General features: G+C 36.0%; 28 protein-coding genes, 2 long non-coding RNA genes, 2 other non-coding genes and 15 pseudogenes across 46 annotated transcripts; 22 read left to right on the forward strand and 25 right to left on the reverse strand.

Moving 5' to 3' along the window:
- Nucleotides 1-12: 12 nt before the first annotated feature.
- LOC120205873 lies at nucleotides 13-627 on the reverse strand. The gene has a single exon (XM_039205651.1). It carries the CDS (start codon nucleotides 625-627, stop codon nucleotides 13-15), a length of 615 nt encoding a protein of 204 aa, XP_039061582.1.
- Nucleotides 628-1,603: 976 nt separating this feature from the next.
- Nucleotides 1,604-2,345, forward strand: LOC120206036 (phosphoprotein ECPP44-like). The gene is made up of 2 exons (XM_039205781.1): nucleotides 1,604-1,874; nucleotides 1,963-2,345. The coding sequence occupies exons 1-2, from the start codon at nucleotides 1,704-1,706 to the stop codon at nucleotides 2,299-2,301; spliced, it is 510 nt and encodes a 169-aa protein (XP_039061712.1). The 5' UTR covers nucleotides 1,604-1,703; the 3' UTR covers nucleotides 2,302-2,345.
- A 622-nt stretch (nucleotides 2,346-2,967) lies between these two features.
- Nucleotides 2,968-4,600, reverse strand: LOC120206038 (annotated as a pseudogene).
- Nucleotides 4,601-9,013: 4,413 nt separating this feature from the next.
- Nucleotides 9,014-11,097, forward strand: LOC120205819 (D-aminoacyl-tRNA deacylase). The gene is made up of 8 exons (XM_039205614.1): nucleotides 9,014-9,179; nucleotides 9,253-9,344; nucleotides 9,449-9,515; nucleotides 9,897-9,927; nucleotides 10,007-10,147; nucleotides 10,488-10,513; nucleotides 10,621-10,679; nucleotides 10,793-11,097. Exons 1-8 carry the CDS (start codon nucleotides 9,030-9,032, stop codon nucleotides 10,821-10,823), a joined length of 597 nt encoding a protein of 198 aa, XP_039061545.1. The 5' UTR covers nucleotides 9,014-9,029; the 3' UTR covers nucleotides 10,824-11,097.
- A 511-nt stretch (nucleotides 11,098-11,608) lies between these two features.
- On the forward strand, nucleotides 11,609-12,450 carry LOC120205874 (rac-like GTP-binding protein RAC13). The gene is made up of 5 exons (XM_039205652.1): nucleotides 11,609-11,785; nucleotides 11,878-11,965; nucleotides 12,026-12,135; nucleotides 12,221-12,284; nucleotides 12,371-12,450. Exons 1-5 carry the CDS (start codon nucleotides 11,687-11,689, stop codon nucleotides 12,448-12,450), a joined length of 441 nt encoding a protein of 146 aa, XP_039061583.1. The 5' UTR covers nucleotides 11,609-11,686.
- Nucleotides 12,451-12,933: 483 nt separating this feature from the next.
- On the reverse strand, nucleotides 12,934-13,248 carry LOC120205820. The gene is made up of 2 exons (XR_005524061.1): nucleotides 13,151-13,248; nucleotides 12,934-13,064 (listed from the first exon to the last, which is right to left on the reverse strand). It is a non-coding gene; the product is annotated as an uncharacterized LOC120205820 (long non-coding RNA).
- A 1,817-nt stretch (nucleotides 13,249-15,065) lies between these two features.
- Nucleotides 15,066-17,098, reverse strand: LOC120205822 (syntaxin-61-like). 2 transcript variants are annotated; one of them, XM_039205616.1, is made up of 8 exons: nucleotides 17,005-17,098; nucleotides 16,795-16,876; nucleotides 16,595-16,708; nucleotides 16,321-16,434; nucleotides 15,942-16,123; nucleotides 15,761-15,851; nucleotides 15,569-15,634; nucleotides 15,066-15,431 (listed from the first exon to the last, which is right to left on the reverse strand). In XM_039205616.1, exons 2-8 carry the CDS (start codon nucleotides 16,846-16,848, stop codon nucleotides 15,321-15,323), a joined length of 732 nt encoding a protein of 243 aa, XP_039061547.1. In that variant the 5' UTR covers nucleotides 16,849-16,876; nucleotides 17,005-17,098; the 3' UTR covers nucleotides 15,066-15,320. The 2 variants fall into 2 exon arrangements, with proteins under 2 accessions (XP_039061547.1, XP_039061546.1); XM_039205615.1 differs by lacking the exon at nucleotides 17,005-17,098 and adding an exon at nucleotides 16,958-16,991.
- A 12,532-nt stretch (nucleotides 17,099-29,630) lies between these two features.
- On the forward strand, nucleotides 29,631-30,159 carry LOC120206043 (annotated as a pseudogene).
- A 4,754-nt stretch (nucleotides 30,160-34,913) lies between these two features.
- Nucleotides 34,914-37,896, reverse strand: LOC120206039 (annotated as a pseudogene).
- A 4,740-nt stretch (nucleotides 37,897-42,636) lies between these two features.
- On the forward strand, nucleotides 42,637-48,521 carry LOC120205876 (annotated as a pseudogene).
- Nucleotides 48,522-52,635: 4,114 nt separating this feature from the next.
- LOC120206044 (ethylene-responsive transcription factor 12-like) lies at nucleotides 52,636-53,103 on the reverse strand. Its single transcript, XM_039205788.1, has one exon. The coding sequence runs from the start codon at nucleotides 53,038-53,040 to the stop codon at nucleotides 52,660-52,662; it is 381 nt and encodes a 126-aa protein (XP_039061719.1). The 5' UTR covers nucleotides 53,041-53,103; the 3' UTR covers nucleotides 52,636-52,659.
- A 2,659-nt stretch (nucleotides 53,104-55,762) lies between these two features.
- Nucleotides 55,763-57,421, reverse strand: LOC120206041 (squamosa promoter-binding protein 1-like). Its single transcript, XM_039205786.1, has 2 exons — nucleotides 56,955-57,421; nucleotides 55,763-56,037 (listed from the first exon to the last, which is right to left on the reverse strand). The coding sequence occupies exons 1-2, from the start codon at nucleotides 57,353-57,355 to the stop codon at nucleotides 55,917-55,919; spliced, it is 522 nt and encodes a 173-aa protein (XP_039061717.1). The 5' UTR covers nucleotides 57,356-57,421; the 3' UTR covers nucleotides 55,763-55,916.
- Nucleotides 57,422-58,867: 1,446 nt separating this feature from the next.
- LOC120206045 lies at nucleotides 58,868-59,788 on the reverse strand (annotated as a pseudogene).
- A 3,164-nt stretch (nucleotides 59,789-62,952) lies between these two features.
- LOC120205877 lies at nucleotides 62,953-64,474 on the reverse strand (annotated as a pseudogene).
- A 288-nt stretch (nucleotides 64,475-64,762) lies between these two features.
- LOC120205878 lies at nucleotides 64,763-67,605 on the reverse strand (annotated as a pseudogene).
- Nucleotides 67,606-70,057: 2,452 nt separating this feature from the next.
- Nucleotides 70,058-86,188, reverse strand: LOC120206040. Of its 2 annotated transcripts, none has more exons than XM_039205784.1 (3): nucleotides 86,184-86,188; nucleotides 70,786-71,310; nucleotides 70,058-70,677 (listed from the first exon to the last, which is right to left on the reverse strand). In XM_039205784.1, exons 2-3 carry the CDS (start codon nucleotides 71,297-71,299, stop codon nucleotides 70,256-70,258), a joined length of 936 nt encoding a protein of 311 aa, XP_039061715.1. In that variant the 5' UTR covers nucleotides 71,300-71,310; nucleotides 86,184-86,188; the 3' UTR covers nucleotides 70,058-70,255. The 2 variants fall into 2 exon arrangements, with proteins under 2 accessions (XP_039061715.1, XP_039061716.1); XM_039205785.1 differs by lacking the exon at nucleotides 86,184-86,188 and adding an exon at nucleotides 83,609-83,632.
- TRNAY-GUA lies at nucleotides 78,041-78,129 on the reverse strand. The gene is given in 2 exon segments: nucleotides 78,041-78,076; nucleotides 78,093-78,129. It is a non-coding gene; the product is annotated as a tRNA-Tyr (tRNA).
- LOC120206042 lies at nucleotides 79,688-80,463 on the forward strand. Its single transcript, XM_039205787.1, has one exon. It carries the CDS (start codon nucleotides 79,848-79,850, stop codon nucleotides 80,301-80,303), a length of 456 nt encoding a protein of 151 aa, XP_039061718.1. The 5' UTR covers nucleotides 79,688-79,847; the 3' UTR covers nucleotides 80,304-80,463.
- LOC120205879 (heat stress transcription factor B-3-like) lies at nucleotides 80,362-91,242 on the forward strand. The gene is made up of 4 exons (XM_039205654.1): nucleotides 80,362-80,386; nucleotides 80,640-80,723; nucleotides 90,447-90,484; nucleotides 90,670-91,242. Exons 1-4 carry the CDS (start codon nucleotides 80,362-80,364, stop codon nucleotides 91,048-91,050), a joined length of 528 nt encoding a protein of 175 aa, XP_039061585.1. The 3' UTR covers nucleotides 91,051-91,242.
- Nucleotides 91,243-91,831: 589 nt separating this feature from the next.
- Nucleotides 91,832-94,153, forward strand: LOC120206046 (pentatricopeptide repeat-containing protein At4g21705, mitochondrial-like). Its single transcript, XM_039205789.1, has 2 exons — nucleotides 91,832-92,121; nucleotides 92,839-94,153. The coding sequence occupies exons 1-2, from the start codon at nucleotides 91,870-91,872 to the stop codon at nucleotides 94,075-94,077; spliced, it is 1,491 nt and encodes a 496-aa protein (XP_039061720.1). The 5' UTR covers nucleotides 91,832-91,869; the 3' UTR covers nucleotides 94,078-94,153.
- A 599-nt stretch (nucleotides 94,154-94,752) lies between these two features.
- Nucleotides 94,753-97,649, reverse strand: LOC120206048 (monothiol glutaredoxin-S17-like). The gene is made up of 3 exons (XM_039205790.1): nucleotides 97,378-97,649; nucleotides 97,164-97,238; nucleotides 94,753-96,065 (listed from the first exon to the last, which is right to left on the reverse strand). Exons 1-3 carry the CDS (start codon nucleotides 97,561-97,563, stop codon nucleotides 94,857-94,859), a joined length of 1,470 nt encoding a protein of 489 aa, XP_039061721.1. The 5' UTR covers nucleotides 97,564-97,649; the 3' UTR covers nucleotides 94,753-94,856.
- A 2,516-nt stretch (nucleotides 97,650-100,165) lies between these two features.
- LOC120206054 (stem-specific protein TSJT1-like) lies at nucleotides 100,166-130,256 on the forward strand. 7 transcript variants are annotated; one of them, XM_039205796.1, is made up of 6 exons: nucleotides 100,166-100,174; nucleotides 114,007-114,016; nucleotides 126,040-126,254; nucleotides 126,352-126,592; nucleotides 126,689-126,809; nucleotides 129,894-130,256. In XM_039205796.1, exons 3-6 carry the CDS (start codon nucleotides 126,043-126,045, stop codon nucleotides 130,085-130,087), a joined length of 768 nt encoding a protein of 255 aa, XP_039061727.1. In that variant the 5' UTR covers nucleotides 100,166-100,174; nucleotides 114,007-114,016; nucleotides 126,040-126,042; the 3' UTR covers nucleotides 130,088-130,256. The 7 variants fall into 7 exon arrangements, with proteins under 7 accessions (XP_039061727.1, XP_039061728.1, XP_039061726.1 ...); XM_039205797.1 differs by lacking the exons at nucleotides 100,166-100,174; nucleotides 114,007-114,016 and adding exons at nucleotides 119,043-119,053; nucleotides 122,628-122,633; XM_039205795.1 differs by lacking the exons at nucleotides 100,166-100,174; nucleotides 114,007-114,016 and having other exon boundaries at nucleotides 125,954-126,254.
- LOC120206051 (allantoinase) lies at nucleotides 100,654-105,388 on the reverse strand. The gene is made up of 15 exons (XM_039205793.1): nucleotides 105,247-105,388; nucleotides 104,776-104,869; nucleotides 104,512-104,626; nucleotides 103,904-103,977; nucleotides 103,497-103,573; nucleotides 103,382-103,418; nucleotides 103,224-103,309; nucleotides 102,813-102,872; nucleotides 102,429-102,577; nucleotides 102,150-102,276; nucleotides 101,868-102,023; nucleotides 101,681-101,791; nucleotides 101,240-101,350; nucleotides 101,036-101,134; nucleotides 100,654-100,932 (listed from the first exon to the last, which is right to left on the reverse strand). Exons 1-15 carry the CDS (start codon nucleotides 105,331-105,333, stop codon nucleotides 100,804-100,806), a joined length of 1,512 nt encoding a protein of 503 aa, XP_039061724.1. The 5' UTR covers nucleotides 105,334-105,388; the 3' UTR covers nucleotides 100,654-100,803.
- LOC120206058 lies at nucleotides 107,023-109,414 on the forward strand. The gene is made up of 4 exons (XM_039205810.1): nucleotides 107,023-107,171; nucleotides 107,572-107,625; nucleotides 108,325-108,428; nucleotides 109,337-109,414. Exons 1-4 carry the CDS (start codon nucleotides 107,096-107,098, stop codon nucleotides 109,397-109,399), a joined length of 297 nt encoding a protein of 98 aa, XP_039061741.1. The 5' UTR covers nucleotides 107,023-107,095; the 3' UTR covers nucleotides 109,400-109,414.
- On the forward strand, nucleotides 110,636-115,239 carry LOC120206052 (general transcription and DNA repair factor IIH subunit TFB2-like). Its single transcript, XM_039205794.1, has 15 exons — nucleotides 110,636-110,937; nucleotides 111,016-111,180; nucleotides 111,366-111,434; nucleotides 111,697-111,790; nucleotides 111,948-112,048; nucleotides 112,157-112,202; nucleotides 112,295-112,354; nucleotides 112,844-112,912; nucleotides 113,201-113,284; nucleotides 113,380-113,463; nucleotides 113,563-113,648; nucleotides 114,251-114,341; nucleotides 114,485-114,565; nucleotides 114,691-114,765; nucleotides 114,867-115,239. Exons 1-15 carry the CDS (start codon nucleotides 110,825-110,827, stop codon nucleotides 115,002-115,004), a joined length of 1,356 nt encoding a protein of 451 aa, XP_039061725.1. The 5' UTR covers nucleotides 110,636-110,824; the 3' UTR covers nucleotides 115,005-115,239.
- On the reverse strand, nucleotides 115,454-115,526 carry TRNAV-UAC. The gene has a single exon. It is a non-coding gene; the product is annotated as a tRNA-Val (tRNA).
- On the forward strand, nucleotides 116,080-117,415 carry LOC120206055 (tetraspanin-19-like). 2 transcript variants are annotated; one of them, XM_039205803.1, is made up of 6 exons: nucleotides 116,080-116,407; nucleotides 116,506-116,605; nucleotides 116,721-116,801; nucleotides 116,859-116,981; nucleotides 117,051-117,227; nucleotides 117,319-117,415. In XM_039205803.1, exons 1-6 carry the CDS (start codon nucleotides 116,241-116,243, stop codon nucleotides 117,325-117,327), a joined length of 657 nt encoding a protein of 218 aa, XP_039061734.1. In that variant the 5' UTR covers nucleotides 116,080-116,240; the 3' UTR covers nucleotides 117,328-117,415. The 2 variants fall into 2 exon arrangements, with proteins under 2 accessions (XP_039061734.1, XP_039061735.1); XM_039205804.1 differs by having other exon boundaries at nucleotides 116,877-116,981.
- Nucleotides 117,666-119,400, reverse strand: LOC120206050 (cytochrome P450 93A3-like). Its single transcript, XM_039205791.1, has 2 exons — nucleotides 118,454-119,400; nucleotides 117,666-118,371 (listed from the first exon to the last, which is right to left on the reverse strand). Exons 1-2 carry the CDS (start codon nucleotides 119,354-119,356, stop codon nucleotides 117,709-117,711), a joined length of 1,566 nt encoding a protein of 521 aa, XP_039061722.1. The 5' UTR covers nucleotides 119,357-119,400; the 3' UTR covers nucleotides 117,666-117,708.
- On the reverse strand, nucleotides 120,523-122,633 carry LOC120206056 (E3 ubiquitin-protein ligase AIRP2-like). Its single transcript, XM_039205805.1, has 5 exons — nucleotides 122,628-122,633; nucleotides 121,977-122,127; nucleotides 121,828-121,894; nucleotides 121,507-121,741; nucleotides 120,523-121,030 (listed from the first exon to the last, which is right to left on the reverse strand). Exons 2-5 carry the CDS (start codon nucleotides 122,082-122,084, stop codon nucleotides 120,820-120,822), a joined length of 621 nt encoding a protein of 206 aa, XP_039061736.1. The 5' UTR covers nucleotides 122,085-122,127; nucleotides 122,628-122,633; the 3' UTR covers nucleotides 120,523-120,819.
- Nucleotides 130,257-130,786: 530 nt separating the features above from the next.
- LOC120206059 lies at nucleotides 130,787-135,391 on the reverse strand (annotated as a pseudogene).
- Nucleotides 134,344-152,780, reverse strand: LOC120206057. Of its 3 annotated transcripts, none has more exons than XM_039205807.1 (4): nucleotides 152,479-152,681; nucleotides 152,073-152,272; nucleotides 151,519-151,782; nucleotides 134,344-134,354 (listed from the first exon to the last, which is right to left on the reverse strand). In XM_039205807.1, exons 1-3 carry the CDS (start codon nucleotides 152,566-152,568, stop codon nucleotides 151,530-151,532), a joined length of 543 nt encoding a protein of 180 aa, XP_039061738.1. In that variant the 5' UTR covers nucleotides 152,569-152,681; the 3' UTR covers nucleotides 134,344-134,354; nucleotides 151,519-151,529. The 3 variants fall into 3 exon arrangements, with proteins under 3 accessions (XP_039061738.1, XP_039061739.1, XP_039061737.1); XM_039205808.1 differs by lacking the exon at nucleotides 134,344-134,354 and adding an exon at nucleotides 152,697-152,780 and having other exon boundaries at nucleotides 151,408-151,782; nucleotides 152,479-152,570; XM_039205806.1 differs by lacking the exon at nucleotides 134,344-134,354 and having other exon boundaries at nucleotides 151,410-151,782.
- On the reverse strand, nucleotides 136,659-139,399 carry LOC120206053 (annotated as a pseudogene).
- On the reverse strand, nucleotides 140,149-147,292 carry LOC120206049 (annotated as a pseudogene).
- On the forward strand, nucleotides 147,732-149,293 carry LOC120205880 (annotated as a pseudogene).
- On the reverse strand, nucleotides 150,340-162,342 carry LOC120205881 (annotated as a pseudogene).
- Nucleotides 162,343-162,384: 42 nt separating this feature from the next.
- On the forward strand, nucleotides 162,385-162,936 carry LOC120205882 (TIR-only protein-like). The gene is made up of 2 exons (XM_039205655.1): nucleotides 162,385-162,674; nucleotides 162,801-162,936. Exons 1-2 carry the CDS (start codon nucleotides 162,385-162,387, stop codon nucleotides 162,934-162,936), a joined length of 426 nt encoding a protein of 141 aa, XP_039061586.1.
- Nucleotides 162,937-163,617: 681 nt separating this feature from the next.
- On the forward strand, nucleotides 163,618-168,585 carry LOC120206060 (protein GID8 homolog). 2 transcript variants are annotated; one of them, XM_039205811.1, is made up of 7 exons: nucleotides 163,618-163,628; nucleotides 166,597-166,704; nucleotides 166,868-167,027; nucleotides 167,123-167,229; nucleotides 167,611-167,742; nucleotides 167,831-167,987; nucleotides 168,447-168,585. In XM_039205811.1, the coding sequence occupies exons 2-7, from the start codon at nucleotides 166,651-166,653 to the stop codon at nucleotides 168,566-168,568; spliced, it is 732 nt and encodes a 243-aa protein (XP_039061742.1). In that variant the 5' UTR covers nucleotides 163,618-163,628; nucleotides 166,597-166,650; the 3' UTR covers nucleotides 168,569-168,585. The 2 variants fall into 2 exon arrangements, with proteins under 2 accessions (XP_039061742.1, XP_039061743.1); XM_039205812.1 differs by lacking the exon at nucleotides 163,618-163,628 and adding an exon at nucleotides 166,342-166,472.
- A 479-nt stretch (nucleotides 168,586-169,064) lies between these two features.
- Nucleotides 169,065-170,319, forward strand: LOC120205883 (F-box/kelch-repeat protein At1g67480-like). Its single transcript, XM_039205656.1, has one exon. The coding sequence runs from the start codon at nucleotides 169,228-169,230 to the stop codon at nucleotides 170,317-170,319; it is 1,092 nt and encodes a 363-aa protein (XP_039061587.1). The 5' UTR covers nucleotides 169,065-169,227.
- Nucleotides 170,320-173,975: 3,656 nt separating this feature from the next.
- LOC120205823 lies at nucleotides 173,976-176,421 on the forward strand. The gene is made up of 2 exons (XM_039205617.1): nucleotides 173,976-174,292; nucleotides 175,969-176,421. The coding sequence occupies exons 1-2, from the start codon at nucleotides 174,023-174,025 to the stop codon at nucleotides 176,146-176,148; spliced, it is 450 nt and encodes a 149-aa protein (XP_039061548.1). The 5' UTR covers nucleotides 173,976-174,022; the 3' UTR covers nucleotides 176,149-176,421.
- A 1,437-nt stretch (nucleotides 176,422-177,858) lies between these two features.
- On the forward strand, nucleotides 177,859-186,424 carry LOC120206061 (katanin p80 WD40 repeat-containing subunit B1 homolog KTN80.1-like). Of its 3 annotated transcripts, XM_039205814.1 has the most exons (19): nucleotides 177,859-178,168; nucleotides 178,575-178,705; nucleotides 178,889-179,006; nucleotides 179,261-179,487; nucleotides 179,582-179,684; nucleotides 181,370-181,440; nucleotides 181,915-181,989; nucleotides 182,069-182,212; nucleotides 182,353-182,515; nucleotides 182,734-183,261; nucleotides 183,382-183,438; nucleotides 183,519-183,655; nucleotides 183,814-184,268; nucleotides 184,299-184,551; nucleotides 184,866-184,940; nucleotides 185,060-185,172; nucleotides 185,392-185,508; nucleotides 185,614-185,682; nucleotides 185,837-186,424. In XM_039205814.1, the coding sequence occupies exons 1-19, from the start codon at nucleotides 178,144-178,146 to the stop codon at nucleotides 185,892-185,894; spliced, it is 2,919 nt and encodes a 972-aa protein (XP_039061745.1). In that variant the 5' UTR covers nucleotides 177,859-178,143; the 3' UTR covers nucleotides 185,895-186,424. The 3 variants fall into 3 exon arrangements, with proteins under 3 accessions (XP_039061745.1, XP_039061744.1, XP_039061746.1); XM_039205813.1 differs by having other exon boundaries at nucleotides 183,814-184,551; XM_039205815.1 differs by lacking the exon at nucleotides 177,859-178,168 and having other exon boundaries at nucleotides 178,682-178,705; nucleotides 179,256-179,487; nucleotides 183,814-184,551.
- Nucleotides 186,425-189,926: 3,502 nt separating this feature from the next.
- On the reverse strand, nucleotides 189,927-196,356 carry LOC120206062 (annotated as a pseudogene).
- LOC120206066 lies at nucleotides 190,201-194,390 on the forward strand (annotated as a pseudogene).
- Nucleotides 196,357-196,759: 403 nt separating the features above from the next.
- On the reverse strand, nucleotides 196,760-197,945 carry LOC120205884 (endonuclease 1-like). Its single transcript, XM_039205657.1, has 3 exons — nucleotides 197,845-197,945; nucleotides 197,577-197,650; nucleotides 196,760-197,065 (listed from the first exon to the last, which is right to left on the reverse strand). The coding sequence occupies exons 1-3, from the start codon at nucleotides 197,943-197,945 to the stop codon at nucleotides 196,944-196,946; spliced, it is 297 nt and encodes a 98-aa protein (XP_039061588.1). The 3' UTR covers nucleotides 196,760-196,943.
- Nucleotides 197,946-198,203: 258 nt separating this feature from the next.
- On the reverse strand, nucleotides 198,204-198,776 carry LOC120206067. Its single transcript, XR_005524079.1, has 3 exons — nucleotides 198,531-198,776; nucleotides 198,307-198,446; nucleotides 198,204-198,222 (listed from the first exon to the last, which is right to left on the reverse strand). It is a non-coding gene; the product is annotated as an uncharacterized LOC120206067 (long non-coding RNA).
- Nucleotides 198,777-200,925: 2,149 nt separating this feature from the next.
- LOC120206064 lies at nucleotides 200,926-202,403 on the forward strand (annotated as a pseudogene).
- A 432-nt stretch (nucleotides 202,404-202,835) lies between these two features.
- LOC120205885 lies at nucleotides 202,836-206,190 on the forward strand. The gene is made up of 9 exons (XM_039205658.1): nucleotides 202,836-203,020; nucleotides 203,806-203,864; nucleotides 203,966-204,056; nucleotides 204,148-204,202; nucleotides 204,288-204,378; nucleotides 204,492-204,884; nucleotides 205,116-205,407; nucleotides 205,498-205,556; nucleotides 205,931-206,190. Exons 1-9 carry the CDS (start codon nucleotides 202,970-202,972, stop codon nucleotides 206,100-206,102), a joined length of 1,263 nt encoding a protein of 420 aa, XP_039061589.1. The 5' UTR covers nucleotides 202,836-202,969; the 3' UTR covers nucleotides 206,103-206,190.
- Nucleotides 206,191-212,562: 6,372 nt separating this feature from the next.
- LOC120206065 lies at nucleotides 212,563-214,132 on the forward strand. The gene is made up of 2 exons (XM_039205816.1): nucleotides 212,563-213,175; nucleotides 213,675-214,132. Exons 1-2 carry the CDS (start codon nucleotides 212,572-212,574, stop codon nucleotides 214,079-214,081), a joined length of 1,011 nt encoding a protein of 336 aa, XP_039061747.1. The 5' UTR covers nucleotides 212,563-212,571; the 3' UTR covers nucleotides 214,082-214,132.
- Nucleotides 214,133-218,452: the final 4,320 nt, after the last annotated feature.

Below are 218,452 nucleotides of genomic sequence, written 5' to 3' on the forward strand. Positions count from 1 at the left end.
AACAATATAACACTAAGACAAATCCCAATCTAGACATAGCCTCCTATTTACATCATCAATTAAGTTCATACTGCATCTATACAATTTAATTCTTATAGAATCTCTAATTTTATGAACAATTGCATCAACCGAACGATTAACACCTCTAAACAACCTATGATTACGTTCCTCCCAAAGAAAATAGACAAAACCAGTCCAAGCAAGCTTTAGGATACAAACAAGAAGGGATTTACCCCTCAAATTCAAGGCCAGCCAGTGCAAAGAATCATCCCAGCAAAGAATCGGCTGGTTATGAAGACCACAAGTCTGCAAGATTACATCCCAAACTTCTCGGGCGAAAGAACATTCTAAAAACAAGTGATTTCGAGATTCCAGCTCAACTCCACACAAACCACAGATATGATCAACCTGAATTCCAAATCTGGCTAACCTATCCTTTGTAGGAAACCTATCCAGAATCACCATCCAAGCCACAATGGAAAATTTTGGGACATGAGCAGGAAACCAAATCAATTTGTGCCATTCAACCTTGTCCCTCCTCTCACGGATATGGTCCCATATCCATGCACCTCTAATCTGAGACAAAACAACAGCAGAATCAAAAAGTCCCCAAGCCTCCTCCCTCATTTTCACCAGCTTTCTTAGGATCTAGCTAAAATGAGGCTTACAATCAACTATCCAAAAATCCATAGCCTTGAAACAATAAGATTTGAGCCAAGCAATCCACAAAGAGACCTCATAAGCTAGAATTTTCCTGATGAGCATGAAGCAGCATGCCCTACTCCAGTCAGAAAGTTTCCTCAAGCCCAGACCACCCTCTGATCTTAAAGAACAAACCTGACTCCAACTCACTCTAGCCCCTCTAGCTGAAATATCACAACCTTTCCAAAAAAAACCTCATGCATAATTTTTCCAAAAATCTCTTATAATTGTTCCCGCAAGCGTATTATTCATATTTTGTTATGAATTAATAATTTTTAATTTAAAATTGTATAGATTACCTTTTTTTTTGTCGTATATTTAATTTTAGTGAGTGAATTTTTCGTTATTTTTTCATATGTAATGCTTCGAATTCGATACTTATTTTAATAATATTAAACTACTTAACGCTTGAACTAACTCCATTGATTCTATAGATTATTTTATTGTATTGATATATATATATACTGAATCGATTAAACTCGATTAGGTTACATAGTTTCACTGTCACTGATATTTATTTGTAATATTAATTTATTAAACCCGAGAAATAGCGTCGGCCAACACAGAGTTGTACTTGAAAACACGAGTTGCATGGTGAGAGGGGAATCAAATGTACATCAAATGCCGGTAATTAATAATAAAATCCTAAGTTGAAATGTTTTATTACTGATTAAGCATTTCAATTCAAGTAAAGGCTAATTAGTATAGCATATTAGGATTTGGAACACTATCTTTTCTTTAAAAAAACCAAAACCAAAAATAACCGACCACATCGGAGACCGGGGCGGCATCTTTTGATTAGTGTGGACCGACCACCTCGGTTATCTTCCTCCGAGAGCCGACAGTTTTAGTGTAAGCCACGATAATTTGAATTGGTTTTCATTTCCTTCCCCTATAAATACCACATCATCTTTGTCGAGGTAAAGCAATATCCAACAGCTAAAGTGTTCATTTCGAGCTCGTATATTACTCGTATTATTCTGCCAACTAATTCCAACGATATGGGAAATCATCATGGTGAGGGAGATCACAACAAGGAAGAAAAGGAAACAAAAGATGGTGGTATGTTCGATTTCATGAAACAGAAAGATGAACAAGACGATGGAAAGAAAGAAGAGAAGCCAAGTCTTATGGGAAAAGTACTCCATCGTTCAAACAGCAACTCTAGCTCAGTAAGCTTCTCTAATTAAGCACAGAAAACCATACATTAATGGCATTTTTGCTAAGGATCCTAATTTCATTAACTCTTCTCTGTTGCAGTCTAGTGATGAAGAAGAGATAGGTGAAGATGGTGTGAAGAGAAAGAAGAAGAAAGGGTTGAAGGAGAAAATCAAAGAAAAGATTGCTGGCCACAAAGATGCAACGGAGCATAAAGATGCATCGGTATCAACCGAGAACCCAAAGGAAAAGAAAGGGTTTTTGGAGAAGATAAAAGAGAAACTCCCTGTCCCTGGTCAGAATAAGAAAGCCGAAGAAGACGGTGCCCATTCTTCTGAAGGTGAGCCGAAGGAGATAGGGATCTTGGAGAAAATCAAGGAGAAGATTCCAGGGTGCCATGGAAACAAGACTGAAGAAGATCATAAGGCTACCAAAAATTGAAGTTAAAAACTTCACAAATAAACTTGCATGAGTGCTACCTGCAATTGTTTCTTTCCTGTGTTTTGGGAGTGTTTATTTACGTGTTTTCTCGTGTTTGTATGGTATGTCATGCATGTTTTCTGTCATGTTTTTCAGCCATGGTTGATGCTTAATGTTTCTGGTGTTGTAATCTTTTGAATGAAATAATTCCTTCTCGCTTCTGAAAAAAAAATTCATAATGTCAAAATTAACCTAATGTTTATTTAAATAATTATTTTAATTTTTATTTTCTTGAAGAATTTTTAACTCTAATGTTTTAATTTTTTCATCAATACGACCCATATTGAATGAAATTAATTGACTAACAATTTCTATTCATATTAGCAACGTGATATTTTTGCATGTGCTTAATTTCTAATATAATATATGTCATGTTATCATTTTTAAGTGATGTTGCACATACCAGGCCATCATTTTGAGTGATAACACATGTGACACATCAACAATTTAATATATATGAAAATATTAGATCGATAACAAGCTTTAAGAGTTAGTCAATAATATTAAAGATCAAAAGTGTTCCAAATAAAACAATAAGAAATAAAATATCATTCGAACAAATATTGAGGGTTAATTTTGAGTTTTTGACCCTACCACAGTTCATAAATTTGTCCAATCTTTGCAAGATTAAGACCATCCCAAGACATTGGTGAGGACATAAAGTAGCAGCAAAGACATGGGGTACAACATATACACCAAAATACATGTCCAGAACTGGAATTTGGTTCTGAAAGTGGCCAAAACTCCCATCGTTGTGCAAACAAGTAAAACCACCACAACTTCTGCCGACACACCCCATGAAATACCTCGTACATATATAGGCACCAAGAAGGTCCCCAAACCCATCACATTGTTCATGAACACCTCACCATACACCTCTGAAAACGTTAGAGAGGCGGCCTGATCGGTCTTTTGTCTAGCCGAAGACACGGCCCTGAATCCTTGTCTGAAATGCAACGCCAAGGGCACCACAACGTACGAAACCAAGAACAACGGGACGTTGGCCGACGTCGAGAATTCGACGAGTGCCGCAACCAGAGGCTTCGAGAGCATGATCGTAGCGGTAGTCCCCAAAGTGACGAGAAAAGCAGCTTTGATGTAATTCCACCATGGTTGATTATCCTTGCCCCTGGCTCGAGTGCGAAACAGTTTTTACATCGTTATTTGCCTTGTTAAGCCAATTTGAGATTCGTCTAACGAATTCAGTTTCCTTTATATTAGAATCACCAGAGGTATCAAACTCTTACATGATTTTACAAGTTCCTCTCTATATATTTACGCATCAAATATTCAAGTCTCCTATTCTGAATCCAGGGCTCAAAGACCTGCAATCATTTTTCCAAACTCTCATCTCATCTGCATTTCTACATCAATTATAAAAATCCACACGTACCTGATAAGTGCAGTAACCGGCTAGCAAAACAAATGAAGTGAGAAGAGAAATCAGGACAATGGCACGCCTTGCAGTGGCACCAGAACTTAGAATTTTCGCCAGCTGAAGAATCAGAAATGGAATCATGGATAGAAGCATGATCATTGCACTGTACTTAGTTTCAGGATCGGTTCTCACTCCATAGCCTGCTCAGATATGAAAAAAAAAAATAACCCATCAAAGTTCTTTGATTATAGAGTATATTCAAGAAAGGAGGAACCAGTTAAACTAAAGGGCTTGTTGTTTGAAAGATCATAGCTGCCAAAAGCAATGACAGAGGCCCAGATTAATGTAAGCATCATAATGGTTGATCCTGCGAGTATTGCCATGGAGATTGTTTCCTTTGTTTGAGCAGTTTCTTCACTTGCTGAAACTCCATTAACTAGAACCAAGATAACTTGTGGGAAGATGCCGAGAACGTTGAACAAACTGGCACCAAAAATACCAGTTCCGAACATTTGAAAGAAGATATTAGAGCCGCTGGAAATGAAATGTTTCGAGGGGGATAATAGATACTCATAAACCACCAAAAGGAACAGCTGGCCCCATGGCTTTGTTGTGCAAGGTAAGAAGCCATAAGTCGGCTCACAGGTCACCGTCGTCGTCCTATGAAGATGAAGTTCGAAAACCGAAGATTCCGTTGTTCGATCCATGCCATCGGAGACAAGACCGGCTTTCTTTTTAACGGAACCACTACTTCCATTACTGATGGTTAAGGTGAGTAAAAGAATAGCTACTGTGAACTGAAACTTTTTCATGGAGAAGCTCTATTCTGTATCTGGAGCAAAGAAGAACAGGTAAAATGAATGGGATGATTATGGAGATCAAGTCAAATTAAGGAGGTGGACGCCGAGATTTTAAAGCACACAGCTAATCCAACCACTCCACTTAAGTCCGTTTATAAAAATGCAAATGCTACCTTACAAAGAATTCAATGCCACCACATCATTATTTCAGCCATTTTGCAATAATTTGACGGATAACCATATAGGTATATAATTTTAAAATACTTTAGTAAGGATCATTATCAAGTTTATCGTCGGAAGAATGAATGAATCAAGTGAATTTAAAATATCATTATACATCTTGACTGGAATTTGAGTCTTATTTATTTAAAATTCAAGTTAGCTTATAAATAAAATAAAATAAATTGAAAAATTTTAACTACAAATTTCTTTATAGTATACCTCAATTTCTAGCAAAATGGTTGAGAAAATGTTGTGGGGGAAAAATTCCCAGAATAATCCAACTCGGAGATTATTTCTCCATCTAGGGTAAATTCTATAGTAACAGTAAAAAATACCACGTGTTCCACGAGTCTTCAGAAGCCCTAAGGAGTGCACGACATCTTCAAGCCTAACTTGAAGACTCCAGGATTGCATGGCATCTTTAAGCTTGGGGAAGTCTCCAAGATTACACAGAGTCTTCAGGCCTACGGGGGAAGGCTCCAGAACTGCATGACGTCTTCTCATCACCCTCTGCATGTCCTTGCATGACATTGATTTTAAAGCCAACGTCCGGTCAAAATATTTCCTTCCCCATACAACTAATTCCCATGCTAAAATTTTGAACGAATTTTTTTGTACGGTAAGTATTATTCGAAAAACTTATATATAATTTCTCTGTTCTCGTATTATTTAATTAAAAATATTATTTTTAATATGTTGGGTTCTTTTGCAGGTAAAAGAGTGAGTAAGAAGTTTCTAAAGATTTTTTTTAAATCAAGTTGTCGGAATAAACTCTCAAGTAAGAGTGAAAATATTTTATTTAAAGTATTTTATAATTTATTGTTATGTAAATATCAGTTTCATAATATTATTAGTTACATTTTACCTTATGAATAATTATTCTTAGTTATAAAAAGTATTTTTAATAAATTTAATCACAAGTTAGCTCATGTGATGATGAACATATTTAAAAATGACAAAAAAATTGAAATTGAATAATAAGTTTAATAGTATTTATTATAATTAATAATATTTTTAGTAATTATTTTATTTTTTTTTAATCATAGCTTTAATTTACTATATATAACATTCTTAGTTACATTTTACCTTTCGAATCATTATTATAATTTTAATAGTATTGATTTAGTATTTGTAGTAGAAATGTTAAAATAATTAGATCATTATTAATAGTTATAAAAAATATTATTAAAAAATTTAATCATAAGTCAGCTTACGTGATGATGAACATATTTAAAACATGACGAAAAATTCGAAATTGAATAATAACTTTAATAGTATTTATTATAATTATTAAAATTTTATTTTTAAAAATAAATATTATTATATTTATTAAAAAAATCTTTATTTCTTTTAAATTACAAAAAACCCAAATCTTAATATCGAAGCTTACGCACGGCGACGATCGATGAGAACGGTGACCCACCGGTTTGGTTTTGATTGGACGGCGACGAGGAAGCTAAATATGGTGGCGGTGAATCGTCCAAAATCCGAGGCGTCGGGGTGGGTTTTCGGCGAAAATTCAAGAGCTCGATTTCGGCGAACAACGACAGTTATCCACGAATAGATTTTGGGGATTTGATCATGGCGTGAGGCGCTTCGATTGGGATGGGCGGTGACACGCACGGATGAGCAACGGTGACTTTTGATGTGGGTTTAGGAGTTGAAATGAAAGTTTTTAAAGTTTTGGGATTATTTCAAAATTAATGTGTTTTTTAAAAATGTATAATTTTTAATTTTTAAATTTTTTGGAAGAAATTTCAATCCAGTTGCAACAAAGCGAGATTGCATCTGGTTTCACCCGTTTACTATGGGATCACTAAAAACAAAACAAAAAATAGTCTTATCCCTAAAAGGTACTCTATAATCTGTATTATACCAAATTGGTCCTCCTATAAAATAATATTTCTACATGGCAAAATATAGTAAAAGTGCACAGTTTTTACCGATTGGTCAAATTTCAAGATTTTATTTACTTTTATAGAAATATGAATTGTGCTAAAAAAAAGTTTTAAAAACTCCACGAATAAGAGTACGTATAAATTGCTTAATTATTGATATTTTTTTTTGTGATGCAACAATAACGTTTACCATTTACCAACGCCGATCGCCGCTGTCGTTCGTCCGTGCGTGTCTCCGTCCAGTCCAATCGAAGCGTCTCGCCGCCATGATCAAACCCTAAAACAATTTGTGGATAATCGTCACTGTTCGCCAGATTCAAGTCCTTGAAATTTTGCCGAACACCTACCCCGATGCCTCGGATTTTGGACGATTTTGGCCGTCTCTGACTTTCGTTCGCCTCACCGCAACCATAGTTAGCTTCCTTGTCACCATCATCTCAACCCCAAAAACAATTCATGGATAGATATCGTCGTTCGTCAGAATCGAGCCCTTGAAGTTTCGTCGAAAACTGTTGAATTATGTTTCGATATAACAAATTTAAAAGCAAAATGTTTTTGGACTTGAATTGAATTTATTCAAAGTTTTCAAAGTTTACAAAAATAATTCAAAGTCCATTTTGGAATTGAATACAAAAATGTTTTTATGAATATTATTGTATTGTATAAATAGTACCGATACTGTATGAATAGTACCGATACTGTGTGAACAGTACCACTAGGGAGTTGTAAAGGTTATCTCTTTGTCCTGTAAAAAGAAATAACAAATTAGTGAATTTGTTAGAAAATCATTGGTGAGGAGCTAAGGTAGTGGATGTAGACTTGGTTGAGAAGTCGAACCACTATAAATCGCTGTGTAATTTTCTATCTTTCAATCTCCTTACTCCCTAAACACAAAAATCAATTCAACCCCTCTTGGCGAACCCTTCCAGTTGTCAATTCGAGCTTCCGCAAAATCCCAACAAAAACCCACCCCCAACACCTCGTATTTTGGATGATTACGGCCGCCTCGGACCTCCGTTCGCCTCACCGCCACCATATTTAGCTTCTTCGTCACCGTCCGCTCAAAACCCAACCGTTGGGTCACATCGTACTCGCCATTATCGTCGTCCGCCGCCGTGGGTAAGCTTCGGTGTTAGGATTTGGGCTTTTTTGTAATTTAAAAGAAATAAGGATTTTTTTTTAAATATAATAATATTTTTTAAAACAAATTTTTAAAATTACTAGATTGTGACACGTGTCACTTAACGGAAAAAACTAACGGTACGTCACGACATAACCCATTTTAAGTAACGGAATGAAACGTTTGACACCAAACTTGAACGAAAAAAACGTTAGATACCAAATTAGAAAAACGAGAATACGTTGGGCACTTTTTGTACATTTAAGAGAAAATATAGCAGGTTATTTTAGTTCAACGGACCTTCTCGATTCCGTTATTTTATACCCCAATTTTTCATTCATCAAACGACTGTGTTTAAGTATTTGGGCCTGAAGATCCGTTGTTTAGGAGCATGTAACTATATCGAAGCCCATAGGCCAGTGGCCACAATAACATAAGAAGAAATAATTTCATTTCAAAATTAATAGGTAAACTTTAATTAAAACTAAATACGAACTCATCAAGTGTCCTAAATAGTTAAATGAAATGCTGTTCTCCTAAGATCTCTTAAGTTGAATAGTTATATCTACAGAGTGTATACACATCGTAAATTAATTAAAAAAATTTATAAACGGACACTATCTTTTAATCACTTCATATTATTACAAAAATAAATTTATGTATATTATTTTGAAAAATATATACCTTTAGCATGTTCCTATATTAGATTATAATTCATTTATTAATAATTTAAATAATGTTATAACCAATTAATCTTTTATCATTTATTATTAAATATTATGGAATAAAAATTATTTAAGATAAGGGAAAACTACTTCAGATGCAATAAACTTTGAGCGTTAACTCGTTTATATCATTAAACATTCAATTTTATTAATTTTAGCACTATGTTTACTTTTAAGTACAATTGTGTTACTCCTTTGTTAATGACTGACATGCTTACTCTCCAAAACAATGTTTTAGTTTACTTAATCATTAAAATAGTCACATCAAAATGATATCATTTTGGTGAGACAATTACGTCAACAGTGTCATGGCACGCAACTACAATTATTGTCCAATTAAATCATTAACGACATAATTGTACTTAAAAATAAATATTAATGTTAAAATTGATAAAATTAAAAGTTTAACGATAAAAATAAGTTAGCGTTTGAAATTTAATGGTATCTGAATTAATTATCGCTAAAGTTAAATTCATAATAAAAAAAGTTTATTCGGAAATTGGAATCCGAAATTTCACAGAATTAAAAGGCCACGCAACAAGAGCAATGCGTAGTCTTCCAATTTCACCCTACTCCGCCTCCATATTATGCACCAAAAGTAAGCATAAATTTCCTTCCACATTGAAGAAGCACCGAAACCCACAAATCAGAGCTATGAGAGCCGTCGTCCAAAGGGTAGCTTCCGCCAGCGTCGAGGTCAGTGTTTCTCATCGTCACCGTCTTCTTTTTCTTACCGTAAACATCATAACCTTAACCCTTTTTTTCCTAGGTCGATGGCCGCATTGTGTCGGAAATCGGACCTGGTCTCCTCGTTCTCGTCGGACTCCATGATTCAGACACCGAGTCCGATGCCGATTACATGTAACAAAGCGTTTCACTCCATGTCTCCACACTATTCTCATTTTTTTTTTAGAATTTTGTAGTTGTTGATGATGAAGAATGAAATGGATAATCTTTTGTTGCAGTTGTAGAAAGGTTTTGAACATGAGATTGTTCACTAATGAAAGCACTGGCAAAGGATGGGACCAGAATGTAAATTTCTCCCCTTTTTACTTTCCAAATTTCTGCAGTGAATTGAGAAGTCAGGGGACTATCGATTAAATGGGAAAACTGTAATCTTAGACTCTCGTAAAAAATATAATTTAATTTCAGCCCTTCTACCCCTTTGGTATAATGAAAATTTGTACTTTAGGCCAACAAAAATTAATAATTCAATTTGAACCCTTTTTGCACCTTGGTCTAATGAAAAAAAGTTGCATTTTTGGCTTGCTACCAAATCCATTTTAAGTCCTTTTAACACATTTTCTAGTTTTATCTCAACCTTGTCCCCTAACACAAAATTCTTGACATCAGCCCATAGTTTTACGCTGAAGGCTAAAGTTTGTGACTTCAATTTTTGTGGTGATTCTTCAGGTCATGCAACGTGATTATGGAGTTTTGCTAGGTAAATTTGATGCTTAATGGATATATTTTTTTCATTGTTTCTTGCTTTATGAATTCTGAAGTTGTTTGGGGCACTGCAGTGAGTCAATTTACATTGTATGGATTCTTGAAGGGTAACAAACCAGACTTCCATGTTGCAATGCCACCACAGAAAGCTAAGCCTTTCTATGAGTCTTTAATTGAGAAATTCAGAAAAGCTTATAAACCAGATGCAGTAAAAGGTTAATCCCATTTACCCTCCATTCCATCTATTCATTGGTTGATTTGTAAATGATTTTTTGTTCATTCTTTTAAGTAAATTTTATATCATTTGTGAACGCATGCATGTTTAGATTCTAACCTTAGGTCCAGTGTCAATCAAGACTTGAATATGAGCATTTCGATTCTTTCAAAGTATTCGATTAGTTGTTTTCTGAACGATCAAGTAGGTAACTTGAGATGTTGTGTCCATTCCTAGTTTTCTTAGAGTAAAAGATGGTCTCAAACATTGCATAATTCATTTGATTGATGATGACTAATGTGTTTAAAGTTGTTTTGACTCGTTTTGGTCATTTGGTGTAGATGGAATATTTGGAGCGATGATGAAGGTGAGACTTCACACTGTCCCTCTCACCAAAGTTTCAATTCTCTTGCTTTCTTAGTAGAAACGTTATTCAGGGTGTATTTTGACTCGGATCATCATACTTATTTACAGGTTAGTTTGGTCAACGATGGACCAGTAACGATGCAGTTGGATTCATCACAACTATCGAAGTGAGTATCACTAACCTCAGTGGTATCTGTGATTGAGTAATAAACACGGTTATTATCATGCCTAATGCTCACAGTTGAGTTCTACATACTAAAACAAGGTTGAACCATTTCAGGAATACAACTGGAGTGGCAGAAGAATCCTAAATTAGTGGATTGAATACACTATCTTGTTGGCAAATCTTTGTAGAATTTGTCACAATAGATTTTTTTAGATGGCTTCATGGTTGTACACAAGTTTAAGTACAAACCAAATCAAAATCGAACTAAATTCAATAGACCAAAACTGTAAGCAGAACGAGACACTGACTCGAATCAGTTTTTTTTAGGGGGGGGTTTAAGCTCCGGTGGCCTGCTCCTACCAAAGTCGCAATTGCAATGTTTGATGACAATAGAGCTAAGTGCAACCAAATAAGTTCAATGATGTCTTTGTCATTTAAATACAGTATGGCCAAGCAAATTAGTAACGTACTTGCTATGAGGTTGAAATGATCACAGCTGCTGCAAATAGTGATTCTTTTCCAAGAGAATATTTCCCTACAACATGAGATGTACAAATGCACTTGTTTAAGACAACATGCAGCAAATTAGTGTAAGTGTTAACTAAACAAGAACTCGGAGAAAGATGCTAAAATTTCTCTCTATTTGTTATTAATCACATCATGGTTTGTCGTCTGGTCAAGCAATTACCGTCAAAATAATAATCATTAATCCCATCAAATCAGATGTTCTCCCTTCCTCAACACTTAAACCAACCAACACCAGCAGCACCAATCGCACTTTAATGGTCACCTATTTCTAGCCGCGTCCTTGCACTTAAGAAAACCCACCCTGTAATCATTCCATATCGGGTCTCAAGCAGTTAAAGTTTGTTGTTTCTCGTAGCAAAGCTGTTAAAATGTCGGCCCTCGGCCATCCATTTCTTTTCATACTTCACTGTCTCCCAGTTGTTTATAACAACAGATTTTGTGGGAACCGAATCAAGGCTCATTCGAAACAACAAGAAAGAAATGAGCACGGCGAGATTCATCAAGTGTGTTACAGTCGGGGACGGAGCGGTGGGGAAGACTTGCATGCTCATTTCATACACCAGCAACACTTTTCCAACGGTACAGCGATGGGGGAGCTATGGATTATTTTGCATGGTGATTAAAAGTGATGATTAATGAACTGGGTCTTGTTTGTTTCCTTTTTGTGATAGGATTACGTTCCAACAGTGTTTGATAACTTTAGTGCCAATGTGGTGGTCGACGGTAACACAGTGAACCTTGGCCTATGGGACACTGCCGGTGAGTTTTTACAGGAGTTACCGATTGTTCAAATCAATTTTGTGACCTGTGAAATTTCAGGGCAAGAAGATTACAACAGGCTGAGGCCTCTTAGTTATAGAGGAGCTGACGTGTTTTTGCTGGCGTTTTCTCTGATAAGCAAGGCCAGTTATGAAAACATCTACAAAAAGGTTAAGTTTTGGTGCTATAATTCCCAGTTTCTTTTGTTATTTTTCATCGACATTGACATAAAATGCTTTGTTTCATGGCTTACAGTGGATCCCTAAGCTAAGACATTATGCTCCTAATGTACCATTTGTGCTCGTTGGAACCAAACTAGGTAATCTAGTCTATGGTCTATCCCCATCATCATTACACAACAACATCTTGTTGTTGTTTTTCATTTTACTCTCTAATCGAATGCAGATCTGAGAGGTGACAAGCAGTACTCGAAGCCGAAGGATCACCCAGGATCAACAGCAATATCAACTTCTCAGATAAGTTAAATAACATAAATTATCACGACACACAGAGGTTTCCGGTCGAGGCGTAAATGTTCATAGATATTGTTCCAACTAATGCTGAGAATCAACGTGAAAACTGGGTGAGCAGGGAGAGGAGCTGAAGAAGATAATAGGAGCAATTACTTACATTGAATTCATTTCCAAAACACAACAGGTAACCTCAGTGAAATTCAATGGTAATGTAGAATTGGAAGTGTTTAAAAGGCTTGATTTTGCCTTTCTTCTGTTTCTTCAGAACGTGAAGGAAGTGTTCGATGCTGCAATAAAGGTAGCTTTGAGGCCACCAAAACCAAAGAGAAAATCTTGCAGCCGAAGATCATGTACTTTCCTTTGAAAATTGATTATTATTACACTCAAAAACACTTATCAGAAAACCGAAAGAATTTTTTACAAGTTCACATTCACTTTCATTAAAAAAAACATCACATTTTAACGAAAAATAAAATAACAAAAGACCAGTCTTTGAATATAAACCAACTGTAGCTAAATTGTAGAAAGCACCCATATAATCATCTACTGGAAGAAACACTTGCTGTATATGAAGCTTTGCAATAAGGAATGTCATTTTCGAGCTTCGAGCTTCTTCTGCTCCCTCGCTGAAACAAATTCACTATAAATGTTCATCGATCTCGACAACTCAAAAAAAAGTTCGGTAATAACAGCTGCGGCTCCAGATTCTTACCAGCTTTTTCTTCCTCTCGTTTTTTAGTAGCTTCTTCTCTCTGTTGACGAATATGGGCTAGGCGTTCTGTATTACCACAGTTCCGAGTTAATCGTTCTTTCTTTTGTTCTTTTCAAGGAAAATTGGCAGTACGCTAAACCCCACATGATATAATCTCTTATTGCCGCACAAAGCAGAATCATAACATTTGCATGTAGGTTGGTATGTGGAAGCGATTTCATATGATTAAGATTTTAAAAGCTCACAGCGTGTTCATCCCCCCATAGGGAAACATATCTGCTGGGTATAATGCGCAACAACTACAGCCTCTTCAAGCATTTTAACTTTATAACCTACGGAATTCAACTCCTCTAACATCTACCTAACTAGAAAAAAAAAACATATGTGAATTAGCCCTTCAACTGGAGTTGATAGGGGCAATGTATGATTATGTTGCAGTGCTTAAGCCATTCGAGTAACTTTACACGATCAGTAAGCCGTGTGACAAGGGAGGTTAGATAAGAGGTAAAGCAATATCTAGTGGACTTACCCAAGTCTTTCCTTGCTTGTTCTGTTTTCCCCTGCTTTTCTAGCTTTCAAGCTCTTTGGCTTCACCAAATTAGGGTTGTTGACCTCGATCACACCTTGAGTTCCCTTGCGCTTTTGCTATTGGTTGGCAATAAGAAATCTTTCAGATTTCCAAATCATTCACATGCCAAAAAAAAAATTAAAAACCCCGGCATATAGAAACTTGTATATGATAAATTTAGGGTAAAGTACACCCGATATTACTTTATTGAGTCTTCATACTATTAAAAGTTATAAAATAGTTCAACAACTCTATGGAGTTGTTTTGTTGAGTCTGTCGACTATTAAAATTTACAAAACAGTTACTTGATTATTCATTATATTCCAAACTCGTCATATTCTGTTAAAGAATTAACGATCGTCTCAACTAGACATTAACATACTGACTGAGACATGATAGTCGTTTGAGATTATGAGATCAAACTTTATCATATATCAATCATCATATTAACATCCATCTCAGATTATCGTTAATTTTTTAACGAAAAATTATAATTTTAGAACATAATGAATAATTGAGTGGTTATTTTGTAACTTTTAATAATCGAAGGACTCAACAAAGCAACTTTCTATTATTAAGGGACCATTTTATAACTTTTATTAGTTGGAGGACTTAACAAAATAGTACCCTATAATCAAGAGGCCATTTGTGTACTTTACTCAAACTTATTAAAGCTTTTGGCACTTTCTGTTAATTCAGTTAAATTTCTCATGGCATGACGGTTAACAGCAATAAATTAAGTCACATAGAATAATTATTATTTATTATTTTATTTTATATTATTTGAAACTTAAACATTAATATATTTTTTAATTAATATTATAAATATACTTTTTATAGTATTTTATAATTAATATATTTATTATTACTTTTTACTCTTCTTATTTATTAATCTTTTGTTTTAATAAAATAAATTATAATAATATTAGATTATCCCAAAAAAAACTATAAAATTAATATATATTTTTAACTTATATTATAATTAATATTAAAACATACTCATATATTATCTTTGAAACTATATCATAATTAATATATTTGTTGGAAAATAAGAAATATTAATATCGAAGGTTATTGACATGAAAGACTCCATTATCGTAAACATGTGAGCATGTGAAGTCAGTTGTCGTTAATAATTTAACATCTAATGACCAAAATAAAAAACTTACTTAGCAATAGTAACTTCAATGAAAGTTTTTAAATTTCAATGATCAAAATGAAAATGACTTAAAAGCTCAATGACTAATAGTGTAGTTTAGCCAAGATCTTAAGAAGAACACAAAGGTAAACAAAAAATATATGATGCCACATGACATTAGCAAGCCTTCTATATTTAGCCATAGACAATAAGATAAGAAACAATTCTTTGTAAAGGAGCAAACAGTAACAATATATGTCTGTCTTACATGTAATCCTAACCAAGTTCCACAATTCTTCAGAAACACACAAAACACACAATTTTCTTCATTCTCGTTGTTGTTGTTGTTTTCATCACTAAAGATCAACAACACAACTCTATTCTTTACAACTCCCACGGTTTATTTCCAATATCAGACCACTTCCACATATGAACATCATAAAGACTAACCCTTCTCTCCGGTCTCAAGTGAAGAAGACCAGAATGAATAGAATAATGAACAAAACTAGCAAAAATAATATCATCATACACTGTCCCTTAGCACCGGCCTTCTTCATAACCATAGCAACCTTTTTCTGCAAAGAAAAAAAATGAAGAAATTTTCATCAAACTAAATATTCGAGACAAGCTCAAGGCAAAAGCCTGAATATGTTACTTTCAGATCATGGATAGGATTTGCTTTATATCTATGCAATCGCATTGAGGGAATCACCTGAACAAAATCTAATCGGTTTGTCGTGCTGTCCATTTCATTACCTAAATCATCTATTATCCTCTCCTGAAAACCCAAGGGATTCAAATATTAGCGTACGAACATATCGATTGTGATGGCTTTAAAAATTCGGTATATGGTCAACCATAGTGATTGAGGCAGGGGAATTACAGGGAAGATACAAGTACTCACCTGTGCAAGAAGTTCTTCATGTATAGTAAGCCCGACACCTCCTATTCTCTCGACACTAGCACTAAGCTCATCCAACTCCTCATCCTGCTGTCTACAACCATCGATTGAAAAAAAATAAGAAACTAGTAAAATCGGACAGGGAAGCATGTTGATGAAACAAGTTCAGCAAAGAAAACTCTACTTTATGAGAAGCATTTGTCTATCTGATTCCGATGCTATAAAGTCATCATTATCTTCTGCGCTATACAGGTTGGATCTATCTGCCTGATGAGAATTTGGAAGTCTCATCAATTCTCGGTGCATTGCACTTGCAGTATTACCAGTTTCCTTTCTGGCTACTACAGCTTTCTTCACATCTCCCGCCTGATCAAACAAAATACACTCTAACAAAGGATCCATAACCCATAATATTCATCGTGTGTCACAAAACCCAAAATTTTCACCGACCGAAAATCCATCAATTTATAATAACAGGAGAAAGTGGCACCGGACTACATAGCACATAAACATTACTGAAATACTCACTCTTAGATAATATTTAGAAACAATAAAGACGGTACCTGAGTTCGGGCATTGCTGGTCCATCTCCTTCGGCTTTCAAGTTCCACTTCATCAATGCCATACCATGATGGATCCCTAGCTGCCACAGAAATCGCTTTGTCCAATTCATCTACCTTCCTATCAAGAAAGTAATCATGTTAGCAATGTCAAATTGGATAAAAAAATTATTCGATTAATAGATAAACACAACGTAAAACACATCATTCCAACATAGTATTTTTCCCATACCAAAAATACATTCTAAACATAGTGAGAAAACTTAAAATCAAATACCTGCCACTCAATGCTCTCACAATTAGCAAGTAGCTCTTTTGTGAGATGTACTCGTTCTTCGTCGTCAGGACGAATCCTCTCCCATTGGTGAAAACTTGATTGCAATTTATCAATCTGAACCAAAACACCCAAAACATCAACTAATGGAAAATCCCCCAAAAGACAAAAAATGAAAAGATAAGAAAAAAGACCCAACATACAGATTCTTGAATCTCTTCTTTGACGATATAAAATGGATCTTGAGCTTTAGACATGTAGTGAGTAATGGGGATTAACTGTAACCTGAAAACATTCAACGAATAATCCTTTAGCGTTCATTCGGGTAAGAAAGCGAATTCATGAATTTTTCACATGGCATCTTACCCCTGCCACTGATCCAAGATAAACCCAGTAAGGAAAAAGGTGCTTACACTCGAACGGATTGAAGGGACGACAAAACGCGATTTAGGTCTCTGCGATAAGCCCTAAAACAGAGAAAAAGGATTCGTAATTTTGGAATCTGGGCATCTTCCGTCTATTTTCTTCATTTATGGGGCTGTGATTTTTGGGGAGAAAATGATCGTGGCCGTTCAAATAAGCCCATGTTAACCGACCAGTTCAATGAGACGTTATTTTACATAACACCCCCAACTTTTACAAGTTCCTTTCGTCAGTTTAATCATTAAATTAGATGTTAAATGTAGTTCAAGTGTGATTTATATATATTATAATAAATATATTATACAATTAATAATTTAAATTATCTAAACTCAATCCAATTTTAAAATCCAAGTAGTTCGATTAACTAATTAAACTGATCGAAGTCATGAGATCGAGTCTCATGGAGGTCATTTCATAATTTGGAGGTCTCCTACGGAAGCTGCTCTCAACCTAGTGTTGGGGGCAGTCTACTATCTTATATCCCATTACCCCATTACATATGGGAACAAGAGATAACTAGAAGTTATGTTTGATTCAATTAAGTATATTTTAACTATTCAAGTTAGTAGGTTAAATTTTTATACATTATGGATGGTTAAAATAATATATATGATGACAAAATGACCTAATTGATATTTTTGAAGACTCGATTAAAAATATTTAAAATTTTGAGAATCGATTTAAAATATAGATCATAGTTCGAGAATGTTAGTATAGTCGATTTAGAAAAATCAAATATTAGAATTTTTAGAAACTCTTTTAGAAGAAGATTTTAATGTGACATGCCAGTTTTCTTAATGATGATTAACAACAACAATGATACTAAAGAGAATGAATGGAAAGTTATATGATGGTAATGTAAAATTTTAAAAATTGGTAACAAAATTATATGTAGTTAAAGGTTCAGTGACCAATAGATATAGTTTACCCTATTTTTGTATTTTATAACCAGAACTTAAAATAAATCAAAATCCAGTTAGTCTTTCACTGTTTCTCTCCCTCTTTCTGCCACACATCACTTGCAGCAGACAGCAGTCTCGCAGCATTGCAGCAGCCAGCGGATGAAGCACTGCTTCTACTGGTGTACAGCTTTCACTCAAGAATAAGTAAAAACATCAAAAAGCAACAACCTTTCCACATATATATAATGTACTCTTACAATTGCCACTCAACTCGATTCGATTGATAGAGCATAAGTTTTTAATTTTGTGATTTTGGGATCAAGTCTTATGATAGATAATTAATAATTTTATTTATCGAAGGTCTTCTACAAAAATTACTCTCAATCTGACGTTAGGGACAACCTATTATTTACCTCTCCTCATCCTATTAAATATAAAAATAGGATGAATTAATTTTATATGTACATATCTAATTAAAAGTAATTACAAATCTAATGTTGTTCTTCAATTTTTAATTATGATTAAACCCCATCAACCCTTACACAAGAAAGGTTTCTCTTTTGGTTTCTTTTTCAGAGCTTCTCCCTTTTTATGCCAAAGTTGCACCTTAGAAAACCAGTCTCTAAACATGCAGCCATGACATATCTTCTCCTTCATAACTCACTTCCAGTGCAACACATCTAATGTTGTTCTTCAATTTTTAATTATGATTAAACCCCATTAACCATTACACAAACAAGGTTTCTCCTTTGGTTTCTTTTTCAGAACTTCTCCCTTTTTATGCCAAAGTTGCATCTTGGAAAATCAGACTCTAAATATGCAGCTATGAAATATCTTCTCCTTCATAACTCACTTCCAGTGCAAAAACTGAAGCTTTCCTTCACCTTACCGAGAAACCGGTTTTTTTTTTTACTGTTCAATGGGGTGTTTAATCGATCTGAACACGAGCGAGGAGGATGAATTGCCGTCATGCTGTTCTTTATCTCCATCTTCGGTGCTAAGCGCTTCTGGTTTTAGTTCTTCAATTTGTTTAGAGCTTTGGCATGCTTGTGCTGGTCCACTTATATCTTTGCCAAAGAGAGGAAGTTTAGTGGTGTACTTCCCTCAGGGACACTTGGAACAAGTTCCCGGTTTTTCAGGCTTAGCTTCAGTATATGATCTTCCCCCTCATGTGCTTTGTCGGGTTGTTGATGTCAAGCTCCATGTAAGCTTAGCTACATGTTTTTTAAAGGGGAGAGCTTTGAAGTTTGGATTTTTTTTATAATAATTTTGTGGTTTTGTTGGTTTTAATTATTATTTGCTTTTGGTTTTCCATCGCTATGAAAATGTTTGTTTTTGTTGGCAGGCTGAGGGTTCCACGGACGAGGTTTGTGCTCAAGTTTCACTGGTTCCTGAAAATGAGGTGAGCTTTATTCTATTGTTTACCTGATGGTTGTCTTCACCTTAGGTGCTTCATTTTCTTTAACTTGATAGGGATAGGACAATGACATCATTATGAATTAGAAATCATTGTGTGGTGATGAATTTAATCTCTTTTCTTTAAAAAAAATTGATTCATCATTTTGTTGTTTTTTATGTACTTCTCATTTGGTTTCAAGGTGATTTTGAAATTTTGGGTCTGATTTTATGTAAGCTTTGCAATGCAGCAAATTGAGCCGATGTTGCAAAACGGGAAGATGGAGGCAGACGGTGACGAGGAGGATGCCGAAGCAGATATTAAGTCAACCACACCGCACATGTTCTGCAAGACCCTTACCGCTTCTGATACCAGTACTCATGGAGGCATCTCCATTCCTCGTTGAGCTGTTGAAGATTGCTTCACTCCCTTGGTACGCCACTTGCACTCCATTTGATTCTACATTTTTGTTGTTTATTTCTTCTGTATCTCTTTAAAGAATTCGGTATGTTTAGGTGAAGTACTCGTCTGTATAGCCTTTTGAGATTAAGTTGATTGGATCTGTAGGATTATAATAAGCAGAGGCCATCACAGGAGCTTGTTGCAAAAGATCTGCACGGCATGGAATTGAGATTTCCACACATTTTTAGGGGTATGCACTAAATTTAATGGATGATAATTCTGGATCAAAGCCTTGATTAGCTGTTCATTTCTCTTTTTCGGATTGTGCAGGGCAACCACAGAGGCATTTTCTCACTTCTGGATGGAGTGCTTTTGTAAACAAGAAGAAGCTCGTCTCTGGAGATGCTGTGCTTTTTATTAGGTTCGAAGTCGTCCCTTTCTATAAGGCCTAATTAATATCTTATTGGAATCTTGTTTAGTGTTGCTGGCAGGGGTGAGTATGGAGAATTGAGTCTGGGAATCGGAAGAGTAGCCCAAATTAAAAATGGCCTTTCCTTTCCATCTTTGTGTAGCAAGCAATTGAACCACAACACTTTTGTAGATGTGGTCCATGCTGTATCTGTAAAAAGTGTTTTCAGCATTTACTACAGGTGCGTTACTATCTACACCATTCATATATGTGACAATCAATATTCAGAGGACACAATTCGAAAGTGAGTAAAAGAATTTAAAACTATTTTATTGATGTGTAGCAGGGCTAGTTCATTGGAGTTCATATTACCAATCCGTAAATTCCGGAAGAGTCTCGATAGCTCTTTTTCTTTTGGGATGAGGTTCAAAATGCGGTTTGAAATTGAAGATGCAGCAGAACGAAGGTGCGACCTGATTGAACCTGCAACTCTTGAAATTCTATAGTTTTTAGCCTGAAGAGGGTAGACTGACACCACAGTTCTATCAGGGCCTTAATTGCTTTTTCTTTTTTTCTTTGGTAGAAACATAGGAGTCATAATGGGAATTAGCGATTTGGATCCTGTTAGATGGCCTGGTTCAAAATGGAGGTGCTTGTTGGTGTATTTGCATACTTTCTTACTTATGAGAAAATCTTTTACTGGATATATCCTCATTGTTTCCGATTTATCGGACCATTATGGGGCAACCCTTCTGACCAGTTTCTTTCATTCACAATGTCAGAATTCGAACCCCAAGGATCTTATCCTGTTGGACCAACAGGTGGTATTACTAGAGCTAACCTAATTGTTCTTTCTGACTCATTTTCGTAGGTAAGGTGGGATGATATTGACGCCAACAAGCATGGCAGGGTTTCTCCCTGGGAAATAGAACCATCTGATTCTATTTGTAGTTCAAACAACTTGCAGTCACCCGATTCGAAAAGGAATAGGATTGGGTTGCCTTCAGGAGAACCAGAATTTATAGTTCCTGATAGGTTCTGCATTGCTAAATCTCTTTCCTGTGTCATGCAGCTTTATTTGATTTGGTCCTTTCTTCTAACATATGGAATTGGAGCATCCGACTTTACGGAACCTTTCCGGTTTCAGATGGTCTTGCAAGGTCAAGAAATTTTTGTAAGCTCTCCGTATGAAAAAGGCTCAAGTGCGGAAGAGACTCGAGGAAATGAAAGTCCCAGTGTCATCCCTAATGTTGGTCAATTGTTTGGGACTCGAAGTGGATGGTCGTCCTCAACGCAGGGTTATACTACTCATAGTCCTATACAACCATCTGCTGCATTTGCTCAAGTTTCCTCACTGTCTTCGGTATAAATGTTCCAACAAGCAAGCAATCCGATTCAATGGCCCTGAAAATACGTACGAAGTTACTACCAGCTTCAATTGTCGAACATGATTTCGTGGGAGGGATCATGTTACCATGGATTCGTTTTGTCATACTAATGATTCTGTCGTCGATTCACCACCTCTGGCTGCTCAACCTGCGTTCCGGACTAACCGAGAATTAGCTTCCTCGTGTGAAAGTAGCTGCAGACTTTTTGGGTTCTCCTTGACCAAGGGAAGTCTCGATGGTACCAAGGAAGACAACATGGTGCAGGCAACATCATCATCGGGCCATTGTTCTTTTTACCTCGATTCGGAGAAACGTTTCACCCGAAGCCAGCCTCCAGTGGCAATGAACACGGACGGTCTGAAGAAATTGTACTAAGTGGCAACCCTCTATGTTGTCGGACGAATGATTTTCAATATTGCATTGCAGTGTTGTCACGAAATAGGCGATTCACCTCTATGCGATTGTTTCGAGTTAATTTCGGTACTGATAGTTGTTGACATTGTTCTTACAACAAATTCTGCAGCATTGTCACGATAACTACTATATATATCGACGAAGCAGCAGCGGATGCCGCTGCTGTCGAGATGGAAGATGCCTATGGTTGCTGAAGGCTGTATGTGTTTTCTTTTTATTATTTCAAGAATCTAGTAGTTTCAAGACCTTAAACTGAAAACTTGTAATAATTTTATGAAATGCAACTGCCTTGTCATGCCTATGATAAGAAAACCTCGTATTATCAACCTTTAACCTTCATGATGGGATTCCCAACTCCTACTTTCTGCATTTTTATTCCACACTTCCTTTCTGGTTCGATTATAGATCGCTATGCATGCTACAGGGTCCGCACCGGCTCGACTCTCGACTTAGTCCGACTTTTGTGGCTTTCAAATATCAGATCTCAGACAAAGAAAGAAAAAGGAAGAACGTGAAGTCCATAAGAACGTAGGTGGAGTTTTGTGGTAAGTATGTACGCGTTTAAATTTTGATTAATTTAATTTTAAAAAATTTAATATCAAATTCCAGTTAGCATTTAGCACTTAGGATAATATTAGATTAATAGAAAATTATTACTACATTTTTATATATTTTGACGATTCAGTTATAAAATTAATTTAAAATTTCAGTCAGAGTTTTGCCTGTTATAATTAACCTTTACATTAAAGATTATAAGCTGTGAAAACCTCGTCGGTGCCGGTGCCGGCCAAACCCGTTAACCTTTACATCTAATAATTTTTTAAAAATTATTTTATTAATATCTATCACTCATAAAAAGGAACGGGGTTGAGAGGCGCCAACACTACAACGAGAACAACGTGGGAACTAAGTAGGCATGTAAACGAACCGAACGCACATGAACGGAGGTATGTTTATGTTCGTTCATTTAATAAATAAACGAACACAAACATAAACGAACAAAATTTTTTTTATTCATGTTCGTTCATTAAGGAATATAGCTTGTTCATGTTCGTTCATTTAAATAATAAACGAACACGAACGAACGAACATAAACGAAAAACACAAACAAACAAAAACTTATTCGAACACAACAAACGAATGTAAAAAAAGTAAACAACAAGAATAACAACTTAAAATTCATTAATGTAACCTGCAACTTTATAGTTAATTTGTTCGAATACGACAAAAACATACATAAATCATAAATAAGCTATATGAACATAATAAAGTCTTAAAGTTAATTTGTTCAACAAAACAATCTTCTTGAAATCCAAACAACTTCAATAATATTCGTAACATATTCAACTTGCCCTCTGTTTGAACATAAATGAATAAATGAACGAACATAAAACGAACATATAATCGAACGTTCACGAACGTAAATGAACGAACGAGCCCTTTGTTCTTGTTCATTCATTTAATTAAACGAACGTAAAATCTTGTTTATGTTCGTTCATTTAACAAATAAACAAACATAAACGAACTTCTTATCGCACGGTTCATGAACGGTTCGCTGAACGTTCAGTTCATTTATAATAGAATAGAGTATTGGTTCATTGTATTGACCTCTTTGTTAACATTCTCATATGGTATCAATCGCCATAAGATCCTGGAGCCATGTATTTCTTGCTGCGAGACTTGTAGTGTGCATATTAAGCTTGAAAGATAGCTGCTAAACTATTTGGTATGAGGTTCTTGATTGATTAACAGATTCTTTACGTGTTTCTTGTTCTTTTCTCTTCTGGATGTTATGATTCAATGTTCACTAACAATAAAATCATTGTGGTACTTGATGAAACAAATTTCTTGTTGTGGAAACAACAAGTTTTGCTCACGGTGCGTAGTCATAGGCTTGAACGCCTTCTCACCGGTGCAATGCAGTCTCCTCCAGAAATGACAGTTGATGAAGATGGCAGTTTGATTCCAAATGAAGCGTATCATGACTTTGTCGCCCAAGATAGTGCATTAGCGTCGTGGTTACTATCTACTATTAGTCCACACCTCTTGTCACAGTTTGTGGGAGCTGACACAGCCTCATCAATATGGGCTACGGTGTTGCAATATTTTGCAACAAGGTCTTCAACCTCGGTGATGAGTTTACACTGCAAACTTCAATCTCTCAAGAAGGGAGAAGATAGCATGCGAGTTTACATTGCTAAAGTCAAAGAGATTTGTGATGCTTTGGCCTCGTGTGGAAGCCCTATTCCACTTGTAGGACATATTGCCAGTATTTTGAAAGGTCTACCTCGGGAATATCAGCCCTTCATGGCTGTTATTACATCGAGTGGTGATATGCTGCCCTTAGATAAGGTTTGTACTATGTTGATAGATGCAGAAACTCAAATTGCTGGTTTTGCAGCTCAAGAAGAAGTAGTGACGGCTGCGGCTCACGTTGCTCGTGGGGCTGGCATAGGTGATTACACCAAACGGTCTTATTCGAATTATAATAGAGATCATGGATCCACTGCTCGGACAGGTGGCAGGACAGGTGGTCGAGCAGGTCAAGGGCGAGGTAGACCACGGGTCCAATGTCAACTGTGTGGTAAAATTGGGCACTTAGTTGATAGGTGTTGGCACCGTTATGATGAGTCCTTTCAAATAGTTACTAACACTCAGTCAAGGTATGATGAGGAGTCTGCTCAAGCTCACACTGCTGCATATGACAACTGTAATTGTATGTGCACCTTGAGAGGGTCTCGGTTACATGCTTCAACAAGTGCCAATACTTCTACAGCTGAGCAGGATAAGTGGATCATTGACTCTGGAGCCACCCACCATGTTACCCCAGATGCAGATGTGGTAACTCATAAGACTGGATGCAGTGGTCCAGGTAAGTTAATTGTGGGTGATGGTGTCTCGTTATCTGTTGGTTTAGTTGGCAGTACAATCATGAAATCTGCCTCTAGAATACTGCTTGTCAATGATTTACTTCATGTGCCTGGCATAACACAAAATTTGTTGTCTGTATCCAAGTTTGCTAGGGACAACAATGTAGTGTTTGAATTCGATGCACAAGGTTGTTGTGTTCGTGATGCAACTAGTGGAGAGGTGATTCTTCAAGGAAGAATGCAAGATGGACTCTATATATTTCCTAGTACTACTGTCTCAAATGCTTGTAAAAATGCGTGTGTAAATGTTGCTTCAGTTAGTAATGCTTATAACCTTTGGCATAGAAGGTTAGGACATGCAACATATGAAACAGTTGCAAGTGTATGCAAAGCTATGGATGTTCAAGTCAATAAAAATGTGAATAAAGTTTGTGAAGCATGTTGCATTGGTAAGAGCCATAAATTGCCCTTCTGTAACTCTAAAACTGTTTATTCTAAACCTTTTCAAGTAGTTTTCATAGACATTTGGGGACCAGCTCATGTAGCTTCGAATGGTTATCGCTACTACTTGTCCTTTGTTGATGCCTACTCAAGGCACACTTGGGTCTACTTTCTGAAAGATAGGTCACAAGCTCTAAACACATTCAAGGTGTTTCAGCAGATGGTAGCAACTCAGTTTGGGCTGACTGTGAAGGCTGTGCAAAGCGATTGGGGTGGAGAGTATCGCAGCCTGTCAACCATGTTCCTAAGAGAAGGGATTGAGCATCGTGTTACCTGTCCGCATACGTCTGAGCAGAACGGTGTGATCGAGAGGAAGCATCGACATATCATAGAACTCGCCTTGGTTCTGTTAGCTCAAGCTACTATGCCATTGCGTTATTGGTACTATGCAGCTACTACTGCGGTGTTCCTCATCAATCGACTCCCTACTAGAGTTTTAGAAGGGCTGTCACCCTATGAAAAGTTGTTTGAAAAGAAACCGGATTATGATTTTATGAAAGTTTTTGGGTGCAAATGCTTTCCTCATCTACGGGTGTTTCAGCAGCAGAAGCTCGAGTTCCGTTCACAGCCTTGCACGTTCCTTGGCTATAGCCCTCAACACAAAGGCTATATGTGTCTAGCAACTAGTGGACGTATATATATTTCCAGACATGTTGTCTTTGATGAGTTTACTTTTCCATTTGCAGGCATTGGAGAGTCGAGTAACATGAGTCAAGTCAACAAACGAAAATCTACTGAACTTGAAATTGTTGCTGACATGAGACAATTGAGTGGTAACACAGTTGGTTCGAGTCTAAGAACAGATTCTGCTGATAAGGATGTGGCTGGATTGTCTGAAACAGTTCCACAAGAAATGATTGGTGCAAATGAAGATGTTATGCATGGAAATTCTGGTCATGTGGATCAGGATTTATCTGATCATGGTGAGTCTTCACTCGAAATTGCTGCTCGTGAAGATGTGCATGTAGGAGGTGCCACAGCTGAAGTTATTGAGTCAGCAGATCTGAGGCAACCTGTGGCAACAGCTGATCTCGTTGACAATGCTACCTCCTCGAGTGATGGCAATGGTGTTGGTGTGGTTAACCGCTATTCGATGATGACGAGGAGTAAGTGTGGTGTATTTAAGCCTAAATTGTATGTGGCTAGTTATGCTGACATGGAACCCCTTAATGTTCATGAAGCAATTCAATCACCTCACTGGAGAACAGCAGTGCTTGCTGAGTTAGAGGCGTTAAGGAAAAATGGTACGTGGATATTAGTTAAGTTACCTGAAGAACGCTCGGTCGTAGGGTGCAAGTGGCTCTTCAAGTTGAAGAAGAATCCCGATGGCTCTATTAGCAGGTATAAAGCGCGGTTAGTAGCCAAAGGATTCTCTCAAATGCCAGGGCACGATTTTGGAGAGACGTTCAGTCCAGTCGTTAGATTTACGACGTTGAATGTGGTCCTTTCTCTGGCTGTTACCAATGGCTGGCAATTACGTCAGGTGGACGTGAACAATGCTTTCATGCATGGTGACTTGCATGAAGAAGTGTACATGCAGTAGCCACCAGGTTTCGAGCAAGTGGCTGTAGATGGTAGTCCCTTGGTGTGCAGGTTAGAAAAGGCTCTGTATGGTTTACGCCAAGCCCCTCGGAATTGGCATGACAAATTGAAAAATTGTCTTCTCAAAATTGGTTTTAAAGAGTCTTCAGCTGACACCTCGCTGTTTGTCTGCTGGAAAGAGGGTAACTGTGTTTACATACTTGTGTATGTAGATGATATTGTGTTGATTGGGAATTCAAATGAACAGATTGAAGAAGTGGTGAAAATTCTTGGGAAAGAATTTGCCTTGAAAGATCTTGGTGACTTGCTTTATTTTTGGGCATAGAAGTTAAACGTTCTGGCAGTTCGTTGATTCTCAACCAAAGGAAGTTCATTCTAGAGTTGCTAATGAAGACAAATATGAGCACTGCTAATCCTGCTTCTACACCAATGCTCGCATCTGCCAAGTTGAGTCATGATGCAGGGACATTGCTACCAGATGCATATGAATATCGAAGCATTGTAGGTGTGTTGTTGTATGCGTGTCACACTCGCCCGGACATAACCTTTAGTGTTAACAAAGCAGCACATTACATGCATGCTCCGAGACAAGAGCATCTTGCTGCTGTTAAAAGGATCTTAAGGTATTTGGTGGGAACAATTAACCATGGCTTGGTCATTGCACCAGCTGTAGCAGGTTTTAATATAGTAGCCTTTGCTGATGCTGACTGGGCTGCAAGTGCTGATGATCGCAAGTCGATCTCAGGTTACTGCGTGTATGTTGGTGACAATATCGTGATGTGGAACTCCAAGAAACAAAAATCAGTGTCCAGATCAACTATGGAAGCTGAGTATAGAAGTGTAGTAGACGTTACTGCTGAGACAACATGGGTGGATTCTCTTCTAAATGACTTAGGCGTTGCAAGGCAGAAAACTCCAATAGTTTGGTGTGATAACAGCAGTGCTGTAGCCATGACAGCAAACCCAGTTTACCATGCCAAGAGTAAGCATGTTGAACTTGATGTTCACTTTGTTCGAGAGAAAGTAGCATTGAAGCAAGTGTTGATTAACTATGTGACTAGAAGTCATCAGGTTGCTGATGGATTTACTAAGCCACTAGCTGCTGCTCGGTTTGAGGTGTTTAAAGCCAATGTGAATGTGCAGTCTTTTCTTTGGAGGGAAGAAGAAGAAGCTGGGAGAATGTTAAATGATGAAGTTGCTTAGCTGATGGGCGTTATAATTAGTTGTGTAGTTAGCAAGTTGTTAGAATGGTGGTTAGTTGTTATGTTAGTTACCAAGCAGTTACTTGGTTATAAGCTGGCTGTAAACACGTGTATAAATAGCAGTATGCTTTTAGCTCAATAATAGAATAGAGTATTGGTTCATTGTATTGACCTCTTTGTTAACATTATCATAATTTACAGGCCTAGAACTGAGAAGACAACCACAGTTTGAAAATAAATTTTCTCATAAAAAACATTTTTGATTTTATTTATTTTATTTGAAAAATCTTTTTTTTAAGAAGTTACAATGTTAAAAAAAACTCACCAATAATAGATAATATTTTTTAACGAATATCACATAACAAATCGATATTAAAATAATTATGGAATAAAATATTAAATAAACACATTTTAACAAAAAAATTATATATTTAAATAAAAATATATTGATTAAACATTTATTTTAAAATAAAGCATATTAATTATTTAAAAATATTAAAACAATTTTAATGGTTCATGACCCATGAGTCCAACCACGTGATTAACGATTTTAACGGTGTAAATCTAGAAAAATAAATTACAAGTGTATGATAATTAATATATATTATTTTTGTTTAAAAAGTGAATAAAACAAAATTCCACATCATCTGGGCCCCTGACAGTGCGTTTGAGTCCCACCAATGACCTCGTTCGATCACATTTAACACGTAACTAAAACTTGATAGGTTCGGGTTAAAGGCCACGTATCATCCCATGACAAAACTAAACTCGTACGAACAGCCGAAGATCTTTGAGTGATCTAATGCGTGACGTCATCTTACATTTTGTTAGCATGCTTGCTCACGTGTCTTTTCATACCCATTTTAAATAAATATTTGTGGAAACTACCTATTTTGTACCCCAATTTTTTCGGTACGTTTTTTATCATCCAATTAGTATTTTTAATAAAAGTATATTTATTTTGATAATTCGTTGTTAGATTTAACGGTTTTTTTAATAAAAATGATGATGTGATATAGTATTATAACAAAAGACATTTGTCCTCAAGAAACATGTTAATTTATATTTCTCTTCGTCCCATCTTAAATTTATTTTCTTAAAAGATTAAAATCGTATGAACAATCTATAGATATAAATTTAAGTACGTTTTTACATCTAATAACTTATTTTTTATGATTCGAAATAGTTAATTAAAGTTTTAGTTATATTTACGATAAAACACCTTCCTACTATGTTAAAGAGCACATGCTATCAAGTATCAACAACTAAATAGCTGCGGCTGGTGAACTTTGTAGGCTGACATTGTCGTTTTCCTTGGAAAATAATTTGGTTCACTTCCTTTTGCCTTTTTTGCTAGACACACACAATACCAACAAGATAAAGGCAACGTCACGTTCGGTGTATGGACCTGGCAATATCCAACAAATGGCAAATGAGAATCGGTCTACCAATGGTGACGTATTGGGACATCACCCACAGTCCCCGTGACGTCCGACGGTGCGTAATTGGCGTTGACGTTGAAGTCTTCCCCTTCATTCCCCCACTTATTTATATAATGTCACCATTAATCTAACTAACCCCCCTCCCCTTCATTCCATTCCCATAATATCATTACTTTTTCTTATGCAATTATATATAAATTCAATGCAAGAAGCAATCCCTTATAAGTCGTATTCGACAACCAACGCCCCCGGCAGCCTTTTGCCGCTTCAGAATTTTCTCGATGGGGGTGGGAGAGTGGTCACCAATGGTGTTGCTGAAAAATAGTATGAAGAAGCTGGTTGAGGAGAATGCGGTGGTGGTTTTCGGTAGACGTGGTTGCTGCATGTGCCATGTTGTGATGAGGTTGCTGCTAGGGCACGGGGTGAATCCGCTTGTTTTCGAGGTCGATGAAGGGAAAGAAGAGGCGGTGGCAGTCAATGAGTTGTCGAGATTCGATGGTGGTGCCGGGATTCAGTTCCCGGCTGTTTTCGTGGGAGGGAAGTTGTTTGGGGGATTAGATAGGGTAATGTCTACTCATATTTCTGGTGAATTGGTGCCTATTCTGAAAGATGCTGGTGCTTTATGGTTATGACTTTATGAATCTCTGTTTTGCCTTTGTTCTTGTTCTTCTATTTTCTTATTCGAAGAAATGAAACAGTTTTTATATTCTAGTAGTGACATGACTTTTTACATTCTAAATCAAATCGAACAATATTCGAACACAACATACACTTACATTTTGATAAGAAATTTTGTTGAAATGAACTTAAAGAATTGTCCGTCCAACTCAGGTTGGTAGAACGCAAAGATCTTAATCTTATGGTCGTGAGATCGAGTCTCACGGTAGACAATTCATAATTGCCGGAGGTCTTACACGAAAGTTACTCTCAACCTAACGTTAGGGGCAACCTACTACCCTATCTCCCCTTTATCCCATTACATATGAAAATAGGGTCAGCTAATTTAACTTAAACTGATTCCAAGATTAATGGGATTTTTTAAGCTAAATATTTGAATCATGGGCATATGGACTCCACAAGTTACACTTGGATTATGATATTTAATATCAAAAGATTACTTCGTCTCAATTATTAAGAAATTATTGTTATTCTTTAGAATCTTAGATCGAGCATTATACAGGGGCGTATGAATTTTAATATTAAATGATTGCAGTCTTGTAATCACCAATTTTTATTTTACCATTATTTTTAAACCCACCAGCAGTTGCAGCACCTCAACCCAGCTGGTTCCCCGCTCCACATATCAGCTGTCAGCACCTCAACCAAGCCATGGTCTCCATTGCTCCACATCCCAGTTCCAGCTCACCACCAAACAAAACAGCAAACATCAGCATTTTTTTTAGTTTGACATGTAAAAATGGGGTTATAAAAAGACCCCAAAACAATCTGTATTAGACCCGGATCTTTTCTATACAAAGAGAAATTTTCAAGGTGACATTTTTCTCCATTTTTTCTCCTGTTTGGCATAAAAAAAGGCAGCAAAATACATAGATATATGAATAGTATAGAGGGGAGTTTTGTTACCTGAGTCGGCTGTCTTTCGCCGGGATTCGCCGGGATAGCCTTCCAACGGTCGGCATAGGTGCTGTTTGAAGCTTGGATGGTCACCGATTTACGGTGGCCGGCGATGGAGGGTTGGTTGTTTGGCTCTCGGTTGAGCATAGTTAATAGGGGAGAGGAGGCTAAATGGCGGCTGTTTGCCTTGCCTTTGAGGCCTTGTCGGCCTCCGTTCGCCGGTCGTCGTCGGGTGTAGGGTCGTCAAACTTTCGGTCGCCGTTGGCCATGAAAGCCAGGCGCCGCCGGCATGTGAGATGAGGATGAGAGCATAGAGTGAAAGAAGAGAGGGTAGATTATTTTTGTGGCTAGGGTTATTTGAGCCAAATAGGGTGAAAAGAATATATAGCTTATGTTGGTCACTTTACTTTTTTGTTTGATTTGATATGTTATCTTTTTTTGTTCATAATTTGGTCATTGATTTTTTTTATTCGTCACTGATTGATTAATTTTTAACCATTGTTTTTTATTATTTCCAATTTAGTCACCATTATGCTTAGACCTGTAAACGAACCGAACGTACACGAATGAAAGTATGTTTATGTTCGTTCATTTAATAAATAAACGAACACGAACATAAACGAACAAATTTTTTTTTGTTCATGTTCGTTTATTAAGGAATATAACTTGTTCATGTTCGTTCATTTAATAAATAAACGAACATAAACGAACACGAACATAAACGTTGGAGACCCTACCTAGGGGTGTAAAAGAGTCGAGTCAAGCTCGAATATTGCTGAGCTCGACTCGAACTCGAAAACTTTCAAAGTCAGCTCGACTCGAAAACTCGAGCTTAAAATTATCAAGTTCGACTCGAACTCGAAATATAATATTGAAACTCGACTCGAACTCGAAAAGGCTCAAACTCAAAAAAAAAAATTAAGAGCTCGATTAAAACTCGATACTCGAGCTCGATTCAAGCTCGACATTGCCCCAAGCGCAAAGATGCTTAAACCTATTCTCCTCATCTTCTTTTATATAAGTTACCAACCCAGAGCTGCTTGTTTGCTACTGATGTAGGATTGCATAACGTTCCTCCACTTTATTTCTTCCTCTCTCCTTCAACAACAGTCGAGATTAACACAGATTGTGTTTCATGTGATTGTCGACCTTAATCCTTGGGGATCAAACAAACATGTCCTTAGCTTCGTGCTATGTAGAAGTTGAAAATTGAGACTCCCCTTTGCTCATCTGATAACCAGCTGGTGGCGCAGTCACATAGGGTTCCGGCGTAGTGGATATTGACGGTGCTCGGTATGCAGCTTATGGATCGTTCAAAAAGAACTAAACCATGTTAATATTGTTGGGTTTTCCAAATAAAATTGGGTTAATTATTAATTATAGAGTTGGTCATCAAAATATCAGATTAATTAATATTTTTAAGATACTTACAATTTGGTCACCAAAATTGATTTAAGAAGATTGATTAAATATAAATGAATAAACGAACGAACATAAACGAACGTAACCGAACGAACATAACCGAACGTTCACGAACGTAAATGAACGAACGTGACCTATGTTCATGTTCGTTCATTTAATTAAACGAACACAAAATCTTATTCATGTTCGTTCATTTAATAAATAAACGCATATAAACGAACTTTCCGCCGCACGATTCATGAACTGTTCGCTAAACGTTCAGTTCATTTTACAGGTCTAATATGCTTTTCTGATTGTTTTAAAGTAAATGCTGTTTTTATTTTTTTTTATTTCAGTCCTCTTTTATTTAATGCTGTTTAATTCCTTTTTATCTTGACCTGTTATTTTGTATTGTTATAATTCAACCCCTTTTACTTTACTTAATTACCATTTATTATTTTAATATTTTCCAAATTTGTTCTCAATTACAGAAAATTAGCTATATTTATTCTAACCTTTTATTTTCCTTTAATTTTGGCGTTTGCTTCCTTTGAATATTTTTTTTGCTCAAATTCATTACCCATTATTTTATTTCTTCCATATTTTACTTTAGTTAAAGTTTCATTATAATTTAAATTTATCTCATTTCCTTTTATTTTTAATTTTTTTCTTCCCGGTGCACTTTACCGATTTGTTTATTTTAAATTCTTAAATTTGTATTTTAATTAATTTTTTTTATTTATTATGTTGGCATCTATATTAATTTATTTATTAATTCATTTACGGTTTATCTTAAAATATTGTATGTATATTTATCAAGGTTCTTTAAATTTTAATTTAGTTTTAGGATAGATGACTTGATTTAGACTATAGGGTTTTAATTTCATATTTAGTCCTTTAATTTAGTTGAATTCTTAATTTGGTTCTCGCTTTTGGTCGATGATCCAATTTAATTATTCGAATCAACAATTGATTAGGATTAATATTAGAGCCTCCATCTTAGGCCTAATTTTACCTTTAGTCTTAAATTGGTTGAACTCTTAAATTGGTCATCGCTTTTGATCGAGATTCCAATTTAATTATTCGAATTACATAATTGATTAAAGTTAATTTAAGTTAATATTAGAGCTTATATTTTGAGGGTTTAATCCTTAAACTCTTTAAATTTCATATTGTCACTTTAAGTTAGAGATAATCCGTTAATTGTTTCAAAATAAATAGGTTCCATAATTGATTGGTTGATTGTATTTTGTTCTAAAAAAACAAGGCAATGTTCATTTATTAGGGGTTGTTAGTGTATATCCTTCTTTTTCCCGGGGTGACTGCTATTGACTCTCGAAATAAATCATCATTTTCAAAACCTCACATTAATATTTCTAAATCATTAAGGCAATGTCCATTTATTGTGATTAATAACAAAGCTTCCGCTTTTGTTTGGAGGTGATCGTTATTAGTCTTGACAAATCAACATCCTTTTTAAAATACGCATACATAGTAGATTTTAAATTAAATTAAATTTCGAACTCAAGACTTCCAATTTTAAATATAGGGTAATCAAATAGGTACAAAATTTTGGCAGTGTGGGGTGCTGATTCTTCTACACTCGTAACTAACTCCCGAACCTAATTTCTGATTTCGCATACCAAAACTTGGTATTTTTTAGGTGTTCCAATCGTACCTTAAAAATGATTGGTGGCGACTCTCATTTCTTTTCATAATTTATTTAAAAAAAAGTCGTATGGCCAAAAATCGGTTACGAAAAGTCTTTAAACAAATATTATATAATATTCGCTCCAAATAAATCAAATAAGACAAATTAAATAGATTAACCCAAATCCAAGTAAACCAAACAATTCAACCCCCAATAAGTTTGTCAAGATATGCAAATTATAATAATAATAAAAAACTAAAATTTAATCGATACATTTCGTATAAAATTGGAATTTATTAATACGTTGATAAATTTAATCTTTTTATAGCATAAAATATTTCATTAGTTTGGGGGTTATTTTGGCAAATAACCATGTTGATAATCGGCTTAATTTAACCGGCAAATATAGGTGGTTTTTAGCATGCACTGATCTTCAAGTCAACTTTCTCCCTTTTTATTTTTCCTTTTTCGGGGGCCATATTTCTTTATTATAATTAATAATTTAACTAGGGCAGCATGAAATCGATACGTTGATTGGATATTCCATAAGACGTAATCACACATCACCTAGATTTTCCTTAGATGTAATATTATGATTTATGGTGTTTCAAAGAGGATTGGATCGAGACAGGTCACATGTCACACAGTTATACACACACTATTACGAACGTGCAGCACATGCGGATGCAAATAACAGGGCTGAGGCCCTTTCTCTTCAGCTACAGGTGCACAGGCGAAACTTGATTCATTGCAGCAAGAGTTGACTTCCGTTCGTTTAAATGAAACTGCATGGATAGTAAGCTAAAAGCTGCCTCCCACGGAAAGCGATTCAGGACAGATGATGAAGCCGGGGTGGGATCTGTTCAAGATGTGGACACGAGTGACAGAATTTGAGAGCAAATAAGAAGTCCAGGAGCACAACCAGCCCGCTGAGACATCCACATTTAGAAAATGGCGGGTCAGTATTCAAAGGTGACGATGATGATGGACAACCAGAATCAACAAAATAACCAGGACGACTATACAAAGTTCACCGTGCAAAAACTCAAGCAGGAACTCACGAAACATAAATTCGGGGCCGAGCTGCTTGCGTTAAGAAATCCGAATAAGAAAGAAATCCTCGCCCTGTACGAGAAATGCGTGCTACAGAAATATTGATAGTTTGTTTTCGGTTCATATTATGACTTTGTATGTGATGGGCATGTAATCTACTTTTGGTTTGATAGGAGTTGGAGTTGATGAGCTTTTAGGTGAGGTGAAAGTTTTACTTTATAAATATGATTTAAACTGACAAGGGTTTACTTTCAGGATAATGTTTCTGTGTCATAAATAGGCATGGGTATTTGATTGTGGTGACGCAAGGTGTGACTTTTGCAGCATCTTGACGACCCTTCTCATCGACGGGCGGTTGATTGGGAGTGGACTGGTACAGAGAGGCCGATGTCGAGGACCTTGTATATTTCTTCTTTGAAGCAAGGATCGAGTTTGCAATCGAGAAACATAGTCTGCTCCTTTCTGATCAAGTAGTGCAGACCCACTTACAATGTCCTTCTCGCCGTACTCCGGATCAATCGGGAGTCTGCCTGTGACTAACTCAAGTATCACTACTCTGAAACTGTATATGTCGCTCTTCTCGTTCATTGAAGTGTATATGCATATTGCACCAAAAGTTTCCATAGATTAGTTTCTTGTGAAGATTAACATAAGATGATCAATTTCAACATTTATTCAAGGCCGAAAATCAACAAACCTGGAGCAATGTAACCACAAGATCCAGCAATGACAGACATGGACTTGTCAACCTTTCTAGCTGCATCGACCACCTTGGCAGCTCCAAAATCAGCCACTCTAGCGCCGAAATCCCCATCCAACAATGTTATTGGACTTGACATCTCTATGCACAATCGGAGGCACACAATCATGATGCAAATATGAAAGTCCCTTGGCTGCATCCAAGATAATCTTGTATCTCGTTGGCCAATCGAGCAAACCACTTTTGCAGCTATGCAACAAATCACCAAGCTACCATTCGGCATATACTCGTACACTAAAAGCTTGCAATCCCGGGTGGTACAAGAACACCACAACTTGACGATATTCTTGTGCCTAATCTTCCCCAATGTCTCAACCTCAGCTTGGAACCCATCATCCCGAACCGGAGACTCTGAGCTGACTTTTCTCGAGATCGACACCGTCATAACCCTTTTTCACACTTCGCCAAAGCTTCTTAACAGCAACGGCCTTGCTGTTACTAAGCACGACCTTGTAAACTTTCCCTGAAGCACCTTTCCCGATCACATTATCCTCATCAAGACAACCCAATATCTCATATTCACTAAAACCCAGTTTATGGAACGACATCAGAGTCCACTTTGATTTATCGATGGCCTTAGCTTTCTTTGTAGTTCCTGTACTTCAAGTAGAACCAAACCACACCAACAACAAACACCAATGCAGCTAGAAACAAAAATGGATCTAAGCAACCAAACAAAGCCTTTATGCTTATCTTCATCCCTCTTACCACATGAAACACTGAAATTCCCACACAGATCAGGGTTGCCCAAGAATCTGTTCTTGTACATGTCTTTATCGAACAAATGCGGTAACTCACCGGATAACAAGTTATTCGAGAGGTTAAGCTGATTAAGCTTCAAATTCTGCCGACCAAACGGAATTCGTCCCGTTAACCGATTATCGGACAAATTGAGATAATTAAACACTGATAAACTCCCTATTGCAACAGGAATTCCCCAAAAACTTGTTATCCGCTAAGTTCAACTCGTTTAGCTTCTTCAAAGAATCGATTCCACTCGGCAGCTCACCTTCGATCTCATTACCTTGAAGATCAAGAATCCCTAGTCCATCAAGTGTCACTATGCTTTTAGGCAAACACCCCATTGAACTTGTTGTTACTTGCAGAAAGTTTAGCTAATTTACCAACTAAAACGATTTCTTCAGGCAATGTTCCATTAAACTGGTTCCTGGATATAATCGAAAGGGACAAATTATTAGCATTTGCGATTGATTTCCCTATGTGCCCAGAGAACGAGTTATTAACAAGCTCAAGTAAATAAACACTGGGGAGGCCCCAAAATCCGGTGGGTATCTCGCCGGATAACTTGTTGTGACCAAGTCGAAGTCGGATCCGGTTCAGGCTTCGACATTGCTCTAAACTCGACGGTATTTGACCGAAAACGAGTTGTATATCATTAGCATCTCTTGTAGTCTCGCTTTCTCGCATAAACTGGGTGGGATGGGACCGGTGAATTGGTTGCTGGAGACGTCGAACCATCGGAGTCGTGAATTCTTGCTGAGATTCTGTGGTAACTCACCGGTGAGTCGGTTCTGAAAGATTCTGAGCTCGTACAGGTGGTGAGTCAGCAATACTTGACGGTAGTGTTCCTCAAATTTGTTGGAGTAGAGGTTGAGACTTTCAAGTGGTAGCCGAGTCAACTCGTCCGGAATCTTTCCAGTTAACCGGTCATGGAAAAGTCGAGGAGTCTCAGATTGGTCAAATTCGAGAACCCGCGACGCAACTCCCCGATCAACGAGTTGTTGTACAGCTCAATCTGAACCACGCTAACCACTCCGTGAGCGAACTCGGAATACCCCACCAAATGGTTAATCGCCAGGTTCAAATCATTGAGTCTCTCGAGTCGCCCCAGGGAGTCAGGAATCTCCCCGACTAAATTACACTCAGTAAGCCACAAATCTCCAAGTTCGTCAAGTTCCCAAGCTCCGGCGGGATCCGACCCGGACTAAAACGGTTGTACGACAAATTCAGCATTTTGAGAGAGTAGTAATATTACCCAAAAAAGCAGGGATTGTTCCGTCTAGGAGATTGTACACGAGAGACAAAACCTCGAGCTTCTGAAACCGACCAAACGACGTCGAAAATTCACCGGAGATATTATTACCGGTTAAATCGAGGTATTTCAAATTAGGGAGGTAAGCCAAAGTGTGGGGAAGATCACCGGTGAGGATATTTTGAGAGAGATCAAGGTGGACGAGGTTTCGACACATGGAGATGTCGGGTATGGTGGAATTGATGTTGTTGTAGTAGAAGCTAATGTAAGAAAGGTTCTGGAGGCGACAAAGGACGGAAGGGAAAGGGCCGGCGAGGTTGGCCTTGGAGAGATCGAGGGAGGTGACTGAACCAGAGGCGCCGTGGCATGAAACGCCATGCCAGTTGCATGGGGTGGGATCACGTGAGTTCCATGAGGAAAGGGCGGAGTCGGGGTCGGAAAAGGAGGATTTGAGTTGCAGAATGTAGAGATCTTCTTGGTTGAGGGCAAGGGAAAGGGAGGGAAAGTGGAGGGAAAGTGAAGAGAAGAAAGGAGAGGAAAATGAGAAGCATTTTCGTTGAGCGGTGGGACTGGGTTTATGGGGTTAAGGGAAATGGGGTGTGAATATATTTGTATTGAGTGAAGAAGATAGTGTTGTGCCGTTTAGAGAGACATGGAATTGCAGCAATGAGTGAGCATGAGAAGAAAGAGCGGAGGGTGTTATGATGTAGACAACTTCATTGTCGTCTATGGTTAAACAAATGATACCTTCAACTTGGTATTGTTGAATGAATGCTTCCCTCGTCAAGTTTCTTCACCCATTTTATTAACAAACAAGTGGCTGCATATGCCTAATAGGTAATATAACCACATCTCGCAAGAATAGCATGACGATCTCTTGATCGCCAGAAATGCCAGACAACATATATTTAAACTATAAATTTCATTTTATCTCAACAAATAATTTTAATTAAATCTTATTTCAACAAATAATTTTTAAAAAATTCTATGACAAAATCAATCCCAAAGAAGATGTACGTAATAACGAGGTTCCAAACAATTCTTTTGCTGTCATCAAGAACTGTACTGTGTGTGTTAGCTTCATTTATGAAGATGCCTTCATTTATGGTACTTTAGCTGCCATATATCTACCTTTTTTCTCAATGATGACCCAGTCTTGTCCGAGGATTAAAAATACAAAAGAAAGGTTGAATAAAATATACAACCCTAGTGGACCGTAGAGCGTAGAACTGTTGTAGCTCATGACAACCCACAACACCTTATGAAAGATAAAAGGGGACCAAGTTTTATGTAGTCCACCATTGCCCAATATTTGGGTGGGACCAAAAATCAAGCCCTTTTAAGGTTGATAAAAGATGGCATTAATATATACTAAATGATTTATTTAATTATCAAAGTTTTAGAAATTACAAAATGGTCATTAAACTTCTCAAACGGTTATAAAATAATGATAAGTTTAACCACCATTTTTGTAATAGCCAATAAGTTTTAATGACCATTTATAATAGTCTTTATGTGTATGAGATGTTCATGATTCAATGCAAATATAAAGAAATAATGGTATAATCATGAAGTTAGCATTTTAGTTTGTTTTTTCAAAGAAAAAAAGTGAGGCCATGGATGAAAAAAAAAAGGTTTAGGGTTCCAATCATTGGAGGTAAAATGGTATTGGTGGTAGAGGGGACTGTAAAAGTAAAGGAAATCACTTTCCCACCACACTTATTTACGGGTAATTTAAGTCCGTTTTAACTTAAATATTATTTGTTCAACTTAAAATAATCATATAAATCTGTAATATTTTCGATTTACAATTAAAAAATTATATTGTGGAAAATTTAGGACTTACAACCGAAAATGTTTGAATAAAAGTTGTAACATGTTTAACTTAAAAAATTGCTCCATCCAACCTAAAAAAAATCTGCTCTCAATAAGATTTTCAATTACAATCGATTTTTAAAATTTCATCTTGTTTCTGTCAATTTTTTAAATTTATAATAATAAATTGTATTTTAGAATTTCATCTTGTTTCTGAAATACACCCAATGAGTTTGTTTGCAAACAAGAGTGGCTCATTCTCATTCAATTTAGATTGTGTTATCATTTGTGCATCTTACAGACATAATTAGAAATGATTACTGATGTTACACAACACACAAACCACAATAGAATAAAGAGGTTGCCGAAAAGAAATCGTCGATTTAAAACATTTTAAAAAAGTGAGAAAGAGTTTGGATTTGAATTCCCCGATAAGGTGCGTTGTTATTGGGATGTGAAATTTGGGCATGGGACTGAACTCGATGGGTTTTCGATTTGATCGGGTTTGATTTTTTTTTTTAAAATCGAGTTCGGGTCGTTTTTTTAATGTGATGTTCGGGTTGATTTTTTTTTTAAAATGTGATGTTCGGGTCTGGTTTAGGGTGAAAATATTCGACCCGACCCGAAAAAAATATAATTTTACCTTAAATATTTAGGAATAATTACAATAAATCCCTCCATATATTATTTTTTTTTTCAATTAAGTCACTGTTTTATTAAATAAAAAATAATTTTTTTATTATTTCAGGTCGGGTCGGGTCGGATCAAGTTTTTTAAGTTATATCAGTTTGGGTCGAATGAAAACTTATTTTAGTCGAGTCGGATCAGATCTCGGAGAAGGACTCCTTGTTCTCGGATCGAATCGGGTGAACCAAAAACCCGACATGACCCATGCCCATCCCTAATCACAAGTGAATTTAGTCATTGTTGAGTTGCATCTGTAAATGCAGCAGCCTATTTATTTTATAAAGTTGGAAGCACACCCAACTTCAATGTTAATCCAAAATTAGATCAAATGAAAGTTTTGCTTATCATCCAAGTAGAGGAATCAAATTCATGAATCTATTGAGTAATCGTAGTGATAAAAATAAATATTTTTTAAGAATCTAAATTTGAGTAATTATATCTAAAAAACATAAATAAATATTATCGTTATAATCCCTCTAAACTATTAAAAAAATCAAATTTATAACAATACTCAACCAATAAACACCCCTGTTAAGGTGTTTTTTTAAGGTTTTAAGACCGGTCAAATGTATTCCGACCTAAATTCATAAAATATGGCCAAAACTTTCAAATTACCCATAACCCTATGTTATCCAACTTATATTTTATGTATAATAAATGATTTAGATTTATCCCGATTACAATGAGATATATAAAACATTTTTAATTAATTTACAGATGGGTAATAAACGACTTATATTATTTAAATGTTTATTGATATTAAATCTTGTATTTAGATTTGAATAATGTCATCTCATATTCTTTATAAATATTTATATTACTATATATTAAATATACGGTTGAATAATTTATATAGAAACTTAGGATTATTTGTCAGATGATTATAAATTAGTTAGAATGACATTAGGCCTGAAATTGCGTCCACCCCATCCCCATGATATAGAAGTATAACGTGCAAGCGATGACTATATCCATTTTTCTTAAATAGAAACAACATAACCATAAGCAATTTGAAAATTGTTATAATAGGCGATTAGCCAGTTCACATGTATTGCGTCTCGGCCAAAATGTGACGTATCACATTTTCCCTAAGCAACACTACTCTCGTTGGAAACCCGTAGAACTTGTCCCTTAAAGTCGGTTAATGAAAACAGAACACCAAATCCTTTGTTTCTTACAATTTGGTTTCATTATTGTTTATGCTGATACGTACGAGTATTTGTTGATTTGAATTCGATGAGTTTTGATCTGATCTGATTTTATAAAATTGTTTTTTTTAAAGTTGGATTTAAATTGGGTTGGATTTTTTGAATCATGAAATCGAATTGGACTTATGCTGGAAAAAAAACTTGACTCGACTAAGTCCACTAGTCGGCCCAAGATAATATTTCAATAATTAATTATCTATATATATATATATATAATATATATATATATATATGATTGATTGATTGTTGAATCAGATATGTGTGAATTTTTATCCTCGAAATCGGGTCAAATTTATGGTTAGATAAAATCTCTCCACACTCAGGTCGAGTACGAGTGGGAGAGCTATAATATTCAGTTTAAGTTCGGATGGATCAAAAACCCTAACATATGACTATTCCTAATTAGAAGTGAGCTTTCGATTTTAAAATCGAATTAGATCTAATTGAATAAATTTAAGTTAATAACAAGATACTTTTTATTTTTAATATTTAAATTCTATTTTATTTATTAATTAAATATAATATATTTCTTTGAATTAAAAACTCATAAAGATTGATAAGGTATTATATCAATTTATCAATATTAAATATTTGAGTTATAAAAATTCAACTTGATTCAAATTCGAAAAAAACTAATACTTACTTGAGTTGATTCAAAAAATCAAATTGTTCAATTAATTAATTTAAAAATTAAACTTGTATGATTTTTCAATCGAATCTAATTTTATTCATCTAACAACAAAGACATAATTAAACTTCGTTCCATACTTTAAAAGTCTAAAAGAATAGGGACTGGAACATAATTAAACCTTTTTTCTCTGTATTTTGGTTTTTTTTTCCTTTAAAGGCATCGCTTGATTCTCTTACCTCCCTTTACCCAATTACCCAATTACCCCTACTCAAAAACATGTCTACTTCAAGGCTTCAACCTCTTAGAATAATCTATATATACACTCCTCACAGAAGCCTTTGAAAATACCAGCAGTCAAGAGAATTTAGAAGCTTTCAGCTATGGAGATTAAGTTCGAAGGCGATGAATCACACGAACAAGGTGACCAGACAGCACGCCTCCTGCAAAATTTTACATTGGCAAAAGTACCAGAAGCCGAAAGAAAACTCATACAGCAAGCAATAAGCCAAAACGTTTCAAAGCACAGCACTTGGCTAACCTATTGCCCAACGGGACCGTCCTCGCTTTCCAACTCCTCTCGCCGATCTTCACCAACCAGGCGATTGCGACTACGTGGGGCGGTCAATGACGGCGGTCCTCGTGTCCTTTTGTCTGCAATGGTGTTTGCAGCTGTGGCATTGTTTGATGAGAAGGTCGTGAGTGCTTTACCCGTCACCGTCGAGTCAGGCTCGGGAGATCCTCACGGCATTGCCTGTTGGGATTGGGGTTTGGGAGTATGTTGTTTGTTGTTTTTCCGACTACTCGCCATGGAATTGGGTTCCCTTGTCCGCGAAGTAACCAGTATATATATATTACATATACATATATATTGAAATTTTTTTTCTTTATCGTATGTATAAGATACAGATACAATGCATAAGATATACGTATGTATTAGACTGGCATATGTGAAAAACACAACACAGTGTAATGCAGGCTTTTGGGAATGAAATATTGAGATTATTTCTTCTTTACCCTTGTTCGTCTACCTGACATTGGACTTCATCTGCTCTTCTATCATGGTCGAGATGCGCCTGCTTTGCAGCTGGTAATTCTCCCTTCCCTTCCCTTCCCTCTCAATGGAAAATTTTCTCTACGGAACAGTCCCTACACCTCACCCCTTCTCAATGGATGACCAGGGGATTCGGTTGAATGCCCTGAATATAAAATTACGCCCATGCACCCTGGCTTCTCTCGACATCTCCTCAGCTCCTCGGACTTGACTCGACGACGACCATATGGGGCATATAATGAAAATTCTCTCAACCAAATCAACTACAAGGATTATGCACCTCCATAACCATTAGCCAATCCGATCAGTGAAGAAGGGAACCATGAAGATGCTGGTAAATCCAGTCTTTCATGCCAAAACCAAACTATTGACCTCGACCTCCACTTAGTTCGAGATAAAATCTTAAATCACAACTTCAAGTGAACTATATCCCTGCTACGATGCAATGTCCATACATTCTCACTAAATCGTTGTATCTCAACCGATATGTTCAAATACTCTTAATCATCTGACAATAAACACCCATACATTTTTTATACTCAATGCTCAAACATAAGACTTCAAGGGTTAACAACAATCTATTAACCACTAAAATCACTCCATTCATGCTAAATTTACTTAAATTTAAATATTAATATAATAAAAAACTTAGAGACAAATTACACCCTTGAATTCAGTGGCCCAAGTAAAAGAATGAAGTATACCTTTATTGGGTCAATTGTCATTCTCCACGCGTATTCAGCCCAATGTTTGTGGTCTGCTTATTACAGTTTATCAAACGGATTGAACCCAAAGGCGTTGGTAGCTTGCGAGTTGAAAAAAATTACTCAATTTATGTAAATGTGAATCGGAAAAGTTTGCAATTGATAAATGATTCACTTAAAGGTGGATTCGATGTTCCTGTCCAACAATGGAGACAGAGTTGAGGATCGTATGATAGGTTGGAAAAGGTGTGCTATGACAAAGTTAAATGTGTCGAAACCATAACCACAAGTGAAATGAAAAATACATGCAACAACCCCTCTTGTTACTATATACGTGCTGGCTTAAACCACTCACCAGCACTCTCTTCACCATTTTCTGTTTTATAAACAATACCATCAATTTTCAAGTCATAGAAGTTTGCATTCAAATTGTGAGAATTGCTTAATTGTTGTCTCTAAGTGCATGATAATATTTCTTATATATGAAAAAACCAACATCCTATTAAAAAATATACTATTATTATTATTATTATATATATATATATATGAAAAAAACTAAATTGGAATTATATAATATCCAGACAATTATATAAATAAATATAATTTTCACCACAAGAAAAAAAGAGATTGGTGAGGATAAGGATAATTTGGAAAATCAAGGAATAGACGAGTGAGAAATGGACAGGTATGGTGATATCCTCTTCCTTCACCAGCCTTTCGCTTGGGATAAGAAACCGTCCCCCCTCACACACTCATGGCTCTCCATTCTCCAAATATCTTTGAATTATTTTAAATTTTATTTATTTTTAATTCAATTTATTATGTTATTTAATAATCTAAAAAATTTAAAATTTTCTTAATCAATCAAAATATATATTTTATAAACTTAACTATTAAATACAGATCTTCTAATATGTAAATATCTATTAATCATTAATATCACTCAATAAATTTGTTTTAATTTAATTATTTGAGTTAAAATGATAATAAACAATATAGATTCAGACATTTATAAATATTATTTTGCTTTTGCATTAGTGACGCAGATTATGTTATATTCAGGGAGCGTATATTTAAATTTGGATAACCACAAAAAAAGTCAAAAATGGAAATTATTTGTAATTCAGAAAGAAAAAAAAACAAGTGACTGTTCCATCCATTAAGAGCTCACCACAGATAAGATACACGCATTTCGTTCTCTCTCTCTCTCTCTCTAGTAATGGAATCGAAAGTGTTGTCACGATCTTCCGTTATCTCCGGCTTACCTCAGCTCAGGCCGAAGCTTTCTCGTGGTAGTGTCAGCGTGTCCTTTGCTTCGGCTAAACCGATCGGATTTGTCGGTGAAGGCGGGAACGTCATATGGGGAAGGCTAAGGCCCGCCTTGCTACTCGAGAGCTCGTTAGTTAATAAGCGAGAGGTTTTGAAGCCGGTTTAGCCGCCGCGTCGCTAAACCGATCGGATTTGTCGGTGAAGGCGGGAACGTCATATGGGGAAGGGCAGCTAACCGCCTTGCTACTCGAGAGCTCGTTAGTTAATAAGCGAGAGGTTTTGAAGCCGGTTTAGCCGCCGCGTCGTCCGGCCGAAGGAGGAAGCGATTCCGCCGGGTGAGGTCCGTTTCCTCCGTTATAACTCGGTCAACTCGTCCACGCTTCCATCACTGACTCACTGACTCGGTGTCATTGCAGGGATGCGAAGCCGGTTGGATTCTTCGAGAAGTATCCCGCTCTTGTTACCGGCTTTTCTCTTCATGTGGTGAGTTTTTAAGTACAAAAACCGTTTCAACGAGTCACTTCATTTCGGTCCAAGTTTACTTCAGTTATTTTGTTGTTGTTGAAATTACATGATCATCCATTTATTTACTTTTGATTCCAGGTACTTCTTGAATGTGATATTTAACATTCAACAAGAAGATTTACAATTACTTCCCATATCCTTAGTGAGTACTTGAGTTTTCGTTTATATTTTTTGATTCTTAATCCATGTTTATAGCATGATTTTATTGTGAAGGATTCTTTTCATGGCAACTTTGGCGCAGTTTTGTATCGGTCATTCACTTGTTCGTGGGGGTGGTCTACTGTTTGTTGAGCTGGGCTGTAGGCCTCCCTAAGCGGGCTGTAAGTGAAACCCTCAAGCCTACTATCTCAAATCTTACTATTTGCTTTTAATATATATATAAAAGTATGAATTATTTTTTCGGTATAACCACTAGTATTCAATCTATTGATCGGCTAATCCGGATTGGGTACTAATAAATGTTTTTTTTTTTGCATTTTATTCTTTACATTGGAAAATGTGTGATTAACTGTTTCATCTGAGAACTTTTATTGCCGTATAGCATGAATCTTATTAAAGTGCATATGCTGCAAGAAACCTGTGGTTATGTTGGGAAGTGTTCATGTGTAGTAATTTCTCTCGGGAAAAATTTCAGTAATTTCTAGTGTAAAACAAGATAAATCTTGTGCTTTTTTAAGAGTATGGTGTCCTAAGATTGTTACCTTCTTCCTTTTGATGGAAACGCGAGAATTTTACAACAATTTTACCCTGATTAACATTATGCAATTGTTGTTTTCTTGTGTGCAGCCTATCGATGGAAACCTACTGAAGTTGTTGATCCCTGTTGCTGTTTGTCATGCTTTGGGCCATGTAACTAGCAATGTCTCCTTTGCAGCTGTTGCTGTCTCTTTCACACACTATCAAAGGTATTAATGACATCATGAATCTATTCTCTTGTACGTGTATATATATATATATATATATATATATATATATATATATATATATATATCATAATATATATATCATATTATATGTATCGATTAAGTCTAGTATTGCTTACGAAGCTCATAAAGCTAACTTGTTTGTTTTTTCAGCTCTTGAGCCTTTCTTCAATGCTGCTGCTTCGCAGTTCATACTTGGACAATCCATACCAATCACTCTATGGCTGTCTCTTGCTCCTGTTGTTATTGGTAATTTTTCTATTCTCTGTTTGATCACCTTATTCAAAGCCGGTTCAAGGTGTATATTGTATTCTCTTAGTTACCTCTAGCTCTTATTGTGCAACACAACAAACTATAAACTCTGTATTCACCATGTTTGGGTGTCATTAATAATTTGCAAGCTGAATGCAGTGTATCCATGGCATCACTGACTGAGCTGTCATTCAACTGGACGGGTTTCATTAGTGCAATTTCTAACATCTCCTTCACTTACAGGAGTATCTATTCCAAGAAAGCCATGGTGACCTTTCTTTGAAACTCGAACTTTTCATACTTTTTTGTTTTTGCAGAACTTAGACTTCAATAATTGTTGATTTTCCATGTATATGCAGACGGATATGGACAGTACTAATGTCTATGCTATATTTCCATCATTGCTCTCTTCGTTTGTATTCCCCCAGCCCTCATTGTAAGTAAAAAGAAATGTTCCAATGGCTTGCAAATGTAGTGTTTTTCGACGGTTAAAAGCTTAAGCACACAGTCTGTTAAAACCTTTCCATGTTTCCCTATATGCCTGTTGCAGTTTGAGGGTCCTCAATTGATGAAGCATGGGTTCAATGATGCTTGCTAAAGTGGGTATGACTAAGTTCGTCTCAGATCTTTTCTGGGTGGGAATGTTCTACCATCTCTATAATCAGGTAAAATTTTATTCCATTTAAAATGTTTTAAGTTATGTATTCGGATGCGAGTGTGCATGTTAGATACGGGTGTGTATTGACACGAGTATAGTCAGAGTTCTCATGTATCTGAAGAATTCTTGGAGGTCATATTTTCCTATCCATCTGTCAAACATATGTGTACTTTAACAATCTGATGAAGTCCTCAATTTGTTTTTTTTCTTTTTTTGATCTTTCAGTTGGCTACCAACACACTGGAGCGGGTGGCACCACTTACTCATGCAGTGGGAAATGTGCTGAAACGTGTTTGTCATTGGCTTCTCAATCCTGGCCTTTGGTAAGTTCATAATTTCGTAGAGTCCGTGATTTTCTTTCTTCATTTCAGGATACAATCATATCTGGCAATCTCTACTTGGTGCAGGAAACAAGATTTCAACCCAGACAGGTATTGGAACAGCCATAGCAATTGCTGGAGTGGCAGCCTACTCCTTCATCAAGGCCAAGATAGAAGAAGAGAAACGAGTGAGTAAAATACATTTGACAAATACATGATTCATGAGCAAGTAAAAAACTGTCTTAATTTGATGTTGTTGGAGAGCCGAACATTCAAATTATGTGTCGGTTCTTCAAGGACGATTCTACGTGCTCTGATACTACGAAATGCGATTTTCTGTTTGCAGCAAATGAAAGCAGCATGAGAAGGAAAGAGAGAGGCATGGAAATGGAGGATGTCCTAATGGTGAAGTTTTCTTCCCTTTTCCTTCTACCCATCATTTTTTAATTTCAGAGACAAATCATTTGTAACTTTGGATCAGCCTGTGTTGACTGATAATGTGTACTGTTATCACATATAAGTATTCTCTCAAAATAAGCTTTTCCATCAGAAGCTTTTTCACACAGGAGTTGAACAGAATATGTGCCGAAAATAAAGTATAAATCATGTGAATAGTATTTGTATTTTCAGCATGTAGAGAAGTTTTAAAGGCTATATACTGATTTAGAAGTCTAATCCAACCAATGAATAGGTGTAACAGAAGTCAAAATCTTACAGCAGATCCACCACTAATTAATGAGCCATGAGACATCATCATAATCATGCAACAATTTAGTTGCGATTAAGATGGAAGATCAATATTATCTGTTAATAATTTTGTTTGCTAGTTCTGGATTCATGTATGTCCGTGGTTAGTGATGGCAACAGTTGCGTTGGTTGGGTTAAATTTTTAATCGAGTTGAATTAGATCCGAATTATACTCTTCATGTAACACTTTACTTTGGATTATGGAAGTTTTATCCGACCCAAAATTCGACCCATATTGAGGGTACAAATCTCCATAGTCTGATTCAAATATACAAAAAAAGTTCATATCGATAAAACAAATGTTTTAAAAATGTATATAGAGATATATAACAATTATCTATAAATATATAGAGTTTAGCTATACTATTATTTCGAGTCAGTTCAAATAAAATGTTTTCCCCAAACTCAATTTGATTCGTACCCAATTTTTAGAAAATATGATCCTATAAAGTCAAACCCTAAACCTTTTGTTGACTAATCAACTTAATTTAACATTAAGAGATAATTTACAGTTTATTGACAACGTACACTACCATATAGACATATGGATTGGAATATGAGTTTTTTAAAGAAAAGCAATAGTTTCTTTTACCACTAAGACTACTCAATGAGTTATTATCATGTATCTTAATTCACACTTATGTATATCAATTAACCCCTATTGAAATTATAAGTAATTTATAAATATTTAAAGAATATTTTAAATTTTGATGCAGCTCAAAGTATAGTATAATCAGAAATCCTTGTAGTTTAGTTGTTAATTTAAGTTTTAAATTATAATATAAATTAACATGAAATATATTTTAAATGCGTCGATAGATGCACATATATTTATTATGACTAATTTGGATCTCTAATGTTTTAAAAACCAGAAATCATCAACAAATTTAGAGAATATATTAATCAATACGTTTTAAAATTTAGAACCTATTTAAAATTTGAACTATAATTCAAGACGTATATTGTGATTAACCCTAATCGTACTGTAGAATCGGTCCATTTTTTTTAGCCAAAATTCATAGGTGGACTAGGTTGTACCCTTTGAGCCAATAGAAGGGGTCCAACAACAACATAACTCAACACCCATCGCCTACCGTTCGATTGCCGAACCACAAGAGATTCTCTTCAGCCACCCACACCAACACACCACGAACACAAAGCACATTTAACTAAAAAAAAAAAAGTTGGGATTAATTGTCAGTGCCAAAAAAAAGAAAAGAAAAGAATTTATTATGGAATTTGTAATCGGTCTCAAGAGAAAGACTATTGTTTTTGTTGTTGTTGTTATTGTTCAGTTCCTAATTTTCACTTTATCTTATTTCCTTCTGTTTTCTTAATACAATTATTAATTCTTTTAGTTTCTTTTAATTCATTGTTCTTCTTTGAAAACAATTCTCACCCTCTACTTTCTTGACTTTCACGATTTCGTGTTTTTTAGAGAGAGAAGGACAAGAGTAAGAAGAAAAAAAGAGTGAGAAAGAGGGGGAAATCAACCTTTTTTTTTGTTGACACTAAATTTGTGATCTTTGATTTCTTGGTCTTCTTCAATGGAGCCTGGTTCGGAAGGAGAAAACGATCAGGTGAAAACTCCGAACAAAACCGGTAATAGTTCCAATGAAGGTAACGCGAAGCCTAAACGACAGACGAAGACTCCGTTTCAGCTCGAACTCTCGAAAAAGCCTATGCTCGTAGTTATTCACCTCTCTCCTTGAGAATTGAGACGATCATGATTGTGAAATGGCAAGAGAAATTCCATGCCCTGTAATTTCATGGTTTTAGACTTTAGAGCCATCGGATAGAATTCTGTTCATATATATTTTTTAATCAAGTAGTTGATTGATCCTGAAATACTGTTAACCTTATGAAAGGTGATAAAGATCCTATCCTTCAACTATCATATTGTTTTTTTTTGAATGTTTAGACTTGCTTACAATGTTGACCTTGGGAGGGGTTAAAAGGATCTCAGTGATGCAATTTAATTCTAATTTTTCAAAAAATGAATGCATGGATCCAGTCTAAACCTTATTTATGCTTTTCATGCCAATATGAGGTGGATGAAAGACCAATAATGGTTTGTTGTTTCACTCAGATTGCAATGATGATGTATGATGAATGTTGGCGAGTTCGGGCAAAGCTTTTGATAAATGCACCCTAAGACAAGGCAGTGGGATAAACCTTTTATAGGGTCTTTAAATACTTTCTCTGTCCACAAATTTAACAAGTTGACGAGTAAGATTCTTATTGGTCAACAAATTGGAAGGAATTAAATCATAAACCAGTGCCTTTGAAGGTACTGCGATTGAAAAATAGGATCAGATAATGAATGATCATGTTTTGTTCTTTTTATTAATGTTTGATACAGTTAAATGTCACTAAATTCGATCACTGTCTTTGAAAAGTTGAATTTCATGCTTATTTTGACTAATTTGTGGATAAAATGGCGACTCATTTCTATTACCATGCACCTATTTGTTGTACTGTAGATGGATGATTTTTTTTTTGGATAAGTAAGATTTATTATCCAAATAGCAAGAATTAAAAAAATAATAGAATCAAAACAGTTACATACAAAAAAGAATCAATAAGAATCAATGGTCTGTAATATTCCATTGATTACAGAGGTTAATATTCACAGTAAGCAGTCGATTAAAAGTCCTACTCTTTAAGTGAAGACTAACAATCTCTTTAATTGCCTTAAGTAAGTCTTCAACAGACCTTGAACGCCCTTGGAACAAACGTTGTTCTCTCTTCCCATAACAAGTACACTAAAGTGTTCAAAGCCAGCTTCATAACCAAGGAAAGCAAGGATTTTCCTTTCCAGTAAATACAAGCCTGAGACATGAAGTCATCCCAGGTGCAGGCAGTAAAGATCAAACCTGATAAAGAAGATGGACTCCCAAAGGGAAGCTGCAATAGGACAAGAAAGGAATAGGTGGTCTCTTGATTCAGGTCTGCAGAACAAAGAACACAAATGCGATCAACCTTGTAGGACTTTGATGCATGTATTCTTCATGGACGAATGTGAAAATCCGATGTATTTACAGCATTTTGTTCTGTGAGCAACTTGAAATACACCAGTTTCCTGTTCTGATAAGTTATATTCCAGATGTTCTACCTTGAATAATTGCAGCTCTTCGTGTCATTTGTTCATGATCAAAATTACGGGTGTAAATGAATAGAGCATTGATGAATTATTTATAAATCATATAACGTTCGTTTATTAAGTCAAATAAATGAGAATGAACAAAATTTATGTTCATTTAATAAACAAATGAATACGAATAAATGTTTTAAATATCGGTGAAGATAATGACTAAACTAAACATAAAATGAATTTTAGAGTTCAACTGTGAATTTTTTATATGTTTACAAACGTTAAATGAATATGTTCGTGAACGTTAAATGAATTGAACATGAACAATTCAAAAATAAAAATACAAACACAATAAATTTAAACAAAAACAAATAAACGTTAATAATTTTAAAATAACAATGAACATAAAAATAATTTTATTTATTTAAATTTGATTCATTTACCCCTTTTAAATTAATAAATGAACATACAAATATTTTATTCGTTTAAATTAGATTCATTTACCATCTTTGGTTGAAGTAGCGTTGTCGTCCGACTCGAGCAGAGCGGGTAGTGCTCCTAGGCTATTGTCTAAGTGGGAGAAAAACAAAATCGTATAGATGCATAATTTTGCTTAACGATGAGCGTCTAGGTCACTCGGAGAATGAAGGGAGTGGGGAAAGAGAGCTGTCGGGTGAGATTGATACTAGATGGCAGAGCCTACTCATGTGGACAGCGAGCTGGCATTCGAGTGCCATAATTGGAGCAATGAAATGTGTCGAGGTGTGGTTGGGCAGTGTGAGAACATCATTTAGTCGTTGCGAGCGGTTCAATGGGGGAATTTAAACAAAGGCGTGGTTTGTGTGCTTTGTAGAAAAGCCTCAACAACACGGGCCCGTCGAAGACCGGTCATCGACAAAGTTCATTTCTTTAATAATCCCAGTGTGCAGAGAGTCACCCATGGCGGCTAAACGGTGATGTTGAGCTGAAGCTAAAGCCTGAAGGCCAACGATGGTGAGAGGCGAGGTTGAGATCCAGAGAGAGAGGCGGCGAAGATGATGATGGTGTGTTGGGGAAGTTGGTTTAGCTTTGGAACCACGAAGGGATCGGGCGGCGCCGTCGTAAGCGCGTGCAGCTTCGTCCGGTGTGTCGAATGTACCCAACCAAACCCTTGTCTTCTTCCATGGATCGCGTATTTCGGCGGCGTATCTTCCCCATGGTCTCTCCCTTACTCCCCTGTAGTGTCCTCTTGAAGACGACATGAGAGGACCAAGCGAAAAGAAAAAACGAAGCTTTTGGCTATAGAATTATTTAGACAGAGAGAAGAGAGAAGCCTGAGATATTAGTAACCCTTTCCTCTAACCCCTCAATTCTCTTTCATAATTATATGGGTGTTTAACTGTTTTCTCCATTTCCTCACTAGTCCATATAACATATATAAAATTTAATGGAAAAATACACAAATAGTCCATCTACTATAGGATGGTGTTTTGTTGAATCATATATTGTAAGTTACAAAATGATTCATTGACTATAAAGTGTTGTTTTGTTGAGTCATTCGATAATTAAAAGTTATAAAATAGTTATTCGACTACTCATATATTTCAAACTTATCATTTTTCGTTAAAAAATTGACAATCGTTTGAGCTTGACGTTAACCTGTTCACCGAAATATGATAAAATCTGATCTTAGAATTATTTGAGTTGTATTTTGTGGATCGAGTCTCTGATTACATTATGTCGTCAAGCTAGAGCTTGAAAGCAACTAGTAGACATCATTTTAACATAAAAGGATGAGTTTGGAACATATAAATAGTTGAGTGATTATTTTATAAATTTTAATAGTTCGAAAACTCAACAAAGTAATGTCTTATAATCAAAGAATCATTTTATAATTTTTAATAGTCGATAGACTCAACAAAGTAACATCCTATAATCAGGAGACCACTTACGTACTTTAGCCAGAATTGAAAATATACTAATGACTAAGATGTTTATAGGATTTTTATTAAATATTTTTAATTAGTAAATTTGTAAGAAAACATTAGACATAAACGGGTGGCCATGAGTTATAAACAGAAAAAACAAGTGTATGGACACCAGGGTTGCATTTCTCTATATATACGCAACTTGTTGTATATAGATGGTGAATAGTTGTTCGTACCGGCATCCGGTTTGGGCCATACAAGATGGAGAGGACAAAACAAGTGTATGGACACCAGGGTTGCATTTCTCTATATATACGCAACTTGTTGTATATAGATGGTGAATAGTTGTTCGTACCGGCATCCGGTTTGGGCCATACAAGGATGGAGAGGACAAAGTCTCTTATTTTCCTTATATGGTTCATGTTGTTGAATGGCAATCTCTTATTTGAGGTGGATGCTTCGAAATCCAAAGCCAAAGCCAAAGCCAATTACAAGTACAAGCTGATCCACAGGCATTCACCTGAGCTAGGACACCATCCAAAATCTACCCTTGGACGCCCAATCAATGGAAGGGAACGCATAAAACAGCTGGTGCATAGTGACTATGTCAGATATCGAACCTTTCAACGGAGGCTAAAACGGCCAGGGCGGGAGACCTACGAGCACATGAACCCAAATCACGATTTGGTGGAGCTCGCAATGCGCTCGGCGGCGGATTTAGGGGCTGGCAATATTTCATTTCCAGAATCGGAACCCCACTAAAGAAGTTTTTGATGTTGGTGGATACAGGAAGCGATCTTACATGGATCCAATGCAGAAAAAATGTAGTAATTGCACCTTAGGTAAGAAGAAGAAGAAAGTGAGGTTTTATAATCCTAATGAATCACGTACCTATAGGCCGATCCCATGTTCCTCAAGCTATTGCAGTACCGAGCTCATGCCATTTAACTCATTGATAGATTGCCCTACGCCAGATTCTGCATGCAGGTATGATACTCAGTACGTAGATGGCCAAAGGGTGTGGGGAACCTTCGGCAACGACACCATTACAATCAAGATGAGAGGCAGCCAAAAGGTAAAACTTGAGAATATGACGATCGGGTGTTCCGAGTCGTTAATCTCACAAACATTCGAACTCGACGGTTTATTAGGATTAGGTTGCATCGTTCAGTCTTTCACTGGGCAAGCAGTAAAGAAGTCTGATAAGAAATTTTGCTACTGCTTGGTGGATCATTTGAGCCCAAGTAATTTGTCCAGCTACCTTGTCTTTGGTGACGGAGAGAATCAGCTCCCAATATGCAAGAGACGGAGTTGCTTCTCGGAGCATGGTATTGGAGCACACATTATCATGTAAATGTCAGCGGCATCTCACTCGACGGCAAAATGTGGATATCCATCAGATGTGTGGCTATACGATCCTCGTGGTAGACAAGGTGGGATGATTTAGACACAGGTACATCGTTAACAGCCCTCGCCGCACCGGCATACGATAAAGTCATGGAAGGCCTCTTACCTTCTATAGGCAAATTCAAGAAATTGAGGAGAGATTGGCCAGGTCAGACGCCGGGACATTGTTTCAATTCCACGGGGTTCAAGGAGACTATGGTGCCTAGATTAGCGATCCATTTCGCCGATGGAGCTAGTTCGAGCCACGGTGAAAAGTTATGTATCGACGAACAGATTTGAAGTGCCTTGGGTTTACCAAGTTTGATACGCATGCAGTTTCCATCATCGGTAATTTTACAACAAAACCATTATTGGGAGTTCGATATGTGGAATCAAAAGTTGAGATTTGCTCCTTCTAGCTGCGCATTTGATTGACCATCACGACCGTTCCCAATATGTATTGCATATTGAATCACTCTAATCGGAATTATAACTCCAATTTATGCTTATAAATATTATTTGACGGCTTAAACTTTCTTCTGTCAAATTCCAATCAAGTTTTTATGAGAGATTTTTTTTTAAATATTCATTTTCATATATCTTTAGATCAATCATAATAATTATTATTTACTATTTTATACATTAAACGACCAAAAGAAACCCACAAGGAAGCAAGAAAAAGGTGCGTAATTAAGATCGACAGAAGAGAGAGAGCATGCTCACAAACCATATAGTTTTACATCTAAAATTTACTTCTAGATGAGCATTGGAAAAGGCATTCCTATGTATGGGTTTCATGGTAAATTCGAGGGTGGGCCATAAGTTTAATAATTTGAACCTTCTCCATGATATTCCGATGAGATTTTCCGGCGTCGTTCATTGTGCCCGGCCAAACGCCTTCGACAACTCCTTTTTGTTTTGTCGAACTCCGATATTTTATGAAACCTGCACTATCATAGTCATCGTTTTAAAGATATCATTAATTTTGGGTTAATTTTGTTGGAAAAAAATTTCTTCAATAACATTTAGATCAATTTCTAATTCAAATCTCTAGACTATCGATTTTTTTTCTAACAAATCTTAAATATGAAAAAGTCGTATAAATGATTAATCACGCCTACAAAAAAAATATAAGTGACGTCTCCCTCGTAGAAGATCTCATATTTTAGTATATCGTGTTTAAAAAAAATAAAATTCATTTTTAATATTTATTTAAATGATCATTTTGATCATATAATTGATGACGTAATATATGTCATTTCATCACTTTGGTGACATAACATATATACACATAAAAATGTCACGTCGATAATATATATTAACCGTTGATCAACTAATAATTTCCATTCGATTGAGACTATTTTAACCAAAAATTTAAATGTTTAAAAAATTTAAACATCTAAAAAATTAAAAGTTAAAATAATTATTTATACAATCAATAAAGACTAATTTTATCATTGTTCCAAAAAATTAATAATCTTCCTTGATAGACGGCACGTGATTTGCATCAATACATTCAATCCAAGTCAACTTTTTTATGGTACCCTCAAGTCAACATTTTTGAACAATGGTGTAGAGTGTGTGGTTCAATTACAAATTTAGGAGAAGAAAAATTGTTGAGAGGGATAGAGAATATGGATGGATTAGGGTACGATTGTCTTTTTAAAAAAGTTTAAAATTTTATATAAAATTTTAAACTTTTAGTGTTAATTTAATTTCGTAATTTCCTTAAATTTTTACTATAAAATTGTAAGTTTGTATATTCTGATAAAAGAATAATGTATCAATCCATATCTGTTTTGTTTCAAGTACATCTTTTTCGCATAATACTGAAAAGTTTAGGGTTTATAGAAAACTCAAACCTGCTACATTGTTGGCAAAAGCGTTGATGGATCCCAGCAATTCGAACCACGGGAGCCTTGGCATGGAACTCGCACACCTTATGTCGTCGATGGTACGGCTTCGCGTCTGTCATGTCGGCGGTGCAGTCTTGGACCTGGCAGCCGGATAGGGTTGACCCACCGGAGTATCCTCTCTTGCCTCTCTTCTTCTTTTCGTCTTCTCCTGTGGTGCTATCTTCTTCTTCATCCGCCATTAGCCTCCTCTTGCCTTCGGCTTTGGTCGTTGCCATTTCTGGGCTTTGCTTCAAAGGAGAAAGCAGAGATGGATTGTATTTATAGGAAGACACAACAATGGAGAAGAATAAGAAAAAGGACTCGCTTGAGAGATAAGGAAGGTTAAAGAGAGAAGAGGAGAAAATCATGTATGAGGACCATAAAGTTCCATTACTGTCCCTGTCACCATTAGCTCAACAGTTGGAAAAAAGGTAGAAATGCTCTATGGAATTAAGTTAGCTCACAAGTCACAAGGGCAAAAATCATAGCTGTACATATCACGGTTGAGTCGAATTCATAAAATTTAAAGTTTGAATCTTAATAATGAAAAAAATAGAAATAAAAAAGGTTAGTATTATTCAATCAAACAATCACGGTACGATTATTTGTAGTTATTAACGAGATGAAACGAGTTTTCCTTAATATTATTGATCAAACAATCATAATTATATTCAATTTAATTAATAATAAATTTATATATTAATTAAATCTTTAAAATAATATCATATTATCACTATAACACTTAGAGACAACAACTAATAGTATTAATATTATTAAAATAAAAAATAATTAATATGTACTTGGATTATTAAGAAATAATAGAGATAGTCGATCAACATATTAAATATTAGTTAAATAAAAAAATAATGGAGATATCCATGATTTACACTAACCCCTTCTTTTAATTTCCTTCAAATTTTCTAAGGCAGCTGTTTTGGGGGCCAATCAGATAGCAATAAATTCATCACGTTTAAAAAAAAACAATTAAAGAGAGAGAAAAAAGAAAGGTAATGACAGATTCGTCCATATCAAGCTTTGTTGCGCTTTGACTTGGTCTCTTTTGTATCATTGATAATAATGTAAAATTAGATGAACTTTTATACAATTTCGTATATTTTTTTATTTAGAATTATTTTAGTTATTAACAATATACATATCTCACAAATTATTGATATCATTTACCTGAAATAGGGACAGTTTGCAGGCAAACATGTAACGTAGTGTGATTGAAGGCGAAAGGGTTAAAACCCCTTTGGAAATGGTCCTTTGTTAGCTTCAAGACGAACCCCCCCCCCCCCTCAAGTATCATCATATAGAAGTTTTCTCTCTCGATCCCTTTGTTTTCTGAAATTGGTGTTTAGCCAGCCAACGGGGTTGCAGATAAGTGGGAAGGTAGCTAAAAGCCCCGGTCTGCTATTATTTCCACGGTCGAGAAAACTGACCACCTCGTCTCGTACATTATCGTGTAGATTGGTCCCCATTGCTAATTTGTACGAGGTCATGGTCAGAGCAGTGGTTCCGTCAATTCAATTGGAGGAAACCATGCGGCAGTTTGGTTCACGTTGCTGTCAGGCTTCTGTACTAAGGGACCCCTCCACCATTCATTAGAGATGGTTGGTTTGCTATTAGTGTTGTTATACCTCTTTAATATCCTTCACTTTGTACATTAAGAATAACTTGGGACCTCTTATAATAAAATACAATAATTCAACTCACACAAAGTTGAAATAAAGTAAACATAAACATCCTTTTAATTTTAGTTTTTTTTATTATTACCCCTAATAAACATGAACATCAACCATTAGACCAACATCAAATCATGATTATTGTATAGTACAAACATTTAGCCAAAAAAAAAAAAAACAAGATCAAACTCATTTCAATACTTCCTCTGATCACCTTCTCTCTCAACACGCGTCCTCAAATCCACAACATCTTCATCCATCTTCTCCTCCTCGTTCTTCCCGACCATCGTCTCCTTTATCTTTGACCCGTCCCCCTAGTCGCGTCCCTCTCTTGGGCCGTCTGCTTCGCCTTCTCGGCCACGGAACCAGCGATCTCCTCGGTCTTCTCCATCACACCCTGTGCTCCCTCCTTAGATTTCTCCTTCCATTCGTAGCTTCGCCTTCTCGGCCACGGAACCAGCGATCTCCTCTTCTCCATCACACCCTGTGCTCCCTCCTTAGATTTCTCCTTCCATTCGTACGCAGTTTGCGAAGCCTTCTCGGTGCCTTCTTTGGCCTTATCTTTCGCGCTTTGGGCAGTCTCCTTTGTATCCTTCGCATACTCTCTAGCTTTCTGTCTCGTTTTCTCGTTGGCGCTTCGGGCAGTCTCCGCCGTCCTGTCCGTCATTTCTTTCGCTTTATCCGCCGCCTTCCCGGCTGTTTCTTTGTTTTCTCCTTGGCGTCGTGTGCGTAATCTTTCGCCCTTTCCATGGCTTCATCGGTGGCGTCCTCATCGGACGAGGTATCCCCCTGTAGGCAAACTCAGCTTCGGGTTCGTATTTCATATGCATCTCTTCCCTGAAAATCAAAATGAAAACGGTATAATTTCAGTTTTACTCCCTCTTAAAATTTATTAACTCAAACCAATCCTTCACCTCAGGGCGTTTGGAGGCGGTGGTGGTGAAGCAGATTCGTGAGACTTTGGCAGAGGATCGAAGAGAAAGGGTTTTAGGGAACGATTTGGAAAGCTGGAACATGCCAGTCTTAGCAATCAACGAGGCAGCCATTGTTGATCTTTAAGTTTCTCCTTGCGAACGGTTCTTCTTTGAGTATATGCTTTTATCTCTTCCTTCTTTCTTCTTCTTCTTTTACATAAATCTTAGCCATGCAAATACCAACTATATGGAGGCGAAGCAGGAAGGTGGCAGCGTATTGAGTGACAGGTTTCAGCATCAATGCCACGTGTTGGACGCGTGTAAAGTGTAATGTTCTAGGGTTCTGGAAGGTTCAACAATCAACATGTTGCTTTTCTCTTCCCTATGTTATTTGGTAAAAAAATAAAACTCGTAAGAAAACTAGTTTGGTATTTTCTTAATAAATTTATGCCGTATTCTTTTTGCTTTAATAAACGGTAGAAATATAGGCAAAGGATTTTAGACGTTTAAGCTAAAAAAATAGGAGAGTAAGATGTTTACTTCAAAATGATTAAGTGTTGAATAATTCAAATGTTGAATGATTCAGATGTTCTGTATGAATTAATTCTGAATGTGACATGCTGTTTGATAATGACTCTAAATAATTCAGAATTTTAGAATGTACTTCTGTACTGAATCATTTAGTACTGTTTTGTTGAATCAATCAACACTGAATCATTCAGAGGTGCGAAACAAACGCGCTGAATGCTAAACGCCGTTCAGCATTCAACGCTGAATAGTTCCATTAAAAGACAAACAAACAGCCCCTAAATGAATAGCCTTTTATCGCATAAAATTATCTTCAGGTTCATTTGTTTACTTTTAAAAGTATTTATGTATTATTGTATTTATTTATTTTTAAAGTATTTGTGTTCGGTTAGTTTAGTGTTCATGAAGATATCGTTTAACCTTCGTGAACATATTTATTTATATGTTTAAACATATTTATATATATGTCACATATTTATTAATATTCGTGAATATATCATTAACGTTCACAAACTTGTTGGTTATACATTCTCTTTTTATCCTTTTATTGTTAGTTAAGAAAAATAATGAAATTACGCCACTAGTCTTTTAATCTCCTTAAATTGTATATTTTAAAATTCAAATTTTATCTTGTGTACAATTTAATCCTTACATTCACTAGTATGAAAAATACAAAAAAATAAAATAAAAGGAAACGGAGAGTGGTTAAATGAACTAATAAACAAGTCGATAAATGAGTTTTCAAATGAGTTTGTTTATGAACATAAATAAATCGAACACATCTCTATATGTGTCTATTAGTATATTAATGAATGTTGGGATTTGCAGAAGCTCGAATTGACAATCGAAAAGTGCAAGAGGGATGAATTGGCAAAAATTGTTTAGGGAGTAAGCAGAGTAGAAAGATAGAGAAATTTAGCACAAAGATTTATAGTGGTTCGACTTCTCAAATAAGTCTACCTCCACTACCTAAGCTTATACTTAGGATTTTCTAATAAATTCACTAATTTGTTCTTTCTTTTTAAAGGATCAAAAGATAATCTTTACACTCTCTAACTTTTCAAAGGCTCAGCTAGAACTAAACCCCTTTTACAAAAGGAAAAACAAGAAAATCCTTACGAGGTATGCGTTTACAAATTTAAGCTCACTAAAACACAATATTTACAAGAGAATAGAAAAATAAGAATGGAAAATTCTTCTCTTGTGTTTGATTGCTTGGATAGGTGTTCTAACACTTCTTCAATTTTTGTATAAAATAAAACTGCCTAGAACAGAGGGTATCGATACTCTTAAAGGGAGTATCGGTACTACCTTGTTTATATTTAAATCAACTAATGTATAGTCGTTGGGGCCTGATGGTATTGATACTATACTTATGGGTATCAATACTACTATGTAAAGTAATATCGATACCCCTTTGGGTACCGGTACTAGTTTGCATGTTATACATAGCACAAGCATCGTTTAGCATTTAGCACAAGCACAATAATGTAGGCTTAACTGTCCTACATTAATTGTGGCTGGCAAAGATTGATCTTCAAGTTAAGCCACCTGTGGGGTGAAGTAAACCAGAGTTTAAAAAGAATATCATTGAGAAGTAAGGCATCTTCTTAGGAATAACAAGGAGGAATATTAACAGAATCCCCAGGGCAGAACCAATACGAATAATGCAATATCGATGAAATACGCAATGATGAGCTCTATATAGATCTCGGTTCCTTCAAAATATTTGAATCTACCAGTACATGAAAATGAGGTTCTGGGTTCACCTCCCATGGTGTTCATGCTTCTGCTTCACCAAGAGCAAGAAGAGCAACAACACACAAGGTTAAGGAAGCAAATGGTGATTCCTAGGGGGAAGAAGGATGTTTTTACAATGATTTGTTCATTTCCTATTCATCCTTTTTTTGTCATTTCACTCACAAAGATGTCCGTGACAGGCACTATAGGTCCTGATTTGAACACGGGGTACCTTGAGGATGCTCGTGATATTCGAAGATGACAATTTCGATTTGTGGTAACGACACAAACCATTGCATGAATTAGTAACAAATTTCATCAACGATGTAAAGTTTAACGAAATGAAAAATATTCATTTACTTGATTGGTTCTTATTGATTATCAATAATGATCATTGGTAGCTATTGTCAGTTCAATCTACAGCTATTACAAACCAAGGTTCTGGCTCCTTTCATTTAATCTACTTTCACTCGTTCCAAAACAAAACAAAACAAAACAAATTTCATTGGTTTGTAATTTGGCTCTGGGCAGTATCTTGCTAAATTTCATTCATTCACGCACATGATTTTGGATAGGAAAAAAGGGTTTCTCTGAAATACTACAACACAGGATCACAAATTTAGAACAACTAAAAGAAAATTGTTGTTGAATATGAAGCTTAGCTTAAGCTCTGGTCTTTTGAGACAATTAACATCATCTTGATTGTATTTATCCATAAATACCAGAATCTGGAAAACGAAATCACCCATAAGCCGTAGCAACAACAATGGAAACATCAGGAAAACTGCAACAATCCAACATGACATGCAATCGAACGATTAAAGCATCCACTGAAGTCTAAATCTCCACAGACGAAATGAATTTAAAAGGATTGGAGTCTAATAAAAGGTTTGTACCATTAAGCTTGTGCCTCAATCTCTTTATCCTCAACATCATTTGTAGTGCCATTTGCTTCCCCACCTTCAGCATCCTCAGTTGGTGGATGAACCTGTCCTCTTCTGGCAATGGTCTTCCACATAATCTCGAAAGCATCAGCTGGAACCTCATAAATCCTCACTTGAGGCTTGGAAGGATCCTTACAAGCACATATTACCCTCATTTAACTTCATACACAAGCGACAATAGACTTCACAATCCCCACATATTCGCAGTATTGAGATTAATTTGAGCAGCAAAATCCCTCGGTTTGTAACCTACAAGACCCGTTAAGTGCATTCAAAGTAAAGGAAAGACTTTGGTTATTAACATCAACAACACTCTGAACCTCACACCGTGCAACTAAATGCATATCATTATCAAGCTTCCACCTTCTATACCTATAAGCAACAGAAGCCACTTCGTCGCCTTCATTGGCAAACGGATTCGGCTCATCAAAACTAACCTATTACCATCCCTAACCAAAACCTGCTGTGAAAAATTCGATTTATATAGGCAGCTTCAACGCTCAAGGAATAAGCGAGTTAAATATCTTTAGCTTCAGGTAATGGCTCCTGAGATGTCTCGTGGACAGACAACAAATCCAATTGCGACCCATCTTCTTATCGAAAAATAATTTGTTCAAACACGTGAATAACAATATCCCAGAATAAACTGACCTGGGTGCACACATTAAGGTAGCCAGAATCGTGTCCGTAGCAAAAACCGTAGCTTTACTCATTAGCAACCTTCGTATAACCGGGTCGTCAGTAGTAGGTGACTTTAAAGAAGTTTCGGTTCTTGAACCTTTCGAGTCTCCGTTCGTTCTTCGGCGGTGATTCGATCAAAGGACCGATCGTACTCCAAGCGCCGCAGATGAGTAATCTTCCGGTTCAGGGACGGAAAAGGATAATTTGGAGAACGTTGAAAAAGGGATTTGGTCCAGCATGTTCCACTCCGGTTGGATGTCCACGGAGGACTTGGAAAACCGCGGTCGTTGCTGGTTCTGATTGGACTGTTGAGATTATAAAGCCGGTCACGGCGAGCACGTTCTTTCTCGGCCTCTCTTGCGAGCCTCGACCTCTTCATCTCGTCGTTGAGGGAGTTGGGGTCTGTTTTGATTGAACCGCCACTTAGGACCAAACTTAGGCCGCGGCGGAGGCTTGGCATCTACTAAACGGAAGGAGGAATCGTCTTCGGGGTTTGCCAAAGGGAAAGCATCGACGTCGAGGGGAGAAATCGAACGGCGAGAGTCGGAAGGATTGCCGGGGCCGTGTCTAGACGAAGGGCGATTGGATGGGTTGGCGGCCGAGGAAGGGAAATTGCGGTGAAGTCAGCGATTCGGCCCAGCTTCTCCGAGCGAGAGAAGGAAGCGAAGGGAACGTGGAGAGGGAGAGTGGTATGGCTGAAACGGTGGAGTCAGTTGATTCCGGTGGACCCATCCGTCGGGGTTAAACGGAACGCCGCCGACTTCGAAAATTCCTCCATGGTTGATTGAACTCTCTAGATTTTTACTGCAGCAGTGTAAAAAACGTGTAGTCAAGTAAGGTTTTGCGGGAAGAGGAACACAGAAAACCTAGAGAATTATAGCATCTTCAATGGTTGGAAAATTTTGGACCTTCAAAGATTTTTCAGTAGCCCGGAATCACATCATGTATTACTATTGGGCTATTGAGACATTTACTATTAAAACTGGGCTTCTCATGTATTACTAAAATGGACTAATACCAATTCCACTCCTCTCTACTTTATCAAAATTTTAAAACTAGTTTATCTACTCTAATTTATCATAATTGAATCTTTATGTTTTAATAAAATTGAAAATTTAGTTTATATGTTAATAGACACGTGAGCTTGAAATTTTAACTGTTATTATTATTTTTTAAATTGTTGAATATTGATTCCTTAGTAATTAACGAAAGGTTTGAATATTGATTCCTTAGTAATTTAACGAAAAGGTTCGAGCTTTTGAATCCGATGAAGGACCCCTTTCTTATGACATTGGCAAGTCAGACTCGGTACCGAATTCAGGGTTCAGTCTTGATTAAACCCCTTTCTTTTGAATCCAATTGCTCCAACACCTTTACTATCTGCCAAAACTCGGGCCTCTTGTCTGCATGCAAAGACCAACATTGTTCCTTAAGGCTCGCCTGGGTGGGGACAGTCTCCCGGACTAATGATCTCAAATTCTGGGAAAAAAGGGTTCCGATATCAGAATTTCGGATATAAAAGCTTCTCGGCTGAGATTAACATAAGCATAGATCATACATATAGACTGGAGAAATACAATACTTCATGCATACGATGCATTTTTGGATGATAGCTTACTATTAAAGCTCAAGCGGCTGCATGTGACCGGGAAACTAGACTGCCGAGGATCGGCAAGATGACCAAGCAGTCTACCATCACCTGGATTTAGAACATGAGATTTAGAAATATACCTTGTTCGAAACTGCAAAAGCTGCTTGTATAGGATTCATATCTTCGTACGGGATTGTTCCGGTGACCATTTCCCATAAGATTAATCCAAAGCTGTAAACATCGACCTTTCGTCCATACGGTTTTCGTTTGATCAGATCAGGCCAACGATAAGTCCCCGGGTCATCCGCCAGCAGATCATAATGTGCCTCCTCACATGCTATACCGAAATCAGCAATTTTCAGGTGAAATTCCTCGTCGACAAGGATGTTTTCCGGCTTAAGATCACGATGAATGACTCCTTGAGAATGAATGTATTCCATCCCAAGAGCAAGTTCAAGAGCAATAGCAATTACTTTTTTGCAATGGAAGAGATTTGTGATCAAGCTTGTGCAAGTATGTCCTTAATGAACCCTCTGATAAATATTCGGTTACGACACAATAAACTGGAGGCTTTCTGCATGCTGCTACAAACTAGTTATCGGATCAAAACATAAAGTGAGAACCGAAATCATAACACAAATACTCATTTCAATGATCACAGACGTTTTAGAGGGTTGATTCGTTCGGTTGATACTATTGTTAGCAGAATCAAAGAGACTGTGAGAATTAAATTGTATAGATGCTACATGAATAGATTTGATGATGTAAATAGGCAATTGTGTATAGAATGGGGATTGATTTAATTGTCTAGGGGAATATGTTTTGTAGCAGCTAGCCTGCTTTCTTTTTTGGATGAATAAAATCTTTACTTATCCAAAAAAAAAAGAATATGACAATGAAATTCAATTACCTTAATAACGTTCCTATGGTAGAGCCGGGACAACAGAGTAACCTCTCTGTTGAACTGTTTCTCTAATCTAACATCCAAGTCACCGTCTTCGGCATCATCGGGTACCCTAATGATCTTAAATGCGACAGCTTCCTCTTCTATATCCACGATAAAGCCGGCTATGAGCACCGTGTGCGAAACTAAGCCCGAGAAACAGCTGGGAAAGATCAACAATGGGAAAAAGCAAGGTGAAAATGAGCTAAAATATTACTCAAATGAAGATCTACGTATGTATATGAATATTACTAATGAAGTTCATTTATGAGAGAAAACTATAATGCCCTGTGGTGGTGGTGCGTAGGTCATTTGAGCAGCCATGGGTGGATGATTCATCTCAACTCACAGATTTGGGGAGGATGGATGAGATTCATGCAGGTCAATCACTATTACTGACAATCTCCAATGTGCTTAGGAGGAAGTCTTCAGATTTTCAGGGTTTATCACTGCAAGATGTTTGATAAATCAGGTGTATTTAAATAGGAAACAAGTATTCTTTAGACTCCATGATATCTCATTCATTAATGAACTAATTACCCCTTTTTTTCACTTGCTAATGGCTAATTGAATCTTATTTTAAATTTTATTGATGAGACGATGATTCATCTCAACTCACTAGGACCCTCAAGTTAGGCACTTCTATAGCGCCGGCATCGGATCTTTTTCAAGCAGCGGTACTCGGGATACATCCGAATCTCCGCATTTAAACTCAACTTGCAAGCACTAACACAACTTGAAAGGAGGTGATTCAGATGCATTGGATCGATTCTTTCAGCACTCCAAATAGACAAGGAATGCAGATACTTACCATGAACTATAGGTGGATTCTTATCCAACACTTCCCTGTTAAAATTTTCGATCTCAAAGCGTCCATGAATCTCCAACACTCCGATGTTTTTCATGTTGATAAGATTTTGTATGTAACAATTCTCAGTGTTGAAGTTCGCAAGCGTTTGCAGGTTTCTTAAAGTACCCAATTTCAACTTCGTTTCGACTCTACGTTCTCAAGGGAGATACAAATGTACTAATAAATCCATCTTAAATAAAACATTAGGTACCTGAACTGACCAAACAACTCTTAAATCCAAGGTTTGCAGGCACCTTAAGTTGCCTAGAGACGATGGCAGCTTCGAGTTCAAGATGACAAGACCTCTTAGACTTAAGAACCTTAAAAGGATGAGATTACCCATATCACTTGGTGACTTGCATCCTCCTCCAGTGTTGATTATCCCCTCACAATTTAGAACCCTCAGCAATTTGAAATGGTTTTCAAGGTAATTCAGCATTGTCCAGCGCACGTATTTGCCAAATACCTCCTTCGGGTGGAACTCGTTAAAGAATGAAAGCGATCGAAGATTCAGACTGTTAATGTGTTGTATCTGAAAAGCTTCGTGTGTAGAAACTCTACGAGCCTTTTGAATCATCGACAATGAGCACGCATTGGATTGATCGATGATGAAGACCAAGCTTTCTTGTTTCGCCTTTGACAAGCAAATATCTCTCATTAGATCATGCAACTGAAAAGTTTTGATCTTGAAGGTTGCGACATCTCGTTCTCGTACTTGAATCATACACCTTTCTTGCGTCATCCGCCATAGGAAAGGCAGGTTTTAAGCTGTCCCAAGCTTCGGTTATCCATATATCATCAAGAATCACCAAGCATATATCTCTTCTCCTTCAACAAGTTTTGTGCATCACTAAGATGACTAATCCTTTCGTTTGAAGAAGTTAAGCCGACCAAAATGTCTTCCCATACTTTGTTTCTTTGGCATTGTTGAGAAACATAGACCCAATCCATTTGTTCAAGCCGAGCTCGAACACGGTCATGATGGTAAACAATTTTAGCCAGTGTGGTCTTTCCCAAACCACCCATCCCACAGATGGATACAAGTTTATAATTAGGGGTTTGATCATTGAGAAGAACAGAGACCAGCTTTTCAATTTTATCCTTCAATCCAATGATGTTATCCTCGATGATGTGAGGATAAGAGCGCCTTAGTTCACGCCTTGTTTGAGAACAAGTTGATGATTCTTCTCCTTCCCTTAACTCTTTCACGCCATACATCTGCAACTGTCGAGTCGAGTCAGTGATTCTGGTTTTGATTTTCTGTATCTTCCACTTGGTTTTGCAAAGTTCCCATCCCTCGTTCAGGATGGAAGCTGATCTTTTGACTGTGTTTGAAAAACCACCTTTTCTTCTCGACCCGACCTTCAGGGCGAAACCTTCGATGACATCCTCGGCATCGTAAGCAAGTTCTCTGATTTCGGATATCCAAAGGCGTATCCTTTCGCTCTCGCCCTGTCTTGAATCTGCATCTTTCAAGAAGCTTTGCATCCATTTCAGCTCCTTTTGCAAACTGTCAACTTGATCCTCCATGCCCCATAAGGATATTGCTTCTTTAGTTATCAGCCCTCCGATCGTCGTGACGGCGAAATACAGGGCGGGCCAAGCCATTTCATTCCTTCTTGTTGCGGTGTCGAATGGTTGTAACAATTTTGAAGAAACTTCAAAGAAATGCAAATAACCAACTGATGGAATGGTGATTAATCTAATCATTTGACTTGCCTTTTTTAAAATGGGTTTTGGTGCTCCATTATGTGTTTTGACTTCTCATTAATAATGCATTCCACCCAACACCTATTTTCCATTATATGCTCCATCTTTCACATAACATTAGGTACCTGAGCCCACTGCTCAACTATTACATCTAAATTCTGCAAGAACCTTAAGTTGCCTAGAACATCTACGAGTGGTCAGATACTCCAGGAGCTAAAAATTTCACCCAAGTTTGAGGAAAAGCATTGTACCGATGGACATTACTTATAACCCTATCTAACTTTCCAACCAATGGTGTCCCCTCCTTATGATTAGACCAGGTCAAAGCTAATCCAGAATAAGGATAGTTCAGCAAATCATTGTCAATGCACCTTTGAAAATCCTTCATGTCAAAAGCAACTATTTGATCACGAGGAAAGTCATACTTTTCATGAGGATTTGTTGCGTTTAGGGATGGTTAGGAGTCGGTTTAAGTTTTTTGTCCATCCAAATCCGATTTGAAAATTAAATACTTTCACTCGATCTAGGTTTAAGAGGACTACATTCGATATGAAAATGACCCAACTTTTGAGGTTAAAATATCCACAAGACCTAACCTCTCTCTCTCTCTATATATATATTCATGTTTTATTTCTTTTATTTTTTGAGATTTACATATGAATTTACAGATTACCCACCGAGAGTGACGGTGGTAGGATTCAAACTTAGCCTTACAAAATCAAATTCCTGAATTTTAACCACTTGTGTCAACATACATTGGCTAATATTCATTTTGATTAAGTAAAATAAGAATCTAATTGAAATAATAATATAGATAAGGATTTTATTATAAGTATCTCTAATTAAAAATAATAATAATATAGAGAATGTTATTATTATATGTATCCCTAAATATATAATGAATGATTATAATATTATCTTGGGTCGAGTCTTTTTTCACTTTCATTATAATCCATGCTAATTTATTCTTTCTTTTTTTTTCTTTCTAAAATCTTCATGTCTAATTATAACTCTTTCTTAATTTAATATGGTATTTAACTTTTTAACAGTGTAATTTATTTTTTTCGATGTATTTGATAGCGATAATAATCTCAATTAAATTCAAAATCAAATCGAATTAAATCTTATTTTTTGAAAAATAAAATTTCTTTATCTCTACTTTCTCATCCATAAAGATTCAAAACTCGAGAATTTATTACCACCCGACCCAATAAATATTTTTACATAGAATAATCTATGCAGTTTCAGAACCTCAACTTCCATATCTTGAACCCAAAACAAAAGTTCAAGGCATAGAAATTTTCCCAGGAGTTTCAGCAAGTCTGGGTTTTGATCTACTTGCTTCATTATTTATTGCTACTTGGTTGATCTTGAAGTTATCATTTTAAACAACGCCAAGTCAAAGAAACCTTAGTTTAATGGGATTAGCTATGATCCATTTTTATTATGTTTATTTTTTTAAGATTTAAGATTAAAGAAACCAACTGCATAACTCACCATATTCTGTCATCAAATCTGTAACTTTCTGAACCAGATTTTTTAACATCATACATTCAAGCAAAAACATGTAAGAAAAAGAACAAAAATTCCGACGAGAACCCTCATTTCTGGATCATATCTATCATTATTTATCCATATAACGCAACCTCATATGAAATTTGCGTATCAGTAGTATTCATCATCTATACAACCTCGAGTGCTGTACAACGCACGTTGGATAACTTTCCGAGCAAATCTTCAGTCAACATCGACGCTCTCGGCTTCGTCAACCGGCTGCCGGTACATCCAACCGGAAAGGACTGCGTCGACGTGTTCCTTTCGCATGATTTTAGCCACTTGGCGTGCATGTATCTCTGTTTCCTCCATGGCCCCATGTGCATTTTCTTTTCCTTCATGCATTTCTTGGCAGCCGAACACAAGATTTTGATCACATTGCTTAATCTCTCAACTTTACCGACGAAAACTTCTGGTAATCTTTGGACTGAACGATTGTAATCTTCACTTGCTCTTGCGATCTCGAACTCTGCTCTGAAATTCAACTCGATTATTACCCTTACTTCACCTTTTCTTGAATTTTCTATCACATCCACAAACTTATGCTCCCCTGCACAAATATTAAACCATAAACCCAGTTAAAACCCGAGATGAATCAGTGTAATCAATGTTCTTGTTTATATATACGCATATTGATGAGACCAGCCGTGTAGTATACCTGAAGGGATATCTGGGGAGCTTCTCCATTTAGTCCGGCAAACGGCGCTGTTGAAACCGGCGTTTTGGAGCCGACTACAAACCTCTCTCATGAGACAACTCCGGCAATTTTCCGCCGTTGATGATTTCCGGCAAGCACAAACGGTTCTTTCCGTCTGAATATCTTTCAGAGCTTCCTTTGTAGCGTTCCTAATTCTCAATTCTATAGAGCTAGTTCTAAACAAAGTTTTCTGTAAAGCCTGGTGCTGGCTCTCCCAGAAACTCTTGCTATTTTCATCGCTACCTCCGTCGTTTTCTTTCCCGTCATCGTCGTCGTCACCTTCTACATTTCCATCGTTGTTACCTCGAAATTTATCGCCGTCGCAGTTTCCCAGGATTCCCTGGTCACTGTCTTCGAGAAACTCCAACTCCATATCGGATCCAAGCGAATCGGGTTGCTCCGGGAACTTGAATTCGGGGCAACCGTACGCTAAATTCCGGTGATTCAACGGGAATCTAGTTGCAATGGCGGCCATCTTTCTGTTTTCTCTCTCTCTCTTATTATTATTATTATTTTAATTTTTGGTAAACTGAGCGAGTTTACTTGTGAACCATGAGGTTGGTTTTATAGTAAGGTCTAGGAAATAGCGGGACCCGGTTCGAACCGACGTGGGCGGACGAGCCGCCGCGCACACGAGATGTGGGAGAGAGAAGCTTGGTTCGTACGTGGCGTTAAGCAATAGGATTATCTGCGGCGACCGAGTCAAGTATTTTTGGACCAGACAGCGAGGATCCACGTCAAGCGGCTGCAATAATTTTGATCATCTGATCTATTCTAGATATACTCCCGAATATTCACGTCCCACTCTTTTCTATATTTTCTCATAATAATTACTTAACATATAAGATTGCAAGTTTAAATTGTTGATGGTGTAACCTTATAGGGTGGTGATTGTGAATCTACAATTATTATTATTTTTAATTTAATTTCAACTAAAAGAATAATCAGAAAAAGAGAGGAAGATACGAATGTTATTACGTATAAATTTACATGGTCAAAGAATTGCAATTCAACTCTAGATTAATAGTGGCGGGATTTGAGTGTTCATTATGATCAAACGTGGCAAAATCAAGGACGTTAGATGTTGAGGTTTATCCGAAAAAGAGTGGTCCCCTTTTTGCAACTCTCTTTTGTTCCTTTCACCAACAATAATTATTTTTGGAGGCCTTTATTTTTTTTAGAAAATAATCATTACATTGTAACATGCACATTTAAGTTAAAATAGATTTAGGTAAAATCATATTTAAATAAAAATAATTATAAGCAATACTTATATATATGATTTATATAAAATTAATTTATAATTAAATTAAAAATTAATTAAATCACAAAAAATAATTAAAATTTTTTCTAAAAAAATCATATTGACTCTATCTTAATTTTTTTTCTTAAAAATCTTAATACTATAAAAGCGAATTAAAATACGCAGATCTGGATTCTATACCCGTTCCCACCTCCTTCCAAACACCAATGTAGCTTCATTCCCGGTTCATAACATTTTGATATTTTGCATTAGTAAAATTCTACATCTGTCACGAATATCGTGGAGCATAATTGACGATGAATGCTATTAATTTAATTTATAAAAATTTAAAATTTAAATGACTTAATATATAATTATAAATTAGTTAAAAATTAAAAAAATAGTTAAAATAAAAATATTTATTATATTATTTTTCATTGTTTTTTTAGATCAACTATAATATTGACCACCTAACTATTTCTTTTTTTTTTTCATTTTGATCACTATTTTTGAAAATTTGTCAATCAAGTCACTAAACTATTTAAATACAATCAATCAAGCCACTTGCCGTTAACAATTAACGGAAGTGTTGCCGTGACAGTTAATAAAATTTGTATAATTACACATTTAGTCATTATTACTTACACAATCTATCAAATTGGTCTTGTTTTGAGATTAATTTAATATATTTTATCCTCCAATCATATAACTTCAAATCTTTTATATTGAAATATTAACAAATGATAGACAGAAAATTATCCTCCAATCATATAACTTCATAGTTTGAATTATAATTTGATCATTTAAAATAAATAAGGGAAATAAAAAAAAGAAAATCGGTGGATCAACAACGAAACACGTTTGAGATGATTTTGTAGTTGCTGATATCAATATGTACACAATAAATCAAGTTTCACGTGGTATACTTTTCGAGTAACAGTACTTAGGTGATCACTGTAATTATACAAATTTTATTAACCATCACGTCAGCACTTCCGTTGATTCTTAACCGGAAGTGGCTTGATTGAATGCATTTAAATAGTTTAATGACTAGATTGACAAATTTTCAAAAATGATGGTCAAAATGAAAAGGGGCAATAGTTAGGTTATCACTGATATAGTTTGCCCAAAAAGATTATGGAAAATAATATAATAAATATTTTATTTTAACTAATTTACCTTTAAATTTTTAACTAATTTATAATTATACGTTGAGTCATTTAGAATTTTAAACTTTTATAGATTAAATTAATGATGTCCATCGTTAATTGTGCTCGATCCTCGTCGTGGAAGAATCATCCTTTACATTATTATTAGTATTCATAAAAAAGAAAAAAAAAAGAAAAAAGAATTGTTGTAAAAAAAAAACGCGGCGTCCTGCCAATGGTTTGGCTAATTATTCATTGGCATCTAAGAGAGGATTCCTCTAATAATAATAATGTCTAAAATTTTCTAAACGACAAAAGAGTATAGTTGCTTTGTCATTTCGATTGCTGCAATAATTGGAATAATTATAATTAAAAATCAACAACGAGTTGCTGAATTCATAGCTAAAATATATTCAGATCTAATCAATAATTAGTATATTTAATGTTAAGGTATATTGTACTCTTCTTTCATTTATTTTTCTCCAATTATCTCAAAAATTTCAAATTTGATTCTTTTCATTTTCATTCTTGTTCTATTTACTAACTTTTTAATTGTCATGTCATCTTCTCTATTAAATATTAACGAAGAGTGACTTGATTTGCATCATTTAAATAATTAGATTATCTGATTGATACAATTGAAGTATCGATGGTCAAAACAAAATATATTTATAGTCAAGCGATCATATATATATTTAGCCTTATTTCTATCGGGAGGTGAATTTTATAATATTAAAATTTTGATTTCACCTTCTTTTATGTGACCTATGTGTTAAATAATTAAGTACTCGTCTCCTTAAAAGCAAAAGCTATAACTTTATGTATAGAAAATGGAATTATTTCGAAAAAAGCGATTGAGATGTAACATTTTTCTATTATTAGTCCACGTTGCTTTTGATAAGAAGGGCCTATTTAATTGTTTTTAATATCAACAACTTGTCCTCAAAAAAATATATATCAACAACTTGATTGTGTTAAGTCATCATTATTTGTCCGGTTGACACTTCCCTTAACCTAATCAAGTTGTTAATTATTTAATATGTTCTTTGGGGATAAACATGTTTTGTCATAGTTTAATTAATATTTTAAAATTTAAATTGAGTTAAATGAGCTTATCTTGTGTTCGGTTTAGATAATCACTAATGAATTATACAAAATAAGATTAATTAAATTTAATGGTAAGTTAGATTATAATATATACAATGATCTTGAATGGGATGATTATGTAGGATATTTGGTGGTTGGCGTGATTATCATTATCGTCATCAATTAGTCAACATCCAAGGAAAATTAAACGAGACGCCTATTCGGACCATATACATCAAAATTGTTAATAAGATTATTATTTTGTTTTTTTCATTAAAATTAATTAATCTTTTATATATAAAGCATATGATAAGTAAATAAATAATCTCCGATTACAGGGTAGTGTTTTGTGGAGTATTTTAACTATTGAAAGTTATAAAACACTCTCTTGACTATAAGGTGTTTCTTTGTTGAGTCATTTTTTGTTTATAAAACAATCACTCGGCTATTCATATGCGTCAAACTCGTCATTTTTTTGTTAAAAATAGTTATCGTCTAATTTTAACCTATTCACTTAGATATGATAAAATTTGAATCTAAAACTGTTTGAGTTGTATTTTGTGGAGAGTCTCTATTTACAATATGTCGTCGAGTCAGCGTTTAAAATATTATGTCGTCGAGTCGGTGCTCGAAAGTAACGACAATGCCGATAGACATCATTTAAATATGATTTTATCACATCCCATACAACATGTTAACATCTAACTTAGATAAATGTTAATAAAAATATGAATTTAGAACATATAAATAATCGAATATTCGACAAAGCAATGCCTCATAATCAGATGATGATTTATATACTTTACTCCGAAGCACATTATGTCACGAAGACGGTATATTCATGCTTGGGTCACCTGAAATTTTCCATGTGTTTTACACCAAAAAAAATATTTATTTTTTATATTATAGGGTGACTAATTTGATTAATTAATTACTGTAAGCCCAAGATGGTAGATAATTATATTTAGCATTAATCATATGGCATTGGTTGGTAGAGTTTTGTCGACACCTTGACAACCCCGAGCCGGCGTGGAAACTTCATGATGAGTGGTGAAACAAGCAAGAACCACATGGTTAGGTTTTGATGTTCGAGAGAATCCATGAACCTTAAAATTGTCAAATTCGACACCTTAAACATGCTTTCGTACGCTGGCAAAATGAAAATTGTAAATCCTCGGTGCACGATGGGTGTTGCATTTGGCAAATTTCTAGCAGCACAATCTTATTTATGATGAAATTCATGGTCATAAACTGGCACGATAAATTTTGTAATGATTTTACTTAATTTATTTGTAAATTTTACTTTGACAGTCCTTCAATACACTAAATTCACGTTATATATAAAACATTTTCCCACTTTTTTCGATATATCAGTCAACATTCGAATTATATGGACTCAATTTGAATTTTAACGAGTTGAAACGAATTATTTGATATTCGACTAAAAATATAATATATTAAATTTTAATTTTTAAATTAAATTATTAATAATATTAATATTTATATATATTTTTAAATACAATATAAAGTTTTTGTTCATTTAACTAATAATCGTAGTATGTCTGACGTGTGAACCCAGTGGACGAGTGGGATTGCAAAACTCGGTGGGAAAAATTGGCTGAACTGGACAAGACGATATCGAGAGCTATCTCTGTGTTCTTGTGCACGTGCCGTGTCCCTCAACAACATTATCCTTATCCATTTTGTCGTGCTTTTCCCCATTCTTTTTGAAATGGAAACAAGGTTTAAAGGTGAAGAGAGAAATTCGCAGAAGAAGAAATATTAGGCTATTATTAGCCACAAATAAAATCCCATTAAACCCATAAAATTAGGCCGTTTAACTTCTTTTGAAGGGAACCAAATCTATATCTATAATTATATTTAATATCACAAATTCGAATACCAACGTAATTAGAAATTATTAAATTATTCAGCACTTTGAATTATAACTGAAATTATTTTATGATATTTTTTTTTGTAAAATCTTTAACTAAATAATTAAAAAAAAATGAACCCGTATTTAATAAAATTTATATGAAAATAGCCATACAAAAAGATTATGTATAATAACCTATATTTATTTAAAAATATAATTAATCTCGTTATTACGTCCCACACCAAACATGCATAGTTGAACCGAATCAGCAAAATCTCTCTAATCTAATCACCAAGTCTTTGTTTCTTTCGTCCCTTTGCTCTTGCTTTTCCTTTGAAGAAATGACTGGATCCACGACTATTATGAACATCATCATCGTAACATGTTTTTGTTTATTTGTCAAGAATAACTTATTAGGGTTTTCCGTTAGCAAATTACAATATGAACCAGTGGTTAAGAAGGAATGGTGATCATTCGTTTTTAGAATTCTGTAGTTAAGCGTGCTTGGACTAGGGAAATCCAAGGATGGGTGACCCATTGGAAAGTTATTCAGAAATGAATGACTCGATTCTAACACTTATCAAAATTCAGTCTTAAATTTAACAAGAAACTCAATAATCAGAAAACTCACCTTTATTTTGTTTTACACGTACAAGGAAGAAAGAAGAATAAAAGAACTCTGGAAGCCTTTGTGTTCTCCCCTCTTCAACCCACGTGGATACATATATAACCCTTCTTTTCTTGTTTCCTTAGAAATGACATCTTTGCCCTTCTATTCCTTCTTCCTTTCAATTCCAATCCATACAATAATTTACAAATAAATCTTTATACTATTCAATCATTATATTTTAATCACCTAATTATGAGACTTTACAATTTAGTCACTAACCCGGTATTGGGATGTTACAATCACTCTACCATGGTAGAACTCAAGTTTGATAAGTTATGTGAAGCACAGTGGATTTAGGTTTTAAAAGTCCATAGTCAAAACAAATCGATTGACATTCATATGCAATCTGACTATGGGATTTTCTCGGAAAACTCAACTTCCGAGGAAGAAAAATACTAAAAGTCGGCATAATGACTGTCATCCTATAACTTCTCCATAGTCAAACAAATTGTTAGACATTCTTGATTGCTGTACTCGGTGTTTCGTTTGAGTACTGATTAAATTCGAAGTCGAGTTGAAAGTTTTTTTCCATGCATTATATATGTCAATGATTTTGCAGAATCCTTATCAGTACAAACAGCATACAATGACCAATTACATGGCTTGACATTCAAAATCCAGAAACACTCGTCCTTTAATCATCACATTGTGGGATCATAAACTTTTAACATTCATAAAAGGACAATGACATGCCTAGATTTTACAAAGATCCAGGGCATGCATCATTACTGTCCCAACAACAGATGCAAAAGGTTTCTTTCATTTTAACAATGATGCAAAAGGTTTCTCTACCTTCCAGAATGCTTTTGGTCCAAGAGAGTTACAATAGGAATGCGACTGTCGAGTGTTGTCGATTGTAGGGTGTGCTGCAAGCCAAAACATCAGATAAATTCAGGGAAACATTCAACAACGGATGCTTAGGGTCTATTGGTTACTACCTATAGGAAACATTAAGAACCAAATCCACAGAGAATCCAAACTCGATAGTATTTACCATTGTTCAACTTCACTTCCTCAAAAGCCTGATCTTAAATCATTGATACCTGCTGCGTGACTTCTTTCTGTTTTGAGGGAGTTAATGCCAATTCCTACACGGTTGTCGTTGACCTGTCGAATACATTTTTGTCGACCTATCTCTCCTCATACACGGGAAAAAAACAATTTCAGAACAAGTAAACAGCAAAATTGAAAAATCCGACCTGCCGGATTCGAACCAGCGACCTAAGGATAACTGGGCGAGACCCACTACAGTCCTCCGCTCTACCAACTGAGCTAAGGTCGGCTTGTTGATATCTTCAGAATGTATAAGTTATTACTTTTATATTTATATTATGAAAGTTGTGAATAATATATCCTGTAATTGTCGGAGATTACAGTGAGTTTGCATTGCTTTACTGGAGCAGCGAGTTATGTGTGATTCAGAGAAGAAGGGCAATGAAGAATGAACTGAGGCTCTGATATCATATCTCTGCCATTCAAAGGCTGATCATAAACAGTAACTAAAAGGATTCATAGGAGACTCTGTAGTATTCTTTTTGCATTTAGCTTAACTCTTCTACTGCACTTCTGACTTCTCCTTTCTCTTCTTACCTTTGTATATTTAGCAGCAATGGGGTAACGTGAAAGACCTTTATTTTACAGAATTTATAATACAATTCATTTAATATTTATTTTGGCTTTTAACTTTGGTGTTCGATCTAAATCTACACAGCTCAAAATAAATAACTGATATTTTCTTTTAAGAGAAAACAAGACCCACCTCATAAATATACTTAATTCACAGCACTATAAACAGTATTGAAGTTGATTAAATTGCCCATTTTTTGTTATTATTTCTCTACAATGGAAAGTCGGTCCATGAATGCCGAAGAGATAACTAATATCTTTGGATCTGCAGCTTATTCTTAATTTAATCCCTATGGAAATTAAAGTCTTCAAATTTTCTTTGGATTAAATAGTTGATTAGTACATAAAATGTCCAATTTTTCAATATTATATGAATAATTTTTTATTTTTTATATGATATTTTACTTCGTTAATAATCTTATTTATTTTTATGATGGAATCTCCTATAATCATAATATATTAATAAAGAATTAAGATATAACATAATATTTTAAAAATGTATATTTTATTTATTTATAAATTTAAAGTTTAAGATTTAAGTAGAATTATTACTAACGTACTTCACAGGCTTAGACAAAATCGAACTGTCGGCAATACTTAGAATCCCATACGTGTTTCTACGAAGTAAAAGCATATTATTCCAGTTCAAGGTGGACCCCGCGGCCCCACCAGATCCTTATCTTATGTTAAACCCAGCTCGGCAGAATCTTTCAAAAACAGTAATAGTAAATTAAGTGGTTTAATTTTGATAGTAGTCTCTCTGTTATTCTGAAAATTATATTTAACATATATACCTTGTTTTAGTTTAATTAGGTCCCTATCTTTAAGACTTTCATTAATAGATATAACAGAAAACATCATATTATTCTATCACATAACTAATATTATGTAAAGTTATAATTAATATGTTCGACCAAAATAAATTATATGTTATTTGTGTTTAAGATTATTTCGAAAAGATTCATTTTAGCAAGTTTTCAAAACAAATATCAAGATTTAAAAATATATAAAATGAGAATACTTTTAATCACTCGATAAATTAATGAATCTCTTCGTTATCAATTTTGGTATACTGATAATATTAAAAAGTAGAGATCTGTTAAATTTTAACAGATGGATTAAATCCTACATTTCACATCGTACAGGGACTAAAACCATAATTAGACCTCAAATAGAACACGATAAAACTAAAGAAAAACCTTCATCTCTCCCTCTTCCTTCCTGTCTTCTTCTTCTACGTTTAGTCTTTGCTTCCTGATATGAATTTAGAGTTAGAGTTTTATTCCCCTACAACCGTGCCTATTTTAACAAGCCCTTAACAACCGCCTGTCAGGTCGAATTTCGAGAGCGCAAAAAAACTAAAACCCCACGAAAATGTCAACAAGAACACCATCACCGCCGTCGTCGGCGTTCATGCTGATCTGTCTCCTCCACTCGGTCATCGCCTTATCAAGCGGCGCCTTCATGATGTTCCGCATGAAGGAAATCTACACCTTCACCCACGGCATCGAGACCGCCACAAAGCTCCTCGGCTCCACCCCGCACGACCAGCTTTTGATCCGGACCTCCGATTCCTTCTCGGGTCTGCTCCTGTTCGCCATCGGGTTCTTGCTGTTCATGGTCTCCTTCGTCGAAGACATGGATTTCCAATCGTTCTTCGCCAAAGGCTGCACCTTTCTGCACGTTTTCATGGCCGTGTGGCGGTTCTGGTTCGAGAGAAGAGTGGAGGATTTGGCCTGGGACTCGGTTAGGCAAACGGTTGGCGATATTTTATTGGCTCTTTCCTGGGTTTTCTTTTTGGTTTACTCTTGGGGAGAAAAATATGATTAGAATTTACATTTGGAAAGTGTACTATATTTTGTGAATTAGCAATTTGGGTCCTTTTGAAATGTATGTAAGATTATTGGTTTTGAGCCAGAATTTAAGAAAAATCCAATTTTTGTGTGAAATTTATCGGCATGTTAGACTATAAAGTTTAAAATTTTCTTTCTCGGAGAAATTTAGAGTCTTGCAGAAATTGTGCAAAAAGACAAGACCATAAAGCAGAAAGTATGGTGACCCAAGTGAAAGAACCCTAAAGTCCAGAGATACATCAGTATAGCTTACCCTTAATTTTAAAGCCATTTACTTGATATTAGTTCTTGAGACTATTTTTGAGCTGAGCAGAAACCATCTATGTCCGCGTTTACGAGGAAAGGTCGGATCTACTACGAGCAGCTCAGCCCTACCGCGATGGACTGTTCTTTTCCGACAATTTTTGTAACAACCCGGAATAAAATTTAGAGAAAAAAAAATTTAATTAAGTAATTTGGCAAAAATTTGAGGATTAAATCGAAAGTTTTCAAAATTGTAGGCCATTTTAGAAGTTAAAGGAAATTCAGGGACCAAGCCCTGCATTACTCCTTTTAGTGTCGGCAGAAAATTTCATATAAACATATGAAGGTTTTCTGTTTTCAAAACAGAAAACAATTGTGAAATTCTTCCTCACGCACACAACTTCCAAACTCGATTCCGACGCCGTCCGAATTCCGATCGTTGTTTTGAAACCACCGTTGTGTTCATCATCGAGCGAGGAGCAAAACCTTCAAATTAATTGAAGCGAAACGCGGCCAAACGTCGGGAATTTCCAGTCAAAGTAGCGACGGTTTTGTTAGCTCTATCGCCGAGAAAATCTTAAATTCACCGCTGATCGTTGCTCTGTTTACGACACCTCCCGCACCATCGTGTTCCTTGTGCCGTTCCGAGTTCACCGGTGTCAACCTTGTCCGCCGTAGACGGCGGCGCGTGGGGAGGTGGCGCAGTCAAAGATTCGGCCGATTTGAAATCGAGCTCTCCGCCGTTCAAAAATTTGAACCGATCGTTGTAAGTATCTTGAAATCGCTCAAAATAATTTTTAGAAATTTTTCCGGGATTTTTAGGGCCCCGGAGGACGCCTCACGCGCCACACGCGCCGCCGCAGGGCGAGTGGCTGCTGGAAACCGGTTTAACCGGTTTTCAACCGGTTCTGACCGGTTTCAACCGGTTCGAACCGGTTTGACCGGTCTGAACCGGTTTGACCGGTCTGACCCGACCCGACCGTTGACCCGACCCGACCCGACCGTTGACCCGACCCGACCCGACCGTTGACCGTTGACCGTTGACCGTTGACTTTCTTTGACCAAAACTTAAAATGGCTTTGACCGAGCATTAAACGACCGTTAATCTTTTCCGAGTATACCTATCCTGATAGTTTTCGACGTGCCGAATCCGTTTCCGTGGTCCGTTTTGTCAAATTCGAATCCGAAGGTCTCCAAATTTACGGTCAAAGTGGTTGACTTTGACTTTGACCAAGAATTTGAATTTTCGAAAAGTCATACTTTATGTTTTTCGACGCCCTGATTCCGATTCCGTAATCCGTTTGGCCAAATTCAGACTCGAAATACCTCAAATTGATAGTCAAACCCGAAAAATGCGTATACTTAAGAAGTTTAGCTTTGAACAATTGAATAGGATTTGAGACTGATAAATATTATTGTTTGAAGGTACAAGAGACTCTCCGGATCGTTCGACAGCTCGACCCAGCTCTTCTAGATCAGTTAAACCACGTGTGCCAGTATTCACCCGTTCGAAAATTGTAGCAGAGCGTGGTGAAACCAGCAATCAGTAGATTTGTTATTTGAATCTATTGTCGAGGTGTGTTCCCTACTTGTTATTGAACTGTTTTATTGGTTTTAATACGTGGTACACCGAATTCATTGGCTATTGTTTTATGGATGCACCAATTTAATGTGACAAGTTATGGAATATGGCTGCTATCTAATTTTTGTTTTGAAATAGTATATGATTACTATGTTTTTGGATTTATGGAGTTTATGTCACGGTGCAATTGAATTTTGGAATTGAAATACGATGGAATAGCTCTGATCAAGCTAACTGGGCCTAATGTGACTCTTGAGGGCCCCAAGATGTTTCATTAGGTCGGTTTTCCTTTGCTGTGTGCTTAGGGTAAGCTATATGGACTTATTGACTTGGGCTTAAGGATACAAGCTTCAGAGTCTATCCTTAAGTCGGCTTTCTTTTTGCTATGTGCATAAAGTAAGCTATATGGAAAATATTTTGGGAACTACTGATGGTGTACCAGAAAAGGGTTTAAACTATGATTTTCAAAAAGTTAAACTCTTTTACGAATTTGTGAGATTACTGGACTATGATTTGTACCTATTGTGATTTTATGGAAATGTTGGGACACACTGAGCCTAGCTCACCTTTTGAAAATGTTTTCCCCTTTCAGATACTGTTGGGTAGATACCTTGGTTCGAGCACTTGGAGGATCAACATATCTCTTGAAGTAAATCAGATTGTAATGTTTTTATCTGGCAAGTTTACTTTATTTTGGTGACATGGACCTTATTTTAAAATATCGGATTTTATAATGATAACACTTTTGCTACTACTGCTCGGTTTATTGTGATTTTGAATTTGAAGACATGTTTTAAATTAAATTATTATTTATTTGTACTATATTTACGAGTTGGTTTTTGATAGTATAAATTGTTTATAATTTCATGTTTATATAATGTGATTTTATATTGATGGGATAACGGTTGCGAAAAATGTCTTTAATAATTATAATGTGATCCACTAGACTTAGTCGAAACGCATAGGCCGGGTCTAGGGGGTTACATTTATTGGTATCAGAGCTTTTGGTTTTTAACCCTCGGACTGTGTATGAGTCCACATTGAAAATACGGTTTTGAAATATTTTACAAAACGAGTTACTAAGGCCATGTCACAAAGTTATTAAGATTTTAACTATATTTGAGACTCCAAGTGCTTATCTAACCCTAAGTTTTATCTTCTGTAGTAAACTTGAGATCCATCAAAATGAGTGCTAGACGTAGTCGTCGAACTAGCCGTGGATGAGGTCGAGTGGCTAGATTCGCAGATCCGATCGATGAGATACGGGTAGATCCCCCACCTCCGATAGGTGATCATGCTCCTACGACCCCAACGGATCTGCCTCCTGCCGCTGGTATTGGCATGACTACACCGATAATAGGAGCGACCGATATTGAGTTAGAGTCTACCGGAGTTGCTTTGGATGAGAATTTTGGTAGACAATTTCTGCAGTTAATACAGGGAGCAGTCAGAGCTACTGGTGTTGTATCTGAGGTTCCTATTTCGCAGACTTTGATTGCCAATGGAGTTAGAACTTTTGGGGGACAGATAGGTGGAGCTCCTACTGAAGCTGAGGATTGGCTCCAGGATACAGAGAGACGCATGGATCAGTTGGGTTTGGACTCAATTAAGAGATATCAGGGTGCTGTGGCGATGTTAGATGGCAATGCCGACACTTGGTGGGAGTCAGTGACCAATAGTGTTCCTACCGATCGTTTGACCTGGAATTTCTTTAAGGATCGCTTTCGGAGCCGTTTTCTGGGAGAGCGCTACTTAGCTCAGAGACGACAACAGTTTCAAGACCTGGTTCAGGGAGACATGACTGTTTCTGAATATGAGATCGAGTTCCTGAAATTGCTGAAGTATGGATTCAGTATGGTACCTACAGAGAGAGATCGATGTCGTAAATTTGCCCTTGGACTCAGATACGAGCTGCGTAGGCAAGTTGTAACCCATCAGGATGAGATATTTGATGTGCTGGTGGGCAGAGCCAAAGATGCGGAAGAGGTGGAGTTTTTAGCTTCTGGTAGAGAGCGTGTTGATCAAGATCGATCTAAGAAATTTTCAGGCCCGATGGAGTCATCAGCACAGTCCGGAAAGAGGACTCGTACTTCAGCCCCTCATAGAAGCAATACACGTTTCAGGCCTGCAGCATCCTCACCTTTAGCTGTCAGTCGAGGCGGTTCCTCGTCGTATTATAATGGGCCCCTTTGTGAGTATTGTGATAAACAACACTCAGGAGAGTGTCGTAAGAAGATGGGTCTTTGCTATCAGTGTGGATCTAGTGGTCATTATCGGAGGGATTGTCCTCAGTTAGTTTCGTTTGAGCAGACCACTACCCAAACTCCTGTGCGTTCGCAGACTACAGTACAGACCCCAATTAGAGATCGTAGTCAAGGAAAGACTCGAGGATCAGCATCCAGGACAGACAGTAGAGCCCGACCTCAGCAAAATAGAGGGCCAACAGCTTCTGAGGCTAGACAACCAGCTTTGGTTTATGCAACTAGACGTCGTGATGACAGAGATGAGCCTGAGGTTATTGCAGGTACATTTACTATTATTCTACCCCATACTTTGCATTATTGGACAATGGTTCCACTCACTCCTATGTATCGAGCTCAGTATCTCGAAACCTTCAGATTCCGATCGAGAACACTGAAAATACTGTTACAGTTACAAGTCCAGTAGGACAAGCGGTATTAGTGAATAAAGTATTCCGACGTTGTCCTCTCGAGGTTCAGGGAGAAATTTTTCTCGCTGATCTTATGGAGCTTCCTTTAGAGGAGTTCGATATAATTCTTGGAATGGATTGGTTGAATAAACACAAGGTAAAGCTGGATTGCGAATACAAGCGGGCTACTCTGAAGACTTCAGATGGTCGGACTGTTGTGTTAATTGGTGAACGGCGTGGTTATCTCTCCAACATAGTTTCAGTGATGGAAATTGATCGTATGATCCGGAAGGGATATGAGACCTTCATTGCTTGTATTTTGAACACCAAATGTGCATTGTCCACGATCGAGAAGATTTGTACAGTTAGCGAGTTTCCTGATGTTTTTCCGGAGGAGTTGCCTGGGTTACCTCCTGATAGAGAGGTAGAGTTCGAGATTGAGACTTATCCAGGATCTTCACCTATTTCTATGGCACCTTATCGTATGGCTCCAAAGGAACTTAAGGAGTTGAAAGTCCAATTGCAAGAATTATTCGATCGAGGATTTATCCGACATAGTACTTCACCATGGGGAGCTTCAGTTCTATTCGTGAAAAAGAAGGATGGGTCGCTAAGATTATGTATTGACTATCGGAAATTGAACAAGATGACGGTCAAGAATAAATACCCATTACCCAGGATTGATGACTTATTTGATCAATTGCGAGGAGCTACTGTATTCTCTAAGATTGATCTTCGTTCGGGGTATTATCAATTGAAAGTTAAAGGATCTGATGTTGCAAAAACGGCCATTCGCACTAGATATGGTCATTATGAATTTTTAGTGATGCCTTTTGGTTTGACGAACGCTCCTGCAGCTTTTATGGATTTGATGAATCGGGTGTTCCGACCATATTTGGATCAATTTGTGGTGGTCTTCATTGACGATATTCTGATATATTCTCGTACTGAGGCAGAGCATGACGAGCATTTGAAGATCGTTCTGCGGACTTTGAGAGAGCATCGTCTATATGCCAAACTAAGTAAGTGTGAGTTTTGGCTTCAAGAAGTGTCATTTCTGGGGCATATTATTTCTGCGCGAGGTGTTCAGGTTGATCCCAGCAAGATAGAGGCCATTATGAATTGGAAACGACCTAAGAACGTATCTGAAATCCGCAGTTTCTTGGGCTTGGCTGGTTATTATCGACGTTTTGTTGAGGGCTTCTCGATCATTGCTTCTCCTTTGACAAAGTTGTTAAGGAAGAATGTGTTGTTTGACTTGGGTGAGGCACAACAGGAGAGCTTTGAGAAATTAAAGGCGGTTTTGACTCAAGCACCTGTGTTGATTCAACCGGAGTCCGGAAAGGATTTTACAGTGTATAGTGATGCTTCACATTCAGGACTTGGTTGTGTTTTAATGCAGGAAAGTAAGGTGGTGGCTTATGCATCCCGTCAGCTGCGGCCGCATGAGAGTAACTATCCTACTCATGATTTAGAGTTGGCAGCAGTAATTTTTGCCTTGAAGATTTGGAGACACTATCTTTATGGAGAGAAGTGTTACATTTTCACAGATCATAAGAGCTTAAAGTATCTTCTGACCCAGAAGGAACTTAATTTGAGACAGCGTCGCTGGTTAGAGCTTCTAAAGGATTATGATTGCGTGATTGATTACCACCCTGGTAAAGCTAACATTGTAGCAGATGCTTTGAGTCGAAAGACGGTATCGGAGTTGAGGTCTTTAATGGCCAAGATGAATTTATATGACGATGGCACTTTGTTAGCAGAATTGCAAGTTAAGCCGACCTTGGTTGATGAGATCAAGGCTAAACAGCCCCTTGATAGCTCCTTGTTTTCCATCTTTGAGCAAGTAGAGCAGGGGACAAACTTAGATTACGCAATTGATTATGATGAAGTTTTATGTTTTAAAGGTAGATATTGTGTGCCTGATGATGCTGAATTGAGGCAGACTATCCTTATTGAGGCTCATAGTAGTCCATATGCTATGCACCCGGAGGAGATAAGATGTACCGGAATTTGAGAGAGAGGTATTATTGGACTGGTATGAAGAAAGACATATCTGACTTTGTGGCTAGGTGTTTGACTTGTCAGCAAGTTAAGGCAGAACATCAACATCCATCAGGTTTGTTACAGCCTATCAAGATTCCTGAATGGAAATGGGAGCGTATTACTATGGATTTTGTTACTGGCTTGCCTATGACTCCTTTGAAAAAAGATTCTGTTTGGGTGATTGTTGACAGACTTACAAAGTCAGCTCACTTCATTTCTGTGCGAGTAAATTATACTTTGGATAAGCTGGCAAGATTGTATATTCAGAGATTGTCAGATTGCATGGTGTTCCATTGTCTATTATTTCTGATCGAGATCCGAGATTTACTTCGAGATTTTGGAAGGCGTTACATACGGCTTTGGGAACAAGATTGGATTATAGTACATCCTTTCATCCACAAACTGATGGTCAATCTGAGAGAGTAATTCAGATTTTGGAGGATATGTTGCGGGGTTGCGTAATCGATTTCATGGTAGTTGGGAGAACTTTTTGCCGTTGGCTGAATTTGCTTACAATAACAGTTATCAGACCAGTATTCGTATGGCACCCTATGAAGCACTATATGGGCGTAAATGTCGCACTCCGATCTGTTGGACTGAGTTGCGTGATAGGAAAACGTTGGGACCTGAGTTAGTGCGAGAGACGGAGGACACAGTCAGATTAATCCGTGACCGTCTGAAAGAGGCATTTGATAGGCAGAAATCTTATGCAGATCAAAGAAGGAAGGATATACAGTTTGAAGTGGGAGATCGGGTCTTTTTGAAAGTTTCACCCTGGAAGAAAGTATTAAGATTCGGGCGTAAGGGTAAATTGAGTCCAAGATTTATTGGACCATTTCGTATCTTGAAGAGGGTAGGACCTGTTGCATATCAGCTTGAGTTGCCTTCTGAGCTAAGTCGTATTCATGATGTCTTTCATGTATCAATGTTGAGGAGATACCGTCCAGATCCAGGTCACATTATTCAGGTTGAAGAAGTAGAGCTGAGACCTGATTTGTCATATGAAGAGGAGCCCATTCAGATCTTGGAGAGAGATGAACGAGTTCTTCGGAATAGGCGAATTCCAATGGTCAAAGTTCAATGGAGTAATCGAGGCCCCTCAGAAGCTACTTGGGAGACATTGGAGTCAATGGAGGCTCAGTTTCCTCAACTATTCTCATAAGGTAAATTTCGAGGACGAAATTTCTTGTAGAGGGGGAGAATTGTAACAACCCGGAATAAAATTTAGAGAAAAAAAAAATTTAATTAAGTAATTTGGCAAAATTTTGAGGATTAAATCGAAAGTTTTCAAAATTGTAGGCCATTTTAGAAGTTAAAGGAAATTCAGGGACCAAGCCCTGCATTACTCCTTTTAGTGTCGGCAGAAAATTTCATATAAACATATGAATGGTTTTCTGTTTTCAAAACAGAAAACAATTGTGAAATTCTTCCTCACGCACACAACTTCCAAACTCGATTCCGACGCCGTCCGAATTCCGATCGTTGTTTTGAAACCACCGTTGTGTTCATCATCGAGCGAGGAGCAAAACCTTCAAATTAATTGAAGCGAAACGCGGCCAAACGTCGGGAATTTTCAGTCAAAGTAGCGACGGTTTTGTTAGCTCTATCGCCGAGAAAATCTTAAATTCACCGCTGATCGTTGCTCTGTTTACGACACCTCCGCACCATCGTGTTCCTTGTGCCGTTCCGAGTTCACCGGTGTCAACCTTGTCCGCCGTAGACGGCGGCGCGTGGGGAGTTGGTGCAGTCAAAGATTCGGCCGATTTGAAATCGAGCTCTCCGCCGTTCAAAAATTTGAACCGATCGTTGTAAGTATCTTGAAATCGCTCAAAATAATTTTTAGAAATTTTTCCGGGATTTTTAGGGCCCCGGAGGACGCCTCACGCGCCACACGCGCCGCCGCAGGGCGAGTGGCTGCTGGAAACCGGTTTAACCGGTTCGAACCGGTTTGACCGGTCTGAACCGGTTTGACCGGTCTGACCCAACCCGACCGTTGACCCGACCCGACCCGACCGTTGACCCGACCCGACCCGACCGTTGACCCGACCCGACCCGACCGTTGACCGTTGACCGTTGACCGTTGACTTTCTTTGACCAAAACTTAAAATGGCTTTGACGGAGCATTAAACGACCGTTAATCTTTTCCGAGTATACCTATCCTGATAGTTTTCGACGTGCCGAATCCGTTTCCGTGGTCCGTTTTGTCAAATTCGAATCCGAAGGTCTCCAAATTTACGGTCAAAGTGGTTGACTTTGACTTTGACCAAGAATTTGAATTTTCGAAAAGTCATACTTTATGTTTTTCGACGCCCTGATTCCGATTCCGTAATCCGTTTGGCCAAATTCAGACTCGAAATACCTCAAATTGATAGTCAAACCCGAAAAATGCGTATATACTTAAGAAGTTTAGCTTTGAACAATTGAATAGGATTTGAGACTGATAAATATTATTGTTTGAAGGTACAAGAGACTCTCCGGATCGTTCGACAGCTCGACCCAGCTCTTCTAGATCAGTTAAACCACGTGTGCCAGTATTCACCCGTTCGAAAATTGTAGCAGAGCGTGGTGAAACCAGCAATCAGTAGATTTGTTATTTGAATCTATTGTCGAGGTGTGTTCCCTACTTGTTATTGAATTGTTTTATTGGTTTTAATACGTGGTACACCGAATTCATTGGCTATTGTTTTATGGATGCACCAATTTAATGTGACAAGTTATGGAATATGGCTGCTATCTAATTTTTGTTTTGAAATAGTATATGATTACTATGTTTTTGGATTTATGGAGTTTATGTCACGGTGCAATTGAATTTTGGAATTGAAATACGATGGAATAGCTCTGATCAGCTAACTGGGCCTAATGTGACTCTTGAGGGCCCCAAGATGTTTCATTAGGTCGGCTTTCCTTTGCTGTGTGCTTAGGGTAAGCTATATGGACTTATTGACTTGGGCTTAAGGATACAAGCTTCAGAGCCTATCCTTAAGTCGGCTTTCTTTTTGCTATGTGCATAAAGTAAGCTATATGGAAAATAATTTTGGGAACTACTGATGGTGTACCAGAAAAGGGTTTAAACTATGATTTTCAAAAAGTTAAACTCTTTTACGAATTTGTGAGATTACTGGACTATGATTTGTACCTATTGTGATTTTATGGAAATGTTGGGACACACTGAGCCTAGCTCACCTTTTGAAAATGTTTTCCCCTTTCAGATACTGTTGGGTAGATACCTTGGTTCGAGCACTTGGAGGATCAACATATCTCTTGAAGTAAATCAGATTGTAATGTTTTTATCTGGCAAGTTTACTTTATTTTGGTGACATGGACCTTATTTTAAAATATCGGATTTTATAATGATAACACTTTTGCTACTACTGCTCGGTTTATTGTGATTTTGAATTTGAAGACATGTTTTAAATTAAATTATTATTTATTTGTACTATATTTACGAGTTGGTTTTTGATAGTATAAATTGTTTATAATTTCATGTTTATATAATGTGATTTTATATTGATGGGATAACGGTTGCGAAAAATGTCTTTAATAATTATAATGTGATCCACTAGACTTAGTCGAAACGCATAGGCCGGGTCTAGGGGGTTACAATTTTCTTCCTCCGTTGTATCCAGATGAACCACCTGTAAGTTCTACAATTAGGGTTTCTGATTCATGGTCTCTGCAGAAAGCAAATACAAATACAAGCGTTTACGTTAAATTTTAATATTGTTTTATATTTATTATTATTATACTTGTACTATTACAATCGCAACGGATCATGTCGAGGCTTGAGCTCAAAATTTCGTGTTTTGAACGTATAATTAACAGGGGTTTAAGAAAACATCATCAAGAAGATGGGAATTCAAGCACGAGAAGTTCCAGAGAGGTTACAAGCAAATGCTAGTGGACATAACACGAAAGAAGAGCGAGCCAAGTGTGTTCCCTGCCTTCCTGAAGACTTCTTCTTCGTCTGATGAAGATCATCATCATCACCGGATCATTAATGGCAGTCTTGATGATGAAACGAATGTTCATCATAGAACACTGATGGATGAGAACCAGAATCTAAGGAGAGAGAAGGTGGAGTTGCAGACCCAAATAGCTCGATTCAAAGCTCTGCACATTAAGCTGTTGGATTGTCTTGCTCAACACACGGGAACCGACAGTAATCAGCATGAAACCAGCACTGCTAGGGGACTATATGGTTAGCTTGATTTGTTTTCTCTTGATCTTCTTTCTTTCGTAGTCAGAGGTTGTTATCGTTTGGTGATTGTCTGATTGAGAGAATGAACAAAAATGGAAAACAAAACCACGAAAAAGGGTTTCATTGTTTGTAGCTCATCTGGTCAAATCAAATTATTATAATATTGATATTATATGAGATTTTTAAATTGATTCTAATTTTAATTAGACAGACGAAAGGTGTTAATTTCATATAAAAAAAATATCTCGAGGTTTAAAACGATAACATTATATATTATCATCACTCTACTAAATATGTTTTTTGGGAAGAGAATAGTGATCTTATGACAAGTGGTATCAAAATAACTCTTTAATTGTCTGGTTTTATACCGAACATCTCAATAGATATGATAGGTAGAGTGGACAGTTGTGACGAGATTGAGTATGAGAAAATGTCTCATCTACGAGAGATATTAATCTTATATCAGAAAGAAAAAGATAAATAATAAAGTTTAAAAATAGTGACGTTGTACACCTTATCGTATATATTTTTTATCACATAACAAAAACTTCCATATCCATCACAAATGTATATTTTTTTTTCTTCTTATAATTTATTTCTTTATCAATTGAATCCTACTATGAAATTTTGAATCAAACTAAACAAATTCTAAATTCATCTTCTGAGGCCCATTTTATATAAAAATCCAACATCTTAAACCTTTAGTGAGAAACAAGGCCCATATTCATTAACCCCCTATATCTCATAAACCCTACTCGAAGGATCTTCCAAAAGCAATATCATATTTCGTTTCGTTTCTTTGCTAATATCCCCAGAAGACAAGCATGAACTCCACAAGGCTGTTGTTAAACTCAAAATCCCAAGCTCCATGTGGATTTTTTAGCCGATTTTATTATACAAACAGGGTCAATAAAGCCACTCTGTATTCCAGAATCAGTCCTTTGGGAGGCCCCGACAAAAGCGTCGAAGCTGAGCTTGAAGATTGGCTCAAACATGGGAACAACATTCGAGTCGCCGAGCTGCAACGCATCATTCAAGATCTTCGGAAGCGAAAACGCTTCACTCAAGCTCTTCAGGTTTGGGTTTCTTTTCATGATGGTATCATATTAGGTAGTGGAACATTCGTGAAAACTGAATGATGCTGTTGACTTGAATTTTCTGCTTTAAACAGCCAAGATATATTTTGATATCATCAGCGCCAACTAGTTTCCGAGATTTGTTTTCATAATTCGAATTATTTGAAAATAAGGAAATTATTGATTTGAAATAATGTCGAAATCGGATAGCTGATGCAATGGTGATGATTGAGTAAAATGTGAGGCTTTGTTTTCTAGAGTCAACTCTCGATCTGCAAAATTTAGTATGTATTTGAATGGAATCATGAACATAGCAGATAAGAGAGAAAAAAGTCACGATTTTGAAAGATTGATTGGTTTACTCGACTGAATTAGTTTAAGTTAGTCATTTTGATCTATCCTTGTAATATTTGATTAGATTCTCAACTATTGATATAATTGTTTCGATCGTTGCTGAATGCTCCACATTGTTGCCTAAAGTGGTGGATGAATGAATGTGAACTGTTTCTAGACCTGCAAATATAAACTTGTTATTTAAGGTTGATTGTGGCTAGTCGCTTGATGCTTTTCTGGGTGGTGTTTGGTACATATTTGCATGAAACTTTCGAGTTATGGAGTTGCTATTTTAGTTTGTAATTGAATCTTCAAACTTCAAACCATTAGATTATGGCTAAATTTGTTTCTTTTCTGTTACTTTCTGATGTCCAATGGGTCCAGGTTTCCGAATGGATGAATAAAAAGGGTCTTTGTGCCTTTTCACCTACTGAACATGCCGTGCAATTGGATCTCATCGGTAAAGTTCGAGGATTCGCTACCGCAGAAAGCTATTTTAATGGATTGAAGGACCAAGATAAAACCGATAAGACGTATGGTGCTCTTCTGAACTGTTATGTGCGTCAGCGACAGACAGACAAGTCCCTCTCGCATTTGCGGAAAATGAAAGAATTGGGTTTTGCCTCGACAGCTCTTACTTACAATGATATTATGTGCCTTTACACGAATACTGGACAGCATGAGAAGGTTCCTGATGTGATGAGGGAGATGAAAGAGAAGAATGTCTCCCCCGACAACTTCAGTTACAGAATTTGCATCAATTCCGTTGGTTTGATGTCAAATCTCGAGGGAATGGAAATTTTTTTAACAGAAATGGAAAACCAACCTCACATTAAGATGGATTGGAACACTTATGCTGTTGTTGCCAATTTCTACATAAAAGCAGGCCTTACTGAAAAGGCAATCGATCAACTGAAAAAATCCGAACAGAAGCTAGATAATAAAGATGGAACCGGCTACAATCATCTAATATCACTATATGCAAGCTTGGGAGATAAAACCGAGGTCTTGAGATTATGGGGTCTAGAGAAAGCTGCTTGTAAAAGGTATTTAAACAAGGACTTCATTACTATGCTGCAATCTCTAGTGAGGCTTGATGAGTTGGAAGAAGCTGAGAAAGTACTCAAGGAGTGGGAATCATCTGGCAACTGTTATGATCTTCGAATACCGAATATTGTCATTGCTGGGTATATTAGAAGGGGTCTACACGAAAAGGCAGAAGCGATGCTTGAAAATCTGATGGAAAAGGGTAAGACCACCACCCCTAATAGTTGGGGCATCCTGGCAGCAAGTTACCTAGATAAAGGACAGGTGAAAAAAGCTTTTGAGTGCATGAAAGCTGCCCTATCTTTATTAGGGGAGGATAAGGGGTGGAAGCCGAACTTCAGGGTGGTTACAGGCATCTTGGATTGGGTAGGTGATGAAGGCAGTGTTCGTGACACGGAAGAATTCGTTGAGTTGTTGAGGAGAACGATTCCGGTCGATCGAAAAATGTATCATGCCTTGTTGAAGGCAAATATAAGACATGGTAAAAGAGTGGATAAACTTCTGGTCCGCATGAAAGCTGATAAAATAAACGAAGATGAAGAAACAAAAACGATATTAGCCATGAAGTCCAGCTAAATTTCCATAGGTTGGTTCCTCATCAGTCATTGATCTATGTATGTTTTTCCATCTGCTAGCCGTTGTAGTCATCCAGATTCGGAATTTTCTTTTCTTTTGGCAATAGTAGTAAATCATAAATCTCTTTTGGCATTGTTGTTTTGTTTATTTCTACTTTTGAGGGAATAACGCTTTTGGTCGTCAAGGATCAATTGGTAGATTTCAGCAGCTCCAGGAACAGGGTAATCTAAGTTGAGGGAGCTCCAACGTCAAAGAAGGCTTCCTCACACCGTAAGTAGAAAGCTCTCGTCACCGGTGGATTAACCATGGAAACTGAGATATTTACCAAAAGTCGAGGCAAGAATGCTCGGAAATACCATTGTCGAGCAAGAGAAACAAGCTTCATTTTTCAACTAGTGAAGAAAAGAAACAAAGAACAAATATTAACAACTTCGATTTGCAATATGCTAAACGCATGTTGCAAGTGAAATGTTAGCAATGCTTTTGTCGACATTTTTCAATAAAATAAATGAATCTTAAGAACAAAATATAACCAACTACTGATAGTTCTATCCATTTACCAATGCTCAAAGATGCTAATTGTGCATGGATACAAGGAGCTCTACTTAACCAACTCAATGCACCAGTAGAGATAGTTTGAAGGTAAATTAAAACCGACAAATTAAAAAGATTTCCAAGTACTGTAAATTGGCAAACATTCAATTTGGATGACTGAAAAGTCCGGAATTGAACTCAAGGTTTTGTCCCAAAGTCTTATTTTTAAACAAATTGAACCTGCCTTACTCGGACAGTGTCGCTTTCAGCTCACCGTTGTTCCGGAGCTCCAGTATGATATCACAACCTCCAATAAGCTCACCTTTGTAATAAAGTTGAGGAAAGGTTGGCCAGTTTGAGAAGACTTTCAATCCCTGTCTCACTTCATCGTCAGTTAAAATATCAAATGAGCTGAAACTCACACCTTCCTCGTTTAGGGCATTGACAGCTTTAGAGCTGAAACCACATCTAGGAGCATCGGGGGTACCCTTCATGAAGAGCATCACCGGTGAAGATGAAATCAGACTTCTCAGACGGTCCTCCAGCATCTCTTTCTTCTCAATGCCTTTCTCGGTTAAAATCTTTTGAAGCTCACCACTTTTCTGCATCTCTAACGCAATGTCTGATCCACCAATAAGTTCACCTTTAATATACAATTGAGGGTAACTTGACCAATTTGAAAAAACTTTTAGCCCTTGACGAACTTCATCATCTGTGAGAATGTCAAAACTCCCAAAATCGACTTTCTCTTGTTTAAGTATTTCAACTACCTTGTGGCTGAAGCCACACTCGGGCTCATCGGGCTTTCCCTTCATAAACAGCATAACTGGGTTTGAATTAATCAAGCTTTGCAGACGAGAATTTAGGTTTGCACTTAATCCAGTGGGTTCTGCGGTGCCACCAGTTCCTGCTCCACTCCCAACAATATCAACTCCATGATCTATGAAAACTTCTTTAAGTTCACCACTTTCATGCATGGATATTACTATGTCACACCCACCGAGAAGTTCTCCTTTGCAATAGAGTTGCGGAAATGTTGGCCAGTTGGAGAACTTCTTTAAACCTTCACGAACTTCGTTGTCCGATAGAATATCAAATGTTCCAAATTTGACCTTTTCACCCTTCAAAGCAACAATAACTTTTCTGCTAAAACCACACTTAGGTTCCTCAGGGGTTCCTTTCATGAATAGCATTACTGGATGAGAGTCAATCAGCTGCTGCAGTCGCTTCTGAAGTTTGTCATCAAGACCAGTTTGCACTTGATTTTCTGTCTGGGATGAACCATTTACCTTTGCTAAATCTTGGACCGTCTCAAGGACAGTGGGGCCAGCAGCCATCCCAAGACTGGCAGGAGCAGCAGCTTCTCCAGGGACAATAAACCCAACAACCTTGGCAACTTTATTGGCAAGACTGGAAGGATCTGCACCCTCCAATTTATCGAAAACCTTACCATCCTGCCAGAAACAATCAAATGGCCAACCTTACTCATCTTTCAAGAGTGTTTAAATAGAAAAATCGAATACTAACCAAACCTAGCACCCTGAAATAAAACTTCGAGCAATTTATCAAAGGGCAAGATTAAAAGAACAGGCACACAATTTGATAGGCCAGCCTTATCGGTATGAATAATCGATGCCTTTATTCAAGATGGAAAGTGCATTCCTGGGAAAGTTTAGTTAAATTCACTTCTCTATTACTGCTAAGATGAGCTTAGAATGCATGTAGCATTCCACGAAGATTATCTATCATTCAATCATTTTCCTCAAAATGTAACCTACCTTCCATGTTTCCATTTACGACAAACTACAGTCTATTATGATCATAAATTTCCTTTCCCTGATCCCTTGCGTGAATGACCTATATCTAACTAGAGAAAATCTTCCTGTGTGTGTCCAGTGAAATACTCTCAGCCTAGGATTGTCAAATGCAATCACAAGCCGCTAATGATTCCGCAAGAAAATAAGTAATCAGACTGACTTAACAACTAGCATTCGATCATATACATTCATGGATTAAATCAACTTCAGGGTGAATATATATATTGATAGATTCAATGGTCACTAGCACTAAATGAACAATAGTCTTCACACCAAATGCAAGTCTCATAACCTAGAAATCTCCGATGCAAGAAGAAACAACTAATCAAAATTGCCGACCTTGTTACCGACAAAATAAGTATCAGACAACAACATTCGGCAATTATTTTCACAAAATCTTTTGCTCTTTTCTCGACATAATGGTCTAAAACGCATTCAAGAATACAATTTTATTTTGTGCTAGCATTCGCATATATAAAACGTCAGCGACCGGAGCAGTACATACAAGCAGAGCTAAGAAATCAACCTTTAAAATTTACCCTCTACTGGAACAGCCATATAACAGAGTAATATCATTCAACTATTACAAATCAACACCACAACAAAAAATCGATAAAGGTTACTTATTTATCAGTATATACTTAGAAATAGCCAACTCTAATTCAAAATTATAAAAGATTTAATCCCATCAATAGAGTACACTGAAAAAGAAAAAACACCCATCAAAATATTTACCTTAAAGAAGACGAAGAAAGGCACAGCAGAAACCGAGTATTCCTCAGATATCTCAGGCTGTTCTTCAGCTGCTACCTGCAAAACAACAATCATCACCCATCGAGCAAAAAACATTTTTTTTCATGACAGAGAGAAGAAAAACAACGGAAAAAAAAGAAAGCATTCAATCTCAAACACGGAAATTCGAGGTTTAAAAAGGGAGTAGAAGAGGAACCCTAAGGAAGTGAGCGTTGGGGAAATCGATGGAGAGATGGGAAAAGACTTTGTCCATGTGCTTTGAAGCCTCACACCACGAAGCCCAGAAGTGAAGGATAAGCGGTGCGCCACTCTGGCGCAACCCATCGAGCTCAGCCTTTGATTTGACATCTTTTACTGAACCACCAGTACCACCTCCACCCATTGTTGTTTGGATTATTGAGTTTGTTTATTCTTCTCTGTTTCAAACAGAAATAGAGTGGAGATTTCTAGACGGCGCTTATAGAAAGCCAAAATATTCCACCTTTTTTGGTTCTTTCTTAATGCCTTTATCATAGGCCACTCGGAATAGTTCCTCAGCTCCGAGTCGAACAGTTATTTCCATTTAGGTCTTTTTCAGATCCTAGATTTCGTGCTTTGTTTCTACGCTATTAACGAAAAATAGGCCATTTAATTAAGATCAAATTATGGTTTGGTACCTATAGTTTGTTTAAATTTTGGAGTTAGTCCCTATGTAATAACTTTTATCAACAGTTACAAGCAAATTGGGGGGGGGGGGAAATATTCTTTTTCCTTTAGAATTTTGGTAGAAAAATATATTCTCTTTCTCTGTAGAACTTTAAAATTTGATTTTACAGACATTTTAGAATTAAAATAAAAAAAATAAAAATTTATACTTAAAGAAAAATAAATCTCGGGATGATTGACAGGCTGCCAATTAGGTGTCGGTTGATATTTTATGGCTTGAGCGTGGAAACCTAACTTGAGGCATGACCCTCTCTACTCAAGACGATAACTATATTAACTATTATTGCAAAAGGGGCATTAAACCTTGTTCATATAACCCCAATCAACACAGAGGCCAACATGAGAGCACATGCAAAGCTCAAAAACATGAAACACATAACAGCATTAACATACGGCCCCGAATTCAGATTATGTCCGAATTACTCAGCTTCACCATTTAAACGCATCGAAACCAAAATGACGATATTCTCCGACTGTTTCGATAAAAGCTTCTTCGTTTTTCAGTGTCCCTCGACGGCGGTGGCGGCTTCCGCCCAATTCGTAGCACTGCCTGTACGAGGAATGCTCGGGAATCTTGTAAGCAAGTCCACTTGAAACATTACCCCACAGATGTTCCCATCTTCATCTTCACGAGTTGTTGCTTTTACCTTGTGGAGTGGATGATCAACGCTTATGAGGCCGTTGCCATTTATGAAAATGCAGCCTATAATTACGGTTTTAGTGTACCATAAATCGGAAAGATAATGTCGAACAAGTAAACAATATTGCAAATAATAACACAACTTGAAGGGTATACCTTGTATATATCCATGTATGAAGGGTAGGAATGTTTGAGATTTGATATAAGACAGTTAACAATGTTATCAACATGAATATACTGATAAGTGACATCATGAAAAACAGTTGAGAGCAAATCATGTCATATTAAAATAAAAAAAATTGATATAGTAGAGGGACCAAAATCAGAATTGGTCCAATACTTTTTACCTGGAGGAAATGAGGCAGAGGATAATACCAGGGAGCCATCTCCAGCCATTCCCCATTTAAGTTCAAAGCTTCCTTCGCGGTCCTAATCAACAATGTTGTATAAAATCACGTTATAAAGTTTAGGGAAAACTATGTAAGTGAAGAAAAAGAATGCATTCAAGAACAGAGCAACATCGAGAGGATCAAATTGTTAACTTTAAAAGTATAAGGGTTTGTTAAGTATTTTAAGCTTACTCTGGCCACTAAGAGGGTTTTAGATTTAGCATAAAAAGAATGAAAGCAAATTTTCCTTCAAGGTCTTTAATGACTTGATCGGGTGGATAAGGAGCTCGGTCTCGAAGAACCTTGTAAGCATCGACGACGAGCATCGCTTCCATTGCTTGTCTTGACAAGCCATAATGTCGCCTGAGTTCGCAGATGTTCACCAGAGTCCCGGTGAAGAGGCAGAAGATGTCATCCGTGACAAACATGGACCTGCTGTTACATATTCCGACGTAATCAAATAACGAAACAAACATGAAGGGGGATCGAAATTCGAATACCTTTGGTGCCAAGGATTCCGAGATTCATGCGACAGTGTCATGAAATTCCCATTTGAAAGGTGGTAAAAGGTAGACTCCGGCCACAACAACCTGAAAGCCTCCGAGATATCTTCCCGAGTTCTCTTACGATCCAAGCCACTCGAGGGAAGTCCAAGCTCCTCCGGTGGATTTCCGATTGCTTTCTCGAAAATCGCCAACATTTTTCCCATGAATCTTACTGAATGCACACACTAAGCTTATCTCTAATCGCTGTAGCTTTTGTAACTGAAAGAAATGATGATGGTGCCATACACAAGGTTACAAAAAAAACGGATGGCGTTGGGGTCTGTGCATGTAGCACTCAGAGCCTTGCATGCAGCACAGCTCAGAGCCTTGCATGCAGCAATGGTGGCCAAAATTTCTGGTTTGTTTGCGGTTTCCAAGAGAAGAAAACAACAGAAATGATGGGGTTCTTCGGAAAAAATCAAACTGGACAGCCAGATCAATTGATAATGAAGGCAAACTAGTATTGTTAGCCGTTTCGGTTTGCTTCTCTAATCGAGTCTGTTAGCTTATTTGGAGTCTGAATCGTGTTCCTGGCCAACGAGTTAACTTTGATAAAATATGTGTTGCTGACACTTGCTGTCGTGGATTTGGTTCAGGGTTTTCTTGGTCGCCTGTGAAATTATCTTGGACTGCCTATCGTTGTTAGCGGTGGTGGATCTAGAAACTAAATAATAGGGGTTCAAAATTTTAATAGCCTATTCTAGAAAATTTTGGGTATACAAATTTACTTATTTTTTTCTATTCCCATTAACAAATTAAACTAAATTTAGTGTGCAATGGCTCCCTAGAGAGCCATGTACATCCGTTCCTGTAACCCATACGAGCCATTCTATTTTCCACCACATGAATTTTGCCAATCTTGTTGCTTTTAAGCATTGCTATTGGTCAATCAGTATGCTTGACAGGACAGACTTGATCAAATATAAATGTCTACATCCCACCTTTTGACAAAGTAGCTTCGATTTCCAATCTGCAGTATCGCTTGAGTTTTCTCGATGGGGTTGGAAGAACTTACTGTGTTTTCCCAAATGTCCCAGCTGAATACCTATGCACTTCCCTTCTTCAAAGGTGACTTTAAACCTTACAAAAGTATCAAAATTTTCATTAAACCTCTCAATTTTTTTTAAAAATATATTAATTATGCTCCAAATTATTCCGTCATGATCCGCTAGCTTTTAAATGTGTCAAAATCATACACAAAACGAAGATACATGTATTATTAAACATATTGTACAATTCATGTTTATTTTGTTTAAATGTTCTGTTTTCATCGTGTGACGAAAATTGACAAATTCATTGCTAGTAACGATGTAGAACGAGAATGATGTTCCCCTTTTGCAATTCTATGTTGCAAGGATCTTTGAACCACAGGCAGCAAGAGCATGGTTCCCTTCTTTGTACACAAGATTCCCTCTTACAAATGTAGCCAACACATTCCCAGAAAGTCTTTTGCCTATGTAGGCAGAGATACTCTGCACTCGGAAAGGGGAGAAACATATTCCGGCTTAAGAATCAAACCAAACACGAACAAGAATCATATATGGAAAGGGATAATAGAGAATGTGAGATACATACCGGATTTTTAACAAACATTCGATAATCTTCATTCAGGTCGAACTCAACTTCAGGTTCCCAGACAACAATGTCTGCATGGTTTCCGATTGTAATGGATCCCTAAACAATGTAGTTACCATTCTCTAGATCATTCACTCATGGCGCACCGGAAAAGGAAAAATCGATAGAACTGTGTATGTAAAAGCATGGTTTAAGATAATTGACCTTCGAATACAATCTGGCAAACTTCGCGGGCCTTTCGCTCCACCATGAAACTAACTGTTCCAATGTTATTCCGAATTTCTGTCCGTACGACCATGTCACAGGAAGAACAAACTGCAGATGTCTCAATTGAAAGGCTATCAATTAGCGTCCACCAACTATACTACCAAGTAAGAGTAAATAATGATCAAAGAGAGAACACAAGAAAATGATGGAACTGCATAACAATATGAAACAGACAAAAGTGGGATTCATCAGATTTCAACCTTGAAGCGAGAGAGATGATACTATTAAGTGTTATGGTAATTTACAAGTCAAATTTCTTTGAAAATTAGTGTAATATTCAGAAAGTGATGTAACCATAAGATGATATAAGAATTTTATATACAGAATAAAGAAAACAGTTACTTGAGATCGTTTTTCTTTTAATGGAAAATTACCGACCTGTATAGATGATATACCGCCCCAAGCCTTCAAAAAGTTACCATCGTTCAGGAGTTTAAGTTCTGGGATTGACGGTGAATGATCTGAACTCAGCATATCGATATGTCCTTCCTGGAAGAGAAAAGCGACGGTATTAACAAAATGAACACACGATAACTAGTTACACAAGAAAAATTGCTGGCAATACCATTAAAGCATTCCATAGTTTTTCTTTATTGGCTGCATCACGGATAGGTGGGGCACACTTGAAACGAGTATCTCCTTCAGGAATTTCTTCTGCTGAAAAAGCTAAATAATGAGGGCAAGTCTCAACAGTTATGCTGTCACCTCTCCTTTTTGCTTCCTGATCCATTCACATTGAAAGTTCAATATCAGAAATGTCCATAAGCACTAATTTATTCGCAGTGAGAAGAATAGGGCTACGATTAAACAAGGAAGTTCTATTAGAGATATTTTCCAGTATGAATACCTTTATAAGATCTAAGGAAGAACTGACATCAGACAAATGAACAACATGAAGATGAGCACCTTCTGCCAGACCTCCAATGCTTGTGTCCTTCGTAACAGTCAAAAGTTCTCTAATAGCTGCCTCCTCCCTGGATGAGAAATCAAGATTAAACTAAACAGTGTAAAGAAACAGAATTTAACGCTTAACAAATTTGTGCAAAACATGTATAGAACCATCCCTAAGTAAAAGTAGTTAAACATCCCTTACTAGCGAATAAAAAGATAGAAAATTCAAACTTACATGGAAGGCGGCCTTGTCTTAAGATAAGTTGAATATAATCGAGGATCACCACCATCATCTTCAATTTCTAAGTGGTTCTCGATAGCTGGTTGAATCTCAGAATGTACAAGTAAAGGTCTCCTGTATTTGGCCAATACGGACAGGCCAGCCTAAAGTAGCAAATTGATAAGAATTACAGTAGATAAACTAAACATTACCAATTTTTTACAAATTGATTAAAATAACTTCATCAAAAGACTACTATTTATGCATTATTAAAATAATAAAGAACATAGAAAAAGAAAAAGGAGACAGAAATGCAATTATGCAAATGTGCTCTGGTTCAAAAGGAAAGAAAACCGGCATTATTATCAGTTGAGTGCAATTCAATAATCAGAAACGAACCTTAATATGAGTAGCATCTGTCATAGGAAAGTCATTGATCCCTGAAGGGCACATAAAAGACTGCAAAGATAGAACATAAAAGTTGTAGGATAAAATTTCAATGTCAAAAATGATTAACCACACTATTACAGAATATCGCCCATTATCTTTGCAAGGGGAAAAAGGTTTCAGAAAGAAGGGAGTTAAGTTCTAATGATGTCAATAAGTTCTCAACTTAATGCACATTATGTCTAGGATCCAGAGCAACACCCATCAATTGGGAATCACTTAAGTTCATACATGACATGACATCAAGGTTATTCATACAATACTATTAACTCTAAGAAAATACAAAGACACAACCTTCAATATATTATTGGTGGAATAACTACGCAAATGATGTATAGCTAAATCATCTCATTAGATGCTTACCTTCAAACCAAGGGCACCAGCATCTAAGAGGGCTTCCAGAGTTGTTGCATTGAATGCGTTTTCAGGGACTAGACCTCCCCAAAAGCCTGGTAATGGTAGTTTTTTAGACTTAAGTCTTTGAAGTAGTGATTTATTAAGGTAGAGTTCACGGAACATACCAACATCAACATAAATACTCTTTTCTGCAGCCTCAATCTGTCAAGAAAAAAAGTTGTTCAAATAGATTATATATAGCATATCAATTAGGTTGCCACATATATGTACTATGCATACCTTGAGTTTCAATGTTTCTGCTGAAACAGTAGAAGGAAAGTTATTTAGAGGCATGTCAATCAATGTTGTAATGCCCCCTGCACATAAAGAGTTATAGAAAGTTAAGGTGCATAAAGTGTGGCAGACCAAAACAATCATGAAAGAAATATTCCAAATTCCGTTAGCACTACACCAAAGGAATAATAACACATGAATATATCTGTTGATCAAAGAGGAAAAATAGGGAAGAAAAACATATTTATCTGAACAACCAAATCCAATCATAAACACTTTAGGCTTTCGGTAGCCAAAAAAAAACTAGAGAACTGTAAAGTTTGCTCAAAGAAGGTGCATTTATAATTTGTATTTATTATCAAAGGAGACATCAGTGCAAGTTCATTATGCTTTATACATATAAAGCAAGATACCTGCAGCAGCTGCTTTAGTCCCTGAAGGAAATCCCTCCCATTCAGCCCTACCTGGATCATCTAGATGTGCATGCCTACCATGGACAAAATGTAAGCACTGTAAATTTTCCTTTTGACCACATCTACTTCCATGCTTAAGCATTTATCTATCTCAAGTATTGCTTAGAATTTACACTATGTTTGATAGCAAGAAAGGAAATTGGAGGGAAACAGAAAAGTTGAAGAAAGAAAAAAGGAACGAGAGGAAAGTAAGCTATTTTTCCTTCGTTGTGTTTGGTCTTAAAGATGAAACTAAAATGAACGAAAGGGGTTAAAGGGTAAAGTTGAAGGAAAAAAATTAAGCTGAATAGGTTTCCATTCATGGAAGGACTGAAATCAGAGCAAAAGTAAGGCTGCAAATCCGCCCATTTTCCCACAGTCTTATTTTTTCGCTCCCAGAACTCGAAGGAAATGGTAGAAAAGTTCGATTTTAGTTCCATTCCCTTTCCTTCCTCTTTCCTTTTCTACCAAGCACAGTGCTATGATATCTATTTACAGTTGAAGAAATGAACAAATTGTGAATGCATTACGTAGCATGAATGTCAAGAAAACAAGATCTAACATCTTACACGTCGATCAAGCCAGGCATGACAACCGCATTACCATAATCAAGTACTTGTTTAGATTTTCCATTCCAATCTTTGTCCTCAACTATTGATATGATATTCCCTCCCTTTACCTCCACTGTCCATTAAAGCATTCAGAAAATAAATAAAACAAAATGACTATTAAGTACCAAGTACAGCAAAATGATCTTATCAACAACACAACAAACTAGATTCCAATGTTTCCTCTCACAAATCCTCATATGCAAAACCAGTCAAATTACATACCTGCACCAGAAATAATCCCTTGTGGAGTCACAATGCGCTTGCTTGCAATCCAATAGTGACTATGAGGAAGAAGACTGCAACCACTTTGAGATGGCTGTCAAACTCAAACGTAAAATCATAATTTTAGTTTCACCAATTGATCAATTTACAATATCGAAAACAATAATCTATAACTACAGATTGCCTCAAAGAGAACCAGGTCCAGGATGAAAGTCAACTTAAGTCATTCCATAAAGCAAACCAAAGCTAAGCTAAAATTACATAATCATTTCATGATTACGATGTTTGAAATCCATCAAAATTCTCCTCTAGTTTTGAGATTCTCAAACCACAATCCTAGCAAAACCAGAAACTAAAGACAGTCAAGAGAACTGAAAATTTCCATTTCATCCGTTCAATTTCTCTTCGATGTCAATTTTTTCATATAAAAAAATACAAATATTTAAGAATTAGAGTAACATCAGAAGATACCTTGGAAGAATCCTGAATGTAGAAAAGGAAAAGAAAAGAAGCGAGCAGCGCTAACAGAGGAAAGAGATTCCATTTTAGCAAGTCCATATCTCTTCCTGCTTCCCTACTTCCACTTCTCTATCTTGCTTTTGTTAGTGAGGGGGGAGAGAGAGATCCACGCCTTGATACACGTGTAGATGAATCTGAATTAGTGGTTAAAATTTGGTTTAAATATTTTATATGTCGATTTACTCTTTAAAATTTTACAATTAAATCCTTATACTTTATGTTTTGGAAATTAAGTTATTATACTTTATGTGTCATTGTTAATATTTTTTTATTTTGCAATAGTATTATTTCCAATAGACAAAGGCTAGGGTTAGGGATAAACCTAAGATTTGGATCCGACGAGTTTGAATTTGATTCGATCTTATAAAATTGTTTTAAAAAATCAAGTTTAATTCAGGTAAGGTCGAGTTCGATTTTAAGGTAAAAAAATATTTAACCTGAAAAAATAATATAATTATTCATTATATATTAGAGATAATTGCAATAGTACATCTCTCTTTATGTTTTTTCAATTAGGTTCTTATTTTATCTAATAAAAATATCATTATATATATTTATGTTGGGTCAGATGTGAGTTTTTATCCTTAAAAAATTAAGCCAAATTTTGGGTTTGATAGAGCATCTCTAAATATGTGTTAAATCGAATAACGAGTGAAAGAATAAAATGTTTTAATCAAATCTCAATTGATTAAAAACTCAACTCAACTCATACTCAACCCTAACCAATACCTTAACTTCACAATCATCTTAATCCTACCAAAATGACATATGAACGATAGGTTTCTCCATTTCTATTGAGGTATAATGTAAAAAAAATATTATTAATATTTGATTAAATAATCACTTTTAACTCTTATTCTTTTTCTTTTTTCTTAAGTGCTTTGACCTCAACATTTCATATTAGGATAAAATGGTCACTAGTTGAATGAAAATTGTTAGTTGACTAACTATCAACTCTTGATATGTAACATATGTCACATCATTTTTACTTTAAATATTGTCATGTGTCATGCTATGTCATTCTTTTCAACATGTGACATATATCACATCATCACTTTTGACATGTGATATGTATCCCGTATTATGCTATTATTTTTTATACATGACATGTCACATCATCACTTTTTAATATATGATATATATTGCATCATCACTTTCAACGCTTTACATGTTTTATGCCATTATTTTTTTACATTTAACATATACTACGTCATTACTTTAAACATGTGACAGTCTCACATCAATAGTATACATAGATTATTAGTTATTTAATGGTTTACATCTATTCAGATGACTCAAATAATTAAAATAAATATAAATTAAAATGACTATTTTATCAAATTTTAAATGTGAGTTTTGACATTATATCTTCTATTAAAGCCTTATTACCTATTTTTTAAAAGAAGATTTGATATTTTATGTGAATTTTAAAAATAAATTAAGATATATATATGTTTAACCTATCAATTACTACTAAAAAAATATTCTAAACAAATCCTTAAAATTCCTTAAATTTCATAGGAAACAAAAACAACTAGTGGGTGTGCTAAATTTTAGCTTGTAATTTGATTTTACCCATTACCTTAAACACTTATTATTATTAAAATATTTATTTAAATATTAGATTACGTGGTGATAAGCCAGTGGCTAACAGAAAACGCATAGTTTTTGCCACGAATAAACCAACTGTCGCTAATTACCGCCTTTCTCTATAACAAAAAACAGTTATAATTTGAATCATCGGAGGCGCCGTGTTTGGATACAGAGAAAAGAAAGCAAGCAAGGTAAAACGAAAGAGAAAATGCTACCTCAACAATGGGCTTCGCAATGTGGAAATCATTGCACTAAGAAATACACCAGTCTTACCGAAATTCCTTGTAAAATTCCTCTTTTTTCATTGTCTGCTTTTAAATTATACGAGTTTTTCAATATCCGTTAAAATAGATATATTTATTTGATTATTACGTTATTTTTAATTAACTTAGCTTTTGAATTGGTTGCATTTTAGTTCTGGCATCTGCTGGTCTTTTTTAAATTAATGTATGTTTGTTCCTTAATTTCGGTTTTAATTAATGATAGTATGATATATGTGTGTATATAGTACTATGAATTGTTTACTGTAGTTGTTATGATGTATTGATTGTAATTGTAATTCATCTGTTATTAAATTATGAAGTTATGATCATAGAGCTGCAACATATTTGATTTTTAGTTTACTTAGATCGATCATGTGTTGGTTGTCCATTCACCCTACTAACTATGGTGAGTTTCTTGTAGGGAGAGTGTTCTGCAAAAAAGGATGTGACAACGATGCAGATACATGGGAAGAATGTAAGCAGTTTTGTTTCTGTTGTGCTTGAAATTTCTAAGCTGTTTCCTTGGAAAAATTTCCTGTTACATTGGATTTGGTTTTGTTTAGTCAAATAATTACCAAACATCAGTGCAATGTTACTTGCCGATGTGAGTGTCGGATACGTGTGTATATCCGACATGGCTATCATTAGTTTTTTCTGATTTTTTCATGTATATGGAGGATCCTTGGAGGTCATTTCCCCATATACATGTGTCAATTAAGTAACACACATAGTTACTTCTAGAAAGATGGAGTCCGAGCAACATAGCATCAGTGTTTTGAAGTCCCATGTTCGGATTTCCAATGCTTAATTCGTATCTGCTAAGAATTAGTCTCAGAAGGTCTCATTTAGGTGAGTTTCTGATTATAGTTTGAGCATCATTTCTTATAGGAAAGATGAGGCAAGTTAAAGACAAAGCAGGTCATTGAAGCTACAGTGACAGTACACAGCACTGTTATATAGGCTATTGAGAATGATTGTTCACTATTGATTAATGTGTCACGCATTTAGTTTTATCTGGATTATTCTGTTTAGAAAGATTTCATCAATTGGAAGAATTCTTTAAGCAACCTTTATAGACATAGAGCTTTACATTACTAAGATACAGTAGCAAAGTAATATATACATTGGCAGCTGATTATATATCTAAAAGTGCTAAACATCATGGGCTTTTCAGGTATATCAGAGTGCACTGATTTATGCTATAAGGCTCCTGTGTTAAAGGATCAGCAATGGAGTTCTTACATTGATCGTTCTCCTGGAGCTGTCAAACAATCTGAGGTATTTAATATTTTAGTCATTTTTTACCTAGCATTTTTACTCATAAACCATGAATTTTGTCTTTTACTTCTACTTTCCATGCTTAGTATGATTGAACTGCTGTTTGGTGAGCCATTAGATTGTGATGTGGTGGCTTATGTCTCCTCTTCATGAGCTGACTTGTTTTGTAGAATGAGAGCTAATCTTTTATGAACTTCTGAACGTCTGATGCTATGCAAACTTAGTCGATGCAAAGCTGGTACTAGGAAAACTATATTGCAGTTTTTAAGTTGGGCGTTTCTCCTCTTATGTTACTCGGAGCTTATTGGGTTGCAATTGATTGTTGGTATAGACAGGTTGAGGCACACAAAATTTGGTTGTAATGCGGTAATATTCTTTCTTTGATGCATTTTTTTTGCACCTAAGAGTTGATAACTATTGATACTACTTGATTATAATCAGAAAAGAGATGAAGCGGGGAATCTCTTTGGCGGGGCCAAAACTGAACTAATTTTTTTTTGGAGGGGCCAACATACAATATTATCATTATATTAATCAAAGATTTTATAATTTCTAAAGGGACTAAAGCATAAATTTTCCATTTTTGGGGGTCCAAGGCCACTGCCTCCCTCTAACGCTGTCCTGGTTTAGAATGTTTTTGGAAGGGCAATGAATTCAAACAGAATGTGGGATATATACTTGAATTCAGTGTGCAAAATAGGAAATTCCGTTACAATGACAACTTTTTCCAATATACCCTAAACTAAGTGGTTAAAGTGTTTCAGTTTCTGTTCAATGCCAAGGGTGTATGCAATTGCATAACCAATAGGAATTCGTATCACATGGCAATTGTATACTCGGAAATAATGAAAGAAGCACTATTTTCGGACAACCATGACTGATAATTTCATTTTTCTTCCTATATGCAGGAATGCTACACTGCTTGTCTAGCTGGCTGTGGTTACAAGGTTGGTTTATTCTATCGTATTTGAAAGATTAGTCATTCACTTTCTTTGTCGCCTTGGATTTGCGATGATGTTTTTATACATATACTGCAGCTCGAGCTGTGTAAAGATGACGACGATGAAGAAACACCAACTGGTCCTTCAGAGGAGAAGCTGCTAAATCCTCCTGCCAGTAAGCCTGGTGTAGCTACCAAAAAGCAATCAAGCTCAATGGCATAACAACAGGTGTGAAAACATAAATTATGAATATAAGTTATACCTCAATAAATTGTTAGCTGAATAGTCTGCAAGGAGATTCATCATGTTGCAGGCATGCAATTATTGGCTGACATTGTCTTGGGGCTGTTTTGGCGAATAAGCATAGTTTCTTTTTTTCCTCCCTTGTGGCCTTAGTTAACCTTCAAACCAACATGTCTAGTTTTCTGGTTCTCCACTGAGATATCAACGAGACATGCCCTTCCGATCTTGTTTATGATAGATTGTTGAGATTCGATAATTTTCGGAATTTTGTTATCTGAAAATGAAACTTTGCTGTATAGTTTTGATTGCATTTGATTGTGGCTCATCCTTAGTAATGAAGTTCTGGACACAATAACAAACTGCAGGGGATAAGTCCCTGTGATACAATGGTGCGACCGAGTAGATATTCTCGTGAAATCCGTAAATTGTTCCATGAAAGGTTTAGATATTTAAAAAAAAAACTTTTTATTGTATAACTATTAGTATCCGACCTATTGACAGCAATTTAAGCAAACACGAGCGAGTTAAACCACAAGTCGAACAAAGAGCATGAATAACACTATTATTCTTAACAGTGTAAGGTTAACATATCTTCCATGTTCGTCCAGTTGACATGTTTTGTTTAATAATTTTTAAAATCATAATATATTTTATTTTATAAGTTTATTTAAATGTTTCAAATAATTAACTAGCTATTTAATTTCATAATGATATTAAATAATAATAATTTTGACTTATTTTGTAACATGTATGAATCTAATCTCACATATAAAATTATTTAAAATAATATAAAAAATATATTAATACGTACGTTATTATATTAACATAAGTCTTTGATACGTATTATTTTTTTTATAAAAATTATATAGTTTTGATGGTAATTTATGTGTAATTTAGCCTTAGGCTAGCCATTCTATTAAATACTATTATCACACACGGCTGACCTATTATCGATGACTAAAGATGAAGAAAGTGAAAATAAGCTAGGCGGTTCAGTAGGCCCATTACTTGCAACGACGTCGTATAGAGCTTTTTCTCATAGCTTGCTCGCGCGCCGCTACTACAGAGGGAACAAGAAAAACTAATAATTTTCATTTTATGAATGCTGGATTCGAATTCGAGTTCTCGGGTCATTTCAATCCAGTTTCCATTGTACGTCAGTAGGCAAAAACAAAAACCCTAGAAATCGAAAGAAGAAGAAAGGGAAAGAAAATGCCTCAGGTGAAGATAATCGCGAAGAATTTCATGGACATGGTGGCTTCGTTGCCCGCCATTAAGCTGGACATGCTCTATCGTAATCAATTCATTTGCGAAGCCATTCTCAGGTCTCTCCCCTTTTAATAATAAACATTGGAGAGGCTAATCAATTTCTGAATCGATCGAGTCGTTTGTTTATCGTGTAGGTCGCTGCCGCCTCTGGCGAAGAAATACGTACTACAGATGTTGTACATCGATGATCCAATAACATCCAAGTCGTTGCAGGAGTGGGTGATTGCTGATGGATCCTCTAAGCACAAGGTTTCCATCGATCGGTTGATTCAGTTAAGAGTATTTGAAGTAATTGATCGGTAAGCGACTGCAGTTGCTTTTGGCTTCATTTACTTACTTTTTTGTGGATCTTCTCTTTAAATAAAGGGGCTAGCAGCTTAAGCTTAGTCTGGAAAAAAACTTGTTTCTTTTTTCTTATTACTGTGCATAATAGGAAATTGGTCGTATGTGCTGATTGGATTAACCAATCTTTATCTTTTGGTAGGAAGAAGGAAACAACTTACAAGTTAAATCCCACATTTCAGACTAGTCTCCGGAAGCATTTGATATATGGGTAAGTTTTCCTTGTTTTGTTAGTTTATACTATACTTATTTTCTTTTGCACTTGTCAAAATGTAACAGGCTAAACTTTGGCCTCTGTTATGTATTATGAATTTACAATTACATACTTGCAAAACTTTCAAATTTTCCTGTTTAAAATTTATTCATCTTATCTGGTATTTCTTCATTTAAAGTCAATTCTATTGCTCACTTAATTGCTAGATTCCTTGTGTTGTGTTGTTGTAGTAGTTATATAAAGGATTATAATTTTGCAGTGGGATTTTGCCGAGAGAACCAATGCCTCCAAATGTTATTGCAAGACTTCCAACCTCGGAGGAACTAGATGCCTATGCCCTTGAGCAATGGGAGGTGTGACTTTCACGTTTTTTTTCATTGTTTTACTGGCATAATTTATGTTCTTAATGGTGGTGTATGTGATGTGGAATTATACAATTACATTTGCTATTTGCTCAACCGTTTTAGTTATATTGTTTAAGCTGCTTCTTACTTTAGCTTCGTTAAGCAGTGTTTCTTGCTGCAACTTATAAGTTCAGGACAAGCTGAAAAATCATCAAGCTTCAGCTCTTCCATGATGAGAATTTTTCAGCGTGGCTTTTTACGTCAAAGGTGTTAAATCCTACCATTCACTTTAGCTTCATTTAGTTTACCTTATAGATATTTAGGGTTCTATATCTCATGTTTGGTGTCATGATTTCTATATTTCTGCTTCCGCAGAGAGAAAGAAGCACCAAGATTAACTGAGAGTGGTTTCCAGTTCTTGGTGTGCATCATTTAACTCATGGTCCCTTTGCCTCATTTTTGGTTGCCTCTTGCCTGTCACCTAAAATTAATTCTCATATGTGAAATTTACAGCTGATGGATACAAGTGCGCAGCTTTGGTATGTTATCAGAGAATATATCTCCAATTCAGAGGTACATTTCATGAGATATTTTGGTGTTTCGCTTGATGCTTGTTTCTTATATATAATGTGTTGTGAAGTTTTGAGTTTTTGCAGAGGAAATTGCCATGGATTTGTTATAAACTTGGTATTGCTTTATCATTATGTATTGTTCTCATAAATACGAGTGTAGTCTTTGGTGTGTGACTGTGCATATGTGCAAATGCAATGCTAGAGCTTGTGTATACTTGTTTTTCTTGTGCATGAATAATTTATATATATATGTTATAACAGCTACTTGTGTAATTTCTGGCCATTGCTAAATGAGATATATGGTTGCATTATTGCATTCATGTTTGTGGATTGATGGATCCATATATTGATCGATTCAATGAATGACAAATAAAAGTTGATTCCTGGTTTCACCTCTTTACTCTAATTGGAGGTCATTGATGCAACTCGAGTTCTGTCATGTTGTAGCATGTCTTTGTATCTTATATTGGACTTTCATCGTTTGGTGCAGGAGCAGGGTGTAGACCAAGCAGACTTAATTGCCTTTTTGCTAGAACTTAGTTTTCATACCACTGGTGAGGTATGCCATATTGATTTTTTAACTTTCCCCTTGATCCATGATTGTTCATGGAAAAGTTTTGTTGGAAGAAGTGTATGCTTTCCATTTGTTTAATCCATTTTGTCTTGGCAAGAATCTACGTTAATCTCCATTTTGTTTTTGGTTTAAACCTTTTGTTGTCTTTTGTTATTTGCACTAGAAGCTTACTCCCTTTTGGTGTGCTTTCTTTTCTTGAGGTTCTTTAAAGCTAATTTCTGTGACACTTTTTTTTTTGGAAATATGCTTTAAATTTGCTTTGTCTTGTCGTAGGCTTATAATTTAGATACACTCACGGATTACCAGACGGCCATGATCAAGGACCTTGCAGACTTGGGATTGGTCAAGCTTCAGAAGGTTCTCCTAATTAACCATATTCTTCCTATAGGATACATATCAAATTGTTTAAAGTAATGATTTATGATGAAACAGTGGTATTTGCATATGTTTAGGGCAGGAAAGAGAGTTGGTTTATTCCTACTAAATTAGCTACCAATCTTTCAGTAAGCTTAGCAGATACAACATCAAGGAAACAAGTATGGCCAATTAAGTTATTTGTGTGAATATATGCCATTATCACTGTTTTCCAAGTAGTGTTACACTTTACTCATTCAGTTATGATGTATTTTCTTCAGGGATTTGTTGTTGTGGAAACAAACTTTAGGATGTACGCGTACTCGTCATCCAAGTTACACTGTGAAATTTTACGTCTATTCTCAAGGTACGAGGTAGTGAATCCTTAAATTTTGTTGTATCAAGAAAATGCTGCATTAGTTGCCTTCTTGAAGAGCCAAATTGCTTTTAGATGGAGTAACAACAAACAATCTTCAAATAATGAGGAAAGTGAATGTTTATCTAGTAATCCCCCCACCCGCGGCGGAAAAAAAGGTGTTTCCATTTATAACTGTTAGATGTCATTTTCTAGAACGTCTCCAAGTAAAATGGAAAGCACCTAGAAATTTCTCATTTTCTTCCAAGGTTTTTGGTTTCTGATGGAGCTAATGTGTGTAAATGCTACGACACAACCTTTTGATTATAAAGTTACTGCCCCTTCAATGACCCCCCCCCCCAAAAAAAAGAAAGAGAGAAAGAGAGCCTCTGAATCAATTTGATGCTATTTTCTGTAGGCGATAGTTACATTTTCCTCATGTAAACTATGTGGCTGTTTCTACTTTATTTAATGCATAGCTTGTTAGTAGTTCTCTTTCTGATCCTCTCTCTCAATCCACTTTCATGGGCTTGTTTCTAAGGTTCAAAGAATTATTACTGCTGTATTTACTTTTTGAATTCTTCCCTAAAACAATAATGTACTCACATTTATAGGGTAGAGTATCAACTTCCAAACCTCATAGTTGCTGCAATAACAAAAGAAAGCCTGTATAATGCTTTTGAAAATGGCATTACAGCCGACCAGGTTAGTATCCATTTGTAGTTGCCCTTTTAGGTCTCAAATTGCAGGATCATTCAAGAACTCAGACGATCAAAAAGATAGTAGCAACTGAAGTTATCCGACATAGTCTAAGCAGCTTATTTTGTTAATTTAACTCGTGAATACAGATAGTTACATTCCTTCAGCAGAACGCCCATCCTCGTGTTGCTGAGAAAGTACCATCAGTACCTGAAAACGTCACAGATCAGGTTAAATACTTAATCTGCTTAAAAACTTTTGGCACTGAGATGTGATTAATTCATTTAAACCGATACATCCCGACTTCAATGGAAGCATATTGAGTGTTGCTAATGTAGGTACTCTTTTGTTGCAGATAAGATTGTGGGAAACTGATTTGCACAGAGTTGAGATGACTCCGGCTCATCATTATGATGAATTTCCTTCAAGGGTAAGTACTCTCAAGCTTCTTCGTCGGAGTGATATATTTCTGATGTCTATGAATGTTATGTGATCATATCTTGGAGTTTTACGTCTTTCTCTATTGGACAGGATGTCTTCGAGGCTGCTTCCGACTTTGCCCGAATGCATTCTGGTTTACTATGGGAGGATGCGAACAAAATGCGAATGGTTGTCAGGGCAGAGATTCATATGCTTATGCGCGAGCATCTTCGCAGTCAAAACAAGTAGACCGCGTGGCCGATCTGTATATCATCCAGGATATCTCCTGATAGTGCATGCAGGCCGAATGAGATCGTTCAGAGTTTTGGTAGCGAAAAGGGTTTAGGGGATACCCTCACCGTGTATTGTATCCACGATGGAGATTTCGACAAAATCACTTGTTAATAGTTTTGTATTATCCAAATCATTTCAGTAGAACAATAGCACTAATGAATGCAAGCAATGTTCGAGGACACTTTTTACTGATCTAAAATCCATTTAAATTATCGGTTCGGTTTCAATTATATTTTAATAATTTTGGTAAATTCGGTTCATGGTTATAGGTAATCGGCTCGTTTTTCGGTTCACAAGTTAAAACTTGTAAATATCTGAGTAGGATATATTATATGAAAAAAATTATATTAATCAGCAGAACCAATAAGGTGAGCTAAATCGATCAACCAAAAAGGCTCCAAGCTTGTTGCTGCCCAGGATCGAACTGGGGACCTTTAGTGTGTAAGACTAACGTGATAACCACTACACCACAGCAACCAACTATGAGAAAGATTTACACAACTTTTAAATCACTTTACTAAATCAAAACAAGGACCGTTAATTATTTGACCGTTGAAAATATAAAAGCCAAACAAGAAGAAAACAAACAGATAGCTTCCGAGAAATTTCCCTCCGTCTCTCAATCATTCCATCATAACTGTTGTTTGAATGAGATTGGCCATTCATTTTCCCCCTCCTGCGTCCTGTGGAAAGGTAAAATTTACAAAAACCCACCCATTTGGATCTCATGATACAAACAAGTGTAGCTTTTGGACATATATATTGTTGACGCACAATAAGAGATAATGGTTAAAAGGAGGTTGGACAGGTTCAAAACGGTGGTGGACTGATCAGTTGGTCTTCTTCTGATTTCAGTAGAGAATTGTTAGTCATACTGACCAAAAATCTGTACATGACAAAAATTTTAAAGATAAAGATGACGACTGATAGTGTTGTAGTAGATCCTACTAATATTATTTATTATTGGTATATTATATACTACATGAAGTTATATTATATATCACATGAAGCACACAAACAAAAAAGAAAAACAATAACATGTCACTGTTTCTTTTATTGATAAGCCACTGCCACACCCATTTCTCCTTGTCCTGTATTCCTAAACTCTATAGTTCTGTCTAACATCCCCCAAAGTATCTTCTTGTTAATCTTGAGATCATTCTGGTGTTGATCAGAGCTCTGGAGTTCACAATGGCTAGTATGCTAAAATCCTGCATGCAATCGACGTTGAAAGCTGTGAACCTGATAATGGCGATGGTAGGGATTGCTATGATCCTATATGGCTTTTGGATGCTCAGAGTTTGGCAGAGAGACATGGCAGGCTCATCTTTTGAGGACTTGGATTCCACTGCTCCATGGTAATTTATATCAAACTTCTTTTATGGCGCATTGGAGGTGAGTTTCCAAGCAACTTAGCTTTCATGTTCTGTGTTTACTGATCTTACTGTAACTGCAGGTTTATATTCACTTTTCTGGGCACAGGCGTCACCTTGTGCCTACTAACATGCCTAGGCCATATTGCTGCAGATAGTGCGCATGTATCTTGCCTTTTCTGTGTATCCTTTTGGCTTCATTCGAGTTCATAAACTTCTTTATCGATGCCGGTTTCCCTTTTTGTAATCGTAAAACTTGTTTTGCAAGCAATGTTTGTTTTTCTTTAATGGTAGAAAGTACATGGTGATAATCTCAGTGGTTCTACTGATAGAGACTGGAATTGCAGCTGATATACTCTTAAACTCAGAGTGGGAAAAGGTATGAGACTTTTCCCCTTTTCTTCATTTATTCTCTCTCAATATTAAGCATTTTTAGTTTCATCATCGAGATCAGGATATACCCGAAGATCCGACAGGGAGGTTCCATGATTTCAAACAATTTGTGGAGTCTAATATCGACATCTTCAAATGGATCTTCTTGACTATTTTCTTAGGACAGGTAACTTTATCTGCACATTTTATGGGTTACGAAGGGTGTTTGGTTACATTTCGAGTCGTTTCTTCGCAGGGACTTTCGATACTATTCGCTATGGCACTGAGAGCCTTTAGCCCCAACCAACGCTCAAACTATGATAGTGATGAAGAATTCGCTCAAGCTAGGGTGTCGCTCATAAGTAACCATGCTCAACAACCTGCTTATGTCATTGAAGAACCTCCTTTTGCAAACAGGAATGAAACTTGGAATGTAAGAAATCTTTCCTGCTTCCCTTTTTCAATCTTTCAATTTACTTTTTGTTGATCTACTTTGATTTTGTATCGATTTTTATCGAAAACAGACGAAATAAGTGAGAAAAAGGGTGCCTGCAATTGTATGTATCATTCATAAACAACGAGAGAAACTGAGAAGCAGAATGAAAGCAGAGCTCACCATGGGACACACTACCAAGCTAGGGGCACCCTTGGTCCTCAAACCAGAGTTAGTGTGGTTAAATCTGTAAATTCGTGTCGTTTTGTTGTGTCGATTTGTATTATATAGATTTCGACACGTTTATGTGTTCGTGTTATGTAATGTTTTTATTGCTGATCTTATATGGGATGCATACTTGTGTTCGAAACTTTATCATGTCGACGAAAACAAGTTAAAGCTATCAATGTTACGGAACACGTTATTTACCAAGTTTTTTATTAGATTACAAGCATTTATGCAACGAGTACAAGGAGCAGAATCAGAACATTACTCGTACTGATGGAAATGGAAGCCTTGCCACTGGGTGACAAACCAAAGGATGAGCTCTTAGAAGAGTTATTCCAGCTTTTTCCTCCATATTAACACCACAATCTTCATTTTCTCCATCTCCGACCTTCCAATCGAAGCATTGTATCAATCGGCCGAGGACCGTTGGGACCAGCAGCAGTGCCAGTGAAGCTCCAGGGCAGCTTCTCCTTCCATTCCCGAATGGTAACAGGCTGAAATGTTGTCCCCTCAAATCCAGAAACTGGAACTTCCCTTGTTGCTTCCACTCTTCACTAAGAAACCGCTCCGGTACGAACTCGAGCGGGTTCTCCCAGTGTTCGATGTCCCTCCCGAGAGCCCACAGATTGACGAAGAGCCTCGTTTGTTTCGGAATATCGTAACCGCCGATGGTACAATCTTCTGTCGACTCTCTCACGACTAATGGTCCAGAAGGATGGAGCCTCAGTGTTTCCTTGACTATAGCTTGGAGATATGGAAGGTTTGCTATGTCGGATTCTTCCAGCATTCGGTTTCTTCCGATCGATGAGTCGATCTCTTCTTGTGCTTTCACCATCACATTGGGGTGGTTAATCAACTCCGATAGTCCCCATCCTACGGTAACCGCAGACGAATCTGTCCCGGCCCCAAAAATGTTCTGCAAAACTCAATCAAAACAAGAATAGGCATTAGTTCTGTCCTTGTGAACACAAAAATCTATCTTAGGTAGACTCATTTACCATAACAAAGGCCTTTATGTTTTCTCTGGTCAGCCTCATCTCGGCATTTTCGTCTTCTGATATGTCAATCAAAAGATCGAGTACGTCTTTCACGGTGTCGCTGTCGCCTGTGGATCCACTCTGGTTTCTCGCCTTTTTATGTTCCGATATTACATTCTCCATCAGGATATCGAATTTGTCCCGGACATTCTTGAGCCTTTTCCTATACCCTTGCAGGTCCAAGTTCTTACAGAACCAGAATGAATCCGCCAAATTAAACTTTGTGCTGAGGCTATTCATCTCTTTCACAATTGCCTGCACTTCACTAGCCTCATCTTCTTTATCCGAACACCTCTTTCCAAGTAGCATTCTCGATATTACGTTGTTCGTCAGCTTCATCAGCTCCGCTCCTACGTCGACCGCCTCCCCTGTCTCGGCTTTCTCCCGTATTAACTTCACAAATATGTTAATCTCGTCGCGTCTGATCAAAAGCAACCGGTCTAATGTCCGAGTCCCCAACAGTTCAGTCATGCACAATTTCCTCATGTACTTCCAATAGGGACCATAAGGTGCCATGGCCATATCAGACGTACCATACGTAAGGTAATCGAGATTTGAAAGCTTTGGCCGGTTTAAAAAGCTAGTTTCATGGTTCCTGAAGAAATCCTTTGCCAGTTCTGGGGAGGAAATAAGCAGACAACGGTTCGATCCGATGTAGAAGTGAACCAAAGGTCCGTAACGGTTCGAGAGCTTGTTAAGAGCTTGGTGAGGTATGGGGCCGAGGAGGTGCATGTGTCCGATAACTGGAAGCGCACGCGGGCTCGGCGGAAGCTTGCCTCGTCTTTTTCCAATGATGGCTCGGAGAAAGATTATGGTTATCGACCAGATAAAGAAGGCAAGGATGAAGAACTGTGGATCAACCATGGTTGAAGTCCGAGTTTGAGTTGCAAGAACGTGGTTTCATATATGTTGTTATATACAAGTTCAAATGCGACATTAGAGATGAAATTATTTGGATGGTTAATAATATATAAATCAATCGTACAACACTTCTAGAATATGAATTTTGAGATTCTTCGACAAACTAGGAGGCTACAAAACAATAAATATATTATATTATCACTTTGATGTAACGAAAGCATCTGTCTGATGCTTGCATTTCTTCATACGTAAGAATATATTAAAAATCTATAATTTGTACATTTACGTCTAAATAAACTCGAACTTGTTAAATGATCTCAGTTATAAAATAGATTATCGATATTCCTAAAAATAACGAGTTTAAGTAATTACGTCTGTAAAATATGTGCATTCATTGTTAATTTACTCAACAAATTCTGCATATATACTACCTTATAATTACATCGTACATATAAAAAATCCGTATTTAATCTGACCTGTAAATCTTCTTTTTGCTTGCGGATCTTCCACCCATGAACCACGAAATAAACCCAAGAAACATAGCCTGCGTCCATGGACAACAGAGCATAGCCCGTGCACATGGACCACAAAACAAACCTTTAAAATATAAACAGATATAAGATACATGAAAGCATGTACAGATGAAGCAAGCAGAGAATCTAAATCTGCCATTAGAATTGGCAAGGTCGCAGCCAAAATTGATGTGAATATAAATGAATTGATATTCGGGTGATGTTTAGTTTCTTGGCCTCAATAATTGAGAATCTTAACGATGCATGTAGTTTCTTTGACTTATTTAAAATATTTTAAAGATGAAAGTTTGGAATGTTAGGGGTTAATTTGATAGAATATAAGAATTGTTTTTTTTAAATTAAGATTAAAATTTTAAAAATAAATTTGTGATGGTATCAGTGTTATTAATAGTCACACTATTTATTATTATTTTTATTAAAAATAAAAAAATCGAGTAATATCAGTTAATCTAGTGAATTATATTCATAAATCTCTTAATTAAAATTAAAAATGCGTACCATGATGTTATGAATAGAGAAAATTGAACTAGATTAATCATTGAACCTCTATAGTATTCGTTCCAAGTTCCAAATTAATAAATTAATGAATAAAATATGACAGCAAGCTCGTGAAAAAGAAGATCGGGCAAGGTATGCTTTGGCAAAGGATTTGTTATTAATCAAACATAAGGCTATAAAAACCATGTACAAGTGTACTAAATACAAATTCATAAATTGTAGATGAACTACCTCAACTTCAGCACCAGCCCACAATAAGTCGGGCATGATTTCTTCTTCTTCTTCTTCTTCTTGGTGAGAAGTGGGAAGAAAACATTGCAAACAAGATGAGCTAAAATTTGCCAAATCGAGCGATGTCGTCGTCTTCTATGCAATCGACGAGAGGAAAATACTCGGGGATCACTAAAACGAAAACCATAGTATAGACTATAGTTATCACCGTAGGTGGGAATCATAAGTATCGAAAATGGTATCAGGGACAATGAGTGGCAACTTATCTATATACATGAAAAGCCTTCTAAGATTCTCCCTTGTCACCGTAGCCATGTCGATTATATCCCGGCTGTCTGTGTATACCCAGAGATCCCCCGAGTTAACTCTCTTGAGATTATCACGACAGAAAGGACAGGACTGTGATCTTGACCGCCTGCAATTCGCTGCAACAAATTGTTCAAGGATTGCAAAAGGAAAAAAACGGCATTGCAACAAATTGTTCAAGGACAGGACAGTGATCTTTGGAACTTGTTTGAACAAGTTTAGTAGACCAGCAACCGGATCACATGCATGTTTTCTCTACGCATTTCAGACTGTGATCTTTGGAACTTATGGTTAAAACAAGTTCCAACGATCGACCCTGTATTTTTTTCTATTCTACATGATGCATCATTGTATGTTTTTAACCATAAGTTCCAAAGATTCAATTTCATTGCACCTTAAATAGCACTTGAATGCAAACGCCAAAACAATGAAGGTCCTAAAGATGTCATTATTGTCTCTAAAGGGTATTGGTGGGCGTCGGGACTGTAATTCTATCAACTCTTGGGATGTCAAAACAGGACAACTTTCGAGAATGTCTAACGAGAAAGGAATTAGGGGATTAAGGGTGCGAAAGAGGAAGAATACCATTCACGATAACATGTCAAGCACATGGTGTGGTTGCAGGTTGGTAACAAAATTTTACTGTCCGTCTCCATGCATATTCCGCATTCTTCTTCTCTTTCAAAATCAACATCGATAAGCTGCCTGTACTCTTCATCTTCTCTTCTACGACACCTATCCATGCATGCTGCTTTCTGTTTTTTATCTTCGGTATCAGTGACACCACTCTGAAGTAGCTGCAAAGAGGGATAGATAACAGCTGGGAACGTAGGAATCAATAAGCATCCGGATAACATAAGAACTACATTCTGCAAATCTACCAAACAATCCGACGGAGAAAGATACCGTAGAACTCTCTGATGCTCGCTTTCCTTTCATACGTAGACATAGTGGTAGTTCCATCTACATAAACCTGAGGAACGTGATAGGATGATGAAATCAGCTAATTTTCGTAGTATAAACATACGAGCTAAACATAGTGTAACAAAAACAACCTTGTAGATTAGTATTCTTAACAGTCCAAGGGCTCCTGCAAGATGAAAGTCAGTCCACTGCACCAAAAACAAGAAGAGGTGCGTAGTTGGACTGTATGACATTCTCATTTGAAGGCATGCCCCATCATGCTCCCTCGGAAAATCCGACGCCCTGCACCTTGCATTGTCCGATAGGGCGTTTAAGTCAAATGAGAAGACCATAATCATGATTATATTAAGCCAATATGGATGAAAATACATCAATATTAAAACATTAGTCAAATAAAACTTTGGTCCTTTCCAATATTTGATCTTAACTCCGTCCTACATACGTCAATATAGTACATACACTGCTACAAATATAATATTAAATTACGGATACAATATAATGTAACGATTGCAATATTTTTTTAAAGTCACGACGAGAGTGTAACCACATCGGCACTATAAAATTATAGTTATTTAAAAAAAATAAATCACATAATAACATCAACAATATCGCAACCACAATTTGATACTATAATCGGGAGAGCTGAATCATACAGAATTCAACAGTACCGTCATTCCCAACGTGAATTAACGCAAAGACAAACAGAAACATCACCAAAAAGAATAAGCCAAAGCATGGAGAAGCAAGAGAAGTAAAACCCAGAAAAATTTCCAAGACTTAACAGAGTATTAGCATGTTAGCACTTTAAGAGAGTCCTTGAAAGATCTTCGCACATAACCTGTGGACATTTCCCCTCAACCCCAAAAAACAGCCAAATTCCGATCAATTCTCCACCCCGAAAGAAGCCTAATTTCCTTTTCCAAGCTAGTCCTTTTAACAGCGTGTTTGGGGTCCTTTCTCTCTCGGATTTTGGTGGGTGGGTTCTGAATTATAGGTGGCAGTGGACAGACACGAACTTGTCTAGAAAATGCGGTGAAGCGCTCCTTATCCGATACCAAACTGTCGACTTTATTATCTTATTTAGAATCCAATTTCATGAATCTTCCCCTCCTTTTTGTGGTTTTGTCTGCCTCCTTTTTGTGGTTTTGTCTGCCACCTTTTCACCTTTCTTTCAGTTGCTTTTGTTCTACTCACTCGCTTCACATTGCCATTCTTTTGTATTTTCTAATATGAAATCACCAACCTTTAAATCACCAATTTTAATATTATAAAGATTAAAACCATAATTAAAGTGTTAGATACATTATTAATAACTATCTAATCTATTGATAGAATATTTAAAATTTTATTTTCAAAGGGTAGATCACTTTGATAATTAAAAAAGCCAATATATTTTATTGTATTATTTTTAATCATATTATAGTCACCCTATCAAGTCAAATCCCAATCAACAACTATGATAATTAGGGAATATATTTTAAATGGGAATATATCAATGAACTTATAATTTCTTCGACTATAATCTCTGTTTTGAAAATCGGACCGGATCGGTCGGTTCAACCGGTTTAATCGGGAACCGTTGCTTAGTTCGGTTCAATCTAAACCGGTTGAACTGCTATTAGGGAACCGGCCAGAACTGCTGAACCGTTCAAATCGGACCGGCTGAAAACCGGGAAAAACCGGGATTTTTGTTTTTTTTTTTAAAAAAATTAAACCAAACAACGTCGTTTGTTAAACGAGCCAAGTCGAACTCGAGTATTGCTGAGCTCGACTCGAACTTGAAAACTTTAAAAGTAAGCTCAACTCAACTCAAACTCACAAGCTAAAAATTATCAAGTTCAACTCAAACTCGAAATATAATATTGAAACTTGAACTCAAAAAAAAATTAGAAGCTCGATTGAAGCCTAAAATTCGAGCTTGATTGAAGTGAAAGAATAGTTATATAATTATAGTTATATAATTTTGTTATGATTTTTTAACCCCAAATTTATTTTTTAATTATAGTTATATAATTATATTTATTATTTAATATGTTTTACCTTAAATATTATGTTGTAGTTAATTTGAATCATTTTTGTTTTTCTTGATTTTATGGTTTTTAACTTATATATGTTATGACTTGCTTTGAATATGACTTGTGATATAAAAAATTATTTTTTATTAAATACTTTTGGTATTTTTATTTAATTTTTTAAATAATTATGACGTCGTCCGGTTCTTCCGACCGATCGGACCGGTTCGACCGGTTGAACCAGTGAATCGGTAGCATGACCGATTTGCTAACCGGTCCTATTCTAAAAACCATAACTATAATATTAAACTTTGATTTTGACTTTAGTTACAATAAAACGTCATTTTAACCATGTTAACACAATGACAAAAAGATTTGTCCATGTCATCGTGATGTTAAAATTTAACGGTATAATTGAAGACAATATTAAAAGTAATGTTAAGATTAAAATATTAAAATTTAATGACATAATAATATATCGCTTAAAATTCAAGTGTATATGCTATAATTTATCCTAAAAATTATTATGAAACACGTATCAGCAGTAGAAATAATGTGCTGACTGGGTTCTCAGTCAGTTCCACTCTAGCTTGTGGCTAAGGATAAGGCGATAAGCCCGGGCTTTGAGACAAGCTGTTTTTCAACTTTAGTAAAACTTTTAAACAAGCCATTGAATATGATAATTTATCCTTTATTCGTAAGAAACGCAACCCACCAATAATAAACTTATGGCCTTTTTCTTTTTAAATTATATTTTAATTAATTATTACCAAGTTGATTTAATTAATAATCAAAATATATTTCAAATTACTAACAGAGGTTAGTTCAAGTGATAGGTAACTTAATATCACTTAAGCAAAGTCTCGAATTTAAGTTATTCTGTATACAGAAAATCCATGCTGGACGACTCACCAAGGGATGGACATGAGTCGGGTTGGGTCGGATTTTTTGTCCACTTGACCCGACCTGAGAATAATGACTCCTCCACCCGAAATCTGACCTGACCAGCATAATATAAACCCTCCACTAGACTTGAAATCCAACCTTTTGAAATAAAATCTGATTCTAACCCGATCGAAAACAATAAAAAATATTATTTTTATTCAATAAAACAATGATTTAATTGAAAAAAATAATATATAGAGGGGTATTATTGTAATTAATCCTAAATATATAAGGTAAGATTATATTTTTTTGGTCGGATCGGATATTTTTCACCCTAAACCAGAATCTAACCCGAACCCGAACACCACCTTTTAAAAAAACTCGACCTGAACCCAATTTTTTTAAAAAGACCCGACCCGAGCGGGTCGGATTAGGGTCTCGTGCCCATCCCTAGAGTCACCTATCAAAATCAGGTGTGCAAGGTCGATTTAGAATAATTAAGGCGAAATCTTAGAACTATATAACTAAAAACAAGGTTTATATAAAAATTCAATAGGGTTGATACCATTAAGTATCCCTCATATTCTAATCTAGTCACTCCTTTAAGCTTTTAGATATCTTTTTTCTCGGATCCTTCGATATCAACTCGTCCTCTCGTTGATTGTGACATTATAGGTATTTCATATTCAAAATCCGTCATAGTTAGTTAAAACCTTCAGCTTCTTCTCATTAAAAAAATGTTCGTAATAAAATTATAAACATATATGTATTCACCCTATAAATAATTTGAATATAATGTGTTAAAGAAAGAAAATATCAATAAAATTTAAGGGAACTTCTTTTGCATGTTTGGTTCAAGCTATACTTGCAATATGTATGCGCATGGTACGAAAAAGTCTAATTGATACAATATTTACAACAGAGACCAAATTAAAATGTCCTAAAGTTGAGAATAAATTAAAAACTTTAGTCATAGTTTGAGGACGTCTTGTGCAAATATATTGATTTGGTTTTAATAATTTCATCAAAGGAACGTGGAAAGAAAAGTTGTTGTGAAGTGTGAGCATAAAATCTATCCAAATTAGGATGTTGACGTGTAATCTAAGCATCGATCTTCGAGTTTTGGATAATGTTGCCACGTTCTTGTGCATCACCCCTCACTCAGTTATATATACCGGCTTTTCTCAGCATCTATCATCATCTCACACCATTTGCATTTATCTCTGCTTTGAATCAATCTCCGTTTGATCATTTTTCTGTCAAGAAGAGAAGAGGGTTAATCTGTAAGAGGGCAAGGAAGATGTTAACAATATTCAACAAAGAGTTGATGAATCCACCAAAGGAGCTGCACAGCCCAGCTTCACTCAGTTCATCCAACAAACCCAAGTCCCCAGAAGAAATCATCAAGGATTTTCTCGCTTCAAATCCCACCAATGCTTTCTCAATCGGGTTCGGATCCTCGGCTTGCTTTGCTTATGCTCCACCAGAGAATCGTTACTCCAATTATCAAAGGTAAGGCTGCTCAACATTACACCACAAAGAAACCCATTTTTTCTCTTCAGTGTTTCGTGATTTTTAAAGCTTCTGGGTATTGATGGAAAAAATGTAGGTTGTTTTGTGGAGTGGATGAAATATACTGCATTTTCTTGGGGGGTTTGAATAATCTAAACAGCCTTTTAAGGCAATATGGTCTGTCCAAAGGAAACAACGAAGCAATGTTTATCATCGAGGCGTATAGGACCCTCCGGGACCGAGGTCCGTACCCGGCCGATCAGGTGCTAAAGGATCTTGAAGGCAGCTACGGATTTGTGGTGTATGATGGCAAGGCCAAAAGTGTTTTTGCTGCATTGGTAAACATCATTTTCAAAGCTCTGTCAATGGAAATTCCATATATATGTATATATTATTTTCTTATTGATTAATTGTTATTTATTCTTGGTGATTAGGGTTCAGATGAAAGGGTAAAATTCCACTGGGGTGTTGCAGCTGATGGATCGGTGGTTGTTTCGGATAATCTGAAGCTTATAAAAGAAAGTTGTTCTAAATCATTTGCACCATTCCCAGCCGGTATGCTGTTCTTCTTGTTCATTTTGACATCAGTACTTTGACATTGGTAAAGTTTAAGATTTAATATTTGCATTTCGAAAAACGTCAACTGTATTAACATTGTTTCTGGGTGAATGTAGGGTGTATGTTCCACAGTGAGCAAAGGGTTGATGAGTTTCGAGCACCCGAGGAGCAAAATGAAGGCGATGCCGAGGATCGACAGCGAAGGGGTGATGTGTGGTGCCGATTTCAAGGCCGATGTTCAGTCGAGAATCGGTACCATGCCGAGAGTGGGTAGCGAAGCCAACTGGGCACTGCGAGGCTCCACAGCTTGATTAACTGATGCCTTATCCACGGAATTGGGATGATTATAACAAGGACAACCCTGTTATTACTTTCGATTGCTCTTGTATTTTCCTTTCTTTCTGGGGCTTAATTTCACATCTGTTTATGAATTTTCTGCGTTAGTCGGAGCTGTAAAATTGGCCTTGAAACATTAAAAGGAATGTTCCATAAACACAATGAGATTAACTTAATTCGGTCTATGTTTCTATGGACATTCAAGAGGTATTACAATGGTACTAGAAATAATTGATTAGATTCTTTCTCTATAAAAGAGATTAACATTATTATTTTTTAATTAATCACTGATATCCGATCTATTTACCGATTAATCCATATCGTGTACTGTAGAGGTAAGGGCGACCCCCAATCTAGTTTGTTCCATTCGCAAACGTCATGATTCAAACCCTTGACCTTAATTAAGAGATCTAATGTCTCATCCTACTAGATCAACTGGTTGTTGATAGATATTAACATTATTAATAACTTAAATAAAATATTAAAATAATCATATTTTAAAAGAATTCTTTTCTACTTATATGACGAGATAAACTAATTCCATTCTAAAGATGCAATGAGAGCATCACTAAATCTAGTAAGGATAATGCCACGAACATAGTGAACAATTTGTGCATGGTCGCTCAAGAGATTCTTTGTAATATATATTGGACTTAATTAAAGCATTAGAATTAACTCAGTCATTAGAGAGTAAGTACATTTGACCGGTTGATTAAGCTGTTCATCTTTATTCTTTCGTATTCTCTTATAAAGTTCAAACTTGCTAAGAATACTCATCTTTCTTCTTCTTCTTTTTTTCGAGCCTCTCTTCCCTTCATCTCTAGGTAGAATTAAATTAGATTTAGAATTTATAATAAAAAAAACTCGGTCATTGGAAGATTTTAAAAGACTTGTATAAATAGACTTACGTGAATGAATATTCATATGGATATAAGATTTAATTTCCCTACTTATATCATTTGTAGCAGATGGATTTTAATTTTAACCAATAATATACTTTACAAAAAATAATAATTTAATTCAATGTTTACAGTAATTAATTTTAATTATCATCATTGTTCTCTCTAGTTTCTAATTAGTTCTATTTAGTTTTAGTAATAAGGGTAAACTATTGGAATGTTCATTTATATTTTATATTGTTAAAATTTTAAATTGATTAATGTATTTTAAAATTAAAATTGAGCTCACAAAAAATCATTAATTAGATATTTTTTATTTAGTAATACATTTAAATATTAAATATCCATTTAGATAAAACATCAATTAAATTTATAATCAAATGTGTAATTTTATCAATATAATTTAAAAATATATATTATTTTAACACATTACAAATCATCCATACAATAAGTATACACATATTTGTAATTCTATCTACACATTTTAAGTGCATTACACGTCACAATTGATCTGGAATTTAACACCCTAAGTAATGGCTAAGGTTTATGTTGATATTATTATTTTAAAGACACAATCATAATATTTTGAAACTTGAAGACCAATTTGAAATATGGGCTATAATTTGAGGGTGTTTAATACAATTAACCCATTTAAAAATATATAGATTTCGTTTTATTATTTTATCAAAAAAGAACGCAGAAAAGTCGTTGGGAGTTGTGTAACATTTGATCTTGATCAGGATAGTGACGTGTAATCTAACAATCAATGACGAGGTTTTGGATAATGTTGCCACGGCTTTATGCATCACCCCCTGCATTATATATATCCCCGTAGATTATCTTCTCTTCTCTCATCTTCATTTCACACTATCTGCATTCTAGCTTTGATTCAAATCGATTTCCATTAGCAATCTCATTTTCTGAGGAAAAAAAAAGAGAAAGGGGTAATTTGTAAGAGAGCAAGGAAGATGTTAACAATATTCAACAAAGAGTTGATGAATCCACCGAAGGAGCTGCACAGCCAAGCTTCACTCGGTTCATCCAACAAACCCAAGTTCCCAGAAGAAATCATCAAGGATTTTCTCGCTTCGAATCCCGCCAATGCTTTCTCAATCGGGTTTGGATCCTCGGCTTGCTTTGCTTATGCTCCACCAGAAAATCGTTACTCCAATTATCAAAGGTAAGGCTGCTCAACATTACACCACAAAGAAACCCATTTTTTCTCTTTAGTGTTTCGTGATTTTTAAAGCTTCTGGGTATTGATGGGGGAAATGTAGGATGTTTTGTGGAGTGGATGAAATATACTGCATTTTCTTGGGGGGTTTGAATAATCTAAACAGCCTTTTAAGGCAGTATGGTCTGTCCAAAGGCAACAACGAAGCAATGTTTATCATCGAGGCGTATCGGACCCTCCGGGACAGAGGCCCGTACCCGGCCGATCAGGTGCTAAAGGATCTTGAAGGCAGCTATGGATTTGTGGTGTATGATAGCAAGGCCAAAAGTGTTTTTGCTGCATTGGTAAACATCATTTTCAAAGCTCTGTCAAAGGAAACTCCAATATGTATATATTATTTTCTTATTGATTAATTGTTATTTATTTTTGGTGATTAGGGTTCAGATGAAAGGGTTAAACTGCATTGGGGTGTTGCAGCTGGTGGATCGGTGGTTGTTTCGGATAATCTGAAGCTTATAAAAGAAAGTTGTGCTAAATCATTTGCACCTTTCCCAGCGGTATGCTGTTCTTGTTCAATTTGACACCAGTATTTTGACTTTGGTAAAGTTTAAGATTTAATCCTTTCATTTCAAAGAAAATAAACTGTGTTAACTTTATTTCTGTGGAATGCAGGGTGTATGTTCCACAGTGAGCAAGGGTTAATGAGTTTCGAGCACCCGAGGAGCAAAATGAAGGCAATGCCGAGGATCGACAGCGAAGGGGTGATGTGTGGTGCCGATTTCAAGGCCGATGTTCAGTCAAGAATCTGTACCATGCCGCGGGTGGGCAGCGAAGCCAACTGGGCACTGCGAGGATTCCAAGCTTGAATATTTCATTGAGACGATTGGGATCATAGCACGACCCGCATTTAACTGCTTGATTTCTTTTTTTTTTATTGGCATTATTTCCTTCTTGTTTATGGATTTTCTACTTAAGTCGAACTGTAACAAATGGCCTATGAAAAGGCATGTTTGATAAATAAGATTTTTTTTGGGGAATATGAAGGAAGCATAGCTTTACAACTAAGAAAAACTACTAAAGGAGCCATTAGAATCAGCTTCTAAGATATCTTGGAGAAATCTCTGAGCAGAATCAATGAAGTACTGAGTAGGGCTCTGGTTTGAAGAATGTTTTGCAAGTAAATCAGCTGCTTGGTTTGTATCTCTTGAAACGAGGATGTAATCCACGAACCATGAGCGATCCTGGAGAGAGGCGATGGTTCTGACCAGAGCAGAGGGGCTGGAATGAGCATTTGGAGAAGAAACCATATGAAACACGTCGCTACTATCAACTTGGCATTGCACCTTTTCAAAGCCTTGAGACCATGCTAAATACGATTTTAAAGATACATAAAAAATCTATTTTTTGTTTACATGAAAACTGAAGCTTATTTAGGGGAATAATAGAAAAAAATAGGGATGTTTGTTATTTAAGAAAATAGGTAAAAAAAATAATCTAAATTAAAGTACATAAACTATAATTTGAAATTTGAGCATCCTAGAGGAAAAAGAACATAATTTAACCTTATCTAATAAATGACACAGATCTGGATCATCCGCAAGAGATGAAAAAGATGGCAAAAATACGCCCTTGCAACTGACCATCGGCAAGCAAGAGTAGTAATGAACTATCTTGCTTTTTTGCTTCACTGTTACTCTCATTCCATGCATCAAAGCATCTTTCGTCAAGTCGAGAGATGATTCAAACTTTCATCTAGCCCTAACAAATGAGAACTCGATGATAACTCAATCCGACTCCACAAAGATCTGCAATCACAATCGAAAGGTACATTAGAACTGAACTGATTTTACTAATTTGAGATTACAAGAAAACGTATAAGCCTGCGAGTATGATATACCAACCTCCACATCTGCCAAAGGGTCGAAAGTCTTCTTCTCTATTGTATCAAACACCACAATGCCACTAATTCTCTGGACTCCGAGTTTCGTTGCGATTAGGTTCTGCTCATGTAAAGTAGAACCCGTACGTTATGATCGTAGCAAAATGAAATTAGAAAAACAGCTTATGTACAAGAAAGTTGCAGATCAAGTAGCAGCAAGAGTGGTAGTAAATGATTTGCATGTAAATTTTCTTCATACCAGATAGAAATCAGTGGAACCGAATGCCTCCACCTGTGGTACTGCCTGTACAAAAGTGTCAAATTTGTATTTAAGTATTGCAGCAAATCATAACTTTTTTTTTTGAAAGAAGCAAATCATAACTTTAATATGTTACAATACGAAAGGAAAGTATAAAACATTGTTATAAATGTTTATTAATGTTAATTGCTGATAGTCTTACCAGAAGACAATTTGAGTCATGCACAACACATGATGTAACTAAATCAAACGTGTATATAGTACCTAATAGAAACAACAGAAAATGATGGAAAAATAACTTTCAACTGTAATATTTAAGAAAAGACACACTATCCGGTTATTTTGAGTATTGATTGGACAAAAATGTAAGTGATCCTCAGTCCTCACAATCAAATTACATGGACAGAAATTTCGACTGTTCATACATACATCTCATTCGGACTGACCAGATTACTTTAGATGCCACCAACCACATCTCTTCATGAAGCTCTAAGAAGGCAAGTTCAGATGAATTCCTACCATATCATTCATGTATGCATGTTATGTGGTGTGACATATCACTTTAGCCACCACCTACCACAGTCCACAAATCTCTCCTGATCAAGAAGTTCTAAGAGAATATTTTAAAGACGAAAAGTCATTTATCCCCTCTATCTCTACCAATAAAGGAAAGCCCTAGGTATATATGCCTTCACAAAATGTATGAAAAAAAATATTACAATAGTTTAAGACAAAATAAGCTAAATTAGTGTTGGAAGTCAATTAAATCAATTACCATAGTCTGAAGCCCGTTAATCATAACAAACTTCTCTTCATGTGCACTATTTGTGATAACCAGACCTCAAATGGGCCCATCTCTCTCTCTTTATGGTTTGTAAGCTTCAAATGTACCTGCAAAACATAGATTAAGTCAATAAAAAGTCGATTAAAAATTCCTTAAGGATGAAGCTAAAGACTAAAAAGCAAAGGGAGATACTGTAAGGCCTGGACAGACCTTAGGTTCTGTCATTAGGGTGAAAAGAATTTCTAGAAAAAAATGGCTTTTCCAAAATGTAAACATACAGAGAAGGGCCTATCCAAATTGATTAAAGATGGAATCTCCAGAACTTGCAACTCAATCTCTTGGCAGCTCACGGGCTGAAAAGGAGAAAAGCATATCAGTATGATTTGATAAATCTCTATTTTTTGGTATTGAAATTTATGCATATCTCAAACTCTCAATAAGCATAACATAGAGAATTCAATAGTATTTTTCCCTTTTTTTTTTCATTTTAAGCCATAATAAAAAAAATTCTTTAGTGCGGTAAAGACTTCAGAATAGGGGATATGAAAGCCACTCTTCTAAAATAATAAGAGTGCTTAACATACAGTGCCAAGAATTTGTTGTGTTTGCAAGCGGCCAGGTTCACCCAAATTTGTGCGCCATGTTATCTGAAGTTTACCAAGGATATTACTCCTCTTTGCCTTCACTTGTTCAGTAACAGATGACGAAAATTTAATTTGATAAATGTAATTGTGAATACCCCCACCAGATCTGACAAGAATAGGTGGCTTAACTATCTCTCTGCCAGTAAGTGATTATTAACAAAGAAGAAATGATTACAATAGTTTTGGTTAAAAGAACCAAAGAGAAAAGAAATTAGAACTTCAAGCGATGTCTACTACTGACCCAGCTGAAGAGTTATCTGCAGGATGGAGGAGTCTGTCAGCTTTTAGTATTGTAGCACTCCAATGAGGAGTTGGTTCAAACTCAACTTGGTCCACAAAAAGGTTTGATTTTGTATGATTCTCTATGCAAGCTTCTAAAAAGGTAGTTTCCTGAGATGGAAACAGCTATTACAGAAGGATGAAATCCCCAGTTGACTCACAAGTTTTACAACTAATGACGCAGATGGAAACAAATGTAAAGACAATGGTGCTAGTATTTGCTGCATTTGACATACACAAACAACTATAAAACCAAACGGGACACTCCAATCATGAGATATTAGCTTTATACGTTGCAGAAACTGATTTGCAAGTTGCAATGTAAGTATGCACATTTGAAGACCGACTTTAATTTTAATAATACAATGAGAAACAACAACAAAAAAGAAAACTGAAAGAAAATTTTGTAGCCCTTGCCATTTCCTCTCACAATGCCCAGTTAAGGAGGGATAAAATAACGAGGCTCTCAAACTTTTACCTTTAGGAATTTGTTTGATATCAACATGATTAATAAAATCACAAAGCAATAAACACCAAGCCATTTACTTTTTTATTTCTATAGTTTGCACAAAAAAGAACATAATTGAAGCAGCATGAATATCTAGGCTTTATTCACTTACATTAAAGAACCCAAATTAATCTCAACCTACCTTGACAGTGCGGACCTGCACAGCAGAGGCAGGAAACATTACTATTTTGAAGGGAAAACTATAAGAAACCAAGAAATGGTTTCAAAGAAGAAGTAGAAGCAATGGATGCCTTTGGAGCTAGCCCGTGGCAGCATATACATTATATTTATTTCATTTCTTTCTAAAGGCATAGTACCTTTGTCCTAACTGATAATGGATTCGCAACAACAAACTTGAAAAACTGTGGAAGGTATTTCCGTTCACTACCATCATTGTACAGTGCGGTGCAAACCATTCTAAATTTTGTCATGCAAAAAATCATGGTAGTGTTAGAGAAAAATAATTAATGAAATAAATCATAGGAGATAGTAAAATCAGTTCTGTGCTACATACGTATATGCTCCAAGTTCCTTGACATCATGTTCCACAATGAAATCATAATGCCCGCCTGCACGTATCGATCCAACAGGTGATTTTGATGTATCCAAGAGGAGGATTCTCTCCCTCTCTGTTTGAATTTCTGCCTAGAATAAACCAAATATTTCTTGATCCTTTGTATCGAATTAAACACTTATTTTGAGATAACAGTGTGTATGAGCTTGCAAGCCAAACTTCATTGAGACACTTAACAGAGATGACTATAAGTAAAAAGAATATTACTGAACTTAGATACTTAAACCAAGCTTGAAAACAAGCACATGATCTGGCAGTTTTCAATTTACAAAGCTAGTAACACAAATGCCTAGTCAAATTAAATTACAGAGGCAGAAAAAAAAACACTACTAACGAAAATGTCAATTGATATTAAAAATTTCTTCTGTCTCAAGCACATTATCAATGTAATATGTAAACCATTGTCATAACTACAAATTGCAGTAAAGTCATGAAAAAAGGAAACAAAATGAAACTGACTGACCTTAATAATAACTTCCCTAACTTCAAAATTTGAGCTGTTATTGATGCTAATATAGCTGCAGAATGTCTCTCCCAAGTAAATCGCTCTACAATTAAATTGCACAAGGGTCTCAATTTTCAAATTAGTCCTAAACCCTAAGAAATTCCAATTAAATTCTATTGTTCCAGTCAAGTTTTTCAGCCGTCAACCTTAGTGCTAAATGTCAGCTTGAATATAATGTGTTTAAAAAGTTGGGAATTGAAAAAGGAAAAAAAAAACTTCACTGGAACAGTATTTTAGAGTTAGGTGTTAATTAAAAGGTTTTAAAATTTAGACCAATGCAAAATTTGATCATAGTACGGGGATTTCTAGTGCAATTAACCGAAAAATAAGAAAAGATTGAAGAATGTATAGTTAGACCCGAAGGATTGGGGGAGAAGGAGGAGGCCGGAGAAGCCCATAGCATCGGAAGGGTGGTGGAGGAAGTATCTATCGGCGAAGGACATATCGGTGGAGTCGGTGGACTTACTGAGGTGGGTAGATAACAAAGGGGAGAGGTTAGAGGCGACGAGTGGATCGTCGAAAATGTCCTCGCCGACGAAGAGATCGGCAGGGTCGAGAAGGAACGGTGGTTCCACGTGGAACGAGGGGTTGCAAAGCCGCATTACCCTAAACGCCAGCGAGTGAGTTCCTTGCGGCGTCGAGCTCATGGCTTACCGGAATTTTCTGAGTGTTTTAGGCTTGAGAGACTGTGAAAGGGGAAAAAGAAAGAAAAATGTAACGAAATCTCGCGGTATCTCTAATTTCTGTTAGCAAAGTTCCCGGGGTTTTTCTAACTGTCGTCGTTTAATCTCCATCTGTTGTTCACAGTCAAATTCTGATATAAGTTCAACTTACAAATTTAGTCCTTTTTCTTTAATTGATAAATTACCTATTTAGTATCTCACATATTCCAGTATTTATGTTTTGGTCACTCAACTATTATTGTTATTTTTTTTTTGACAAAACCATACTAACATAGACAGTACCTGCTGTCCATTCTTTTGATATTGCTCTTTATCCCCTTTGTTTCATTTACAAGATTAACATCTTTTTCATAGTGCATCATAAGGGTAAATGTTGGTCTCTGATCATGTTTTCAGACTAGTGATTGTTCCCTACATAAACAGTTCAAATCTCGGCATATCTAAATACTCTAATCTTCTCTACCACTAGCATTTTCTTTTGGCAGGGCCAAGTTAGCTTATACTTATTGTTGATGCTGTTCTGGATCTGGCTTCACATTCTATTACGCATCCGCGGTGTTATGCAAGTTTCTGTCGCACATTGGCAAGTCATGCTGTTACTGCAGGTACTGGAAGCACACAGATGCATAGTATTTATATGCCTAAGCCACCCCATGTTTGTACAGCTGGTCAAAGTGGCACCACAAGTTCGACTGGAAGCACACAGTGCAAGCTTGGGAACATGGTGCTAATGCTAAGATTAGTGGCTTAACTGATGGAGTGTCCACTTCAACTCCGAACCCCATAAGCGGCCCCTCTTCATTTATGTCAATAAGCATTAATACAGGAACTTTTCCTGGAACACCTGCTGTCAGGCTCATTGGGGATTGTCATTTTCTTCATAGACTATGTCAACTTCTACTCTTTTCTTTTTGCTTTTTCTTTCGGCGAGCTCTACAACCTCGCTTTGTACAAAGAAATACTAATGAATGTGTTTATAAAATGATTTTCGGTTTATTACTTTCTTTAACATTCGGCAACTAGAACTTTGTTTGCTAGGGGGTGAATGGTAGTTAGAATATGCAATAGGTGTAATAGACTCTCCCTTCTTGAGGATTGTACTTGTAACGCAACCTCAATGATTGTTGATACACTCTATGAATGTAGAGCTGTAAAGCGAAAGACCAGAATTTCACATTATTCTTTGGGTAAACTACACTTCGGGTTACTGAACTTTTAAAAGTTACAAAACGCTCGCTAAATTTATCAATTTATCAAATATCCCAACCGTTAGGTGTCTCAAGCAATTTTTGTATGAATTGAAAATAATAAAACGCAAATTATAAACAATTCAGGAACTTTGCACAAGCAATATAAGTTCACACAGTCAATTCAGTCAGGAAATCCAATCTCATGAAATGTCCAAAAAGAACTACTGAAGAAAAGGGTTGAGTTTAATTAATGGTACGGAATCCTTCCAAGGGAAATATGGTAATATGAAATGCAACAAGAAACCGAAAACTTGAGGAAAACAAAAAAAGAATGGGGCTAAGAAAACAACCATGGTAAATGTGCTACAAGCAATTAGGCTGTTGGTGCTGCTTCGTGACAGTTTCGTCTGCAGCCGCAACAGGAGCAGCAGTATCATCTTGTTCGGGAGAGGAAGTATTTGCGGCAGCAGCAGCAGCAGCAGCAGCAGCAGCAGCAGTGGCATCTTTTGCAGATGAAATGGGTGCTCCTTTTTCAGCAGACGCAGTTCCATTTGATGCAGCATTGTTTGCCTTTTTCCCATCTTTCCCATCCTTAGCATCCTTTGCTGGTGCGGCTGGGGGTGGAATCATGTGAGGCGGGAGCGAATGCTTCAGCTTCACAAGAATGTGCCGCAGTCTCCAAAGATCGGTTGGTTTTCCTGGCTTCTGTCCCTGAACAACAGTAACTGATGCCTTGTTGTCTGAGTCCATCTTTCCTCTTTTCTCAATATTAGGGACCTCACGAGGAATGAGTTCTGCTATCACGGTCCAGTACTGTTTGTCCAGAGTCTTATGGAACTTCTCTTGGTTAGCCAAGTACAGCTGCAGAAAAAAACCGAGCAATGAGATACAACTGGCATATCTAACGGGAACGAAAAGACATTTTGTTCAAAATATTACCTTCTCCCTTTCTCTGTTATTAGTCTTGTTGGTCTCTGTGGTTTTCTCCAGCTTCTCATAGAATGCTCGCTTATACTCCTCAGCTTCTTCAATAATCTGGTTCCGCTACTCCTTTTCCTTCTTCTCCTTCTCTTCAAGCACAAGGGCATTTTGACGGCAATGACGAAACGACAATCAACAGATTAGAACTTTCGGCTAGTAAAGGGTAATGGGATTTATATGTAGAAGGGGAAAAGAACAGCAAGGTTTCCCATATACAACGTTTTAGAGGTAATAATGGGTTAGGCTGGATTCGGAAATTTTAGTTTTTACTTGCCACAAGGATCGGACCTGAATCTGTTTCCATATTTTGAACCTTTTATAGTTTTATTAAATGAATGATAAATTGGCTTAGGCCAGACCATACTGGATTATAGACACTGTTCTGGCCAGACAAGACCAGACTAGTATAAAAAAACACAAGGTAACGCAGAAAAAAATAGTACTAGTAGAAGTCATACTATAGTAATTAGAAACTTATTTCAGCTAAACCAACAAATATAGTAAAAACAGCCAAAGAAGAATCAAGATCATCTCTGATATAGGGCAGTGGAACATGATAGTTCACGGATCTTCTGAAGACAAACTCTACCAAAATCGAAAAAAAGAAGTGAAAAGTTCAGAAATGTCATTAAACTATCATTCCCAAGCTAAGAAAGGACCCCGCCATAAATGAATAAAATATAGAACACTTAGAAAATTTCACAATCAGATCTAGAAACAATAACTGCAAATGTTGAGTTAAAAATGTGGAATGTCACAGAAATCGAAGTCATAAGAGATTCAAAGCAAAGCATTTCAAACATTATATGCTTTCATAGATACCAGAATATTCCTAGAATCTACAATAAACAAGGTAATTATTGAATGTTTATCATCCTCATTATTATCACTGTGAAATGTAATTTGTGTCTCACAGCTAACTAACTCTTAGATATTATAACAAAGCGAAGCATCAACCAAGACAAATATAAATTGAACAAGAACTTCAATTAATAACAAGAGAGCACAAAAAATTTGAACTTCATAATGAACATAAACGAAACTGCAAAAACAAGCTGATTACCGCCATGGTTAGACCACGGCAGATCAAGAAACCAGAAATGAATATTAACAAATTTGAATTAAAGTTAAACTTAATCAAATCAATGCAACAGCAATTCGCAGCCGTTAGAAAATCATTGCAGATCTAAGCTGAGAAGGATTGCTAAGTTAAAATAACCGATTTAAAAAGACGAAATGATCATTAACGAATTTGATTTAAAGTTAATCTTAGCTCAATCAATGCATCATCAATTCGTGGCCGACTTAAAGCATTGCAGATTTAATCTGAGAATGATTACTAAACCAAAAGAACATATCAAATCCACACAAAAAAGGTCAACAAATCAAGCGATTCAATAACAACTAAATAAAATACAACTACTAACCGCCTCCACTCGCGAAGAAGGAATCCTTCCTCAGGTGCCATCTCAGTAGGAGGAGGAAGCACAGGACCATCAGAAGCGAAAACGTCATCGTCTCCACCACCAAACCCATTCATTCCGACTCCGTTTCCGTTTTCACATGAATCGTAGTTCCGAAAGGAGATTGCGCGTAAGCAGGGGACGGATCGGAGGATCCGAAGTCAAAGATCTCAGGAGAAGAAGCCAAATGATTCACCGCCACGTCACCTCCTTCTGCCGAAAACTGCTGGTTGTTGGTAAAGTTCGAGTAAGATCCGTAATTGGAGTAGCTCTCGTCGTCAACTTCGAAAGGATGGTTATTTGGTGCAGCATCTGCTGCCGCATGAACCTCTTCTCCTTCCATTCCGTACGCATCAAAGGAAGCCATCTTTCTCTGAATCTCTGTAAAGAATGTTAGAGAAAACGAATCGAAATGGAATTTTCTTAGCTTAGAATTTTTTTAAACTTTTATTTTGGTTTTTCTTGATTTTGGCAAGAAAAAGGAAATAGACGAAATTACTTGTTAATCCTTTAAGTTGAAAGACAGCTAAACGACGCCGTTTACGGTATCTTTGGTGGACTCCCGTTTTCACTTCGGGAATAAAGTTTACTTCATGCCTAATTTACTAGTTAGTGCTAAGCTGGTCCCCACTTATCATTATCAAAATTTTTATTTAAAATGAACATTATTAAAAGAGCGGTTAGTGAAATTTCAAACTAATCAAAATTTTAACAGAAGATTATAATTCATAATTATTGAAGATAAGATCAATTTTGAGTTTAAATTTGATAGTCTGAATATAGAGAGAATTTTTTTTGAGATATTTCCTGTAATGAGAATTGGGAGTTCTTTTATGTATTTAGCATCCTTTTAATTAAATGGTATCAGTAATTAACAACGGATTAGGAGTAGAATCTGTAAATAGATAGATTTAGATTGTTACGAGATTTATTATAAAATTCATTAATTGAGAGTTACAACCTTAGTGGAGGGGAAGATACCGAAATACAAAGGTTTAAATTTTCTTCATTTATCTTCTAATTTTAAAAAAATGCAAAACCAGCATCACTAGATGAAGCAGCTGACACATGAGAAAAGGCAAACTCGTGATGAATTATCAAAGTTGAAGTACATGAACTCAGTGAACTAAGCGAATTTCATCAATTTCAAACTATGGTTTCCGAGAGTATTTTTCTCACGTGCTCACGGGTATATATAGCAAGCAAACCAGTTAGTTGGGGGCTCTTGACTCTACGGTTAAGGAGAAAAAATTAGCGGCTATGATTCCACCGAGTTTCACCATGAATTTGGCATCTCGCTTTGCCACCTCGTCCGAACGGAACGAATGTCCATCCCTGGGAAGGATAACACGGTGAATACAGACACCTTCGGTCACTTCTGGATGATTCATGTCATGAGATCTCATCTGTTGGGGCTTCAGACATGTCGAGCAAGGAACACTCGAAGTTAACAGTCAACTTTGGCCTTTGGGTTGCAGGTCTCAATGGCCGTCACCCATTGTCTATATTGCATACTGTACAAATGTCACAACAACTGCTACACTATAAAATGAGAAGAAGAAAATCTACTGAAAGGGCTTCGGTCTTCAAGGAACCGGAGGAGCATTCTTGTCATATCTACCGGAAGAAGGCATTCGCTGTAGACCTCGTGAAAATTCTGGCTTTAAGCGTTTACTTTGCATATCTTGCAATGACCTTGTCCAGTATAACAAAATGATACAGCAAATAAGAAAAACGTAAATGAAGCAACGACGCTTTTTTCCATCAAGATCGCATACCTTGGAGAACCCTGACGTTTCTGAGTAAACTGACTGCCGAACATTGATCTTAGACCTCCAAGGGCCTTTTCAGCTGCCTAAGGGTGGATAAACGATCCCCGTCAGGAAAAAAGTATTTTACCGCATAAAATATTGTCAAATAAGAAAATTTTGAATGTAGATAGAACAACGGTATACCTGCATCTTAGCCTCTTCCCATGTGAACCCGATACCTTTCCCTAAAACCTGCCCATCTACTTCAACCTAAACCATAAACCAGAATACACAAACTGTTGAAATCATGATGAAGAGTAAATATTATTAAAAAACCATAATTGCTTCTACATCTGAAATTTGGTTTCATGTGTCATTTACTGCCCCACTAAGTAATTTATATGAATAGGAATCCCCAATGAATTCAACGAAATGAACCGTTCTTGGATAGACCCTTAAAGAATAACCGATTTGTCAAGTATGAACCTGTGCATATACTTCATCTTTCTGCAAAGTATTTGATGCAGATGGAGACTGTGCTTGAAAAGTTACTCCAAGGCCCTCCATCATGCACTGTAGACAAACCATATATTATCAGTCCAACCTAAAGACTACATTACTGCAAGTAGTCACAAATTTTGAAGACTAAACTAACAAGATCCTGAGATCTTACTAATTCTTTAAGTGCAGTGACCGAACCCATAGATTTCCTGGAGCCTTCCAGCCTCGGATCAAAAAGCCTAGATGGTTCTGGTGCCGTTGAAAATGACATAGATTCCTCTTTAGACAATGGCTGGTTCCCATACAAATTCACATTACCAAGAAAACCGTTGTCCCCTTGTGCAGACCCAGTATCAGGCTTAATACGTGACAAATATGTATCTGTAAGTACATCATTGGAGAATCAGAATCAGTCCAAAAGAACAATATAAGAAGAGAGCCTGAATATGGACAGCAAAAAAGAAACATGCCACAAATCCTTTCCTCTGAGATTAAACAGAAACAAAACCAGCTCAGCACGGGTTTAATCACAAGCCTCGAAAACAGACAATCTAGTGACAAGAGTTCTGTGGCAGAGATGTTTTATTCAGCTAGGCGAAGCTGAGCCATCGAACAATTTTCTTTGTAGATTATTACTACATATATAACATTAACTAAACGCATAATAAAAGGTCAAAAAAAAGTTAAAAGTAGCTCTCTTATTGCTGGAAAATATACTAATCATTGAAGTAGTTGTCTTTCACTGTCTATCCTCTGTGTCAGTTTATATCAAAAAGGTTCAGCAAAGCAGAGATTGAGTTGTAAGATTGCTTTTAGGTTTTTCGCTCTTGTGCATTGATTATTACAAGCCTAAAAAGCAATAGAGGTGATCTGAACCCGTAAAATTCAGTACATACTTGTAGATAAGACTAAAACAGGAAGAGATATACTAGCTAAGCCTTTTATAGAATCCTCTGCAGCCTGACGTTGAGCTACTCTTCTTGTACTCCCAGTTCCTTCACCAACTTTCTCCCCAGCAAACCAAGCCTACCACAGGCAAGATAGAAGATGAGCCAAAGGGTATGTCTATCAAATTTTGAAATAACAAATGAAATCAAACCTGGAAATATATTTAAAAAGAGATTAATCGTGAACAAAAAGGCCATAAGCTCATAAAATGAGAAAGTAAAAAACTGATTCTTAAATCAAAGTGTATATAAACCTCAACGGAGAATTGCAGGCCCATGCTAGAAACCAAAGCTGGTCTAAATTCCACCTACAAGTTTGAGAAACAAAATTTAGAAGCAGTAGACATATAGTGAAACAATATGATATTTGAAACATAACATTATGAGCTAACTCATGGTAGAAATTACTTCCAAATTACCTTGGCTCCACACTTCATTGCAATATCTTGTAAAACTCCTGCCGGAGTTTCTCCAGTTGGAACAGTTCGTCCAGATTCAAAGTCAAGATCCTTGTGAGTAGAAGATGATCGACCAAGGGTCATCTCCAAACCTTCAAAATTTAGAACAGTAAACCAAATCAGACAAAAAATATAATGCATAGACATAGCAGCCAATGATCATTCAACTTGGAAGAAGAAGAAGAAGAATATAGAAACATGTCATCCTGCTCAAAAACTTAGATATCACAAGAAGTACTTGTGTCTGGAATTTTAAGTAAGATGATACCTCAGAGTACAAATAATAACAAGCAAGTTTACATTCATTTCAAGGTGGTATTACTTGTTTCGGCTTACCTGAAAATGAATGATAACTAGACGGTATATGGTTTGACCCTGCATCTCTATGAAGTGCCTGCAAATGAATTACACTCTTAGATAACTATGAAACATGTTTCAGCAACAAGAGATAACTTTAACCTTCCACCACAAAGAACCAATTACCTCTTTTGATAATCTCTGATTTTCGCGAAGTCTATCTGATGGAATAGAACTCTCATCCTTAGGGAAAAAGGAAGGGAGCCGATGCTTCTCAATATGCATTCGATCAGAATCTAAAGGAAAATCTCTGGAGCCTGCTCGGTTCAGTTTCCGTGGGATCATCTCCTCATCAGCAGAAAACCAACCTCCACGTGATTGAGCATGTGAAACTGAAACTTGCATTGCAGGTCTCACAGGGGAAATGCAGTTTCAGGTGGTGTTGCATCTCTAGTATCTTGCCCATGTTGCAATATCAGAAGCCTCCTCCTTGTATCGGGATCCAATTCTGATTCTGGAACCTCACCTTCTTCTCTAGCCGGGGAGCTTTGCAAGCTTGGTTCTGGGGCTGCAACAGGAGCCACTGGTTTAATCACGTGTGCTGCCTGAGGAAACTGCATGTTTGGAAATGATACCATCGATGTCTGAGCTGCTGGAAGTGGAACTGAAATGGAAGAAGGCATAGTCAACTGAAGGGAAGAAGCAAGCCTCGGATCTAGGTTAAGGGTTGATGAAGAGACTGTTGATGCTGCTGAAATTGCCTCCTGCATGAAACAAGCAAATCAAAACGAAATATTTTATTGATTCAATCCACACGGATAAAAAAATTCACCTCCATAAGTGACAATATTCTAAAATCAGCAGCCTCACCTAATCTAAATAGGCTGGAGAAAACAATAACAAATAATAATAAGCCCAGTTGCATGGATCAAAAGAGCCAAAGGATGTCAATTACCTTTAGTCTTTTTTCAACCTCAGCACCTGCCATGCCATCAAATGTAAGTGGATCTTTTTTTCCAGTAGAAGCAGAAGTGTCATCCTGAGAGGCGGGGCAAATTTAGTAATGAACAAAGAGCAACGTAGCAATACCAGAAAGTCCAATACGATTTATAACCTGTAAACATTACAAGCAAGAACAGAAAAACTAAAGAAAAGGAAAAAGGTCTCACAGCTAACCTCAGAGACCAAATAATTGCCTACATCAGGAGGTGAAGGAATATCTTTGATATCATCTTCATATGAAATTTCAGGAATTTTTGAAGAAGGCCTTCATCAAATTCTCTGTCATCAATTCCCAGGGTTATTTAATGGAACTTTTGGAAGGCATAAACAAATAAAACAAATTGAATTGCTCAATCTTGAGTTAATAAGGCTGACAAGATTATGCCACGTAAGAGCTTTCAGTCAGTGTTATTACCTGAAAAAACCACCTCTAACATTGCAAGCAACGTTTCTCGCAACACATAAAACTGGAATAGTATTATTTGCCTACAAGATAGAAAGATGCAATAAGTGCATGTTGCAAAAAAATAAAAATAAAGATGCTGAAAACTAATGGTTATATTGCTCATGTATGCTGTCATCAACTGTCCATAAAGAGAACCAAATTCTGATCATGCATACTTCAGCTTGAGGAGCGAAATAAGGAGCAAATGCTGGAACAACATGCACGCGAGGTTGATCTTTCTCATCCCAAACTTTTAAGCGATCATCAATAACCAGTGCCATTTTTGGATGGCATATTCCATCTTGAAAGACATTGAATAACGATTTCCTCAAACCTATTATGCAAATATTTATTAGTACAAAACAACCTAGAAATGAACCATTTTAGACAGAAAGCAAATCAATTTGCAAGCTATGCATATAAATCAGCTTTACCAATAACCAGCTTACCAGACTTGACACAGACAATTCGATCCAATAATTCTTTTGAATTGATCAAATTTGACTCAGGATCAAGAAGCCTCCACATTTCCAAAGCATAATCCCTTTCAGCCATTGTACAAACATAAACCTCAAACCGTTTACGTCCTCTTGCAGTCAAGTAGCTTCGCAGATCCTCCCAAGCAGGTCTCAATCTCACAAGAACACTAGTATCACGAATCTATGGGGAAAAATGTCAATTCAATATGTAATTGATTAAACCATAAGAGAACATGCGAATAAGTCTATAAATGATTAACCGTATAAAATTTGAACATGTCATCATTTAGAGGATGGAACAAAGCTGGATTTGACTGTAACAAAGAAGAAAAGAACAATTGAACAATATGCGGAAGATCTTTATGCGACCTGGCAAAGTCTATACCTGTGGGTTGATGCGTGTCAGAATAATGTTTTTCTCTTGTAATCGAATAAGTGGTCGTACAATAGGCTGGTGACTATCAGATAAGGCTGGAACAACCTCAGACTGAATCTTAATCACCTTCCCATTTTCAAAAACCTGATCATTCTCTGCATATTGCTTTAATATGGCTTTATCATCTTGATAATGCTTAATCTCTGCCATCATACCTGCAGCACGTTGTGGATCAACCTCAGTGTTCATCTTTCGTTGCAAAGCCTCTATTCGGTCCTCAAATGAGCGCATTGTGTTTGCAACAACGAGAGTTTCATCCAGATCAAATACAATTCCTAGACATCTTAGGTTTAGCATGAGAAGACAAGAATCATAGAGTCCCCTTGCAACATTGAAAGCCCAGAAACAGGGTCTATAGCCATTCCTAGAATACATTGCAACCAAATGGAGCTCACAATCTCCCATAGGCATTACTGCAGTCTGAAAGCACCAAATAACATCACCATCAATTCTCACACAAAAAAAAATCCAATTAGAGAAGGAAAAACATCATCTGACAACAAAATGAAGTTAAAATAACATCATCAAAGTTTTAACTCAGAAATTGCAAGAAATTATTCAAAGTTGATCCACGCAGTTGAAACTCTGCTAACAATAACAGGTTAACAGATACAATACAAAGCAAATGCCATAAATATCTAAAGGTATATTTAGAGATCTCTCATCATAAGGTACCCATCTTAGTAAATTCATGGATAAGGCTTCAAACAGCTCAGCTCAGGCTTTCTGGGCAGAATGAAGTTGAGAAAATTCTTAAAGTTCACATTTTTATGATACATGCAATTCATGGATTCACTATAAAATTGTCAAGAAATTGATAGTCCAGAACATCATAATTCCTCAAAAACCAGTTAAAATTTCCTGTTTCTGGGCTAACTATAAAAGTTTCAACAAGTCACCAAGGATTAGGGCATCAGCATCTTGAGCAAAATTGTCAAAAACCTCAGAGTTCATCAGTTCATGCATTTTCAGTTCATACAATTCTCAGAAAATCAAGAGCTAGAACCGGTTAAAAATCCCAGTTGTCTAAGTTGATTCATTTTTAGCAAGTATCTTGGGCTCTGCAAAAAATCGTCTAAATTTCAAACTGGAGGTCCTGAAAAAATGTCTGTCCAATAAAGAGTCCAGTAAGTTAGTAGTTTCTGGGCAATTAAGATTAACTTCTTTTAGCTTATTGTTTGTTTATCCACTTCGTTTTAGTTCAACTGTTTTTTTTCCTTGTTTTTTCTGTTCAAGTTGATGGGCAATTGGTGGGCTATACCTTGTTGTCTCTGATACATTCTGAGTGCAAAAGATGAAGCGGGGGCGTGTCCTGAGAGGAAGAAGAGTAGTTGTTGTCCTTTGAAGATTCCATTTTGAAGCAAATCCCAGTACTAGTAATGGTATACAACACTGCAAGTGGCGGACATCTCTCACTGCCTTGCGTCAAATATCCTACCCTGATTTCCTTCATTTCTTCTTCCATCACCGTTAATTTCCCCCCATCTTCATCTCTTAGATGTTGTTGTGGATAAATCTCAACCTCTCCCAACACTTCCTCCCCTTGATACACAACCGATTTGTACATACTCGTCATCAGATTTCAGATCCTCAATTTCTCGTCAAATTTATCAACAAAAGAAAGTTTTTACAAGTTTCGATCGATTCGATTCTCTTTAGATTTGACCAAATTTTGTGCAGATTGCAAGTTCAATAACAATAAAAACAACAATCAAGTTGATGGACCGAAGGAGAAATTTAGAGTTCTCCTTATTTTTTTGGGCCAGATTTGTTTTCACATAGATCTGTGCTCTTTTGGGCGGATGTTTGATCTCAAGGAAAATTTTTGAGAAAAAAAAAAGCCTAGTAGCAGATCTGCTTTCTTCTTCGCTTCAATTGATTTCTTGATTTCCGATTTTGTAAATTTTCCCGAGAAAAAAATATTACTACAAAGAAATGGCTTTCGTAGGGTTTGCTTTTCGGAGATGATGAGGAATTTGAGAAACCCTAGATCCAGTGGATGATGATGATAATGATGATATTTATTATTAAACATTTTATAAATTTTAATGTGAACTGTGAAGGCGTCATTGGCATTGCAGTTGGGGTGGTGGGGACCGGAGATGAGGGGGTTAAACATGAAATTTTCCCCTTTAAAACCGGCATTCGGAGACGTGCTCTGGAAAACCACCTATTGCTAATGGAAGGAGGACGTCAGAGGAGGGACGTGATTGAATAATTGGCAAAAGCTTAGGGGACTTGAATTGATATTTATGAAGATCGTGGATTGGGTTAAACCTGTTAGATAGGCGCTTTATATGGCTGGTGTTGACGTTTTTATGGATTCGCTTTCCGTCTAGTGCTTTAATTATATCTATTTATTGATAGGTTTAAATTTCATTTTTTACCTTTTTTTTATTTGACTTGATTGATCAATGATCATTAAGTTTATATTTTAGTCGTGTAATGAAATATGCTCATAAGTTAGCACGTGATACAAGCATAGCAAGGTCAACTATGTATAGCCGAGTGACGAGGGACCCGTTTTGGGTTAAATGGTTGACATCACCTGTAGGATCCTGGATTTTAAACACAGACGGGGCTTATAAAACTTCAACAGGCCTCGCAACCGCAGGTGGATTAATCAACAACGAGAATGGAGCCTGATTACGTGGATTCAATGATATTAAAGAAATTACTATCAGAAGGTCAGAACTCGCAAAATGGTTTATGGAGCCGTTTTTTGAAGAGTTGATTGTGGGTTGTTTTGTAAGGGTTGGTATCGGAAGGTCGAAAAGTGGCCCTATATACAGGCTCCGCATGGTCAGAAATGTTGATGCCAAAGATCCTGATCGGATATACAAATTAGAGAACAAGACAACATATAAGTACTTGAATGTTGTTTGGGGAAATGAAAGTTCTGCTGCCAGGTGGCAGATGGCTATGATTTCAGAATCCCCACCACAAGAGGAGTTTAGACAGTTGATTAGGGAGGTGGAGCGAAGTGGAGGCCGGATGCCAAGCATGCAAGATGTGTTGGAAAAGAAAGAAGCATTACAGAACGCCAGAACTTTCATTTACTCAGCAGCTGCTGTAAAGCAAATGTTGCAGGAGAAAAAATCAGCCTCATCTAGACCATTGAATGTTGCTGCTGAGAAGGACCGATTGAGAAGGGACCTGGAAATTGCACAAAGCAAGCATGATGAGGGAGAGGTTGAGAGGATTAAGAATAGACTGCATCAACTGGAGGCTTCCCGGCAGTCGCAGGAGAAAGATGCCAAGGTTATTAGGTTGGCTGAGATGAACAGAAAGAACAGAGTTGAAAACTTCAAAATTGCATCAGGATTGAAGCCCGTAAACACTGCTTAAAAAGCAGGGGAGGCCGGCTATGATCCCTTTTCAAGAAGGTGGACTAGATCAAGGAATTACTATAACGGGAAGGCTTCTGGAGGAGATGCAGCGGCAGCGACTAATGGTGACACAAATAGTACAAATGGCAATGGAAATGCCAGTGCTGCTGCTGCAGAAGCTGGCAGGGCAGCCACAGCAGCTTCCTTGCAAGAAGCTGCTGGCTCGGGGAAACTGGTCGACACAAGTGCCCCCGTCGATGAAGGGACAGAATCCAACATGCTACATGACTTTGAGCTTCCAATCTCATTGGAAGCACTTTGGAAGTTTGGTGGTCACGAGGGTGCTGCGTCGGGATTCATGGCCAGGAAACAAAGTATAGAAGCAACCGTAGGATGCGGAGTCCCCGAGAATGATGGGAGGAGACATGCTATTACCTTGACTGTCAGTGACTACAAAAGAAGAAGAGGGCTTCTTTAGAAGGTAATAATATATATTCTCTCATTTCAGCTCTTCTTTAAGAGGAAAGCTCAACTGTTGGAGACTTCAGTGTTAGCATATTGTTTTAATTGTTTTGTGTGTGCATATGTATGTTGTTTTTCGGTTTAGAAAATTATGGTTCGACTGCTAGCAGCTGATATTAAAACTCTGAAGTTTCTTTTGCAATGCCCAAACACATGGGGAAAAAAACATGCATGATATAACAGTTTATACCTAAGTGGAAAAAGGGGGAAATATATGATAAAATGCGTTAACATATATTATATTGGTCAAACTCTATCATCAGTCCTTGTACTATACATAAGTTGTGCATTAAGTTCATGTATTCTGTTAGGGTTAGTTTTAGTCCCTTTATTTCATGTATTCTATTATGATCAATTTTAGTTCATGTAGTCAAATTTTGAAACAATATGATTATTTTTTCAGTTTATCTGGCTTATATCTGGATGAACAAGTTAAGGTTACAGAAGTAGACCTCTTTAGTTGTTAGTGTATTTCCGATTGAAATTGTTTTACTGTAGAAGAGGTCACCGGTTATTATGTATGAGCTTATAGAGTGTAAAAAAACCTTGCTATCGAGTTTAAGTGCTTACTTTCTGTCTGTTTTAATAGATTTACAGTATCTTTTCATAATTCCATTGTAGGTTTGTCACGACATTCCCTTCGTATATTTGTATAAAGAATATTCAAACTGGTTTACTGTATTTTCTTTGCATGCTTGTGCATGCACACATATACATATATTTAATGAATGTTCAAACTGTTTTACTATAACCTTTTAATTGGTTTCAGAGGTGAAACAAGCTGTCACAGTGTAGAAGGGTGTGCGGGTGATCATGGCCGACTTAGAAAATTTGCTTCTCGAGGCAGCTGGTAGACAGGCACCGGAGGGAGAAACCGACACTCACATCCACCAGCTAAAAGGCGACGTGAGGGTTCATATTCAGATGAGGAAGTGAATCTAGGTGTCCTAACCATTTTTTTAAAACAATTAAGTTTTAAAAAACAGTTATGATTATATTTAAAAAATTAGTGATTTTGAATTAATTTGAATTAAATTGAAGCAATCGACCTTTGGATTGAATCATAACATACTGATAGCCCAACTTGTCTCACGTGCGTGTCACCCTCCAAACATCAACAGTTAACCACCCGCCTTCCTTTCTCTCTCACTCACTAAAAACCTTCCACCGTCGTCCGATTAAACATTGATGGAAAATGTAGATTAATTTCGATGATTTTTTCCCCTCTTCTTTTCTAAAGAGAGGACATCGTCTATGATCTTAACATAAAAACATGGTTTATGATTCTATGTTGAAATCAGATTTACCATTAACAAGGAGGTAACTTCTTCCCCTTCTCTATCTTCACTACTCCTGGTGTTTGGGATACCTGTACATATATTCATGATATTTTCAATGTCCCTTTGCGATGCTGATACCGGTAGATAACAATCCATTGATATCGACCGGACTCCATCTTCAATATCGACCTCATTTCAATCACCAAGCATCCATATTACACTGTAGAACCAATGAAGGATCCAAATGGAACTGTTTCACAGACAGGTCAAGTGTCTATTATTATCACTGGCATGAACCTGGCAAATCTCTGGAATTTGATGAAATCGTTGCGCTTGCCTCTACTGATATCAGCATACCATGGGATGATGATTCCGAGATCAAATCGTGACGACAGCGCAGATAATATCAATATTTATCAATGTATGCATATATTTTAAAATTAGTTTTATCATAATGTCATCGAAAGATATGAAATATAGTACAACGTTAAATTTTTATATAAATTTTCATCGATTTTAAATAGATTTCGTGTAAATCAAACCAGAAAAAAGGAGCAAATTGAGAGCATTTTGATATTGATCTTGTCCTAATGATGATCTATGATTAACCGATAATGATGGTGAAAGAAACTGACGATTGTCTATAGAGACCAAAATGATACATATACTAAAGTTCACGAGAGGAAGAAAACAACAATATCATGATGTTATTAAAGATTTCACAACTCAATGTTTACATTGAAATCAAAATTAGAGTTAAAGGTTACAATTAAAATGTTTTAAAATTAAATAGTCAAATTGAGACAAACCCTAAAGTTTATTGACATAGGAAGTAATTTACCTAACTCATTTATCTAGAAAAACCCAAATTCAGACATTAAGTTACTTATAATGACAAGCATATTCCAAAAAGGGAAACTGCAAAAACATAAAAAAACATGTCACGTACACAAGTCCATGATCCATTGTTAAGACAAATGTGTATAGTCAATCACGCATGTTCTAAATCATCCAAGTTATTATCTACACCAAAGAGCATATCAATATCAATCAACAATGAAATTACTACACCAATAATACTTCACATGCCGTATAAGGGACTGTAGTTTCATCTATAGATTTCCCATCCTTATTCCGGTGTCCCTGCCATAGTTAGCCTTATCATCACTAGCTTTCGAGTAGCTAACGTAGTATAACTCTGAGACGATGGCAGTAAGGAAAATGAATGCCGCCCCTGCTCCGAAGACACCCTTTCTCAATGTCGCACATGTCGGGGGATCGTTCAAGAAATTCCTGTATTTGGTGTGGTAAGCGTTCCGGACCGACCCTGCCAGCAAGCATACCTCCGCGATCAAGAAGAATACCCTGAGATATCAACATAACACGTCAGTTAAGTGATCGGGAAACTAGCACGGGGCACTAGAAGAAAGCAACTGTCAACTAGGTTGCTCGAAGCGGGGAAAGACCATGGACCAAGGGGTGCTGACGGATGCAAATTTTAATTCTCCACGTAGTTTAGGTATTTTCTTTCTGGAGTACTTTTTTATTGAGGATCAAATTTCTCGCATCCTAAATTTCTAATATAACCTTCTAAGTTCGCATCCAACATAAATTTTTGCGTCAGTACCGACTCTAAAAGGTACTTGAAACCATACCAGCAAGTGATAAACAGGACAATTGCCCACGCTCTAGAGCCGCTCGGTTTCATGGCCTTCCCGCAACATAAGCATCGGCTGGCGACCATAATTATCGTCTGACTAAGCACAAGGAATAGGAGAGAACCGACGCCTAAGCCGGTCGCAATGTCCCTGTCGTAGACACAATAGCTTTCCCTCCCATTACTGCCGGTAGTGGCCTGCAAACAGGGAACTTTTCACTTACAACATACGAAAAAGGCCTAAACTTTACAACACGAAATCAAAAACCCACTTGGAAAAAATCATAAAAAAAAACTTCTGGGAATTAGCATATCAAAGCAGGTTTTCATAAACGAAACTTGAACAGCAAAGAGTACTCCAAAAAGGGTTTTTTTATGTACGGAAGTGCAAGAAAAGAACTCACGGTACTCCTCCTTTGCTCAGCAGCAACAGCAAGTCCAAAAGCAATCACATCAATCACAAAAACCAGAGCCAGTAACAACGTTGAAGCCATAACTAAAAACAACAAGAAAAACCCATAAATCAGAAACAAAAATCTCAAAAAATCATGACCCAGAGAAGCAAAAGGGCCACGAAAAGGTAAGTAGAAAAGGCGTGAGAAAAAAGCAGGAACAACTGTACCTTGAAACGCTTGTTATTTGTAAAGTTGCGTGATTTTACTTCTCGAGAAAATAGTAATATTAGAATACTGATTCCGTATCTTAGAATAGATACGGAATCAATTTAGTTTTATTTTATTTTATGATTTCGACCTCGTGTTTATCCATTGAAAAGATAGTTTTGTAATTATTTAAGGTGGATTTTATTAATTGATTATGATTATAATCTTATATTAATAGTTAATAGTTAAGAATTGAGGATGACATTGACATGCAATTGACAAATGATTTGGTATAGCATTAAAAGGCATGATTATTAATGTGCCTCCATTAATACCAAAATAAAAAGGTATGGCCGGCAATGGGTTATTGGTTGATGACACAGCCCATAAGATCCAAGGGAAAAGAAAAAGACAAATTTGCCATTTATTAATAGGTTCAACTCTGGAGAGTTCTTACTGATCTTTAACTTGCATTGTTAGGTCTAGAACGTGTTGAGGTACAATAGAGCATTAACTAAAATAAGAAAATGTCACTAAAAGAATAAAAGATTTATTAATTTAATAATAAATCAATCGGTAAATTCTACGTCACTAAAAAAAATGACAATCTCAAGCTGAGGAGTTTACTGGTTCATCATCAAAATCACAAGTAGCATTAATTTACAAAGCACTTGGAAACTTCAATACCCTTAGTTCCTCAAGCTCTATATATAGTTTTATATGTAACAAATTTGGTAACTTCACATCGGTATTACGGTGATGGGTTTTGAGGATTGGTCTGGATTTTGGTTTGTACATATTTATATGCATTTTGGTTTGTTATGGAGAAATGCCTAAGATACTGATTTAAATGGTTTGGGAGAAATCGTACCTTGTTGAAGTAATGGTCAACCTTGTCAAGAAGCTCGGCCAAAGGAAGCTCAACTACCTGTTTTGTAGCACAGTGATTATTAATTCTAATTTCAAGTAAATTGCCGATGCAGTCCTTATTGCTTCCAACTTTTTTATGGGAAACCCTTCAAACCTTTCTAGAACCTGCAATCAGAAACATTTTGAGGTTGAACAACGATTAATAAAGTAATAGAATCATCAGCATAGAGCAATAAAGGTCGATAAACAAGCTCAAATAACCTGAGTTTCATCTGTTAAGTTTTCCAGAGTGGATTCCACTTGTTTGTGGAACTTGAGGAACTTAGTCATGTCATTTGTACTGAATGTGCTGATAGCAGTTTTGAGCTCTGTGATTGATTTTGCATATTTCTCGACATCTTCTTCGATCTGTTGGAAGTAAGCTGATCTGAAACCAAAATCAAAGTAAGAATATGATTAATCACTTATTTTACAGAATCCCTCTTGTTCTTCCACTGGAAATAAGGTTCTTCAACTCTTTGTCATCTCTGCTAATGCATCAGACATCCCTTGTTTCCCACTAGGGATGTTTCCAATGACAATCTTTTTTCACTAGATGATTTTCTTTGCATGGGACATCCTTCTACATTGCCCCTAAGAACCCGATATAGGTTACCCATATGACTTGATCTCTTAAATTTAGTATTGTTTTCTTGGGACGCAAGGATTTTGTTGCACCAGGAGGAGATGGTGGCATTATGGACGCTGTTCCTGGAGTGGGAATTGGTGGCATTGTGGATGCTGTTCCAGGAAGAGGAGGTGGTGGCATTGTGGATGCTGTGCAAGGAGGAGGAGGTGGTGGCATTGTGGATGCTGTGCCAGGAGGATGCGGTGGCATTGTTGATGCTGTTCCAGGAGGAGGATGTTGTGGCATTGTTGATGCTGTTCCAGGAGGAGGTGGTGGTGGTGGAACTGGAACTGGTGCTCCATTAGGTTCTACTTTTGACCTCAATAGGACTGGAGGTGGTGACGGAAGGGGTGCTCCTGTAGCCACTACATTTTCCGTAGAAGCGGTAATGGTATTCCAGCTGCTGCTATATTTGTCAGCCTTGAAAGTGGTGAAGGCAAATGTGACTCTGTCGCTACCGGTGTTGCTTGTGCAGCTTCTACATTTGGTTGCGACGTTAGGGGTGGAGGTAATGATGGTCCTCCTGATACTATATTTGGCTGCAACAATGGTGGTGTCGGCGCTCTTCCTGAGATAACATTTGGAGGCAACAACGATGGTGCTGGTGGCGCTGGTGGTCCTCCTGATGCTGCATTTGGCTGCAAATATGGTTGTGCTAAGGATCTTATATCTACTCCAATATCTTTTGACAGCTTTGATGGCTGGGTTGGCGGTAAAACTTCAGCCAGTGGTCCTGCTGGTGGTGGACTTGATTTTATGTCTGTGTCCATATCTGTTGATATCTTTGGACGCTTTGATGGTGGAGTAGGCAATGAAATTTCAGCTGATGCTGATGTTGGTGGTGGTGCAGCTGATGGTGGTCACAATGGTGATGCTGTTGGTGGTCGCAATGGTGATGCTGCTGGTGATCGCAACGGTGATGGAAATGGTGATGCTGACAGTGAAGGCAATGGAGATGATGATGCCAGTGGTGGTGATGGTGATTTTTCTGCGGCTACTTCTTTATCTTTCAACTTGGAAGCTTGCATCTCTGGTGGTGGTGATGGCAGTGCAACATTTGGTGAAAACTTAGTTTTATCACGACAAGCATTGTTTGAATTAGAAGGTGGAACCTCTGGTTTAGCATTTTGAGAGTTGGAATCTCTGGTTTTATCAACAATTGATGTTTTCTCACCGCGGAATTGCGCTTTGCTTCTTTCTTTCGTTTCTTGAAGGCAGCCTTCTTTTGGTTCAAAGAGCTTGGAACTTGGACTCGAACCTTTGGAAGCTTATCCAAAGCGGGCTGCTTCACATCGATACGGTCAGTTTCCCCACGGCTTGAACCCTGAGAGGCAACAAAACAGATGATGAGTATTTCGGTGAACCATTCGCAGTCTCAGAAAGGACTGAAGACGGTGTCACTGGAGAAGGGCAACTTGAGCCGTTGTCCGAATAAGATTTCTTTGAGACCTTTCCGAACGCTTTCGCCTTCAGACTGAACTCTTTGTTCTCATCGTCTTCATTGGCCATATCAAATCTCTCTCTTGCAATCTTAATCAATCCATCGAGTGTTTCTACAGCCATTTCGACTGCCCAAGTCGAAATGTAAGAACAACATAATTATTGCCAAAAAGTAAGAAAATCATCGAGAAAATTAACTACATACCGAGTTTATCGACATTTTTGCATTTCTCATTGTCATATGTGTCGTACTTATATTTGTCTATCCACTCATCGCTCATCTTCGACTTGTCTCCGGGGCCTTGGAATGCCTTGCAAAAGTATATCAACACCTGTTTGAGGCATTTCATCAAACTGTTAGCACAGGACAATCAAAATACCTCATTTTAAGCCAAAATTCATGAAAAATAAATGGCAATACCTTATCAAGAGCTCTGAAATACGGAAATTGGGTATGCTTTCAGGGTAGAACTTATAAAGATCTTTCATTGTCCCTATCAGCAACTGCAGCAAGCCAGGTGAAACTCTTCAAACAAACATAGATGAAAGTAATTCGTCGGTCAAATTCTAAAGAAGATAGCAAACATTAGCCTGATCCACTGAAACTGATGTATTAGGAAGTGATAGACCAAAGATGTCTCTGAAAGCTATGATCTTTTTTCTGAGCTCCATAATTAGAATGAAGTTGCATGTTGATTGAGACGATGAACTTGCCTTCTTGGCGCCTTTCGCAATTTCCATAATTAGAAAAAATAACACTTCTCTAAATATTTGATTTAATTGTATTTTAAATCTCTATCAATTTAAACTTAAATAAAATTATATTTTTATCTTCTCTAATTTTTAGAATTAAATATTTATTAAGCTCCTATTATTTTAGATAGGATGAGTTCAAATATGAAATAAAAATGACCTTTTACATTGTCATTTTCATCAAACTAAACAAATAAGGAAAAGAATGGCAAGAAAGAAATAAATCCAAATAATTTTACCTGGAGAAGTTTGGTTGGTATTTTCCGACCAAACAACATCGGTGGAAAGCCGCAGAAAGTCGATGTCGTGTTCAACAAGAGCTCCGACCAAAACAAAACCCGTCAAACTCTTTCAAAACGAAACACAACGAAAGATTCATAAAAGTATTACTCCTGTCAATTTACTCGGAGAAACAAGAAAACAAAGCGATCAATGTTTCCCAGAATTTATGACAGAACAAACCCCAGTTTGTGGTTTCTGTGCATGTGTCCAGAACCATCTCTAGAACAGAGAAAGACCGAGGATAGAGAAGAACAAAAGCTGGCTTGTTTATGGAAACCAACTCCCCGTGTTCAAACCCTAAGCATTGTTTTATTCGCCTCTGTTCGCGTTTTCTTATTACCGTTCCATGGTTTAATGTTATAGGGTTTTGTTTGCAACCACTTAACAGAAAGTAGAGAGCGGGTTTGAATCGCATGGTGCCTGGTTGCCGGTTTGAACAGACTAAGTTCGCTGTAGCCTGTAAGAATAAAACCAACGCCAACGTAGACAGAAAACCATGGTCGAACCCACAAGATACAACGCCAACAACAACTCATATGTACAACCGTGCCGTAGCTGCTTTAGAACAACCGTGCATGGATTGTTACCTTTGTTTTTTCATTTCTTTCATATTTTCTTTGGATTTTTATAAATATATATTTATAATTTTTCCAGAATTTAGATCGAATTGATCAGATTTATAAATGTGGAGAGGTTACATTTATTAAAAGATTGTTTAAAGTTAGAACCAAATTAATATATATAAGCGTTGAAGATTAAATTTTATGAATAAATGATATACAAGTATATTATAATGTCTCGTTTATTTATTTATATTTTTAGACAACGATTTCATTTATTAATTTGTATTTTTTTTAAATTTAATTACTGATATATCAGATAAATATCTATATATAGTTTCAATAATCTTCTTTTCCATAAAAAAGAATTATTTAAAACAGAATAAGGGTTGGTTTATTTTACCTGAAGACAATTCTATAGTCAAGAAAGAATTCAAACAAGTCGATAGAAAACTGAGTTTACATGACCAGAACAAAATAAGTTAGGCTACTCTAAGGCACAGTAGGACCGAATCAAACCAATTATTTTGATGTTGAATTCCTTTGGTCAAATTAGGGTTTTGATCTCTCTACTATGTTTAAATTTGAGATTTAGACAATTTATTTTAGTTTATCGTAATTTGATCCCTCTACTTTTATAAACTCGTTAACCATCTCTGTTAAAATGTTGACATTGATTTTTTTTTTTATAAAAAGGAAAAGGAAAAGGAAAAATCACTTCCAATTCATCACGTTGACATTATTTTTTTGTGTGTGTGTTGGAACTTGGAAGTGGGTTTTTTAAATAAAAAATTCTAACCTTTCAAAATGGTCAGATAAAGTTCTAACAGTTTTTAATTTGTTCAAATAAATTTCAAAATGTTTCCAGAAACAATTTGTCTCTTTATTATTTGAGAATATTGAAGAATGTTAGGACCTTATTCGAGCAAATTCAAAAAAGTAGAGGACCAAATCATGGAAAATCCAATTTGGGCATAGTACAGGGACCAAAACAACAATTTCATTGCCTTGTTTAGTCATGTATTAGTTTGTTTATTTCTTTAAAATGATATCTTATGTGAAATGGACTTGTTGGTTATTATGATGATAACTTGTCTTGTGAAATAAATAAATAAATATTAAATAATTAACTTTTATTTTCACTTTTTTGAAAATCTTTAGATCGAATCTTCCTATTTTGAAAATTTCAGCAATCAAAACTTAGCTTTTGAATTAGCAAATTCCTTTGGGAGGCAACTTTACTTTTACCTTAAATGTGAACAAAGGGTGCCCAATTTAAGGGCTAAACTTTATTTATTTATTTTTTATATTCAATTATATTCAATCTATTGATTGATTAATCTATATCAGGTATTGTAGATGTTTATTATAAGAGATGATCATCTAAATCCAATTTAATTAATTCATAACACAGAAATCCGAACCTTTAATATTACTTTTAAAAAATACAATTGATCTATTAACGAAGAATTAATTTATTATATATTTAATTTATGATATATTTGGAAAGTCACATAATAATTTGTAGGTTTATTGGATTGAGTGTAATTAAAATGTTCTTGTGGTTGGTCCCCAATAAGTAACTAGGATGATTTAAACCTTTGTGATTTTAATTGCGTAATTAATACACTAATTTAAACTACTTTGTAGTGTCTAAACACACATTTAATTCAATGATTTTCTATAAAGGCAACACTCGGTACTGACAGAACGGGATCGTATTTGTCAGAAATATGAGCGTATTCTACCAAATGGTTGAGAGCCTTTGAACATATATTACCTTTTATATACACCCCAAATTTATAAAATAATAATAATAATAATCTTTAAATATAATATATTTTCAATTTATTCAAGAATATTTTTTATTCATACGATTCCTTAATCTGAATATTTTTTTAATTTAAATAATGTGAAACTTTAAAATTATGACACCACTTCATTAAGATACCAAAAACCCAAGTTAATGGGCTGATGGGAATCCAAAACCGTTAGGGACCAAATTGAAAAGCCATCAAATTCAAAGATTTAAAAGTTGAATTATTAATTTTTCCGAGCACTGCAGAAATGTCGGCGAGTTAAGTTTGACGACTACGTTATAATTTTCCAAATCTTGGAACCCAAGCTTCCGTGTAATAACGAAGAAAAGCTACAACCTCAAATTGTTTATCACTGTACGAGTCATCGACCAAATATTAAGAACTTAATTTGTATTTTGTACCGAATTATAATTTTCATATCCAATTCTGGACACTGCCATGAATTTCCAACTTTGTTGGCTGTATTCATCATGTTCAAGATTCACACCGACTTTGTACCAAATTTAATTTAATTTTATCTATTTCGGCACTGCCATGAATCCCCACCGTCTTGGCCTTATGCATCACGTTCAATAATCACATTATTCCATTTCAGTCCCACTTGATTAGTGATTTGTATGTTCTGCTTTTAGTCTTCTTTGAGATTTATGGCCTTGGAGTTCGGGGAGACGGTTTATTTTATAGAAAATTTAATCTTCTTTTTATCTATCTTCAATTTAGGATTTAATTTTATATTTTTCATTTTTTTAATTTAACACCTAAGGCGATCACGAGACTTGGATCCAATCATATATGGTTGAGTTCTTTTTTCAAGACTTCAGGGTCAAATAAGGTCGGGTCGAGTTTGAGTTTAGATTAAAAAATATCTGATCTAATTCTTTATACATTTAAAGCAATTAGGTCCCTATTTTACATAATAAAAACGTGAATATATATATATATATTTGGGTAAGGTTCGATGTAGATTTTTACCTAAAAAATTTGATAGTGAAACCTCCTTAAATCTGGGTGACGGGTAGAATATTTGGGTTGACCTAATACATGGTCTGACGTGACTCATGTCCATCCCTATTTGTACTCCCTAAATTTTTAATATAATTTTCTAAAAGTTGACATCTCTAGCATAAAATCTTACATCCGTTTTTGACATGTGGGTCAACTTAATTCAATTAAAAATAGGTTTAATTGATGAATTAATCCCTAAATCATACCATAATTCTCATTTAAACTTCGGGTACCATGTGTGAGTGTTAGCTTAATTATAAGAACTTTAGACGTTAATGGATTAAAGTTGAACCATGCGAAACACAAGTGCTTATATATTTAGATAGGTCAGCAATAATGCTATTATTAATCTCCAAATGGTAATTTTGCATGCTTTCATATTGCCCTCTGTTTGAATTTTGAAGGGTATTTGCCCTAAATACTTAGACATTAATGGCGCGGCTACTAGCTGCTAATTATAGATTGAACCATGTGCAACACAAGTGCTTATATACGGATTAATTTCACTAAAACGAGATATGAATGCAAGTGAACTATCTTTCTCGCATTCACGTGAATGGAAATTTTGCATGATTAATGCAAAAATATAATTTAAATAAAGTTCGTAATATTCTTCATTTGTAGGGTATGTTTCCCCACGACTTCAAGTTTGAATTTCATTGCTAAGTTAATACAAAAAGAATAATCAACGTTAGATTTTGTTACATTTATGATGATTATCGATGTAGTATTAAAGTTAAACATGTTTGATCATTAAAGAATGTATCTTTTAGTTATTTATTTAAAGAAAAAATTATATGATATAGATAATAAATTATATAGTTTATTTTAATATTAGGTGTACTATTTAAAGTTTTGGGATCTTGTGTATAAGATTTAGGGTTTAAACTCTAAATATTAGGGTGCGTTTGGTTCACGGAATGTAAGATTACCAGTGGGAATAAAAGATTACCAGGGAATAGGATTACTGGGAATATTGTATTTTGTGTTTGGTTGGTTTAGCAGGAATGTAAGATTACCGTGTTTGGTTAAAGAAATAAAAGATTATTGGAATGTATATTTGACCAAATTGTCCTTATTATATATTTGTATAATATTACAAATTGTAAAATATTTATATATTTTCTTTACAAAATTAAATTCATAATATTTATATAATTTTTTTTACAAAATTGAAAATATAAAAAGGTTTAATGAAAGGGTAATTTTTTTAACCCCTGAACTTCATATAAAATTTTAATTATAGATTTTTTTTGTAAATCTAAAATAATTTAAGGATAAATTTGTAATTTAACTTTCTTAGAATTTTTATTATTTAATGACAGAAGAATATTTTTGAAAGAAAAAAATAAAAAAAGTTAAGGGTATTTTAGTCCAAAACGCCGGTAATGTTACAATACCTAAGGGAATGGAGGTAATGACATTCCCAGTGATATACCCCAAAAAATCTACTATTGGTAATAAAACATTACCGGGAATGAGATTCCCGGCCAACCAAACATGGGAATCCCACAATCCTTAAACCAAACACCCCCTTAGGGTTCAAATAAGAAAAGTCGTTACATGTAATAGGTCCTAGATCTTCTAAGTAAGGTGAAGAGGTTGAATCTTACGAATGTAACAAATTTGATTGGAATGATCGTTATTATAATATATGATTTAAATTAATCGATAAATAGATTAGATAACATGATTAATATAATATGAAAGTGAGAAGAGATGGAGGAATGTTTCAATGTTTCCTTTTTGGTCTAATTAATTATAAATATCTTAATAACATGCAATGTTCCTCGGAGAGACTGTTTCAAAATGGATCCATTATATAAATATATATATTATATAGACATTAAACGTGTTTGAAGGATTATACTAATAAAATAGGAAGGAAAGCATGGAGTAGTCAAGCTCCCAAGGCCTTTTGCTTTCTAGTTTTCTTTTATTTTTGTGTTTACCGTAGAAAATTATAAAATTCTTAGCTTGGAAATCAAAATTTTCTCCAAATAAACAAATTTTAAACCTATATATACACGTATAGCTCTCAAGCAACTATCCAACAAAACTATATCACGTTCAATCCTGTTTGTTTTCAGTTTTTTTCTTCTTCTCGAAGGCAGGAATCATCATGCAGCAACGTTGTGTTTCATTAGCCAAGAACCTGAGCCGCAACATCCTTCGACCCAGATCGACGCCGCTGCCCCTCTGCGATATTTTCATCAACCATCGGGGGATCGATACGAAAAGAACCATTGCCGGGTTGCTGCACGACCATTTGTTCAGGCTGGGGCTAAGGCCTTTCCTCGATAGCATGAACATGAAGCCCGGCGACAAGCTGTTCGGAAAGATCGACCCGGCGATACGGAACTGTAAACTCGGCGTGGCGATCTTTTCGCCGAATTACTGCGACTCGTACTTTTGCCTGCACGAGCTCGCGTTGTTGATGGAGAGCAAGAAGAGGGTTATACCGATATTTTGCGACGTGAAGCCGTCTCAGCTTCAGGTTGTCGATTACGGGACTCACTCGCCTGAGCAACTGCAGAGGTTTAGTTTGGCTCTTGAGGAGGCTAAATACACCGTCGGACTTGCATTTGATACTTTAGAAGGGTATGCAATATAGCTTCTAATGCTCGTTTGAACTCGCTCGATGTTCGATAATCACATTAAATTCTAATTAAAATGAAAAAAAAGTTACAAGAAAATGCAATGACTCTTTCTTCTTTGGATATGCAGGGACTGGTCGAGTTTCTTGAACACTGCAACCGATGCTGTTATCAAGAACTTGGTGGAACTGGAAGCTCTGAAGTCAAGCAAAAACACTACATATATCGTGCAAGGTCGTCAACAAGAACCGCGACAACATTTTTAATGTTTTTTCATCAAAATTCAATCATTTTTTATGGCGACAACATCATCTCCAAATAAGTTGTAAAATTCTTTTGTTTTTTGATCTCCCGTAGATTTATTCAGAAAAACATATTAAAACACATTAGGAGATGGATGAATGTTCTTCTGTAATAAGATCATGGATTCAATAAAATTGCTAACTTTTTTTTTTAATAATCTTTTGTTCCTCATTTGAAGCTGTGCAGATTGGACAGGAAATTTCAATGATGAATCTGGGTTGATACCCAGAAATTTCCAGGAGATTTCCAAGTGTTGCTTTAAAACTTGAGTAAATTATGAATCAGAAGATTTTGTTTATATAATGTATGTAACTTTTATAGAGAGAGAAGGGAAGGAAAAATCAAAGCTCATTCTATCTTGGTCAAATTTGATTTCACAGAGTTTAATATTTTAAAAGGTAGCTTCTATCAGAAAATTTTCCATGTTGGAATGATGAGCTAATTTTTTTTTAAATCATATATTGGTGTCTTAACCTAAATAATTAACGATAATAATATCTATTTGAATCATATTATGTTAGATTAAAGTAAATGAACTCTATTTTAAATATAAGTATAATAGACTGACCAAGATTATATATATAATATGACCTTCTGATTTGACTGTCATGCAAAACTACCTAAACCTGATATGCATAAAATTAATCTTTCCAAAGTGAAAGTCAACCATCTATCACGCAAGCATGTTAGTTTGTTAACTAAATCCAATATAAAATTATAGTGAAATTAGTTTGCAATTAAGTTCTAGTAAATTTGCTTTTAGCTCAAGTTAGTTAAACATAGGATCTAATTTCATAAGGTCTTTGGCTTTTCTTTTTATAATCAATGACCAACATATGATTTTGTGTTAAGAATGTTATTTTTTTAAGGATTATATTAAGAAATTAAGAATATAAAATTAGATAATTAATAGAGAACATAATTATGAGTTTAAAATCTTAAGATGGTCCGTTCACCTCCCGACACCCCTCTTGATTCGTGGTTGCTATTCCCCCAGTGGTCTTTTCCGTTGGTTCCCATCTCTGTTTACAGCTGTGTGTATAGCAGCAGATTTGATGTGTCTTTGTAGTAGCATGTTTCTTAGGCAGTGTTTGCTTTCTCAGGAGCTTGTCCCTGGCTTCCTGTTCTTTTCACCTCATGGTTCACTCTTTTTCCTCCAAATAGGTTTAGGGAGATTTTTTAATGAGGTCCATGGGATGATGTACCTTGTATTTTTATTAATACAAAGTACTCATCTTACAAAAAAAAAAAGATATTGATCTTAAATTCTTAAATGTCTAAATTCGAGTTTAATCAAAATAATTCGACCCTACAAATAATAATGAAATTAAATATTTGAAACAAGTGAAGGAACATATGGATGTTTATTTCTCCCCTATTAAGTAACACATATACATTATTCTAAATTGACTAATGTAAATTGATGTCAACGTTGACAGAACATGTTTAGGGTTGACTTCCATGGTTGACAAAATGAGTGAAATTTAGGGTAAAACCTTGTCAATTCCTTCAACGCATGCAATTTAATTTCTAAGAAATGATGGGTACAGTTCCAGGGATTTGCCTCGCTGTTAGATTCCATTGTTTATTGCATAAAATGAAGGAAAAATCAAAGCACGTGCCCATTATTTTAACTTTCGAACTTGTTGCTGCTGACGCAATGACATGCAAACATATTATTAAAAAAAAACCAAAGTATAATAGTTAGTTAATAATTAAGTTATTGATCTCCTACCAACCACACATTAGTTTAATAGTAATGTTAATATTCTATAAATTTTGAGAAAATTTCATCGTGTATAAATATTATACAGATATTGTCATTTATGTTTTATCTTGATTTAAATTTTATTATAGGTGGACCGACCGTATTCGAATAAGATTATGTTTGTGTTCGTTTATTTTTTATTTAAAATATTTATATTTGATTTATGTTCGTTTATTTATTTTTAAAAGTGTTTAATTCGTTTAATATTTAGAGACATGTTTGTTTATATATTAGCTAATACGTACGTTTATATGTTTGCCAACGTATTAGTTTAGAGTTAGTTCACATATTTATTATTTACCTTCAATGGTGCATGAATGTGTGACATTGGTTACTCTACTGTCATTCTCATTTTCATTAAATAAACCAGGATTTCACAGGACTTCATCTTCAATACCCAAATTTTAAAACTGTTTACTTTTATAAAAAAGAAAATTTGACTTGCAATTTTCTTTGTTTTAGACTTTGAATGATTCCAACAGTTGTATACCCTTAAATCTGTTGTTCCAGTGTTGTTTCTTTTACGGTAATTAATTTTCTGGATTGAATATTGAATGCATTAATATCTGCATGCATGCTTAAACATGGATGAAAACACCCCATGAACTCTATACTTAACAAGATGCATGTGCACTTGTTTATGAATCAGTCTAACCAAGAAAATCTGGAAATAAAATTATACATCGATGCGAAGTTTAGAGAAAACATTTATATAATTCAGATGGAGATAATAATACAGTTTTCTCTCTTTATTCTCATATCTTATCCAGGCCCGGCCCTGAGGGTAAGCGAGGGGGGCGACCGCCTAGGGCCCAGGTTTGGAGTGGTCCATTCTTATGATATAACATGCCTCATAACATGTGTTTCACACACTTATGATTTACCATTTCAACGAGCTTATGATTTACCATGCTTGTTTCTGACATTTCAACGGGATTCAACAGAGGGGGCCCAGGTTAGGTGGCCCAAGTTATTTTCCAATTTTCATTGATTTTCCAATCTATTTTTGAATATGGCATGCTTCTGTCCGCTTCACACACTAAGGGCCCTTATATTTTATACCATGCTTGCACCCATTTTTTTAGGGGCTCTTATATTTTATTTTGCCTATGGCCCTTAAAATGTTAGGACCGGCCTTGATCTTATCCTTCTTGTTCTTTTTATTGTTTCGTTCTTTTTTTATTTCACAACACGTCATCGGTATAAATTTACTCAAAAAACTTTAATTAAAGGTCAAATATAATCTCTATCCAATTTAAGGTACGTATACTCTCCGAATTGTTAACATAGTATTGCATCAAGCGATAACCATTTTCTCCGACTCGAAATCTAAATAAAAAATAAATTTAAATCAAATAAATTAATTAAAGAAAAAAGACATTTTTTGAGTACCTAAATGAAAATATTACTAATTTAGAAAGAAAGCCGGGTCCTATGAACTGAGCCAGCGAGTAGACTTGTATAGTAAAGAGAAACACAGGCCCGAGTTCGCTAACCCAACTCAGCCCAATAAACAAATCGTCCCCACGAACCCAAATGCAGGAAACCTCTCTACCATGGGAAACAACCCGATGCAATGATAAACCGGCCCGGCAATAAAAGAGAAGAAAGGATTGCTGCAAGAGGACTCTTTTGAAACCCAGAATACCCTTTTTTTAATCATTTAGTAGCATTGTTTTCATATAAATACATTATCTTGGAGATTTCTTTTCTTTTCTAAATCCATCTAAGGTATTTTCTTTTCCTAGTTTCTGCAGGCTTAGGGGTTTTTATGTTTACTAATTGTACGGTGGAATTGGGAGATTGAAAAGTTGGAATATTTTTAATGTAAAAAATCTGGGGGTTTTTTTTGTAGGAATATATCTGAGAAGATTTGGTAAAATCAAATGGGAGTGAAGGCTGAGCACTGATGTCACTGTTCTGGATTGCGATTCGTCGACTAGCTGAAATCGAAGGAAGAATGGTATTTTTTTTCTCTTTTATTTTGTTAAGATCAGAGATGATTTAAGAATTTGAGTTTGTTATTTGTAGCTCAAAAGTTAATTTAAAGTTAGCCATGCCAATGTTTTATAGCTCAAAAGTCAATTCAAAAGTGTTTATGTTTTCTAATCTGTTCCCACCTATAGGCGACCTCGAAGAAAGTGATTACAAGGGAAGAATGGGAAAAGAGATTGAATGATGTTAAGATCAGGAAAGAAGACATGAATAAGTTGGTGATGAATTTCCTTGTTACAGAGGGTTATGTTGAAGCTGCCGAAAAATTCCGGATGGAATCCGGAACCGAGCGTATCCTACGAAGAAAAACAAATGCTTACTCTTGTGTGCTCTCTATTGTTAGTGTCCTTGAAAGTATATGTTTTATTTTCCTTATCATGGAACAGCAGATATTGATCTTGCAACCATCTCGGATCGCATGGCTGTTAAGAAAGCCGTACAATGTGGAAATGTCGAGGATGCTATTGAGAAAGTTAATGATTTGAACCCTGAGGTAGGATCTTGGATTACAATGTGATGATGTTAAACTATTCATTTACGTTCTCAAATGAATATGGGATCTGTTTTATATTATGGGTTTGTTGTATTTCTTGTTATAGCCGTAGCTAGATCGACCGTCATGAAATCTATTACTAGGATCTTGCTGTATTTCTAAAGAGAGTTGTTTACCTTAATTGTCTGCCATTCTTATGTTTAGCTATCTCGATTCGAAATGACTAATTCTGTATTTGGTGGTGATTAAGCAATTCTTGGAAATATTTCGTAAGGGTAGATGATTCGTGTCAGATATGAATATTCTTCCGATACCTGCTGCAGAAGGAAACCCTGGCATTCCGATCTTGTCAATCCAATTCGTAAATTCATTTCTTTGCAGATATTGGATACAAACCCGCAACTCTTTTTCCATCTCCAACAGCAGAGATTGATAGAATTGATTCGGAATGGAAGAATAGAAGAAGCCTTGGAGTTCGCTCAGGAGGAGCTTGCACCTAGGGGAGAAGAAAATGTAACTATGCTTCATTAGTGCACGAGAATTTCTTATGCATGCTTATTTTGCTAATACTTGGCCTGATAGAACAATTTTTATTCTTCAGCAAAGCTTTTTAGAAGAGCTGGAGAGGACTGTATCACTCCTGGCTTTTGAAGATGTTTCAAACTGCCCTGTTGGAGAGCTTCTGGACATATCACAGCGCCTTAAGACGGCAAGCGAGGTGAATGCAGCCATTCTTACTAGCCAGAGTCATGAAAAAGGTCTGTTTGCTGTCCTTTGTATTCGTTTTTTATTTACTTTGGGGAGCCAATGACTAATTCTTTGTATGATAGTAAACTAGTCTTTAAAGAGGTTTTGACCTTCATGCCCTGGACTCACAACATTGCTTTATCAAGTTACTTGATGCCAACCTTTTCTGGGCTACTGTATATTGCTCTTTTAGGTGTAAACTGCCAACATTAATGTAGCTACAACGTATTTGCCCTTCAAGTTATTAAGTTGAATACTGTGTCTAGTACGTATATTGTATACACGATGAGCTCATGGTAGTCCTTTCTGTGGTCTTGTGAGATCTATAAGCAACAACCATTGGATGTGCTTTGGTTAACAAAGTATTCAAGTCGATACTTGCATGTCCTCAGGTTGATTCAAATTTTGAGATTCCTTCTTGTGACTTCAAGAATTACTAAGATTTGCTTAACCTGCTTACTCGTTTACAGACCCGAAGCTTCCAAGCTTGCTAAAGATGCTGATCTGGGCTCAGAATCAACTGGATGAGAAAGCTGCTTATCCTCGCATAAAAGATTTATCGAACGCCACTTTCGAAGATCCTGCTGTTTGAAAAGTTTGAAAGACGCTATGGGAAAAAATCAAGTTGCTCGAGATTGATTAAAGACAGCTTGAACGGAATCAAATGATATATATGCTTGTAACGTCTTACTCTAGCTAGGAATTTGTTGGCTTGCCATTTGTTATGATGTATTGATGCTTATTTCCATTTTAGAATAATTTGCCTTTTGCAGTTGTACTATCTGTTTATCGAGTCCCAGTATCCGTATCGGATTTGAACATGTCACCGTGAAATGGGATTTAGAAACCTTAATCGCCAGTGTCTCCAGCCCCAAACCCAAAATTTTGAATGGTTATAGGCTTATAGCATAAAAAAAGCTGTAACCATGTGAACAACATTCAAGTATATTCAAGGTCATCGAGAACTACGGGGACAGACAACATGCCGATTCGATGAAATGTCTGAAAAAAATTCCATGAACAAGAAAATCCCTAGATTCGATCTCCCATTATTGTATTATACGTACATTACATGCTGAATTCCTAGTCGATGGTTATACACTCAACAATCCTCATTGTGTTTTACGCCAGTGCCATGGTTATTTTTGCCTATATCTAGCTCTGATGTTCTACATTAATCTTCCCGTTTAACATTTACACATAGCTTAGGAAACTCGCTCGAGCTCTATCTCCCTCCTGCACTAGTCCAATATGGGTTCGCGTGCTTCCGAGCCACGACTGGCGTTAACACCAAGGCCGTCATCCTCGCCTCAATTTGACTCGTCTCGCTATCGTGTTATCACAGCGATTTGTCCCAAGGAAGCAGGGCCTGATACTAATGTTTTTAATTGTATACAGTGTTACGACCCTTCTAACAATACTTGGAACCATGTCAGCTTCATTCCTGACCTACTCGAAAACCATGTCTTAAAAGATTTTGCCTTGGTTTCTCTGAGGGAGTCGATTTACATTATCGGCGGGAGGCTGTGGAACAAAAGGAAGCCTCGAAATTCGAGTGAATCCGATGTTGGTGTCAAAGTGTCGGCTTTGGTGCTTCAATATAACATTTTGTTAGACCAATGGTCGAAATGTGCACCGTTGAGGACACCACGGTACGATTTCGCATGTTGTGTTTGTAATAACAAAATATATGTGGCGGGGGGAAAGTCCAGTTTGCATAGTCCCCGAGGAATGTCGTCGGCCGAGGTCTACGATCCGGCTCATCGACAATGGACTCCGTTGCCAAGCATGAGCACCCTGAGATACAAATGTGTCGGCGTGACATGGCAAGGTAAAATCTACGTGGTGGGCGGTTTCGCCGAAAAAGGTTTTTCGGAGCCGAACATGCTGACGTTCTCTCCCCAACGTAGCTCCGCCGAGGTTTTTGACACACGGGCGGAGAAATGGGATATCGAGGCCGGGATGTGGCAATTGGACGTGCCGCCGAACCAAATCGTAGAGGTCGAAGGCAAGTTGTTCAGCTCCGGAGATTGCCTCATCCCTTGGAAAGGACACATTGAGGCCTACGAAGGGAAACTCAACATGTGGGATGAAGTCGACGGGTCTCGTTTTAATCCGCCGATCTCCACGATGGAACGAATTTACTTAACAATGGCACCCATTGGGACACAACTGTATTTCTTTGCAGGGTATAGAAAGGCTGAGGAACCGTCAAAAACACTTTCGATGGTTTATGTATTTGATACATCCGCCACCATTGATGCCTGGAAAAGCTTAGAGCCGATGGAGGAAGAAGGTGAGAAAGAGCTTTGCAGCCATTGCTGTGTCGTTCAACTCTGGTGAACGTGTCAACTACTCACCGATGTGATATTAAATGATTTTATTTACTTTTAATCTTTATCAAACACCTGGTTTCAATATCAAATTTCGACAAACTCAAGTATCTGACTTGTAATGTACAATAACCATAAATCACGCCAAACAAATCACCAAACAAGTCACGCCAAAAACTTTTTGGACCAAACTTATTCCTAGGCTCCAATGCAAGTTCTCTATGGCATAAGCGACTTTCTCCTAGGCCTACATGGGGTTTAGGCATACGAACATTAGGATCAAGTAGATGGTACACTCTCTCTTTAAGAGAAACACCCGAAGACAGTTCGAGACTTGAGGGGCTCGTATCACGCTCTTGACCGAAACATAAGATTGAACTCTAACTTTCGCTAGTCTCACAAAATCCTCCACCCAAAAGCTCTTACTGCCCGTAAAGACCATGAGATCATGTTATTGAGATAGCTACTACGTCAATTGTTGTTAATCACAACAGCAACTAAAATTGAAGTGAGTTTAAATTTCATTTACACCAATACAAATTTCGAAAATTTGGTGACTAAAATACAATACAAATATTCTAAAATTTTAAAAAATACCAATATAGTTTAACCTAATAACAATACAAGTATAGAGACTCGGTTTTTAATTTCAATATAACATAGAGATTAAAACCCAAACTAAATTTTAACATAATAAGTAGACTAAACTCATAATTAAACCCATAAAGAATAGTTTGTTTTATTCCCAAATTGGTTCTTCAAATCATCTATAATCCCACAAACCTTAAATCTAAACAAAATAAACTTAAATATATCAGAAAGCCCGATATTTAAAACGTGACAAATGAATTAAATTTGATTTCTAGGAGGGTGGACCATATGAAATGAATAAAGTTTTCCCAAAAAGGCCCAAATGGTCAAGATATTGTGGATGAAGCAAAGAATTTCAATTGCCAAAAAAATTAGAGAAACTTAGTCATATAGCCATAGGCCTGCAAAGCTCAAAAAGAGAGAAGCAAAGAGCCCAATCCCAAGTGGTCAAAAGGATTCAAAGAATGTCAAATGACCAAACAAAGCTTTTACTCCCCTCAAAAGAAGAGAAAGCAAAAGTGTGCCGGTAAAAGCACCTAAATGATCCTTTCACGCCAGCCCTTTGCTCTCCCAAGCAATATAGAAATAAATATAATGCATAATATATATTTTAAATTTTCTTAATTAATTAATAATAAACGTATATATTATATAGACACAGTTACTTTAATTTAATATCTCTAAAAAAATAACATTATCTTTTACAACCAAATTATAATGATCAAAATGCAAGTTCTGATATAATACATAGACAAATACACCAATTTTCCCCACACCATGGACCCATCCACCAGAACCTGACACAAAGATACCTCCCCCACCCCCTATCACACGTGCGATGCTACAATACACGCGTGAGAAACCTATTAACATTGTTTGACCCGTCTGAGATTGACCCTTGACCCCCCTACTGACACCAAATTCAACGGCCAACGTCCAAGACCACATGAAAAATCGACCTGAACCGTTGAAATAGGAAACAATCTCGAGAATTTTGGATGTCCCAGTGTTTGTAAGAGAACCTGCAACGGCCGACAAAAGAGGCCTGGTGTGTCGGATTTTTGCTTACGAGGAAGAAAAAAAGTGCGTGACAGGTTTCTTTGTTAGAAACTTTAAATTTATAATTACATTAAATTCGATTATATTTGAAATCGAATTAAATTAAATGTTTAAGTTTGAATTTAAGTAGAATTACATAGTTTAAAATTTAATTGTCAATTTTCTCTCCTAGATTTCACTTATAAGGAGTTCTATCTACTTTTCTTTTTGGATTTGTTGATCCACAATAATACCAATTTTACTCTTGGTTGTCGATCGTCTATATTTTTATTATCTTTTTATTTTTTCTTGTTTTTTTATTTTTAATAAGTTGTCTTTATGATACGTTTTCCTCTGTTTTTATGACACACTTTCTTATTTCTATTAGCATGTTTCTCGATCGTTTGGCAGTTGTTTTCATTTATTTTTTTCTAAGAGTTTATTAGACATAGTCACAACTGGTTAAGATATCGTTTATCTGTTATATTGTCGATATTTACTGTTTTGAACACTCGTATTGGATTTGGATACTCGTTATGCGTTTGTAGATAGTTTTTTCACGTAGTTCGAGTCTGATTTATAGTTTGTCATGGTCTTTCAGTAGCTTGATCTCTTTTTGTGGTTTGTTTGCCGATGCAATCAAATCTATTTGTATATATATTTGTTCAAGTTTTATTGGTTAGATTTTAATCTTTCCTTGTTGGTTCTTATGTGATCTTAAGTTGTTAGTTTTGTTTCAATATTTTTAGGAAAATGTCTTAATTATGTACTTAATTTATGATTATGATTGTAAATATTTATTATAATTTAAGATATTTTCTATTTTGAATAAAATTAGTGATTTCTTAAAAAATTAGAATTATATGATAGGTCTTCTTATTTGTTATAATGATATATATAAATTAAAGTAAATTGTAAATGTAATCATTCAACTTTTCTTTTATTTTTAATTTGGTCCTCAAATTTTAATTTTTTTGATTAATTCATTACTTTTGAATTACTTCTATTTTGATCATTCAAATATTACATTTTAAAAGAAATATATCCAGTCATAATATCATTAAGCATTTAATGAAAGACTGACCAAATTATGAGTGAATCAAAAGTTTAGTGACTAAATTATAAAATGTTTTAAAATTTAACGACCAAAATAGGATTAAGAAGAACGTTAAAGGATAAAATTTGTAATTTGCCCTATAAATTAAATTACTAATCAATTAACTAACCATTGTTAACACTTCTATTTTAAGGAGTATCTTTTTATTTCCCAATCTTGTTAAGCCACGTGGAATAGGAGGGTAAAGGTAACACGTGGGAGGATGGCAAATGTAGGGTTTTGATTTCCAAGTTTCAAAGATTTGTAGGGCACATATCCCAAACACGGTGCATGTGGAGTGTTTACACGAAAATTTGGGCTACCAAAATGGGGTCTCATGGGTCTATTAGGCTACCTATTTAGTGTGCGGCTGTTTCACCTACGGTGCATATGGTTTTGGCTAATGGCTAATGGCTAATGGCTAATGGCTAATGGCTAATGGCTAATGGCTAATGGCTAATGGCTAATGGCTAATGGCTAATGGCTAATGGCTAATGGCTTATGTTAACTTTGCATTTTTATAACATGGGACTAACCTATTTGCATCGTCTCGTCAAGGAAATTGATCGTTAAAAACGTGGAGAGTGAAACAAACATCATCTTTGAAAGCATCATACGTATAGGGACACCAATTGTCCCCGGTGCTTGCTTACTACTCCTACATCTACATTTTAAACTGCAGTTTCTGAACCTTTATTACATGAAGGCCCAACCAACCTATAACGGTTAATATTAACCAAAGTAATCTTTTTACTCTTGAGTTCCAGGTCAGCCTCCGTGTAAAAGATACCCCCCACAGCCACATGCTCCCCTCTTTTGCTCTCTCGCAAAGTACCACGAACTTAACCAGTTTAAGTACTCCAAGAAGCTTTGATAATGGTGTAAAAGAACCTCTCTCCGCTTCTCTCTCAAGAAGGTTAGCTAAGTGAAGAGAGTTGAGTAAAGAATAAAGAGCTTAAACTGTTTTCTTTTTCAGCTTGCTGTAGAAATGGCAAAAGAAGAAAGCCACTTCTTTAGTTGGCCACCGGTCGGAGCTCCATTGAATGTACAAAGAGAGGAAGAACATTGGAAACATTTTGACAACTATGTCAATGCCGTGTCTTTTGGCTTTGTTGCTACTGCCATTCTCATCTCCATGTTCTTAGTAATGGCCATCTTCGAACGCTTTCTTAGAACCAACGCTTCTTCTCCCCCTAACCATGGTGACCTTGAATCTCAACCCGGTTTCAATGGCAAGCTCAGCCACCCATCACCTAAAGTGAGTTACCCTTTTTGTTTCTCATCTGGGTTTTCTTCAATTTTGTTCAAAATTCTTTTGTTTTTGTTTGAAGTTGAATGTTTAACATGATTTATATCTGATCTGACACAAAGCTTCTCTCTGCACCATGCATTGTGCATACCAGTAAAGATCCTTCCTTTTGGCCTTAAATTTTGTTTGCTTTCTCAAGTATTATCTTCACATACTTTTCTTTAAGCAAAATAGATGTTTTTGGACATTTCCATTCCCCCCCTCGCGTCTTCCTGCAAGCTTTGATCTAAGCTCAATGTTAAAGCTTTCCCTCATTGTATAAAGTATCTCAGTTGCTTAAATGTTCTTCCTTTCATGCAATTGCCAAGATTGTATCTTTTAGTTAAAGATCAGTTTTTGGAACAGTCAATTGTCTGTTGTTGCATTTATGATATTCAGGCAATGGCCCCATCTATGAAGGGTCCCCTGAAGGCTGAAGTTCAATGGTTGGCTCCTTGAAGAGTATAACAAATATATATAGTTGTTTATGTTTAGACCCAACAGTTTACATGTTGGTCTCCCATTTTACCATTGCCGTGCCCTGATTGGGAACAAATGGTTAGTCCTTGTGGACAAGCTTCAGTCAGTTTTTCAACCCTTGGTGTCTAGTAGCCTAATGGGCCCAAACCATCTATGGAGTCTTCGGTCAAACTCTAGACCTTGTTTAAAGGGCATCGAGCTCCACATTGTTGTCTGCATTCTATACTTAACCCCTTGGATTCTGTGAATAAAGAGATTATGTGTGATGCACTTTCATTATGGGGGATGTTTTAGATGGAACTATCATAGTTCGGGTTAATTACTTACAAGGTATCCTATGAGAGGTCCCGCATTATGCTACAAATCCTTAGTCTACTTGATGTTTTTCGGTGGCTTTTAGTGCTTAGGATAGATCATACATTGCTTATTATTTGTTTAGACTTTTAGATGCAAGTTCAAAACCTTCTAAATTGTCCGGTATAGCAGACTTTGGTCATATTACAATGTCAACAAGATACACCATGTTCACACCCTGACATCTTTGAGACATGATATTGCAGATAGTGTTCTGAGTAGCACCTTTTGGGGGACATCAGGATTGATTAGTTGAGGGTTGGAATTTCACAAGATGCATACCACCGATATATCAACAAACAAGATTCATTCTTGTTGACATGACCGGCTTAATGCCAATTCCAGAAATGCATCCTATGCTATATTGTATAATAACATAACTAAGTTAAGAATAATAGATTAAGCAAAAGATTTGCAGCATGTTATAAAGTACCAATGAACATGAACTGTAAAGGTCTGCTTTAGTTTCCTTGTTGCTTAGTAGATTGCTCTCGTTTACAATCTTATATTCTTGTGTTTGATGCTGTCTGATGCAAATCGATTAGTGGTTCTAGCTTTGTCCACTTGTTCGTTTTTCTTGCCGGGACTACATATGGTTCATATAGCGTCAGCTAGGTGGGCTGTTGATCGGTTTGTGATTGTAAGGTAGTACTAGTAAGGTCCATGCTTCTTTAATAAAGTAAGCTTGTCTAGGAACTGTTTACTAGGTAGGGTCTTATTTGGTGGCCTTAACGGCTGTTTCTGCAATTACTACTGCCCTCATTTAGGTAAGAAAATTCCTATAAAGTTTCTTTACTTTGTGATTTCTGCAGATGACAGTATACACCAGCGGAGTTTCGGTGTTAATGCCGGGGGACGAGATTCCTACTTTCATCGCACACCGGGCTTCTGTTCCCTGTCCACCTGAACGCCATTCCTTGCCTCAACAGCAACACAATCCATTGAACAATCCTGCCTCAAACTCCGCCGTAACCATTAACGCAAGTCATTGAGAGAAAAAGAGAGCTTAACTCGACAAACCGCTTTCAACATGCGACTCCAAACTATGATTGCGATTATACCCTCCGGCGGAGAAAGTTTACTTGGATCAGAGTTGCCCTTTTTTGGCTTCTCTGCCATAGAATCTATATATATTGTGTACATGTATAGTTTTTGGTGGACTGCCTGCCCGGCTTTGGCAATTACTTGGAATTGCTGCATGCTGTCAATGCCCACCATTTCATGTTTACCATCACATTGATCGTTTATACATGTAAAAATGTGGTAATATTACATGATTACCATCACTTAGAATTACTATGAATGGTGATTAAATATGTATTTGCAGCTCTGTTGCATTAGAAACCTCCATTGACGTTCTAACACCAAATTCTTTTTCCAGGCCTCAGCCTGTCTATATGAATAAAGAATATATATTCTTAAATAATTATAGGTGAAGTAAAAAAAGGTACTTGATTTCTATATGAATATAATTTTATATTTAAAGTTAAAATTGCTTTGAAGACCCCCCCAACATTTAAATATTAATTTCGATACGATAAAATATAGAAAGAAAATTATTATTTTAATTATCTTTAAATATATAAGAAATAATTATATAATATTATTTTAGGTTATGTTGAGTTAGGTGAAATATTAGTCTTTATAAACACTAATTAAGGATTGATTAATTTATTATTTAAAACTATATATTTAGATCATTACTTATAATAAATTAAAAAAATATTATTTATATTGTTATTTATACGAATGCGGCATCGATTAGTATTTAAATATAACTATTATTAATAAAACCAATTAAATAAATGTGTGCATTTATTAAGTTCGTCTATAGAATTTGAATTGACTAAGAATTTATTTTTATATATATTTTATTTTTCATTAAGTCTAAATTTAAACCCCAAAAGATGACATAATTAGAGTTGTTAATAAACCAAGTGACAAGCTAACAACTTTAAAAGTCAGCTAATTTCTAAGTTTATTTAAGTCCACGTTTTATTAAGGGTTAATATTACATCAGATATCCTCAAACTATCATCTAGATTTAAATTAGTACCTAAACTTTATAATATTTTAATTTAATTTTTCAAATATTAAAAGTATATCATTCAAGTCATTACAATTAAATGTTAAACCAAATCCCAAAATTGAGTATATTTGGATAAATTTGTAATTTTACTCTTATCATATGGATAATTTATATCATTCAAGTCATTACAATTATTTTTTTAACGTTGAAAAGTTAATTGCACTAAATATTCTTAATCTATATTTAGTTTTTAAATTGATTCTTAAACTTCGAAATATTCTAATTTAACTATCAATATTATTTTAATTAAATTATGTTATAGATCTAATTATCTATGTAAGTATCAAATATAAACTCAAATCAAACATAAAACTTATTTAAAATATAAATCAAAATTTAAATAATTTTTATAAATATTGCATGCACAATTTAGATCTTACATTTAACGTCTGGCTAATGATGAATTTAAGGAAAGGAGAAAAGACAAGAAAGGCTACACCACGAGTCTCAGCACGCAGGGGACAACAGTGAACCGGGATAATTCACTACTGCGACAGCTAAAGGCTAAAGGGTATTTTGGTCAGAAAGAAAAACAGTAAAAAGTGGGTTCAATCATCAGGGTCTACACATATTATAGTTCTTTTATAGTCGCTCACAAATTATAGTTTTTTTTTTAAATTTAATTTCTTTTGAACTTTTCCATTTCTTTGTCATTTTATTTTATTTTTTAAGGTCGTTCACGATATCACCAGAATTTGATTCCGAGTTTTTCTTGGAATTCTTGGTGGATTTACTCTACCGGAAAAGTAAACAATTTACTTCTTTTAAGTTTCTGATTTTTCGCGTTTTTAGTTGAATCTTCGAGGAACAGTTTCGCGCGAAGTTCATTGCAATCTGCGGTTCCCGTTCCAGTTCCAGTTTCAGATTCCGATCTCGTTTTGGATTCAGTCGTGCCAAAATGGCGAAACGTGGATATAAGCTGCGTATCCTTAAGCTAAAATTCCCGTCGTTTTTGTTGTTATTGTTATTGAAATGCTTAGCTTGATTTAGCTTTCGTTTATTTAAGTTCTGAAGTGAATCGTTTTAGCTTATTTTGCATTTCTATGAATTTCAGCTTAAATTTGTTTCTTTTTTTAGATATTTTTATTTTGATTAAAATTTCCATGTTTGCTGCTTTGGCTTTAGCTGGGACAATAGAGGAAAAGAGAATAGAATTGAAGTAATTAATGTTGGCTATAATGAAAAAAATTTAAGCTTAAAGATTTGTTCATTAACAGAAAATGCTGGTATGAAGGTAATCTCAAGTTGAATTGGAAATGTTTGCTTCATTTGTCTAAAAATAAAACTTTGAAGGCTTTTTTTTTTATTTCCTTGACAAAATGAATGTAGAGGAATTTGTGGCTCATACAGGAAATGTGAATTGTCTAAATATGGGAAAAAAGACATGTAGGCTTCTTATTACGGGCGGAGATGATCATAAAGTTAATGTTTGGTCAATTGGAAAACCCTCTTCTCTAATGGTAAGTTTTCTATGCTTTCCCTCTTACTTTGATTCTTTCCAAGTTTAGCTTCGGATGCTATCTCTTACAGGCTAACAGTTTTTTGTTGCTTGAAATCACGTTTTGGATTAATAGATGCCAATAAGGGTGAGGCTTATCTCGAAAAATAATTAAGGGTATGGTAACATACATGTTAATGTGCAGAGTCTATGTGGTCATACTAGTCCGGTGGAATCTTTAGCTTTTGACTCGGCAGAAGTCTTGGTGCTTGCTGGATCGTCTACAGGTGGGATAAAGCTTTGGGATCTGGAAGAAACAAAGAGTGAGTCTTTGATTCCTCCTTAGGAAATGTTAATTGCCTTCTCTATCATTTAGAAGTCGAATGATAACAATGTCATGGGGGAGCTTGTTAAACCTAATGAACAATGTTGGATAGGATATTTCACAGCACCAACTCTTACTTTTGAACTTTCACTTGTTTAAAACTTGGAATGTCTGGATAGCCGGCTTTTATTCCAAACTGAAATTAAGTAAGAACCCACTTGTAAAATTCTTGATGTTGTTCTTGAAGTGTAGTGATTCGCGGGCTTACCGGACACAGATCTAATTGCACTGCCTTGGAATTCCATCCATTTGGTGAGTTCTTTGCATCTGGTTCCATGGACACAAATCTAAAGGTTTGGGATATCAGAAAGAAGGGATGCATTCATACGTACAAGGACCATACTGGAGGCATTAGTACGATTAGATTCACTCCTGATGGCCGCTGGGTAGTTTCTGGTGGATTCGATAATGTTGTAAAGGTAAATTGGGAATCATACCATTATCTATGTCAAACGAGTCTTTAATTCTATTTATCTAATGATTTCACATTTGTATCCTGTCACTACTTAAAAGGTTTGGGATCTAACTGCTGGAAAACTCTTGAATGAGTTTAAGTTTCATGAAGGCCATATTCGCACCATAGACTTTCATCCTCTTGAGTTTCTCTTAGCCACAGGTGAGTCTTTGACTTCAGTACAAATCAGTGGGTTTATTATAGATTCATTTGCCTTTATTCTGCATTGCGTGTTGATGCTGATCATAATAATGCTACATCACAATACAAGCATACACTATCGTATCAAAGTAGTAAAGTGAAAGTTGTTAAGCTTCGGATGTCGAATCCACAGAGAGCTAAAAGTTTACAGTAGAGTTGTGTAAAAGAATAATAGAAAAATAATTGTAATGAGTGAACAAAGAGTCAACAGCAAGATATGAAATCAGAATCATAAATGTCAGTAGTGCTACAACATTCAGGAGAGCAACAGATCAAGGATTTAATAGATATGGCTGCTATTTGGCCGTTTCTACCATGAATAAGCTTAAGACAGTGTATTCATGTGTCACAAGGATTAACAATATTCAATTAACAAGAATCAACCTTCATTAATTCACTTAATCAAATAGTTAAAAATGCTTAACGATGGGCAGAATATATTTCTATACACCAACGTTGCTTTTCACAATCACCAAAGCTGCACAAAAGTAGTATGAAAAATCCACAACTTTCATCTCTAAAATTTATAGAAATCACATACATGAAGACAACTTCATCTCATAAGTATGACAGAACATAAAACAAAGTTTAAACATAAAACAAAGTAAGAAACATTTAATCAAACACCTTATGTTCGAGAACCAAATATCATTCGAAATATAATAACATTCAATCAAGCAACCATCACTTCCCTATCTCTAAAAAAGGATGGAAAATAAAGTTGAATCCTCTTAATCGTCGTTGCTCCATGGCGTCGCTCCCTTGCTGCTGCTGCACTCCCTGGCAGTGGGTTTAGGCTTCCATGGAAGGTGGTAAATAGAAAAATAAAACGAGACTGGAAGAATTAGCGTTCCCAGAGATGAAGAAAACGATGTATTTATAACCTCATAGGGTCAAACTTTCTGCCAATATTAAAAGTTCCATTCTTTTCTAAATTTACTTTTATTTAAAATTCAAATTTCATCCTTATCTTCAGCAAATAAAATTCAAATTCCAGCCTTAGCTTCAGCAGCTAATAAAATTCAAATTCCAGTCTTATCTTCAGTAGCTATCCACTCCTAAAATCTCTCTAATTGTCTGGTGATGCGTCGAATGCTACAGCAATGGCCCAGTAATTCTGTCTCGTATCAGCTCACAGCAACACACCTACAGCATCAGATAAAGTCGAGGCATCAAAGTAGCAAATTCACATCAAAATCAGCCTAAGTATCAACAATTTTCTCCCAATATGCAAATGATGTAAAATATGCTAAAATTATTCTAAATGTGATCCTAAACATGCTACAGTACAAGCTTAAACTAAGTAAAAAGGCTCCAAATAATAACTCTTTTGGAGAGTTATCACGTGTCATTTCATGCTTGATGAAAATTGCTTTTTCAGGTTAAGGTGGGATAAACTTCCTTAACTTGCTGCAATGATCAAATCTTTTTCAGGAAGCTTTTAACTATTAGGTCGGGAAAATGACTTGGCTTTCCACGTCTCATGCATAAATTTTCTGTAAATATATTGAAAATTCAGACTTCAAATTTGTTTCTTTTATCATACTGTATGTGGAATTTGTAAATATTTTTTTTGGAATTGTTTACTATCTTGAAATCAATGTGTTATTGGGAGTATCATAATTGATGGGGACCAAAATTTTCAGGTTCAGCTGACAGAACAGTTAATTTCTGGGATTTAGAAACCTTTGAACTGATTGGATCTACGAGATCTGAGGTATATAAGCATAGTTCTCCCCAAGCTACAAGCGTAGAAGCTTGCTCTTCCTTCTTTGTCACAGTCCCCTCTGCCCAATATTCTTTTTTTACGTAAGAATGAGTCGTTTACTTTATTTATTAATTTGAGGGAGTAAGAAAAAGAAGTCATAGAATGGTTATGATTATTGATTTTCCTTTTCTCAAAATATATATATATATATATATATATATTATATATTCCCCCTATGCCCAACCTTCAATGCTGTGTAGAATGGTCGGAAAACCTATTCTATTACACCCTTCACTTAATGTTTGAACCTAATGTTTCTGCATTAGAGGCATATTGTGTGGTTACTTTTTCGTGATCTAGCTAACTTTCCAAGTATGAGAAACTTATTCTCTTACTTTCAAGGAAAAGAAAAAAGTAAAAAGAAAGTATCACTATTTATAATAAACCTTTTTCATTGTAATTTTATATGTTCATTCCTTTCAGGCCACTGGGCTTCGCTCAATTGCCTTTCATCCCGATGGGAGAACCTTATTCTGTGGAGCTGATGATGGTTTGAAGGTTTTACCTTCTGTTGTAAAACCAGTCTGATTCTATCTGAATTAAGCAAAAATCTGAATCTTTGTTGTCATAAGTGTAGGTTTATTCGTGGGAGCCAGTAGTTTTTCATGATTCTGTTGATATGGGATGGTCAACACTTGGCGACCTTTGCATCAATGAAAGCAAACTTTTGGGTTGCTCACACTATCGAAATACTGTTGGAATTTGGGCAGCAGATGTGGAGGTATTTACAATCATTCTTTTCTTACCTTGCATTCCCTTATGTTGGTTCAATTTTGAACTGCTGCCCTTTAGTTCTGAACCTGAGTGATAGATTAGTGGTCTTACCTACCTTCCTAAATGTTTTGTTTGCACATGTCTCAGCACATTGAGCCATACGGAAGAAATTACCAAACAGAGAAGAAATTTAGCCTTGAGAGAAGTTATTCTTCGGTGGAAGTGGGGAGTGTCATGAGGTCTACTTTGAGATCACGACCCTTCTCTCCTGATTGTGAGACAAAGGAAATAAAGAATATATATATTGACAGTAAGTTTGCTTTTCAGTTATTTTTATTATTTCAAAATCAACTGGTTATTCTACCTACTTTTACTTTGTTGGTATGGTCAATATCCACCATCTTTGTGATGTTTGATAGCAACCCTGATGACAAATGTGAAAGTAAATTTATTTTCGAAATATAAAATTTTTGTAAAAGTTCTGAATCTATATTTTCTTTGCCATGATGTTCCCACTTCTGTAAAAAGCTGCTGGCAGTAATCATATTGCCACACGGAAAGATGGCACTTTCAATTCACCAAAAAAAGTGTCACTCCCAGTGGATGCCTGTGAAAGAAGTAATCTGGAAACAGAGAAGCCGAGTCCAGGAACAGAAGTTAATGCTAAATCTAATGGACAATCGGGTAAAAAGTCTTTTACCACACCTAGTGTGGTTCCACGGGAGAATCCTATTGTTAAAGACTCGAACAATTCTGCAAAAGAACCCATCACCTTTTCAAGGACAAAACCAGGCATGCTGCTCAAACCAGCTCATGTTAGAAGACCATCTGTCAACAAGTTTAAGGTTGAAAAATTGTCAGTTACAGTTGAACCAGGAACTCTCAGCAGTATAAAAAGTGGGTTAGATAGTGAAAAGGATATGAATTCTCAAACTAGGCTTGTATCAGAAGATGGAGCTAGAAAATCCTGTGATGAAAAGGATTCAAACATCAAGAATGTTATAGAGAAATCTGAAAATGTGTCATCAACACTGTCACCCCCTAATCAAGAAACTTGTAAGTTATATTCTACACCATGCTATCATTTTTTTCCTCAAGTCGGTTATACTTATGGTCATACATTTGTTTTGTACTTAAGAAGTTCATGGTTTGTGATTAGTTTCTTCTTATTTTCAGGTGATGAATCCCCTACTTCCATCAAAGATTCAAACTCTGTCAAGATTGTCAGAGGAGGTGTGCTCTTACTTTCCTGTTAACTCCTCTAAATATAAAATTAGATGTATTTTGATCCTTATAAATTTCTGTCTTGGCAGTGGCTGTTGTTTCAGGTAGAACACGCACTCTGGTTGAGAAGTTCGAACGAAGAGAGAGATTAAACAGCAGTGATGATCCGGTAACTAATAGTACTCCTCCCATGGTACCTGAAACAGATGGAATACCGGCCATGAAGGTAAGTTAATTGTATTTTTTTTTCTTCTAGTTTTTTCAATCATTGCATGATCCAGATATTAGAAACCCCTTGAAACCAAGTTGGACAAGCTTAATGTGAATGTACTTTAATGTTTTTATGACCGAATTAAATTTAATTCTCATGTTTTCATCTAACAGAAAACTGAGACACAAATCTCCGAAACAAAATCAGTCTCTGCCAATGATGTCATCCAGAGCGGAAGTCAAATTTCTAGAATGGAATCAACTTCAAGTTGTGAGGAAAGTATTATTGATATTCAGATTTCTAGAGGGGAAGCAACTCCCGCTTCTGATAGGCTCGTTACAGGAGATCAAATTTCTAGAGGAGAATTAACCTTCACCCCTGATAGGATCATTACCGGAAATCAAACTTCTAGACAGGGATCAACCATTATCCCTGAGAGGATCATTATTGGAAACCAAATTTCTAGAAGGGAATCAAACTTGGCATCTAGTGACATCATTACTGGAAATCAATTTTCTAGAAGGGAGTCTAATTCGGCATCTAGTGGCGCCATTACTGGAAATCAACTTTCTAGATCAAAATCAACCTCTTCTTATAATGTGATCATTACTGGAAACCAAACCAGAAGGGAATCAGCTTCCATTGCAAGTGGGGTCATTTCTAGAAATCAACTTTCGAGAAGGGAAGCAACCTCTGCTAATGATAGAAGTGGACCAAATGGTACAATTACTGATAATCAGATTTCTAGGAGGGGATTAAATTCTGCTACTGATGAGAATGTTACTATTGTTGAAAGCCAAATTACAAAGGGCACATCATTCGCTTCTGATGATGGAAACATAACTGAGAGTATAATGCAAACTCATGATATATTCTTAAGCACTCTTAGGTCACGTTTGACAAAATTACAGGTAAACTTAGCTGTCGTTGGATATAATTGGTGGATGCGTTATAACTGATGTTAATGTATTAGATTTTTGAAAGATGTGAGGTTGTGCACAAACAATGGATTGTAGAATATTATATCATTATTATGGTTTCGAAATGTGGATTTGAATGTAAAAACCTGTGATGGGTGGCAAATATAAGTTTAGTGAAAGGAACAAGGGAAAAGGAATCTCATCATGTTTCAGTATTTTGTTTGCCTTACATGAATGTATGTATGTATGTATGTACAATTTCAATCTTTGATTTGATTCTGAATTTATTTTTTTGTGAACTATAGGTGGTGCGACACTTTTGGGAAAAGAATGACATTAAAGGTGCAGTTGGTGTCCTGCGGAAACTGCCAGATCATTCTGTGAGTATTTATGGGAATATTTCATGTGTTGATTTATTTTGTTCAGAATGATGGTTACAATTAGTAACTAAAAGCTTGTCATCCATATTCTCTCTTATACTCGGGTACTTCCGGTGCAGGTGCAAGCAGATGTAATCGGTGTTCTCATGGAAAAAATGGAGATTCTCACCTTAGATCTGTTTTCTGGCCTCCTTCCTGTGCTTATGGGCTTATTAGATAGTAAAACGGAAAGGTAATTTCACAACGAAGGTCTAGTTCTTGGTATTGTTAGTTATTGTACTCCACCCATTTCTCTCAAAACATAACTTTTCATCCCTTTAAAAATAAAATAATGGAGGTGGCATCAAGACGTATATCCCATTTGGGCATGTGGGTGCAAACGATTAAATAATCCGCATTCCTACTTTATGATGTTCATCCGATTTTTGCTTCTTGTGATGTAAATATACAGGCATGTAAATATCTCATTGGATATGCTCCTGAAGCTTGTAGCAGTCTTTGGTCCGATGATACGCTCAATTGTTTCAGCCCCACGTGTTGTTGGTGTTGATCTGCATGCTGAGCAAAGGTGCTATTATACCTATTTATGGATATATCTGCTTCTCAGTTTCTCATCTATTATGGATTCGTCGAAGTCACTATGAACTAATTGTTTTTGAAAATTTGAACACAGGAGAGATTGTTGCAATCAGTGTTTTATGCAGCTGCAGAAGATTCAGAGACTTCTCCCCCCACTCGTAAGGTTAGATGCTTGAGCGCTTTAGCAACGTATCCCATTTCTTAATCATGATAACTCGATATCCATATCATTCGAGTGATGAAACCTCGAGTCGCCTAATTGCTTTCTTGTTAAGTGAACAGCCAACATGAGCAAACTTCTTTCTGTGTTGCTACAGGAGAGGTGGCATGATAGCAAGATGTGCTCAAGAATTGATTCTAGTTCTTCAAGAATGACGATGAATGCTGCTGCCACGGCGCCATCTATAAGCCATCTGCTGGTGAACCATGAAAAAGAAAAGGTCGCTAGCTGAGACGCCACTTATAGAAGATTCAAGCTCCATAGAAGGCCAGTTCATATCTTTTATCTCTTGGATGCGCAATTTTGTCTCGCCACCTTACTATTTCACTCTCTGTCGGCTTTTTATCCAGTACTGGAATGGTAGCTTGACCAAGTATATCGTCTATTGCGATGCAATCGTTACATCTTGAAGACGGAGGAGCCAGGCAGCCAGCCTGTGAATCTCAATGTCTCCGGTACTCCACAAAACTTTTCTTTCCATTTTTTTTATATTCAGTATAGCGTTGTTCGTACTGTCATTTGTCAAAAATGAAGCATGTCCTGATGCAAATATATTTACTTTTCAGCTATAATATATTCAATGGAATATGTGAATTCCTGAAGCCCTCTTTCCTTTTATTTTTAAACTCTAGTCTTCCTAGATCTGTCCCATGTTATATAAAGTGAGTGGACATGTTTTAGGTGACTTAAAAACCTAACCTAAGAATAGCCAACATGGTTAGGAACCGCACTTCACCTTCCCCACCTTAGCCGTGAATATATATATTGGTAGTATCCAGTGTTTTGAAAACCGGACCGGACCGGCCGGTTCAACCGGAAACCGTTGTCTTGTCCAGTCCATTCTACTCCGGTTCAACCGGTTCTAGTGAACCGCAAGGAATCGTTCGAACCGGCTTTAAATCGCTTAAACCGGACCGAACCGTGAACCGGTTCAACCTAATTTTTTTTTTATTTTTTATTAAATGTTTTGGGTATTTTATTTATTTTTTAAATAATTATGATGTCGTCCGGTTCTTACGATCGGTCTGACCGGTTCGGCCGATTGAATCAATGAACCGGTAGAACAGTCGGTTCGCTGACCGGTCCGATTCTGAAAACCATGGTAGTATCCCTTTATATAATATACAAATTAAACAATTTTATACTCATTTAATATTACTATATAAATAAAGTTGATAGTTGAGTTTTTTTTCATATATGTTTTTTTATTTTTACTCTCAACCATCAATTTATATTTATCCAACTTTAAAAATAATTTAAAAACTACTTCAATTGTAATTTAAAAATACATGACGTAATTTAACTATATATTATTGGAATAAAGCATGTTTATAAAATAATCTAATAAGAATCTACCGTCCCAATGTGTTCTTCACGCAAATATTGCAATTTGTTTTATAGACCAATTGATTTTGACCCGAAATTTGCAAATTAGATGCGAAACATGTGCTATGAAACAGCGTGTGGCATGCACGATTGATTGGTGATTTCAACTATTTCTGCGCGTGTGTATCTTTAATTTGATTTATTGGTTAAATAAATTAATTGAATATTGTAAAAATCTTTTCAATTTAATTTACTTTATTATAAATCATATTTTAAATCAATAATCTTATTTAAGAGATCGAATCCCTAAAGATGAACACAAAACAAAAATAATTTTTAATCATCCAGTACAAAATAGTTCAATCGACTCGATCCACTCTAACGAGATCCCGTCCACCCCAAATATTTTTCTCATTTTAATTATAAAAAATAGAGAGATAAATAAAATATATCAGTAATTTTTTACTTTAAACATAATTTAATCTCGATTCTCTTACAAAGTTGACCTCATATTCGAATTGAAAAAATAACTTTAACAAATTTAAATGTTCTAATGATCCTTACTAAATTTTCATCTTGTTAAATATATATATGCATATATTACGATAGCGGTGACCAATTGAGATGGTGTTGTACTTAAATATTATTTTATGAAGACCACACATATAATTATATTCATTCACCAAATATTTATATAATAAAAATTAATGGAACAGGTTAGGTGATGCCAAAGCACATCTTCACCATTATCTTTAGAGAAAATAATCTCAGTGACCAAAAATCCCAGATAATATACGATTTTGATCAACTTTTTTTGGATTTGCGAAAATGACCAACAAAATCGCAATGCGATCTCTAATGCGCATTGCGATCTCCACTATCGTAAATTCGCATTGCATTTCGCGTTGCGATAATTGAAAATCGCGTTGCGATAGTTGAAAATCGCGTTGCGACATTTCGCCTTGCGATTTTCGAGTTAACGTTGCGATAGTCTACGGTTGTCGTTGCGATTTTTCAAATTCGTTGCGATAGTCTACAGTTGTTGTTGCGATTTTCCAAATTTGTTGCGAAAATCGCGTTGCGATTTTCCATTTCACGTTGCGATTTTTCAGTTCGCGTTGCGATAGTCTACAGTTGTCGTTGCGATAGTCTACAGTTATCGTTGTGATTTTCCAAATTCGTTGCGAAAATTCGTTGTAATAGTTAAAAAAAAAAAGATTTTGTTTCTTAAGAATTTTTTCTAAAAAGATAGTATCCGCGCGGACGTGTCGAAGACACGTATTACCACGACCACGACCCGAGACGAGACGAGACGGACGGCGGCGGCGCGCGAGAGTCTCCCTTGTTCTCTATCACTCAACAAGGAAGTGGAAAAGCCAAACCTTAAATACCATTCTCAATAGTGTTTCCAATACTATGTGGGATTGAGCATTACCAACACTTGTTTCCAATACAATGTGATTATTCAGGAAACAATTAACAATCATGCACCTTAAAACAACTGAATCAGCAACCAATTGCATTAGTATTATACGATTAAATATGTCATAATTAAAAGTCAATTTACAATCAATCGCGATTATTGCAATTTTAAGCAAAACATTCAAAAATAATATCACTATTTAAGGCTCAATCCCACATAGTATTGGAACAAGTGTTGGTAATGCTCAAATCTCACATAGTATTGGAAATACTATTGGAATGGTATTAAGGCTTGGCTTTCCCACTTCCTTGTTGAGTGATAGAGAACAAGGGGGACTCTCGCGCGCCGCCACCGCCGTCCGTCCGTCTCGTCTCGGGTCGTGTCGTGTCGTGGTCGTGGTAATACGTGTCTTCGACACGTCCGCGTGGATTCTATCTTTTTAGAGAAAATTCTTAAGAAACAAAATCTTTTTTTTAACTATCGCAACGAATTTAGAAAATCGCAACGACAACTGTAGACTTTCGCAACAACTGTAGACTATCGCAACGAATTTGGAAAATCGCAACGACATTGTAGACTATTGCAATGCGAAATGGAAAAAAAGTTGGTCAAAATCGTATATTATCTGGATTTTTGTCACTGAAGTTATTTCTCTTATCTTTATTCTTTTTAAAAAATAAATATATTTGGTCATGCTTCTACCTAATTGCCATTTTAGCTTGAGCATTATATACATAGTTTAATGTGTTATTAATATTCTTAATGATAACGCATGCACCAACATTATTTTCCACTAATAATACATTTGCAACACTATGATTAAGTATTTTTAATTGCTATATACATAAATACATAGACAGAATTAAAATATTAAATTCGTCCTCTCGATTTTTATCTAATGAAAAATTAATTTTTTTATATATTTAAATATTATATATTACATATTATCTTTTCAATTTTAAGTTTAATTTTTTTATTTTTAATTTTTTTCGATATTCAACGTTGACTCCAACCAAATTACATACCCGAAGAGCTTGATAAATAATTTGTGCTTGATGCGTGTTGTAAGGACCGGAAGTCTAATTATTATTAGGGTGTGTTTTATTTTATATCTTACTTCAAAACTTTATATTTTATTATAAATTTAGTAAGTGTATATATGTGTTTTTTTTTTTAAATTGTATTTTTAATCGGTTAACATATTATAATTATTATAATATCTATAATATAATAAATTACTTTAATATCATGAATCGTTACATAAATGTTATAATGATCTATTATTGTTTTTGTCTATGAAAACTTAATATTAGTATGAATTTATTAAGTAATCTTAATGATTAAAGTGAATATTATTCTCTCTATAAGTTTTAGGTTCGAGTTGTTACGTTTTATAAGATAATACTTTATTAATGATTAAAAATATTAAAATAATATTATCTTATAATTACTCTAAATTATTAAAAAAACATAATACTAATACTAACAATTAAAAGATATTATACTAATTTATGAAGTTGGAGAGTTAAATTTTTTAAGTAAAAGAAAAACAGGAAGAGATAGTAAAGTGAGACCCACGGCACCAATGAATGTTTCTCGTTGCAGCTGTTGCCATTACATGAAAAATACAAAGATAATTTTTAAAAACGATTCCTTTCCTGGTGTTTTTCCTTATAAAATCAAGGGAATGTGCGTATTCGGGAATCATCGGCGATTCATCTCTCGACAACTCATAAGCGCCCAAACCAAAACCCGAAAGCTTCAGTCCGCCATACCAAAGCTAACTGCTAAAGCAAAGGTTCCCCCCCCCCCCCCCAAAAAAAATCTCCCTTTTGCTCTTTCCAATGCTTTCCTTTGAAACAGTGGCGTAGCAGAGTTGCTTCCTCTGTTTTCGCTGATCCATTCAACTTGGTTTCATTGAATCAGTCGACCTTGTTATCCCAATCTTTTTATTCTTTCACTTTTACTCCTTTATAGCTTCAGCTTGGGTAAACCATTTCGTCTTCGTTTTTTAAATGGTGGGTGGATCAAGATCCGGTAATAGTTGATAATCATTCAGTTTGCTTTGTTTTCTTTTCTTTCTAAAAAATCGAAACTTTGCTGTTAAACTGTTGTTTTTTCCTCTTGATAATTTCATTTTGCTTTTAAATCTTAGCAAGGGGTTTAAATAGTAATACCCACTGCCTTAGATCTAACAGGTACTAAAACAAACTCTTTGTTGGTTCAAAGTTCTCTCTTTTCCCCTTTGTTCGTGCACAGATTCATATTTGTTACTGGGATTCTGTTATGTTCTCTTCTAGATTCTTGGGTGTTGGTCGAAATTTCTAAAGTTAGAATGGCAGCATAAAAACACTTCTTTACCCCTTGTCCATTTTGGGACGGCACATGCATGTGCACAAGCTTCAACTTGTTTAAGTTTTAAGCATAAATATTTATATTTTTTGCTTTGCATGATATTTCCTTGCAGTTGTTTTGAGGGTATTTGAAAAGCGTTGATTGCATGAGACATTTCAATCATGGAATGCACTTGTTAAGAAAAAAATGCTTTGTTTGAGGGGGTATGTTCTTTCTTTTACTTCAAGCTTAAGGCCTTGGAAGATGAAATTTCAGTAGCATTTTAGTTTTAAAGCTTCTAATCTTTGATGTTGTTGCAGGGAAATGTGGATTTAAATGAATCAGCTTCGATTTATGGGAGTTATTTGTACAGTTATGTTGTTCATTGTGTATAGAACCACAAATTATCAATACCTTAAGACAGAGGTATTGCAACTCCTATTTTTGTCTAGGTTTCAATGGTTTTGATTTAAATTTAGGACATAAATGGATTTGTTATTCCTGGCATTGTAGTGGTCAGTTGGGCTCTTCTGTTACCTTTTAGTCACTAGAATGGTTTATTTAAGCCATTGCACCTTCTGAGGGTTTGCTACAGCTGTTTTAATCTCTTTTAAATTCTTTTCTCTTATCGTCAGATGGAAACGAAATTTCACCCATTTGAAACAGTAAAGGTAAATGACATTGTCAGTGTTCGACACATGTTTGAGAATAAGTTGATCCAGCGTTGTTATATGCTGTTTAGGATTCATTTCCTTCATTAACTTTTGTTTCCTCGGTTCATGTGTTGCGTCTTATTTCTATTACCAGTCCGGGAAACTAAAAGGTATGTTTGTGCGTTTAGGATTATCGATTGCATCATGGGAAATTAAGAGGTTTGCCTCGTGGCATTATGCAAGCTCGTTCAGATTTGGAACTAAGGCCTCTGTGGTCAAGCAATTCGCAGTCAAAGGTGAGACTGTAATCTGTTGTATGTTGGCATGAATTTATGCATACAGCCCACTTTGTTGTTTTTTCTCTTATATGGAAACAGTAACAGATTGCTGTCTCATTGCAGGCTAGTGTTATGACAAACAAGAACTTGCTAGCAATGCCAGTTGGTATCAGGCAAAAAGATAATGTTGATGATGTCGTAAAAGGTAATGCATATTGTCCTGTTGATTTTCAAATTTGATGAATTGCTCGTTCTTTTCCTAATTTTGTTGAATTCAGTTTCTTGCAGCGAATTTTTCCATTATTTGTTTCATTATGATGGCAATGTGGATGGATGGCGGGATCTTGGTTGGGGTGAGAAAGCCATTCACATAGTAGCTGATAACCAAACGAAGTGGTAAGGCTCACTGTGGGTTAAAGGATTCTTTGTTCTATAACGTGTATTGGTGGATGTGTGTTCATATCAAATTTTGATTTAATTTTCCTGATGAATTGCCAAAACGGTCTGCCCTTTTGCTACTGCAGTATGATATTTCTTAGGTTTACTATTTTGTTTTAGTCGGATCATCGGATAAGCTTAGTGATCTCTTCCCTCTTTCAGGTGTTTGCAAAGCGCTTTCTGCATCCTGATATCGCGTCTATTTATGACTACATATTTCTCTGGGATGAAGATTTGGGAGTCGAGAACTTCGACCCTGTGAAGTAAATGGCCTTGATGAGATTTCTGTTATTTGCAATATCAATATTCTCTTTCCTTACATAATAATATTACGTGTTCCTTGTTTGTAATATAATCTCTGTCTGGTTTTATCAAGGAGACAATGTTAGTTAAATCTTTCACTTGGTCTCTATTTGTGCTTTGTGAGGCTTTTACTTCTTGTTTAATGACAGTAGCATACTTCTATTTCGGGTAAAACTCGAACATTTTTATATTGGCTAGTCTTCTTTTTCCAGGTACCTAAGTATTGTGAAGTCTGAAGGTTTAGAGATTTCTCAGCCAGCTTTAGACCCAAATTCTACTGAAATACACCACAGAATCACTATTCGAGCGAGAAAGAAAAGGTTTCATAGGTAAATAGAATGGTCTATGACTATTCACAAAGGTGCATATTATTGCTTGTATAATACTTACATGAAAAGTTCGACCGTCACAGGAGAGTCTATGACCTCAGAGGTAAAACAAAGTGTTCAAATGCGAGTGAGGGGCCACCATGCACTGGGTGAGTTATTTTATCATCATATTCCTTGGTAAAGTCATTTGACTATCGAGTAGAATAGACTGATGATAAATGTATTGATGAAATTCTACGCTTGAAGAATATCTAGTTCCATTATCTGGTTAATTATCACTATACTAATTTTAGTCATTCATACTACCTTTGCAGATTTGTGGAGGGAATGGCTCCTGTGTTTTCTAGATCTGCCTGGTATTGTGCATGGCATCTCATACAGGTAAATTTGCTTGTTGTCCTCGTCAATATCGAAATTTAACGTTGACATCGTTGATTCTTTCTTTCATTTTCTCATTTAGCCTTTCTTTTTGTCCCTTTTCCCCCATTCAGAATGATCTTGTACACGGATGGGGAGTGGATATGAAACTCGGGTATTGTGCACAGGTAAGATTCACTTGATGCTATTTTTTGCCTGCTTAGTTAACCATGTTCATTTTCCTTTCTGCGTACAGCTTAGAAATATAATATTTACTATCGTTTTATATGTTTTTACTCAGGGTGACCGCTCAAAGAAGGTCGGCGTGGTTGATAGCGAGTACATTGTTCATAAGGGTATACAAAGTTTGGGGGGTAGTGGCCATCCCACAATGAGGAAAACCGTGAAGGTTTTGCTTTAACTTCTTCCCTTTTCTTAGTTTCCTGACAGATTCATCCAGGATATTGTGCTGCACTAGATTAACCCTAATCCATTCGGTTTCTTAATGCATTTTCCCGCTGATGTGCAGAGACACGGGGCTTCAAGTTTCGATCTACGAACTGAGGTACAGTAGCTCCGTGCACGAGACATTCCCTTAATTTGTTAAGAAATCAATATGATTACAGATATATTCTTTTAGTTATTCTGGCAAAGATAAATTTGGCTTCTACTCTACATATAGTTAATAAGGGCTTTTGTACTTGGGCAACACCTCTTGATTACCACACGAACATTGATAATTCTCGATATTTCAATGCTCATCGTTTTATGTGTAAGCAAAGATGATTCTTCGAAATGAACAAATACGATTCCCCGAAGAAAAGAGATATGACATCGCCTTGTGGGATATGGTTCTGCTCGGATTCTTCCATAAATGAATTCTGATAACTGTTGCAGATTCGGAGGCAGTCCACTTGGGAGCTTAAAGTGTTTAAAGAAAGATGGAATCAAGCCGTGGAGGAAGACAAGGATTGGGTGGATCCATTTCTAAAGCATCAAAGGCGCAGTAGACAACAAAAACGAAAAGACTAGGTTTTTTAGCTCGTGGTCGAATGATGGATGCATATATGTCAGTTTTGGGGGGGGGGGGGCTTACTTGCAACATACAGCTACAGTTGAAGTTTCATCCATTACTTTGTATCTTTTCTAGTTCATAGAGCAATTTGTTGGATGATATTTGATTATTTCATTATTTGAATCATTTTTCTTACCATTTCATTTATGTTGGATAACATCTTAACCTTCCAACTCTCGGATTTTATGAACATAAACCAATAAAGATGACTATAGCTTAGCATCTTGTCTTGTAGTAATCAATGTACAAAGATATAAAAACGATTATAAACTGGAAGAGTTCCAGCTAGCATCAACAGCTCCGACGATTCTTTCATGTAGTTTAGCTCCACAACAAGCAATTATACCTCGATCGAGATCTTCCAAGAACATACCTTTCGAAAAGTCCAGTCGAGATCCTCCTGCATCAGTTACCACACCACCAGCCTTCTCTATGATGATGACACCTGCTGCATGATCCCATATCTTTTCCTTGTACCCTGTTCTCGCAAACTTCATAAATATCTCAGCATCGCCTCGAGCTATCGCTGCGTATTTCACCATACTGTATACACGCAGTGGTTCCTTCCTGCATTTGAAAACAGAATCATTACTTGTTTTGTCACACAGCTGATGCATGTCATTCCTTGTATGGAGTGGTTCCATCATGTATATGTATATGTATATGTATGTACCTAAGGCCAACACTGTGAGCTAATCCAGCTGTGAAGGAATGGCTCGAGTTTGACTTCTCAACTGGTTCACAGAAAGTAGCCAATGCCGGATTATCAACGGAGGATACTCGAACCGGTATTGCAGATTTCAGCCATGATATTGGCTTATTCTTCCGGTGTAAAGGTTCCATCCAAGCCTCGCCTTGACCTTTCCTTGCATATAGAACACACCTTTATCCATGATTCAGCTGTTGTTGGGGTCAATTTAGATATAATTCTATGATAGCGGTGGTGATAACTTAGCCATTCCTTCTTCATCGGATAGTTCGGGCAACCTAGAACACCAAGCACAACTTCTCCATCCTCTATCAATGCTAAAGCGACGGCGTATTGATCGCCACAAACAAACCCAATGTACCATCAACGGGGTCTAGTGCCCAAAACCTTCCGGTGGGCCTCCAGTCGAATTGCATCGACTAATGGCTTCGAGAACATCAGAACTCCTGAGCGGTGTTGCTGGACCCTTGAGTCCGAAATGAGGTGCCCGGCTAGACAGTCATGACTGTTTTCACTACGGCAGCTAACAACGCTGATGAATCAGGTTTAGAGAGGCTTCGAACATCTTCTTCGGCAAGAATAGACACATTCCGACGCCCGAAGGATTTGGTTAGTATCCAGCTTACGGTTGCTGAACACTCCAGTCTGGTTGACACAGTGTAACCAAGATGATTAGAGTAAGTTGAATGCTGTGACTAGTTCAAGATAACAATTCACATGAACCATGAAACTTAATTCATTATAGACCATGTTTCGGATAAGAGCGACAAATACGAATATTCAAAAAAAAAAAAGATAATGAAGAATTCGAATAAATAGGCCTTAAATATCTAATCCATTCCAAGATTCCTAATTTAAAGTGCCAACAGATTGTGTTAAAAGATTAAAGCAACATTCTGAACCACCAAATATGCTGAAGAAACAGAATTATCTCAAGAACCCCAAATTCACAAAAATGGATAAAATTACCTGCCACAGTGACAGGAGAATTATCATCTTGGAATGAACTGGACTGCCGGTTTTCAAAATCAAACTCTCCTGAACTTTCTGACCAGAGAGCATGCCATCTGGACAGCCCTGACAGCAACATCCAATTCCTTGGAATATTGTCTGGTACAGGAGATGTAAGAACCAAATTCCTCTCATCTTCCATAACTGAAGAAGAAAGAGAAGGGTAGTTTGGTCAAATTTTAACTGAGAAACAATGGGGAAACACCTCTTTTGGTGGGTTTTCTTCATACTCCATGGGAACAGAGTTTCTACATAGTTTGCTGCTGGTAACTTCGTGGTGCTGGTTATCCTGACCTGCCCCAGAATATTAGGGGCTCCGAAAACCAGGCTAGTGGAATTTAGAGGCATAATAGTTAGAGACACTCACCTCTCCCACTTTGTGGAGTCTAAATATATATAATGAAAGAAAAGAAAGACAAATTGTAGTGTCTGAAACTGTTGATTAATTTAATGAGATAAGCAGCATGAGAAAATTGACCGCAGACCCTAGTTTTCTTTGAAGCTAAAGACGGCTGTGGATATGGTGGCTATAGTTATACCTTTCTTTTTCCCCTGCTTTTGGTATTAAACTAGAAGGTGTCCTACTTCAGCTAAAAGTAGAGATGCAAAACTCGTAATCCACATAAAACTCTTACCATTTTGGCTTTCTTTCACAAAATATGAGTATGGACCTTAATTTATCAATCCTTACAAAAATAGACAGATCAAATTGTGTCAAATTAAAATACAATGATTAAATTGCAAATTTGAGCATAGTACATAGATCAAACTTGACTAATTTTAACAATACTGTTGTTGATATTTGTTAACGTTTTCATTTATGAATGTTCAGATTACAAAGTACAAATGAACGGGGATTAACTTTGAACCTACATGCCTGCGTGAAGTTATTCCGACTTAAGTCAAATTCAATGGTAGTTTGAGATTAAATGCAACAAGTCTGTGTTTTCTGGCCCTTTTGCATCAGTTCAAGTTGCTGTTGCAAAACCTTCTTCAGATCCACCAAAGACCTTGTTCAAGATCATGGCTAATCTTACTCCTTGAGCAATCCTTTTCATTACAATAGGCATTCTTGTATCGATGTATTCCTCTATATACCATCAAGAAACAAGAAGACAGCATTAATGGTGTATTTACTCCTTTAGATATGGGTCTAATTATCCTCTCAGTCCTCAGACCTTGTTCCGCTTTTTTTGAGTTAATGATTGAAGTCTAATTGTGATAACACAATTCTCATTTAATGGGACTATGACATTTTTTTTAAAGAAAAAAATGCTTTTTACTCTAATTGCCAATTTACATTTGCATGGAACATGTAAGTATAAATTTTCATTATGCTTCTTGAAACACTGCCAGAGAACCTCAGAACCATTTTTATTTCCTTATTGAGCCTTCCATACGTATAGTATTGGCTTTAAGAGTATTTGTTTTAATTCCACACAACACTTCATTATTAAATCAAAAGTGTAGAGGGACTAACTTTCAAATATGCCAAGAATTGAGGACCGAGAGCATAATTAGACCTTTGGAAATGGCATGAAGTGTTTTTACTGTGAAAAAATGGTATTAGTTTTCAATGCTTCATGCAATAATATACGTACCTGCCAGTGTTTGTCCAGACTTTAAGCCTTTGTAACCCCATTTGCAAGCTAAGTTTATACTCTCTGTAGCATACCTACACGTATGAAAATGGTAACTTTAATTAATCTCTGAACAAATAATCGAATATATAGTTTGAACTCTTATTTTTCTTTAATCAATCGCGTTAAATATATTAATATATACAAGTTCCAGTAACATATCACAAACCCATTTTTTTTAAATTCATTATATTGGTTTATAATTGTTCTAAGGAGGGTTTAGGCTTACTTGTTCAAGCATGGAAGAAGATCATCACATTGTTCCCATGATGCAACATCATCATACCAAATTCCCTGTATGAAAGTAACAATTATGGGGTAAATGTACATTTTGCTTCTTAAATTTTTCTTCAAAGTTTAATTTGATACCTACTTATTTTTTTTATCTAAGTGGATATGTTCTATTTGATAGCTAAACATTTTTTGATCGAATTATATACTTGAACTTTATTTCTTCAAAGTTAAGTTCAAGTACCTAATCCATCATATTTAGAATAAAAATTGAACTTATATCAGTGAAATTTCCTACTTAGTCTTCTTGAAGGCTATCCAAGTTCTTTTCATAGAAATCTGCAAGAGCTGTAAGGATGATCTCCCTGTCCCACACCTATACATTGTTGAAATTCACCAATGTGGGCTAATCAATTACCCTTTGTGAAGCACAAGTTCAGTTTAACAGGAAAATACTCACATGATGCAGATTCGATTTGTGCCGAAACCACCGCTACGCGATGGTGTTCCCTCCTTCGTCGTTCGTGAAACAGATGTGCATCGGCTGATGGATATCTCCCATGAAGTGTGACAAGAACAACAAGGCTTCTGTCATGTTATCTGCAGAGAAATAAAGAGGCACATTTAGTATCGGGTTGAAACATATTACGAAGAACAATGATTATCGAGTAATAATATTGTTACGGCGATGGTCCGAAGATCCCTCCCTGAAGGGCACAAGCTGTGAGGTGAAGTTTTGGATTGCACCAGCAACACATGTCCTTTACACCATGCTGATCATGCAGTCCCCTAAAACAAATGACAAATTTTGCATTACTTCTATGTAATTCAGTGTGATCAAAAGGATTGCTTGGCTTTCTGCTTACTTGAATATTGATATGAGCAAGCATCGTCCGGTGTATCGATAAAGTGAAGCGGGCTTGTCCAATCGATACTTATACCAATGCCGGATTTGGTCTGGCCATACACAGAGGGACGAAAGGCCTCCGTTGGCATAGTCTGGCAGCAAATTTTCAACAGCTGCTGCAGCCTCTGGTTCTAATAGACCCTATTGCAAATTAGAAGTAAATTGCCAATGTTCCCTTCGAGTGTTCTTAGACATGTGCTTCCACCGACCTGACCCGATCCGACTCGACCCGACTCGTTGGACTGTGTCTTGTAAGCATAATCCGAAGTTGTCTTTTTTTGTCACCCTCGAGTATATCTTTAAAGATTCGATCTCACGCCATATTATGTTTTCACCACATGATCTAACTGCTCAAGTCGGACCGGATGTGATCGGTTAACCAAGTAAACCAAAGCAAAAACGAAAGGAACAATGGAACAAACAATACGTGAGCGACCAGACACGTCAAAATGTGACCTTCTTTGCTCCAACCATGGGTTCCAGCCACCAACAAAACAACCCCAAACGAAGACAGCCTCCAGAACACGACCATCCCCAATTTCTTTCTCGTTTTATCAGTTTCAACAACTCAACAACAAAGAAACTGGCCTCATAACTACGAGATCATCATGTATAAATAATACAAACAGTAGGTGATCATCGAGTGTAAGTTTGCATTTCCACAGTTTCACGTTACCCAAAAGTTTGACCTCAAACACATGCAATGTGGGGCCATATAAAGCATATTCTAGTATATGTGCGAGTTATCAATGAGATAATCCTAAAGTTAATTAACTATAATTTCTTTGCCTTCAAAGTAGTAATCAATAAGATAAACCTAAAATTTCAATGTGCGTTTTAAGGTTGTTGTTTTTGTGTCGGAGTTTAGATCATGTCTTTATATAAATTATGAATTTTTTTAAAGAATTAAAAAAATTATTTAAGAAATATCAAATATTTTATCACGATCCAATAAATATTGATAAGTTAATTTTATATATAGAAATAATGTCATGGTCATGCATTTTGGCTGGAATTGCCTTAGTTGATGCTTGTCGGCAATTGCATTAACCGGTCATGCATTCAGATCATGAGATAATAGCTACGCAAAGATACATATGGAGGTGCCTTGTACTTATAAAAGAAGAAGAAAAAGAAAGGGGTTAATTCCATGAAAGGTCCAAAACTATTGTCTAAATTTAAAATTAATCTTTAAACTTTAAAAATTCTAATTAAATCTTCAAAATATCAAATTGTATACCATTTTGTTAGTCTAATCGTTAATTTAGATGTTAAAAGATTTTAAAAGATAAAATAACATTTAATCCTTAAACTTAACAATTTTCTTCAACTTGTTCCTTCAACATGTTAGGTAAAACACTAATCTTTATTTTCACATTTGCCTATACCCATTTTCTTCATCGATCAAGCTACTACAGAGCCAAAATAAAGAAAGAAATGAAGGCAGTGGTGATAACAGCAGCAGGAGGTGCTGCAATTGCAACAAGTTGATGACCCAGAAATCAAAGAAGATGAAGTCCTAATCAAGGTCGAAGCCACCTCTTTAAAACGGGCCGACCCTCCAGAGGAAAGGTTCATACCCTCCTCCAAGGGGTGATAGTCCTTACGCTGGCCTTGAATGTTCCGACACCGTCCTAGCTGTTGGCAAGAATGTTTCTCAATCGAAAGTTGGTAATTGAAAATAAAAACCCCATTTCTTGCAACGTATAATTTATATGGGATTATTGTAAAGGTGCAATTTTTATATGAATTATACATTGATCAATAATCAGCTAGTACTCATTTAAGCCCAGAACTTTCCCAACAATAAATACGTGTACGGTGAGAGTCTGCCAATGTTATGGGAGCTTCATGAAAGTCAAAATCGTCTCTTCTTCATCACATATTTAATTTTCTGAAATGACCCTTATCGAATCAGACTGCAATTATTATACTTTGAAAACGTTTTATTTATACTTTGAAAACGTGTCAATAGGAGGCAGGTAAATTGCTCAGGCTGCAATTATTATACTATTATCCTTACAATATTTATTTATTCTCCCTCGTATCTCTCATAGATTTCATTGATCAGGTTAGTTTTTGAAATCTGGGTAGTTCTTAATTTTCATTTTAATGGGTTTTTGATCGGTTTACTTAGATCTTTCTGCAGATCATTGCTTTGGGTTTCTGATTTCTTGGCCGAAAACCATGGATTTGAGGCATTTAAACCGTGGACAAATCACTCTGTTGTGGCCTGGAGCTTGTGTGTTGCTTACACTGCACTTCACTTTGCAGCTTGTATCGCAGCATCTGTTTCACTGGAAAACCCCAAAGGAACAGAAAGCTATACTGATTATCATCCTCATGGCTCCCATTTATGCAGTTGATACCTTTGTGGTGTTATTAGATGTTCGAGGAAGCAAAGCTTTCTTCATGTTCTTGGAGTCGATCAAGGAATGATATGAGGCCCTGGTGAGTGCCCCCCCCCCCTCTTGCTCAGTCTTTGCATTTTTTGGATTTACGTTTGTTGGAATTAACCATTGGTGATTTGTGAATTGTTACTGTTAGGTGATTGCAAAGTTCTTGGGTTTGATGTATAGTTACTTGAACATATCTATCAGCAAAAATACTGTGCCGGATGAAATCAAAGGAAGAGAGATTCCCCATTCATTTCCAATGACCCTTTTTCAGGTATGTAGGTTTAATTGCACTCAATGTTCTCAAATTATTGTTCGGATTTTTAACATGTCAGATTTAAGTTGTTTATGTAGTAGGTACACGCATGTTTACAATTTATCCATGTTAGATTGAGTTATCATTTAATGCTCGTGATCAAGTTAAAGAAAAACATAATGGATACGATATTAGTATTTTAAGGACTCAATTAAAATCTAAGCTATTATTTAATGATGTCTGATACATGCTTGCTTCCAACAAGTTACAGTATTAATCACATCTCTTTGATCTAGCCTCGAACAGTTAGGCTAAACCATCGAACACTGAAGCTTCTTAAGTACTGGACATGGCAATTCGTCATCATCCGGCCGATGTGTTCGATCTTGATGATAACACTGCAACTCCTTAAGATTTATCCTTCTTGGTTGAGCTGGACATTCGCCATCATCCTCAATGTGTCTGTTTCATTAGCACTATTCTTTGGTAGTCTTTTACCATGTTTTTGCAAAAGAGTTGGCGCTTCACAAGCCACTTGCAAAGTTCCTGTGCATCAAGGGGATTGTTTTCTTCTGTTCTGGCAGGTAAAAAACTTGTTCTCTTCTCATCTATATCGAACATATATCTATATTCGACTTCGAATGTCCGAAGCCACCCTGTGTTTTCTTGCCCTTTCTTTCTCATGTCGAATTGTGATCATCCTGGTTTCATTAATGACATCGATCGGTGACATGCAGGGAGTGGTACTCGACATACTCATGGCAATGGGCATCATTCGATCACACCATTATTGGTTGGATGTAGAGCACATTCAGGAAGCTCTTCAAAACACATTGGTGTGCGTAGAGATGGTGGCTTTCTCTGTTGTCCAGCGGTATGCATACAATGTTGTACCTTACAGTGGAGAAACTGAAGATAAGATGAAAACTGACAAGAAAACAGAATGATGTTTTTTTATGCCCCGAGAACCCAAGTTGTACTAGGAAAAGATATATACACATATATAAGTATGTATATGTATTTTCGTTTAATATGATGTTAGCAAATAGCAATGCATGTACTCTGTTTTCTATTTAAACAACTGTAGTGTTCGAATAGAAAAAGTATAAATTTATATATGTTTGATTCAAATTAATTATAAAAAATGGAACTGTAAATTATCCATTTTTAAACTACCACCGACTTATTATCTTATTTGACCTTTATGCACACAAGAGGTAACGGTTTGAGAATAAAAAGGTGCAGCAAACGAGGGAGCCCCACTTTGATGAGTGTGTGGACAAGCCAGCCAGCATCCAGCCTCCAGCCTCCAACCAAAGACAGAGTAAAAGCAATTGTATAGCCAGCCAATTTAACAAATCAAAAGATACCCACTTTGACATTTCTCTTTTCCCTTTTCATTCTCCTTCTCTTCCCTCCTTCATTCCTTCCTTTCCTTCTCATTCTGGGTTTCCTCTAATTCCAGTAAAGATTTAATTTTTCCAACTAAAAATTTATCAACTTTCAGCTGAGAAAACAAAGACAGCTTTGGAGCAAAGAGGAGAAGATAGTTTTTGCAAACATCATGAACCAGAAGGCTAACGTTTCTAAAGAACTCAACGCTAAACACACAAAGGTTCTCTCTTTTTGTTTTTCTTTTGCTACCCATTTAAGCTTTAGCGTTTATCTTTTGCTCTGGTTGGTAAAGTATGGATTTTGAAGTGTTTGATGAAAATACATGGTTGCAGGCTGTGTTTTTTGCACACTCTTTTTGTTGATGAATTCTACAAAGCAAGGGCCATAGTTGAAGAATCTGATTTCCTTGTTGTTTTTTGTGATGTTTGAAACTTTCTCCGATTTTGGAAATATTGGTTTCCTTTTGTGTGTATATTGAATTAACCCTGAGCTTTAAACTTGCCAATTTTGAAATAGTTTTGAAATATTTGTCTTGTATGATTTCCAGTTTTCAATTGAAGCAAGTTGCACTGCCCTTTACATTTTAACTGTCAGTTGTGTTTGCTGATGCCTTGGTGTCTTAAATCTAAGGCCCACACAGAGATAAAGTTGGCTATAGCTCATCTTGAAGTTGGTGCTGCCAACATGATGTCTATCTTTCCTTACTCTTGCAATATTTATCCTTACATATGTTCCTATATTTATTTGAGTGTCTTAGGCCACTCGTTATTGTATTCGTAAAAGTTATACGAATTAAGTAATATTCAAGAAAACCATGTCAAAATTTTCTCTTCGACTCGTGATGTTTGTCATACTAATGTCGATTGATTTCCTCAACATATAGTTTTCCCTCCTCCCTTTGCATTCTAGCATGTATATGTGTGCATGGTTGCTTGCCACATTGTCTTGGTTATATATATAGTTATAAGATTGCCAATTTGGCCTATTTGGTGCCACCTTCCGCAGATATTGGATGGCCTTCTTAAGTTACCTGAAAATAGAGAATGTGCAGACTGCAAAACCAAGTAGGTATCCGGTAACAATGTTTCTCTCTGTAATGCTTTACCGTCCCGAGTTACTGTTAAGGACTTGACTCGGAATTTATAATGGCTTGTCTGCTATGCAGGGGACCACGATGGGCTAGTGTTAATCTCGGAATATTCATTTGCATGCAATGTTCAGGGGTTCATAGAAGTCTTGGAGTACACATATCAAAGGTTTTGCTTATGTTGTTTCACTATGAAGTTTGCAGGTTGGGTTTGATTTTCTTTTTAACATGTTCGTGGGAATTATATTTGATTCGTTCAGGTGAGATCTGCGACTTTAGATACATGGCTTCCGGAACAGGTTTCTTTTATCCAATGTAGGCTCCACTGTTCATTTCTTTGATTACCGCCCCAAATCAAATGCAGGTGCTGGTTGTGATCCCGTTTTCTTCTTTCTTGCAGGCATGGGGAATGAGAAATCCAATACTTACTGGGAAGCGGAGTTGCCTCCCAAGTACAACAGAATTGGAATCGAGAATTTCATTCGCGCAAAGTACAACTTCATAAAATAAAACTACCCATCACTTTTAAATTTTATGCTTAATTTTCTTCCATTGGAACTTGTCAAAAGTAATTTTACTTAAGGATGCTTATTTTCTTCATTAGGTATGTGGAAAAGCGATGGATTCCCAGGGGTCGAACGCAAGAATCACCTCCACGTGTAAACGGAGAAAAGGAATCGCTTCATAGACTAGGAGCTATAAGTGGTGTTGGGTATAAGAACTTGAATAATGTGAATCCCGTTTCTACGGAGAAGAAAATTATTCACCCACCTGTTACAAATAACAGCACTCCTAATATGAAAAGTTACTCGCAAGTGAATGTAAATGTACCTCAGAAGGTAAGAATAGCTTTTGTTCGGTCTTATACACTGATTGTCAGTAAATGCATTTGCGTTTTTACAGTACTGCTGTTAACTTTGCTTTGCTGCCTGTCAGATGGAGGAAGTACATATGTAGCAAATGAACTACCCTGTATGGTTTACCTATCTTTCTTTTAGTGGGCATTGAAATGTTTGAATACTTACAGCAGTTTTTTTTTTATTCAATGTTGATGCAAGTTATTTTGACTCATAGATTATGTTGCTTCGATACGAAATGAAAAACCGAGACAGTATGAAACTTTTTGTTGCTTAGATCAAGATAACATAAATAACAATGTAGGATCTCTTGTGAAATTCGAAATGCTAGGTGCTAGAAAATACCCAAAATGACGAGCATCTCGAAGTAGTCTTTTTCTTTATTACATATGTGATTGTGACATAGAAATGAGCATACTTTTTTTGCAGTCAAGTATGGTGTCTCCATTATCCATCCATCCACAGCAGCTTGCTATGCTTCCGAAACAACAGCCCATCATGAACACTACTGTGAAGCCTAATGGTGGATCCGAAGCCTTCCCTATCAATTCTCCTCATTTCAGCTCCAATGGCTTTCACTCTCCTGCTCTGAGTTTTGGAAGCGTTGGCCATCAAGTTCCTGGAATGGTAACGCCAGTTGCTAATCGACAGAATCATATGCAGGTTTGTTTTCGACATGCTTCCATCATTGTTCTTTTCCCTGATTGTAACTTCTTAATACTATCTCTTCATGTTAATCGCCTTCGATACCAGATGGGAAGCAACCGACAGATGCACCCTGCAGGAAATTCAGTGAATTTTCCAACTTCCAGGTGCGTACGCAAATTGTTTCAGCTCAACGATCCAAAACTTGCTTATTTCTAACTATTATGTTATCGATTGGTTCTATCGGCTTTAGCTTTGAAGAATTGCTTGAATTCAAAAGCAAAATGGTCCTGGTCCTAGTAATTGAACATGCAGTATTGTAATTCTGTACATAATCACTGGAAATGGGGGTTCATTAGGAGAAGTTCCATGATATATAGATGATTCGATACCATCAACATTTCGGTGCATTGCTCGATTCATTAACTGGTCCTAAACGAAGAGTTATATGCAAAATCTGTTATTCGAATACATTTCTTGTTTGATTAACATGTGATATACCCTGATTCTGAAGCACTCTCCGATTTGGTTTCACTTGCAGCTTCTCCAGCACAAGGCCAGTAGTTCCATCATCAACCATCAGCATGAAAAGCATCGGAGGTAAGCCTATCTCGCCGTCTCCGGTTCCTAAAAGCACACCATCTCAATGGGGAAAAGACTACGATTTCTCGTCGTTAGCGTCATTAACGCAAGGGATGTTTACAAAGCGGTAACTCACCGGCAGAATAATTGGTGAGCAGATAGATTTTCATTTCCCATCACTCATAATCAAAGGGTAGACCGTCATTGACTGTTATAATGTAATAAAGGTTAATTCTTTTATATCTCATTCCCCATAAATCAAGGCTTTTTGTAGATATTTATATTATATTTTCTTAAATATATTTCATGATTATTAAATTAAGATGCAAGCAAGCAACCAGATTGAAAGGAAAAAGATGACTGCTTATGCAATTATGGAGACGATATTTATTGGGTAAACTACCCTATTGGTCATCAAACTACTAAATTTTTTTACTTTGGTTACTGATTTTTTTTTCTACAAAACCATCCTTAAAGCTGTGTATTTTTTATTTTGATCATCATTCGTTAAAAAATATTATTGAAGATGATGCGGTATGCTATAATAACAATGTCAATCCCTAAAATGTATATATTTTATCAATTCAATTCTAATTTAATAAATTTAACCCTCCAATAATATTACAACGCATGTTATAATTTTTTGATAAAAGTTATTTTGAATTAAAACTAAATTGATAGAATGTATAAATTTTATATACTAAAAGTGTTATTATATCATTCATGTCACTGTTTGTATGCCCCTTCAAGCCCTTTCATTTGGCAAGAAACCGGTGATCAAAGCTTCATTTTTCTAATTATTTTTATTTATTCTTAAATTGATCAAGTTGTTAAATACTATGTGTTTGCAAATAAATATATATTAAATGAGCTCATGAACTTTGTTATTTTATTTAGATAAGTCCTTATGCATTCGAAACAAGGGTTAAATTCAATACAAATCAAAGCATAAAGGCTCGTTTATAGATATAACACAAGTCTATGGTGCATTTAACATGAGTGATTGGATAATGTACAGGTTTTTTTATATCACAATCTAACTTACTTCATTCATAACATCAAATTTTGAATTTTTGATTTTATATTTTAAAAAAAAACTAACATATCATCTCACTAGACCAATTAATAGTTAATATATTTAAAGTTGTATTTGATGAAATATTCCTAATCATAATTTTTTTCCTAAATGCAATCAATTTTTAATAGTCTTGAGGTGAGTACAAGGTAGTATCTGTTCAAAGACAACTCTCAATCATTTGAGATCTCAAGGAATAACCAAGGGCGGAGTTAGAAAATTTATTTTGGGGTGTCAAAATTAGAAATTGTATAATTTTTTTAAAGTGGATGGAAATAAATAACGAGTGTCAATTTTATATTTAAATGTACCAATATTCTTTTAAGAATATATTAATTTTATTATATTTTCAAATATTTTATATTAAATTTATAAAATAAATTATTTTTCAAAAACTTTTGGGGTGTCAATGACACCTCTTATAATAGCCCGGCTCCGCCAGTGGAAATAACAACAATTTTTTTAACATCGATGTCGTTTGGTTCGTGCCAAAAATTCATATATACAAACAAAACTACAATTCTATATATGATTTCTTAAATATTTACTCTCTTTGTCCCATAATTTACGTCTCATATTGGTTATGCATATAGTTTCAGGAGATATATTTGACCAAAAGATATAACAAAATTATCCCTAAAAAGTGATTGATAGATTTATTTTGATAAGTGTAAAAGAACGGAACATATAAGGGTAAAAAGGAAATATAAATTATTGTCTGTTGACTTTTTTAATATGACATTTTAAATATGACAACTTTAAAAATCGAAAGAGACATTTAATGGTAACACAAATATGGTGAAAAAAATTGAATTAATAAAACAAAACAAACTAACTTAGGACATGTTCCAATGAAGAAATGAAATGTGTCACTCATCCAACAAAAGGTCGGCACCATATCTATAACGGACTTTGGACTTCAAGACTTGGCAAAGTGCTTCGTATGTTCTTTTTCTTCCGTTCCCATTTCTTAATCTTCGTTGTTCTTTGACTGTAACAAAATCAGTCATTATCCAACGACCTTTTTATTGTTTCCGTTAAACAAAGACATTCAACAAACAGTTTAAGTTTCAAAACCTATCTCTATATGAACCAGAAACCAAACAAGATATTGTCTGATTTTGATGGCTTCATCTACTCCCCTCCATCGTCCACGGTTCTAACTGTTATAACGGGTTTTTTCTCTCTAGTTATTACAAGGACCAACTTATCGTTTTGTCATGTAATCTCCAGGATGTTTCATTCGGGTGTTAGTTAAATCGTCTTTTTTTATAAGGTAGTATTTATTAAGAATTTTCTTAATCAATTGACAACGTAAACACACTTTGCATACGTAACTATTTCAACCTAAGACCTCTAAAAATAATATTATTCTCTTTTATCACTGAAACTACTTAATGAATCCGTATATAATTCAAAATTTAATCTATAATAAATAATAACATATTTGGTTGACACGTATACACATGTGCACCCATACTTATTTGTCCACAACAATACATGGACAATATCCTACGGCGATATATGCAAATTTTTCTAATATTAAAATCTCCATACTTGATTTAATGGTAGTTGTACAACTACCATGCACTTTCTTCTCATTGTACACTTTGATTAATTGAGTCAACTCTATCTTCTCCCATGTATAATCCATAAACATTTGTAAGATAAAATGGACCGACAATTCGTCTCCTTCTCCGACACGAGTTTTGCCCGAAAGTAACTAGTAATTTCTAAAGTAACTGAATTGATGTTATTTAACAGTTAACTCGATCGTAATGTTAAACTCGGTTAAGCATATTATAATTAAAAAAATTTTATCACTCGTATAATATGTTAATATAATTGTTAAAGACATATGTAATTAATCTAATGTCTGATTATATAAATTTTAATTTTTTTATTTTTTAAATATAAAAACATCGTTTTAGTAATATTAATAATCCCAATCAATTTGAAATTGTCAATTTTTAAAAAAAAAATAAAGTCATGATTGAGTAAAAATCTTTAACACTTTATTATTATTATTATTATTTCTTGATTTTCAATAGGCTTGACCAATAAAACTCGTGACACCTATATCATTTGATGGAGAATTCTTGTAATATATGGAGAAAGGGTAATGTCATTTAACTAACATTCTTAAACTTCTCACATATACTATATGATGTGATATATATATATATATATATATATATATATATATATATATCACATATATATATTGTAATTTAAGATTCAAAATTTGTTTAATTATCTCAAAGAAAAATAAATTCCCTCTAAATAATTTTAAATTGATAAGAATTATAAATATATTTAAAAAGCTATTACCGTGGAGCAAAAATGTCATGAAAATGATAATTAAAGAGTTGAAAATTAATTAAAATATTTGTCGTAGCGTCTTCATGTATACACATGCAATGCACAATTTATTAGATATTTATTTGGAAAATATATGCGTATATGTATATATACATATTATATTCTATGTGATGGGGTCTCATGCTGCCTTAATACGGCCAACTCATAACCTCAATTCTTTATTGTTTGCGTACATATATTAATTGTTCAATTCTATATATCATTAATAAATTAAAGATAATGACACGTAAGTGAAAATATATATAATTTTAGAACTTTATGATAATATGTTATCATATAATTTCTTAACGTTATATAAAATATATATTATTAGGATATTAAATATTAATTTTATAAATATAGTGTATTAAAAAATACACTATGTTCCATTGACTTTCGAAAATATTTGATATATACAAATAGTTGTATCTCTATCTTAGCTCATAAAATGTAGGATTCACAAATAATTAATTTTTAAATTATATAATGCATTTATTTATGTGTTTATATTTAAATATAAGAATATTATTATTGTCGTGAAAAGTATTGATAGAGTATTTTTTAAAAGTCTGAGGTGATTATAATATATTATTTATTCAAAATTATTTTTAATAATTGACAACACATATTTTGTAGATACATATGCTCGACAGGTACAATAAAGTATTAAAAAGTGAAAAGATAAAGAGAGAGCAACTCATACCTTTTAAAGAGCCAAATGTTTCACCCTAACTACAAGTTATGGGTAATTGGTAGGACATAGCCACACTCTTCCATTACTACTTTTTATATATAACAATATTTGTACATATAATCATGTAAATAAGGTATTGGTTAAATAACTATTAGGGTAACTACACTAATGGTCATTAAATTTTAGGAATTTTGGTCTTATAATTTTTAAAATTTGTAATACATTCACTAAACTTTTAATTTATTTACATTATGATTAATATCATTAAGAAAAGCTGAGGTTCTAAATTGACATTTGTCGTAGAGGCCAAATTTTTAATGAACACCGTTGATCAATTCCAACAATGAGAAGGCTTTGTTTATCTAGAAGATTAATATTGTTTAATTATAAATTAATGTATCGAATGAAAATGGTAGATTGAAAAGTTTTAGCTTTTAGTTTCGATTTATATTTGAGAAGAATAAAAAGTTTTTCGATGAGTTTGAATCAAATGAAAGAGAGAGAACAAGAAAACGAGTAGTTCAATGATCTTTTTTATCAAAAAAATCATTTAATGACGACAGAAAGAATGAAGAAAATAATAGCAGGGGTTGACATATTTTTAGGGCTTTTAGCGTGCCATATCAACTGTCGATAATAATTTAACAATCTAATGATCGAAATGAAAAGTTTTTTAACCATCATAATTTCAATAAAAGGAGTTGTCTATCCATCTCAGTTGGTAAAGCACAAGGTTCTTAACCTCGAGGTCGTGGGATTGAGTCCCACGGTAGGCAATTTATAATTTGGAGGTCTTCCACGGAAGCTGCTATCAACCTGGCGTTGGGACCAACCTACTATCCTATCTCCCCCTTACCCATTACATATGGAAATAAGGGTCAACTAATTTTTTTTTAATTTCAATAAAGATTTTCTATGAATGAAGTAAAAGTACTATAAAAATTCGGTAATTATTAATATAGTTTACCCTAAGTAATAAGATTGAGAGCCTAAAAATTTACCATTACACCAAATTTTCGGTTGAATTATTTCAGTGTTGTAGTAGAGAGGATGAGAAGAAAGGGAGTGGTCGGTCAGTCGTGCACCCACAAAAGCTGTAGGGCACATGAACCAAAAGGTCGTAGGCAATCCCTCCGCTCCGCACCCACATGTAGGGGTGTATTCGGTTCGATTCAATTCAGTTTTTTATTAAAAATTGAACCGAATCGAAATAAACAGTTTTTCAAAATTTAAACAGAAACCGAAATCGAATTGTTAAAAATTTAAAAAAACCGAAACCGATTTTTTCGGTTCGATTCGATTTTTTTAACGGTTCAAGTTTTTCGGTTCGATTCGGTTCGGTTTTTCAGTTTTTTAATAAAAAAATCAATTGAAACTATAAATTTTTTAAAAAAAATTGCCTATTCGATTTAATATGGAATAAATGAGTTTCATATGAAAAACTCGAATCAAACTGAATCAAAATAATTAAGACTTTAAACTGAACGAAAATCAAACCGTATAATGTCATATCGAACCACTTTATTCTATTCATTTCGAATTTTCAATTTTTTCGATTTCATTACTCAACCCTAACACAGGATCGGCGCCTCAGGATGTCGCAACAACTTGCGTGAGTAACGGTCAATTATACGACCGTTGGGAAAAACAATTACTATATATATTCCGCCTCTTTTTTAAAATATTCAAAAGTATCAAAACATTTCCTTACTGCCAGCCAAATTCCTGAAATGAGCAACTCATTTTGATCTTTACAGTACATTCTCTAGAAAGATTAATTCATTTCCAGTCCTGAAAAGGTACATTACATTTCTTGGCATTTGAACCCTCTGCCTTCTATTATTACTTTTATGGTCCCTACATTCTTTTGAATAAAAAAATCACTACCAAATAATCCCCACACAGCTAACGTCCAACCACTGCCAACATTATAATATAATATCTATCTTCAACCTTTTAACACTATAAATTGAAGCTTATGTTCAAGATATATGGGATGATTCCTTTTACACATAAAGCTTATGTAACGTTTGATTAATCAAAATAAAAATAATGGATTGAATGATGCAAAATTAGTATTATTAAAAACATTTTAAATTTTAATTTTGTGGATTAAGATCGGTGGTAAAAAATTAAACTTAATAATATAAATCAATGAGAAAAACATTAATTAACAAGATGGTGTAAATATAAGATCGGTGATGTGATTGATTTGAAAAATAACTTAATTAAAATAAAACATATTTATGATGGTAAAGTTCTTGAAGGATCGGTTGTTTTCGTGTCCACTTAAACAGCAACAAAGAAAGCTTCATTTTAACCCCTGAAATCAATTTTTTACCGTCCATTCATATAATTTAAAATCTAACGGCCAAGATACAATCAGAAACAGAGTCCCTACTGTCCTTCTCTATATATTTCCAGTCACCTCCCACCCCCAACCGTTATCAGCACAAAGAAGCATCCAAAAATGGCGTCCGCGAGCACTTGGATGTTATCGTTAAAGGTACTGTTCATTTCCATTGGTGTACTGACCATAGCTTTAGGGCTTAAAGTTTCTGTTCCATTGGTTTTGGATTTCTCCGTTTCTCAAGCTCCGTTATTGTGGAGCACGTTCCGTTCTTGGCTCAAGCCGCCGTATCTTTACGTCATCATCAACGGAATCATAATCACAATTGCAGCATCTTCGCGGTTTGATCAAAACAAAGGCGAGAGCGAACGGACCGAGCAGATGCAGCAGCAGCCGAGATCGAAGATCTCTGTGGATCAACGGCCATCGGTGGAGTACGAGATGAAGAGCGGCTTGGATTTCGGGGTAGTGAAACCGGTCGCGTACCAGCTGAAGGAGAGAGTACAAGAGGTGGAAACGACGGTTTTTGAGGCGGAGACCAATGTAGCGGTTGTTGATGATAGAGATGGAGGAGGTGACGAGTTTGCTATCTCGAAATCGGAGTGGGTTCCTTTGAGGAGAACGGATTCGTCGGATATTCAATCTGATGTTCTGTTTCATGTGGAGAAACCACCGGCTTCCTCTAGATTCGGTCACCGGAAACCTGTCAAAGCCAGTCCTGAAGGTATATTTAGCAGATTTATTTCCTATCGATTTTTTACATATATTTTAATTTAAAATTTGTTAACGGTTACTCGGTGAGATTTTTGTATATATCTGTTTTGAACTTCAAAAATCTTTTGAAAGCTTTTTGGTCCACTCGACGGAGCCGCACCGGCGGCGATTCAGTTCTTTTTCCACACGTGTTGCATGTTCTATAATTTTTCAGACTTAAACTGTGTCGTTTTAATTGATATAATTCTTATTTTAGATCCCTCTACTTGATGTAGAGTGTTAAAAGTTTATATTTCAGAATAGCAGAGGGATTAGAATTATAAATAAACCTTCAATTTTTTTCAAGTCCGTTCAAAGATGGCGTCTACTTGACAACGCGCCACTGAATAAAGTTCAAAATAGTCCTTTTTAAGGATATGATTAAGAAACTAAAATATCTAAATCGCGTGATTAAGAAGGCTAAGAGTAATGATTTAATTAATCAATCAATCAACTGTGGCTTAATGCAGGTGGCCGAGCATTGAGGGTGGCGAAACCCAAACGCCACGAGACGCTGGAGAACACGTGGAAGATGATAACGGAAGGGAAAGCAATGCCGTTGACGAGGCATTTGAAGAAATCGGAAACGTGGGAGAATCACGGCCGTGATATCAATGTCGAGTTGTTGTCCGATTCGACGGCGGCGATGAAGAAATCAGAGACGTTCAGGGACCGGACCAATTACCAGCCACCAACTGAAAAAGCGAGTTCTCCATCTCCGGCTTCGGCGGTGAAGCTGAGGAAAGAGCCGTCGCTGAGTCAGGATGAGTTGAACCGTCGAGTGGAAGCGTTCATAAAGAAATTCAACGAGGAGATGAGATTGCAGAGACAAGAGTCGCTTAATCAGTACACAGAGATGGTTAACCGTGGATGTTAGCCACTGATTATCATTAATTAACTGTAGTTTAAAATTTAAATATTGTTTTTTTTAAAAGAACAGAAAATATGTTCATTAATTTTTGGAAATATGTTTTCTCCATTAGGTCTATAAAAGGTTTGAGACTTGGAGTTGAAAAAAAAACGAAAAAATACTAAAAAAATAAAGAAAAAAAAGGTGGTGGTTTTAATTTGTGGGGTTGGTTTCATGGTACAGCTGGTTTGAGTGTTATTAGGGATAATTCATGGTATAATTAAAAGTACTGTAAATGAAGAAACTTAGCTGTTTGTTTGCTTACTCCTTTTTTTTAATTAAGATTTCAAATGATGATTTTTTATATTTGAATATTTTGCAAATGACATAATAAAAAATCATTCTAACGTTTTATAGAATATTTACTTTATCTCACTTTTTCTTTTCTTTTTTAACATATTAATCCTCTAACGTTTTATTTTGAGTTAAAAAATTCCTTGATAGATGAAAATCGTTCATCGACAACCGAACAATGCATCATACTGGCTAAATATATCCATATGGATGATATGTTTATGTAGACTAGAGTGATGTCGTGGCAAATGAATGATGGTGTTACAAACAACGAACTAAAACTCTTGGATTTCCTTATTTACTGCCGTTTTAGAAGCTTTATTTTTGTTTGTTTCTTGATTTTAGGGATCCATGTCTTGATTAAAGGCAACAAATCCCATCCTGAAACATAATTTGGGTCGTTGTTCTTGAATCGCTCGTTTACCATACACACGACAACAGTTGAATCGAAAACCCCCAAACTTCTTTATTTTATCAACTCATCGTCTTTTAATCGAGTAGAAGACTGTGAGTTTGCCTTAGATTTTTACCAAGGAAGAGTATATCGGTGGTTTTGATGTAATTAAATGTTAACGGCAGGTGACTTGATTGAATTTATTTAAATAGTTAGGTAATCTGATTGAAAAGATTTTAAAAATAATTATCAAAATGAAAAGAGACAATAGTTAAGTGGTCAATGATATAATTTACCCTAAATATATTGTGTTGTAAACGTATAACAGATTCATTGTTTGACTTAATGGTGACATGTGTCACCAGTTGATGAAGATTTTAGTTTGCGTGTGAGCAGACTTGAACCTCGATAACAACCCTAATGACACCAGTAGAAGCCAGACAACCAGGGAGTCAATTTGCATGCAACCACCTTTGCAATGCCATGTTGACAAGATTCTTGCTGATAGAATGATTATGGTACGAGGGAAGTCAATTTGTAAGTATCTAGTTAAATGGGGAGGCTTCAAATTTAAAAAGAACAGTTGGGAGAGAGAGAGCATGTCAAGGCATTCAAGGAAAAGATTGAGGAGTTTCAGGTAATGTAGTAGATGAGGGTGTAGATAATTTAGGCGAAGAAGAATGTCGTGGCCATCTCTTGTATAGGACCATGATCGGGTAAGTACGCCACGACCAACTATGTATAAGGCTTATTGGCAAGGTAAAGTAAGTTTGTCCTCATTTCAATTTCATTCATCTTTCTACCCTCAAATGCCACAATGTGTCTATCCTGTAAGAGTATCCCTCCAATCGTATAGTTTGATGCGTTCGTCTCAACTTCCAAAGGCTTCTATAAATTTGGCAAGGCAAGAACCGGATCCCTAACTACTGCCCTTTTTAACTCCTCAAAGGCTTCTTAACATTCCTTTGACCAGATCCAACCTTTACCTTTCTTTAGCAAACCAGTGAGCGACGTTATCTTACGAGAATAACACTCTACAAACCGTTTGTAGTAATTGACCATGCCAAGAAATGATCTCAGCTCGTTAACATTATGTGGAGTTGGTCACTCTTGAATGACCTTCACCTTTTCTTTATCCATATGAATACGCCTTTGTTTGATAATGTGTCCTAAGAACTGGACTTGAGTCTGGGCAAAAGCGCATTTCTCCTTTTTTTTACATACATTTGATTCTCTTGCAAACTTGCCAAAACCAGTCGAAGTTGCTCTTGATGCTCTTCCGAAGAAGTGCTATAAATCATTATATCATCTAGATATATGATATGTGTCATCATTTGGTTGGCTTTGATTAAATTAATTAAAAATAACGAAACATGTTATGCCAACATTTCCATCCATATAGATATGCTTAGTCAACATGATACTCTGATCGTTATTTAACTAATGGTTTTCATTTACGGAGGGATTTTTTTATCTAAAATAAAATGTTGGAGGTTAATACGCTCTCAAAAAATAGGTATCAAAATGAATGCTTTGTCAAACATTATGGATGTATTTTTGTCATTATGCCTTTGCAAATTCAAACTATTATCAAGTAATAATATTTAATTTAAATTTAAATAATAATACTTAAATAATTTATAAATAAAAAATATATTCCAAATTTTAAAACATTTATAAATTTAAATAATTCGAAAAATACATATATTTAACCCGATATCATTCCTAGTAGGGTAGTGGTTTTGACCCTTTGGTTCAAATGGTCAAATTTTCACTATAGTCATTGTAAAGTTTCTATAATTCAATTTAGGTCTTTCAAATGGAAAATGTATGCCTTAGACCTGCCAAGAAGTTTAATTTTATTCCGACCCTTAAAACGAAATTCCGAGTTTACAATGAAGGATAGTTTTAAAGATGTAGAATAAAGTAATGAAGTATAATAATTTATGTATAACATAGGCCCTAAATGGTAATATTTCACTAAAAGTGCACTTATTTTGAGGTTGATGGGTGGTAATGAAGCATTCACTCACAATCCATCATTATAACATAACATGCGTCTCTCATAATGTGTCGTTGTCCTAAAGGAACAAGCATCAAAGCCGAAGCAAATGCTAATGCCAATGTTTTCTTAATAAAAAGGAGAGAGTAGAGATTATTCGGGATCGTATACATACAATACCTGTTGACTAAGCACTGAAAGGTGCATATAATAAATGCACCGAAAAAATGAGTTGTTTTTGTTGATTTTTGGACAATGGCTAAATCATAATTTAATCATTAAACTTTAGGGTTTTTACAAATTAGTCCTTAGGTTTCAACTATAAATACCCTAGCTCATTTAACTTCAAAATCATCCCAAAGCATTCTAGCTTTCTTCCAATACTAGAGAGAATTTAGAGAGTTTCTTGAGAGTTGTTTTCTCCTTTTTATCGAGAGAGAATTATCATTGTTTTCTCCTTGGTAGATCGAGAGAGGTTGTAATTCCTATTTTCTCATAGTGAACTTCTTCTACCGTTGCCCGTGGTTTTTACCATATTTTATTTAGGGGTTTTCCACGTAAATTTTGTGTCTCTTTTTATCTTCATTTTTATTTTCTCAAATTATCAGTTGCGATTTTGCTCTATCCGATAGCCGTCTTCCGCAACAATTGGTATCCGAGCTAGATTAGAGTGTGTAATATCTGCTTATTGTCTTTGTGGTTGTCACCAAAAAGGTGGATCCTCCAATAAGAAAGTAAGAAGTTATTACCCATTCTTTGAAGGTTCCAGAGAACTATTCACGATAGTGAAATAGAGGGAGCTATCCGTAAACGAAGCAATGGCAACGAAATTTGATATTGAAAAGTTCAATGGGAGAAATTTCTCATTGTGGAAATTGAAGATGAAGGCCATCCTGAGGAAAGACGGTTGTCTAGCAGCTATCAGTGAAAGGCCAGTAGATTTCACAGACGACAACAAATGGATCGAAATGGACGGAAATGCTATGGCAAACTTTCATCTAGCATTAGCAGATGAAGTATTGTCAAGTATCGAGGAGAAGAAGACAGCTAAGGAGATATGGGATCATCTCACCAAACTGTACGAGGCCACATCGTTGCACAATAAAATTTTCCTTAAGAGAAAATTGTACACTCTCCGTATGCCAGAATCTATTTCAGTGACAGAGCACTTAAATACACTGAACACCTTATTTTCTCAGCTTACATCCTTAAGCTGTAAAATAGGAGAACAAGAACGTGCTGAACTTCTACTTCAAAGTCTACCGGATTCGTACGATCAACTCATCATCAACTTGACAAACAATAATGTCACCAGTCTAGTCTTCGATGACGTTGCAGCTGTTGTTCTACAAGAAGAAAATCGGCGCAAGAACAAAGAAGACAGACAAGTAAATCTGCAACAAGCAGAAGCGTTGACAACGATGAGAGGGAGATCAACAGAACGTGACCAAAGCAGCAGTCACAAACATGGTAGATCAAAGTCGAGGAGCAAGAAGAATTTAAAGTGATACCACTGTGGAAAGAAGGGTCACTTGAAGAAGGATTGTTGGAGTCTAAATAAAAACTCCAATCCACAAGGCAATACCGCAAACACTTCAGATGATGGAGATGCTCTATGCTGTGAAGCGTCAACCACCGTGGAAGGAAG

Source organism: Hibiscus syriacus, unplaced genomic scaffold (assembly GCF_006381635.1).
Source record: "Hibiscus syriacus cultivar Baekdansim isolate YM2019G1 unplaced genomic scaffold, ASM638163v2 tig00013285_pilon, whole genome shotgun sequence".
NCBI classification, from domain to species: Eukaryota; Viridiplantae; Streptophyta; class Magnoliopsida; order Malvales; family Malvaceae; genus Hibiscus; species Hibiscus syriacus.

Coding starts and splice junctions, on each gene's coding strand:
- LOC120205873 (XM_039205651.1), bottom strand. CDS start 627: ATGAGGGAGGAGGCTTGGGGACTTTTTGATTCTGCTGTTGTTTTGTCT.
- LOC120206036 (XM_039205781.1), top strand. CDS start 1,704: ATGGGAAATCATCATGGTGAGGGAGATCACAACAAGGAAGAAAAGGAA. Junction 1,875..1,962: donor CAAACAGCAACTCTAGCTCA/GTAAGCTTCTCT, acceptor TCTCTGTTGCAG/TCTAGTGATGAAGAAGAGAT.
- LOC120205819 (XM_039205614.1), top strand. CDS start 9,030: ATGCGTAGTCTTCCAATTTCACCCTACTCCGCCTCCATATTATGCACC. Junction 9,928..10,006: donor TGATTATGGAGTTTTGCTAG/GTAAATTTGATG, acceptor GGGGCACTGCAG/TGAGTCAATTTACATTGTAT. Junction 10,148..10,487: donor TAAACCAGATGCAGTAAAAG/GTTAATCCCATT, acceptor CATTTGGTGTAG/ATGGAATATTTGGAGCGATG.
- LOC120205874 (XM_039205652.1), top strand. CDS start 11,687: ATGAGCACGGCGAGATTCATCAAGTGTGTTACAGTCGGGGACGGAGCG. Junction 11,786..11,877: donor CCAGCAACACTTTTCCAACG/GTACAGCGATGG, acceptor TTTTTGTGATAG/GATTACGTTCCAACAGTGTT. Junction 12,285..12,370: donor GCTCGTTGGAACCAAACTAG/GTAATCTAGTCT, acceptor AATCGAATGCAG/ATCTGAGAGGTGACAAGCAG.
- LOC120205822 (XM_039205616.1), bottom strand. CDS start 16,848: ATGTCTAAAGCTCAAGATCCATTTTATATCGTCAAAGAAGAGATTCAA. Junction 16,709..16,794: donor AAGAAGAGATTCAAGAATCT/GTATGTTGGGTC, acceptor GTTTTGGTTCAG/ATTGATAAATTGCAATCAAG. Junction 15,852..15,941: donor AGACAAATGCTTCTCATAAA/GTAGAGTTTTCT, acceptor CGATGGTTGTAG/ACAGCAGGATGAGGAGTTGG.
- LOC120206044 (XM_039205788.1), bottom strand. CDS start 53,040: ATGTCGTCTTCAAGAGGACACTACAGGGGAGTAAGGGAGAGACCATGG.
- LOC120206041 (XM_039205786.1), bottom strand. CDS start 57,355: ATGATTTTCTCCTCTTCTCTCTTTAACCTTCCTTATCTCTCAAGCGAG. Junction 56,038..56,954: donor TTTTGCCAACAATGTAGCAG/GTTTGAGTTTTC, acceptor ATGATAGTGCAG/GTTTCATAAAATATCGGAGT.
- LOC120206040 (XM_039205784.1), bottom strand. CDS start 71,299: ATGGCCGCCATTGCAACTAGATTCCCGTTGAATCACCGGAATTTAGCG. Junction 70,678..70,785: donor CTCCCCAGATATCCCTTCAG/GTATACTACACG, acceptor ATATTTGTGCAG/GGGAGCATAAGTTTGTGGAT.
- LOC120206042 (XM_039205787.1), top strand. CDS start 79,848: ATGTCAACAAGAACACCATCACCGCCGTCGTCGGCGTTCATGCTGATC.
- LOC120205879 (XM_039205654.1), top strand. CDS start 80,362: ATGTATGTAAGATTATTGGTTTTGA. Junction 80,387..80,639: donor TGTAAGATTATTGGTTTTGA/GCCAGAATTTAA, acceptor TGAGCTGAGCAG/AAACCATCTATGTCCGCGTT. Junction 80,724..90,446: donor CGATGGACTGTTCTTTTCCG/ACAATTTTTGTA, acceptor GTCTAGGGGGTT/ACAATTTTCTTCCTCCGTTG.
- LOC120206046 (XM_039205789.1), top strand. CDS start 91,870: ATGAACTCCACAAGGCTGTTGTTAAACTCAAAATCCCAAGCTCCATGT. Junction 92,122..92,838: donor GCTTCACTCAAGCTCTTCAG/GTTTGGGTTTCT, acceptor CAATGGGTCCAG/GTTTCCGAATGGATGAATAA.
- LOC120206048 (XM_039205790.1), bottom strand. CDS start 97,563: ATGGGTGGAGGTGGTACTGGTGGTTCAGTAAAAGATGTCAAATCAAAG. Junction 97,239..97,377: donor CCAACGCTCACTTCCTTAGG/GTTCCTCTTCTA, acceptor GTTGTTTTGCAG/GTAGCAGCTGAAGAACAGCC. Junction 96,066..97,163: donor CTTTCTTCGTCTTCTTTAAG/GTAAATATTTTG, acceptor TGTTTCTGGCAG/GATGGTAAGGTTTTCGATAA.
- LOC120206051 (XM_039205793.1), bottom strand. CDS start 105,333: ATGGACTTGCTAAAATGGAATCTCTTTCCTCTGTTAGCGCTGCTCGCT. Junction 102,578..102,812: donor CAGATGCTACTCATATTAAG/GTTCGTTTCTGA, acceptor TTGCTACTTTAG/GCTGGCCTGTCCGTATTGGC. Junction 102,277..102,428: donor AAGACAAGGCCGCCTTCCAT/GTAAGTTTGAAT, acceptor TTTCTCATCCAG/GGAGGAGGCAGCTATTAGAG.
- LOC120206058 (XM_039205810.1), top strand. CDS start 107,096: ATGCTACCTCAACAATGGGCTTCGCAATGTGGAAATCATTGCACTAAG. Junction 107,172..107,571: donor CAGTCTTACCGAAATTCCTT/GTAAAATTCCTC, acceptor AGTTTCTTGTAG/GGAGAGTGTTCTGCAAAAAA. Junction 108,429..109,336: donor GAGCTGTCAAACAATCTGAG/GTATTTAATATT, acceptor TCCTATATGCAG/GAATGCTACACTGCTTGTCT.
- LOC120206052 (XM_039205794.1), top strand. CDS start 110,825: ATGCCTCAGGTGAAGATAATCGCGAAGAATTTCATGGACATGGTGGCT. Junction 110,938..111,015: donor ATTTGCGAAGCCATTCTCAG/GTCTCTCCCCTT, acceptor TTTATCGTGTAG/GTCGCTGCCGCCTCTGGCGA. Junction 113,464..113,562: donor ATACAACATCAAGGAAACAA/GTATGGCCAATT, acceptor TATTTTCTTCAG/GGATTTGTTGTTGTGGAAAC.
- LOC120206055 (XM_039205803.1), top strand. CDS start 116,241: ATGGCTAGTATGCTAAAATCCTGCATGCAATCGACGTTGAAAGCTGTG. Junction 116,606..116,720: donor ATGTATCTTGCCTTTTCTGT/GTATCCTTTTGG, acceptor AATGGTAGAAAG/TACATGGTGATAATCTCAGT. Junction 116,802..116,858: donor TAAACTCAGAGTGGGAAAAG/GTATGAGACTTT, acceptor AAGCATTTTTAG/TTTCATCATCGAGATCAGGA.
- LOC120206050 (XM_039205791.1), bottom strand. CDS start 119,356: ATGGTTGATCCACAGTTCTTCATCCTTGCCTTCTTTATCTGGTCGATA. Junction 118,372..118,453: donor ACATAAAGGCCTTTGTTATG/GTAAATGAGTCT, acceptor TGAGTTTTGCAG/AACATTTTTGGGGCCGGGAC.
- LOC120206056 (XM_039205805.1), bottom strand. CDS start 122,084: ATGAGAATGTCATACAGTCCAACTACGCACCTCTTCTTGTTTTTGGTG. Junction 121,742..121,827: donor GAGCATCAGAGAGTTCTACG/GTATCTTTCTCC, acceptor CTACGTTCCCAG/CTGTTATCTATCCCTCTTTG. Junction 121,031..121,506: donor TTGACATGTTATCGTGAATG/GTATTCTTCCTC, acceptor AGCGAATTGCAG/GCGGTCAAGATCACAGTCCT.
- LOC120206054 (XM_039205802.1), top strand. CDS start 129,016: ATGTTAACAATATTCAACAAAGAGTTGATGAATCCACCGAAGGAGCTG. Junction 129,566..129,658: donor AAAGTGTTTTTGCTGCATTG/GTAAACATCATT, acceptor TTTGGTGATTAG/GGTTCAGATGAAAGGGTTAA. Junction 129,792..129,893: donor CCCAGCGGTATGCTGTTCTT/GTTCAATTTGAC, acceptor TGTGGAATGCAG/GGTGTATGTTCCACAGTGAG.
- LOC120206057 (XM_039205807.1), bottom strand. CDS start 152,568: ATGGCTTCAACGTTGTTACTGGCTCTGGTTTTTGTGATTGATGTGATT. Junction 152,273..152,478: donor CTGAGCAAAGGAGGAGTACC/GTGAGTTCTTTT, acceptor CCCTGTTTGCAG/GCCACTACCGGCAGTAATGG. Junction 151,783..152,072: donor GTCCTGTTTATCACTTGCTG/GTATGGTTTCAA, acceptor TTGATATCTCAG/GGTATTCTTCTTGATCGCGG.
- LOC120205882 (XM_039205655.1), top strand. CDS start 162,385: ATGAAGCCCGGCGACAAGCTGTTCGGAAAGATCGACCCGGCGATACGG. Junction 162,675..162,800: donor GCATTTGATACTTTAGAAGG/GTATGCAATATA, acceptor TTGGATATGCAG/GGACTGGTCGAGTTTCTTGA.
- LOC120206060 (XM_039205811.1), top strand. CDS start 166,651: ATGTCACTGTTCTGGATTGCGATTCGTCGACTAGCTGAAATCGAAGGA. Junction 166,705..166,867: donor CTGAAATCGAAGGAAGAATG/GTATTTTTTTTC, acceptor TCCCACCTATAG/GCGACCTCGAAGAAAGTGAT. Junction 167,230..167,610: donor TTAATGATTTGAACCCTGAG/GTAGGATCTTGG, acceptor ATTTCTTTGCAG/ATATTGGATACAAACCCGCA.
- LOC120205883 (XM_039205656.1), top strand. CDS start 169,228: ATGGGTTCGCGTGCTTCCGAGCCACGACTGGCGTTAACACCAAGGCCG.
- LOC120205823 (XM_039205617.1), top strand. CDS start 174,023: ATGGCAAAAGAAGAAAGCCACTTCTTTAGTTGGCCACCGGTCGGAGCT. Junction 174,293..175,968: donor TCAGCCACCCATCACCTAAA/GTGAGTTACCCT, acceptor TGATTTCTGCAG/ATGACAGTATACACCAGCGG.
- LOC120206061 (XM_039205813.1), top strand. CDS start 178,144: ATGGCGAAACGTGGATATAAGCTGC. Junction 179,007..179,260: donor GGATCTGGAAGAAACAAAGA/GTGAGTCTTTGA, acceptor CTTGAAGTGTAG/TGATTCGCGGGCTTACCGGA. Junction 184,941..185,059: donor GGAAACTGCCAGATCATTCT/GTGAGTATTTAT, acceptor CTTCCGGTGCAG/GTGCAAGCAGATGTAATCGG.
- LOC120205884 (XM_039205657.1), bottom strand. CDS start 197,945: ATGTACATTTACCCCATAATTGTTACTTTCATACAGGGAATTTGGTAT. Junction 197,651..197,844: donor CTTCTTCCATGCTTGAACAA/GTAAGCCTAAAC, acceptor TCATACGTGTAG/GTATGCTACAGAGAGTATAA. Junction 197,066..197,576: donor GTCTGGACAAACACTGGCAG/GTACGTATATTA, acceptor GATGGTATATAG/AGGAATACATCGATACAAGA.
- LOC120205885 (XM_039205658.1), top strand. CDS start 202,970: ATGAACCAGAAGGCTAACGTTTCTAAAGAACTCAACGCTAAACACACA. Junction 204,203..204,287: donor ACAGGTTTCTTTTATCCAAT/GTAGGCTCCACT, acceptor TCTTTCTTGCAG/GCATGGGGAATGAGAAATCC. Junction 204,885..205,115: donor GTTTACCTATCTTTCTTTTA/GTGGGCATTGAA, acceptor ATCTCGAAGTAG/TCTTTTTCTTTATTACATAT.
- LOC120206065 (XM_039205816.1), top strand. CDS start 212,572: ATGGCGTCCGCGAGCACTTGGATGTTATCGTTAAAGGTACTGTTCATT. Junction 213,176..213,674: donor TGTCAAAGCCAGTCCTGAAG/GTATATTTAGCA, acceptor GGCTTAATGCAG/GTGGCCGAGCATTGAGGGTG.